The sequence below is a fragment of the Natator depressus genome, chromosome 24 (genome assembly GCF_965152275.1).
Source record: "Natator depressus isolate rNatDep1 chromosome 24, rNatDep2.hap1, whole genome shotgun sequence".
Classification (NCBI taxonomy): domain Eukaryota; kingdom Metazoa; phylum Chordata; order Testudines; family Cheloniidae; genus Natator; species Natator depressus.
Window position 1 is genome coordinate 4,136,468 of NC_134257.1, and position 262,432 is coordinate 4,398,899.

Below are 262,432 nucleotides of genomic sequence, written 5' to 3' on the forward strand. Positions count from 1 at the left end.
TCCAGCTCACCAAGGCAGGAGACCTAGCTTATGACTGCTCCCTGCATAAGGGGGGAAAAAAATCCCAACAGCCTGAGATTTTTCCATTGCCCTCCTGCGCTGGGAGACACAGTCATTAGCATTGCATCGCTGCTGTGCCAATCAGCTGGGTTGCATTTAGTCCTGCAATGGCTTGTGACCTCTGGTAGGAAATTGCTGGCATGGGGGATTAAAAAAAAAAAAATTTCCACTGATCTCAGCTCAGGCTTAATGCGTCGCGCCAGGTTTGTTATCTGAGTGGAACGTGTTTTGGTTTTGATGGAATAATGGAAGTTGTCAGACTTCGGACTGCCCAGCTGCACTGTGTTGGAACAAGCTGGCTACATGCAGCGTTGCCCTCGGATAGATGGAATAAGAGCTGCTCAATGGCATGTGTCATAGGCCCTGTACTGCTAACAGTGAGTGAGGAGTCTCCTCTAGCTCAGGGGCATGGCAGGAGGCTTTGAGTTCTATCGCCACTCCTGTCATGAAGTCTCAAGGGGCCACAGATTTGACAGAGTATTTTTTGGTTTTGCAAGACCACTTTTTGTTCCCGATTAAATCTCATTTGCACGAGTGCAAAATGGGTGTGAAGTGCAGTGCTGCCATTCTGATCAGGCAGCATCACACACTTGCCTGGAACAACTGTATGAGGGGCAGAGAGGCCGGCCCAGAGAATTGGGGGGCAGGGGGAGGGTCATTAGAGGCTCATAACCCCACTGTGCTAAAACTTCATCTCCCTCTGACTCCAGACACCTCCCTTGTCCCTTCTCCTCTTCCCAGCTCCGCTCTCCTCACCCCGCTCTTCCCGCACAGGGACACTGAGCCCAGGGTTTCGGCTGAGCCCAGGCCTTTGGCTGGCAGCAGCGAGTTTTCCAGGGAGCAGAGCCGTTAATTACCTCATTGTCAGAGTCCATTACTGCTCCCCCCGGAGCCCCTTGCTCTGTGGCGGGGGCGGGGAATAAATCAATCTGTTCTAAACACTTCAGGGAACAGGGCACTCCTGCGCTCTTAACCCTTCGGGGGGCAGCCTGCATCACAGCTTGGGAAGCCGGGGTCCAGGCACGAGGAGCTGGGAATCTGCAGCCCGTTTTTAGAGCCAGGTGGAAAATTCTGTCTCTAGCCCAGTAGCCCGGCTCCAGCAGTGGCCAGCACCAGAGGAAGGTGCAAGAAACTCCCCAGAAGGCAGCTCTGGGGTCACCCGCGCTCAAAGGTTGTGTCTCAAGGTCACCCCCGTGGGGGTGCAGGCAGACACCTCACTTACCTCATGTATCGTTCCCTGGCTGACAGCAGTCCCAGGGTCCAGTCCTGGGGTGTAGCCCTCCAGCCACACCTCTTAGCAAGTCCACCCCCTTCCAGGGGTACAACCTAGTCCAGTGGTTCCAGGACCTCAAGGAGAAGCAGGGTTCAGAGCTCACTGGAAGTCTCAGTTCCTGCCATCCTTCATGGCCAGGAGCGAGCGAGCGAGCGAGCGAGCTAGTGTGTGTGTGTGTGTGTGAACAAAAGAAACACACCAGCCCATCACCTGCCCTCAGAGGGCTAAGCCCGGCAGGCCTCTCACCCTGCTCTCCAGCACAGATTCCCCAGTTCTAGCTCCGCATTTTTCTGAGCGTCCCCTCAGCTGGGCTGGGCCCTTATCACCCCCAGTTCTGATAAGCCTCACAGGTGTGGACGGTGTGGGGCTGATTGGGGCCACGGGGAGTTCTTTAACCCTTTCTGACTGGTGGTGGGTGGTGGGGTCATCTGCCTCACCACAGCACCCACAGGGGAGGTTTCTTCCTGACCCCTGTAATTAGAGCTAGGCTGATGCCCTGAAGCCTGAGAGTTTCTATCCCTTTCAAGACTCTTGGCTAGTCTTTAAATCTTCCCTGTCACAGATCTGGTTATTCTCATTATCCAGCTCAATGCCCAGGCCTGCGTTTAAAGCCCACTATGTTCTCAGCCCCAGTGGCACATAGTGGCAAGGAGTTCCACAGGCAAAACAAAAAAAATGGCATTTCCTTTTACCTATTATAATGTTGCTGTTTCTGCTTGGTGTCTGAAGGTGAGGAAATCAGGAGAGAATACCCATGGGGTGCCCCCGTTACCCAGAATCCCCAGCACCCTAGACACATGTTCCCCAAAGCAATAGCTCACTTAGGCAAGAGACTTCCCCTAATTAAAAATTACGCAACCAGTTTTATCCTAGAAACATTTCTCCTGTGAGCTCTGGGGGAACCAAACTGCTGGCGTGGCGTTAATATGTGCTGTTCAACAGGCTGCCGTGGCCCACCCCAGAGGTAGCCGCACCAATGGGGGAGCGTTTGCTCTCCTGCATTCCATAAAACCCGAAGTGCTGCAGACTCAGCAGGGCTGATTCTTCCCTTCACTGGAGAGGCCGCGCTTCTGCATTCAGCCCTCCGCACTGCCCCCAGCATGGATCAAACCCCCGGCTGCCATCACATGATGGTGTGTGGCGGGGGGAGGCCGATGGGGGTCCTGTGAAGCCAGGCAGTGATTATGGCACCTCTGCTTCCAGAGCTTGCGGCTCCTGGCCCGGCCGCGCATTAGCAGGAGAAAGTGTTATTTAAGCAATAAACCACAAGCAGCATATGGATCCCAGGGCAGGCGCGGTGAGGATGCAAAGCCTTGCACTTCACACCGTGGAAGGAAGCACACAGCCCGCACGGTGGCGGGGTCATTCCTGCTGGAGTGAGAGAAGATCCAGCAAACAGCTTGGAATACGCTTTATGGGGCCTGCTTCTCAGTGCACCGGGCAAAATAGTCCTCTGTACCCACCTGCCTGCCCTTCCCCTGTATGCCCGGGGTTGGGGGGAGCGCGCCAGGGCAAAAGGGCCGGTGTGTGGCACACAGAGGGGCTTCTGCAGTCACTGGCATGGCTGCAAATCAGCAATGTCCTTTTCAGGGCAGACAAGGGCGCAAAGGCAGGATAGAGGCTCGGACGGCTCTGATCCCGTCTGGCAGTTCTGGTCCAGCACTGATGTCGGCGGGGCGGTGGGTCGGGATGGAGGGCTATCGGCAGAGCTGCCCGGGAATGGAGTAGCCAGGGAGGGGCAGCAGGGGCTGTGGTTTGGGATTGAGGGGGAATGACGCAGCCCGGGGGAAAGTTTGCAGCAAAATGACTAGCCAAGTGCTGCGGAAGGCCATGCCCTGTCCTCTCTCCCCTGCGCACAAAGGCCAGAATCAGCATGAACCCAGAAGCTCCTGTATTGGCCAAAGAGGCAATTTCCTGACAAACAGGATGGCGCAGGGCTGGGAAACCCAACATTTTAATCTCGTTCCAAACTCCAGTTAAATAAAGAGAGTCCCGTAAATTAGCAAAAGGACGATGAAAGCCAGTGGACAGAGCACAAGGAAACAAGGAGACAATCGTGGGCAGGCTGGTGCGCAGGGGGGCAAGTTTTTATCGGCGTCCTGGAAAAGGAGGGAGGGATCTGAAGGAGGCCGCTTTGTGGCTGGTTCTGGGGAGCCACGCAGGAGCAGCCAGGGAAAAAGCACCAAAGTTGTTTGAAAATGCTGGAGGGAGGCTGGGATCCTGGACTGACGGGAAGCAGGAGCCCACACCTCGGTAGTGTCCGCGAGATGCTAGGCCGGGTGGGGATAAACCCTGAAGGGCCTTGAGCGTGAAGACGTGTAGCTGGTGCTGGCTGCGCTGGAGAAGAGGCAGCCGGCGGAGGGCTGCAGAGAGAGGGGGTGGCGTGGGCAAAGCGCCGGGCTAGCAGCGTTCGGAACGGAGACCAGTCGGGCCAGATCACGTTTGCCGGGGCCAGAGAAGAGGCTGTTGCAGTCTCATTCGGATTCACTCCAGCAATGGGGCTCCCAATCCACCCCCGCCAGATACGTCCTGCCTCCTTTTCCTTTGGCTTATTCTCAGGGGTGGGGTGGGGGGGGAAGCAGCATGGGACAGATTGGCAGCTCTTTCGGGCAGGGCCCTGCTCTTCGGTCTGTGTCTGTACAGTGCCTAGCACCGGGGGGCCGGGACTGGGCCTCCTAGGACACGCCCATAACCCACCACCTGATTGATTAATAAATACCTAGCACGTGGCGCGCTGGGTCGAGACTCGGGAGACCTATCCCTAGCTCTGCCTTTGACCTGCTGGGTGACTTTGGGCAAGTCGCTGCCCCTCTCCGTGCCTCAGTTTCCCCTCCCAGGCTTTGTCAATTTGTATAGTAAGTGGCTCAAGGCAGGGGCTGCCCTTGCCCATGCAGCGCCCAGCACCACAGGGCCCCGAGCTCAGGTTTCCAGGCATCTCCAGAACAGAAACCACCGTCTCAGGCTATGTAGCCATGTTACTACCCCTTGTAGCACCGCCATGGGTCCGCCTCCCTCCTTAAAGTCTGTGATGCGTGTGGGCCCCCCCGCCCCACCAGCCAGCGCGTCATGGCATCGCCCAGCCGGGCAGACGTCGTCGCTCTTTCCCTTCTGTGCTCGCAAGGCAGCTCCTCCCACCTGGGCTCCCCCAGCCATTTCTGTCTCGCCTCTCTGCTTTCGCTCTGGGCCTGACTCTCAGCCCGCCGGGCCGCTGCCTTGGCACCCGTTTCATCTCCCAGCGCTCTGTCTCCCCGGCAGATCCCTGCGCTAGCTCGTCCCCCGCACCCGCCTCCCACGACGCCTCCGAGGGGGCTGCTCTGTTTTTTTATGTCCTACTTAACTCCTCTTCATTCCCCACCACCACCACCCCGGATCCTCTCTGTCTCCCCGCATTCCAGGTCAGCTGTCCTTCCACGGGCGCTCTGACTCCCAAGGGGGCCTGGCTGGGGCGTCTTTTCCACACGGCTTCCCGGTGCCTATTTGCCAAGCAGAGAGGGCGGTGGGGGCTAATGGATTAAAGATTGATTTCAGCGCCGCGAGCCTGGGGGAGACCAGCCGAGAGCAGCTGACGCGGCGAAGGGCACTGGGGACGGGGCTAGTTTCCGGGATGGTCTCTCCAGGCAGCAAACAGCCCCCGGCTGCGCTTCGTTTGTGCCGTAAACTGGGTACAGACGGCTGGGGCTAAGGGAGCGAACTGGATTCAGCACCACCCCCACGTGTGTGGACGCACAGAGCACAGGAGCACGAGGGGGCTGGCTGGTTCTGGGGTGTCCTGATTTTATAGGGACAGTCCCGATTTTTGAGTCTTTTTCTCACATAGCCACCTATTACCCCCCCCTCCAGTGTCAATTTTTGGCACTTGCTATCTGGTCAGCCCAGCTGGTTCAGACGGGCTGCAGAAGGCCCTTCCCCTCAACGGGGCGCTGGTTCCAATCCAACGCCCTTAAGCATCATCGGTCAGGTTACGCGGGGTCAGGTCGCCTGGATTTCAGGGTGTTACACCACGAATGACCCGTGAGACATCGGGCAGACCTGGCTCCTCCAGCAGAGCAGGGCACTGAGCAGCGATAAATCAAGACTGTTTCCAGCTCACTGGCTGGGGACATTTGTAGCTCTGGGAACTGGAACTGAAATGCTCCGGCTTGGAGCCCAGGCCTGCTGTAGACTGGCCCAGCTCACTTGGTGCCAGGGGAACGGAGCTGCCTGAAGATCTCAACCTGGCAGCTAAAATGCAGCTTCCCCAGAGGTGGAAGGTGGCTGCTGCTTGACAGCACCCAGCAACACTGCACAGGGAACAATTACCCAACACGGCAATGCGCCCGCTGCGGAGCAACGCCTGGCAGCTGGCGAATGGCACCCAGCACCCCTGCCCAGGGATCGCTCACCCGGCACTGAAATGCAGCCAGCCTACTTCACAGCCAGGCTGCAACGGTCCGGGTGGGACATGCAGCTGCGCCAGTCCAAACTGCAGAGGGGGGCATTTCTAAAGACAGGCAGAAGGGAATTACCCACCACTGGAATTTGGGCAGCCTGCTGGCTTTAAGCCCCCGCCCGCCCCCCTTTATTGACCAGAGGTGGCCAGGCCTGAGCTGAGTTTTATGGGAGTCGAGAGGGAGTAATTAAACGCAGCATTCCTCTGGTGAGACAGTTCAGCACAAACAGATTAACTCTTTCCTTACTGTGCAGCGCACGCTAAGCGCCCCAGCGAGCCGACACGCCCTGCTCCCACCCTGGGCGGGGCGGTGTCAGATACGTGGTGCCCTGTTTGCATGCCAAAGGGGCTCATAGGGCTTGCCAGAGTGGCCCAGGCCCCAGCCCCAGCTAGCCAAAGATCCCAGCTTTGACAGTGGCCAGCACCAGCTGCTCCTGTGATGGCATAAGCACCCTGCATAGCAGCTGTGGGGTAATCCACCCACACCACGATGTGCCATTCTGGTTTCTAATAGTCAGGGGGCAGGTAAACCCTGAAGTAGGAGGTTTAAAAGCGCTGCTGATTTTTTTTGTTAGCACCCACTGTATCAGCACTGGCTATGCTTTTGATCCACAGAAATGGCCAAGCCACTCTTTGGGTCTTGCTAAGCTTCAACAACTTCCAGTGGCTGGTAGTTCCACAGGCTAAGCACGCTTTGCGTGAAAAAGGTATTTAGAATCATAGAATCATAGAATATCAGGGTTGGAAGGGACCCCAGAAGGTCATCTAGTCCAACCCCCTGCTCGAAGCAGGACCAATTCCCAGTTAAATCATCCCAGCCAGGGCTTTGTCAAGCCTGACCTTAAAAACCTCTAAGGAAGGAGATTCTACCACCTCCCTAGGTAACGCATTCCAGTGTTTCACCACCCTCTTAGTGAAAAAGTTTTTCCTAATATCCAATCTAAACCTCCCCCATTGCAACTTGAGACCATTACTCCTCGTTCTGTCATCTGCTACCATTGAGAACAGTCTAGAGCCATCCTCTTTGGAACCCCCTTTCAGGTAGTTGAAAGCAGCTATCAAATCCCCCCTCATTCTTCTCTTCTGCAGACTAAACAATCCCAGCTCCCTCAGCCTCTCTTCATAAGTCATGTGCTCTAGACCCCTAATCATTTTTGTTGCCCTTCGCTGGACTCTCTCCAATTTATCCACATCCTTCTTGTAGTGTGGGGCCCAAAACTGGACACAGTACTCCAGATGAGGCCTCACCAGTGTCGAATAGAGGGGAACGATCACATCCCTCGATCTGCTCGCTATGCCCCTACTTATACATCCCAAAATGCCATTGGCCTTCTTGGCAACAAGGGCACACTGTTGACTCATATCCAGCTTCTCGTCCACTGTCACCCCTAGGTCCTTTTCTGCAGAACTGCTGCCTAGCCATTCGGTCCCTAGTCTGTAGCGGTGCATTGGATTCTTCCATCCTAAGTGCAGGACCCTGCACTTATCCTTATTGAACCTCATCAGATTTCTTTTGGCCCAATCCTCCAATTTGTCTAGGTCCTTCTGTATTCTATCCCTCCCCTCCAACGTATCTACCACTCCTCCCAGTTTAGTATCATCTGCAAATTTGCTGAGAGTGCAATCCACACCATCCTCCAGATCATTTATGAAGATATTGAACAAAACCGGCCCCAGGACTGACCCCTGGGGCACTCCACTTGACACCGGCTGCCAACTAGACATGGAGCCATTGATCACTACCCGTTGAGCCCGACAATCTAGCCAGCTTTCTACCCACCTTATAGTGCATTCATCTAGCCCATACTTCCTTAACTTGCTGACAAGAATACTGTGGGAGACCGTGTCAAAAGCTATTTCCTTTTAGCAGCTTTGCATTGGCCACTTTTAATTGCATTGCAGGGCCCGTTGTTCTTGTGCCCCAGGACAAGGCTCGAACGGGGTGGCTGAGTGGGCCAGGCACTGGGTTTGGGGTCAGGAGACCAGGAGTTTAGTCCTGCCTCAGTGTAAGCTTTGCCCTGTTTACATTCACTGCTGGCTCATGGTAGCACCAAAAGGGGTGTGTACCACCAGCTCTGGGTCCAATTCTTGGCTTTGCCGCTCACTTTGCTGGGCGAGTGCGGCCAAACCCCTGCTCCTGGCTCTGTGCCTCAGTTTCCCCACCCGTAACCCCCCAGATCTGGAAAAGTTCAAGCCCTGGTTCAGTGCCTGAAGCCACTGTCCTGACCCTGCCAAGGCTGCAGTCCCCATTTCTTATCTTAGGTCGCAGTGGGTAACAAAGTACCTGCAGTGACCAAGGCTGCCGTCACTAATTGCCCAGATGAAATCAATTCACCTCCATTACAGTCAGATCCAGGGCCCGAACATTAGCAAGGCAGCAGGCTAGCGCCAGCATTACCCCGCAGATGTGATTATGGGGATGCTGCCGGGGATACGATAAGGCGTTTGATTCGATGAAGGTGCACATGTGTTCTTGCTGGCTGGGCCTCCTTTCAGGTTGCAGAGTAAAGTAAAAACGAATGCCGCTGACAGCTGGCCCCTGGCCGCCTGCCCCTCTGCAAGAGGGCTCTGCGAGGTGGTTGGGGCCGGCGCAACGAAGCAAGGCTGCAAACCAGCGTGACGCGCGTCAATTGCAAGTAACGACATTAGCGGCCTCGGGAAGCGAAGGCGTTTTTATTGGAAGCGAAGGGAGGGGAGCGGGGCTGGAAGCCAAGGGAACACGTCCCAAGCCTTTATGATCACACGCGCTGGAGGTGCTTCTGAGTCACCCCAGGGGAGTGGGGAGGGGACGGTTATTGGCCTTCGCCACACAGCTGCGATCTGGGGCCCATTGTGCCAGGCGCTGTATAAACACCTAGTGAAAGAGATTCCCTGGGCTGGAGAATTCAGTCTCAACAGACAAGACAGAGGAAATGGGGAACCAAGGCCCAGAGAAATAAATGACTTGCCCATGGTCATCCAAGAAGTCAGTGGCAGAGCTGCCTATTCGGCCTGTGAACTCTTCAGGGCAGGGACTGTCTCTTGCTTGCTGGGAGCACTAGGTGCTGTTACATCGCAAACACCCACTGCTAAGAGCCCTGCAGTTACATCCAATGGGCAGCTGTCAAAGGAGACACATTCATGGCACCGGTGGGCTGGTGCCTATGTGACGGCCACCCCCTTGGCCAACACACCAGGGCCCGCTGGAGCGAACAGCGTGCGCTGAACACCCAACCCGCTGGAGCTGTCCATCCTCCGCAGCTCGGGCTCACAATGGGGCCTGTCCCACACACACTCCCCAGGGGTTACCCCCGCCTGTCCCAGGGCCGAGCAGGCCATGGCTGATCAGCTTTTCTGCAGCCTCGGAGAACCAGCCCAGAGGGACGCTGGGGCAGCGACCCCGGTCACTGGAACCCTCTGGGGCTGGGCCCCCAAGGGGTAGAAGGAACCTCTGAGCCCAAGGGCTAGCTCAGCAGTTGTCTTGAGATTAATGTCTCAGACGGTTTCCCCCCAGCTCTCAACAGCTCTTGCTGCTCTGGTGGCACGGGGTGGCCCACGTACCAGATAATGCCAGCGCCATGGTAACACCCTGTTGTGGGGCGAAGGCCAGGCAGGAGGAGGGCTGGGGAGATCGTACATGCAGTTGGCAGCCTGTTCAAGGGGCAGATCCCTTCCTGACCCTTCTCCCCCTCCCCCATTATGCTCAGCACATTATAAAGGAATGTGTCATTATCCTGCTTTGCAGATGGGGAAACTGAGGCACAGAGCAGGGAAGTGACTTGCCCACGGTGAGTGGCAGGAGCTGGGAACCCGGGAGGCCCCATTCCTGCAGCTAGCACCCCACTGGAAGGAGCCCTTTCCCTTTATTTGGCTGTTGGCAGCCAGCAGCTGAGGTTCCTCCTTCCAAATGGCAACGTTTGAGCGACAGGAAAGCAGCCTGAGATCTCAGCTCTCTGGGGCAAGCCCAGCGTCTGTGCTTTCTGCGGCTGTGACGCTCAGCGGGCCGGTGCCCCAAGCCGTGAACAGAGCCTTCACGCCCTGCCGGAACAGCAATCACAGATCCAGAAGTGCTTAAATTCCCCTGCAAGAGAGCGAAGCTCCTGTCTATCTACCCCCCCACCCCACGCCTGGAGCAGCAGCGCACCTCACAATCTTGAATGCATCCGACGAAGTGAGCTGTAGCTCACAAAAGCTGATGCTCAGCTAAATTTGTTAGTCTCTAAGGTGCCACAAGTCCTCCTAATCTTGAGTGTAGTTTGTCTGCTCACCCCCCCCCCACGTGAAACTGATGCACAGAGAGACCGAGGCCGTGTTTTCTGAGGGCGTTCGCTCTCTCTCTGCAAACTCCTGGTGGTGACACAGCTCTGTGGCTTTTACGGTGTCGCGAGGCGAGGTCACAGCCGGGCCAAGGAGGTATCACATTGCTACGGCTGCAGTAGAAACTGCCTAGCCTTGTCTCCACTACAATTGTATAGCAAGATTAAAAAAAAGCCAACAACCCTGCTGTCGGCACAGGCACAGAGTTTGTCTATGCACTCTATGCGTGAATTTAAAACACATTAACTCTCCCTGGTTAACAGTGTGTGGATGCCCTTATTCTGAATGCTCTTAATTCACTTCCAAGAAGGATTAAACCTGTTCGGAACAAGGCACTCGCATTCTGGAATAAGAGCATGTCGTCGCCCACCCCACCCAGCCCCCACGGGGTTAATCAGGAGTAGCTACTCCAGAACAGCTCCCCATGTAGACAAGCCCACGGTCACACCAAGAGCCTGCGGCAGAGTCAGGAATTGAGCCGCACTCTACCCACTAGGCACTCCTTCCTCTCTTAGCACACAGGTGTTTTCCCTTCTTCCTGTGTCCCAAGATGCTCTGATTTCTCCTTAAACCCATCTCTCCTCCTGAAGGCACTGCATAGCAGACAGGGCCCGGCTGTGTGTGGCAACATGGCCCGACGTGACCCACCCCTGGCAGATCTGCACCGGGTGCTGGGGCAGGGTGTGCATCACTGTGCTGGCTGACTGGGAAGCCGTGGCTGAGGGTGAAGGAGAGAGCGGAGGAGGAGGGAGGCAGTGGGATAATCCTGTTAGGGAGGAAAGAGAATCATTTTCCAATGAAGCCCGGCGCTGGACTAGCCCCCGCGGTAAAGAAACAGCAGACGCAATAACTCCCACTCCATCCATCGCCTGGAGTTTGAGTGAAATGGACAGGAGATTTTATTCCTTATTATTTTCCTTCACAGAGTTGACTTAGTGCTCAGAAAGACATGTCTGCTACCCACAGCCCTACCAAGGGCAGAAACAGCGCTAAAGAGATAGGAACACTGAGAAAGCCAGAGATCCAGAAGGCAGCTTCTAGATTCATAGGATCCTGTTCTCGCTTACAGCAGCATAAGATTCCCTTGTGACAAAAGTTTTGGCTCCAGGGCAAAGTTTCACCTGTTTAACCTAAGGGTTTGCCTCTCTGGGGACACATGGGCAAGTTAATTGGAATTGACTACAGGTGTGAATTTGAAGTGGATTAGTTAAACTGCATTAAGCGCCTGTGTGGACATGCTCATTCAGAATGAAAGTGGCTTTAATTTGGTTTAATTTAATTCATTTCCAAACTGAATTAAGATAAACCATGAATTAAGGTGAAACTTTTATTCCGAATAAGAAATTGAATGTGGCTTAACTAACCCACGTTAAATGTTAATATGGATTAATTTTCCTGAGTATCCCAGGAAGATAAGCCCTTAAGGTGTGAATTTAAACTGATTTAGTTAACTGATGCAACACTCTTTCCCCCTCCCTCCATTTTGATATAAATCAGGTTTATTGCACTTTAGTTAGTCATTTGGCAACAGGCTTAAACTAAAGCGATACAAGGTGCCTTCACACCTGAATAAGCATCCACACAGCGGTTTGCACTACTTTTAACTAAACCAGTTTAATTAACCGGTGTCAGGAGGAGGAGGGAGGCAGGGGCAGACACTGCTCTGGCAATGTAAAGGGACCATAAAGCGGATGGAACTATGATGGGCTTGTCTACACCCAGAGTTATTCCGGAATTGCAACAGTGCTTTAAATTCACAGCCTGCTTTAATCTGAATTAACTTTCAAGTGTAGACAAGCCCTCACAGCAGCGGTCTAGCACAGTGGGGTCCTGGGTCCTAGGTATTATCACCATACAAATACAGAATAATAATTTATGCCAAATTTATGCCACAGCTAAAGCCCCTTTACACTGCCAGAGCAGCAAAAAGGGGCCTCAGTGTAAACAGAATCAGACCCAGCAACTGCAGTGGAATCACTCCAGACTCCATGGGGGTGAGGGAACATAATCAGACCCCATCAGTTTCAGAGAACCATGGTGACCCCCAGTCTGGGCTCAAGTGGGGGCGGACTGCCCAGCGGCTCCTGTGTGGAGCTAAGCTGCGGCTAAGCTGGAGCGTGACTTTAGAGACACGGCCCAGCTGATCACATCTGCACAGTGCATTGGTTGACATTAGTCCTCCGCTTGCTCTTGGAACCTGCCCCATCCTTCCCTCCCCCACAAATCCCCTTTGCCCTGGACTTTCCTTGCACTCCTGCCAGCAGAGCATTTAACTCGGAGCCTCTGCAGCTCGACCCTGCAGCGCCCTGGAGACCGGAGTCCTTAGTTACCACCCCTCGCACTAAAAGAACAGGAGGACTTGTGGCACCTTAGAGACTAACCAATTTATTTGAGCATAAGCTTTCGTGAGCTCACGAAAGCTTATGCTCAAATAAATTGGTTAGTCTCTAAGGTGCCACAAGTCCTCCTGTTCTTTTTGCGGATGCAGACTAACACGGCTGCTACTCTGACACCCCCGGCACTGCGTCTCTCCCCAGCCACACTGGGAGGAAGCAGCTCTGTCTCCAAGGCCCGTTCAGCCCTCAGGGGACAAAGAGCATGGGTCGGGAGGGGGTGACTGGCTGTCTGGACAGCCACATGCTAGCTCCCTGCCTCACCTTTCCGGCTCCCCCCCATTAGCAGCTGGCCAGATGGACTTCCTAGCCCCGGCCCACAATCGCTAAGCAGGGCCTGAGGCTCCGAGAGTCCTGGGGCCAGATCCTCAGCTCGTGCAAATCTGCATGGCCTGGAGCGATGCAGATTTACGCCAGGGGAGGATCTGCTCCCACGGGCCAGGCAACAGCAGGTCTGACACTCAGGGTGTGGCTACACACTGCAATCATGGGATGCAACTTAATCTATCTAGTGTGGGTACCAGAGCTGTGAAGTCAGGACAGCCCCAGTGTGGGCAAGGGCCTGCCCCACCCGAGTAATCCCCCAGGGTCCCGGGCAGGCCGGTACAGCTCACGCTCAAGCCGGTGCTGCTTGGGCTTCGCTGCTCTCTGTCCCAGAGCCGGCTAGATCATGGCGAGCTGCAATCACAGCCCAGGACTGCAGTGTGGACGTCTGGACGCTTAGAGGTGGGTGTTGTTAACGCAGCCTCAGCAAACGAGTTCCAGGCCCAAAAGCTGCGAAGGGATTTCACAGCCAGCCCTGTGGCGGACAAACGTCCCGTTACTTACAATCAATTAGCCCCAGGACTTGGCCCCACTCCCCCCACCCCACCCCACCCCAGATAAGCCAGTACAGTGAAGAGCTAGCGTGTATAGTGATAAATAGCGTTAAACACGTTCGTACCATTCAACAGCACTTCCCCACCCTTCCCGCTGGCCTTCCCCCAAACCTGGGGGGTCTGAGCCCATGAAGCGTCCTCCCCCTGAAATAGACACCGCTGGCATCAGTCCTTCGGCCAGCGGGTAACTAATAACTGATGCGTCCGCGTCACCTAGCAGGGGGCAGAAGGAGGGTCGCAGTGCCCGGGTGGAGTCTGCTGTAGGAAGAGAAACGGGGCAGGGGCCCCCCACCCGCTGAGGTGGAGGGTGTCCTCCATGAGGCCCTTTAGCGTCCGTCTGTCTTTGGCGGGTGAGGAGGCTTCTGGGGAGGCTGAGTCTGAATTGAGGGCCATGCGCGCCCTCCTGCCACTGCTCTCGGGGGGCAAAGGGCAGCGGCCCTGGCCGCCAGCCAGAGCTGAAGGGAGGCCGAAGGGAGCGACTTTCGTGTGACGTTGAGAGGGTTTTGGGGGAACCCGGTCCCATCCTGACGCCCTTGCCCGAGGGAACAGTACCGCCGAGGCCAGAGGCAGGGAACCTCTCTGTGGTCCCACCACCTCTGTCCCCAGGATGGGGGTGGGATCCTGGCCGTTGCGTCGATGGGGCGAGGGGCAGGCAAGGAGGTGGGAGGAGGATCCCGGTGGGGTTGTCCCGAAGGAAGAGCCGGTTTCCTTGCCCCTCTCCATCCCCGTCCTTAGCCCAGGACGTCCAGGTAGACTGGAGGGGCCTTGACCAGGGCCTGGAGCCGGCTGTGAATCTCCTTAATGTTCTGCCGTTGCTGGGGTTCCCGCTGCCAGCAGCCCTGCATTATGTCGTACACCTCCGAGGGGCAGGTTCGGGGCCGCTCCAGCTCCCGGCCCTGCGTGATGCACTCGATGGCCTGCGGAGAAGCGGAAGAGGAGATGAAGTGTCTGGGTTTCAACCCCGCAACGACTTGCCCTGAGCGGAGGACAGGGCCGACGCGCTCTCTCTGCCCAGTACTGAGCTTAGCTATACCATTTCCGCTGGGGGCACAGGACGGTGCTGGGGGTAAGGCACAGGAAGGGGAATCAGGACTCCCAGGTCCTTTCCCAGCTCTGCTGCGGAGTCCCTTGTCACTTCACCGCTCTGTGCTTCGGTTTCCCCGTCTATAAATTGGTGATGACCCACTCCCTGCCCAATTCCAACCAGCCCTTAGCTGTTCTGATCTGGGGGCCATGGGAGTCTGTCCTCTGAGGCCAGCAGACTGGGGTGCTTTGTCGTCCTGAGGTGAACAGTGTCATCAACACGAAACCAAGAGACACTGCGACAATCTCCCTTGCACACCGGGCTCCCGCCCCCAGAATCCTCCTGGGCTCAGCAGAAGGGAGAGAAAGAACCATCAGTCCGCTCCCAGGGACTCCCCATCTGCTATGGGGAACATTATACCAAGGGATGGGCAAGGAAGCTCTTAGGCCACGCAGTGAGTTCGTTAGGGGCAGGTCAGGTTTCACCCCGGGCCGGCAAATTGAATCAGATCTTTCACGCTTCAGAGAACTGAAATATTGCCCCCCTCGCACCCCCACTCCCATAAGCCCCAGAGCCAGGCTGGCCCCTCTCCGCTCAGTCCAAGCCATCCCGGAGAGCCGGACCGGCAGGGCCATGTTAGAGGCGGAGGGTGTTTTGCCCATATTCCCTGGCATCTTGTCGTGTGAGGATCCTGCAAACTGATCCCCACCCGGTGAGGGTTCTTAGCCCCGATGGACGCAGGGGACGGAAGCTGAGGACACACAAGCCAGTGGAAGAGCTGGGGATAGGACCCTGGAGTCCTGATCCCCAGTCCCTTGCTCAGGCCCCTAGACTGCACAATGGAACCCAGGCATCCTGACTCCCGTTCCGCCTCCTCCCAGAGCTGTCGACAGAACCCAGGAGTCACAACTCCCAGTTCCCGGCTGTAACCTCTAGACTGCACTGCCACACGAGAGACAGCATGCTATGGGCTTCCTGCTTTAAGCCATGGGGGGTGGGGTCCTCGATGGGGTCCCCCCTTATTTCTTAGCCCATCTCCTTTCCCCCTAGCTGACTTCTTGGCCATCAGAGAATCAGCAGCTCAAAGACCCTGCTCCCTGGAACTAACCCAGCCGTTCTCCCTGACCCCAGCCGCGGTACTGCCACCCACCCCACGCTTGCCGAGCCACCCTTCACCTCAGTGTTGGACAGCTGGTACCAGGGCTGCTTCCCATAGGTGAAGATCTCCCAGAGAACCACCCCAAAGCTCCAGATGTCACTTTCGGCGGTGAACTTCCTGTAGAGGATGCTCTCCGGGGGCATCCAGCGGATGGGCAGCATGGTGCGTCCGCCCACCTGCCAGAGAGACCAGGGGAGGATGGGTTAGCCAGAGGGGTGGGGAGGCGGGCAGAGCCAGGATATTGCAGCAGGCAGAAAAACAGAAAGAAAGAGAGAAAGAAAAAAGAGAGAGAAAAGAGAGATGGAAGGAAGTCGTTTGAAAAAGCCAAAGAAAGATGAGAGAGAACGAGATGAGAAAGAAAAAGGTTTGAGAGACTGAAAATTAAAGAGAAAAGTTGAGAGAAAGAATGAAAGAGGAAAGAAGGAGAAGGAAGAAAGTAAAAGAAGGAAAAAGTGGGAAAAGAAAGAAAAGAAAAAACCAAGCAGGAAGAATGACAGAGGGAAGGAGCAGGACAGAAAGAAAAAAGAGAGAGGAGAGAGATGAAAGGGGCGGGGCTGGATTCTCTATTTGCTCACACCAGCGTGAGACCAGAGTCACTCCTGATTTACACCAACAGAACAGAATCGGGCCCAGAAAGGGGCTCCTTTCATGCCATCTCTCTCTCTCTCCTTTTATTAATCCTTTCACAGCAGCCCATCGGGGGCCCCTCCCCCCCTCCTGGCAGCGCTGCCTTTCCACTCGCTAAGTGCTCTGCGCTCCCTTTTCCATCGCAGGCCCCATTAAATATGCATAGGGGGACTGAGGTGGGGCAGGAGCTAAAAGGGAAAATTGGAAGAGGCCCCTCGGAGCCCCCTGCCTGCCCCAGAGGCCGATCCCAGCAGAGCTCTCCAGGAGATGGAGATGGATGGGTCTCTCCTCCAGCCGGCCAGGCACATGGCTTGCGATGCGTTTGCTCCGAGAAGCCTCACTCTTCCCGTGCATTGGTTACGCCGGGGCAGCCAGCGACTGACACTGCACTTTCGAGCAACAGGGGAGAGTGGGCTGGGGTCTTCAAGGGAAGCGCTGTCTCTAGTTAACGAAGCACAGGAGGGGAAAGCCCTCCACTGGCACTGAACACAGCCTCACGGACCTGGGCAGAGGGGTGCTTGGGAGACGGGGAGCAAAGAATTGGCTGATGGGATCTCTAACGGGGTTCAAACACGGGACCTACAAAGCACAGACTTCTATCAGAGTAACTCTGATAGCTGGCAGCAGTAGTAGGCTGTTATCCTTTATATGGCCCAGCCACTGAATTCCATTAGCTGGCAGCATTAGGCTGTCTTCTATACAGACCAGCCACTGCACTCCATTAGCTGGCAGTAACTGTAGGCTGTTATCCTCTATATGGACCAGCCCCTGAGCTCCACTAGCTGGCAGCAGCAGCAGTAGGCTGTTATCCTCTAAGTGGCAGATGAGACACAGACATTGACAGTGAGTTACGAGGCAACTTGCGTTTTCTCCCAAGTGTTGAGGCCTGAGCCTTGACCCCAAACCTGATGGGGCCTAATCGGAAGGGAGACAGGCGCTGAGGAGGGGTGGGCAGAGGAGACACTGGGAGGCTGTGACAGCGGTAGGAGTTTGGAGACCAGGGACATGGCCACCCTAGTCAAGGGAGGGACAGAGACAGCATGAGCCGAGCTCTCTGAGAGCGCTGTGCCAGCCCAGGCCAGTAGCATCCACTCCTGCTGTGCCCACTGGCGCCGACGGAAAGGCCCTGATTGACTCTGCGAGGCTGGGGATTGGGCCCTGGGCAGGCGTGGCAGCAGAATCAGGCCCTTGCCCCGCCCCGGGAGCTCACCCGGTAGTAGTCCGTGCTGTAGATGTCCCGGGACATGCCGAAGTCCCCGATCTTCACCACCAGGCTGCGGCCCACCAGACAGTTGCGCGTGGCCAGGTCGCGGTGGACGAAGTGGAGCGAGGCCAGGTAGACCATGCCCGAGGCAATCTGGGTGGCGATCTGCAACATCTGGCTCAGGGTCAGCTGCCCGAAAGACTGGCCGTTCCCATTATCCAGGATCTTGGCATCTGGCCCGTGGGACCTGGGCAGGGCAAGGGCGGGCTGCGGTGAGGCCAGGCTCAAGCGGACCGGAACCGACCCGATTCTTCAGAGTCTGACTCTGGATCACTCTAGGCCACAGCGGAAGTGCAAGCGGGCCTGGGTGCGGCGAGACCGAGGTGCCACCAATGCCCGAGGCCCGGGCACCAGCAGGGAACTGACGAGGAGGGACGTGCCCAGGTGATCCCAGCAGGCGATCCACGCACTACACGGCAGAGAAAGGGGAACCCCCTCCAGCCCCCAAGAGTCCTGCCAATATGACCTGGGGGGTGGAATTCCTTCCCGAGGGCAGGTGTGAGCGTGTGTAAGCTTGAGGGCGTGTCTGTGTGTTGATGTGTGTATTGACATGTCTATGAATGTATCCATGTGAGGGTGTGTATGGGAGAGGGGGTTATGGGGTGTGTGTTTGGGCGAGGGGGGGGGTGTTTGGGTGTGTGAGGATGTGGGGCTAGCCCAGCTCCCTGCCCCCCCTCCCCCCGCAAGCCTGTGGGGCTGGGATTAGAGGTGCAGATCCAGCTGGCAGGGTGGGGGGGGGCGGGGCACGGGGGATACCTTCCCCCTCTCCCAGCCAGGTGCCCGCACTCACGGGGCTCGTTTGATGCCAAGTGCTGCTGACAGCCTGGGCAAGGAGGCCGGGGACAGGCCCGCACGGCTCCGGGGAAGCAGAACCATTAATGCCAAGTCCCATAACAATAATCATCAAAGGCAGGTCTCAGAGCTCATCCCGCGGACGCTAAGCGATGCCGCTGGCAGCGCCCCGTCTAGTGCCAATACCTCGGGGGCCAATCGAAAAGTCTCTGCTTATTCCAGCTGATGGCCAATCTCCCTCTATTTCAGCCTCTCAGACAGCTAATCTAATCAATATTGCAAGGAGGCCGCATTAGCAGGGCCCGCTGTCTGAGCTGCCGCGGTAATGGAGCAGGGGGGCGGGGGGAATCCAAGGCAGGGACCGCCATAACGGGGCGAATAATCCCGAGTCACGGGCCAGGCAGGGCTCGGTGGGAGCCTGGAGAAGTGTCGGTGTGTCGCTCGGCGTGTCTCCGAGTGTGGAGTGCGTGTGTGGTGCAGGCCGACTTGCGTGTGTTGTGATGCCGTACTTGGCACCCCGGCCCCTGGGGGTCACCAAACAGCCCCCTAACGCTTCAGGGGAAGGGGAGCTGGGCTTCGAGGGGAGACAACCAAGAGCCCTTGTGAGGATCAAGGTGTGTGTGTGGGGGGGGTGACAGTGTATTATTTAAAGGGCGATGGGGCATGTGTTCCCCACCCCATGGCGGACTGTCAGGGCTGTCCCCCCACTTTGGCCTCCCCGCCCCTCCCTGGCTTCTGCCTCCCATCACCTTGCCACTCCCATTCTCCACATCCTGGCTCCCCCCACAGCTTCATCCACCCTCCCGAACCTCCAGCCCCCCAGCTCATTTCAGGCTCCATATATCCCCCCATCTGCATCTCAGCTGACCCAATGGGCCACGTCTCTCCACGCTCTCGCCCCGGCTTCTCTCCCCACACTGGGCGCAAGATCCTTCCCCCTTGCAGCCTGGGTTGCCCCACCCCAGCAATTCCTGAATCCTGGGTGAAAACCACCTCTCACAACTGACCCTTCGCTCCTCGGCCTCCCTCTGGTGCTGGAGCGCGACGGGGCACCTTGTTCACCGCATATGGGGCTGGCACAACAGACTTTTGGGGCGCCACCCTGCATGCAGGGGCCGTGCCAGGGGGGGCCACGGATGGGGAAGGGTGTGCTGGGGGAGGATACTGTGCTCTGGCTATTCTGGGCTGCTGGATGGTACCTCAGACTGGAGGGAAGTTAGAGCAGCCCGACTGGCTGCTCTAATCTACGCCAGGGGCAGAAGCAGCCCAGAGCCACCCCATCCCCCGCCCCGTGCTGGCTGCCGGCCGGGCCCCACCTGAGGAAGCGGTTGAGGTCTCCGTGTTTCATGTATTCGAAGACCATGACGAGGGGTTCGCCGTCCGTGCACACCCCATAGAACCGGACAATGTGCTCATGCTGCAGCACCGTCAGCAGCTCCGCTTCCCGCTGGAAATCCAGCCGGGCGCTCTCCGTCGCCTCCTTCAGGGCCTGCAGGCGGGGAGACGGGCTCAGAGAGGGCAGGGTGAGCACCGGGGCTGGGGTCCCCGGGGGCATGGCGGTGGCCGGGCTTCCTGCTGCTGCTGCTGACCCTGGGCAAGTCGTTTCTTCTTTCTGGGCCCCAGTCCCCAGGTGTGACACGGGGAACAAACCTGCCTAGTTAGACTGTAAACGCTGCAGGGCAGGGACTTTCTCTCCCCTGGCGTCTGTGCAGCGCCTGGCACAATGGGCCCTGATTTCAGCCATGTGCTGCGGTACTGCAGCACTCAGAGCTGCCTCTGGCTCCATCCCCTCTAACTGCCAGGAGGACTGAGTGGGCCAGTCACCGTTCGTGTGGGACTGTCCCCATCACAGCTGGGAAAGAACCGGGGCCCATTGGGGTCTCACCTAGAGCTAGAACCACCGGGGCGAGTTTGGATCTGATCTCCGAAGGGGTCTGGACTGGGCCCCCATGCAATACATTGGCATGCGGCTATACACTCACCAGTGCCCCCTACTGGATGGAATCAGAACTCCTCAAAAGTGTGTCATATGGCCTATACTGCTGACAGCGAATGGTGATTCTCCCATAGCTCAGGAGGATCTGGGTTCTAGCCCCACCCTGCCTGTTGTGAGTGGCTGCCGCTTGCAGCATGTTGATAGCCATGAGGCCCCCAGGTGGATCCTGGGATCCCCCCTACCCCCATGGAGGTTTCCCTGGGAGGAGGGGATGGGGTTACCTTGACGGCCACAAGCATTTTCTCCTGCTCGGGGATGAGGTTGTAGCACTCAGCCAGGAAGACCTTCCCGAAGGCCCCTTCCCCCAGCTCCCACTTCAGCACGATGTCCCTGCGCTTGATGTGGTGGACGCCTGCAAGGAGTAAGGGCTGAGCTAAGCATCCCGTCCCCCCCGCACACACACACACACACCCCACGTAGGGGCGGTGCGGAGCTGGGCGGGGAACGGCTGTCTCTTGGGGCGGGGATCTGGAAGGGAAAGAGGGCCAGGGAGGCAGGGCAGGCTGGGGGAGGGTTGAATTTGGAAAAAGGGGGAGCTGGGGGCTCCAGTCAGGAGGAGGAGGAGAGAAGTCAGAGGGATCTGGCTGCATGAGAGGTGGGGTGGGGTCTGGGGCTCTTCCGGGGAGAGTAGTGAGGGATCTGGTCAGGAGAATTGGAGGGGCCAAGAAGAAGGTCCAGGTGGGAGGGGCCAAGGGATCCAGGTGGGAGGGAGCAGCTCTGAACCCCTAGATTCCCCTGCCCCTTCCTTTGCTTTTTCTCCATACAGCCAGTCCAGGACTCCCTGTCAACACCCCGACCCATGGCCAACCAGGGGCTGGACGTCCGTGCGTGGGCGTGTGTGCACCTTTCCCCTGTTAAGAACCCAGAGGGGCCCCACGCACGGGGCAGGGAGTGCCAGTGAGTCTCGCATCACTGCACCCATTTACACCCCTGGGTACCCACGTCCTTTCCAGCCCCTCCACCCCTGGGACCCGCCCTGCCCCTCCTTAACCTTCTGGGAGTCCCCCCAGTCCTCCCTTAATCCTCCCCGGAACCCACCCTGCCCCTCCGGACCCGCCCAACCCCCCCCCCCCGGCCCTTACACGTGTCGCAGAAGTACTGCGGGTTCTCAATGAAGTTGGTTTTCAGCCCCTCCAGCTTGCTCTCAGCTGAAGACTGGGGGCTGTTGCTCAAGTTCATGAAGTGCAAGGACATGGCCAGGTCGTCGTCCTGGGCCAGCACGGCCGCCCCTGTGTGGGACAGGGGAGAGATGTCAGGCTCCAGCAGCCCCCTGGTCTAGCTGCCCCCCCCACCCCCTGCCACCGCTGGGGGGTGGACAGCAGGGAGCAGTGAGCAGAGTGGGTAGCTTTGCAGTAATTACCAAGGGGGCTGTCCCTGCGCTCCCTACCCCAGCAGGCATCTTCATCAAAGATCCAGCAGCAGGGCCGAGAGATCTGATGGCTCCAAGCCCAACGGGGCACAGACAGGGGTGGGGAAGGCCGGGCACTGGGGTGCTAAGCCCGGATCCTGGATCCTCCTGGAGCTGCTGAAAGCAGTTGTCCATCAATTCCCGGGTGCCCTGGGGTCGCAGGTGGGGGTGCCCGCCTGGCTCCAGCCCAGGGGAGGGTGAAAACCCTCCCAGCCGGTGTCTCCTTGGGTCCCCCGAGCCTACCTTTGGGGAGCCCTCTGCAAAGTGAGTGAGGGTCACTCTGTGGCAGCCTCTGACCCCATTTTAGCCCCTGCAGGGGAATTAATCCTGGCCCCAGTGCAAGGAGCGACAGGGGAAGGCAATGCTCCCAGCACTGTTCCGGGCATGGGTTAAAGCAGCCTCGGCTGTTGCAACACCTAGTGTAGACGGGACTCCCCTGGGTTTGCTCTTGATTACCCTAGTTGAGGACCCGGCCCGACTCACACGACGACGAGCGGGACCAAATCTGTGCTGTGGGGCCAGAGCGGCAGAGAGGGGCCCGCGGGAAGGGATCTCGGCTCACCGAGCAGGAACCCAGATTTGGTCTGAGAATCCAGCACCCTCACTTACAGGGACATGGTACACGCACCACACAGCCCGGTGCCCGGTGTGGTAACAAGCTCAGTAAGGGCCCTGTGGCCGACCCACTTAGGGATAACAGCCTACTACTGCTACCACTCTGCGGAGTTACTCCTTCGGCTCAAGCGGCAGAGGCCTGTGCCGCCAGCCCTGACGTTCACCGCGTTGGTGGGCCAGGAGGAGGGGGTTGCAGCGGCCACGGGGACTTACGGTTCATGCCGAACTTGGAATGCCGCCCGCATTTGTTGAGCGCCATCAGCATGATGGAGAGGAAGAGGCAGGCGAAGACAGCCAGCGCCACCGCCACAGAGACCTGGAGAGAGGGAGGAGACACGGCTCAGTCCACAGGGCCGGAGGGCGATCCGGGCTTGGCTTCGGACCCAGACTCCTGGTGCCCGAGGGCTGGGATCCTGGGGCACGAACTGGCCCATCGCAGAGGTAAAGGCCCAGCTGCCATTTATGGGCCCCCCCATCCACCTCAGGGGAGGTTGGATCCAGGGCTTTGGTGATGCAAAATCATTATGGCCACCAGCAGGGTGGAGAACATGCCACGTGGCATAAGCCACTGAAGGCCTCTGCCCTGCCCCAGCAGCTGCCACCTGAGGGCCTCAGAACCCTTGATAGTTATTAACTAAGCCCCGCAAGCCACCTGGAAGGTGAGTCAATGTCACAACCCCCATTTCTCAGAGTGGGAAACTGAGGCACAGAGAGGGGAAGTGACTTGCCCAAGCTCATCCAGGGTATTGATAGCGGAGGTCAGAAGAGAACCCAGGAGTCCTGGGTCTTGTCTCTCTGTGCCTCAGTTTCCCCACCTGTGAAGTGGGGGTAATGATACTGACCCACCTCACAGGGGGCTTTATTGGTTCATGTTTGCCAAGGGCAGTGAGCTTCTTCCAGAAAGGTGAAATAGACCCTACGGTGATGTGTGCCCCGTCCTCATGCTGCAACAAAGGCAGGAATATTCTTGGTGACCCCTGTCCCTCCCCCGTCCCCCAAATCCGCTTTCCCAGAGCTCACCCCAAATATGTGCTCCTCTGATGTTTCCACCGGCCCGTCCAGCGTGCTGTTCCCCTTGCCTGCAGCAGGGAGAAAGGCAGCAGCGTTAGCTTAGTCTGAGAGACAGAAGCAAACTGCAAAATTCAGGGCTGGATCTCAAAGCTTCCAGGGTTTTATTTTGGGGTAGCAGTGATGAGTCTGGGGTTTGGAGTGGGGCTAGTTGCAAAATCTGGGGATTCAGATGTCAAGCACCCCTTTCAGGGGGCAGGGATACGGGGTATGGGCCCCACAGAACTTCCCCAAAGGCCCATCCTCTCTCCTGTGCAATGCTGGAGGATGATCTGCAAGATGCCTGCTTCCACTTGAACCACGGAGCCAGATCACAGGGCCAGCCAGTGCCAGGACGGGAGACGGCACTAGCCACACACCCCTCCGTGCACCTGGCTGCTGCAGAACCTCCCAGGTGCATCCAGGTAAGACCCCCCCAAGGTTATGCCCTAAAGATCCTGTCAGTTTCACCAGAAGGCAGCCCTGGCATGGAGGACAAGCTACCCAAGGCCCTGGTTGAATTAATTCAGCCTCTCACACCATAGATCCTCCGGCTTCTCCTACCAAAAGAGGGGTTGGTAATGGGGCAAAGGGAAGGGTCTAGAGCAGGCAGGCGCGATGCAGCCCTGCTGGGGTGTGTATGGTTCTGGGGCTCCCAACGCCCAGGGTGGACGGAGCCACTCAGGCACCTCGGACAAAGAGAAGCAGCTGCCCCCTAGGAAATACTCACCCACCGGAGGCAGGGACACTGCGGCAGTGGGGCAAACAGGGAGGAAAAGTATTGTTACTCTCTGTACAGCATCAGCACCAGTTCCCTGGACCCCTGCCCTGGCCACCCCACCCTCTGCCCTAAGCAGGCCAAACCCAGCGCCGGCAGCCCCTCAGCCTGGATCCAATCCGGATCAGAGTACCCCTCCGCTGGCTTTTTGTTCAGCCCAAACCCAGGGCCTGAATGTCCTTCCACTCCGGTGTAAATCTGGAGTGACACCCAATGGAGCGACTCTGGTGTAAAACCAGTGTGAGCAGGAGAAGACTCAGACACACCAAGACCCCAGCTGAATCGCGCCCCAGCCTGGAAGCAGAGTGGGGTGGGGGAGTCGGACAAGGCTGCCCTGCCCCTCATGGACTCGTTGGTGTGAATCGAGTGCCAGGGGGAGCGGTGGCATTTCACACCCACGTGGCCCCGGTGCTATTGGCTGCTCCAGGGAGGGACCAGATTTGGCCCCTCTAGCTTCAGTCTTGACCCATCTCGACGAATAACCTTCAAGATCTTTTATGGAGCCTTGTGGAGGGCAAGAGCAACCCCGTAATCGAGTATTATTATTAGGGGGCATTGCTAGAGCATGGAGGAGATCAGGGCCCCATCGTGCCGGGCACGGCACAGACACGGTCTGAAATGGGTGGGAGGGGAAACTGAGGCACAGAGCAGGGACTTGCCTGAGGTCACAGGGCAGGGCAGCGGCGGAGCCAGAAACCTGTTCCTGCTAGCTATCCGCCCTGAGCAATTCCTCCCCATCCTTAGTGCTCACCCTGGGGTGGGGGGAAGGCTCTGTTCCCAGCCCAGCAGGGTTATTAGGACCCGGGGTGGGGAAGGGGAGCTGTACCAACAATCGGCTCCTCGGGGTTGAAGCTGAAGGGGTTGTCCATGAAGCGTCCGGGGACGGTGCGGGCGTCGGCGCCCAGCGAGTTGCGGGCCAGCAGCGTGTAGTTCCCATTGTTGACGTGTGTGGGCCGGTTTAGCTGCAGGCAGCCATGTGCCACAGTGGAGTTGTGCTCGTACTCCACGATCTTGGTGTGGATGTACTGCCCTTCCACCAGGGCGGAGCCATTGAACAGCCACCGGAGGGCCGGGGTCGGGTTGCCATCCACCGAGAAGGGGATGCACCAGTAGTGCTGGGGAATGGCTTCCTGCAGGTCCAGGATCACGGCGGGGACTGCGAGCAGAGACGACAAACAGGGCCTCAGACCGGCACCTTGGCCCAGGGCCCAAAGGCAGGGGGCACAGTCACTAACCCAACCACACGCCCGCCGGGCAGCCGGGGTTACGGATTCCTAAAGGGGAGCTCCCCTTAGAGATCGTCTACGTTGCCGCTGGGAACGAGCCTCCCAGACTGGTGCTAGAGGGGCTCGAGCTCGCATGCTAAAAGTAGCAGCCTGGATATTCCAGCTTGGGTGCCCAAGCCCTCCTGAGCCGGGGCTAGAACATCCAGCCTGCTAATTTTAGTGCACTAGCCTCAGCCTTGCTAGCACAAGACCACCTGCCTAGGCTGTGAGGCTCGCTTGCAGCTGCAAAGTAGCCAGATGCAGAGTCTCTGCAGGAAGCAACCAGATGGCCCCCCTGCCACCCGGGATTAGAACCTGTGACCTGTAGCTCCAAAGCACAAACCACTAGCACTTAAGCTAAAGGAGCCCTCTCCTGCCCCCTGATCTCTTACATCCACTGTGGGTAGCCACAAAAGTGTGGCGCGTGTGTGTACACACACACACACACATTCTCTCTCGCTCTCGGAGATTTTGAAAGCCGCCTAAGGGATTTAGACACATCCCGATCCCGTAGGCAATGCTAAAAGCCTCAGCCGGAGTTTACAGCCTCTGCCTCGCAATCTACGTGCACCTCGTGCAGTGGTGTGGAGGCTTGGAAGGAAAGAGCTGCTGGGTCCGAGCCCCCTTGGCCCCGTTGCTCTCGGGACAGAGCCCCAGAAACTGACCTGGCTGCTGGGAAAACTGGCTTCTCAGCCGAGAACAGGGCAAACGTCTCGCTCTTAGGTTCAACCGCATCTGAGCCCCTCCCCGATCTGGGTCGTACTTATCCAGACAGCACCCCTGCGAGGCAGAGCTATCAGCTCCATGTCAAACATGGGAAACTGAGGCACAGAGCGACAAAGGGGTGATTGCAGCCCACGCAGACGAAGCTTTGATTTAGCCACATCGAACAACAATGGCTGAGAGGCCATGACAGCTTCATAGCCGATGTTCCTGGAGCTAGCTAGATCCAAACGACCTCAGGTACGTCTCCACAGGCTGCAGTGCTGACAGACCCTAAGTAACTCGCCCAAGGTCACTCCGGGAGTCTGTGGCAGAGCACAGACTTGAACCCAGGTCTCCCTAGCCACCGGGCCGTCCTCGCTCTCGTAAACCCTGCCTCCAGCTGCCCAGTCAGATCCGCGTGCTGCTTACAAGTGACATTCAGCTGCACAGCTTCCTCGCTGGGGCCTGCCTCGTTCTCAGCCCAGCAGGTGATGTCTTTTCGGTTAAAGCCGGAGGAGACGTTGAAGATCTGCAGGGTGATTTCCGAGTCCGACTTCTGCGGGGACAGAGAGAGCGAGAGAGAGCGCTCAGCCTGCTATGACACCAGAGCCGTGACGCACTCTGATCTGCAGCCCCCTGCATGGAAGGGCCATTCAAAAGCTCATGCCTGACAGGGAAAAGCCTGAACTATGGGAGAATCTCCACTTGCTGCCACCAGTGTAGGGACTTGGACATGCTGCCATGTTATTCTGACACCAGCCTGCAGAGGGCAAGGGCAGCACAAGTGAACTGGGTGCAACTATCCCTCTTTCTGCAGGATTTAGGCCAATCGCTTGTACTAAACACCCCATGGCCTGTCCTCGCTCATAAAAAGGACAAGGCAGCAGGGTCTAGTGGTTGGAGAATCGGCCTGGGGCTCAGGACACTTGGGTTCTGTTCACTGCCTGCTGCATGACCATGAGCAAATCACTCTCCCACCCCTGCCGCTGATTCGCCTCCTGCCCCTTGTCTAGCCTGCAACCTCTGCAGGTCTGGCACTCTCCTTCACAACATGTACGTACAGCACCTGGCGCAACCGGGCCCTGATCTGGGTCACTGTGTGCTACTGCTATACTGACCCTATAACTGTTATTTGTGGCGTGCTAGCTCCCAAAGGCACGGAGTCAGACCCCAGTGTCTTAAGTGCTTGGCACCCTTCTAAGTAGAAATGTACCATGGGAGCTCACCTCACAGGATCCCTGCTGTTCAGTATTTGCGGAGAGGCAGTTTGGGGGTGGGGGTGGCTGGCATTCAAAATACTGAGGCCCTACAGTACTTAGCAGGCACCACCCAGCTAAGGAATCCTGCATTAACAAAGGATAACGATCCCCCAGGGGGGAAACTGAGGCACAGAGCAATCCTACAGTCCATCACTGGCAGGGCCAAGATTAGAAGTCAGCCGGTGCAAGGCTCTGCACCACAGGCACCTGCCACTACACCGCACTGGTTTGCTGGGGACGTGGCTTCCAGCCGCTGGGCCGTGCTGCTGCGGCGAAGGGGCAGTTCTGTCCGGCAACACACAGAGAGCAGGCGAGCAGGGAGCTAAATTTAAATGGGGCTCAGCTTCAGGCCTCCCAAAGGGTCTCCGTGGGGCGCCCCCGGTCACTGGGGCCATGAGGGGTGGACATTTTTTCAGTGCAACTTTCTTCCTTGAAAAATGTGGCTTTTTCAAATTTTCTCCCTAAAATTGGAAATTTTAGATGGGGGGTGGGGAGGGAAATCACAATTTTCCCTGGGCCATGGACAGTTTCGACAGAAAGTTTTCAACCAGCCTCAGCAGGGACCACCCGGGGCCGGCCGTTGTCCCTCTGAGCCCCAAACCATAGCGACCGTATTGTCTTTGCCTTGGTGATGACGGGGGGCTCTGGTCCCACGTCGGGGACGATCCAGCGCCCGTGTGCCCGCGGCTCGCCCATGAAGTGGCATGTTAGGTTCACACTCTCGCCCTGCTGCACCGGCACACCCTGGTACTCAATCCAGATCTCTGGCGGGTCTGCCAAAGAGAGGGGAGGAGAACGAGACATTGGTTCTGCTCTGACCCCCAGGCGCTGCCTTTCGGGGGAGAGGGGCCAGGGAGAGCCAATGGCCAAAGACTGGAAGGACCCGGGAGCCGATCCCAGCCGGACCTCTGGAGAATCCAGCCCGGGTGTCACTGAGCCTGGTACCTGCTGGGACAGAACCCTGCGGGATTGGCCAACACCGTGGGGGTGCCCATGCGGTGCTCACATGGGCGCCGAAGCTCAGGGGCTTCAAGGGGTGCCTTGAATTAACAAACCCCAAAGCACCACAGTGGGCTCCAGAGGGAACCCCGGGGCCCGGCCCCTGTGGAAACTCAAATCACTCTCCGTGACCCCTGGGGGTCGTTTGATTTCCCCTCGCTTCTGGGACCCCTGATGAGATCAGGGCCCTGGGTGGGAAGCGGAAGCGCCATCAGCAGGCAGTTAGACAGGCAAGAAGGGAGAGCAGGTTGGGTCCTCGGCCGGAGTCAGCTGGCACCACACGGGCTGAGACACGTGCTGGCTGTGATGCCCGTGCCTCTGATCACTGGGCATCATGAGGAGACAGCGCCCACAGGCATCTCAGCCATGCCAGGAGCCTGGTGGGGGGGGATCCTAAGCCAGGCCCTCCCTCACTGTCCTTTGGCTTCCTTTTTCTCTGCTCTCCCTGTTCACCCATCCAAGCCAACGCTGAACCCACGTGGATTCTGCCTGCTGCCTCCCCCAGTACTGCCCCAGGGGAATGCCCTGCTGCCCCCCCCCAGTACTGCCCCATGGGAAGGTCCTGCTGCCCCCCCAGTACCGCCCCACCAAAACACCCTGCTGCCCCCCACACACACCTGTGCCCCAGTATCACCCCATTGTCTCCAGATTTACCCTGCTGCAAACATGACGCAGAATCGGCATGAGGCACAGCAGAGCCCCAGTCCCCGTGGGGCGCGCATGGGGCACAGCCAGTGCACGAGAGGCTGCGTGTTCCCCTGCACAGCAGCCTGCCCTGCTCACACGCCCAGCCCCACCCTGCTCCATTTCTCCCGGAGGAGACCTACCGCAGCCCTTGATGCGTAGGTCCTCCAGGGGGATTTCCTCTCTCTCCAGCCAGCAGCTCAGGGACTGGTTCCCCAAGTCGGCCCGGCCGCTCCCCTGCCATAGCTGCAGCCAGCGGATCCCACACGAGCACAGGAAGGGGTTCCCCACGAGGACCCTGGGCGGGGGAGAAGGACGGGAGTCTGGTCGGGTGGAACGAGGGTGGGGGTGCTAAGGGCTCTGGGTCAGAGCTGGGGGAAATTTGGGTCCCGCTGGAGTTTGGCGGGGTGACAAAGCTCTCACCCCTGAGCCGACCCCATCCCTGGACTACAGGTCCCAGGCGATCTGGGATCCAGAGGGTACAACAGGAACTGAGCTCATTCGGCTCCAGAACAGCAGAAGACAGGGACCCTCAAAACATTCAGCCAATGGGCCAACACAGGGCTGTCAAACCCAGGAAGAGAATCCCTGGTCTAGAACGAGTGGAACTGTTCAAGGGGCAAGAGCATTCCCTTCACCTAACATAGAACCCGCTCGGTCATGGCCTTCTAGAGCAGATCTAGAACCCGGCCCCTCGAACACGAGTCTAGAACTGAACTGGAAAGAGGTTCCTAGAAGAGGTCTAGAACCGATCTGGAAATGGGCTCCTGGAACAGCAGGCTAGGACTGAATTAGGAAAGGGTTTCTAGTCGAGCTCTTGACCAGACACGGAAACCTGCTCCTGGAACGCGAGTCTAGAACTGAACTGGAAAGAGGTTTCTATCCGAGTTCTGGAGCAGATTTAGAAGAGCGCAGCACCCCGGCATTTAAACAGAAACCGGTCTGTGGATTCAGAGGGTTGAATAGAGTCCCGGCGCATTCACTAACTCACCGACACCCCCAGATCCCCCTGTCCCTATGCTTGGGCAAGGAAGGACGGGTCCAGAGCAGTTGTTAGCAGGTGGCACCTGCATACACCAGTTCTGGGGTTGGCCCACCCACAACAATGGCCCCACCTTTGGGGAGGGGCTCGATCCTCCAGCTGGTGTCAATCCGGAGTGATTCCGGTGCAGCAACCCTGGGGCACCAGGCTCTGAGTGTTGCCCTGGCAGGCGACAGTTTGGGGAAAGGCCCCCGTCCGGGTTTACTTACAGTTCCTGCAGGGCCAGGGGGTGGAACGTCCGCCAGGAGAGCGACTGCAGGTAGTTGGAGGAGAGGTTCCTGCCGGCAGGAAGAGAGACCCCCGCTGAGCTGCGGTCCTGGGCCCCCCTCCCACTGTGACGCGGAGAAAGCCGCGCTCCTCCCCGGGCTGCAATGAACTGGCCCAAGCCTACCCGGTGGAAAGTGCCCTCCAGCTCCCACTGAGCACACGGCAGCTCATGGGAGGTTGGAAAGACCCCGTCCACCCTGACTGGGCCATTCCCTTCCCCCAGCCTGGTTAGAAATATCCCCCACCCTGCCCTTGGCGGAGACAATTCCACAACCTCCGGGCTCTCAGGCAGGGGCTCAGCCCTACCCATCTATCAGGCGCCGACAGGGCCCTATAACCACAGTGGCTGCGCTTTGCACAATTGCGGTGGTATTTATCCCCCACAAGGGCAGGAGGGAAATCGAGGCCCAGAGACACTAAGTCACTTTGGCCAAGGTCACCCGGGGAGTTAGAGGCTGAATGCAGGTCCCCACCCTTTCTCTCTGCCCTAATTTGCCTGGGTTGCCCTTGAGCCCAACTGCTCCAAACGATCATCCCTGGTGTCCCCCTGCCCAGATCGTCAGCTCCTCAGGGCAGGGCCTGTGGGAGTGCCGGAGAGCCCCAGTCATGGAGCAGGGCCCCATGGCGCAAGGCGCTGTACAGACACACAGTGAAGACAGGGTGCCTGATTCAAAGAGTTGATAAGAGACGAGAGAAGGTGGTGGGGGACAGACAGAGCACAAGGAAACCAGCAGACAAGGCAGGGCACCATGACGGGCCGTGAGCGGCCCCAGCTCATCAGCTGCCTACCCGTTGTGGTGCATTTTGTGGCTATCAGGCCAAAAAGACGTTTGAAGAAGGTACTCAGGTGTCTAACTCACTTAGGCATGTTTGTAAATCCCCCCAAGTTGCTCCTCTGCATTCCTAAGCGCCTAAATACCTTGGTCAACCCAGGCCCCTGTACTGGGCACAGTCACTTTCACTGGGGAGCGGAAAGCGCTGCCGTTCGGATCTGGGGGCACCTGAGAGGTGAGTTATAGGAGCAAAGCATTTGCTGTCCCCCAAAGCATGGCCTTGTGGGCAGAGAGGGGTGAATCAGGGCCTCTCCATCACGCGTTGGAGGAGAGAACCAAGCCGTCCTCCCCACCAAGTTAAAACCCCCTTGGGATCAGGGGGAGCCCCCCGCACTGCAGCCGAGACCCCCGTTCTGCCCCCGCCCTTCCTCAGCGTCCTGTTATTGATCTACTCCCTTCAATCCAAGGGCAGGATCAAAACAGCTGCAAACACCCGGAGGGAGGGGACGCCTTCCCGGGGGAGGTGGGAAGGGATGGAGGGGTTGAGGAGTGACGCCGATCCCTAGAGAGCAGGCGAGAGAGACACCTGTCCTGAGAATGGGGGCGGCCAGGGGGTTGCTGCATGCACGTGGGCGGGGGACAGGGACTCCCGCCCCAATGCAGTCGCCTGGGGGCAGCGCGGCTTCCCCACGGGGTGCACTGGGAATGGGCCTCCCTCCTGCTCAGATCGATGATTTCTCACTCAGCAGCAAGGCCCTGCGGCCCATGTCACCCCCCCTACCCCTCCACCAGGGCCCCGCTCCCCACAGCCCCGTGCCCCAGCGGCCGAGGGATCGAGTTCTGCTCCTCAGGTCGATTTCAGTCGGAGCGACAGCTGTGCCCAATCAATCCCCCTGGCCTCTAGGCAGCGGGAAACAAAGCCACCCAGCAGGGGCAGGAATTAGCCAGTGCCTGACACTGATGGACGGACGGATGGACAGATAGATGTGTATCAGCTGGTGAAGCCAGGGGCTGGCTAACATGGCAACCTGGCCCATTCGGAAGGGCACAATCCAAGATTTCGGAGACCTGGGTTCAGCTCTGCCACTAGCCTGCTGGGTGACCTTGGGCAAGTCACAGCCCCTCTTTGTGCCTCAGTTTCCCCTCCCACCTTTTGTCTCTTTCAACTGCAAGCACTTCAGTGTGAGGGCTGTCTCTCGGGACGCCTATGTACAGCGCCTGACGCAGCAGGGCCCCATCTCAATATGGCTACAGGTTGCCCATTGCACTGAAAAGACGAGGTCCCCCTTCATTGGGGAAAAGGCAGGCCCCATGGCACGGAGCGACGCAACAAGGGCCCTGCAGGGGGCGCTACTCACAAATGGGTCAGCTTGGGGTTGGCGCGGAAAGCGTCGGCGGCGATGTACCGCAGCCCGGAGGCGGCGATGGTGCTGGAAGGGAAGAGCAAAGAGATGCCGCGAATTTCCAGGTGCCGAGGGCCGACGCCACAGCAACCCTCGCGCCCGCATGGTTGTGCCAGGGCTGAACTTGGCCCAGCAGCAATGTTCCCTCTAATTTTTGACAGGTCGTGTGTGCAAAAAATTGCTTCTGTGCAAATTGTTGTGTGCACGGGGTTTCGGGTCCGTGCGCGCGGGGTTTCGGGTCCGTGCGCGCGGGGTTTCGGGTCCGTGCGCGCGCGCGGCCACGCACCCAGCTTCGAGGGAACAGGGCTCAGTCGCTTTTCTTCTGAGCCGCAGCCCAACTCCCACTCCCCACAATGCCTGGTCTGCACTGTCCCAGGGTGGGTGTGAACGCCCCCCCCCCCGCCTCCGCCGGGCATCCCCTGCCTGGTTCTCTGATTCCCCCAGGCAGCCCGGCACAGGTTAGAGCAACCTGAAGGCTGCTCTAAGTGACACCAAAGTCTGGGGAGTGCAAAGGGGAGAGTTAAAGCTACCTTAAGCCCCTATATCCCTGCCCCAAGCCCCATCCCAGGGGCACCCTCAGCTGAAGTGGGCTTTTGCCCCCTATTATACACCCCTTGCATGCCCCCCATCCACCCCCCCCACACCATGCATGTGCAAGGCTGGGGCTACTCACAGGTTCTTCAGCTCCCGCAGGGACTTGGTGTCGGCCTGAGTCAAGCTCGTCACGTCCTTCTGGTTCTCGATGACCCTGCAGGGGAGACACAGCCCGGCATGGGGCCCGTCAGTCCCCCAGGGCCTTCCCCCTACCCTGCAAAGCCAGGCTCTCTCCCCGCACCGGGTTGAGCGTCAGCCGGCTCCAATCCTGCCCTGTCCTGAGGGGGCGCCGGGGCTGAGAGAATGGAGAAGGGGGAGGTTTTAGTGCCTGGCCTAAGAGGCAAGGGGCTATGGGAAGGGAGACAGGGGGTTTGTGGGGTGCTCAGGCGGGGCAGGCTGTCAAATTCCGAGGGAAGCAAATGACTTTTTAAAGCAAGTTTCTGCTCAGAACAAGGGGGCTGTTCCGCCAGCTGGAGGGTCTCATCCCTCTTCCCCACCCCCTCACTCCAAAGCTCTGTCCCCCCTTTGCCATTATCCCCAGGGGCAATGAGGCTGTGGCTCACTGGGCTGCCCGTGCCAGGGCCGTGGGGTGGCATTGGCAGAGAGCCCAAGCGAGGGGGCCAGGAAGAGATGCTGTCAACGGAGCCGTGGGTGCATGGCGAAAGCCGACATCTCAGGGACTCCTGCGCCAGGCGGCCCCATCCGGAGTCGCCGCTGCAAAGAGCCGCCGAGCCCTCACTCTGGGGCGCACCCTGTCTAGCAGCCTACGCAGCCCCCCTGCTTTCACTGCAGCCCCCCAGGGCCTCGGGGCAGCGTGGCCTAGTGGATAGTGCACAGGACTGTGACTCGAGAGACTTCAGTTCTGTTCCCGGCTCTGCTCCCGGGTGACCTTGGGCAAGTCACTTCCCTCCTCTGTGCCTCAGTTTCCCCACCTGTACAGTGGTGATAATGACACTGACTTCCTTTGCAAAGAGCTAGGGATTGTTATTAAAAGGGGGAAATGAATGTATCTGCAGGCAGGGAAGGATCATTAGCCGCACTTTATAGATGGGGAAACTGAGGCACACCACGATTAAAGGCCAGATAGACAGGTGCTCTCAGCGCCCATGCTCAGGGCTTGATTTCCCGGGGCTCAGCTCCCCTTCAGGCCAGACTGTATGATAGGAGTCGAGATCAGGGCCCTTGCCCTGGTCGATGCTGCTCAGACACGGTGAAGTGCTTGGAGCCTGCCCCGCTGGGGTGTGTACAGCAGGATTTTCATGCTGCCCTCTGGGGACAGTCGGCCCCAGGTCACACAGGGAGCAGTGTCAGAGCCAGGCCCGGAGCCCCGGTCTCCTGAGTCCAACCCATGGCGGCTGGGCCGGAGCTGATTAACCCCAAAGTGGCTCCCGCGGGACAGCCAGGGATCGGACCCGGGCTGCTCACGCAAGCCAGAGCCGGAGGGCCCCGGCCGACGCCAGGCACTGCTCAGTTTAGCCAATGCTGCAGTCCTGGTCCATAGAACACCCTGCTAGCCCAGCCTGGGTCTCCCCCCCGCAGGGCTAACGACACCCCTCAACCCTGACAGCTCTGCCAAAGCCCCTCAACCCCGATCTGCAGCCCCCCGACCCCGCTGCTCCAGCCCTGGGCCCCTCCACGCAATCCCCTCACGCAAATTCCAGGAGCCCCCTGGAGGCTGCTTTTATTACTGCACCTCCTTGACCTCCCCCTCGCCCCTTCCCCACTTCCCACTCCTATTCAGGACCGAAGTGGCAGGGCTCAGCAGCCGTGACCCAGATGGGAGCTGCAGGGCCCGGCCCCCGTGGGAATCAGCTGGAGACAACTGAAGCAGGAGGCAAACTTAGAAGCCACTATTGACCTTAGTGACCCCGGGGGGGGGGGAGATAGCAATTTCTAGGGGTATCGGAGGGGTGGGAGGAAAAAGGGTTGATTCGGGGGGAGGGGGGAAGAGAGGAGTTTCCAATGCATCTTAAGGCCCCGATCCTGCCCCCGTTGAAATTAATGGCCAAATGTCCGATTGGGCTCAGGGCACAGACTGCCCCAATACAGAACCCCACCCCCCCGTAGAGTCCACAGGACATTTCACCGGCTCCAGCCCTGATCCCAGAAGCTGCACCTGCCTGCAGGTAGAGACCCCGGTACAAACCCCCAACAAAACCAGCCCCGTCCCCCTGGGCCAACCTGCCAGATCCCCCAGCACCTGGCCCTGCCCCACCCCTCAGGCGGTCACATCCCCCACTTGCAGTGACCCTGCTAGGCGATGGCGAATCAAACCCAGGAGCACCTGACAGGATCAGGGCCCCTTGCACCAGTGATGAAGGGGAAGGGGGGATGCCCAGAGAGTGACCAAGATGGGACAGTGCAATGGATCGCTAGGGGCAGGGTCCCTTTAAGCCCACTGGCCCCAGCCAGGACGGCGATGGATGGGCATAGGGGCAGGGGATGGATGGTGAGACATGTCTCGCCTGCCGTGCTTTATGATCTTGGGCTGATTCAGGGTCAAACCCAGCTCTTCCAGCCATTCCCCCCACCCCTGGGGTCCCCTAAACAACTCCCCCTTCAGCATGTCGAGGGGACGGAAAACAGTGCCACAGGCCTCGGGGTATCCACAAGCAGGGAGAGCTCTCCTCCCTCCTCCTCTGTCCATGGAGCTCGTCCCCTATGCTGGAGGGATCCCCCACTCCATGGTGTGTCATGTTCCCTGGTTTGGAGAATCTGATTGCCGCTGAGACCCCTCCACAAACTCATAGCACGTGTGCACTGGCAACAAGGTCAGGTTGGCTCAGGGCCCCCCACCATCCCCTGGGCCCATTGCCGTAGCTAGGTCCTGGATCAGGGTTCAGGGGCTCCATGGTACAAGAATGAAAAGAGGGGTTTGCTCTCCAGAGTGCCTATCGCTGGCACTGAACCCCCGTCGATCCCATCCCCCTCGATCAGTCAGCCCATGTTCCCGTAGTCTGCTTCCCTGCACCGTGCCCTGGGGCCTGGGAGCCCAGCAGCCAGCCAGCTGTGCAACACAGGAAAACAGTGGCCGGCACACTGCAGCAAATCCCAGCCAGCCAGCTGCACATCACGCCTGCAGCGTGGGCTGGGCTCCCATCCCCAGCTCCAAAAGTCCACGTCTGAGCAGAAGGAGAATCCCCATCAGCTTTTAGGATTACAGAGACAATGACACACAGGGGAGCAGTGCTGATTCTAGCCAGCAGGGGGGGCAGTGGCACATGCTCAGACAGACAGACCCCCAGCCAGCGCACCACCACATCAGCATGAGGGCTACAGAATATTCCTCCTGCCTGTCTGCGCCCCACACCAGCCCCCCGCAAATCGAAGGGGCACAGACCAGCAATCACCACTGCCCCCAGGGGGGTGACGTCAGTCCCCATCGCTCTGCTGGGACCCCTTCCCGATGGTACAGGGGAGAACCGACAGGTTCCCGCCGAGCGGGAGGGGGCTGAACACACGTGCCTGTTAAGAGGGGTGCCAGAGGAAGGGCAGTCCAGGGGATGGGCAGATTGGCCTAGGGGCCAGCGCTGTGTCCCCCTCGTGAACCCCACCCCAGGGCTCTGGGTCAGGCCCACAGGCTGACGCATGGTGTTACTTAACACACGCTACATCCGTGGAACACAGGGAGTGGCTGAGAGCACCGGCTAGAACCAGATGTAATGGGGCATGGGCCAAGCTCTGCCAGTGCCCCTCGATCCCGACCTGCAGTCCCCTGCTATCCCAGCCCTGGGCTCCTCCAACTCGCATTTACAAAGCTCAGGGAGCAGGTAGACCAGGACACTGGGGCTTGAGCCATTTTTGTGCACCACGTATTCTGGGCCCTGCCTGGCCCCTGGAGTCACTCAGAGCAGCCTCTAGGCTACTCTAATTCTCACTCTGCTCCTCATGGCCCCAGGGGGGCAGAGAATACCCACAGAGGGCAGTGCGCTGCAGCCATGGCCTCGATCCACCCCCTCTGCCAGGGCTGGGGGGTGTGCAGAGCCCTTGTGCCAGGTTCACCTTGGCCAGGAGGCCCCTTGTGCTGGGTGGGATTCCCAGGGGACTGTTTTCCCCTTCCTTTAAGGGCCCTTTATGCTGCCGGAGCAGCCTAGGGAGCCTGGGTGTCACTGAGAACTAAGCCCCCATCCTCAGCTCATCCCCCACCCAAGCCCCCAGCACCCAGCTGCTCCAGCCCTAAATTCAGCCTCCTACAGCACCCACAGTCCCTACAGCCAGGCTGCTGCAGGGTCATTAGCGTGGGACAATGGCCCTCCCCCCCGCCCCACACACACCTCCCCCACAGCAGCAGGAGCTGAGAGCTGCTGGGCCTGATTTACAGCCCCGGCTCCCTTTGGCCATCAAGGGGCCTTATTTCATCATTATCACCCGCTCTCCTGCTGCTTTATGTCATCGCCCTGCGGCACTGCCATCTCCACAGCGACCCGCGCGAAGCTCCCGGCATCTGTCCCCAGCCGCGGAGCTACCAGGCCTCGGCACTCAGCCATTTTCCCACCGGGGCGGGCCAGAGGGCGCTGGTGTGGGGCTCAGGATGCCTGGGTCCTATTCCTGAGTGTTCACCTCTCTGTGCCTCAGTTTCCCCAGCTGTAAAATAGGGGACCATGTCACAACCTTTCCTGTGCTTTGAGATTGAGAGGTGGAAGCCACTGGAGGCTGTTCCCGGGGCTGGATTCCACTCCCCGCCCCGGGGAGCTTTGCCTTCAAGAGCGACTCTAGTTACTGGCTCGTTATTTCCATTTCCCGACCGAAGTGTTTTCCCCGCACTCCGAGTCAGGTGACGTCGCGTGGTTACAAAAATCGCTCCCCGCCCCGCTCCCAGCACAGAGTCACTGAACGTCGGGCGAGCCCCACACACCGCCCTGCTGCAAACCCTGCCTGGAGCAGCGAAGGGGAAAGGAAGAGGAGACCCAGAGAACGGGAGACCTGTGGGTTTTTTGCCCTTTGGGCCTTGTTCTGATCTAAACAATCAGGGAGGCTGAGACCCGCCCTCCAGCAGGTGCAAAAGCCGCACTGAATCCTGCCATCGCTGCCCTCGCTATCTCACGGTCCTGCTGGCCCAGGAAGCAGTGTCGCTCCCTGCGGGCCACAGCTTCGCTCCTGGCTGTCTCACATGAGCCCTGAGACCCAGCTGCGGGTCACTGCCCTCAGAAAGGCCCCCTCTTGCCTCCGCTAACTCCAGCCCCTGAGATTGAATCAAGCCGCTGGGGCATGAACTAAAAGCATTGCCCCATGGGGAAGAGGTCTGGGCCGAGCTCCCATGCTGGGCCCATTCCGCTCTCCAGGGCCTGGTATAGCCGAAGGGGACGGAAAACTAATGACCCAGGGAGCCTGGCACAGGGATCCGGCGGAGGGGAGAATCTCTCGTGAAGAAGCAGAGAAACATTTTCAAAACCTCGGACGACTGTCCCCCTTTCAGGAGGCTGATTTGTCCTGCGTACCCCCAGGTCTCACCTCACATAAAAGCGACTTGCTTACAAAACCAGACATAAAAACACAACAGTGTCACAGCTCATTGGTACTGACAAATTGCTGACTTTCTCACGTTGACCATGTAATTGTAAGATAAATCAATCGGAATATAAAGCTTGTACTTACATTTCAGTGCATAGAGCGGTATAAACAAGTCACTGGCTGTATGAAATGTCCGTTGGTACTGACTTCGCCAGGGCTTTTTATGTAGCCCGTTGTAAAACTAGGCAAAGATCCAGAGGAGCTGATGTACCCCCTGGTAGACCTCTGTGTAGCCCCAGGGGTACGTGTACACCTGGGTGAGAACCACTGGTGTAGACATAGCTTTGACGAGCCAGGCCTTTTGAAAATGGGGTTTGAAAAGGGTTTAGGTTCCTAAGTCACTTACCTAAGGTACCCCTAGCATGGCCGTAATAATTAGCGTTTGTTATGATGGGAATTTGTTTCTGATCAATAAATGATCCATAAAAGGATCCAGGTCTATTCTGACCACGGCCCAATGGTCAGAATTTAAATGCCACTCCACGCCCTCACTCCTTTCTAGCCTCACTCCCATGCCACACACCACAGCGGATCGGCCCTTTCCTCTAAACCTTCACTGAGCTGGCATCCAAAGTGCCCCACCGCTGGCACTGCCAGGACCCACCGCCCACCCCAGCAGCAGGTAAATCTCTCCTCCGCGCAGTGCCCAGCGCTCTGGCTCGGCTCCAGCGCCACGCTTAGCTGTCAGCACGGGGAGAGGCCGCTTGATTTCCATGGGGCTTCTTCCCAAGAGCTTAAATTGAAGCAGGCGCTTAAGTGCTTTGCAGGATGGGGGCTGGGGCCCTCCGCCCCACACAGGAGCAGGGCTGGAGCACAGGCCAGGATCAGAGCCAGACGGGATCCTGGGAGCGCTGGGGGTGGGAGGGTCCACCACAAATGGGCTGGGAGCAGGAACGTCGGGGGGAGACCGGACGCTTCTAGGGTGGACCCTTCTAGGGCAAGCCAGAACTGGGGGGGATGTCGGGGTGTGGATTTGCAGGCAGGAGTCCCCCCTGAAACTGACCCCCCAGTGGCAAGACAGGGCCCCAGGAGCGCTGCATTGTGTGGCTCCCGCCAGGCTCTTTGTGAAGGGGAACACAAAGGAAATGAAACGAACTGAGCCCAGAGAGTCACCGGCTGCAAACTAGACGGTGCTCCACAAACCAGGTTTCTCAACCCCCCGCCACAGCCCCGGGAGCCATGCAGGCTCGCCCCGGCCACCCCCAGCCGTGCATGGGCAGATGGCATTGGCACTCGGAGCAGGCCGGCCCAACCCACCGCCCGTGGGTCTGCCCCAGAAGCTGTGCTGACTTACGCCCCCCTGTGGCAGGACTGGACAAGGCACAGATAAACGCAGGGTCCACGGCTCTCCTGGGGGCTGGAAAGGTCCAGCAGAGCACGGAGCTCAGCTGGGATGGGGAGGGATGCCAGAGCCACCCAGGGGGAAATGGATGCATTGGTCGAACGCCCATGGATGTGCACAAGCAGGGTGAATACCAGGGCCTGATTCCCAGCTGGGCCAGCGAACTGGAAATGAACCCGCATGTTCTCCATGCAGCACTGTGGGAAAAGCTTGTGTCCCAGCATCTCCGGGCCCCAGTGAGTTAGGCAGGTCCCCATCCAACTCCCCGCCACAAAGCTGCCCTCTGACCCCCACCCTTCAGCACCCAGTTAACCCATTCACGCCAGCAGCACCCGCCCCTCAAGCTAGGGTCAGCATCCTTCCCACTGTACAGACTGGGAAACTGAGGCAGGAGAAGGGCAGGACCTTCTGCAAGGCCCCACAGGGGCTGAACTGCCAGCACCACCCGGCTCTTTTGATGCCTAGTCATGGGCTTTAAGCACAAGGGATTCTGCCTCCCGCCTCATCCCATGCTGCTCACAACAAACTGGGAGCAGCCTCGGCAGAGCCACCGAAGCCTGCCAGAGCCCAGTGTAGACAGAGCCCCGGGGCAGCCTGCCGGGCCCTGCGGCAAACGCCCAGCATGGGAGGGTCTGACCGCCTGGCTCCTCAGTGCACCAGGGAGTTGGGGGCGAGTAACAGTTGGCCCCAAAGTCGGGAATCCTGCCCAGATACAGCAGCACGGGCCTAAAGCAAGAGCTGCCCTGATCCTCAGCAGGTCGCAGGGACTGACCGTGGCTGGGGCCCTGGCCCCGCTGACTCCCCTGGAGCGAGACCCATTTACACCAGATGGGGATCGAGCCTGGTGCCCCCTGTTCACGCAGGGCCGGGGGGCCCCTCCCAGGAGCACAGCCCCCACCCTGCCATGGGGGTGAGGGGAGCAGACACGGGGGAGGGAAGAGGATGACAGGCCGTGCATGCTACAGCATCAGCCAGGGGTGGCAGGGGCTTCTCACAGAGATAGTCAGTAGCTGGAGGCCACAGCAGCTACTCTCAGGAAGGATCGCCCCAGCAGGGCAGGGCCAGCCCCATTCACAGGCAGGGACCAGAGGGGCGGGGAGGGGAGCAGCTGGAGATGACACAGCAGGGGAGGGTCAGAGCCAGGAACTGAACCCAGGAGACCTGCTGCCCCGTGGTCTACACTAACCCCCAGCCCCCACTCCTTCCCCGCACCAGGAATGGAAGCCAGGCCTCCCAGCGCCCTGCCGTGACCAGACTCTGCTCCCCTCCCAGAGCCAGGGACAGGACCCAGGAGTCCTGGCTCCCAGCCCCCCCCCCACACACACACACACCCCCAACCCATTAGACCCTACCTAGTACAGCCAACACACTTCTCCCAGAGAGCAGCTTCTTCTCATGATCCACCCTGTAGGGAAATGGGGGTGGGGAGGGGTCTTGTGAGCCCCTAATGGGGGGGAAGTAGCTTGGGGGCAACCAATAAGGTCCAGGGGGTGTCATGGAGAAGGGGAACCTTGGGTATGGGATGATCCATATTGTAACAGCCGGACTAGCTGGGCATAAACCAGCCCCATCCCGCACTTCGGGGGTAGATCTAAAATCGAGAACATCCTGCTCCCACAGAAATACCAGCGTCCGGTGCTCACCCTGTCCCTACCCAGCCCTCCGCCCCACACTCTGTTTGCCAAGGGCCCCAGCTGTCATTGGGCACAAAGCACGGCCGGCCTGAGCTGGTGGCATCCTGCACCAGAGGGAGGATCAGGCTCCCCCTGCCCCCAACCCCCCCACGAGCTGGGAAGGGAGAGACCAATGCAAAGCCCACGCTGGGCTCCTGTCCCCCCATAACGCCCATACGCCCTGCAAAGAGCACCTGGGGCCGGGGCTGGACCCCTGTTCCCCAGCCCCTGCTTCTCCCTTCTGTGGGGCAGCCTGTGTAGGGGGCAGCATCACATCCCCATTGCCACACCCACAGAGCCAGCCAGGGCATTGTCCTACCCACCCAGAACACTGCTGGCTCTCCTCCCCCATCTGGGCTGTGCCAGGCTGTGGGGCTGGCTGCCCCATGCCCCAGCACAGGGGCTGCTCTAAATCCACCCCTGCATGGGGGGCCTGAGCCTGCATGGGATGGACTGGGGTGCAGCTAGGGGACCTGAGAAGGAGAGCGGTTCCCCGCCTGGTCCCAGGGGGTGGAGTCTCCCCAGTCTGCTCCGATCCTAACTGGGGCGGGCACAGGCTACACATGGGGTCTGTCGCCCATCCATCCCCCCAGCACCCAGCCTGGAGCAGGGGCATGGGACGGGTCAGTTCAGAGCCCTGGGCACCCACTTATGGCCAGCTTGGGGGAGCCCTGGGGGTTGGATTGGGGGGTCTCCACCCTTTACGTCTCTGAGCCTCCCCCACATAACACCCCCCTAATGTCCCCTCTCCAAAAACATCCCTGCTCCCCGATCTCCTGGGTCCTGACCCCGATACCACCTCCCCACCCCTCCACGACAGCCGCATGCCCCACGTCCACCTGCCAAGGTGCCCCCCTCGAGTTATGGCTCCCCCACACTGGCCCCACCCCGGTCACTGGGTGGGGGGGGTGTGTGCTGGCATCTTCCACCACCACCACCCCGCCCTGCCACTGAGGGGGGAAGGGGGCGCTGCCAGCTCCTGCTCCCACCCCACCGCGGTCACTGGGGGGGGCGCTGCCAGCTCCCGCCCCCGCCCCACTCACACTTCGGTGAAGTTCTCCGTCCCCACCAGCTCGCCCAGCCCGCGGACGCGGTTGGGCTCCAGGCACTGGAGCGAGGTGGCCCAGTAACACCTGCACGCCCCGGGGCAGGGGGCCGCCCAGCCCAGGGCCAGGAGCAGCCAGGCCAGCAGCAGCCAGGCGGGGCAGCCGCCCGGAGCCGGGGGCATCCTGCGGGGAACCGGCATCGCGCTGCCCGGCGCCTCTCGCTCCCCACCTCGCCCGGCACCGGCTGGGAGTGTGTGTGCGGGGGGGGGGGCGCCCGGCTTAAAGGCAGAGGCAGGACCGGGCTGGGCGGGGCGGAGCCTGCGTCTCCCCAACACGCCCCCCCGGGAGCCGCCGGGCGGTGGGAGGCTGAGGGCTGGGGCTGGCCAGGGAGCCCGGCGCTGGCTCTGCAAACCCCCCGGGGGGGCACCGCTCCGGGGAGAGCGGGGATGGGGATCCGCCAGCAGCCGGCGCCGAACAGCCCGATCTGCAACCCGGCCGGACAGCCAAGGGTGGGAGAGGAAGGGGGGCTGCGGGTCGGGAGTGAGGGGCACCGACAGAGCTGGGGGGCGGGGGGGCAGGGCTGGGATACCGTGGGGCTGCAGGTCGGGAGTGAGGGGCACTGGCAGAGGTGGGGGGGATCCCAGGGCTGGGCTAGGAGGGGGCTGCGGGTCGGGAGTGAGGGGCACCGGCAGAGCTGGGGCGGGGGCAGGGCTGCCATAGCCGGAGGTCTGGATTGAGGGGCACTGGCAGAGGTGGGGGGGGCAGGGCTGGGACAGCAGGGGGCTGCAGGTCAGGAGTGAGGGGCACCGGCAGAGCTGTGGAGATGGGGAGCCCGGGAGGGAATGGGGGGGGGCTGTGGGTCAGTATTGAGGGGTATCAGCTGAGCTAGGGGGGGATCCCAAGGCTGGGACAGCAGGGGGCTGCAGGTCAGGAGTGAGGGGCACCGGCAGAGCTGTGGAGATGGGGAGCCCGGGAGGGAATGGGGGGGTGGCTGTGGGTCAGTATTGAGGGGTATCAGCTGAGCTGGGGGGGATCCCAAGGCTGGGACAGCAGGGGGCTGCAGGTCGGGAGTGAGGGGCACTGGCAGAGCTGGGGGGAGCCCAGGGCTGGGCTAGCAGGGGCGGGGCAGCGGGGCAGGGCTGAGGGGTGATGGCAGAGTGGGGCTGGAATACCAGGGGGCACCGGTGGTGCCGTCAGCCGTGGGGCAGGCGGCTCCGGGGCTCGGGTTGGGTCCCCAGGATCCCCAGCTGCCTTGCAGCCGGGGTGGGGCGGGATTTCCAGGAGCCTGGCACACCGTGGGCGCGGGAGGCGGCCCGTGAGTCAGGTTCCGTGGAAGTCCTCAGCTAACACGCGTGGGGCGCCTGCCCCGACCCCGGAGACCCTCCTGCCCTCCTGGTGCGGGGTCGGGCTCAGCCCCAGGCCCTGGCCCTGCCCTAGAGCCAGGGGGTTCAGGGGGGTCACGCCCCCCCCCCGAGCCTTTCCTCAGCTGACAGACAAGCCCCAGCTGGCAGCGTCTCCGGCCTTAGAGATCAGTGACCCCGACACGGCCCATAACCCCCTGGCCCCCGTGGGGCGGGTGGGGCTCAGTAAGGGGCGCTGTCCCCTCGCCCCAACACACACCTGCACCCCCCCGCCCCACTCACAACACGAGCGCCCCACCCACAACTCGCGCAACACAGATGCAAGCCACGAGTCTCACATACCTGACACACACGCCCCTCCTGGAACACGCCCCCCCACACAGACACACGCTCCCTGCACACCCCCCATCACACACCCCCTCCCTACAGCTCCCCCCCATCACACCGCCACACAAAGGCTCTGGATTCCCCCCCCCTTCACTTCACACGGGCTTGGCCGAGCCTGGGGACCCCTGGATGGAAAAGGGGTTTCTGCAAATCCCGCCCCTTGATCCCCAGCCCCCCGGGGGCGCAGGCAGCGGGCGGCAAGGAATAGGGCTGAGGAGGGGCCTTGCAGCCCGAGCCCGCCCCGCCCCGCCCCGCCCCGCACACCCAGCGTCTTCCGGCTGCGCACCAGAGGTGGCTGCATTTTAGAGACGCGACTCCCGGGTCGGTGCGTCTCTTCTTCCCTCCCGTCCTTCGGGAGCCTGTCAGAGCCTCTCTCCGCCCTTCCCACCTTCTTGGAAGTGGGGGCGGGAGGGAGCGGGCAGGGCCCGCCTGCGTCTCAGATCGTGTTCTTGCCTGATACGAAGTGATGAATCCCTCGCTGAGGGAGAATTCCAGGAAAGCGCGGCCATTAATAACCGGCCCTGGCACGATTCATCGGTGGATCTCAACGTGCTCGACGGAGGGAGGCCGTTTTATGGGTGGGGAAACTGAGGCACGGAGGTCACCCAGCGGGCCAGAGCTGGGAATAGAACGCAGGTCTCCCCGTTGCCAGGCCACTGCTGTCGCCACTAGGCAGCACCGCCTCCCCTCGTACTGCCAGAGGCGTCATTCCCATGAGGCTTCATTCGTGGTATGCCAGTGAGGGATGGAGAGGGTCTGCCATGGGGCAGAGTTAAGGCCGTTAGGGCACCCAAACTGGGCGTTTCCTCCCTCAAAGCATCTCTGGATTTGAGGGTTCCCACCCTGCGGCCACCCCCAAGTGTTCAAAGATCATGAGCTGACCCCCCACACACACCCCGTCATGGAAATGCCCAGGATTCCCTGGTGGGGTAACCAGGCTCCCCGCCACCCCCTGGCAGGCCCACACCGAGCCCGAATGGGAAGCGAGGCACCACCTGCAGCAGAGGGGACGGTGCTTACAAAGAGCAAGCGGTGGGTGGCTAAAGAGAGGAAGGAGTCAGGACTCCTGGGTTCTGTGCCCAGCTTGGGGAAAGCAGGGTGGCCTAGTCTAGCGGGTAGGCCTACCTGTCCTTTCCCACAGGGCAATGAGATCCCAGCCCTCTGCTCCTGCAGGGCCATACGGGTTCATGGGTAATTTCTGGGTCACTGATCTCTAAGGGGATGAGATGCTGCCAGCTGGGACCTTCGCTGAGAGTCCCGGCCTCCCCAGCCCACACAGCAGGGGCCTTGAGCATGCTGAGAACACAGTTGCACCCCCACCCACCTCTGCAAATTATCGATCGGCTACTAAGCTTGGGAACCGGCTGCCTTTGCCCACCTGCGCTCGTATCATTTGGAATGTCAGATCACTGATAGGTAAGCTCAAGGCCCCCTGCGAGCCAGGTCCAGAGCCCAGCCCTGCACAGAAGTGGTTGCATATCACTGCCCTCATCGTACAGCTCGGGAAACTGAGGCAGGAGGGGGTCTCCTAACTGGCATTCCAGTACCCTGGCTACTGGCCCATGTTCTTTCCCCATGCTACATCATGGGAAGGGACAGGGACAGGCAGCTCGGTCCATCCGCGGACAGCAGTTCTGCTGCAGTTCTCCACTTGCTGAGCCGTGGTGCCCTGGGTACGCACCGCCAGGGACTGTGGTACCAGGGTCTGCTGGAGGCCCCGTGATGAGGCAGAGATTAGACGTCTTTGCAATGCACAGAGAAATCAGTCCATCCGCCACTGAGGGGCAGCCCCCTCTGGCATGGAAGGTGGCAGCTGATTACCATCTCCCAGCAATGCTGCCCAGGCATTTAGGGCAGCAGGTGGAGGAGGACCCTGCATCATGACAGTGCTGTAGAGGGGACTGAAGAGAATCAGTGTCAAATCCTCACATTGGCATTTACCCAGAACACCAGGCTCGCTGTGCCGCAGAGAGTGCTGGGATGCAATGCCCAGGGGGCCGGGGCGGGGTTTTACGTCTCTTCCAAGGCATGGCAGCTCCCATCCAGGGGGCAGTGCCAGGGCATCCGTTACACTGCATCCCAGGAGGGGGTCCTGCTGGGGAGATGCAGGCTCCTCCGTGCCTTTAAGCCAGGCAATCCCTGCACACATGCTCCCAGCCTGCCAGGCCAGCCAGTGCAGGGGGAGGTGGGAGGCTGGGCTGGGGCTGCCCTGTGCCAAAAGGATGCTCCCAGCTCCTTGCAGCTGCCCAGCCTGGCAGCTTCTGCCCCCACCCCGGGGCATGCAGGTGCAGAGCATCTCTGTGACCCTAAGGGCAGCAGGGTGAAGAGTGGAGCTGGCATCCAGCCCCAGCTCAGCCACTAACCCGGCCGGGGGCCTGCAGACGTGGCTGGTCCCTCTGGGACAGCTTGGCTCTCCTCGTGCCACCCTGGGCACTGCTATGGAGGAAGAGCACAGCCTTTTCAGACACTCATGGTGACCAGCTGGACTAGTCAGGACTCCTGGGTTCCACTCGCAGCGCGGAGAGGGGAAGGTGGCTTAGTGGCTGGAGAGAGGGACTGGGAGGCAGGACACCTGGGTTCCGTTCCAAGCCTGACTGTGTGACCTTGAGCCCTGGCTGGCTACTGGCATTGCACCCAGACCCTTGGATCCATCAGAGGGCTGAGTTCCGACCTTCAGTGAACAGTGTGTGTCCCGCTCCCCCCCTTCAACAGCCCCAGTAATTTTCTCTCTCTGTCAGATGCTCCGCCTACCCATTCCAGGCTCCTCCCACTGTCACCCTGTCCCCTCGTTTGCCAAACCCAGATCTGCCTCCTCGCCAGCTCAAAAAGCATCCCATTGCTCCCTTTTCAAACGGATACAGCATTCTTCACTTCCTCTCCTAAAGCGCCACTGCATGGCTGGTAAACAGCTGCCATGCCCCACCCCAGAGGCAGCTGCCTTTCTGTGCTGGGAGCTAAGTCAGGGCTGTGGCAATGGGGTACAGCAGCTGCAGGGAGTTGGGGAGCTAGGTCAGGGCTGCGGTGGGTCCACGGCTGTGCAGATCCACCAGCTTTTGGAGGCACTGGGGTTGCAGTGGACTGCGGGTGGGGATCAGAGTTTGCCCTGCAGAGCCTGGCAACTCCCAAGTGCCACCCAAACCTTAGCCCAGGAGTGGGGCAGAGAACATGGCTGGGGACCATGCTGCTGGGGGAGATGCTGATCACTGTTAACTGCTTGGCGGACAATCCCAGAGCAAACGCCGCGCTGCCCACGTCCTTTGCTCCCATCCTCGCTCTGCCTGGAGGTGGCCTGACCTTCTCCCAACGTTCAGTTTCAGGGCCAGACTAGCATCTGCAAAAACCTCACGCTCTGCTACCATAACCCATTCGCTGAGTGCATCATGGCCCCCGTTGCTGGCTGGCCTGCCGGCTAGGCGACAACAGCCTACTACTGCGGCTAGCTGCCGGAGCTGCTCCGCAATGGCCCAGAGGTCTGTGCTCTGGTGCTGAAGTTCCCCCGTTCAAGCCCTGCCAGAAGCTGGAGGCTTTTCATAGGCAGTGAGGGATATTTCCAGTAGAGTTGGTTCAATTGGTCTTTGTCCTTCATAGGATCATAGAATACCAGGGTGGGAAGGGACCTCAGGAGGTCATCTAGTCCAACCCCCTGCTCAAAGCAGGACCAACCCCCAATTTTTGCCCCAGATCCCAAATGGCCCCCTCAAGGATTGAACTCACAACCCTGGGTTTAGCAGGCCAATGCTCAAACCACTGAGCTATCCCCTCCCTCCTTCCCTCCCTGCAAAATGAAGCCTGATGCCAGGCTCAAGGCAGGGTCCATGGACAACACTGCAGCCTCTTGTGGCTCTGACTTTGCCATCTGGGGCTGCAGCCCCAAGAGGGAGCTGGTTGCCTCGTGTCCAGGAGCTGATCTCTGGAGCCAGCATGAAACCAATTTAGCCCCAGCTAAGCTGCTTCCCAGAGAGCTGATCAGAGGCCTGGGGACGCATCCGGTGCTGGTTCCCAGGCTGTGCTCGGTCACTGCGTGTCTGTGTCTCACGCACTCAGCTGCTTGCTGGCCATGGACTCCCATCTCTCTGCTCCGTGGCCCCGATCTCGGTTTCCATCACACGCCCCCCCATACAAGGAGGGACTCAGGCGAGGACTGGCAATGGGCTGAGAGTGGTGGACGAGGGCTGGAAGCTGGTGGGGGGGCAGGGAAGGAATCCAAGTGTTGCAGTCCCTGACTTGCCCAGCTCTGCAAACCCAACGCGCTGTCAGAGGCGCCGCTAGCCCACTGGGGGCCCTAAACAGGAATATTTCGCCCCCCCCCCATATTATGTCTCACTCATCCCCTAAAAATACGAATTGCACTATTTCCACAAACCAGAGCAACACAGCGCACGCTGCCCCACCTGTGAAAAAGGCAGTGTTAAATCAAATGAACAGTGTTTTGGGGGTAACACTAAATCGGCCCCCCCACCCCACCCCTGGAGCTGCTTGGGGCCCTAAGCAATTGCTTCGTCTGCTTCTGCCTAGCACCACCACAGCTCTCTGCCACAACCAGTAGTAGATCCCTTACCCTCCCTGTCCCTCTGGTGAACCGGGCTACACGGGCCCAAGGGATTAATGCTCAGGGACAGTGTTCGGCTCGGCTCACTCCCTCTCTCTCCTCTTCCAACAGCAGGGCTGGGTTGCCAGGCAACCTGTGGTACCCGCACACAGTTCTCTACCTCTTGAGCTAAAGGAACGATGCCCCTCGCTGGCAGCAGTAGTAGACTGTTCTCCTCGAGCAGGCCAGCGGGTAGAGCAGGGGCATGACACACACACTGTAGGTTACCCCAGTGAAGATTGTGGTGCTGATAACCCAGGCCTCAACGCCCCAGGCTTGTCACTTTGTGTCGCTCCCCAACCCGGTGTGTGTTTTGATTGTCACCCATCGGAGCCGGTCACGGCATCAGTCCAGTCAACAAACCAATCCGGCTTTGACCCCAGGCTCTGAAAATAAAACCCAAGGAACCTGCTTGCACGTTGACAGGTTTCAGAATGGTAGCCGTGTTAGTCTGTATCAGCAAAAACAACGGCGTATGTCACCTCAAGCTTCAGTGGCTAGTCCATACAGAGGATAACAGCCTACTACCGCCGCTTGTGTAACCCACTGGCCAGCATGTGTTACACACACCCCTGCCCCATCCACAGATATGGGACTGTCAGAGCCCCAGCTACAGAGCCAGTAGCTCAAGCTGGAGAGCTGGCTGCTTTTAATCCTGGAGCGTCCCTGGCTTTATGTCCTAGGCTGGCTAAGACAATGCCTGGCAAACGAGGTCTATGCATACTTTTGACAGAACATTGTCAACGGACCCTCGCACGAGCCCTGCTGGGGGCCAGCTACATGGCAGGAACCAAGTTGTCACCAATGGTGCCCAGATGCGCACGAGCAATGACGAAAAGAAACCACGGAGCTTTACGGTCTCCTTTATTTGGACTTCTCTGTGCAGCCGCTGCAGCCGGCTTCTCCGAAGTCCCTTGTAGAAGCCAGCTCCAACAAACAACACACCAAACGGGTTGTGGCCACGCCCACCGAAGTCACTGAGTTTGTAGGTGTGTCACTGAGAACATGGCTTGGTCCAGAGCTTGAAGGTTTTAAGCGGTGCAGCCGAGCGGATGGAGGGGGCAGGAGATCAGGGCTCAATTCCTGGCTCTGCTGGGTGACCTTTGGCCTCCCTGTGCCTCAGTTTCCCCATCTGTATAATGGGGCTAATGGGGCTGCCCCCTCCTTTGTAAAGAGCTTTGAGATCTACTGATGAAAAGGGCGAGGGAGATGTTCGGCGTTCCATAACCACTCGGCTTCAACTCTTCACCAGACCAATCCTGCTTTCATTCCCGCTTCGGCTGGGGCTTTTCCGCCCGCAGCCGCATTCCCCCAACACAGGTTTAAAGCCTTCCATTTTCTTCTTTTTCCTTTCCCTCCAGGAAACAAAAAGGGGGGGGGGGGGCGGGAAATCACCTTTGTATGTTTAAAAAAAAAAAAAAAGATCAGTAAGCCTCTGTCCTCGCAGATCTCCCGCCGGGGATCTGAAAGAGGGTGGTGGAACCACGATCGGGGGACCGGAGTTTATTCAGCAACCGGGGCCGCTGTGGAGGAAGGCTGTCAGTAACAGACACTTTCATGGCATGAAATACAACGGCTGGAGAAGCCTCAAGCCTCTCAGCAGTGAAGTTTTCATGGCAAAATGAGCGTCTGACTTCCCGGCCCTGTGGCACAACACCCCCACTTCAGGAGTTCAGACAGCATGAGGGAGGCCCCAAAAATTCCTGAGGCTGGCTTGGGAATCATGAGATTTTTTTAAAATAAATCTTGGGTTCTTTTCCTTTGCCGTCTGCTTTCTGAGCCTTTAGGGGTCAAGTTTCCAAGATTTTCTTCACAACCATGAGAGACAGAAACTTCTTTTTAAAAAAAAAAATTAAACCAGAGATTCTCACATCATCACATGACTCCAGCAGCTGGAGCTTTAGGAGAAACACCAAATCTCATGGGACTCATGCTAAAACCAGGAATGATACTGCCCATATCCCATGCAAAGCCCTCGCTGATGTCCCCAGGGGAACAAAGCCCCAATTACCTGGCACTGGTAGGTAGCCAGCTAGGACAAGGTGCTGAGTTTTCATCTCCTTGATACAAAAAAGATGTCAAGGCGCATGGAGGGAGGTTGGTGAAAAGCAACAGACACCTTAGGGCTGGTGAGACAGGTTATGGAGGGGGGAAGATTAGGGGAATGAAGGACTTGAACTTCTGAACCTCAGGGGCTAGTCCTCCCAGCCATCCCACAGGCAAGACTCCCGTGGAACTGGGTGGCGGTAGGGGTGACTTCCAGCAACCAAGCACAAGGATTGGACAAGGAGGGAGAGGAATTGCTTCACACTAGGGTGGTCCAAGGAGCCTTTCCCTTCCCATCCTTAAAGTCTCTGCACCACCGGCCTCCAAAGGGAATGGACTCAGTGGGACTGGGAAGATCTTACCCTTCATCAGCAGCCTGGAGAGGAAAAATTTTCTCTAGCCATCTAAATTTCCCACTTCGGAGGGCAGGGACCATCTTTTTGGTGTGTGTTTGTACAGCACCTAGCACCACGGGGTCCTGGGCTGCGACTGAGGCTCCCAGGCGCCACTCACAACAGATAATAAATAATAACAACAACATCTGGAGGCTTTCAGCCCATCTACCTGCCAACCCCCACTGGCCCAGAGAACACTGCTGCCCATGCAGATCTCTATCTGGGGGAGCCAGCAGCTACGGACCTTCGCTCAAGCTTGGCTGCAACATAGACCGTCCCGAGGTGGGTTTCAGAAAGACACCTCGGGATGAGACTGAGAGTGCCCCCAACCCTCATCTAGGACCAGCCCGGAGAATGAACGTGCATCCTTGGGAGCCAGGAGATGCAACTTCTCCTCCCCTGGCAAAGAGGGAGGAGGGATTAGACAGCAAACAGGACACCATTGGGAGCCCCCCCCAGCCGCGGCTGCCCCGAAGGCAACAGAGCTGTGTCCGGTTACGCCAGCTGAGGCCTGGCTCGGTGTGTACGCCCCGGGGGTTGGAAGCATCGTTAGTGTCTGAGCATGCCAGGCCACACAACCTCAGCCTTGCCCGAGTCTCAGGGATCCACCTCCAGCCCTTGCCGGCTCCAAGCCGGAGGCCATCGCTCCCAGCAGCCGGCAGCCATGGAGCTGGTAGAGACCTGGAGCGCCCAGCACCCCTCACCCCCCCAGCTGGAATTGTCGAGTGCAGCGGGGCACCGACGATTCCACCCAGCTAAGGATCTCTCTGTGCCTTGGCCGGAAGGGGAGAAAACATCCCAAAGTGCCTTCAACCCCCCACCCCCGAACAACTCGAACAAGAACCAAGAGAAAAAACAGAGGACAAGAGGTGAGGGTCCCCATGCCCCACACACCCCACAAGAGCAGTCGCTCGCCTGCATTTCCCACCGAAGGGGAAAAGACCCCTGTGTCCAGGGAACAGTCCAGCCCTCCGCTGTCCAGGCCCCAAGAAGTGGGACATTGTTTTCTAGCCAAGGAGCTGTCTCAGTACGTTGCTCGTCCCAATGGCTTTGCCCGTCAGCGACAGGAGTGTCCGTTTTAGGCATCTGTCACCCTGCACCGCACCTCGAAAGCGTCGCTGACGGAGCAGGCTCTGCGCTCGCGGAGCGCCCCGGGTTTCCCCTTTGCCCAGACACTCTCGGCTGCAATTCAAAGGCCCAGTCACCATCTCCCCCAAATCGTTAATCAGCTTCTCGCTCTGCCGTCCCTCTCAGTTGTCACGGAGTGTGGGGGAGTCCAGGCCCTGCACCCCTCTGCCTGGGATTCACTGAGACTCTCAGCCAGCCAGTAAAACAGAAGGTTTATTGGACAGCAGGAACACAGTCCAAAACAGAGCTTGTGGGTACACCCAGGACCCCTCAGTGAAGTCCTTCTGGGGGAGCAGGGAGCTTAGACCCCAGCCCTGGGGTTCCCTGTGTTCCTCCACCCAGCCCCAAACTGACACTAAACCCACCGAGCAGGTTCCCTGCTGCAGCCTCCGTCCACATTCCTGGGCAGAGGTGTCACCTCCCCCTCCCCCTCCTGGCTCAGGTGACAGGCTCTCAGGTCTCCCGTCCCCAGGGCACATTCCCAGGTCAACACTCCCCCCTCCCTGCTGCATCACATCGTCACATCTCTCCCCCCTTCGAGACTGAACTGAGCGGGGTCACTGTGACCAGTGACCTGGGGAAGTTCGGGGCCCCCTCTCCGGGACAGCGCATCCGCTATCAGGTTGGCACTTCCCTTCACATGGACCACGTCCATGTCGTAATCCTGCAGGAGCAGGCTCCACCTCAGGAGCTTGGCGTTGGCTCCTTTCATCTGGTGCAGCCAGGTCAGGGGAGAGTGGTCGGTGTAGACGGTGAAGTGTCGCCCGAAGAGATAGGGCTCTAGTTTCTTGAGGGCCCACACCATGGCCAGGCACTCCTTCTCGATGGCCGCGTAGTGTTGCTCCCGGGGTAGCAACTTCTTGCTCAGGTACACGATGGGGTGTCTCTCCCCCTTTTCATCCTCCTGCATTAACACCGCCCCCAGTCCCGTGTCGGAGGCGTCGGTGAACACCACAAAGGGCTTGTCAAAGTCTGGGTTTGCTAGAACTGGGCCACTGACCAGAGCCTCCTTCAGCGCCCGGAAAGCCTCCTGGCACTGCTCGGTCCAGACCACCTTGTCTGGCTTCCCCTTCTTGCATAGCTCAGTGATGGGGGTGGCTATGGCGCTAAAGTGGGGCACAAATCTTCGGTAGTATCCTGCCATCCCAATAAAGGCTTGGACCTGCTTTTTGGTGTGGGGAGCGGGCCAGTCTCTGATCACCTCCACCTTGGCCGGTTCCGGCTTTAGGCGGCCGCTCCCCACCCGATGGCCCAGGTAAGATACTTCAGCCATCCCCACCTTGCACTTCTCCGCTTTGACAGTCAGCCCAGCCCCCTGGAGTCGGTCCAGCACTTGTCTAACCTGGGACACGTGGTCCTCCCAGGTCTGGCTAAAGACACAGATGTCGTCAATATACGCCATGGCAAAACTCTCCATCCCCCTCAGGAGCTGGTCCACCAGGCGCTGGAAGGTGGCCGGCGCTCCCTTGAGGCCGAAAGGCAGGGTCAGAAACTCATAGAGCCCCAGAGGGGTGATAAAGGCCGATTTCAGCCGGGCATCTGCATCCAGCGGCACTTGCCAGTAGCCCTTTGTAAGGTCCATGGTGGTAAGGTACCGAGCTCCTCCCAGCTTGTCTAGGAGCTCGTCCGGCCTGGGCATGGGGTAGGCATCCGATACAGTGATGGCATTGAGCTTCCGATAGTCCACACAGAACCGGACTGACCCATCCTTTTTGGGGACCAGCACCACTGGCGAGGCCCAAGGGCTGGCCGATGGCTGGATCACCCCCAAAGCCAGCATGTCCCGGACCTCTCTTTCCAGGTCCTGAGCAGTTTTCCCTGTGACTCGGAAGGGGGAGCATCTTATCGGCGGGTGCGACCCTGTCTGCACCCGGTGGACAGTCAGATTAGTGCGTCCAGGCTGGTTGGAAAACAGCTGTCGGTACGGATGCAGCACCCCCCTGACCTCAGCTTGCTGGGCAGGGGTGAGCTGATCCGAGAGGGGGATTGTTTCCAGGGGGGAACCAGCTCTGGTCCCAGGGAATAGATCTACTAAAGGGTCATCTCCCTGCTCCTCCCACTGACCACACACAGCTAACACCACATTCCCCCTGGCATAATATGGCTTCATCATATTCACATGGTACACCCGGCGGTGGTGGGCCCGGTTCGACAGCTCCACCACATAGTTTACCTCATTATGCTGCTTGACGACCTTGAACGGGCCCTCCCAGGCGGCCTGTAGTTTGTTCTTTCTCACGGGGATGAGAACCATCACCTGATCCCCGGTGGCGTAGGCACGGGCCCGCGCCGTGCGGTCATACCAGACCTTCTGCTTCCTCTGGGCTCTGGCCAGATTCTCCCTGGCCAGGCCCATGAGTTCAGCCAGTCTCTCTCGGAAGGTCAGGACATACTCCACCACTGACTCTCCATCGGGAGTGGCCTTCCCCTCCCACTCGTCTCTCATCAGGTCCAGGGGGCCCCTCACCCTCCTTCCATATAACAGTTCGAAAGGCGAAAATCCGGTAGACTCCTGGGGCACCTCCCTGTACGCGAACAGCAGGTGAGGTAAGTACTTGTCCCAATCCTGCGGGTGCTGGTTCATAAAGGTTTTCAGCATCATCTTTAGCGTCCCGTTAAACCTCTCCACCAGCCCATTGGACTGGGGGTGATACGCTGAGGCCCAGTCATGCCGGACCCCACATTTCTCCCACAAGCACCGGAGCAGGGCCGACATGAAGTTGGAGCCTTGGTCTGTCAAGACTTCCCTGGGGAACCCCACTCGGCTGAAAATGGTCAGGAGCGCATCTGCCACGGTGTCTGCTTCAATGGAAGCTAAGAGCACTGCCTCGGGGTAGCGGGTGGCGAAATCTACCACCACCAGAATGTATTTCTTCCCCGACCGGGTCGTCTTGCTGAGAGGCCCCACGATGTCCATGGCCACCTTCTGGAAAGGCTCCTCTATGATGGGCAAAGGTCTCAACGCCGCTTTCCCCTTGTCCCGGGCCTTCCCCACCCTCTGACAGGGGTCACAGGATCGGCAATACTGCCGGACGGTGGTAAAGACCCCGGGCCAGTAAAAGTTCTGTAGCAACCTCTGCCGGGTGCGCCGGATTCCCTGGTGCCCTGCGAGGGGGATGTCATGGGCCAGGGACAGGAGCTTGCGGCGGTACTTCTGGGGGACCACCAGCTGCCTCCTGACCCCACAGGACTCCCCTTCCCCTGGGGGAGCCCATTCTCGGTACAGGAACCCCTTCTCCCACAGGAACCTCTCCTGGCAGCCTCTCCTCATGGTCCGTCCCTCACTGAGGTCGGCCAGGTCCCTGAGCTTCTGCAAGGAGGGATCTTTCCTCAACTCGGCCTGGAACTCAGCGGCTGGGGAAGGGATGGGGCCCGGTTCCCCCTCCGTGGCCAGGTCTGAGGCCGCAGCCTCTCTGAGCCGTGCCCCTCGGCGCTCCCTCCCCACCCGAGTAGGGTCTCGCGCCTCCAGTGTGGTACCCTCCCCAGGGTCAGGTCGCAGTGCCCCTCGCCGGCTCTGGCTACGGGTCACAACCAGGGCGGTCTGGGGGTCGCTTGGCCAGTCCTCTAGGTCTCCCCCCATCAAAACTTCAGTGGGCAAATGGTGGTGTACCCCCACATCCTTGGGGCCCTCCTTGGTCCCCCATTTCAGGTGTACCCTTGCCACGGGCACCTTAAATGGGGTCCCGCCCACCCCCGTCAGGGTCAGGTAGGTGTTGGGCACCACCCGATCTGGGGCCACCACCTCGGGCCGGGCCAGCGTCACCTCCGCGCCCGTATCCCAGTATCCATTGACCTTCCTCCCATCCACCTCCAGGGGAACAAGGCACTCTCTCCGGAGGGACAGCCCCGCACCCACCCTGTAAACCGAGCACCCTGAGTCCAGAGCCTCCAGCCCTCTGGCGGGGCTGGCTGGGGGTACTCTTCCCTCCTGAGCAGGTGGCAAACTGGTAGCCCCCCTTTCCTGGGTCGCCTGCCCCTCGTCCAGCTGAGTCCCTACCCAGTTAACCCTGGGTAGGTTGGGTCTGCTCAGTTTGTCCCGGAGCCCGGGGCACTGGGCCCGTACGTGGCCTCTCTGGCCACAGTGATAGCAGCTCAGGTCACGTTGGTCCCCTCGAACGGGTCGGAGGGGCCCGACACCAGGCGTTCCCCTTTGGAGGGGGTTCTCCCTATTTCCCCGCTGGGAGGCCCCATGGTGACTCTCTCTCTGCATCAGGGGGGGCCTGTTCTTTTGGGACTCCTCCCGGCTACCCCCTGACCGACTGTTCACAAACTCGTCGGCCAGCTGCCCTGCATGCTGGGGGTTCGCGAGCTTTTTGTCCACCAGCCACAGCCTCAGGTCGGAAGGGCACTGTTCATACAGGTGCTCCAGTACAAACAGGTCAAGCAGGTCCTCTTTAGTTTGGGCCCCCGCTGTCCACTTGCGGGCATATCCCTGCATCCTGTTGACCAGTTGTAGGTAGGTGACCTCAGGCGTTTTACGCTGACTCCGGAACCTTCTCCGGTACATCTCGGGGGTCAGCCCAAACTCACGGAGCAGGGCCTGTTTGAACAGTTCATAGTCCCCTGCCTCTGCCCCTGTCATCCGGCTGTAGACCTCCACGGCTTTGGGGTCCAGTAAGGGGGTGAGGAACTGGAGCCTGTCTGCAGGGTCAACCCTGTGCAGCTCGCAGGCATTCTCAAAGGCCGTCAGGAAGCTATCCATGTCCTCCCCCTCCTTCCGCTGGGCCAGGAAGCACTTATCAAAGCTCCTTGCAGTCTTGGGTCCCCCCTCACTCACCGCAGCCGGGGCCCCACTGCTCCTCAGCCTGGCCAGCTCCAGCTCATGCTGTCTTTGTTTCTCCTTCTCCTGCTGCTCATGTTGACGTTCCCTCTCCTTCTCCTGACGTTCCCTCTCCTTCTCCTGACGCTCCCTCTCCTTCTCCTCCTGCTCATGTTGACGTTGTTTCTCCTTCTCCTCCTGCTCATGTTGACATTGTTTCTCCTCATGTTGACGTTGTTTTTCATGATCCTCCAGCTCCCTCATTTTCCTCTCCCTCTCCCATTCCAGCCGCATCCGCTCCAGGGATGGGGAGCTCCGCTGGGAGGATCCCCTGCTGGCTGCTGGGGTCAGGGGGCCCTCGGTATTCGCTGGGCTTCCCGCAACCCCTCCCCCAGGCATAGGTAGGAAGGGTCTCGGGGTGTCCTGGGCAGCAGTCTGACCCCTCCCAGCCTGGTCAGGCCCCAGGGCCCACGCTGCGTCCGCCGGGCGGCTTCCCTCAGGGACAGGGATCGGGTCATCCAAGCGATCCCTCTCCTCCAGCTGGGCAATCAGCTGTTCCTTGGTGGACCTCCCGACGCGCAGCCCCCTCTGCCTGCACAGCTCCACCAGGTCGCTCTTAAGGCGTTTAGCGTACATCTCCCGGCTGGCCACTCGCAGGCCGGGCAGCTGTCCACGGTTTCCAGGAAAAGCCCCTAGTGTGCCAGTCCTTCTTGAGGTCACCACCTCTTTGCCAGGGTCGAGCTGCAGACTCCTCCGCCCCTGGGACCGCTCGCTGCAATCCCCCGGGGGACCCTGTTACTGCAAAAGTCCTTCTCTCTGGTCACACACTCCCAGGGGTTAACCGCCCCCTGAAACCGTCTCTCTCTGAATCTTCAGCACGCCTGGTCCCCGTCAATCCCCCTTCATTTTACTGTTCCCCAGTCACTTACTGCAGGAAGCGCCGTTCACGAGGTGCAGTAGATCCCACCGCTGCCACCAGTTGTCACGGAGTGTGGGGGAGTCCAGGCCCTGCACCCCTCTGCCTGGGATTCACTGAGACTCTCAGCCAGCCAGTAAAACAGAAGGTTTATTGGACAGCAGGAACACAGTCCAAAACAGAGCTTGTGGGTACACCCAGGACCCCTCAGTGAAGTCCTTCTGGGGGAGCAGGGAGCTTAGACCCCAGCCCTGGGGTTCCCTGTGTTCCTCCACCCAGCCCCAAACTGACACTAAACCCACCGAGCAGGTTCCCTGCTGCAGCCTCCGTCCACATTCCTGGGCAGAGGTGTCACCTCCCCCTCCCCCTCCTGGCTCAGGTGACAGGCTCTCAGGTCTCCCGTCCCCAGGGCACATTCCCAGGTCAACACTCCCCCCTCCCTGCTGCATCACATCGTCACACCATCTCCCCCAAATCGTTAATCAGCTTCTCGCTCTGCCGTCCCTCTCAAAGCCTGCAAGAAGCCCTGGCATCCAGGAGGCAGGGGACCCAAAGAGACTCCTAGGAGGCAGTCGGGGTCTTTCCCCCGCCAAGAGGGATGACAACCAGCTGCTCACGCGGATCAGATCCAATCCCATTGCTGCGATGAGTGGAAGGGGTATCAGTGCTGGGGATCCCTGGGAACCTGGACCTCCAGGGCGGTCAGTGGCGGAACCAGACGGTCCATTGCATGGTCCTTATGGAACGGATAATAGCTACGGGGTCTTCTTGGCTTTGGAAGCAGCTGCGGCCTGGCGCTCCCCGGCTCTCAGAGGCACGGCGCCCCATTCAAGTGACAGCAGTTCCTGGGATAGGCCTGGTCTTTCTGTGGGGCGAGGGCAGGCCCGGGGCAGTCATTGGTGGCAAGGGGGAGGTGCAGGGCAGCCAGGGTGGAGGGCGGCTCCTCCTCCAGCAGGTTGTCCATCTCCACATCTGAGGGCTGGCAGGAGCCCCGGCGCTTGTTCTCAGCGCTGTAGAAGAAGGAGAGGTTGCGGAAGCTGGGGGCCATGTCGTCCTTGACGCTCTCCAGGAGCTGGGTGAAGCGGGGGCGCTGGCGGGGGTTCTGCTGCCAGCACCAGCTCATCAGCTCGTGGCTGGGGGGAGGGAGAGAGGAGGCAGATGGGTTTCAGTCGGATCCGGCCAGCCGGAGGAGCAGCCCTTCCTCGCCCGGCATTCAAGCCGGGGACAGGAACCCGACTTAGTGCCCTAGGGGCTAAGGGCATCCACCCCCAGAATAGTCCCCACGCACTGCCCTGCCCGTGTCCCCTGTAGGAGTGCCCCAGGGGCGAGCTGGGTCTCCCATTCAGCCCTTGGCCTCTCTGCTGAGGCTGCTGGCTGGGATCAGCCCATGCTCGCGGCGTCCGCCCTGCTAGGAAGCAGGGCCAGGCCTGACTCACGTTCTCCACTGAGCAGGGTGAAGGCCAATTGAGGCCCACAGTACTGTGCTCTCCCCCGGCTTTGGGTCTTATCTAGAGACTCCTGGGAAGGTCACCATCTAGGCCAGTGGTGATGGGCACTATTCACGCGAGCTGGCCACCGGCGTTAGACCCAGACGGAGTGGAATGATGTCTGGACACGGTCCTTACACTTAAAGCCCAGGGTAGGACGGGCAGGGGAAACTGAGCCAAGGCCCCCCAGACGCAGACGCATCCATGGAGGGGGGCTCTTCCCTGGCCTCCTTCCCAGGCAGGGAGTTCAGGGGCATGGGAGTGACTTACAGTTTCTCTGGGCAGTTCTCAGGCCTCTCCAGGATGCCATTGTCCATCACAAAGCGCAGCACCTGCTCGTTGGACAAGCCCTGGTAGGGCTGCTCGGCCAGCGTGGCGATTTCCCAGAGCACCACCCCAAACGACCTGCCGGGACACAGGGACAGCTCGGATCAGCCTCCTGCCTCCCCCCGAGAGCCGCAGCAACAGCGTACCCATCGAGGTGGGGTTCCCCGCACCCTCACCAGAAATCACCAAACCAGAGCCCTCATATGCCGGTCACATCATTATTATGTCCCATCCAGCATTGCTCAGTCAGCCAGGTGCATTATGGGAGGATCTCATCTTCCTCCGATGCATCAGGTACTGTCTGCTTGTGACAAAGCGGGACTGTTCTTAATGTTTCCTCTGAATAGTGTGGGGGTGCCTCAGTTTCCCCTAGGCAGTTCTTAAGTATCTAGGTGGTGGGATAAGGGTGTATGATCATTGCAGAGCCCTAGAGGGCAGGTGTGTGCAGGGGTCTGGACACAGAGGATGGCCAACTCCCTGTTTCCTGGCAACTGATGGCCTGGGCCCTTCCCCCCTGCAAGGTGAGAGCTAAAGGGTTGGAGAACAAAGGAATCAGGTGACCTCCTGGTCCGGGAAAGGGACAAAGCCTAGAGGAGGAGGGGCTGGAGAGGGTTTCAGTTTGGGGCTGGCTGGGGACAAGGAATGAAGTGCAGACTGGGTTGTCTGGCTCACTGCCCCCCAAAATGGACCCAGCTGAGGGGTCCTGTTCTCTGTACCTACAAGCTCTGTGTTAGACCATGTTCCTGTCATCTAATAAACCTTCTGTTTTACTGGCTGGCTGAGAGTCACGTCTGACTGTGGAGTTGGGGGTCAGGACTCTCTGGCTTCCCCAGGACCCCGCCTGGGCGGACTCGCTGTGGGAAGCGCACAGAGGGGCAGAGGATGCCGAATGCTCCGAGGTCAGACCCAGGAAGGTGGAAGTTGTGTGAGCTGTGTGTCCTGAAGACAGTCTGCTCACAGAAAGGAGACTTCCCCAGAGTCCTGCCTGGCTTCATGGAGAACAGTCCCAGAGCATTGCCCGGGGACTCCGTGACACTGCTGTTGGGAGCAGGATACTGGACAGGCCAGATCGGTCCCGATGGTCCTCGAACACCTACCAGACATCAGAGTGGGTGTTGAAGATCCCGTCCTTCAGGGCTTCCGGGGACATCCAGCGGACAGGAAGCAGCCCCTTGCCTCCTTTCCGGTAATAATCCGTCTCATAGATGTCTCTGGTCATGCCGAAATCTTTCAAGGAAGGAGGAGCCAAGGAGAAAAGAGGTCACTCACCAGGACCATCCGTCCTGGCTAGCACTGAGCTCTCTGCTAGTAACACTGGCGTCTACATGGCGCCTTCCACCCCTGTGGCACGAGGAGGCAGGGGACTGACACCCCAACAGCCCGCTCCGTTTTGCAACTTGCCCAAGTCAGCAGTCACGCTAGGAAAAGAACCCAAGAGTCCGGGCCCCTTGTCCTGTGTGCTGAGCACCAGAAAAAGCTCTGTCTTCTATGCATGGAGGAGAAAACAACACAGGGGCTGATGCTCAGAAATGCTGAGTGTTCACCCACATCTCCAGTGGGACACAGCCCCTTTGCAAGCCAGGTGCCAAGTGTCCCGAAGCAGAGATGGACGCTGCTCAGTGATGGCCTGACTCCAAGCCTTTTGGGCCAGAAAAATTTACATGCAATGTCCACCTGCAGAGGAGTTTATAAAGTGAGGGGCTGACCCTGCAAGGTCAGCGGGGGCTGATAGAGTCCAGGCCAGCCCAGGACTGAGATGTCCATCACCCACCTCCAATCTTCACCGTGAAGTCCTCTGACACCATGCAGTTGCGGGCGGCGAGGTCCCGGTGCACAAATTTCTTGGCATTGAGGTAGGCCATGCCATCGGCAATCTCCCCTGCCATCTGGATCATGTCCTTGAGTGACGGGGGGGGCAGGCCAGGGTTGTTCTGAGTGACACATCAAAATGGAAGGGGATGAAGGGCATGTGGCTACTGAGGGGTGGGCCCAGGGGTAGGTACGCAAGTCCCTCCATCAACATCCGTGGACACTTTCTGTGGAAGGAACCACGGGACCAGAGTCCTGGCAGTTCCATGTCTGAATTTCATGGGCTCGGGAGACCCAACCTAGCTGGGACCTAAATTATTTTTGTATTATCTGTACTGTGGGAGTGGTGAGCAGCCAGCCATGGCGCAGGCCCCCGTGGTGCGAGATGCTGTACAAACACAGTGCAAAGAGATGTTCCCTGCCCCAGAAAGCTTCCAATCCCCTCTCCCAAATGTGGGGCGTATCTTCTTCCAAGCTAATTCTAAATCACCTACGGGATAGCTAAGGAGGTTGGCAGCAGGGCAGGTAGGGGCATAGATAGACATATAGAATGTGTAGGGGTGGATGGATGAATGGACAGTATGGGGATGGATGGAGGGATATAGATATAGAGTATATGGGGATGGATGGACAGATGGACAGACAGACAATATAGGGACGGATGATGACAGAGAATCAGTGGGCCATGGAGTCCGGACGTGGCCCCTCCATATGAGGCCTGGGGGGCTCTGAGCAGTGGTAAAGGGGGGAACCTTCCCCTGTGGCTGCCCAGGCAGTCCCCGCTCTGTGCATGGAGAACATCTGTATCCAGGGATGTCAGCTCCACCCAGCCAAACCCCCTGGGTTCCCGGAGAACAAGCACCTTCCTCCTGCCCTAACATTCCCTCCCCACCCACCCAATAAGCTGACTGGCCACTTCCCAGGAGAGACAGGGCATCAACCTGAGTTTGGGTCTCATCTCCTCCCACCCCGGCCAGCTCCTGCCTTTCAGGCCCCGGGCAGCAGAACAGCACAAGGCCCGGCCCCAGCGAGCCACCCACCTCTGCGTCCGGTCTGAGAGAACGGAGGTAACTCTTCAAGTCCCCTCGGGTCATCAGCTCCATAATGACCAGGGCTGGCTGGCCCTGGGACACCACACCGAGGAGACGGACCTACGGCCAAGGCCAGACAGGAGTTAGAAAAGCAGCTCCAAAGCCAGAAGGGCAACCAGACTAGAGGGGCCACTGGTCTGATCCTGTCTGGGCAGGAGGCAAGATCTGATGCTAGCCAGATCCCTGCCCTGGTCCCGTTCGGCAGCAGACCCGTTACCGAACTAGATGGGGAGTGGATCGATAGTGGAGCGATAGTGGAGCACATGGGCCCCTGGTTTGTCTTGTGGAGCAAGACCCCTGACTGGACAAACCATGGGGCTATTCTGTGGGGCTGGATACCTGATTGGATAGACGATTGGGCTGTCTTGTGGGGCAGGACCCCCATTGGATGGACGACTGCTTTGTTCCACAAGGACAAGGGTCAGGATATCAAGCTAAATGGTCTGGCCGGATATATCAGCAGATAAGGCAGCAGAAGAGATGGCCCAGTGATCTGGCCGGGCATGGCAAACAAACATTAGCTCCACCAAAGCTCCCGTAAGGGAAGTGATGGTGTCTGTCTGGGATGGGAGCTAAACGGGAGAGTGGAGTTGGTTGAAAATATTCCATAATCAAGAGAAAATGGCTTTTTTTTCTGTTTAAATAGAAATTTCTGCAGGAAAATGTCAATTGTCAACTAGATTTTTCAGGTTTTCATTAAAAAAAAAAAACCTTGAAAATCATAAATTTTCCTGTTTTCAGCTGAAACTTTTCAGTTTTGGGCTTTTTGATGAAAACCTAAAAGAAAGGGGGGGGGGAAATTCAAGAAAATCTTCAACCGAAACAGTTTCATTTGAGTTAACATTTTTCACGGTGGGAAAAGAATATTTCTCACCCAACTCTCATATTAAGTTAAAATGAGAGCTGGTCCAAATTTTTCAAATTTCATGTAAACGTTTTGCTTGAAAATCTGAATTTTGAGGGGGAAGATGTGAGACACCATTTCAGTGAATTCCCCTGTTTTTCAAGGAGCTGGTCAAATTCTTTCCAAGATTTCAAAATGTTAAATTTTGATGAAAGAAAAACAAAAACCAACAGGGAAAGGGTCCAAAAATGGCCACAATATTTTTAATTAATAGGTTGCATTCTGATCATCTGATCTCCTGCTTAGCACAGGCCAGAGACCCTCACCCAGTGATTCCTACACTAAGCCCATAGCTTGTGGCTGAGCTAGCGCATGTCCTGTAGAAAGACATCCAGTCTTGGTCTGAGATAGAGACTCTACCACGACCAGCCCTTGTTAGAATCCATCCCCCTGTCCCCTCCCCACCAGATCCACACATACCACGTGGTGACACTTAAACGCCTTCATGACCGAGGCCTCATTCAGGAATTCAATCCGCTCCCTCATGGTGGCCAGCTCGTTGACGGTCTTCAAGGCCACCTTCGTCTCCTCGTCCTCTTTCTCGATGCCCTGGGCAATCCCTTCATAGACCATCCCAAAGGATCCCTGCCCGAGCTCCCGGATCACCGTGATCTTATCCCGCGACACCTCCCACTCATCCGGGATGTACACTGACAAGGAAGACACAGGCCAGGATTATGCCAATGCTACCGCAGGGTGCTTCATGGCTCCCTCTAGTGGCTGAGCCACAGAAGAAAATCCAAGTCTACTACTGCTACAAGCTGAGGGAGCTGCTCCTTTAGCTCGATCTGTAAGTGCTGCAGGTTCCATCCTGGCTGGGACCCCCAGTGTGGGGTTTTGCTTCACGGGCCAAGCATATGTTTATGGGGATGGGATTAACCCTTTAGGTGACTCTGAGACAAGACAAATGGCTGGTGGTTTAAAAGGCTACATTCACATGCCCACGGGAACCCTATATGTACAACTACCCAGCCATGTGTCCCGCGGTGGGAGTGACTCACTGACAGCCTGATCCTGGCCACCCACAGCTGCCACCAAAATGGCTAGGAGCAGCAGGTGCTCAGCACCTCTGCGGAGCGGACTCGTTACAGCCTGGCTCTAGCTACTCCAAGAATGCATCCAAGTGCAGGATTGGGGCCAAAGAAGCAGCCCCAGAGGCCTTGACAATAAGACTCCTATCTTGTGCTGAGAGATTAAGCAAGGCCCCAGGGTCCAGTGGGTCAAACACTGACACAAACTGCCTGTGCGACCCTATTCCTTTCTGTGCCTCAATTTCCTCCATCCATAAAGTGGCTATATCATTTAGCGGCCCCTCGATGCTGGAACCAGCAATGGCTATTGCTTGGAAGCTGCCCACGTCCCAGCACCTCTCTGGAGAGCGCCGTACGTACTGTCCGAGGTGCTGAAGTATTCTGGATTGACCGAAGCATAGAGCGTGCCGCTGGGGTATCCATCATTGTTCCTACGAGGGGGGAAAAAGCAGGACAAAAATAAGTGCCACACTCCAACAGTGTCCAGCAAGGGCAGCAAGTCATTCCAAGCCAAGCAAGCTCCCGGAGAATTCCCCAGCACAACGGGGGCCTGCCATAACTCATCCACATCCCAAGCCCCGGCAGCTCTGCTCCTCTTAAGATATGGCCTAGGGCTGGCAATTCTGGAGCTACTGTTCTCAGCGGATGTGCACGAGGGGCCGATTCTCCATTGCTTTGTGCCTGGCATGGTCGTTTACTCCAGGACAGCGACGGTATACAGAGCTACAACATCCAGAAGGTGATGCACTGGTGCAAGTGACTGCACAAGGGGGATCTGGTCCTTCCAGGCACCAGAAGGCCTTGTTCAGGATGCAAGGAACCCCAGCAGGGGCCGGGCCTGTGTTCCAACAGGACTGAATTTCGGAGCAGTTTGTAAAACGCTCCTGCAAGTTCAGAAGGGGAAGTTGCAGCTACCAGGGAAAATGCAAACACTGAAAATTCAAATCCAGTCAAAATGCAGCCGGAAGATCCCAATTCTCATTGACACCAAGGCCCCTGCATGCCCCATTTTGGTAGCACACAGGGCTCTGGAAGCAGGAGTCAGTGACACTTGACACCCCTTTTACACTGCAGGGGCCTTTGTGTAGATAAGAATCAGGACCAAAGACAGGAAGGGATCTGGCCCCTTTGGGCTACATAGAGACCCAGGGCCATCAAAATACACACCCAGATCTCAGCTCTCCCATTCATAGACAGAGATGCCTCTGGTTTGCAGCACAAACATGGAGCAGCCTGGTATATTCAAGCCAGGCTGCTGTCCACTCCCACCAGCCATGGCAGGGGCCATGCCAGCCGTGTCTGGATGGCTGAGGGTTCCTCTGAATCTGCGGGGTGGTTATTTTCTGAAACCTGATGCAATCTAGGGCTCAGCAGCTGGTGTTTTCCTGTTCTGACTCGGGCAAGCAAATAAACTCGAGGGAGACGGCGCCCTATCTGGACTGGGATCTGAAAGTTGCTGTCACGTACTCCCGGGTCCTGGGTGCAGGAAAGATTTGGAGGGGGAGAATCAGTGCTGGTCACCTCTGCAGAGGGCAGGTGGGGAAAGGAGGGGAAATGAAAGCCCAAGATTGCAAACGGGGTCCTCTAATTCTGGTTCCTCTGTCTGCTGCCATCCCCCCCAATTCCCGTCACCCCCCACCAAAAAACCCCATGTCTTTCATGCAAATCTGACCCCATCCGTAAAGAGCCATTGTTATTTAGTGAATATACACAACACACACGCCAGGCTGAGTTACTAGATACACGGCTGGTCTGGTTGGGTTCTGGCAGCTTTTGAAGCACAGAACAAAGCCTGTTTCCAGGCACATTACCCTAGTCCTAGATACGACCGTAAGGTTTTCAAACACTGGGGCCCTGGAATCTCTGTGCCTCCAGTCCTGCACTTGGGCAGGGGGATGAAGGTGTGTGTCTGTGGGGGGGTCCCGTTTGCTCTCCCCGTATTCCAGGGAACGGAACCTCTCGCCCTGGACAGCTCAAGAAACCTCACTGCAGGCCGCTGCGCAAAATGCCGGCAAGTATTCGCCACACGCTGGAAACAGAGGCTCAGGTCTTGCCGGGCGTCCCCTGTCTGGAGGCCCAGCCTGGCAGGAGATGGGAATAGAGGTGGCTTTGTGCCCCCTGAATCCTGAGCTGGCCCAAGGGACTCAGGGTCTGCCCTAAATACAAAGGAGCATCCCACAGCTGGGGCGCAGCCCCTTCCAGCCATGTCCTCCCCTGCTCCCGGGGGGTGGGATGACACTGGGTGGGGGAATCTCTCCCGGCTGGGTCCCGGCTCCTTTGCGCTGCTCCTCCCTGGGACTTAGAACTGGGGAAGTGGCAACAGCCAATGGGATTCCATAGCCAGGTCCCGGAGATGACTGGCTCCAAGCCCAGAGCCAGTGGGTCCCACACTCCCAGCCTTCCCCCGCACCAAGCAGCTTTACCTACCTCCTCTTATAGTAGAAGAAGACTAAGACAACCAGGCAGCTGATCACCACCATGAGGACGATGGGCATGACGGTCAGCAGCACGTAGAAGCCACCGGACTCCTCCTCGGCTGCATGGGGGAGAAGGGGAGGAATAAACAGGCCCGTCACTGAGACTCTAGCAACAGAGCTACCCCTCTCCTGCTGGGACGTGGGCACAGAGAGCATGGCCCAGTGGGCCCTCTCCTACGCCAGTGGCCATGACTGGTGTGGCGAAAGTAAATCAGGAAGTGTTATTTACTCCTTCTCCTCACACAAGAACTAGGGGTCACCCAATGAAATGAATAGGCAGCAGGTTTAAAAACAAACAAAAGGAAGTATTTCTTCACCCAACGCACAGTCAACCTGTGGAACTCCTTGCCAGAGGACGTTGTGAAGGACAAGACTAGAACAGGGTTCAAAAAAGAACTAGGTAAGTTCATGGAGGATAGGTCCATCAGTGGCTATTAGCCAGGATGGGCAGGGATAGTGTCCCTAGCCTCTGTTTGCCAGAAGCTGGGAATGGGCGACAGGGGATGGATCCCTTGAGGATTACTTGTTCTGTTCATGCCCTCTGGGGCACCTGGCACTGGCCGCTGTTGGAAGATGGACCTTTGGTCTGTCCCAGTCTGGCCGTTCTTACGTTCTTAATCCACCTCTGACGGGAAGGAACTGTGGTCTCCTGCACAGGCAGGGTTTCCGTACGGACTGTGGCTCTCCCAAGCCAGCAGACCTACCCCCTGCCCCTCGGGCAGCAGAGTCTAGGGAGAGGAGTAACCAGCAATCCCCCCCGCCCCACATCCCCAGCTCCGCACTGCACCGCTCCCCACTGGGCGCTCCCACCCCAGCCAGCCCCCTGCTGGGGAGAGCTGGAACTGCAACACCCCAGATACGTACCCGGGCCAAGGATGTAAAATTTGATGAGTCCAGTCCACGACCCATTCCCGGCCAGCGAGGTGGCCCGGACCTTGGCAGAGTAATTCCCCGGCTGCAGGAGGGCGAGGTGGACACCCCCATATTTGGCATAGCGGTGGCGAGAGACACACACCACGGTGGGGACCTCCTGGGACGGGGAGAGAGAGAGACACGGATGTTCCTGCGGACTCGGGGCCAGTTGCCAGGACATCTGTGCTGAATAGCCCTGGGTTTATATTTAGGTATATTACAGTAGCACCTAGAGCAGGGCCCAGACGTGCAGCTCAGACACACCGCGCAAGCCAGGGCCTGCCTCTGAGAGCTCACAGGCTGAAAAGAAACCGTTGGGAGGAGAGGGAGAAAGTTCAGGGAGGGCGAGGGACTTGCACAAGGGTAGAAAGGAAAGAACCCAGGTGTCCTGAGCCCCATGCAGAGTTTAAGTGTTTGATGAGTGCCTTGTATTAAAAAGGCAAATGTTTCTGTATTCCTGTGAGTCTGTCTGTAACTCCACCGGAAGGGAGAGGCGTGGAGGTGAGCTGGTTAGCATGCGCCTAGGATCTTTAATGTTTGCTTTGTAACGCTTTCCCCCTTACAGGTAAACGTGCTTGCTCAGAAAGGGCCGGGTGGCAGCCGAAGGGCAGCGAGGACGCCGGGCACCGTGTATGAGGAGAGACATGGAGCTGGCTGTCTCCGGCCGTCTGTCTCTTGCAGGGAATATCGCAGGATAGACAGGGAACTCCACAGCCCGGAAATGCCCCGCTCAGGAGGGAAAGAGACATGGGTCTCCAGCCAACAGAGGCCACAGCTGGGAGCCTGAAGTGGATGCCCTTGCTGGAGCACCAAGGGGGCATGCAAGTGCAGTTGCCCTGAATGGAACCCAGGTGTCCTGAGCCCCCACTGAGGGCCTAGTCCGCTACCCCACACTGCCCGTCTCTGCTCAGCTCTGGAGACACCCAGCACACTCCAGCGACAGAGCCGCTAGCCAGAGGATGGGCTGGAACCGAGCCGTGGCTGGGCTGTGCCCAGGCACCGGCTGCCAGCTTAGCCAGCCCCAGGGCTCAAACCGGGCACCCCCAGAGCTGCCTGCACACGTCGCTGTGGCTGGGGCTACAGCAGGCTGTGGCTGGGACAGGAACATGCATGAATGCTGGTGTAGGCGGGGGCTCCTATCCCAGGGCAGGGCAGGGCAGGCAGGTGCCGTGGGCCAAGTGGGCTCGGGGGACAGGGGGGACTGGTCTCGTCACCTCGTTTTCCCGGCTGTACTTGATCTCGTATTTGAGGATGAGCCCGTTGGGGTTCTTGGGTTCCTGCCAGCGCAGCAAGACGCTGTTCTTGCTGGCCGGCTCCCAGGTGATGTTGCCGGGGATGTTATCCGCTTCCGCTAGAGGGGCAAAGAAGGAGAGGCCGAGAGGTTCGCTCAGTGCAGGGAGCAGTGTGGGGTGGGGGGGATCTGAGCGCTGCAGTGTGTGCGGGTCCCCAGTGCAGCTCAGCCCTGGCCCCCCGCCTCGCCACCAAACCCACCAGAACGAGGAAGAGAAAAGCAGAGACCTCCCAGTTCACCCCGGCAGGGGCCCACAGCAGGTGGGGAGCAGAGGGGCTGGGCCAGGCTGAAATGCACTAACCCAGCAAACACACGGCTCCGCGCCTTGCCCTCTGACCCACAGCTCCCCCTGCTACCCCAGCTCTGGGGCCCCCATAGAATCACAGAAATCCTGGGCTGGAAGGGGCCTTGAGAAGGGCACCAGATCCTGTGGCAGAACCAAGTAAACCTAGACCCACAACTCTGTCAGTGCCCCTCAATCCCGACCCGCAGCCCCCCAGCCACCCCAGCCCTGGGCCACACTTGAGATCAGACTGGTGGATCCGAACTGCGATCCCCAGGGGTTCTGGGTTGAGACCAGGAAACTCATTGAACTTGTGGTATCCTGGAAGCCTGGATCTCAACCAAGTGTCCAAAGAGGGGAGTGGGCCGTGCCTTGCTCTGCCTCAGCCCCCGCTAGCACAAGATGGAGGGTTCCTGTGTCCACCCCCTTCCTCGGGGCCAGTACGTACTCTCAGGCATAGTCCGGGCAAAGACAAAGGTGGCCGCGCTGCAGCCCACGGTGTGGGCGGCGTGGTTGCAGGCGTGGATGTCGATGCGGTACTCGGTGAAGTGGCGCAGCTGGGAGATGACCGTCCGGTCCCGCACCACTTTGTCCTCAAAGATCCGGAAATCCGTTTGGGCTTTGGGGACGGCGCCTGTGCGGTTCAGCAGGGGCGGGTTCCCTGGGGGCTGCAGAGAGAAGGCGTTGGAGAGGGGGTGGCCAGAGCTGGTCAGGGCCAAGATGCCTCTGCGCCTCTTCCGAGTCCTGCGGGAGAGAAGTGGGGAGTGAGGTCTAGTGGTTAGAGCGGGGAGGCAGGACTATCCATGGCTCTGGGGTAGAGTGGGGACCAGTGAGTTAGAGCAGAGGGGTCTGGGAATCAGGACTCCTGGGCTCCATTCCCTGCTCTAGAAGGGGAGAGGGGTCTAGTGGTTAAAGTAGGGGGCTCGGAGTCAGGACTCCTGGGTTCTCTTCACAGCTATTCTTAACCCTATCCTGTGTGTGTCAATGATGTATTGAGCCTCACTTACCTCTGAGGGGTTTTTTTGACAGATGTCACCTTCCAAGGGGGTCTGCAAAGACACAAATGAAAGGGGACTAGTTAGTGGACAGTGCCGAACCCGAGTCAGAGAGGGAAGGACCCCAGAGGCAAAGGAGTGACTCTCTCTGGCTGGCCAAAACCCTAGACCTAAAAATCAGAGTGGAGGAAAATTACTCTTAACAAACAGGTCAAATTTATCTGGTGTGGAATTTCGCTGCAAACCCCACCCTGGGGCCAGGGTCAGCACAGAGATCAGCAAAGCCCTTTGCAAACATCAGCTAAGCAAACTTCATCCCCAGGAGCCCCTGTCCTGTCCATCATCATCCACATTTTACACATGGGAAACTGAGGCACAGAGAGGCAAAAAAGACTGGCCCCAGGTCACAATGCAAGTTTGTACCAGGGCTACAGCAAGGATAGAACCTAGGAGTCCTGGCTCCCAGCACCTCTGCTCCAGCCGCTGGATGGCACTCCCTCCCAGAGCTCGGGAGAGAACCCAGGAGTCCTGAATGCTGGAACCACCAGACACCACTCCTCCCACAGAGACAGGAGTAGATCCCAGAAGTCCCCTGCTCTAATCACCAGCCCACACTTCCCTTCCCGTCCCTGTCTTTCCTGGCAAGATTGGGAAGGGATCCCCCATGCCCTAACTAAGCCACCGGCCCCCAGGCCACATGGATGATGATGGAGCTGCTGCTGTGGGTCAGCAGTCCCCCTTGTTCCTGAAACCTGGCTAAGCCTTACCCTGCAGCATGTGGAGACGAGATGGAGTGGAGAGGCTGGGCAGGAAATCCCCCACCTCTGGCTGAGTCATCCCCCTGGCAGGTGGCTATGAATATGGCACTGCAGGGATGGAGCGTGAATCCCTTCTCCTCCCGGCTAGGCCCTGCCCTCTGGAATCCCCTCCTGCAAATAAGCCCCGCCCCTGGAACCTCACCCCCGCCACTAAGCCCCGCCCCTGGAACCTCCTCCCCCACTAAGCCCCGCCCCTGGCACCTCCCCCCCCCAACTAAGCCCCGCCCAAGTACCTGGGGATGATGATGGAATTGTGTAGGAAGTTCTCAAACTTCTTCTGGAAGGAGACAGCCTCCCCCTCCATCGGCAGCTGCCCGCCGTCCCGGTGGCAGGGGCAGCACCGCTCCTCCGTGTCCTGCTCCAGCTCGGGGCCCTCGCTGTCGTCCACGTTGAAGCGGGTGTCCGCACTGCTGGTGGGCAGTTTGAGGCCTGGGGGGCAGAGAGAGAGAGAGAGTGGGGCCAGGAGCAAGGGGTGAGACACAGCCCCTCCTGCATCGCCCCTGACGCCCTCCCAGCGGGGCCATGGGGTGTCGGCTCCAGCCCAGGGAGCCCGAAGGGAAACAGCAGCCGAGGCCCCAGGAGGCGCGTCCGTTCCACCCGGCCCGGCCCACATCCCAGCCGTTCAGCCCCCTCGCCACGGGGCGCTAACCGAGGCTCCAGCTCCCCGAGACGGAGCTCCCCGTCCCCGATCTACCTCCAGGGCACCTCCCGCCGCTGCTCTCGCCTGTGGCTCGGCCGTAGCCCCTCTCCCCGGCCTCAGGCCTTACCTTTGTGGCAATAGTCATTGACGTAGAGCTCCAGATCCTCGGCCAGCTGCTGCCACAGCACCAGGTAGTAGGTGATGTTCCCATTGCGTTGGCTGGGCGGCTTCCAGCGCACAATGAGGTGGGAGGAGGAGTTAGACATGGAGAGGACGTCCCGGGGCACTGTGGGGGCTGGACACCGGCATTGCAGAGACAGCTACGTTAAGCCCCAGAGGTCCAGGACTGGGTCCACACACACCCCCTGGATCCAGGGTGTGTGTGGCAGGGGAGGGATGTGGAGCCCCCCTGCTCCCTCTCCCGGCTCCACCCACCCACCCCCACACACCCCCACTTTGCACCCTTGTCTGTTATGGAGCCGCCTGCACTGACCTCCCCGCAACCACCGTGGCACCCCAGGGGCTGGATCCTGCTGGACAGGGTCCATCTCAGCACCCCCACTCCTGGCAGAGGAGCCTGCTCAGGCCCTGGCGGGGAAATAAGCCCCCTTTAAGGTGGGGGAGGCCCACGTTTGTAAAGTGCTCTAGTAGCTATTCAGGCTATGGGGCTATTTACGGGGGATTCAAATCCAGGATCATCAGCACCAAAGCACAGATCTCTCCCAGTTAAGCGAAAGGAGCAGCTCTGTGAGCTGGTAGCAGTATTAGGCTGTTACCCTCACTATGCACCAGCCCATAGAAGGGCTGTGCATGTTTTCTAAGCAGCAGCCCACTCCAATGCCCCCCCGTGGCCACCCTCCTACCTGCTGGCATGGTGCGGACGTACACCACCTCGCTCTGCGCCCCATAGTTGCGCACCTCCTCGGCCGTGGTCAGGGTGATGGCGCGGACAAAGATGGCATACTGTGTCCAGGGCTTGAGGTTCAGGAGGGCCACCCCCGGATCCTGGTCGTTGTTCAGCGGCAGCTCCACGTCGACCACGTTCCAGCTGTTGGCCCCGCAGGCATCCTGCCCCACGTACTCGGTCACGTTCTGAAAGGGCCTGGCCCGGAAGATACGCCGCCCCCAGGGGTCAGTGCACAGGCCACCTCAGTGAACCCAGCCCCTCTCCCCTCCCACACGCCCACTGAGTTTCCCAATTATTAGGGACATTCCTGAAGCACCAAGGAGCTCAGGGTGTGGTTACACACCAGATGGGTGGAGTGGAGCCCTGCCTCCTTATGCGACTGGCTATTGTGGCCCCTTGCAGGAATTACTTCCCCTGCCTCTGAAATGCATGCAGCCACTTCTGGGGTGGAGCACGGCAGCTGTTCACAGCCTCACAGCAATGCTACACAGCAGTCTGGAACCACACACAAAGAAGCAGGGCGGGAGATGGACTGGATTGACCCAAACTGGAACTCTGTCCCCCTGTCAGCTGAGCTAGCCCAAAGCAGAGCCATGTTTCCCAGCCCCAAACATGCAAAGCAAGGCTCCGATTTGTGCAGCCAGAAGGTCAGCAGCATAGCCCTAAGTGAGCTGCCCCTGACCCTGTCCACCCCCTCCCAACCTCCCCGAAATCCCAAGGGATATCACGGAAGAGCCAAGTCTGCCAATGCATCAGCCGCTGGCCCGGGTCCTTGGCAGGACCAGAACCATCAGCGCTGCAGCACTTGAGCTAAAGGAGTCACATCACTCACCAGCGGCAGTAGTAGGTTGTTACCCGCTTGGCTTCCAGCCACATGAGGGGGCGGTGTGGCACATGCTAAGGGGGCGCAGCATGGCCAGGAGCTGGGCAGCTGGGGGAAGGGGGGACACTTACGATTCCCTGTAGTAGACAATGAAGCTGAGCAGATCGCGGTACTCGGGGGGCCGGTAGCGCTCCCACTTCAGGAAGATGCGGTCGGACTCGGTGATGTTGGAAACGAAGCGCAGAGTCTGGGTCTTGCCTGCGATGGAAGCAGAGAGCATGGCGGGGGGGGCGCTGCATGGAATAGGGCCTCAGAAAAGCTTGCGGGGGCTGCGGGTCGCTCGGGGGGACTGCAGGGAACAGGGCCTGAGGGGAGCTGTGGGGAACGGGGCCTGAGGGAAGCTCACGGTGGGGGGTGGGTTGGGGAACAGGCCTGAGGGGAACTGGTGGGGGGGGGCTGCAGGGAATGGGGCCTGAGGGGAGAGCTCTGGAAGGGGGGCTATGCTGCGTGGAGTCTGGGGAGAGGCTATGGGGTGTGAGGCCCAGGTCCCAACAGTTCTGTGCTGCCCGCTTACAGGGGTGATTGCAGCCCCCGCTAGGGTCTACCCGAAAGCCCAGAGCAGCAGCGGGAAAGGCTCCCACTGACTGCGGCGGCCCTGGCTGGGAGACGCTGGAAAGGCTTTGGGGCGAGCTACCCTTTGGGGGGCCAGGCAGTGTCTTGTAAATGAAGACGGGGCTCGAGGACACAGGTTATGATTTTGTTTGCCATGTAACCCTTTGTTCCCAGCAGTGCAACTTGCTACCCCTTGACGCACAGTCCTTTGTTAAATCAACTTCTTCTTGTTTGTGCTCGAAACACAGCGTAGCGCTGGACGTTAAGCGGGGCTGTGGTCTGAGGCGTAACGGGGAAGTTGGTGTGTACGGTGCCTTGGAAGCAGAGGGTCTGGGAGTGTCCAGTGGATCAGGGGCCGGGCTGGGCACTTCTGGGGAATGCTCGGGGGACTCAGGGGTGGGGGTGCCCAGAGGGGTGGGGGCCTGCAGAGGCCTCTCTGCTGAGACTGCCAAGGAGAGAGGGGCTGGGGGGACACTGAGAACCACCCAACTCGTGTCACCCATGGGTGTGCTGGTCTGGTTCTAAGACAGGCATCCACCCAATCGCCCCCCGAAGCCCGCGATTAGGGTTTACTGAAGGGGAGGGGGTGGCTCTTCTCTGAGCCCGTCCCTTAATGTCTCTCTGCAACAGCCAGGGGCTGGAGGTACCTTGCTGCCCAGTGGCTCCAGGCCCCCGAGATGGCAGCACGGGGCTCTCAGCAGCAACCCCAGCAGACGCTGTTGGACTTCCCCGCTCCCTCCCTGCTCCCAGGGCTGCAGGGGTGTTACGAGCCCCAGCCGGGCCCCCGTGACTCACAGGAGGCTCTGTCCCCGTTGGTGCGGGGATTGATCTCGGCCTTGTTCTGCCGGCCCTTGGTGCCCGTCACCTCCTCCATGCGGTAGATCTCGGACAGGCACAGCTTGGGGTTGAACGCGAAGTACACCCTCCCTACGGGGATGGAGAGCATGTGGTGGCTCCAGTCCCAGAGCTGCTGCAGGTTCTGGTTGTCCAGGACGTAGAGGGTGTAATTCCTGAGGGCGAAGGGAGAGGGGGCTGGAACCATGGGGCTGGGATTGACTCCTCAAACAAAGGGGTTCAAACACACACCCACAAGCGTGCACACATGCCCAGACGCACACACAGCTCTCTATCACACCCATGAGACAGACACACACACACACACACAAGTGTGCGCACACACACAAACACACACACAGCTCTCTCACACCCACACAAGACAGATTCACACAGGCACACACACACCCAGAGGTGCACTCACAGCGCACAGAATTGAACGGACATACAGACAGACGACGCACACTCCCACCCACACGTACACACACAGAGCTCTCTGACAAGCTTCAGCACCCGCACTCACAGCACCCCTAAACCAGACACACACGCTCACACAAACGTGCGTCCGCGCACACACACATGTAGAGGTCTCCTAGCACAGAAGCACGTGAACACATGACACAAAGCCACACACACACGCATCTGCCAAGGTCTCTCACACATACACGGGTGCACGCACCCAGACAGGTCTCTCTCTTTCTCACCCCTCCATGCTAGACCTGAATGCAAGCCACATTTTCCAAGCAAGGGATCTCCTAGTGCCCTGGGCAAGGCTCTGTAGCTGCTTCCCTGACACTACATGTCCTGCCCTCTGCTATGCAAGAGGAAGGGGCCTCTACCCCATAGCTGGAGATGCAGTGGGACTGGCACCAGTGGTGGGATGGAGGCCACCAGACGTGGGAGGCATTGGAAGCCCAGCTGGACCGGGAATCCACCATGCACGTTGAGCCCGATGGATGAAAAGCTCTGTAGAAGTGCTAAGGGTTATTTATTAGTAGCCAAACAGGTCAAAGCAAAGTGGAGAAACCGATTGCAAGGAACATATTGTTGAAATGAAGTCACTCTCGGGGGGAGCAGAGCAGCTGATGCCGTGCACTGCGACACTGCACAGCAATCGCTCACCCAGCATGGAAATGCGGCCACCTCTGGGGCGGAATGCAGGCAGCTTTCCCCTCTGTCCCCGTGGCAACAGCAGCCCATGGCTGGAAGGGCAGCTGCAAGGGAGGTATCCAAAGAGCCAGGCGGTATGACATGAAGGCAGCCTCTGGGGGATCTGCAGCCCGGGATGCCTGCAGATCTATTTCCCCAGTACCTTTTGCTTCGCCGAGGTTGCTCTACAGGGGCCTGTCCCAGTAGCCACAAGCAAAGTTACGTTGAGCATCTGGTAAAAGCTTGATGTCTGGCTGGGCTTTGCAAGCGAGAACATCTCGGCATCCTTAACTATTGATTATTTCTTTCCATGAGGCAATGTGATAGGACAAAGGCTGGGTGTCAGAACTGCTGGGTCTTTTCCTAGCTCTGCCACTGACTTGCTGTACAACCCTAGGCAAGTCACCTCTACCCTCTTTGTGCCTCAGTTTCTCCTGTCTGCAAAATGAGGGGCATGATCCTGACCCTGACCATGTGAGTGGCTGAAGGGGTTGAGATAGGACCAGTGGCTACACCCTGGCTGGAGGCATCATCATCCAGGCCTCTCACCCGTCCACCATGGAGTCCCCCCGGATGAGCTTGAGGTTCTTGAAGAAGGACAAGGAGACGAGGGCAAAGGAGTGCTTGATCTTCAGGAAGCCTGTGATGGTCTCAATGAGGCCCAGACTGCTCTGCAGCTCGGAGGCCAGGTTATCTGGAAGGGGACAGGGAGAAAGAGCCCCTAAGGCATGGGCGGCGGCCAATGGAGATTCCCCACCTCAAAGGCCAGATGGAGAGGCTGGAGGGAGAGGGCTGAATGGGACACACACACAAATCTGGGTGTCTATCACAGACATCTATGCCCCCCCGGCATGCATCAGCCACCCCGATACCAGCCCTGCACTTGGGCCGTGGCGAGCAATTCACAAACGAGCCCCATTACCAGGTCTGGTCCGTTTGTAGGACTGCAAAGGAGGGAGCACGGGCCGGTGCGCCGAGCATCCTGAGTTCTGTTCCCAGTTCCACCACCTGCCCCTTGGCCCCCCTGCGGAGGCTGCCAGCTAGTGGTCAGAGGGGCATTTCCTGGTGGGATGGGTGTGCTGGGAAGTGGGGTGGGACCCGGGCATCAGCTGGTGGTCGAAGTCTGGATCTAAAGGGGACCTGTAGGGGACGGGTCCCCCAGAGCCTGCCCAGTCACCCCCGAGCCACCCAGCTACCCCACAACTGGAGATGCGGTGGGTCGGATACTGAAAGGCAGGATCGATTTGGAAACCCGGCTGGTGCTTCTCACGGCCGTGCGCTAACACGTGGGGGAGGGGAAGGAGGTTCGAGGCGGGTGGGGGTGTTTGCGTGGGGGCTGGGGGGGCAAACACATCTGGCGTGGGGGGATGGGGGGGCAAACACTCACAGCCCCTGCGGATGTTAACGATCAGGTTGCCCTCGACGTAGGTGCAGCCGGCCAGCTCCTGTGCCGCGCGGGTCGAGTCGATGGTCTTGGTGCCCACCTTGCACTCCTTGGGGCACAGCCCCTCGCACTTGTGGCAGAAGATGCTGGGGAGGAAAGGAAGGAGCAGGAGGGGGAAAGAGGCAGGGGCAGATTTGTTAGTGCCCCATTGCCCTGAGAACCCCCCCCCATGCAACTCCATGTGGGGAGGGCCACTGCGGGGACAGGTGGGATGCAGGGGGGGTCACTGCAGGGCATATGGGATCACTGCGGGGGCAGGCAGGATGTGGGGGGGATCACTGCAGGGCATGGGGGTCACTGTGGGTGCGGGGGCAGGCAGGATGCAAGGGGATCACTGCGTGGGCACGCAGGATGCGGGGGGGTCACCGGCGAGGATGGGGGGTCACTGCGGGGACAGGTGGGATGTGGGGGATCACTGCGGGGGTAGGGGAAAGCTGCAGGGGCAGGTGGGATGCGGGGGGTCACAACCGGAGCAGGCGGGAGGGTCACTGCGGGGGCAAGCAGGATGCAGGAGGGGTCACTGCAGGGTATGGGGGGTCACTGTGGAGCCAAGTAGGATGCAGGGGGGTCACTATGGGCGATGGGGGGTCACTGTGGAGCCAGGTGGGATGCAGGGGGATCACAGCGGAGGCAGGTGGGATGTAGGGGGTTCACTGTGGGTGATGGGGGATCACTGCGGAGGCAGGCGGGATGCAGGGGGGTCACTGTGGGCGATGGGGGGTCACTGTGGAGCCAGGTGGGATGCAGGGGGATCACTGCGGAGGCAGATGGGATGCAGGGGGGTCACTGTGGGCGATGGGGGGGGGTCACTGCAGGGTATGGGGGGTCACTGTGGAGCCAGGTAGGATGTAGGGGGGTCACTGTGGGTGATGGGGGGTCACTGTGGAGCCAGGTGGGATGCAGGGGCGTCACTGTGAGCGATGGGGGGGTCACTGTGGAGCCAGGTGGGATGCAGGGGGATCACTGCGGAGGCAGGCGGGATGCAGGGGGGTCACTGTGGGCGATGGGGGGGTCACTGCAGGGGATGGGGGGTCACTGTGGAGCCAAGTGGGATGCAGGGGGATCACTGCGGGGGCAGGCGGGATGCAGGGGGGTCACTGTGGGCGATGGGGGGTCACTGTGGAGCCAGGTGGGATGCAGGGGGGTCACTGCGGAGGCAGGCGGGATGCAGGGGGGTCACTGTGGGTGATGGGGGGGTCACTGCAGAGGATGGGGGGTCACTGTGGAGCTAGGTGGGATGCAGGGGGGATCACTGCGGGGACAGGCAGGATGCAGGGCTGCGGGGGGGGGGCGGGCACAGCTCGGCCTCAGCCCCCAGGGAGAGCCGCTCACCTGCTGTCATTGCGTGTGTACCCCGAGGGGCACGCGGACAGGCACCCCTCGTGGTGGATGACGAACTCAGAGGCCTCGCGGGGGTTCTCGGACACCTTGCGCAGGCTGGCGCAGTACTCGGCCGTCACGCAGCGCCAGCCCTCGTACCGGTAGGTGCGGGCCGGGCAGGAGGCCAGGCAGTGCCCGTTGAAGTGGAAGTGGCGGCAGGCCACGCAGGCCCTGCTGTCCCACGGCCGGCTGCAGCCTCCCAAGCACTCCGGGTGGCAGCATTCCCCGGCGGCGGTGCACGCGATTCTGCCTCCACAGGGACACACTGGGGTCATGAGACAGAGAGCGACGCGAGGCTAGTCCATTTCTCCCCCGCCCCCACGGGCCTCCCCGCCTCACGAGAGCCGGACCAAGGTCTCAGCGCTCTGGGTCTGTGCCCAGCCCCGGGAGCTGTGAGATCACATCACCACCTCAGCCTTCACGGACAACAAATTTGTCGCCGTCGTCCTTTCGAGGGCAGCTCAAAAATGGGACCGGAGTGCAGGTTGTGTAACCAGTGTGAGGATGCTGCCCTGACTATGCTGAGAGCCTGAGACCCTTGCTCGAGTGAAACTGACACTGAGACGCTTGCCTGAGTCTGCAGAGAGCCTGAGCCAGTAACTGTGAGAGGGGTGGAGCTGCCCCTTTCCTTTCAATAGAGCACTAGCTCCAAGCCCCTCTGCTCTGACGGGCCCTGCCAAACCCACCGCAGCAAGGGGGTCTGTGTGGGACAGGAGAGGAGGAGTGCAGCAGGCCTGCCCCCGCCCCCGCACATTCTCACTTAGTTGCTTGGGTCAGTAGCGCGGGGCCCTGCTGCAGAAGACAGGAGATTCCCCTGCCACTCCAAAGGGGGCAGAACCACAGCACAGGGTGGGGCCATGACATGTCTGAATCCAGTCCTCACCCCAACCCCGGTTTCCTTCCACTGGGTGCCTCACAGCATCCATTCCATGGGGACGAATTCCTCTCGCTACATGGCTGCCCCCTAAGGATGGCTGGCAGCAGTTCCCATTTCCCTCCCTAGGCCAGTCTTCCTGGGCAGACTACATCTCCCATGATGCTCCCCTTTAATGATGCAAGGCAGTGCATCATGGTAGCAGCATGACTGCAGTGCATCATGGCAGATGAAGTCCACCTGGGGTGCCCAGCCCATAGAGGAGATTGGGGGCACAAGGCACCCAAACTACAACTCCCATGAGGTGCCACTGCAGCAAAATATTTAGATTTTCAGCCAAAATATTTAATTCTTGGCCAAAATATTTCAATTTCCCACTGAAATGTCTGGTTTTGTGTGTTCAGTTTGTCAATTAAAAATTTTCACCAGAAGCAGACAACAACAAAAAACTGTAGTTGAAAGCCCAATTTTTCACTGAAAAAGTTTTGATGCAAAATTTTCAACCTGCCCTAGCCACCAACTTCACAAGCAAATCACAAAGGGAAACTGAGGCAAAGAGCCTATCGGCCGAGGGCCTTTGCCTTTCATGAAAGGCGCCGTGTATGCTCTAAAGTTCCGTTTCCAAGGGAACAACTTCCTCCAGTGGCCAACTTTTCCGTCGTCTCATTTGCGTGATTACTCAGTGTCTCGGAAGGGCCAGCGAGTTGGCTGCAATCCAGAGTGGAAAAGCACCAGTGGGGTCAAACTGGGACAAAGGGGAAATTTGGATCTAAAAGGAAAAGGGACGTTCGCCTCTCGGAAAAGCCACAGCTGGGCGGTTACGCAAATCGGCTGGTGCTGGATATGGCGGGGGTGGGAAGGCCAGGAAAAGAGAATGAGACAGACGGAGGGAGACCTTGCTGCTATGGACAGGTAGTGGGTAGGTCGCCATTGGAACGCTGCATACCCTTAGGGGGGTCAAGTGCTGGAGTTGCTGGATGCATGTGGGTTCAAACCCCTCAGGGGCGCAGCGCTCTCATACCGCTGCCAGGTGGGGCCTGGGTTCTAGTCTCTGCTCTCCCACTAAGTGGGTCCTGGGCAAGTCATTTTGCCCTCTCCCTGCCTCAGTCTCCCCCATCTGGAAAACAGGGCTGGTCATGCTTGGCTCAAGCCATTACCCTTGTGCCGCTAAAACAAGGCGTCCCTGGGTTTGGATGAAACGCCCAAGCTTCCCGGCCTGGGCACAAGGAGGGATGGCTACAGGGTGTGGTTGGCCAAAGGTACCACAGGGGACTCAATTTTTAAAGAGCAGATATTTGAGTGATGGGATTGCGGGGTGGGGGTGTTCATGGGGACAGATGGATAAAGAGGTGTCTCTGGGGATGGATGAATGGAGAGGTGTGGGGGGGGGTGGAGGGATGGATGGAGGGATGCATATGAGAAGGAAGGAAAGGTTTGCATGGGGATGGACAGATGGAGGGGTTCGTATGAGGACGGATGGAGGGATGCGTATGGGAGTGAAGGAAGGAAGGGATGGATGGATGGGTTTGTGGGGGGGTGGATAGAGGGGTGCATATAGGAAGGACAGAAGGAAGAGAGAGGGGGATGGATGGATGGAGGGGTTCATATGAGGATGGATGGATGGATGAATGGAGGAGTGTAAGGGGGAATGGATGAATGGAGGGGTGGTGTATGGGGATGGATGGAGGGGTGCATATAGGAAGGACAGAAGGAAGACAAAGGGGGATGGACGGCTGGATGGGGCATGTGGGGATGGAGGGAGGGAGGGAGGGGTGGGGGAATGGATGAATGGAGGGGTGTGTATGGGGATGGATGGAGGGGTGCACAGGGAAAGGAAGGAAGGGAGAGAGAGGAAATGATGGCTGGGTATGCGGGGGGATGGACGGATGGACGGACGGATAAACTGATCACTCCAAGCCGGTACGGCAATCCCTACACCGAGCTGAGCCCAGCAGTTCCCTGGTGAGGCTTGCGGTGGGAACGGGGCAGCTGGAGATGCAGCCCTGTCCCCGGGATGCAACAGCCGCAGGAGGTTACAGGGCTGATAAGGATCGGATCTGTGTTTACAGTGTATATTTCATTACCAGGCCTCCTGTTTACAGCAAACGAGCCCGGGTGGGTCCCGTATTTACCCCACGGCTGGGGAAACACGGCAGCTGGGAGCTGGCCTCTTCTCAACAGGATGATACAAAGCAGATCCGATTACTCCCCATTGTGCGCCCGTCGAGAAGCGCCCCAGCTGCGTGGAGACGCGGCGCTCTGCCTGCCAGCGCACAGCAGCCATCCGACGGCCCCTCGCCACAGGGATTTCACGGGAAGTCTCGGGGTCTGTCTACCAGGTTTCAAAGAGGGACACGCTGCAGCAGCAACACCAGGGCAGGGGGTCTCAAGTGGGGTTTGGACCAGTGCCGCTATATACACCAGGAGAGCTGCCCTGGTACAGAGACCTCCAGTGTAGGCAGCCCCCAAGAAAAGGATCAGAGCAGACAGCGTCCCTGCTCTGTCTGACTCAAGCCAGCTGGTTAAACCGGACCTGCTAGGTCATTACAGGTTGGGATGTTTTTCATAGGCACCTAACTCCCTTAGGTTTCTAATGCCCATTGACTTTCAGCTCCCTTAGGCTCCATGGAAAAACTGAATCCTCGTGAACCTCAAACCCCAATCAGAACTTTGACGGGTATTCAACCTCAGAACCTGGATCCGGAATTGAATCTGGATCCACATTTTGCCAGTGATTCACCACCACCCCCCGCCCCCACCACACACACACACACACACACACTTATAATGTGCCAAAACCCAAATCCTGGATTCCAATTTTGGATTGTTCAAAATCCAGGCCCAAATTCTGTGACATGAGTCCCTGTCTAGTTTAACACTTCAATGGGGGAGAGGGGGCAGCTTAACTATGAGAAAGGGAAAAATCTCACCTCTGGGCCCAGCCCAGGTCATTAGATGCTGATGGTTCATTCAAATGGAAGGGGCCAGAGAGGGGAGAGGTGGGTCAGGAGCAAGGTAGATCGTGGAGTGATTATGGGCAGTTTAGACCACCTGGAAATAGGTGTTTGCGATATACAGTGCAGCTACGAAATTGCGATGCTTTTTGTTTTCTGTATATTGCCCCTTTAAAATGTCTAAGCAGCAGCTATTCTGTTCTGGAAGTGGCTGCAGCTTGTTACCCGATGAGACACACACACACTGTGCTCTCCCCAGAGAGACTTTACTTTTGTTCTTTCTTGCCATTGTTTTTGCCCCTTGATCTAAAAACAGTCATTTGAAGCTAAAAGTTAATACTTTTCCCTCTCTGTTTCTGCAAACTGTGTCAGAGCAGGGCACTTCTGTGAGCTGCTCCCCAAAGCTAGTCCACTAAATGCTGGCATGCCATCTTCCCTACTTATCTCAGTGACTCTGATTTATTTGTTCCCCCGATCCTGCCACCTGTCAACTCAGGTGGTCAGCAGACGACACATGCTGAAAGGATTATCAATAATAGTGCCAGTGAAATTTAAATAAACAAACTAACCATTTTCTAAAAATAGATGTCCTCTAAAAGGTGTCACACCAACAGAATGCATGAAGGTGTGGTCGGTGCAGGATGTGTAAAGAGGCTCATTCATGTAGGAATCATTGGGTGAAGGTCTCTGGCCTATGTTATGCAGAAGTCAAACTAGATGCTCATAGTGGTCTAGCAAGTCCTAGATATTAAGACTAGGGTCCACCTAACCCAGTGTCCTGTCTTTCCCAGTGGCCAGCACCAGATGCTTGAAGGTCCAAGAAACCCCCTAATGGACAACAGAGGGAGAACCCGTTCAAATGGGAATTTTCCTTCTTACCCTCTCAACTAGCATTTGGCTAACATGATGGTTTACATCCCTCGTGCATTTTTATCCTCTCTCGCATAACCATGAAAACATCCATTAACCATGTGCAAATGTCCAGTCCCTATTCTGAATCCTGCTAAGCTCTCAGCCTTGATGACATCTAGTAGCAGGGAGTTCCATAGGCTAATTACACTTTGTGCAGCATTTCCTGGGATCAGTTTTATAGCGGTTGCCTTTTAATTTCATTGAGCGCCCCTGGGATGACAGGCACAACCTACGTCTGACTTTGGCACTCAATGGCTATACCGAATTCTTGCAAATAAAATCTTGAGGCTGCACCACACCTTCACCCTCTACATGCAGATTTTGTCCTGGTATCGCTGTGTGAGTTAGAGGTGTGATTTTTTTACTGATCAAGTTATACCAGCACATCCCTTAGAATGAACACAGTTATACCAGGATAAAGGTGGCTAGGGTAGTTTATTTCCCTTCCTCAACAGGAATAGCTATAAGCTGCATGCAAGCACCTTCACACCTGGATAATCCACACGACAGCCAGGTCTACACTTACAATTTACACCGGTCAGGGGTGTGAAAAAACATGCCCACCCCAGTGATGTAGCTCTGTCGAAAAACCCCCTAAATGCAGCTTTGCAGACAAGCGAGCCTTTTGGTCGGCGTAGCTAACACTGTCTGGGGAGGTGACATTCCTACACCAGCAGAAAAACCCATTCTGTTAGCTAACGCTGAATCTACCCTGGGGCATAGGCTCTGTAGTGCGGACATGGCCCAAGGGGTGTTTGTACCATTTTAACTACACCAGTGTAGTTAAAACAGCACAACTGCTGTGTGTAGACAAGCTCAGTTTCTCTCCTATACTATGAATGAAAGCCTGACAAGCACCTCAGAGCTAGAGCAGGGGGGCCACCTACCTTTCTGGCAGTAGCTGGATGTCCAGCAGCGGTACTCCAGCTGCCCACTGACGCTGGTCTGGACACAGGGCTTCTCCACGTCCAGGATGCCTGGGCACACGTCGGCACACTCCTCCACCTGCTTGTTGCCCACAATGTAATTGTTCTCCACCGAGTCGAGCAGGAGCAGCCCCCAGTCGATGGTGGAGATGTGGCAGAGCTCCTGGTTGCGCTCAATGCGCACCAAGCCCCGCAGGATATCAGTCAGGCTGTGCAGGCCGATGTCCCTAAGGTGAGGCATCTCGAAGATGACCAGGGCATAGTTGAAGAAGAGGCTGGTGCCCCGGATCACGGACAGGTTGGGGAAGAGGTCACGCAGGCTCTCCAGCCCGTAGACCCGGAAGAGGAGCAGGTACTCGGTGATCATGATGAGGCGGGGGAAACTGAGGCCGCGGAAGTCCTCGGCGGCGGTGGTGAACATGAGGAGGATCTGCAGGTTGCCCTCTATGATGGTGCAGTTCTCCAGCTTCTGCAGCTGGGAGACATCATTGCGGATGTCCATGCTGCCGCAGACTGGAAGAGAGTAACACAAGGCATGAGCCCTCCTAGCCAGCCCAGTGGTTAGGGCCTTGGCCTAGATTTTGGGGAACCTGCCTTCAATTCCCTGCTCACTTACACCCAGCTTCTCACCCTTTCATTTCAGGTTGGGTCAACGATAGTTACTACGTCCATCTGAGCCACTGCGGTGCCACATGGGAGATGTAGTTCTGGGTCTCTCATGCTTCCATTCTCCCCAAGGGACACTGCTCCCTGATAGGACTGCATCTCCCATGATGCACCACAGTTTCCAGCTGTGGCTGAATTGCCACAGTGTGTCATGGGAGATGCAGTACGGTTAGGGAGCAGGACCCATAAAGGAACATAAGGGCATGAAGGGCGCAGAGCTACAGCACCCATGAAGCACTGCAGTGGCTCTGGTGGCCGTAGCAATTAATGTTGACCCAAAAGAAAACATTTAGACATTTCCAAATGAACAGAACTCTCTTTTCTACAAAGTTTTGATATTTTCACTTTTTGTCCTGATTCAGCATGAAAAGAAACCAGTCAAAATCCCAGAATTTCTAACAGGATGGAAATTCTGTTTTACTCTCCGATGCAGCACTCCGATGTGTGCTAGGAAAGCAAAACAGGGACCGTTTTAAAATCGATTTAGTCCAACCCAGCAAATAACTGAATGTAGTCGCAATGAGAATGATGGATAGATAGATGTGTAGATAGATACATACATACAGATGGAGACAGATAAAGTGAGATAGATAGATAGGCATGGTGACGGAAAAGTAGACAGATAGATACACATGGTGGCAGAGGGTATGTCTACACTGCAATGTAAGCCCAGGGTTAGGGGGACTCAAGGCAGCTGGCCCGTATTAGAGAACCCAGGGCTTGAACATCTACATTGATTCTTAATGGGTTGCTAGATTAGATGGGTTGCCTGTTAGTTACTTCCCTATAGTCTCTCAATGGAAGTTTCCAGCTTCTGCTGGGCTTCCACTGATTGCCTCACCTAGCACTCCACACAGTGGGGAAGGGCTGGTACCTCTGGGAGGGAGGGATGGAAAATCACAGCGACCAAAGGCAGGTGCCCTCTGTAACTTTCCTTCAGGCAGACAAGCCTGAAGGGAGAGAGGGACTGGGCCACCCTAGCACACACTGGGACACTCCTGCCCAGGGGAACCATGTCCACATGTGATGGCAGCTGGATCAGCCAGAAGGACAGACTCCCGGGGAGAGAGATGACCCCTATGCGTTCCCTCTGCAGGCCGAGGTGCATTGGGAGCTCCAGCCAGGTCAAGATGAGCCCAAACCCCCTGGACAGTGGGAGATTTGTGCACCAGCTCCCTCCTCTTTGTATCGCGGTAGCATGTAGATGATCCAGCCCCATAGGGCTCTGATCCACCAAGATCAGAGCCCCATTGTGCAAGGTGCTGTGCATATGTGTCATACGGGACATTCCTGTCCTCGGAGAGCTTACAATCTAAAGATACAAGACAGGCAAAGGAAGGGTGATTATCTCTGGGTTACAAATGGGGGAACACCCATTTAAGCGATTTGACCAAGATCAGCCAAGCAGCCGGTGGCAGAAGGAGCGGAACTCAGCTCTCCGGGGCCTTAGGCCAGTGCTCTAACCAAAGACCAACCTTCTTCCCTAGAGTCTGCTGTTGGCACACCTCTATAATCCAGCCCCACATTTCCCGCTACCCAAACCTTGATGGGTGCAGATGGTCGTAAAATATGGCTGCACAGCATGGTGGTAACATATAAGACAGTGTGGATCGGTGGTTAGAGCACCAAGCTAGGACACTGGAGACCTGGATTCTATTCCCAACTCTAATGCTGGGTGATTTTAGACAAGTCATCCTCTCTGCCTCAGTTTCCCCACCTGTCAAATGGGGATAATGATACTGACCTCCACTGTAAAACACTTTGCGATCTACTGATAAAGAGCAATATGGCCATATTATCATTATATGCTGAACCAAAGGCCCAGGTCCAAAGCCACCTGAATTTTGGAGATAGGTGGGAGTGGTTTGAAATAAAGGTCTGAATTTTGTGGTGGTGGCCTATATCTGTACAATGGGCAGAACCAAAGCTCCATGTTGGATCCGAGTGAAAAAGTGCTTTGGTTTATTTCCCCCACCCTGTCCCTGCCCCCAGGGAAATGTTTGGAATGAAAATGAAATTTTTCCCCTGGAAATTTTGAAACAAAACTTTTTCTTTTCAGTTTGATTCCAATTAAAATTTTAGTCATATTTGTTTTTAAAATGGTCCTTTCATTCCAGCGTTGGCAAAAAACAAGTCATCTTGAATGTAAACCAAATGAGCATTTTCCTTTTGTATCGTTTCAAAATCTCCCCATGGGAATAATCAAAACTTCCATGGTGGGGGGAGAGACGTTTCCCAGTGGGAAAACATCAGTTTTGACACCACCCACCGAAGAGATTTTTCCATCAGGAGAAAAATGTAGTGGAAACATTTCAGTGGGTTCTACTCCCCTACAAACCACCCTCTCTGCTGGGGCTGCTGTGTACAGTGGGGGTGCTGAGAGCCACTGAACCAAACTGTAAACCCTGCATAGGATGGAAACCACTTCCAGCCAGGGGGTGCGGCAGCCCCCCTAGTTCCAGCACCCCCGATGACCTGCCTTTCACAGCGCAGCTCCATCTTTAGTTAGCACACTGCTCCAATCGCACAGGCTGGAAACTGCCTCATCTGGCTGGTAGCAACCATCCTAGCTCCCTGGCATCTGACTGTCTCATCCCCAAGCACTTCTAATCTCTCTCCCGTGGCTGATATTTACCGAGGGGGTTAGGTAACCTCCTGAGAGGTTATTCTCATTAACCCTCCTCTTCCAAGCCAGCATTGCTAAATAGGTGTGTGTGACACCAGGACACACACAAACACAGCATGTTCTCAACACCCCATGCCCAGAGAACATGCACTTTCTGTCCCACATAGGTATTTCTGATTTGTTGCCCGATGGTTTTATATACACATTTCCCAAGCAATTAGAGGAAGGATGGTCTTAGGGATAAAGCCTCGAGCAGGACATCACGCAATCCTCAATCTGAGGATTTCAGTTCAGTCAACTCCCAGCTCTACCTCAACTCCCCCTGCACGAACCTGGGCTAGGTTCTTGGTGCCTCAGTTCCCTGTTAGGACAATACTTCTGTTTTGTCTTGCTATGTACAGCCCCTAGCGCTATAGGACTCTGGTCTCGGCTGAAGCCTCAGTGGCCTCTCGTAGTGCTCTGATTTTGGAGCCTGCTCTGTGCTTATGACTTTAAAAAAAAACACATCTATTAAAATCACAAGTTGGGATTAACTTTAAGCGCTGGCCTCCAGCACCACGGATAAACCAGCAGGGCCCTTTTACATAAAACAAGGGTAAAACAGAATTCGATTTTTAGGAACAGGTTTTGCTGGTCTGCAAACTGTTCAATGCAAATGATTTATTTAGAGTCTAAACATTCACCTTATAGAGAGTCAGATGTCTGAAGTATGTTAAGGTCAGGTTAGCACATTATGACACAGTTATGGATTATGAGAATTATGTACATTAAAAAGATTGAAGAGCAACAAACCCAAACAAACCAGAAGTACATTTATTCCCGACTAGCGTCCACCAGGGAGCTAGCCCGCCACAGTTATTCCAGACAACTTCCCCTGTCCTTTACCCTTCTGAGACCTGTCATGGAGGCCCACTCAGTTTACTGTATCTTTCGACAGAGCCTTCAGCACCGACGCCCTGTCTGCTCAGAGGGGACAATAGATGACCGAGGGCACTAGGTGCCAATAGCAGAGGCCATCAGTTCTTGTGCAGTAGCCTGCCCTCCTCCCCCGGCTGAGATGCCTTTAGACACCAGCCTGGCAGTTGCCCATGGACATCAAGGACTGAGCCCAGTTGCTCGTGAGGACTGGCCCCGGGACCGGAGCTGGGGGTCCCCTAAGCCCTACCCGACTGTAATACTGGCATCTCCCGTAAATATTCCTTTGCTGAAAGAAACTGCCTGAAGCCTCTCCTGCTCAGAACAGGCCAACGTCCAACTCTGCAGGCCCCTAAGCGTGTCCGGCTGCTGGCCAGGAAATTCGCCGAGGGTCTGATATTAGAGGCCAGCGGGCAGGGAGCTGCATGCCACCCACCCCATGTCTTCCCACCCTGCAGCTTGGCATAGAGCTGCCCAGCGCTGGGTCGCCAGCTTGACAGAGCCGCGGGGGCATATGGAGACCACACCTCCCAACATGCAATGCTCCATCAAGAACCAAGCGGCAGGGCAGTAGCAATGGCTGGGGGGCTGTCAGGAGACAGCACTGCACGATGGGCTGCGTCGTCCCCATGGCCAACCGGTCCCTCCTGAGTTACTCAGGAGGTCAAACTCCTCGAGCACCCTTCTGGCCGCAGAAACCTAAGCCGCTCCCCGTTCACACCACAAGTGACACCTGAGGCCGAGTTATGATCAAGAGAACAGTTTGTAGGGCAGCCTGCTTTCCAGCACAAAATTTACTGTCAACACCAAAAATCAAACACAGTGAACTTGGCTTCAACCCTAAACAGGAAAACTCTTCCAGGGGGAAGTAGCAGCAGCCGAAGCTTCGCCAGGGAGCCGTTTGGGGGAGAGGATGGCTCAGGGAGTTGGGAACTTTGCAACAACTTAAGAAGGGCTTTATTTCCCGTGCATGCCCCGAATCCCATGCTCTGTCAGCTCCCGGAAGGGAGCCGCCTCCTGGCTGATGGTTCTTTGTTTCTCCCCTGCCTTGCTTATCGGGATGTCATTTGCACCTGTGCAAAAACCTTCCAGGCCTGCTCCTCCGCCGGTGGCAACCAGCAGCGCCGCAATGGAGCCTTGGCCGTTCACGCCAGCGGAGGCGCTGAGCCCGTGCGCCGGGCGGGTGGCATGGCTGGGCCCAGTTTGCACAGATGGAGGCGCCAACCCGAGGTGCGGAGCAATGGCGCAAAGCTGCCGGAGCTCACGTTGCTTTTCACCTTTGCCCCAGTTTGCAGCGCCGGGCTATTTCTGCCTTGCACTTCGGGCGCTCCGCCAGCCGACTTCAGCGGGCATCGCCGGGGGCGCATGTCACGGCCAGTAGTTTTCCCACCTCCCAGCTCTGTTTAGAGCAAACACGCTTTTCAATGGCAGCTCTGTTATTACTGTGGTCATTCATTAACCCCCTTGCCCTCTGCCAGGGCCGGAGAGACGCTCGAGTTCTCACCCCCGCTTGCCAGCCAGCGTGCCGTGTTTTGACTAAATTTCCTTTATTCTTTTAATTGACACTTTGCTTTTCATCCCGCCAACACCGGTTGTGCCCTGTGCAGCTTTGAAAGGAGATGCCAGGTGCTTCTATCTGATTCCTCTCTGATTGTAAATACAAAGGGGTTTCAGGTCCTTTTATTCCCGGACTATAAATCCAGACAACACATGCCAGGCAGCAGGCGAGTTGTCCCCGAAGGTTGTGAGCACCAGATATTTTTATATACTGTAAATTAGGGCCAGGTGACTGCAACACTGCCACTGATTGCATCTCCGTTCCAGGAACTCCCACCCAACACCGTCCCCCAGGGAATCGCATTAGTAGAATGACATCTAAATGTTCCAGCGTCACCGAGCTAACTCCCAGAGTAACCCACGTCTCTATCATATCGCTGTGAAACTCGCCAAGGACATTAGAGACGGAGCCTGAATCGAAACTCCAGAGGGAAGATTACAGCTTGACACTAAAGAGGGGCCAGGGCGATCTAGCGGTTAAAATGCTGGCTGACGCGTCAAGAGATCTAGATTCAATTCCTTATTCTGCTCCTAACTCCCTGTATGCCTAGTCTCTAAAATTGCCCTTTATCCTACAGCTGTGTACAGAGTTAGCAAAGCAAGCTCCACAAAATGCAGAGTGATAGAGAATCAGACCTTTAGTTTCCCCATACGTAACTCCAGAGGACAATCATTCCCTTGTCTGTCTGGGCTTTTAGACTATACTCTCTTCAGGGCAGGGACTATCTCTTACAGTGGAAACGTACAGCCCCGAGCGCAATGGGCAGTGATCTCAGCTAGGGCTGTCAGGATATCAATTATAATAATCTTTATTATATATGAGCAAAAGGGGATGGCTCACTTAATGTTTACCTGTTCTGTTCATCCTCTCTGAAGCACCTGACATTGGCCGCTGTCAGAAGGCAGGACACTGGGCTTGATGGACCTTTAGGCCATTCTTATAGTGGCCTAGACACTGTGGGAAAGATGGGGTTTCAAACCCCCAAACTGGGGCTACTTCCCATCCAGGGTTTGTATCAGGCCTTTTACAGTGGTCCGTCTCAGGGTAATGAACGCAGGGCACGGGCTAAGAGAAGTTTGGATCTGGAGCCAGCACGGAGATGCAGGATTTTGGTCCATCTTTTTTTCCCCTAGGGGTCACCCAGATCACACAGTGCTTTATCAAGCCACAAAATCAAATGGCCAGATCCCCAGCTGGAGTCAATGGGTCAGATCCCCAGCTCCACTGACTAATCCATTCGGCCCAACAGGGTCCAATTCTCCTCCTATTTACACTGACATAAACCAGGAGCAATTCCATCAGACGCTCTCCCTGTTTATGGTGCCGCAGCAGGTCTGTTCACACCAGCACCAGCCAGCTGCTCAGAGCGGGTCGAGCCCCAGAGGTGAGATCCTGGGCGTCTTGACATGAATGGCCAAAATTCCCACACCCCTCTGCACTGGTGAGGCCAGATGCCCCCCTGCCGAGTCTGGGCAGCCGTCCCCGCCTTGCTCCCCCCTGCCACAAACCACAGCCAGCTGGAAAGGCAGCACATGCAGCCACGCCTGATTCACTCCTCTAAGGCCCCGATCCTGCCTCCTCACCTCCCACCAAGGGGGCAGAGGACCTGGGGAGAGATGCTTAGAACCCAGCAGCCTTCCCGTGGGGCTGGAGTTGGGAAAAAACACAGCTCCCATGCAGGGTCACAAGAGAAGTGGCGTTCCCCCTAGCAGGGCACCGGCATCTTCCCAATAGTCACACCAGCCGTGCTCTCGACTCAGGTGCTGGCCTTTTAGGCAGACGGGCTCCCAGTAAATATGTAGGTTATAAAAAGCCCCAGCCCCAAAATGTTCTCTATTACCCAGCAGCCCCCAGGCCCCAGCACTGCATTCCGTGTTCCTAGGCCACTGCTCCGACACAGCATCCTTTCTGGGCTGGTGACACACACACACATCCTTTACAATAACACTGCTTATTCCTGCTCCACACCCATCCCCCTGAGGCTCTCAAAGGGCTTCCCACCCACTCATTATTAGTTCAACCTCCCCCCGCTGCAAGGTGGGTCAGTATCATTCCCCGTTATCATCGTTATTCCCGTTACACAGATGGGGAAACTGAGGCACTGGGAGGGGACAGGACTTGCCAGAGAGGGCACAGAAAAGCTGGACCTAGAAGCCAGGTGTCTAGATTCCCACTGCCCTGATCTCAGCCCGCAGGCCACACTCTAGCAGAGCTCAAGGGTCTTTCCCGGATTGCATTGGCTTCTCTTTCCAGTCCCTATGCCCAGAAATAGCCATTCTCATACCCGCTTGCTCCCCACATTTCCATGGGACATTTTTGGATTTTCTCTGAGCAGCCTCACTTCACGAGCCATTTCATTGCATCGGACTTAGCGTGAAGAGCAGGGGTTAAACGATTGCCTTTGATCACAGCCCCGCTGATGTATTTGTTTTAATTCCTCCAGCCCCCTTAGCTACAATTTTCCACTTTCACGTCTCTTTCCATGACTCTCTGCAAATCTGAATTATTTATTGCCTGAACTCCTGTTTTCCCCACCCCTCAGGATCAACTTCTCATCACCAGTCAAAAGCCCATTTAGAAACCAAATAAGCAGCTACCCGCCCCCAACCCTGCCCAAAAAGCTACTGCTTGTTCCTTTTTTGCTCCAGAGCCTGGAGGTCTCTGTGTTTTGAAGTCAAATGGCCAGTTTCTCAGGGACACTTTGTTCCATTACCCTCTCCAGCCTTACCCTGAAAAATGAGGGAATCAGCATTTATTGATGGGGAAAGTCTAGTGTGTTTAGCAACAAAGGACCCTGGAAATTACTAAGCTGTTTCAGAGCAGGGGGCCCATCTACCCCGGTATCCCGTCTCCTCCTGTGCCCAGCACAAGCTCCTTCAAAGGAAGGTGCAGAAAGCCCTGTGGTTTTGGGATAATGTAGCTTACAACCAGTCAATGGGCCACTTTGTTCCCTCCTAGTGGTGGCTGGACCACAGAGGGAGCGTGATGAGCCTGCTGCAGCAGGGATTCTTTTAGCTCAGGCTGTAGCAGGTCACACATCTTTCGATCCTGAGGTCCCAGATCCAACTCACTGTGCTGACCTGGAGGCCCCATTTTATTAGAGGCTGCACAGACACAATTGTTAGAGATGGTCCCTGCCCCTGAGAGTTCACAATCCAAGTAGAGACCAGCAAATGGACAATGGTTGTCCCCACTTTACAGATGGGGAAACTGAGGCACGGAGCAACACAGTGACTTAACCAAGGTCACACAGAGTAAGTGGCAGAGCTGGGAACTGGCCCCCACTCTCCTGAGTCCCATTATTATTTTGCTATTTGTATTACAGTCACACCTAGAATTAGAGCCCCGTTGTGCTGGGTCCGGCCCGTACACATAGCAAGAGGCCATCCCTCCTCCAGGAAAGCTTACAGCCTCAAAAGACACATGTGAGATGGGAAACAGGCACAGAGAACACAAGAACTCGGGGTCACCCAATGAAATTACTAGGCAGCAGGTTTAAAAACAATCAGAAGGAAGTACTTCACCCACCACATACAACCTGCGGAACTCATCGTCGGGGGATGTTGTGAAAGCCCGGAGCACAACTGGGTTCAAAAAAGAATTAGATAAGTACCTGGAGGATAGGTCCATCAATGGCTATTAGCCAAGATGGTCAGGGGCGCAGCCCCACGCTCTGGGTGTCCCTAAACCTCAGACTGCCAGAAGCTGGGACCAGACAACAGGGGATGGATCACTTGCTAATTGCCCTGTTCTGTTCATTCTCTCTGAAGCACCGAAGACAGGCTAGTGGCTAGATGGACCATTGGGTTGACCCAGCACGGCTGCTCTTATGTGACTTGCCCAAGGTCATGGAGCAGGCTAGGTACAGATCGGAGAACAGGAGCCAGAATCTCTTGGCCACTAGCCTCGTGCTCCATCCACTAGCCCCTCACTGCGTCTGCAGTCCCAGCCTGCTGCCTTAAGCCTCGCCTCTGGGTCACCCACCCGTCCCATCCCGCACAGCCTCCACCGGGAGAGACTCTGCTGAGGCTGCGCACCCCCCGCCAGCCAGTCTCGCCTCTCTCGGCAACCCAGGCGCGGACTTTCGAGGCCTGCTAGCCAGGCTGGGGAAACTTACTGCCGGTGGTGGCCAGCGCAGGCACAAGGGGGACGAGGCTGAGCACCAGCAAAGCTATCCCGAGTGGCAGGTGGCAGAGGGACGACGATGCCGCTGTCTCCTTCTTCGCCCCCATGGTCCATAAACAGAAAATCCCCCGGCCGTTCTCCAAAGCAAGGCAGAATGCACCCCCCCCCCTTCGCCCCCGGCAGCTCCTCTTATGAGGCGGGAAGCAGGCGCCACGCAGACCGCAGAGCTTGGGAACAGAGGGACCCCAGCGCCTCCCACTTCATTCCCAGGGGACCGGCAGGGACAGCGTCACTCCTTGGCCTCCACCGCAACTCGCCTCGATCCACCCCACTCCAGGCTTCAAGGAGAAAGCCCCTGGCTTCCGGGCTCCCCGATTTCCATGCTGTGTGCATAGGACTGGGCGAGGAGCCAGGCCCTGAGCGTGGACCAGGCAGCACACCTGGGCGCAGACAGCTGGGTGAAGCTGCCTCCTGCCCTCCCCAAGTGCAGCCAGGTGAAACTCCAGCCAAGGGGCAGGGCCAAAGCAGTCCCACCTTCGCCTAGGGGCCCTGCCTCCTTTCACTGCTGCCCTGGCTGGGTTGCAGGCAGGGTGATGGCATGAGGGAGCTGCCAGGCTCCGAGCAGGCGCGAGGGGCCTTGGGCCAGGTTCACTTTTGTTTTCGATTGCTACATTCAAAATATTTAGCCTGAAAACTGAACCGAGATGGGGTTGGGCGAGGGGCCGGGAGGGGGGAGCTTGTTTGGGAAATAAGGAGCCAGAGATTGACCAGGCAAGAGAGATTCCCCCAAACGCTCCAGCTAACTGCGAGGCGGGGGTTGCAGCCTGGGAGTCACCACCCATCAACTGCACGACCCCTCAGCAAGTCCCTGGGCCTCAGTTTCCCCAGCTGTAACATGAGCTTCATGATAGCAGGTGGAGGATTGGGGTGCTGTTGCTGGGGGGAACGTGGTGTGACCTTTCATTATGGATCAGCGCCCAGATGCCACAGGGGTGGGCACAATTGCAGAGAGGCCACTGGATGTTTTTTCAAAAATCACAAAATTTCGGGGGGAAATTTCAAGCCAAATGGGATTTTTTTTTCTGCCTCTCATTTCAAACTTCTTGCAGAGAATCCCCCTCTCCTAGGTGAAAGTACCTGCAGAGAGTCTTAGCCAAATAGCCCACACAACCAGCAAACAGCTTGGTACAACTGGACCAGGGGTCCTTTGAACCACTCCTGTTGTATTGGACCCTAGCAGGGCCTCCAATGGCCAGATCTTCTCCTGCCCCAGCCAGCTAGACTGGCCCCTCTCCCCTCACCTCTGGGAAGAGCAGCCGCCTGATCAGGAGCAATGGCTCCTTCCTGCCTCCTTGTCCCCTTCCTAAGCAGCGGAGGTGACAGGCCCTTTGCAATGCAGCACTTACCCCCATCCCCTTCTTTCTGGGATGCAGGGTGGGGGTACAGTGAGCTCTCAGGCTGGGGCAGGGGTTCTGGAAGGGCAGTGGAGTGGTAGAAAAGCTGGCCTGGTGGGTGGCTGCTGTAATTTGGGGTGATCTCTTTGCACCCGGTCAGTCACCCCACGCTGTGGGATTTAGCCACAGTGGAGTAACATATTCCTGCAGCCTCACCATGGATCAGGGCGGGGGTGGAGAATCCCTCCAGCATGGATCAAGCAGGGGAACTGTTTACCATAGACCCAGCTTCGACCTCTCTTTTGTTAAAGGCACTTTTAATGGCATGGGCAGTAAATACCTGGCCGCAAATTTTCGTGGCGGGGGGCACATTTGATCTGCACAAATAGGGATTCTGGCTTTCAGCTTAACGAAACAAACCCCCACTGCTCCGATCAGCTGCTTTGCAAGGAGAAAGAGCCCCAGCTCCCAGGCCTGTCTTTCTCCTGGAGCGTAGCAACCTGGGGTTTTTGGCAAACTCAACTGCTTTTCTGAGTCAGTGGTTTCACGGAATGGGCTTTTCCACCGGTCACCTTTCTCCCAGGCGAGAGCAGGCAGATCCACACCCCTGTGCGCTCCGGTCCTGCAGGCTGCGGATTTGCCACATGTGATGAGGGGGGGGGGGGGTTAAAACCCCCCTGCATGAGCAGAGTGCTGCACTGACATGCTCTAAATTCCCAAGGCCCCCCTGAGATTATTTTGCACTATAGGAGCAGTGCCCATTGCGCTGGGCGCTGCGCAATCAGAAACCTGAGCGGCCGGCTTGGCAGGGGTGGCTGCTACCTTCGCCAGCAGCTGCATCCCCGTCCCCCTTCTAGTTCTGCACCCGTTCCCGTGTGGGCAGCCACAGAGGGCGTTGCGCTCACCCGCACCAGTTCGCTGCTCCCCAGCCAACGGCTCGGTTTCATCTCCCCAACTGTCCCTGTAAGGCAGGGGGAGGCCATAGGCGCCAAAGCCGGCCTGCCTCTTATCCTCCCTATTGTTCCCGCGGTCTCAGGAGTCTGGACCTTGACCAAAAAGCATTGACTGCCCCTGCCTTCAGGGTGCTTAGGCAGCACCTGTTACGTCCCTTTAAGGGACACGCCCTGGCCAGGTGTTGTCTGACCGCTACTCCTTCCTACCCTGGCAGGCCATTAGCCTGCCAGTGCCCTAGGGCAGGGAGAGCCGTGGGGCTCGGTCCTCAACAGCACCAAGCCCAGAGCCAGCACCCTAGAGGGCCCAGGTACCGACCTGCCTGAGAGATCCAGTTGCGGAGATGCCCAGCGCCATGAGCTGAGCTTTAGCGCCACCCAGGGGCTGGAGCCGGCTCTGCTTGGATGATTCGAGCCAAGGCTGTGGAGCGTGGGTAGGCCAGGCTGGTTCCTGAGCCGGCTTCCCCTTGGGGGTCAGACCCGCATTGCAAAGGCACCCGGAGCAGGCAGGAGCCAGGGGGAGACGCTTGGCACGTTTATTTCTTTAACAATAACCAGACAGAGGGGGAATGACCTGGGCAGATCTTCCCCGGACAGCCAGCAGGGAGGGAGGGGTCTGACCTGCCATGCGCCTTAGGCCAGCATGCAAGTGTTTGTGGGGTGCTGGGGAAGGGGCACCCAGCTGGCTCCCTGGTGCCCCCCCCAACAGCTGGGTAAAGGCACCTGGCACCGCGTGGCAGCTGTTCGCATAGGGAGCCGCCGTCCATCCCCACCCAGGGTACTGCTGGGGGTCAGCAGGCGGAGCGGAGTGGGGAGGGGAAACGAGGTGCGGGGGATGGAAAGAGACTCATATTAACCCCATGAGGGCTGGAATGAACAGAGGCCCTAGTGCTTTGGGGCAAGTACGGGGCGGGGGGGGGTACAGTTGGATTAACCCCATGAGTTCCAGAACACACTGTCTGAAAGTGAATGGGATGGGGGGGGGGGGAAAGGTTCCAATTAACCCCACGAGTGCCAGACAGAACAGCCACACCAGGGGGGGTCCTATTGGAAAGCATAAGAGGGGTGCAGAAAATGCACCCCGAAAGGCCCTAATGGTGGGGGTGGGGAGGCTCTGTTTGAATAAGGATGGTAATGAAAGGGTTAATAGCAGGGCTCTCTTCTCCCACCCCCCAATACCTCACCCCACAGGCACGATGACCGGGTGCCAAGATGCTGCGGGCATCGCCCGAGCTTCACCCGCTGACACGTGTTCCCCTTTCACCAGCTCCATCTGCAGCCCACTCCCCATCCTCGGGCGTCCGGCTAGAGAGGGACATGGGGCGGGGGGGGGGGGCGGGTGTGAAGAGGCAGGATCCCATTTCCAGCCCCCTCCCATTCCCCTCCAACCAAAGTCAATGCCCCTTCCCACTGTTCGGGTCTTGGCGGATGGAGCCCAGCTGCCAGGGTGTCCGATCTCACAGGGCCGTGAGCACAGATCCCACCTCTGGGGGCTGCAGCTGCCCCTCCCCAGTTGATGCAGAGGGTGGGGAGGGGGTGGTGGGAGCATGCTGGAGTCTGTGGTTGGGGGGCCAGGTCTCAAGAGCAGCTGCTTCTCTGCCGGCGCAGCAGTGTCACCGGGCGGGTGATCTCATCCTCCTGGTCGCTCTCGCAGCCGCGCTGGAAAAAGGGGGGGGGCACCAGAGAAGGTCAGGGAGGGGGATAGGATGGAGGGCACATGATATAAGTGTACACACCTGCATACAGGTGCACACCCAGGCTCCCATGCACACAGACCCCCCCCCCCCCCCGTGCACACCCAGGTCCCCCATGCACACGCACACACACGGGCCCCCTGGTGCGCTCTCACACACACACCCCAGCCCTGCCCTGGCTGCCCCCAGGCAGATCCTGCGCATGGCAGGCAAGGTCTATGCCAGCCCTGGGCACCCAGAAGCAGCAGAAAGGCCGGCACGAAGTGTTTCATTAACTAGTCAGCTGGCCGGCCAGCATCAGCCCTGACTCTAAACCCCCAGGGGTGTCGAGAGCTCCAGGAAGGTGGGGTTGGTTTGGTACCCAGATAATTAATGCTACCCAGGCCCCTCACCCCACCCCAACACTCACCCCAGCATCTAACCCCACGCCAAACCCTTCAACATGTGACCCCTGATGCTAACCCCAACTTGTAACCCATCCCACCAATCCCAGCCCAGAGCCCACCCCTGCCCATTCATCCATCACTCCCCCAACCCCTAAGCAGTGAGTCCGGAGCAAAAGGTCCCCAGCACTCTCCCCCAAGAGCCGCCTGCCCAGGGAGCGAGTGCTCAAGCTAATCAACAAGGCCTCACCAGAGTCTCATCCTCCTTCCTCTGGCCACACAAGAGCTTCAGGTGACCAAGCCGGTTGCAGGCAGACACCATGTTGTAGGAGAGCTGCGGGAGGGAAAAAACACATGCAATGGGGCAGCTTAAGGCTAAGGACCTTTTGAGCCCCCACACCCACATATTGAGGGGGGGGGGAGGGTCTCACACACACACACACACACACACACACACACACACACACACAGAGGAGCGATGGTCCCTATTAACGAGCCTGCTGTTATGCAGCCTCTTTCACATTGAAGGATTTCTTCCCGGCCGCTAAAATGCAGCCACCTCTGGGGTGGAACGGAGCAGCCATTCAAAAGTTTAGGACAGGAAGCAAAGAGGGATCCTGCATGCAGCTGAAGTGAACCAGGGGATTTTAGGTCGGGGAGATGTAGCCAGAGCTTGGGGCTTGATGCCTCTGTTGTTTCAAAGAGGGCCATGGAACAACAAATGGTCTTCCCCCAGTGTCGCACCTGCAAGAGGCAAGTGCCCCCAAGGGCTCCCTGGGGCATTGGGGTCAGCACTGACTGCAAGGGGAGAGCACCCCCCCATGAGGCACCCGCCCCGCTCCCTGCAGCACAGCGCCCCCTATAGCCGCACTGGGGCCAGCCCTGCCTGGGAAGGGAGAGCGCCCCCTGCTGCCCCCGTGGATGTGCCCCAGAGGAGCCGTGGCAAATTTACCTTCCATTTCCTGCGGGCATTGAACTTGCGGAAGTTCTTTATGTTGATGGAGGAGCGGCTGCGGTTGGTGGCCTGCTTCCGGCTCAGGGGCTGCCAGGGGGCAAAAACGTGAGCCGTCACCCCCAGCATGCCACCCCAAGCCCCAGCTCGTGCCCACAGGCAGACCACAGTACCCTTAGAGGGAGAATCCCCTGCACCCACAAACACCCAGCGGAGTTGAGAACCGGCCCTGGGCTCCACCGCTCAGCTCAGTCGCCACCTCCTGCTCCTCTAGGGAACTGAGCCCAGGGTTCCCCATACCCCTGGGGTCTCCTGGCAGCTGCAGGGGCCTGGGAGGAAAGAGGGAGCTTCTCTCTTCACCAGCTGCCCTGGAAGGTTGTTATTCGTCTATAGGAGCCCGTTTCCCACAGGGATCTGACTCCTGATGGTGCAGAAAACAGCCCTGTCCGAAGGCTTCCCTGCCACTAAGGGCTCATCCCGTATTTGATGGCCCGGGGGCAATTCTCCACCTGCCAGGCACCTGCCTGTTGCCCCTGCAGCCTGCCCCCGGTCTTTGGCTTCACACCAGGCTCCATGCCGTCCCCCCAGCCTGGGCCCTCAGGGAAGAACGAAGCTACCAGGAGTGGCTGCCCTGACCCCCAGGGCTGCAGCAGGACCCACTGGACGCCGCCGTGGGCATCCCCCTGCTTGCTAGCCTGGCGGTCCCCGCCTCCCCACACACCCCTGGGTCCATCTGGAAACGCAAGCAGCCCCCTCACCTTGATCCACGGGTGGACGAGGCTCTCGGCCGCGCTCATGCGACTCCTGCAGCGGGGAGAACGGGACCCGTTTGCTGCTTTCCCACCAGAAAAGAAAAACCTTTCCCCACTCCTTCTCTCCGGGAAACCCGGGCCCTTTCCCCTCCTGGTGCTTACCCGCCAAGTGCTCCCTGCCCTGCTGAGAACCTCCTATGTCAGGAATCTGCTCCCCGCCCCCCAGAGCCATCTCCCCAGCCCACCCATGTCCCATGCAGTGCAAAGGATTCAATCGTCCCCCCTCAATATGCCCTCATGTCCCCTCTTTGCATGCCAGCCCCTCTCTGGTGCCACCAGGGCACCCAGATTATCAGACCGGCCCCCAGTGGCTTACAGGTTGTGGTCCTGCCGCGGTCCGGCTGGCCTGTGCCATGCAGGACGGACCCAATCACAGGCCAGCCTGCACCCTCTGTGCCAGCCTTTCCAGCTGGGGTTATGGGGGTACGTTGGCTTGAACAAACCTCCCCCCGCAGCTGGGATCACACCTTGCCTAGATCCTTAGGGGTGGAAATCACCCAGTGCCATGTGACAGAATGAGGCCCCCACCTGAGCCCTCTGCCAGGTGCTTTATGCTGGCTGTACCCAGAGGTTAATGTCACCCGCACGTGGCCTGCTCCAGCAGAGGGATTAAGGGGCTCCTGCTTTCTGAGCTGCTCTGCCAGGGTAACCCCCTGCCCGCGGTTGGCAGGTGCCAGCCTCAGGGTCTTGCTGCCCAGTGGGCTGCGGCAGGTGCCAGGCATTACCCGGGCTCCTTCACCAGCAGCTGCTGGATGAAGTCCTTGGCCATATCGGTGGTCTCGCTGAAGTATTTTTCCTCAAACTCGTAGTTGCCAGCAATGACGTTGGAGAGGGTCTCGGCATCCGTCTCGCCCTGGAACGGGGACATCCCGCTCAGCCTGCATGAGACAAGGATCCATTGAGAGCTCACTGAGTCCAATGGGCCCCTGACCCCCACGAGGAGCCGCCAGGGACAGCTCCAGGCTCCCAATGTGACCTTTCTGATGCACGGAGGCATGCCAGAGAAGGGTGAGAGACCCACCCATCCTACAAAGGCCGTGACGTCCACCCATCTGCCTGGAGTCCGGCCTCTTTGTCCAGAGAACATGGACTACCGCAGCCAGAGGACATTGAGAGCCAGGCAACAGGGACCATACAGCCGGCCCGCTCCTCAGCTGGTATGAAACCCTCCCCACCCCTCCAATCCACTCCTCACTGCTGAGTTCTTGCCCAAACGGTTGGCTTAGGGCCCCTTCTACCTGTCCTCTGACCCAGACTGATACCAGCCAAGGACCGGAGCCAGCCCTGGCCAGGATCAGGGCCCCTGCGTGCAAGGTGCTGCACAAACAGAGGCAGACATGCTCCATATCCCAAAGGTGTTTGTAATCCAAGGGCCTGATTTTCCTATGCACCACGCCAGCAGTGTAAAGTAGTTTGAAAGCGGGGGGGAGGTAGTTACTGTCACTTCCAGGCCAGCGCGGTGTAAATGGGCCGTAATGTCAACAAGAGTCAGGCCCAATTAACCTAAGTACACGTCCCAGGCAGAGGTATCCAAGTGCTGAGCAGCTGAGCATCCCAATCCCATCACTCAGAGAAGGGGTGCGCTCCCACGATTGGAGCTCAGCTTGCTCTGCTGTGAGCAATTGTGGGGCAGCCAGTAGGGTCCAGTGGTTAGGGTGCACGCCTGGCTCTCCGGAAACCTGGGTTTTCTTCCTGGCCCTGCTGCAGAGCCCCTGGGGAAGCTGTGACCCTGCTCTGTGCCTCAGTTTCCCCACTCTGTACAATGATATTGACCTCCAGTGATGCACTTGGGGGTGGTCTCTGGATTAAAAACCCAAAGCAAGGGCTAAAGACAGGAGGGTCAGACAAGAAGAGACACCCAAGACGTCGGGTACTTACAAGATATAGGTAATAACACCGATGCTCCTGAAATAAACAAAGACACGTTCTAGGTTAGCTGGCCTGAGGCCTGCGACAATTAGTATGCACAGGTTACATTTGTAGAAATCAAGGAGGGGATCCTGGTAAATAAATAGCAGAGTGGGGTAAATTTCACCCTTTTTTGCTCCCGACCCTTATCCCAAATCCTGCTGATCCAGCGTCATTCCCTCCCTTTCACTGAGCAGTTTTCCACTCTATGACGTGTTAGCCCATTGCTCGCTTCCACTATTCCTGGCCCCCCCGATTGCACGGCCCACGTGCTCCTTGACAGGACAACAGAAACTCTTTCTTAAGCAGGACGACAAATGGGAGGAAAGTCAGAAAGCAAAGAGGTGCTGGTGTTTTCTCCCCCTGACAGTACTTCAAACAGTAGTCACCTCGCAATCATCGCTCTGAAGAGCTGAGCGGACTGAGCTCCTTAAGACGCTCACGGTCAGATCATTTTTGTGGCTCTTCAGTCGGATGCAAGAGGCCGGGGAATCGTCCCCCAGCGGCACGCGGCGTGTTCAAAACAAAGCCAACGGACCCTGGAATACTGCCTGGGTGAGGCTGAGAACGTGGCCGAGCCGACCACAGCTCACGTTATACCCAGAGCCCGAGCCACACAGGCTCCCCGTCCTTACCACATGTCTGTCGCCGAGCTCAGGGGCTCATAGTTAATCACTTCGGGAGCTTGGAGGAGGAAAAAAAAAAAAAATAGAAATACAGAATGGTCACTTTGCATCCACTGCTCGACTCCTTTCGCCCCCATGGGACACGAGATGTACAGCAAGTCAAAGCAGAAATGACCTCTCTATATACAACCGCAGGGTCAGCCTGGACGCCCCTCACCCCGCTGGGTTTCCATCTCTAAAATCCAGCCATTCCCACTGCTTCTGAGTGGTGCTACGGGATGCTGGGCTGCTCTTTCAGACAGGCCAGGAACCCAGAGTCCAAGCCATGGGTGGTCATTAAGATCCCCTCGTTCTTTGGGGAGGGAAGGGCCGTTCAGAGCCACATCTCCCCTGCCCCCAAAACTCTGGTTACTGCCTTCTGCCTCCTTACAGTCCACCCCCACCGCAGGTTGGCAGGAAACAAGAATCTCCTTCACTTCCCGTCCTAAAGTGTCTGTACATTCCTCGAAGTAGCTACTGTGTTCTGCCCCAGAGGTGGCTCCATTTTAGATGCGGGGGCAATTCCTTGCTATTGAGTATTCCCAAGTGCTTGGGGATGAAAGGCGCTGCACAAACACACGAGATTATTCTTCAGGTCCCCACCTCAGGCTTTCAGGAATCTTGCTACAGAATGCGTAGGGCCCTACCAAATTCACAGCCATGAAAAACGCGTCACGCACAGTGAAATCTGGTCTTTTGTGTGCTTTTACCCTAGACTATACAGATTTCACGGGGGGAGACCAGCGTTTCTCAAACTGGGGGTCCTGACCCAAAAGGGAGTTGCAAGAGGGTCGCAAGGTTATTTTAGGGGGGTCGTGGTATTGCCAGGTTTACTTCTGCGCTGCCTTCAGAGCTGGGTAGCCGAAGAGCAGCGACCGTTGCCCAGGCACCCAGCTCTGAAGGCAGCACCCCGCCAGCAGCAGCACTGAAGGAAGGAGGGCAATGCCCTACCAGGCCATCCTTACTTCTGCGCTGCGACTGGCGATGGCGCTGCCTTCAGAGCTGGGCTCCCGGCCTGCAGCCGCCGCTCTTCAGCTGCCCCGCTCTGAAGACAGCTGCCACCAGCAGCCACGCAGAAGTAAGGGTAGCAGTAACACAACCTCCCCCCCACCTACAATAAGCTTGTGACCCCGCCGCCCCCAACTCCTTTTTGGATCAGAACCCCTACAATTACAACACCATGAAATTTCAGATTTAAATAGCTGAAATCATGAAATTTCGGACTTTTTAAAAATCCTATAACCATGAAATTGACCATAATGAACTGTGAATTTGGTAGGGCCCTCACGATGTGACTCAACAATATCCTGTGGCAGAGAGTTCCACAGGTTAACCCCAATAGACTACTATGCCAAGGAGTCCCACAGGCTCCTGGCAACTGTCCCAGCAGATCATTCATGTTCAGCTGTTTACCTACGTACTGCGGAGTCCCACAAAGGCTTTTGAAGGTTACTCCGTCTTCCAGCTTTTGGGCCAGACCAAAATCGATTATCTTGATTTTCGGGTGGGGAACATCTTTCTCCAGAAGCATGATATTCTCCGGCTGTGGGGGAGGGGTGGGAGACACCATGAGCCCAGTTCTCCCTAACCCCACGTGGTCATTGACACCAGTGCAAAGCAAGCGCGGGAACATGATCAGATCGGGATGGGCAGCATCTCACACCCACTTTGCACTGGTGCAGACAGACATAAGGGGCATCGGGGCTTACAGGGTCGACTTGCCCAGCAGGCCTCGTGCCCCACGGCCTCCCCCGTGCCCACTGCTGGGTTGCGGCGGTAGGGGAGGTTGGAATAGTTGTGTGGTGATTGGAGGCTTGTGATTGGAGGGGGAGCCCGCAGGGATCAAGGTGGGAACGCAGAAGGCCGCAAGGTTTCCCAGGTGAGTTCTTTCTGAGACTCCCGCCAGGCAAGGCTGAGATCCGAGCGTGTAAGTGGGAGATCCATGCAGCCAGGGAGAACAGCCCCACTGTCTGGGCTGCATTTTAGCCCACAGCCCTGGCCCCATCTCCCTGCCCCGGAGCATAGGGGTTATCTAATTTCTACAGCTGCTTTCCAGCTGGAGGGAGGGACTGCAGGTGTAAGAAACTGTGCTGAGCCCGCAGAGTTACTGCTGGCCAGCAGGTGTCAGTGTAACCTCAGTGGCCATGCTAGGAGTTCGATGAGAAGAGAGCAGAGGGAGGGGAGAGGAGAGAGGAGATGGGACGGGCAGGAGGCAGCCTGAGAGGAGAGCGGGCTCTGCAATGGGTCCAACCCACATGTGTGGGTCCATCCCGGACCCCCTTGGAAATGGAAAAGCCACAGGCTGTGCACCATGGGCCTGGGTCTCTGAGACTGCTCTGGCAGTGTAAAGGGGCCTTGAAGTGGGTGGAAGTAGCCCCCTGACAACCCCTCCCCGCCCCCATGAACGGGGCTTCCCTGGCTGGGGTGGAGCTGGTGTAACGGGCCCTGCACTGGCCCAGTCCCCAGAATGGGGTTGGATTGGAGGCATGGCTGGAGCAAGCTGCATTATGGGAATTTGCTGCTCTGTAGGGAGGAGAGTGTGAGTTAGAGCAGCCCTGAGGCTGCTCTGATTTACATTGAGAACCAGGCAAGGCCTTGCAAAGCTACAAAGGGCGTTTGGCCCCCTCCTGCCCGTCTCCAACCCGCTCCCACATGCAGGGCAGGAGCCGGGAGGGACTGAGAATCAACAGCTAAGGGGCCAGAGGCAGTTCCTGTGCTGGGAAGGGAGGGGGCTGGGCACCTTGAGGTCGAAGTGGGCAATGTGCCGCCCATGCATGTAGGCAACGGCCTCCAGGATCTGCTGCAGGAACTCGATGGCCTCCGCCTCCATCAGCATCTCCTTCTCGGCAATGAAGTCAAAGAGCTCCCCACCGCGGATCCTGAGAGCAGAGAGGGAGAGCGGGTGAGGCCGAGAGACATCAGAGAGCCCAATCCTGCTCCCACTTTTGGCAGGCCCGGGGAGTGGCCGGAGCCACGCTGTCCTGAGGGGCAGGGACAGCAGCAAGCTCATACTAGAACAGGTGTGGTGTAAACACCTGGCACTCCATTGGACCTGGCATCACAGGATCTTAAAGCCCTGGCATCGGTGGGGTCAGTACCACATCCCCCCTTGGGAAACCGAGGCACAAAGGGGGGAGTGATTTGTCCTGGAGTCACAGAGCAGGATAGGGCAGTGTGGGGACTAGAACCCAGGAGTTCTGACTTACAGACCTGTGCGCGACCCACTTGACCACTCCGCCCCAGTTCCATTCTGCAGTTCCTGTCCGTTACAGCCGCCACATTCCTCCTCAGAGGTGGCTGCGTTTCAGAGCGGGACGTGTGCTCCCTGCTCAATGCTGCTGTTAGGTGGAACACTGCAGCTGATTAAGAAGTGGCTGCATTTCAGTGAGGGCAGGAAAGCGACCCCCTGTACCGCCATCGTGTAGAAGCCTATAGACAGGAGGCACTATCCAGACAGATCAGCATCTCATACGCACGAGGCAGACAGAGGTGGGCGTACAGACCCACATACAAGCATAGATCACATAGGGTCCTGGTTGCCTTGTGCAGTTACAAGGGGTGGGGGGGGGGGGGAGATGGTGAAACGTTACCGTGGCACCCACTTTGCCAGCACAAGGTGCAGGCCAATGGAGAATCAGGCCCATTAACTGCAGGATCTAAACGAGATTTGCCTGGATGAAAAAAATATATATTTCATCCACCCAAGCTCAAAGAGCTAAGCAGACCCGAAGTCAAATCCATGGCCCTCACACCAGAGAGGCGCCATCCACAGGGGAGAACTCAGGATTTCAAACCCTCAGCTGCCCATCCCAGAGCACTCACGGCCAGGAACCCATGGCTCCACCGTGCCAGGGGACTGTAGCTTCTGCGTGCGGGGCGGATCGAAGCAATCTCGTGCCATCTGGGGCTTCGAAACTCATCACAGACACCTCGACTCACCCACGGGAAGCTGGCACAGAGCTCAGAGCCCAGGTACGACACGCCTGGGGACTGGAGCAGCTGTTTCCAGTCAGGCAAAGAGTGAGAGCTGGTGGTTAGAGCAGTGGGGACTGGCAGCCAGGACTCCTGGGTTCTTTCCCAGTTGTGCCACTGAATGACCTCGGTGAAAGTCTTGTCAGTGTCTCTGTGCCTCAGTTTCCCCATGGGTGCAATGGGGACGATCCCCCAGCAGGGAGGGGGCGAGGCACGCTATAAACACTGAGCGTTATTACAGTAGGGTGAGAGGGAGCCCACGTGCCCTGTCCCCCACCCCACCCACTCACAGCTCCAGGATCAGCACCATCTCGGCCTTGCTGGCGAAGAGGTCGTACAAACGCAGGATGTTGGGGTGCTCCAGCTGCTGCAGGATGCTGACCTCCCGCTCCACCTGCTCGCGGTCCAGCCCCAGCCGGCTGCCCTTGCACTTGCGCATCTTCACAAACTTGGCGGCGTATAAAGCCCCCGAGCTCCGCTTCCGGCAGCGCTTCACCACCCCGAAGTGCCCGCTGCGGGGACAAGGTGAAGAGACACCCTGGTGGGGGGGCTGGAGCAGTCAGAGCAGGGTGTGGGGGGCAGGAGTTGGGCAGTGGACATCAGAATGGGTAAGCAGTGCCCCCTCCCCCTACTCCCCTCCCAGAGCTGGGAACAGAACCCAGGAGTCCTGACTCCTAGCCCCCTCCCCGCAGCCACCAGACCCCACTCCCCTCCTCAGAGCTGGGAGCAGAACCCAGGCGTCCTGATCCCCAGTCCCCTGTTCTAACCCCTAGACCCCACTCTCTCAGAAGCAGCAGCCAATGAACTATTGAGACGTCAGCGATCGTGTTTTCACGAAAGTGTCCTTAGTAATGGAAAAACATCGCAAGGGGGAAGAAGCCAAATCAGAGTGTGTGATGGGAACAGCCTGACCTGACAGAGCAGGGGCCAGTCCGGACACTGGCTGACGCCCTGCACAGCCATGCCGGGGGCGAGATCTGGCTCCGGCTCCGTGGCATGGGACCTCTGCAAGGCGTGAGCCATAAAACTCCCTCCTGAGTGGAATGTACGTTCAGCATCCGGAGAGCACTGGCCTTCCCCGAGCGCGGCCGCGGACACAGCCCACCGGGAAATATGCAGCTCCATAAGCCCCCGGCCTTCCTGGTGTATCACCTCGCTACATTTCCCCTCGCTGTGCCAGCCACGCTAACAATTCCTCCGGGGCTTGGCCAACGACACGCGCTCCCTGACGCACGCTGATGCCACCCAGATGTCGGGGGGAGCCCCGTGCAAGCTCTGACATGGTCTATCGGAGGTAGCGTGATCCACGCACAGGAATGGGTGGCAGAACTCCTGGGTTCTAGTCCCAGCTAGGGAAAGGAGTGGTGCGGGGAAGTCAGACCTCCTGGGATTCCCTCCCCCTCCCCCCCAGCTTTAGGCGGGAGTGCAGTGGGTCTAGCACAGAAGTGGGAGCCAGGTCTCCTGGGTTCTATCCCCAGTGAGGGGAGGGAAGGGGAGGAGCCAGGACTCTTGCCCACATGCTCAGGGTTTAGCTGATCGCCATATTTGGGGTCGGGAAGGAATTTTCCTCCAGGGCAGATTGGAAGAGGCCCTGGGGGGGTTTTCGCCTTCCTCTGTAGCATGGGTCACTTGCTGGAGGATTCTCTGCACCTCGAAGTCTTTAAACCACGATTTGAGGACTTCAATTGATCAGACATAGGTCAGGGGTTTGTTACAGGAGTGGGTGGGTGAGATTCTGTGGCCTGCGTTGTGCAGGAGGTCAGACTAGATGATCATAATGGTCCCTTCTGACCTTAAAGTCTATGAGACTCCTGGGATCTATCCCCAGTGAGGGAAGGGAAGGGGCCAGGACTCCTGGGTTCTATTTGCAGCTGTGGGACGGAAGGAGAGCCTAGTGGCTAGAGAAGGTGCTTTAGGCAATCGCTGATGTTGGCTCAACTCGAGCAAACCCTTGCGAGGCCATTTGACCCTTTTAGCTGCTTGGGTCGCAGAGGAACCTGTCTGGAGAAGGTCCGAAGGGAAAGTCTGAGCCTGGGAGCCAACAGGCCCTGAGCTGGTGGGGGAGAGGAGGGAGAAAAAGCTGGGGGGAGGGGCTTTCCTGTGGGGGCGGATCTGACAAGGGCGGGAGGGGAGTTTCCTGCTGTGGTGGTTCGGCTCCAAGCTGGGGGGAAGAGACCCCGTCCTTCACACCCTCAGTCTGCGTGCGCGCGAGACACACGTCCGCAGGAAGGAAGACAGAGCGACCCGAGCTCTCCCCCCTCTCCCACAGAGCCCCGTCCAGGTGCCCAGCGGCACCTCCCACCACCCCCGCAACAGGGCACGTGTGCAAAGGGCACCGGACCAGGAACCGGCACGGATGCAGCACAGCCACCCCGGTGACGTCCTCCCCCGGGACGGCTTGGCCTGCGGTGCCTCACCTGCCCAGCTTCTCCAGCAGCTCGTACAGCTCCTCCACGCTGCCGGGCCTGAACGTGGCCATGACGGTGGGGCTCAGCAGCTCCGGCACAAAGACCTCATCGTCCTCTGGCCAGCTGGTCTCCTGCAGAAGGCAGCAGAGAAGAGGCTGAATGCAACCCCCCCAGCACCCCGGCTTAGCCAGCAGGACCATGGCTCCCCTGGGGGTGGCTGAGACAGCTGCTCACTGCAGGAGGAGCCCTTCCTTTAGCTCAGAGAGCCCTGTCCTTGCTGCAGAAGGTCACCGGTTCAATCCACACTGAGCCAGCCACGAGTGGGTACAGAAATGCAGCAGGAGACCCCAGGGGCAGCTCTCTTACCCTGGCTGTGTGTTTAAGGCCGAGCAGGCTGAGAACCAGGAGCCAGGACTCCTGGGTTCTTTCCTGGCTCTGCTACTGACTCCCTGCATGCCACTGGGCAAATCACTTCCCTACCCCACTTCCCCATGGGGAGGGGGATACTGGCAGCGGGGGGCAGGGGGTCTCCTGGCTGAAACTGAGTGAAGGTTTGTAGAGCTCTTTGGGACCCTTGGATGAGAGAGGGCAAAGCCCCCATTACCGAGATTAACATCAGCCCTGCCACAGTCACCCTGGGGGTGCCGCACCTTTAAGGTACACTGAGGAACAAAAGGGGTTTCCCGCCCTGGATTGCTACAGTAACACAACAGGTTCACAGGAGGGGTCACTTCATCACATGGGTCACTCCTGGGGAATAACAGAGCTGGGGAGAGGGGCCCAGCTGGGATCCCCGAGGGGAGACTCCTCTGGCAGGCCCATGTTCCCACACGCCATCCTCGGCCGGCAGGCCTCTGTCCACACCAGCAGGCTGCCGCTACGCAGTGTCTTCCATCCAAACGGGGCCTCAAAGACCGAGAGCTCTGAGGAGCTGGAAGAATTCCTCAGACAGTGACTAACGTTGGAGAGCGCTGACAGTTAGCCCACACAGGTACCTCCATGCTACGCTCCCCCCAGGACTTAGGATAGGGCAGCACTGTGGTCTCTACTGGCAAATATCGACTCTTCAGCGGTAACCAGTATATGGGATGATTGCAGTGCAGCTACTTCTGGGGTGGGGCAGGACAGTTGTTGACCAGCACGTCACACTGCTGCACAGGGATCGTTCACCAAGCATTGAAATGCAGCCAGTTCTGGGGTGGGGCACGGCAGGCGAATAGTGCACCACAACACTGCGCAGGGATCATTCACCTGCCACTGAAAAGCAACCAGCTCTGGGGTGAGTTGTGGCAAAACAGCACTCTGCACCACCACCCTGGGATCGTTCCCTTAGCACCAAAACACAGCCAGCTCTGGGGTGAGGCACAACGGCACGGGAAGAACTGTGTCCCCACCTCACTCTCTCGGCGAGTTCAGGCTCTGCAGCTCATTCAACTCCTGGCCTCTCTGTCGAGGCTGCCAGCCAGGAGCCAGTGAGCTCCTGCCCATTGCATGGGGCGCCACGGAGCAGAGAAGAGCAGCCCAGGCCACCCTGCTGCCCTCAGATGGGCAAGGCTTGGAAGCCACCGACTCCTCATGACGGAGAACCCGCCACGTCTGGGAGGAGCCTGAACCAGCATTAAAAACTTGCCCCTTACTTCCACTTTGGGTCAATTTCCAGCCACTTGTTCTGCCGCCACCTGGCAGATAAGAGAACCTTCTGCTACCAGCTGCCTTCTCCCCTGCCTGGGTTCAAGGCTCTGGACCACCCAGCTCTCACCTGTATACAAAGCCATTCACCGTTAATCCCTGTTTATAGAACAGCACAGCACTATTCACCAGACCCTGCCCCTTAGCAGCCTCCCTGGTGAGCCTCATTAGAGCCAACGAGCTGGTCCACAGAGGGGTGAGCCGGGAGCTGGGCTGCAGGGACTGAAGGAAAGTTGATAGAGGCGAAAGGCAGCCAAGAGAGGTTAGTCCAGCGGCTAGGCAACTAAGCAGGGGCTTGGGAGACCTGGGTTCAACTCCTTACTCTGCCACAGACTCTGTGTGTGACCTTGGCTGAGTCACTTAGCTGCTGTGCCTCAGTTTCCCCACCTATACACTGGGTATAGTTGCCCTGCCTCAAGACTATATACATTAATGATTGGGAGCTGCTCAGATGCTGCAGTAATAGGGCCCAGATAAGCACGTCAGAGACATTTAAAAGCAAACTTTTTAAAAAATGCAAAATTAACTGGTGGAACTTGCTGCCACAGGAGATTACTGGGTCCCAGAGCTCTGCAGGACTGAATGGTTTCTGGCAGGGGGCTGTTCCCAGGAGGTGAGAACAAAAGAGACCCCACCACTACCCTGCCATCCCCAGATGGGAAAACGGGGGGGAGAAAGCTCAGCTGGAACAGCCAGAACAGGTTTGCGGAGCATCATGCACCCAAGCCAGGACCCCCGGCCCCTCAATGACCCAAGGAGAGAGCAGATCCCAGCCACCAATCACCAGGGTCAACTCTCACCTTGACGGTGTCGGAGGGGCTCCCGGCCCCCCCATTGGCAAGGCCCACGACCCCGCCATCCTCAGCCATCAGCTGCAAAGGCAAACGAAGGGCACGGCTTAGCTGGGAAGAGACGTGGTGCTGAGGGCGGGGCCCAGCCCTGCCGGCATGGACTGAGCCTGGCTGTGAGCAGTGGCGCTTAGGGTCACCTGCCAGAGAAAAGCAGAACGTGGGGATGCGAATACTCCTCAAGCCTGACCCACAGTCCCCCCACCCCACCCCATCCAACCCTGAGGTCCCCCCAGCTTTTCTAATGCCCCTTAATCCCAACCTGCAGCCCCCTCTTCTATCCAAACTCTGAACACACACACACACACCCCTCTGCTGATGCCCCTCAGTCCCAACCCTGCGATCCCAGCCCTGAACACACACCACCAAATAACCTGCCGCCTGCATCCACATCTCCAGCCGAGGCCACGGAAACTCATTTCGCCTGTGACCTTCACTCCCACTCTGGAGGGCTGGGTGCCCTTTAACCCTTCGCTCCCCCTGCTCCTCTCCAGCCCCCCAGGCTATGGAGGGGGCCCGCGTGAAACGAAATCAGAAGTGGAGATGAGACAGAGACTCGATGCGCAACAAGATGGCCGGAAAGCAAAGCCCGGGAGACTCTGGAGAGCGATTACAAGGGAGATTACTCTGCCGGGTCAGAGCTGAGCTGCTGAGGAATTTAGTCAGTGGGGAAGAAGGAATTAAAATCCCTGGGGAGGGGGGGGCAGCTCCATTTCTCCACCCTCGGATCTTCCAATGGGACCACTTCTCCTCTGACTGATCGCTGCTCTGAGCTCAGTGGGGCCGGAGTCTCAGTTGCATTAAAACCCCTTTTACAACTTCCTGGAGGTGAAGTCACCAGCTTTAAGGCCCAGTGAAGCTGCTGGAGGGGCCTGACTGAATGGGGGCACTGACGTAGGGGAAGGAATCAACCCGAGGTGTGTTGGAGCTACTAAGGTTCATCGGGCGAGGCGGGGGGGGGGGGGGAAGCACACAGCGACTTTTTGGCCCTTAGCTGGTCCATGCAGCCTGGACAAAGGCCCAAACGACATCAATGGGGCTTTGCGGATCAGCTTGCAGGATCGGAGCCTTCATTGCTACACCCCTAGGGCCTGAGCCTCAGTTTCACCAAGGCTCCCCCCAGGCCACTCTGGCAGCAGAAGTGGGGCTGAGAATCCTCCTGTGCAGGGGCTCCCCAGGCAGCATGGAGCTGGCTGAAGGATCCTGCTCCCAGCCCCACTGCACTGCCCTATGGGTATCCTCTGCTTCCCAGGACCCATACGGAACAGGGCATAAGCTAGAGCAGCCCTGAGGCTGCGCTAAATGGCCCCAGGAACTGGGAAGGGCCCACATAGTCTGAGACTACAGAGAGCACAAAGTCCTTAATCCCCACCCCCTGCCCAGGGTGCCTGCAGCACCGACCCCAGAGAAGTCACCCCCTGTGCAGTTTTTGCGACAGCAATTACACTCTTGTTTTGAATCCCTCTGGCGAAGGGCCCCGGGTGAGGTGAATCACGGCTCCTGCTGGGGGAGGGCCTGGGGGGAAAGGTTTGGAAATGGGACGAGCCATTGGCTCTGGATTGATTTTTAAATAGATTTCTTCCCCTGAAATTACAAGCCAGCAGGCTTCAAAGATCTTCCAGATCAGCTGGACAAACGGCCTGTCAAGTATCCAAGCTCCACTCCTCAGCGGGGCCTGCCAGAGGATCCCGTCCCTAATGCATCCTGAATCCCAGAACCGGGGAGATAGGACAGAGACACAGGGAACCAGGGATGTTTGGGAGGAAACAGACAACGGCCTGCTTGCCCATGCCCCAGAGATCACAATGCTACAATGTCCTGCCACCCCTCCACATGCCCCTCATGCTAATTACAGCCCCCACATCCAGGCCACTCAGGCACCTTTCCCATGTGACCTGCTACCGCCTGGTATTGCAACCTCTAACCAGCTGATGGCCAACCTTTCTCTCGGAATGGCAAAGTGCCTAAGGCAACAGATAGGACTCCTGGATTCCATTCCCAGCTCTGGAAGGGGAGTGAGGTCTAGCGGTTAGAGATGGGCGGGGGCTGGGAGTCAGGACCAGGAGTCAGAGTTGGGTTTTATTCCCAACTCTACTGGTGACAATTTCAGGGGAGTCCCTTTCCCTCCTTGCTCAGTTTCCCCATCTCTATAAGGGGTTGTGAAGCTAAACTCACTGATGTTAACAGGGCTTGGGCGCTCTGGTGACAGGCCCATAAATCTGGTGTGTCAACAACACAGTCAGGCAGCTGAGCCCTGTGGCCCCACACCCAGCCCTCACTCCATTGACACTGGTGACACAACCCTCCCAGTGACCCATCAAACCACCTGAAAGTTTCATTTACTTCTGCTTCTCTAAACACGTCATCAGTGTCTGTGTTTCCCAGGCCCCGATCAGGAACCACAGACAACAGACAGTCTCACAGCCAAGTCTGGCAGCTATGGACTCTTTCCAACCCCCCCGCCCCCCACCCCTGGAGGACGGGAACAATGAAATACCGCTGAGCAAACCCAAGGGTGCCCGCCCCTTCATCCAGTGGAGTGGACAATGGGCTGGGACTCATCTCCGACACGGACCTCCTGGGTGACCTCAGGCAAGTCACTTGCCATCTCTGTGCCTTGTTTCCCCCCGATCTGGAGAACAGGGTGACGAGACCAGCTTGGTGCTTTGGAGATCTGTGCAAACAAAGCTGCTATACAGAGCCAAACGTTCTCTACCCGCTGCAGCAGTTCAGCTGCTTGTTCAGCAACCCCAGGCACTTGGATTGGAGCATCCCTTTTCTTATACGGGGATTAGCTCCCCTGAAATTAACTGGGGTTAAGACAGCGTAAGGAAGGGCAGGTTCTAGCCAAGCCTCAGCCTAGCTGCAAAAGCTTTTAGGCACCAGATGCCGATCGTCCGCCGGGTCTCCTATCCAAACCTGGGCCCAATTACTCAAAAGTGTTCGGACCCAAGCAGCGAGAACCCTCCGGACAATAGCGGAGGAGCGGCTCTGCTGTAGGTAAGGCTGAGAATCACTTACCAGTCAACAGCCGGTTTTTCTAAGAGCTCTTAAATTCACACACTGACTTGAATGGTCTTCAACATCACTGTACCTCATAGGGGTCTGGGGAAGGATCAGTGGCCCAAACGTGGTGTCGTTTGAGCAAGGGGTTCCCGACAGAGAGCCCACCCCCGCACCACCAAAAAAAGCACGTGATATTAAAAGGTTATGATTCTCATAACCCTGGAACACAAGTGCTTTGTGGCTAGCATTGGCCAATCCAGAAAGTGAAAATGACTAGAGAGGAAGTGAAACTGACCGGTGCTGCCTAGGCAGAGTGAAATGAAAACGTTAGATTCTCATTGTTCTTCTGGGTCTGATAGGTTCAGGCCTTATCGGAATCACCAACAGCAGCATCTGCCTCCTAAATCTACTTCAGCAGATGGATAGGCACCTATAACGTCATGGAAAGAATAATGGACAAAAGACCCCAATGATTTATGGAGAAAATAATCCCTGCATCTGTCATATATGTGATTCCATCCACTGTTGTCCACCAGAGCTTCCTGGTAATGCTGCGGACAGAACTTGGATCCTCCTGATCCAAAAGCATGGGACACTGCATTAAAGGAGGATCCCTGCTAGCTGTATAGTGCTTATGACACTCCGCTGAGCAGTTCAGATGCCATCCAGTAGAGGGCAGAAAGCTCAATAGTAGCTCAGAGGGGGTCACCCACCCCACTCCACGGCACCCTCTAGCACTGATTCAGAGGGGAGAATGCACATATACCACATGGTGATATTCACAGCAGTCTCCATCCAAGACCTCGCCAGCCAGCACCTGCTTAGCTTGATAGTCCTGAGATGACCACATCCAGAGACAGGACAGATGCAAGAACAAAAGGTGCTACCCTGTGCTGGTCGATCAGCATCTCCATTGTGTAGTGCCAGTCCCTTCGGCTCTCACGCACAGCTGCACACTGCGCGAATGCTCTGAGAGGATGACACATTTGTCTGTTCTGCAGCCCCTGCTTAATTGGCATCTGCCTGCTTCCTCTCTGGGGACAGGCGGAGTCAGGTTTCTCCTACGGAGGATTGCCCAAATGCTTTCTAGGAGCCTAGTCAAAGAACAATCATCATAATATCCAGCTCTTACGCCAGCATTCCTCATCAGCCGATTTCACGGCGCTTTACAAAGGATGGCAGCATCCACTATCCCCAGTTTATAGATGGGGAAACTGAGGCACAGAGCAGGCAAGCGACTGGTCACCCAGCAGACCAGTGGCAGAGCTGGGATAAAGCTCAAGCCTCCCGAGTCCAGCCCAGTGTGTGACCCAGGGGAAGCCAGTTTCCGTTCTTTGTCCTTGTCTCCACCTTCTAAGCAACATTCAAAAGTGCCCAAGTTATTTTATGTTCAGTACTTAGGCCGGCAATTGCTCTAGGGGCTGCAGAAAAGTTCTATGATCACCACTGGGACGGGGTGACCACGCAGTTATGGATGGCTCCAGGCAGCGAGTGGCTGGGTAACTATGCCAACATCTCACTGCTGCCCTGTGTACATTACAAACCCAGAGGGCTTGGAACAAAGACTGACCTTGCAGCATAAAACAGAGGTCTCCGCCTGGCACGGGAGGGGAGGAGTCCAAGGTCTTAATGCAATTTATACGACACGGCAAGAGCCAATCTACACTGCAAAACAAAATTAGTTCTCCTGGCACTGTTGCACCTGGGGTATAGATGGACCCTCTCTGAGGTCATGGTGAAAAGTGACAGAAGCCAAGAGGCCAGCACTCTGGATCACTGCTAGCAGCATTATAAAGGGACAACCCAGCAGAGTTTTGTTTCATATTAAAAAGAACCACCAGATCTCAACAATACAGATGCTTCGGGGCATGAGCCACCAGGTGAGGTCAGGAAGAAATCTCTATTTTTACAACACAGCACTGCACAATCTCGCACCATCTGCGGAGAGTTACACCTGCCCCTGAGGCACCCACTCACTTCTAGAGAGGAGATACAAGGCTAGGCAGAACATCCGAGCGTCCCGAGTGCACAGGTTAGTTGAAAAACCAATATAATTTCCAGCCAAACCCACAAAAATGTTGGATTATGGGCTGAAATTTTACAATTGTTGAAAAAACAAACATTTGCTCAGTTTTTTGACAAAAAAAAAAAAAAACAATCATTAGCATATCTATCCCCCCAGCACTGCTGCAAGGCAGGGCCATGCCCCAGACGGGGAAACCAAGGCACTGAGAAGCTAAGTGACATGTCCCAGGTCGCACACAGAGTCTGTGGCAGAGGTGGGAATTGACCCTCTAATGCCAAAGCCCCAGCCCCCCCCCCCCCCCACACACACACACACTAACCGCTAGGCCATAATTCCTCTGCTTTGCTCTGCCTCTCAGCCCCGCTCTGTCCTTGCACTGGGGAGGTGCCTCGACCAAAAACGGATGCCCTGGGATCAATTATGTCACAGCTCCAAGGGGTGGGAGATTCCCCATCTCGCGTGGCTTTAGACCCTGCTCCCTGGAGCCCCCCCTTCTGCTGCCCCACTCAGAGCTGCTCTTCCTACCCAATGGGACCATGTGCAACTGCCCTGTACCCAAGCGCTGCGGGGTGGGAACAGCACAGGGTGGTGCTTCAGCGGGAAGATGCCAAGCAGGGATACTTCTGCATGGGGAATCTGTCGGACAGCGGAGCTGTGGCTAAAGGGGGCACGGAGTGGCAGGGTCTTAGATCAATGGACTTGAACTAATTGGGGAATCCTCTGACATCCCCATCCCCCCCCCACCTCCGTAACACACACACACCCAGTATCACTGGATCATACACAACCCAGCGCTGATCTATACACACACTTTCCCCAAGCCACCCCCCCGCCTCTGTGTGTGCCCCTGTGCAACACACACTCCTCCTTCCCCTGCACCTCCAGGCCGCTGCAAAGATTGGAGACAACTTTCCCAGGCAACACACAACGCTCCCTGCGCACAACAGCACAAAGGGTTACAGACACCCACCCTTTCCGAGCACACACACACACACACACTGTGAGCTCTACATACACACAACACACATCCCCTTCCCCAGCATACACACAATGCTTCCAGTACACACCACACATCCCTCCCTACGATACGCCCACCATTGCAAGTTCTATACACACACACACACACAAACACACCCCTTTCCCAGCAAACACACAACACCATAGATTATATACAACCCGCTTCCCAGCATGCACCCACCCCGGCCAATTCTGTAGACACAACACCACCCTCCCCCCCCCTTCCGCATCATACACACAACGCTGCGAAGATCTCACACACACCCCTTCCGCATCATGCACACCACCCTCCAACACACAACACTACAAACCCTTCTATCTACACACCCCTTCCTAGCACACACACCCCTGCCACTGTGCCCCCGCACGCCCCACGGCGAATCGCAGCACACACCACTGCAGCGCTGCACACCACACACACCACACACACGTACACAGCTGCTAGAAGTAGGGGGGCAGGGGGGAGCTGCCACCCCCTGGCTAGAGGCGGTTTCCATCCTAGGCAGGATTTGCAGTTTGGGTCCATGGCTCTCAGCACCCCGCGCTACACACATTGTGCAGGGCGCGGGGACACACACACACATTTATGCAACACGGGCTACGCTGCAACCGACCCACACACACACACACTCCGCCCCTTTGCGCGCCTGCGGCTGGATCGGACGGACGGACAGACCGACAGACAGACAGACATTTGCAGGACCCATTGAGCCGCCCCGCCTGGCTGCTCCAGAGCTAGGACCCTCCCTGTCCCAGCCAGGCACTGGGGCCCCCCACCCACCTGTCCGGGGCAGGACCCCGGTGGGGCCCCCTTAAAGCCATGCCATGGCCGGGCAGGGAGCCTGGAGAAAGTGCTCCCCGCGCAACTAGGCGTAAAACTCCCCGGGGGGGGGGGTTGGTTGGTTGGCTGCCCCCTCCCGCCCCGGGTCCCAACGCACCTGCAGCCCCAGGCTGCCGCTCACCTGCCGCCTTGCGGGGGGGTAAAGTCCCAAAGAGGGAGGTGGGGCCGCAGCGAGGGATCCTCTGAAAATTTTAACTCCCAGCCTGGAGCGTGAAAATCCTGCCCCGGAGGGTGGTGGGGCTCTGGCTGGCCTGCCCCCGCTGCACAAGGGCAGCCCCCCCCCCGGCCTGCCCCCGGGGGACACCCCCACACCCACACTTCTAGGGGAGCTCACACCCCCTAGCCCTGCTGCCAGGGCCTCAGCCAGTGCCCATTGGCCCCGGGGGAAAGGAGGCCGGCTGGCCACTGGGAGCGTAAATTGTGCCCCTGGTTTTTAATACAGGATTTTTAAAAAATGATCAGTGAGGCAGCTGATCTGCCCAGGACTGGCTGCGGCTGGAGGGAAGGGCTGATGCTGGGTAGGTTCCAGTCCTAGTACAATAGCAACCAGACACACACACACACACACACACACCCGCCATGGCGGCCCTGCTGTGCTTGGGGCTGTACGGACAGTTGGGGTGACACACTCCTGGCCCCAAGAGCTTCCAGGCGAGACTGACAGAGAACACGTGGGAGGGGTGAACTCAGGGGAAGGTACAGCCCCAAGGTCAGGTCACTCCAGCTCTCCTGAGGGTCATGGGGGAAGGGGGACCCTAGCCACTAGTCCCCACTACCTCTCCCTTACTGTGACCTAGGGCCAGAAATGGGAATGACTCTCGGATCCTCCCCAACCCCAGTTCCAAGCACAGCATGCCCAAGGAGGGCTCAGCCTGGAAGCTGCTTGTCTGTTCTGTGTTTGTACAGCACCTAGCGCCCGTTGGGGGGGAGGGGAGAGTGAAGTTAGGGTTAAATTTGGGTGGGGGCTGGACTGGGGCAGGAAGAGCCCTTAAGATTCTTTCCCCCCACTCCCAAAGCTACAAAGCAGACCCCTCTCCTAGGACCACTGCAGAGCCGGTGACAGCTGACTGCTTGCACCATGGGGCAGCCCCACTGCCTCACTCTGGGGTGGGGGGTGGGGAACAGCTCCTGCTTGTGGGAAAAGGAAGAGAGGATTTCAACTGGAGGCTTAAAGCAGGAAATGACCAGCGTGGGGAAGATGTGGGGGGGGGGGGGGGGAATAATTTAACCGCAACCAGGAGATTCCCCCCAACCCCACCCCACTCCTGAAACCCACTGGGCCTTGGGGGCTGGTTGGAGAGAAGCCTCGAGGCCCAGCTCTAAGAGCTTGGGGAGGGGGCTGGTGGGAGTGGAGAGTTATTTAAAGCCAGGGATTGTGGGCAGCTTGGGGTTGCTCTGATCCTCTGCCCTCTCCAGGAACTGGTCCCAGCAGGGCAGGGAGCCCCGATGCTGGATCATGGCCCAGCTGTTCATCCATGGCGGGGGGGAGATGGGAAGAGCAGGAGACCCCCAAAAACCTCCCTGGATCCCCACCTGCTCTCCCTTACACAACACAACCCCACCACCCCCAACTCCCCTCCTCAACAACGTCCCTCACCGCGCCTGGGGTCAGCCCTCCACAAGACAAACACAGACGCTTTGGGATCCATGGGGCAGCTGTCTGGCCTGCTGGCTGCCGCCCCCTATGGAGAGAGGCACCCACCTTGCAGGGGGGGTGGACAAGAGGCAGGGCCCTTGCATTGATCAGGATCCTGTCCAAAGCTTCTGGGGAGCAGGGAGCCCCCCACGACTGGAGAAAGGCCGGGGCTGATGAAGGGAGAGGGAACTCAGGCCAGGATCAGAGGAGGTCCCGCAGGGAGAGCTGAGTTCGAGGGGTGAGGTGCTTAGGCCGAGGTCCATGTTACGCTTGGAGGGTCTGGACGCCGATTTAGGGCCCTCTCTCAGAGGCAGGGGCGAGACGCAGGCAGGGGCCCCGGGAGCCTGAGCCTTCTCTGCACACCGTAGCCTGACGAACGTCCCAGCACAGCTCCCCCACCCGGGCCACTCCCCCACCCGGGCCACCGCGCTCACTTCCCCTTCCGAGGGCTGGAGGTGACCGGCAGGACTTCTGTATTCTCGAGTAATCGGTTCCTGCTCGCCCTTCCCTTGTCTGGCTCCCGTGGCCGGGGGGAGGCTGCAAAACCAGTTTGAGATTAGATTAGGGCAATTTGGAGTAACCCTAATGCAGCCAGCTGCCTGTAATACCCCCTCCGGCATACACACCCCCTACTGACCCAGCCAGGGATTGCAGCAGGTTATTAGTTTGGACTGCCCTGTTCTGCAACGAGCAACACACGTGCAGTCTAGGGGACGTATCTGAGGCTCAGGGAAACAGCAAGGCAAGAAAGAACGAATAGCAAGTTACTACGAGAGACCCCGAGATAACAGAGCATCAGGCCCCATCTCACCACTCCCCACCATTTCTGATGCTTGGCTGGGGCCAGGTGATCATCAAGTCTTCAGTTCAGTGGCCAATTCGGAAAAGCCTGATTTTGAACCACCCACACAGAATAATTTTTGTTTACTTTAGGGGAGGGGTTGTTGTTTTTTTTAATAGGTTTAATGGTTTTTAAAATCAAAGCGAAGGTAAATTCCTAACTGTCTTTCTGACACAAAGTGAACCCATGTCGACCTTGCTCATTTCCCACCCCATCCCCCAGCCGAAACTATTTACCACATTTGATGCAACTTTCCCCCGCCTCCATTCTTGGTTCCTCCCGAGCGCCGAAAGAAAAGAGGAAAGATTTCACACACAAAAGGAAAAATCGAGAATGATCTTTGTTAAAGTGTCTCCTTCCCCCGCCATTCTGCCGGGTCTGGCTCTTGTCTATGTGAGACAGCATGGGCTAGTGGGTAGAGCAGACGATTCCTGGGGTCTGTTCCCGGCCCTACCCCTGCATGCTGCATGCCCCATGTTGCTGCATGCCCCTGGGCCAAAACGATTGTTTCTGTCCCAGAAGCACCTAGAGAGCTCACCCAGGGCTCTGTCCCCTAGGCCACGCTGCTAAAAACCACTGCCCTGCTGAGCACACACAAGGCCCTGGGTAAACAGCAAGTTCAAGGTTGTTCAGCTGGCCGTTCAAGGGCAGGGTCTTCCCCCAACAGGAAAAAAAAACACCTGGCTGATTGCCCGCAGAATTCCCAGTGCATGGAGCTCAGCAAAAGCCCCGAGATCCTGGGTAGCACGCGGCCCTTGTTGGGAGGCGCTGAGCTGCTAAATGCTAAGAACGCAGCCCTGGCCTTTCCTCCAGGCAGGGCTTGTGGTGCAGGCAGGACTGATGGCTAGTTTTATCTCAAGAGAAAAGGACACGGTGGCCCGAATCCACAAGTGGCGCAAATCAGCATCGCTCTATTGACGTCAAAGGGCCCGATTCTCATCCGTACGTTCATTTGTCAGCTGGCGGCATGAATTCCAGGGACACTCACTTCAAGACCACCTTGCTCTGCCAGGGAGGGGCAAAGGGGCCCCAGTGCAAACCAGAATCAGGGCTTGAGGAGCTGCGTTATTTGCACTATCTGGGGATCCAGCCCCATGACTCAAGTGGCTGGAGGAAGAAGAGATGAAAAGGGGAATCTTTGGGTGCAGGGAGGAGGAAACATGCCAGAAACTCAACGGGGAGGGAAAACAGGTCTCTGACAAAGGACTAGGTGCTAGAGGCAGCCAAAATCCCAGGGCTTCAGCAGCAGGAGCTGCTGGTTGCTATCGCAAATGCTGCTTTGCCCTGTTACTCTCGCAGGGCTTCCCAAACACTAACCAAGTCCTTTTGGGGTCCAGCCTATTTTTCCAGAAGGGAGAAACCGAGGCACAGAGCAGGGAAGGGACTTGCCCAAGGTTGCAAAGCGGGCCAGTGGGCCATGTTTCCTCCATTCTCTGATCAGCTGCATCCCCCAGCCCAGGCTCCCATCCCCTGCCCAGAGCGGAACGAAAGACTAAAGAGAAGATGCTCATTCTGCGGCAGGGGACTTAGCAGAAGCATCCAGATATGACAGAATGAGGAGAGCTTTGATCCTGGGACCTGATTCTCCCAAAGCAGGGGGTGCAGGAATGAGGGGGCGCAGGCTGGCCAGGAGAAGCCTGGAATAGCAGCTGGGAGTCAGGACTGAGGGGCATGGGCAGAGCGGTGGAGGGGAGCCCAGGGTGGGCTAGCAGGGGGCTGCGGATCAGCATTGAGGAGCATTAGCAGAGCTGCTGAGAGCATCCAGATTTTTCAGAACTGTCCCTTTAAATCTGAACACAATGGACAGTCCCTTGATTAAGGGAGTGGGGAGGTGGCCCTAGGCTATATTTACGGACATGAACATATGTTGCAGTTGCTAAATTCCAGACATTGTTTGTGTTCTAAGTGGGATGAAACTTTGATGGGAAGATCTTGGCAACAGTGGGCCAGGCTGCTGCTCCCTCTGCCAGGGGCCAAATGGAAACAGATAATATACTCCAGTTATCTGACATCAGGCTAGGAGCTGTTATCCCGACTGGTTGGCATAGGACATCCGGCACTGTCCAGTTCCCTGACTGGCCCCAGACTGGTGTTGGTGTCCTGCCCAGAAGGGAGACAATATGGTTAGGGCAACAGATCAGAACCCAGGCATCCTGATTCCTAAACTCGACTGTGGGAGGAGGGGCATGTCGTCCAGTGGTTAGAGCAGGGGACTGGCAGACTTCTGGGTTATAGTCTCAGCTCAGGGTCGGAGCAGAGCTGGACTGGGAGTCAAGACATCTGGGTTCTATTCCTGGCTCCGTTTGACCCTGACCAAGTCACTTGCTCTCTCTGGGCTCAGTTTCCCCATATATAAAAGGGGGTTAATAACACTCCTGGGGGGTTCAGGGCATGAATGGGGGCTCAGAGACCACAGCCATAGGGGCTGGCAAGGTATCGAGGCACAAAGGAAACATGCGTCACTTGAACGTGAACTTTTAGCAGGCTTGTTTCTGAGGCACGAGTGGGAGCTTTGAACCTAAAACCAAAGGGGTTCTGCTCTCTTCTCCCCTCTGAAACCAGATCACCAAATCTGGCACAGCCCTGCTGCCTTTAATCATAAATATCTACCCACATTCATCCCAGCCTCCATTCTGTCCCTGCACCTTCAACCTGCTCTAGAATGGAGCATGAATTAAATGACAGAGCTAGGGGAGTGTTACTGTCCCCATGCTAACGTTAGGGAAACTGAGGAACAAGACAGTCATGCCCTAAGCCTCTGACTGTCAGAAGGTGGGACTGGACGACAGGGGATGGATCACTCGCTAATTGCCCTGTTCCGTTCATTCCCTTGGAAGCATCTGCACTGTCAGAAGACAGGACACTGGGCTAGATGGACCTTTGGTCTGACCAAGCATGGCCATTCTTATGATCCAGGGGCAAGCTCCAGATAACTGCCGTGGGTTCATGATGCTTGCAGAAGGAGGAGGGGAGGGAGCTGGCAGTTTTTTCACTGCCTGGGCTGACAGTGTTTTGCGGATGGCGTGCGGTGTTGCTGTTACAATCCACAGGAATTCCATTCGGGAACCAGTCAGAAGGGAGGGGAGGCATGCTAAGTGGCTAAGAGCCTGAGCCATACCCACCATTAAGCTTGAGATAGTGCAGCTGTTCCCCAGGACCAAAAAATACAAACAGACCTTCCAACCCGTCCAGAGCCAAGTACATTTAACAGCATCATCATCCTGACCACCTACTCCTCATCGGGCAGGGTTTGTCAGCAGATCTCAAAGTGCTTTACAAGGAAGTCACAATCTTTATCCCCATTTTCCAGATGGGGAAACTGAAGCACTGAGAGGAGATGTGACTTGCCCACAGTTATCCAGCAGGCCAGCAGCAGGGCCAAGAACAGAATCCCAGACCAGTGCACTGTCCACCAAATAGGAAGCGCCCAGATCTGATGCAATTTCAGAGCCAGGTCAGCTACCCGGAAGCCCACTACACCACTTCTTAGCTATCACTGGAGCAGCAGGAGACTTTGAAAACCTGCAGGGCCAGGTCTTCAGCTGTGCAGCCAATGTTCCTCACCTCTGTCCTTGTTGGGATCCCCTCGAAGGGCTAACGGGGAGTTTGGTCTCCGTGACCCAAGAAGATCACCAGCCAGAGCTAGTCAGTTACGTGCCACGTTGACACCTGGCCTGCTGGAACGCAGTCTGAGACTGACCCGTTTCAGAGAAGGCACTGGACATATGTTAGGTGGTTCTGTTGCTCTTTCAGCCCGAGCATTTAGCCAATATTCAGGGCCTTGCTGGGTCATTCAGAAACCGATGATACAAGGCAATCCTGTTTATTTACAAAGAATGAGCACAAAGTCTCGTGCCCCTGAACACAGTAGGAACAAACAACAGCCGTCAATTTCCTTGTTCAGTAATCCCCATGCCTGACCCTCCAGTGCGTTCTGTGCCCAAGAAGCTCTGTCTCTGCTCTCTCTCAGTGCCATTCGCGATACTGCTTCTCTTGCTATCTGTTGTTCACACACCCAGCTTGCCTAACACTCACCTTGCCCCAGCCTTTGCAGTCAGGGAACCCTTCAGCCCACACAACTTAGACCTCGATCAGACCTCGCCGCTCGTTGCCTTGGGCGGTGGCTTCTATTGTTTCCAGCTCTCACTGTGTAAAAGGGGCTTAGTTACTCCTTCCCTTTAGCCTGGAAGAAGGCTGCTTAGCTTTAACCAGGTCTGTGATTGTCTTAGATTAAAGGCCTGCTTGGTAGCCATTAACATATCCTGGCATAACAGTAACAGCAACCTACAAGAGAAAAGGCTCCATAACCTACACAGACATTGATTTCCAGAAGGCTTCAAACGGGATTTAAAACCAGTCACCACCCGGGGCTGCGTTGTTTTCAGCTGGGTAAAACCCACATCATTGTCAAGCCAGGGAATTGTGAATTTAACTCAACAGCGCTAGCAATCAAAGCGGTCTGCTCCAGACAGACCCCACCAGCAAAGCTCAGGAGGTTTCTGCAGCATCTGCCACTGTTCCCAGTGACAGCTACCTATCTGCTCCCATTGATAAGAATCCCCTCCTGGTACCTGATCTAAAAATAAATCAGCACGCCCTGCTGTTGCCCACAGGAGCTGTTTACTGAAATCAGCCTCATCTCCACTAAGCAGCTGCACAATATTATTTGCATCATTCAATAAAGAGGAAAATAAGCCGGCCAGATTTGCCATGTAAATTTCCAAATATGGAATCTCACTTTCAAAATACCTCGGTATCCAAATGGGGGGGAATGAGGGGGACTGACAAAACTGATAAGAGCCATGGAGAAAGAGATGACTCAACCATTTGATACAGACATGCCTCTCTCCCCCGTCCCACTAGCAAACAGCAGGGAAAGCAGCCCATGAGTGAGAACAAACAACAGCTTTGCAAAATTCTGCTCCATTCAGGCAAGTAAAAACATCCTTTGCTTTTTCTCTGGAATGGGCAAATAGTTTCGGTGCATGGAATGGTAAATGCTCGTGCCTCAGCCGGGGAAGATATGGACCTCTTGGGGTCCGTCCAGCCCTGTATTTCCCTGACTCGATTTCTATGACTATTTTGCAGACCCTGTTCTGAAACTTGCCAGATTAAAAGGATCACAACAAGATGGTAGGTCACCTCCCACACCTTATCACTGACCAGAACATCCCCTGAGATCTTCCCCACTGCAGCAAAACCGTGCAAAGCCAGATCCCCTGCTCCTGTAAGTTAGCATCACTCCACTGACTTGGCTGCAGCCCCGCTGAATTACACCGGCTGGGGATCTGCTGATTACAAAGACAACCACCTGTTTGCTTTGGGTGGATGAGAACAAACTCTGTGTTGCATCCATCCTTACTCACCAAGTTCTCGGCTCACAGTAATTGTGCTCCTCTTGTGTTTCTTTGGAACCAGCCTCCTGGTGGCTTGTGACTGCTTCCTTTCCAGAAATCCCACCACACACAGAACCAGTACAGGAGAGTCACTCCAGAATTTTCCTGGACAGCAAGACGTCTGGTCTCCCCAGCGTGTAGGCAGCTCAGATGAACCAGCTCCAGTTAGTTTTCTGTTGAGAGGCGATATATGAAAGACCTCGGATCATCTATGACACCTCTCCTGGTGGGGAATTCTGGCCAGTTTCCTCTGATATTGACCAATCCCAGCTGTTTCGTTCCTCCTCCTCTTTATTTAACTACCACCCCCAGACTCAGCAAAGCAGGCTCCAAATAAAGTGACTCAGAGTCCCTAGATTTTTATGGGATTTAAAAAAAAACAAAAAAAAGGCAGCAAACTCTGAAATGAGCAAGACCCTGAGAAAACCTGTTAAAAAAATATGATCCTTCCATCAAGTTCTCTTGAGAAAGCCCTGAGATAGGCCTTCCCAAAAATCATGGCCAACAGCAAGCAGAAGCTAGGACAGGTTTCTTAAGGTCACTCGAAGCAGCATTGCCCGGTGCCTTGATTTCTCCCGGAGCTGGAACAGCAAATCCAAGGGTATTTGAGTCCAGCTGTTCCCAGAACCACAGGATCTCCTGCCTTCTGCTTAGCCCTCGCTGAACTCAGAGAGCAGGGCGAATCAGCTGTAAAAAAGACTTCTCTTCCCCTTTCTCTGCTTTGCTCTGTGGCTCAGAAGCTGGGGGATTGCAAACAGGAAACCTGTTTGACAGATAAAAATATTCTAACCAAAATGCCCAGAGGGGAACCAGGGTAAGGCTGGGAGGCTGCTGAGGTGTGAAAAGAAAGAGGAGGGACAGATCTCTTAAGGTAGAATAAAACTGCATGTCACATGTGGGGGGACTTTAACCCCAGCCGGCTAAAGGACATTGGAACTGCAGGGATTCCACCAACACAGACATGCCACAACAGCGTGATTGTGCATTTGAAGCCCCATCCATGAAGTGCTAGGTGCTGTCCAGGCATTGATGAGGGACAGAGCTTGCAGTCTTGTCCACCTGCGATCATTGCACCCAGTTAACCAACATGGAGAATTTAAACTGAAATTGTAACACTGGTATAAGCCACCCTGATTCTGGGATAAGGGTATCTGGCAGAGGGAGGTAGTGTGGCCTAGTGGGTAGCACACTGGACCGGGACTCAGGTGAACAGCATTCTATTCCTGGCTCTGCTGCTGGATGGCCTTGAGCAAGTCACTTTGCCTCTCGGTGCCTCAGTTTCCCCACCTGTACAATGGCAATACCGACACGGAGATCCTTTGTAAAGCATGCTGAGAGCGATGGGTTATAAGAGCCAGGGGCTATTATTATTTTTTCCCCAGATTAATTTATGTTGCTTAAGAAGAGGTTTAAACTAAACAAACACAAATACTTTGGTAGTGAAACAGTGTGTGCACATGAGGGGTTACGCTGGGGTAACTGGTCAAATTTTCTCATGTAGACAAGGTGTTATACCAAAGTAATCAACACAGCGCTTCCACCGATTTCACTGGACAGATTTAATGAAGCATTTCTGTGCAGAGGGGCCCTGAAATGCCCAGCTGGGTAACTGCAGCAAGTCAGGGAAAGGGGAAAAAACAAAAAAGAAATTAAGCTTGTGTTACCCCAGGTACCCAGCCTGGCTGTCCAGATTCATAGAACTTGTAGGGCTTCACAAAGGAAGGTCAGTAGCATTACCCCCATTTCACAGAGGGGAAACTAAGAGCGAAGCAAAGTGCCTGGGATTAGAACCCAGATCTCGGGGAACAATTGCCCTATAGACAGTAATGCATCCGCGGAAGCACCTGGAATCACCCCCAGCCAGTTGATGCCTGAAGCCAATGGGCGGGTGTTCTATCTCAGCTGCCATGGCCGATCTGTTTAAACAGCTATACTTGATGTGCCCTTCGTTACCACAGGCCCGAGAGATGCAATTAAGAGCTCTTTCTCTTCGCATTATAGCCAGCCAGGGAGCACGAATCCTGGCAGTCCCAAACACTCGATCTGCGACTGCTTTCCCTTCGGCTGGCGGGCCCAGCCACCCGTGAATCTCACTGCAGATTCACACAGAGCGGAACTCTTCCCTGATCTTCCTGGGGTTACAAAAGTACCTTTGTCTCTTGTATACTGAGACCGACAAGCTCTCTGCAGGGACTGTCTCTTACTCTGTGCAGCGCCCACCACAGCGGGACCCTGATCTCAGCTGGAGCCTTTAGTAGCTGCTGTAATCATCATCATCATCATTATCATCCTCCCATGGCTCTAATGTTAAATTTGCAACACACAGGGACTAACGAGGCTGCAGGGAGACTTTGGCCCACTAGAGGGAGCCAGTGCAGTTGCCTGCAGTGAGTTGGCTATATTTTTCCTTATAAGTAAATTACAGGATTTTGCCCTTTTTCTGCTTCCCGGTGGCTCACGACTCAACCCCCTTTTCCTGCCAAGTATGAGCTGTTTAGACAAAGTTTCCAGCTTATGGGAGCCACTGGCGAAGTGTGATTGGCGGCCTCCCCCATCGCAGGGGACTGTTCCTCCCTCCTGGCTGGACTGATTGAAGAAGACTTTTCACAGACAGGATCATAGTAAAACACCCGGTTGGATTGGCCTGGATTTGGGGGAGGGAGAATATTTGTATGAAGATCAGCTGGTGGGTGGGGCCATAACCTTTGACCAACCCCCCACCGGCTTTAGGTGCTCTTCTAAATTTAGCTTCCCCCCAACTCCACTGAGAGAGGGAGTTTCTACTCACAGCCTAGGGGGACAAATATTTTACCCCATTTTGCTGGGGGGAATCAGGCACAGAGAAAGGAAGACACTCACCCAGGATCACTGGCAGAGGGGTTTAAACCCAGGAATCCTGCCTGCCAGCCTTCTGCTCTAACCACTAAGGTCTCCCCTGTCAGAGCATGGAAAGGAACCCAGGAGTCCTGGCTCCCAAGTCGCTTCCTTAACCCATCTCTGATCATTTTAAAATCAAGATGAGATGTTTTGCTAGAAGCTCTGCTCTAGGGATTGTTCTGGGGCCGTTCTCTGGCCTGGAGGTCAGACTAGGTGATCACAGTGGTCCTGCTAGTCTTGGGATCTAGGAATCCCTTGCCTATCTGTTGGCTGGGTCCGATAAACAAGACCCGGCTCTTTTAGAGCTCTTTAAGTTTTCAAAACCCTGTTCAAACATTAATTGTTTAATTGACAAGCGTTCCGCTGGGATTACAAAATACCCCGTCCCTTGGGAAATCTGGGACAGACTCTGGGCACACAGAACGGTGGCGGAAGCTCGAAGCCTCGAACCCATGGCCCTGCCTCAGCACTGCCTCCTCCTTACTCGGGAAGAGAATTAGGTCACCCGCTCAGCGCTCAGTGGCACAGCCCTGCCACCCTGGGGCAGCCCCGCCTGGTAGGAGAGCGCCCCTGCTGGTCACCCACCCCACACCCCTGCAGCAGAGGGTACGCTGCTCTCCCCGCTGCGCCCTGGAACGCTTTCGAGGTCCCCTGTCCAAGGACTAGCCTGGCCCCAGACAGCTTCCCCGGTGATCTCGCCCATGTCAGGCCTCCAAATAGCAAAAGCACCTTATTTCAAACCCCCTGGCAGGATAATACCGAGGGGGTCTCATGTTTAACGGTACTTTTTTGTCTAGCATTAGCACCCAGACACCCCAACTGAGATCAGGGCCCCCTTGCACCAGGCCCTTCACAGACCCAGAGCCACGGACAGTTCCCCTGGGGAGCCCAGTTATAGTCTAACAAGAAGAAGGAAAGATGATTCTCCGTTATACAAGGGGGAAATTGAGTTCAAGTGATTTGTCTAAGGTCACTCAGGGAGGCTAGGGCAGCGTCTGGACTCGAACCCAGGTCTCATGGGCTAGTACTCAGCAGGCTCCTCTGACCAGCTCCAGCTGCCGCTAGCTGGCTGGCTTTTCAGCCCCCCAGACTGGCACAGAGGGGCTTTAGCCTAGACACAGGCCCTGTCCTGCCCAGCGCTGCGGTGACCCCACCCCCTCATCTCCAGCCCCAGCACCTAGCCCCAGAACTCTGCCACGGCACTTTCCTTTTCCATGACGTCGCCGGCAGCGCTCCTTTGCTCGCCCGTGAACGAGCAGCATCTTGTGGCTTCGGTAGCTGCTTCCTGCCCTTTGCATGCAGAGAACACGCGAGGAGGACTTGCAAGTTCCCCTGCCTCCCGCAGACATCGCTGCCAGGGCCTCGGAGCACAGCTCCCCGCAGGGGCTGCTGCAGGGCATGGACTCCCAGGTCAAGGAGGGCCTTAGGACAGGTAGGAGCCGCTGGGGCACGGGGGGAGACGGGAGCAACCTCGACCGCTCTTCACAGGATCAGATCTGTTCCCTTAAGGGGAGTCCAGTGAAGAGGGACGTGGGCGAGAGCCAGGGAGACCGGAGTCCTGCAGGCAGGAGTGGGGAATCTACGCCCCATGCCACAGAGGGGCAACTGCCCGCCAAGCATTGGGCTGATCCAGTGCATGAGTCCTGCAGCTGTTCAGACCCGGGTGTGACCCGGAGGGCATGTCCCCTCGGGCAATGGAGCCCCGGGTCCCCTCCCACGAGCCAAGCTTGGAGCGGAGCTCATTACGGAGGTTGCCCAGCTGTGGGGGCTGGGTTGGGGGAATGCAGACCCGTTCCTGGCAGAGGTTGTACCGAGACCCACATAGCTCGTTCCATGCCAGCCTCCAGACGACATCCATGCCCTAAGCTGCTGACCTGGGCCAGACGGTTTGATGGGCCAGTTATGCCCTGCTCCAGAGTCACCCCTGCAATGCATTCTCCGAGGGGAGGGGTGAGCGCATGGCATCTCTCCTAGCCTAAAGGCTTTCGAAGGCGGAGGCCCAATACTCCCGCACCCTGCGCCTCGGGCTGGCTGTTTGCCCCAGTGCAAAGCAGATGTCAAACGCTGCCCGAGCGGAATGGGCAGCAGCCCGCACTCCCACGGTGCTCATGCTGACTGGGGAGGCTGGGGACGTGACTTGGTGCCTTTTCTTTCTTAAAGGAACAAAAGGGAGGGGAAATGAGAGACAAGAGCAGGAGGGGATCTCTTTTATGGGAACCAATACGGCTGGTAAAAGAGAGACATTTTCTGGGCCCCGAAGAAGAGCTCTGTGTAGCTCGAAAGCTTGTCTCTTTCGCCAACAGAAGTCAAAAGTCCAAGAGGAGATATTGCCTCCCCCACCTCATCTCTCTGATATCCTGGGACAAACTCGGCTGCAGCAACAGGAAAAGACAGTTAGGTCACTTTCGAGAGAGGTGTCTTTCCTTTGCACAAGGGTAGGCCCTGATCCCAGAGTCAGATCCCTGAGCATGCAACCCTGTCCCTGGGCAGAGCTCCAAGGGGATCAGCTGATGTCCCTGTGGGCACAAACAAATATTGATCACATTGCAGGATTGGGGCCTTGAAACCCTGCTCTCCATTTGAGTGGCAGGAGATGGGCTATTATTAATAGGACTCCGAAACGTGCCATGGCAATCGCTGGCAGACATCTCCGGGTTGCTAAGAAGGTGGGATGGATCAACCGATTTAAATAATTACTTCCTGTTTTAATTAACCCTTATGAAATACTATTGAGAGGTCCCCTGTAATTAGATCAGGATTAGAACACAACAGAACAATTGTATTTCCTGGGATTATTACAGTAGCCTTCAAGGTCTCAATCGAAGATTAGGGCCACAAGGTGCTAGATATACACACTGGGAGAGAGTCCCTGCCCCCGAAGAGGTTGCGATTACGTTAAACCCATTAAAAGAACATGAAGCTAGCAAAAAATCAAACCCTCCAAAGGTAAGAAGTGCCCAGTTAAGGCTTCCTGTGAATCTTGCTGCAAGGGGGCTGAATTCTGGGGCAGTCTTTGATTGCACAGTCCCATACAGGATAGGAAGCATTTTTTTTGCATGGGCAGAAAGACGGATTTTTCCCTACCCTCTTTCTCCGAAACAGCGGAAAGTTTTTAGCGGAAACTTTCCCCCAAAATTCAGATACCCAGCATGGGAAACATCAGCCGAACGGTGGAAGTTGGGCAAAGTTTAAAAGCAACCCCAACCAGCATGTTAGAAGGGAAAGCGCGCCCCGTGCAGCTCTAGGCTTTGCTCCCGGTGCCGTCCAGAGCAAGGACACAGAGGAGAGGGTGGCTGAGCTGACCTAGCTGCAGTCCCGGGATAGCAGCTGTCTTATTGCTTCCTCAGCGAAGATTCAGCAAAGCAGGGGCATTTATTTTGCATCTTTTTGCTAGGGCGAGGAAGATGCTCAATGTTCTTTCCACCCTTCCTCACACCCCTGGAGCAAGGTGGCTGCGTTTGGAAACTGCACCCTGGGGGATTAATTCTCTCCCCCTCAACCCCCACGGCATCATGGGCACCTGGGGAAAGCAGGCACCAAGGGCTACCTGCAGGGTGCACTTCTGTCTACTCCAAGAATTCAAAAGCCGTGATTCAGAGCCCAGAAAATCATGAGATTTTGTTTAAAACAATAAGACATTTGGGGAGCTTTTTATTTGCCTTCTAGTTTTCTGGGCCTTTAGGATTAAACCAGGGCTCATATTTTGAAAAAAAATATACACACATCCCAAGCTAGAAATGTATTTTAACAAAGAGAGAGGGAGCTGGGAGTCTCACCTCATCACAGGACTCCAGGAGCTGGGGCTTGGTGAAAAACACCCCGTATCATGAGAATAGTGATAAAGGCCCAAGCATTGGCGGGTGCGTGGAGAATCCAGCACCGCAAGGCTTTACGGAAGGGTGCAAGACATCAGAGCGCCCCCTCGCAGCAGAGCACAGCATTGCAGCCACCCTGCCTCAGTTTCCCCAGCCTGCTCCAGCTGCAGATTGGACTCTGCAGGTAATGAGTTCAACCTCTTCTGGAGTAACAGCATCCTTTAGACTTAGGCTGACCAGAGCCCAAAACAAACTTCTTTCCTGCCAGGCTGTTCCCATCTGCAAGGGCTCAGGCTAGCCCCACCCCACCTCCATAGGAACAGAACAAAGCAGCCCCAATCAGCACCAGCTGCTGGGCTCTCCACCTCTAGGGTCAGGTGTAACAAGGCCGGGCTAATGGAACAGGGCTGGCTGGAGACCTTGGTTCTAATCCTAGCTCTGGCTTGCTAGGTGTGGCAAGGTACATCCCTGCTCTGTGCCTCAGTTTCACCATCAACAGATATTCTTATGGCTCGAAAGGTCCATGGGAAGCAGGGCAGTGGATGCCGACCTACATTGCAGGCCAGCTCCACCTCCTTTTCCCCGCCCAGTGCAGTCCCTGAGGGGGCTTGCATAATGGGGCCAAAGGCCAGGCAGGAAAGAGACCCGGGATGGGGACGAGAGCTGCAGAGAAGACTCTTGCATCCGCAGGAGTGCAGGGGGATGGGAAGGCTTCTGAGCCTACAGGGGGGCCTTGCTGGAGGATCGAGCCCTGTTTGTTTCCATCCCCAGGGGCTGACGTCTGGGATAATCAGGGACCCTTCCTCTTCAGCACATTTAAACCCAACGGTCTCAGCAAAGACAACAACGCGGACGAGCTTGCCCAGCTGGATGGTGCCAGTGCTGGGCTCAGCATGGCGCCAGCCGGGGCCCAGAAAGAGAAGCAGCCTCCTGGCTCTCAGAGGGACCAGGGCACCTATACCAGGGTAGGAATCAGCAGCTCTTGATCCAGCCCCTTGTGGCTTCGGGTCACGGCACCACAGTCCCGAGAGGTGTCGGACTGGCCATTCTCCAGTTGCTCGGGACTGTGCAGGGCTCTTCAGTGTGGGGGGAGCGTCTGGCAGGTGCAGAATGAGGGGAGCTGGGGGAGGGTGCCCTGGGTGTCTGTCTGCTAGAGCGGGTTAAATAATGGAACAAATGTGTGTGCTGGGGGGGAAATGCATTGGGTACTGTATTCAGCCCACTCTTCTGTCCAGCCACCCATCTGTAACGAGGCATTCACCCTACAGCATCCATCCACTCACCCACCCACTCCACAATATCCATCCATCTGTCCACTCCGTACTGCCCGTCTACCCGACAGTACAGCATCCGTCCATTCATTCATCTGTCTGTCTGCTCTACAGTATCTGTCCAACCATCCATCTTCTGTCCACCAGTCCATATGTCTATTCACTGTACAGAATCTATCCGTCAATCCATCCATCCATCCTTCACTAGCTGTCCATCCATCCACCCTTACAGTATCTGTCCATCAGTCTATCCATCCATCCAGCCTACCCTGTCTATCCATCCAACAACCCTACAGTATCTGTCCATCATCAATCCACTCTAGAGTATCCATTCATCCATCTGTCCACTCTATAGTACTCATCCATCTGTCCATCCTTCTGTCTGCCCCCTCCTGTATCTATCCATCCATCCATTAGTCTATTCACCCGAGAACCCTACAGTATCTTTCCATCCGTCCGTCTGTCCTGGCTCCTGGAGGGGGAGTATTTTTAATTGGCCTGGGACGCCTGCCTGGCCCAGTGGCCCGCTCATGGCATCTCGCCCAGGTCCTTATCAGAGAGGCCGGGGCCTTTGGTCCTAGAAGGACAGAAACCCCCGGAGGATCCTCTCCAGGTCTCTGGAAGCAGAAGCCTCTACTTGATAAGCCAGAGATTAGCTCCCCAGCAGCGTCAGCACAAAGGGAACCCCAAGGGACTGCCGGAAAGAAGGGCCTTGGCAAAGGGTGCGAGGCCCCTCCTGCCCTCGCTCGGCCCAGGCTTGGGGCTCGGTGCTCCGCCTGCCACATCCACCGTACGGCAGGGTTGGGGGCGGGGGGGGGGCTCCCCTCAGTCACTGCTTGCCCCAGCTTGGCACTAAGGGGGGTGTGTGGAAGGACATGGCCCCCATCTCCACCACCACCCCCCATCTAGGCCTCTGTTGCTCTCACTCCCTTAGGACCCTCTCAGCTCGTGGCCGGCGGCCAGTGCCAAGCTGAGCTGGTCTCTGCTCAGGGACCCCATGCAGGGAGCAGAGACGCAGGCGAGGCTGGGGCCCAGGCTGGACCCTCCCGAGGCCCCGTCGGCGCTGCAGGCCCGGACCCGGGCATGGTTCGAGCGCACACAGGCGAGCCGGATCTGCCAGCGGGGGGAGCTGCCGCCCTGGTTTCACGGCTTCATCAGCAGGAGGTGAGGGGCTGGGGGCGCCTGGCAGGTACCCCGGCGCTGGTGGTGGGAGGTACGTGGCTCGGCCCCACAGCAGCATCCCCTGGACCCTGGGGCTGTTCCCACAGGCAGCGCCATGCCCTGCTGCCACAAATAGGGCTAAGGAAGGAGTTTCACCCTCCTACCTAAATGAAGGGAGTGGCAGTGGGGAAGGCCAGGGAGCCAGGACTCCTGGGTTCTTTCCCCAGCTCCTCTCCTAACAAGCTGGATTTGCCCCCACTCGCTGCATGCCAGGACACAGGAGGCTGCGAGCCTGCAGGAGTCCCCATGCCTAGACTGCCCCTTTCCAAGCCTGGCGGGGGGCTGGGGGGGCTGAGATATTGTTCCCGAACTACCAGCAGCTCCTACCCCAGCCCTACCAAGCCACATCTCTTACCCAGGAGCTGCTGCCCCCTCGCTTGGCTTCCCACCTGGACTATTTCTGACCTCATTTGTCCTTCCCACACAGGGACACAGAGCAGCTGCTGCAGGAGAAGCCGCTGGGCTCTTTCCTGATTCGCTTCAGTGAAAGCACTGTGGGATTTGTCTTGTCGTACAGGTGAGGTCACCTGGCTGCCCCTTGCTCCTAAGCCAGCCCCGCAGGTGAGATCTCTAAGCTGCCCCAGCCCCACTCGCTGCTCTCTGTGCTTCGCCAGGCCCCCATCGATGCTGGTTGCTGAGCGCTGCACTGTGTAGGGTCAGTCGGTCTCTCAGAGCTGGGGATCGTTGTTATTACATGGCCCAGCTGCCTGGGGGGCGGTGGGGGACAAGGAGCCACACAACGGTGGTGCTGTGGGTAACGTGAACGTGGGAGCGCCTCTTCCAACCCCACTGGCCTCCCCGGTTCCTTGAAGACCTGGACGCCACTGAGCCAGAGCCACTGGGTGGAAGTAGCGCAATTCCCAGTCACTCCGGTGTGGATGGAATTTCACCCCCTGTGTTGATTTCTCTCCGGGCTCCAGGGGCAGAGATCGCTGCCGGCACTTCATCCTAGATCAGCTGGAAGATGAGTGCTATGTGATCCTAGGAGAGAACAGCGCCCACATCGAGCTTCAGGGTCTGCTTCTGCACTACACCACCGCCCCCGTCACCCCCTACGATGAGTTCCTGACAGCACCATGCCCCAGGGTAAGAGAGCGACTTGCCCAGAGCGCCTGGCATCCCACTGCGCGCCCAGGGATCGCTGGAATGCCGCAACTGCCGTCATAAGAAAGGCATGGGGATGTACTGGCTGGCTGGTGTCACCACTGCCCTCTGCTGGAGGAGATCAGAATTGTTCCACTGTGTGTCATAGGCCCTGTACTGCTGATGGGGATTCCCCAGGCCAAGCAGCATGGGTCTGGGCTTGTGCAACAGGAGGGGCTGAGGTCAGCACCATGACAGCCGTGGAATGTGAGGCAGTCACAGATGTTACAGTAATTAGCACTTGAATGAATTGTCCCCCCCTCGCCCCAGACATGCAGCAGTGCAGAACTATCCCCGGTGCACTGGGAGTATTTCCCCACCATGAGGCAATTGAAAGGCAAGTTGGTCCAGGTGGCACAGTGAATCAGTGGCATGGAAGCTGGGAGTCCAGCTACCCTGTGCTCTGTTCTCCCCACTACGCCCTGCACCCTAGGAAGAGAACCCAGGTGTCCTGACACCCAGCCCTGTGCTCTGTTGCAGTTTGTAATTTTTATTGCCGTAGCACCTAGGAGTCCCAGTCATGGAACCCCAGACCTAATGCCACATCTATCGCTCAGGAGCTTTTCCCTTTGCCACAGGGCGACAAAAGCCGAGAGAGTGGTGGGATCTCGGCTGGAGCTGAAGCAGGGTCTGGTGCCCCACTCGAGCCAGCAAATGTCCCCCCAGCAGCAGGCGGCCAAGCATACAGCCTGGTTCTCAGACAGCCCCAGGCCCCTGGCCAACAGAGCCATCCCTGCCCGCTGGCTGCAGAGCAAAGGAACGAGGGAAGCCCTTCCAAGGAGGTAAACGTGGACATGGACAAAGAGGGGAGGAGCAGGGCTGCTTAGACGGAAGCTGACTTCATTTCATTCCTCCCTTAGGCTCCCTATGCCATTCCCCTGCTCCCCGCCAAGGCTGGCCCCACTCCGAGGCCGAGCAGCCCTGTGCAAGAGGCAGGGGCCTCTGCGGAGCCCTACGCCCACGTCAGCAAAGCACCCGTCCCCGCAGAGCAGCCCACGCCGGCCCAGCCTGCAGAGGCCAAGTACCAGCAGCTGATGCGCTTCCACACCTACGCCGAGCCCTGCGAGGGCTTCCCGCCCCCTGAACGCCGCATCTACTATGAACCCGACGAGCCCATCCCCTTCTACGCCATGGGACGAGGCTCGCTGCCCAGCCCTGACCCTGAGAACATCTACGCGGAGGTAGAGCTGGCGTGCCGGTCCCGGCCCCAGGCTCTACCCAGAGTGCTGCAGGACACGGCGTCCACCTTGCCTCGGGGCTCATCCAGACCTCCCGCCGAGCCGTCCCCAGGACACCGCAGGCTCCTCCGGAGCACGTCAGGACAGGGGTCCCGGAGGAGGCGGTTGCCTGCAGCTCTCGCCGTCGAGGGGGCCCAGGGGAGGCCATCTGGGCCATCCTCGGAGGTGGGTGCCACGTGGAAGGACAAGTGGGGAGCGGCACTTTAAATGGCCACAAGGGGGCAGGATAAGTTGAGTCTGATGGGCCCTGAAACATACTCGGGGTGCTGGTTCACATCCCACTGGTTATTCACACTTGCTGGCTGTTTGGGGGCCTGTGTGCAATGAGTTTGGTGGGGCTCAGTCCCAATCTTAGTGGGTGGAGGTCTCTCCCACAGAACCCACCAATGCTATTTCCCGCCTCTGCTGGTAAAGAGACCGCGGACTTAATGGGCCAAGGAGACTGATTTCCCCTAAACCTTCCACTATTCTGGAGTATTATGGTAATGCCTAGAGGCTGCACCTGAGCTCAGAGCCCCATTGTGCTGGGTGATGCAGATACATAGCAAAAGCCTGTCTCTGTCTTACAATCTATGCAGCGAAGACAGAGGGTGGGAGGGGGAACTGAGGCACAGAGCAGGGACATGACCAAGCTCACCCAGCGGAGCAGTGGCAGAGCTAGGAACAGAACACAGCTTCCCTGAGTCACATGTCAGTGCCCTACCCACAGACCCACGCTGCTGCTGAAGTTAGGGCTGAGGCATATCGGTGGGGGATGATGCATGGAGTGGGGGGCCGTGATTTATGTTGTTCCTGCTCTGTGGGTGCACCAGGAATCCCTGTCCCCCGTACTGCCCATCCCACGCCTCTCCCCAGCACCACACGGCATGAATAGGAATGGCGCAGAGCAATTCTGCGTTCCTTTCACTTTCCCCCTCTCTCCTCCTTCCTCTCAGAACCCGCTGGAGTTTGACGACCCGGTTTACGGCAGGAAGGCAGCCACCCTGACCAGACCGGCGGCCACCAGGGGACAGGAAGGTCTAGAAAACATTTACGAGCTGATTTCTGGAGACCATCCTAGCCCGCACGCATCGGGGAGCAGTAACTCCTAGGTAGGTATTAGGGAAAATCCAGAAGAAATTAGGTAGGCAGAAGGGGAAAGTCAGCCCTTATGCATCATGTCAGCCCACAGCTAGTGTTCACACCCACTGGGACAAATGACACCGCAAGGCGCAGGGGGACTCGGGCCCATGGATCAGATCCAGTCTCCATTGCAATGAGCCTGGATTTCATCAGGGTAGGATCAGGCTGTCAGTGTCTGAAATTTCCCACTGTGCAGAGAGAGACAGAGCACGAGGCCCATGCACCACTGCAGTGCGGAACCTACCCCTGGGCGAGTGAGTGTCACTTTCGGGTTCTCACGCTCCAGCCTGCAGCCCTGCTCCGGCTCACAAACCCTCAAGGGATTGAAGTGGGGGAGGACAGGACAGGATTTAATTAATCTCGAAGAAGGGGGAAAGGCATTTCTTGTAGTAGCCTTTTGAGGGGATAATTTGCTTTTTAATTAAAAAACAAACAAACCCCATTTGTAGGCTAAACTGACAGGAGCCTCCCTTCAAAAGCGGGTTAAAATTTTAACACCGACTTGAACACAAAAGGGAGGCAGTTTGGTCTAGGGGCTAGTGCATAGGACAGAGTCAAGGAACATCAGCTCTATGCGCAACTCTACCACTAGCCTGCTGTTGTACAAGTCACTTTGCCACTCTGTGCCTCAGTTTCCCCATCAGTCAAATGGAGATACTGATATTGACCCTCGTTGAGATGGACGGCGGATAAGAGCTGGAGGATGATATATTACCAGTTGCCCCGTTACTAGGTTTGGGGCTGGGATGGATTTTCACCCATCTTTGCACTCCCCATAAGCAGGTGCTGGGCCCTCTATGGTTCTCTGGCCATGCCCTCAATTCACCTCCTACACCAACAGATGGGAGCAGGTTCCTTTCACCAGCTCCACACTACCCAGAGAGCTAGGGGATCTTCAGCCAGCCATTTCCATCCGCTCTGCGGCCCCTTTGCACTCCAGGCCAGCATCTGTAGGTCAGAGTTACTGAGAACCAGGCCCATAGAGCTGCATCTTTATAGTCATCGCAGTATCTAAATTCTATAATTCTTAAAAGACACTGGCCCGGCCTGTTTGCTAGTTAGTTTATCTGTAAGCCAGTAGTACAAAATTAACACTGGTGCAGTGAAAATAGCCAGCCACAGCCACCCTCGACAGAGTGAAGAAAGAGAAAAGACAGAGAACTATGAGATGGAGGGGACACTTGGGGGGGTCTTAACCTCTTAGGAAGTTGCTAGATTTTCTCAAAGGGATTTAAGTTTTCTGCCACCTAAATAGCAAGAAGTCATACGCTCCATAACTTGTGTCATTACACCCGTCAACAAAAGCTGCCTGCAGTCCCTCATATCCCCCAAGCGAGCCCTGACGCCCAGCCCCTGCAGTGCCTACCCTCCCCACCCTTCCCTGAGCTGGGAAGAGGAAAATGGCAAACACCCGACCCTTTGGGAGGCTTGACACAAGCATTTTCACTCTTTTCAGAGCCCTGTTTTATTAACGATTCCGTTAATACAATACCGCATTCAAGGCAAGCCGGCAGGACACCCCCTGCCAAGGGTTCCTGGGCTTGAGAGCCGCCGGAGAAGACTTTTTCCCCATCAGCTGCTCTCTAAGGATATGTCTACACTAGTGTAGACCAGGGCTAGGACACAGAGTTGCTGCAGACATAAGCCCTCAAGACACTGTTGCTCTGACTGCCTCTCTCACGTTTGTGCATGGAGCAGCCTCCTCCGTGAATTCAAGGATCACATGCTCTCCCCCCCCTTCCAAGGGCGGGAGTTTCAGGAAGCAGGGAAGATCTTTCCATGGAAAGGACAATAAGATCCAATGCCAATAAAAAACCCAGCGAGGTCTTTGGCTCACAAAATCTCTTCCTCACAGCTACGACACCAGCTTTGTCGGTTTTCCCATCCCTCCTGCTCTCAGTTGCTTGGTACTCAAGACTCACAGCTTTTTTGGACCCTTGCTGTTATCTCCTTCCCCCTTCCCCCCACCCGGAGGGGGTCTTTGCTTCTTGGTGTCACTGGGCAGTCATAGAAGCTGCTTCATGGGGTGGAACTACCAAGCCCAAATGGGGTGACGAACACCCTCTGGCGTTGACGGAGATGCCTGCTGACTTGACGCCGCAGAGCTGTTCAGATAAGAAGGATTCTTATTTTTAAATCAGGGGAATAAACAGAAGCAAATGGGATGAAATCGACTTGCATGCAGGGCGGGCGGCATTTAAATCCTGCTTAAATGAGGGGCAGCTTCAGGGTTTAAGTTCCATGTTAAGTCCTATGGACCCTCTGCTGCTTGATCTGTAACCACGATGGGCTGTTTTTCGTTCCCACTTCTCAGGGCAAGAATTTATCACTGCCATGTGCTGTCTGTAAATAAAAGCGATGGGCCTTCAGTGAGCCGTGAACTGCCCTTATGGTGTCTTAGCATCCTCAGAGAAAACAAATAGAAGGAGAAGTATTTGATCCGGATGCTGCTCAGCCCAAGCACAGCGATAATTCCTCCCCCCCCACCCCCCCAGATGGGTCGCCAGGCAGGTTCAAAGGCAGCGTGTTCAGAGAGGAAGGATGGTCTTTAGGCTCAGGCCCAGTAGCAGAGACAGGATTCCCCGCCCCCTCGTGTCATCGCTGCTGCAAGGAACAGCTGCCAGTTAGGAGCAGCACGTGGCAGCGGGAAGGGGCACAGAGGGTGGAGGTACTGGGGGATGTGGGAAGAGAGTGGCAGGGCTACAAAACGGATGGATTGTGGAAGGTGGTAGGCTGGAAATGCTGCATGCTACAAGGATGGTTTGCAAGAGGTCTCATCGCCTGGGGAGAGCGACTGAGGGTTCCACTAGGTAACATACGGAGGAAAGGCCTAGGGAACGCTGCAGTTAGGAACAAAAAAAATAAATTCAGAGTGAAGGTGAAACTTACCAGAAATCCTAAACATGTGAAAGGTCCCTAAGACCCCCAACGCCTCTTCCCCAACGCAGCCCCCTCTCCTGGGGGTAACCTGACTCAAAAGTGTGCACATGGCAACATGGCTACTAAGCAGCAGGCAGCCAGAGAGCTTCTGGTGTCTGCCTAATTCTTCCCCCTTCTCCACCCCAAGACCTACCACTTCTTTGTGGGGAGGGCAGCCACAAACCCCACCACCAAACAGACCAGCGTAAAAGCAACTGCCAGGCTCATATGAGCCAGCATCTGGGCCAATAGGCCCCTGCATGATTCAGCTCCACCGGAAGAAGCCATTTGAATGTTCCCTAGCCCTGAAGTCTCCCTTTAAACTCTGGCTGTCCCTTCACACATCACCTGCAGGAGAAAGGCCTGAGCAACTGGCACTTTGAGAGGCAGTCACCTCTTCAGCCCCTCACTGACCTGTGACTGCCCCAGCTGTTCAATTCCAGGGGAGGGGGGAACAGTTTTGGTTTCCACCTTTTGCCCAGCAAGGTCACCTCCTAGTCTCCGATGTAGAAAGACTGCCAAGACTCAGGCACAAAGTCGCCTGTGTATATGTTTAGAGTAGTCTCAGCTGTTCAGGGTCCTGGCCTTGATTCCCATTAAGACTAAGGCTGGGTCTACACTATAGACTTACGTCAGTACAACTGCATCATTCAGGCATGTAGGAAATCTACACCCCAGTGCCGCAGGTGTAAGTTACAGCGGTATCCATTGTAAAGCTCCATGCCAGTAGGGTGCAACCGGGCCTTGGTGCACAGGAGTCAGGCCCTGTGGGTTCAGTATTAAAACTGGTAAGATCTAATCACTCCTGTGCCAGTCCAGTTCCTGAGAATGACAAGAGGGTGTGAACAATCCCATCCCCTGGAGAGGCAACCAGAGGGGTGGTTTGGTTCGTTTAAAAGTTTTATTCCTTTATCAAATCTCTTTTCAGAGGATTTCACTGTACAGATAAGATAGGAATAAATTACTCAACAGTAACTTTATTCTGGTCATTGGAACACTCAAAACGGGCTTTGCAAAGTACTAAAACATCCAGGGAACTAACCTATAAATCTGATTTTAAAATACTGTCAGACTTCATTTACCATGTCCTTTTCTTTGGAGGGGGGGGGACAGGGTAGATGGGAGCAAGTTGCCCTTTGGCGTTTTCCTCAATGGAATTGCCGCAATTAACTGCTTTAGTTGTGGTACAACAAATAAAACCTTTGATGTTGGGAATGTAACTTAAAGAACTGGACCGACTCGCTCCTTGCTTCAGCATCATAAGAGTTCAGCAGCAAACAATGAACTAGGAAGTGAGGCCAGCAAGAATGAACAGATACACACATATCTGAATAGCTGGCCTGTGTACTATTTGCAGACATGCCCGTCTCTGCCTCTGGGAAGTCCACCATCTTAAGTGAAATGAAGAAACTCATTTTTCAAGTGTTCTGTGAAACAAGTTTAAGTCAAGACATTGCCTCCCTTTTCCAGCCAGGTGGGTGGAGTTAACATTTAAACCAGAGTTGGTGCCTCAGCAGGAACTAGGCGTTATAGAGATAGGCGGATAGGTTAAAAACTTGTGCTGTAGGCAGCTTTTGCCTAGGTTTGGATTATTACAGGAAATACTGCGGTGACTTCAGTTCGCTGCGAGCTGCAGGGCACCATCTCACCCCAGAAATACTTGGATTCAACTAGCATTTGCATCAGATTTTTACAGCGCTCTGGGCCTTGGGTTGGGGACACACACCCACACCTACCCCATTCTTATATGTCCCAGAGCTTACAATAGCTTCTTGTGCTGGCAGAGGAAACCAGAATATCTTCCGCGGAGTCCAGAGATTGGGGGTATCTGTGCGCTGTTTTCAAACTGAAACAAGCACCGTCTTGTTAGCCAACATCGACCTTGAAAATAAAAATGTCCCCTCAAAAGTGACTCAATTTACAGGAGGGCATGGCAAGGAAAACAAAAGAACCAGACACACTTCAAACCTGCTGAGATTGCTTGTAAGAAGAGAAATGTGTCTACACAAGTACAAACTGAACTGTCCCAAAGGGTTTTTCAAATAATAGTCATAATAATAATACAAAAAGTTTGCCCTTGAAACTGCCTTTCAGAAAGGAAATTACACTCTTGACACACGGTAGGTCCAAAGAAAGGAGCAGTGTTGGACTTGGAAATTTATTGAGACTCTACCTAAGGTTCTGGTGACTAAAGAAAAAAATTGGTAGTCTGTACACCTACAGGACGAGAGCTCAAAACTTTGCGCCAGTCATGTCCTCTTTGGACAAGCCTGTGGCTGTCCGGTGCTAGAGTCCCCAGCTGCACGAACCAGACTTGATTTGAGCCTTCTACATTATCATTAAAAAAATTACAGCGTGGGTTTCAGAAATGGTTAGTATTAAACCCTTCTCTTCACAGACAGGGGAGTGCTGTATCCTCCCACCCACACAGTTAGATCCAGGGGCCTCCTCAATTCCTGGTAGGCCAGGAGGAGTCTGACATGGTAGGTCATCTGGGCTAATGCCCACAGAATAGGAGAGGTGCTAAAATCCATATTTGGCTTGGGTCTGACGCCGGCTGAGTTTGTTTTCGGACCATGTGTTTTTCAGTTCCAACTCTCGCTCCTTCGCCTGCAGAAAAGGGGGTGGAGAATAGATCAAAATCAGAACAGTTGTTCATAGTTTTAATAGTCCTTTGCCCTTCTCTGCCACTTCACAATGAGAAGCTCAGAGCACTTTAGTTAGTTCTCTGGTACCACGGTTATGGGATTTCAATTGTTTTTCATTTGTGGACCCCTAAAAAATGTCAAAGGGCGATGCAGCCCACTTTGGAAATCTTAGACGTAGTCTTCAGACCCCCAGGGGTATGCGGACCACAGGTTGAAAACCACTGGTGTAATATAAATATCCTGATAGAGATCTTGATGTAGACAAGCCAAGCTGGAACAATGCTCGGAGTCCCTAGTCATATGAAAAGTGCCATGGGGTCCTTAAGTGGCCCCAAGTGGCCAGGCCCTGTGGTTTAAGTCCCATCCACAGCAGCACAGCACCCTTCAACTTGTGCTGGGACACTGGCTCAGTGCTGATTCTACAGAACCATTTCCTGCAGCAGCTAGTTTTTTTAGAGGTCTCACCTCGGAGACTCCCCAAAAGGTTCAATCACAGACACACATCAAGTCTCAAAAGCCCAGTGGCGCAGGCATTCCACCACTCCGCACACTGAGAGGACGGGGGCCACAGTAGGTTAATGTGCCACAGAGCCAGGAAAGACCCCAGGAGTCCAGACTCTCAGGCCCCCGTTCTAACCACTAGTCAACACTCCCTTCAGCCAACTCTAACAGTGGGTGGCTAACCCAGTGGCCTCACGCCACTGACCTCCAAACACAAACCTATGACAAACCATCTCTCTAAAGCTCCACATCAGGGTGCTGGGTCTCAGGTGGGAGGAGAAAATATTCTCCTGAGGAATGCAACTGCACTGACACCCTCACCCTCCAGCCAGGAAGCCAGAAGTGATGGCGATGACATCCCAGCAACAGGAGACCCTCTGCCATCTAGTGGCAAGACACGACTGGCTTCTGCATTTGGTCCCATTACATACAGCCCCAGATGAGGCGGGAGGATTGCCGGTGGGGTGGGGGTGGCAGGGGGGGAGGTCAGGGGAGTTATCTGGGATCTACCAGAAATGCCTTTAGGAGGTACTGTCTGTCAGGATCCTCACCTTTCCCTCTGGCCTGGGCATGGCTTTTCCTAGTGTTACAGCTGTGCTGCCCACTGAGAGGCTGGCACACCTAATCAAGCATCTGGGGAATCCAGAGAAGTTGCACAGGAACCAGCCTTGATGCACTTACTGCCAAGCTTGCCAAAGGGAGGTCCAGGCTGTAGACTGTTTGCATGAACCCTCTCGACCAACCTCTGTTGTTCGGTTTCCCTATGTCATAGGCATAACCCCATTAGCCTGGTGCCAAAGCTCCATGGCTGAGCTTTCGCTCATGGAGCAACAAAATCGTGACTTCAGACAAGCATCAAGACTGTCTGCTATTCCAGACACACATGGTGTCACTGCACTCTCCTCTACCACGTGGCTTTGTCGTCATCTCCTAGGGCTTTTATCTTCTGCAGATCAGCCATACATATACCAGCCAGCACAGCACAACAGAGGCAGCACGTTCACCCCAGCTGGGGAGGACGGAAACAGGCAGAACGGAAGTGACTTGCATTACCCTCTAATGACCCTTTCTGGCAGATGCATGGCACACAGGAGTCGAGAGAGAGATGAGGAATGTTCGGGGCTCGGATGGGATCTCAGAAGACACCACAAATGTATTCAACCCAAGGGCAGAAATTATTGATGCACTTAACAGTGGTCTCAGTTCTGTGCAAGGAGCAAAGGAAGCCCTGGCCTCTGCCCCATACAGCTTGCTGCAGCCCTCAATTCCCCCCAAAAAACCACTGCAGGTTTCAATGGGAATTCTTCGTGCATAGATTGAGGTCTGCCTGGTGTAGGACACACTGGGGGGCCTCTCTCTTGTAACTGCAGAAGTTATTGACTCCATCAGCTCATTTCCACTGATACTCTCTGCTCTTAAGTGATACCACATTTGTAACATTGTCAAGGGCTGTTTTCACACCCACGGTAGGCAGCTGACCTGGTGGATCAGGTACGTGATCTGGTGTTTTCTTCTCTGCTGTCCTGTGGGCTGCTCTCCTTTTTTCTAAAGAAAAAACAAATTCAAAATGACTATCAGTGCTGGAAGGATACTGCCCCGGCTAGTGAAATCAGCAAGGGATGGTGTCACATGGACAGAAACCAATGCTGCAGAAACCAGAAGTGTCTGGTTTGCTTTAAAGCCCTTGATAAGGGTTGTGGTAGATTCTCCATCACTGGTGATTTTTTTTTCTTTTAAAAGATAAGCCCTAGTTTAAAAGGAATGACTGTGGGGCAGGTCTCTGGCCTGTGCTATACAGGAGGTCAGACTAGATGGTCATGATGATCCCCTCTGGCCTTGGAATGTATGAAACAACAGATCCCATGTTGAGGCAGCTTCTAGTCAGTCTTCACTGCTCACACACTGGGGCTAAGCACCTGTTTCAAGATGCTCTGCAGCCATGCTGTGCCTAATTACTTTGTACTTAAACAGCACCTTCCTCCATGAGCTCTGAATTTCATGAAAACCGATTAAGCCTCACAACATATACAGAAGCTAGGCGTTATACCCATTTTACAGAGAGGGGAATGGAAGCAGAGACAAGTGAAATCGGTTACAAGATCACGAAGAGTCAAAGCCAAGCTGGGAATAGAACCCAGATCTCCCATTCTATTCTATACAGGGTTGCATACTCCCTACATAACTGTAGATCCAAGTGCCTTACAAATCAAGGCATGGTCCCTACCCCGAGCAGTGAGCTAGCTATGGGTTAAGTTCTCAAGGTGCTCCATTACAGGAGCAAACAGCCCTACCTCTCCTCCCTTTGACAGGGTTTGAACTCAGAGCACTGAGGTTGGGGAAGGCAGACGCAAACTGCCTCTCTAGTATCTTTATCCCAAAGTCTAGTAGCACTTTGGGGCCATCTCCAGAGCTTTCCTGCTTCAATTGTTCATTCCCAACAACCTCCCTGCAAACTTCATTGCTGTCCCATGACCACTGGTTTCCAGTGATCAGCTAGGGAACGGAACCACCATACCGGCTGCACTGCGTGCCTGATTGCTTCCCAGATGCCCTTCCCTTTGCAGCTGGATAACTGGAAAGGCGTATCCTTTAATTTCTAGTCCCCTCTACATTAGATTCACAGATTGTAAGGCCACAAGGACCGCACTACATCACCTAGTCTGATCTCATGTATTTCGAAGGCCAGAGACGCTCACCCAGCTACCCCTGTGTTGAACCCAATAACTTGTGTTTGGCTAAAGCATCTTCCAGAAAAGTATTCAGTCTGGATGTGACAAGTTCAAGAAATGGAGAATCCACCACTCCTCTTGGCCATTTGCTCCTGATGGTGCATGTTATGTCTAATTTGTATCGGTCTGGCTTTAACTTCCAGCCATTGGTTCTTGTTCTGTCTCTTTCTGCTTGACTGAAGAGCCCTTGAGTACGCAGTGTTTTCTCCCCATCTAAGTGCTCTACACCATAATCAAGTCATCTTTTGATCTTTTTGATCAACTAAAGTCTCTCACTTGTAAGAGATTTTCTCCAGGCCTCAAATCATTTTTGTAGATCTTCTCTGCACCCTCTCCAATTTTTCAACATTCCTTTCAAAACGCGAGCACAAGAAATGAATGCAGTATTGGTCTCACCAATGCAATTCAGAGAGGTGAAAACAAGTTCCCTAAGGCTCTGAAGGGACAGCCGAACAGCAGCCCTGTGGCTTGCCATCCCTCTGCTACCCATCTATTTATCTGACCCGCACCTGAGCGGCTCACAATCATTAATGGATTTTATCCTCAACATCCCCGTTTTACAGATGGGGAACTGGGACACAAAGTCGATGAAATGACTTGCCCCTGGTCTGGGGCTGAGTTGGGACCTGAAGGCAGACCCTTTGCATCCTGGTCCAGTGCTCTACCCACTAGGCAATACATCCTATTCATACCTTGCTGAAAGATTTCATGGTCTTCTCCTCTGTTAAGGATTTGGTCATCCATTGCTGGGCTCCACTCAGCTGATCATCCCCTTTGATCTCCACAAAGTTGATCTCTTCCCTCCCACGGTTCCGTTTACCTTGGAGACGCTTGAACTGAGAGAGGAATTAAAACAAAGGTCAGAAAAGAATTACGCTCATATTAGATGGCTCTGATACACCGTACCAAACAAAGGTGACTGGGGCTTGGAATGATCCAGCTTATCATCTGAGGTGCTGGGCCACGACCATGCTCATCTTCCCAGTCAGAGAGTTCTTTGTTTATAGTATAACTCTGCTCTTCTACAGATCAACAGACCTCAAAGCTCTTTACAGAGAGCCCACAAACTCTCTCCCCCACACCTAACCCATGAGGTAGGGAAATATATTTTAAATATGGAGAGACAGCAGCAAGTGAAGACATTTGCCCGTAGACACTGGCAAAGCCAGGAACAGAACTGAGCAGTCCTGGCTTTCACACCCTCCACTCTAAGAGTCAAGGAAGCACTGAAAATGTTGCCACTGGCAAGTGCATCTTACACAACTGAACAGATCTCCAAAACAACACAGCAGGGTGGTGGCATATGGAATGAGCTGAGGTTGCTGGAAGGGAATTGCACACAACACCCAGTGCTTTCTGCAGCATCATTCGATTCCAGATGCCAGCTTTGCTGGCAGTTTCTGGAGAGTGGCAGCAATCTGTGGTACATTTCAAATGGATTTTGAGCTGAAGCTGCTGAGCCCTGGGACATGAATGACGCACATTGCTGCATTAAGTAAGGTAGATCCAAGGTCTTTTAGCTGCAGTTTTTGTATTGCTTTGCAGTTGTAAGCCAGCTAGCACCTGTGCACACCACACCGTGTTGTGTGTGACATCCACTCCTTGCTACATCCTGAGTGAAGATTACGCTGGACTTGCTGGATTGTCTCCTGCTGGAAATATCTGATATCAGCTTATAAAGCAAACCAGATCACCTAGAGCAGAAGATCTAAAGATCACTGGAAGGGGCTGGGGTGTGAGAAAAAGTGCTTCTGAGCTGCCCATCTTGCAATCAGTGATCTCATAACGAGGACTAGTATAAGAGGAAAAAGGCAGGAAAGCCTAATACCATACCTAGTGGTCAGGGCCACAGGCTTTGGCAAACATTCTTCCAAGAACATAAACACAAGAATTAGATCAGTTCATGGAGGATAGGCTCATCAATGGCTATTAGCCAAGATGATTGGGGATGCAACCCCATGCTCTGGGTGTCCCTAAGCCTCTGAATGCCAGATCCTAGGACTGAAGGACAGAGGATGCATCACTTGATGATTGCCCTGTGCTGTTAATTCCCTTTGAAGCACCTGGCATTGGCCACTGCCGGGGGGCAGGATACTGGGCTAGATAGACGACTGGTCTGACTCAGTATGATCATTCTTACGTACAGGCAACAAGGCCAGATTCTCAGCTGATGTAGCTCCACTGACTTCACCATAAACCACTGTAGCTCCACCAAAGTCAGCAGAGCTCCCCTGACTTACAACCCAGAGTTAGTTTCCTTAGCAGGGGAAATTTATTTATTTCTGGGGACTGGTGTGAGATCAGTCAATGTTAATACTGCTTCTGATCGTTTCTTGTTTGGCTATGTTGCTTATCCAGATTGGGGGATGGGGGTGGGTAATGTCTTTGTAAGGCACTCAACACCATTTAAAGCAAATGTATTATTATTACATTAAGGAATTCTTCCTTTTCCCCATGACATATGGTATTACCAGACTGACTGTGTGTACTTTAAGGGAGCGGAAGTGGGCAGCAGCAGGTATCGACCACTGCCCATAACAGGACGCTAGACCTGAAAGAACAACAGCCAGATCTGGCATGGCAAGTAGCGAGGCACCAGGCTTGAGAGGTCAGTGTTTTGAGCTGCCAAGCAGATCCCATGTTCCTATAACCCCATAGCATCTAAATGTGAACTCTGTGGTAGGATATATAATAAATGCCAACCGCTTCATCATCCATGAAGGACGAATCGGTGCTCATCTCCTGTGCTGGTCCTAGGGCTGGATCCATCTCTGGGTAATAGCCACTGGGGTAGTAATCCTGTAATCGAGAGGAGAATAGGTTTGTCATCAAGGTGTGATCAGACAGCTACTGGAACAAAACTGGACACAGATGCCAAGATGCAGCATTGGATCTGGAACCAGATGCCCTCAGGATGAGGTACCTTTAAAAGGCCGCCTTCAGAGATATCACCTGACCTTAAAGATGTGTTAGCCTGTTGATGCCCATGAGGAGGCATGCACGTGCCTTGCCCTGAGCCCAACAAGAGAATTTATTTCCCCACTCAGGGGGACTGCATCCTGCTGTAAGCACTTGTCCCCAGTTCATCACTACTTTGGCAGCGCCATTGGACTGAGTGGCACTTTACACATGTGTACGTAGCGACTAGTACCTTAGACTGCAATCAGTTCCCCTCTGGCTAGAGCCATAGCTTTGTGTTTTCACAACCCCACCTCAAGTGTTCCCATCCCAACACTCTGATGTACTGTTCCACTGCACCTTTCCATACTTTCAGTATAAACTGACGTGTGGATTTCCTCCTGCACTCAAAAGGACTCCGTAAATATTTGGGGAGCTCCTGAACTCCACTACGCAGACAATCTGTTAATGTTTTCTCCCTGCCCTTGGGCTTCATGTGGAAAGTAGATTAATGGGGGGTTAATGCTGGCAGGTGAGACCACAAAAGCAGACTCCGAAGGCTCTAGAAGAAGGGTTGGCATTTCAGTACATGACAACTCAGTAGGAAGAGCCAATCAAACCAATACCCCAGTACAGTGTGAGGAGGTGCTGTGCTAATGACAGTCATTTGGAGATGTAGTAAAACCAAGTCCAAGAACCCAGGGGACCTTCTGCAAGAGCAGAGATGGTAACTCCTAGGATCCCATTCTGGGAACTACATTCAACCTGCATAACTACCCTTGCAGTGTGAGCTGGGTGTGGTGTATGCTTCCTCATTTCCTTAACCTAACAGTTAAAAAAACCACCCTAAAGACCTTAAAGAACTTTCTAGCCCACCTTCAGACATTATGAAGCAGCAAATAGGACACACACACCATTTCCCCCCCTTTAAGATCTATTATTGGCTACATGTACTCAACTGCTACCTCCCCAGCATAACCCTCCTGCTGGATCAGTAAGAACCACTCCTGTCTCAGACACTGCCCCCAGGTTTTGAAATGGCCTTGAACAGGCCCCAGATTTTGCACCCAGACAATGGCAGGTGCAATTCTGTGGATGCATTTCAAAAGTTAGGTAAACATTTATACTGCAGTCACGCCTTGAGAACTCCTCACAGCAGGGGCCTCAGTGTGCTGGGGGTGTTTAGCCTGAAAGAGTTCGCACAGGCTCAATCTCCAAGGCTATAACCTGCTCTGGTAGGTAATTCAAAGCACCAATTCAAAGGCTACTTTTGAAACCAAGCCCATTGTGTTTTCCCCATTGGTAATCCTGGTTCTTACCTGATAGTATGCCCCCGGGGCACTGGCATCGCTGTAGCCAGGGAACTGGTTAAAAGGCTGGTTGCCATAGTCTTCTCCGGGTTTGGGGGCCCAGCTGTGCTGAGTGGTGCTTGAACCCGCAGCCGTCTTGAACTCCAGAGGGGCATTAGCGGCAGCATCCTGGAATTCAGGCTCTGGCTCCGTCCCAGGGGGCAGATCCTCTGTCACCACGGTGCCGGAATACACGTACGTCTCCGCGCTGACCACGCTGGGCTCACTTTTGTCAGACAAAGAAAAGAAGTTCTCTGGCTCTAGCTCTTCGTCACTGTCATCCTCCTCCTGGGTGATCTGCTTGGTCACCTGTAGGGCAGCACTCTTGGCAGCTGCCTTGATGGCAGATGGCGAAGGAGTCGTGGCCACTGCTGGCTTGGACAGAGGTTTTGGCTTGGAGGAGGACATTGGAGCCTTAGCTGGTTTCGACTCAGAGGCATTTTCTGCTGCTTTCCTCGAGAAAGCATAGGGCAAAAGCAACCGGTTTGTCTCTTTCACCGTCAAGTTTTTGGGTTGAGGAAGCAAAGCAGACAAGCCAGAGCCCTCGCTGAGTCCCTGATGGTTTCATTCAGAAAATATGGTTCATAAAAACAGGAGACAAGAAAATAGATGAGCGAGTTTATATTTTCTTAACCCAGTGCCCTATATCTACCCCCATTTCACTTTATCTAATCTTGCCAATGGGCACCCCCACTACTCAGCGTGCACTGCAGGGACTGAAAATTACATTGGCCTGAGATACAAAGGAGGCTATATTCTGCTTTGAAGCAGTGACAGAAAAATCTGACAGACCAGAGCAACAGGAACGGTCGTAAGGGGTTTTTGCTGAATGCTAGCGCAGTGAACTGAAGCTTTATTTCACTTCTACAATGGAGAGGGGAAAAATGCCAGAGGCTTCCTTATCCAAAAATAAGAGGGCTTTTCAGGGAATGTATAGCTCTCAAAGGCATCAGTCTACGTTCTCCAAATTAAAGCACTGTTCAGAGCATTATCCTAAAGAAACCTTTTAAGAAAGGTATTTGATCACTTACACCTTAGACCAGTGGTGGGCAACCTGTAGCCTGCCCACCACTGCCTTAGACCCTCCAGTTTGGGGTTTAATCCAACTTTCATATATACAGGCTGATTGCAAGTAAGGGAAAGATTGAAGAATTGTGCATTTGTGCCAGCTTTTCACACCACACAGCTTAGTCTTCACCCTGCAGGCCTGCAATCTAAGCATGAATAGTGTGTAAGTGGTCAGGGTTGGGAGAATCTCTGCTGTGTTTGTCATCCTAGCACAATGAGGCCCTGAGCCATGACTGGGGCCCTTCAGAGCTATCGTCATATAAGTCATAATAAATTCCATCATCAAGTTCACACCTGAAAGCAATGGGAGGCAGAATACTGGGGGGAGCAAGACACTAAAGATTGTCCCGACAGCACCATGCTTTTGAGCATGCAGTGATTAGATCTCAAAGTACTTTACAAAGGAGGTCACTATCATTATCCCCATTCTACAGAAGGGAAACTGAGGCACAGAGCGGTGAAACCACTTGACCAAGGTCACCCACCAGGCCAGTAGCAGAGCCAGAAAAAGAACCCAGGTCTCCTGAGTCCCAGTCCCAGATTCTATGCACTAGGCCACACTGCCTCTCATGACCGGTGTTTTTAAATAGATCAGCCACTCCTGAACAATGTTAAGACCCATATAGGACAGGAAGCAATAAACTTGTTACCTTCAGTTCTCCTGTTTATCCAAGCTACTTGCAGATGCAAGTACACGACTCTTTTCTAAATGTTGCTTCTATTAGGAACTACCACCAATCTCTGGAAATAGGGTTTTCTTGGCTGGTAGTTTGAAAACACTGAAGTATCCAGCTTGTCAGTGGAGGTCTAAGTAATTTGGCTAAGTAATAAAGAAATGGACCCTTAGGGGTCTTGCTGCCAAAGTGCAAGAAGTTGCAGGATCAGGAACTAAGTCCCTAAGGTGTCACAGAGAGTCTACGACAGAGCCAGGAACTGAACCTACAATTCCCAAGTCCCATTCCGGTGCCTTGACCAAAAGGCCATCCATTTTGAAGTCAATGAAATGCCTCGATCTCAAAAGCAGCAGGGTTGGGTTTATAATCATTTTTCTGAAGTACAGTACTTTGAAGTCTGCTGCATTTTGATAATCAAGTGTCTGATTACTTTCCCTCATTTTTATGGGCTTGGCAGCAGGTTCAGAGTTCCAAGTGACTTGACTGTCAGCCAATGATTCTGTTTGCTACTATAGATTAAGTTTCATATGTCATCTAACCTGTGGCAACTTGATTCAACTGCCTGATTAAGTTTTAGTAGCAGCCTAACCAGTTGTTGTAGAACCTGAATATACCATACTTGTATGCCACAAAAATAGTCTCCTTTAGCAACTCTGGCAGTTTGCTACTGTACACTAGTGCCCCCTTAGTCCTGATAGGGGGCTGCCTGAGGGCCCCAGCTGTAAGCCCAAGATTGTGACAATCAAGTTGCTTCCACAGGAAGTATAAGTTTGAGAATTACATTTTAAGTCATTACCTGAAGAGAGTTTTTCTTCTTTGCTGGTTCATCTTCCTCTGAATCTGACTGAGAAAGAAAAAAAAAAAAAAAACCAATTTAAGTAGCACTTGTGACAGTAAAAAAAAAAAAAAAAAAAAAAAAAAAAAATAGAATAAATGTACTCATTATCAAAGAGATCATGTTAGCAGTAGGGCCTGCTGAACAAGCGGTAGGAGATCGAAGTTCTTTCACCTCCAGTCCAGTTGATATGAGGAGATCAGGTCAAGAAGTGCTGTCTCATTGAAAGCCAGCCCTGGTTACTACATGAGAGATAAGCAAACTGTCCACAATGGAAGTAAGACTGTGCTACTTGCGGCTACGTTTAGCAACAGTTGTAACTAATGCAGTTTGGACATGGCCATGTATAAAGCACTACGCTACTGTAAAAACTATAGCTATATAAACTGGTACACTGGCGTTAGTTCTTTAAATCTCATAAGAGCAATTTCAACACAACTGAACAATGTTTTGTCCAACTTAAGATCAATTTCATCTGTATGGTATGTGGACCAAAAAAACCCATTTACTTAAAATTAAGTCAGGATTTAAAATTTTAAGACTGTCATTTTAATACATTTACAATGCAGGAGTGAGTGGGAGAAAATGAGAGGCTTACACATATTTAGCTGCTCACCAGTGATTAGTACACCGAGTACCAACAGCTCTGGCATTTTAAAGTTTTTTGCTGTTGTTTTTTTAATATAAGAAACAAAACATTGAGGCAAAACTCAGTTTGAGTCTTTTATAAGTCAGGCTCTGTTTTGAAATCACAAAATGCCAACCCCAAAACTGACAGCCCTCTGCTTTTGTGTTTAGACAATGTAAACCGAAATGGAAACACAAACTCATAACATTGTGGATCTGGTAATTTAGGATGGAGATTTTTCAAAGGTGCTTAGACGTTTTGGACACCCAAGTCCCATTAGAAATTAGTGTCTGGAGACTGATTCTCTTACGCTCTAGGCCCCTTTCCACGCTCTGCCATCATAAAGGGGGCTTACTGTACAAGAGAATCCAGCCCTAAAGAGGTATACAGTCCTATAGCTTTCCATGGCAATTTACAGAGATTAAGGGAGACATAGCCCAGTTTACTACCTAAATTATACAAATGTAGAACATGAAGCTAGATAAAGTAAACAGACAAGGAGAGTTAAAACAGAACTCATCATGTAAATTCTGATATGCTGAAGCAGAAACTGAGGTAGAATTCCCTGGTTGGGACGCAAGGTGAAAGAAGGGAATTTTGAGGGGGGGTTTGAAGGATTAGGGCGACTGTCACAATGGAAAAGAGGTACGGAGTAGTGAAAAATTAAGAATGGCCCCATTTTTATGCATTTCTTTTTATTGAGCCTTACTCATCAACATAACAACCAGTGATAATCTGTGCCACATAACTGTTCAAAGTTAATATGTTGCTACATGGGGGTGGGTGGGATGGATCAAAACATGAAAAGAAACAGGTCCCTTTCATGTAAGGCTATCCCACAAGAGTTGTCAATAAGCCTCCTCGTTAACATTACGGCAATAGGTTGGCATCTGTTTTATTATGAAATGTCTGTTTCTCAGCCAGATGCTGTGAAGAAGGGAATGAGCAAACAGGGGATGTGAGAGAGGAGAACACTTCTAATTAGTTTGCTAACAAGACTGATCAATACATTGCATTGCCCAACAGATGTACATCGTCATTGGAGCCAGCAGAAGGGATAGAAATAAGAGGATTATGACACAGGGATATTAGAGATGGACAGAGTGGAGCACACCTAAAGCGAAGCCATTTCCTCCCCCTATCATCCTAACTGGGATGGAGACATGCACATTGCAAAGCAGTGGGAAATGGAATGAATCTGAATTGTCCTGTTGTCTACCAATGCTTTGACTAAATTCAAGTTCACTATAAACAGTCCCAAGGTATAGCAACAAGATATTCTCTGTCACATATCTTATATTTTGGTCATCTTGGCATAGGGATCTATGGCTCTGGAATTTGTTAGGCTAGGTCACTTAACAGCCAAACCAGCGCCCTGAGTTGTTGGGACTATGGAGAGCAGCATACACTCTGGAGTGTCCCCTATGCCATTCCTGCAGACTCCTAGCAAGGTGAGAGGGGAATTGACATTGACACAGTTCCAGTTCTCCCAAGGCTAAGATGCTGGCTGACCAACTATATCCCTGCAACTATTTATAAGTTCATAGTCAGAATCCACCTCCTGCAGCTGCCTGTCTCAAAATAGACAGGCAGCTCTCTGTGGTCTCTCCAGGACTTTGCTGATTATTCTTTGCATCCTACAAGAGGCAATATAAAATAGGTAACACCTTGACAGGGAACAGGGAGACAATGTGCCAGTGAAAATGCCATCTTTCAGTAGAGACTAAAACAAAGTCCTGACCCTTTGTGGGGTTTAACTACAATCTGCCTCCCTAAGCTTTTGCCACAACTGCACTTGGATTAGGATATTCTTCCACTTCCTTTCCTAGTCTTATTAAATAGGATTGCTGGACACTGTTAAAAAGCTGTCACTTTCCACTCAGGAGGAGGTTGCATTTTACTGGTATACACATCAATCACATTCCCACACATGGTTTATAATTAAGTCCTTATGCTAAAATATTACAGATTCTTTCAGAATAGAAGGCATTGCTGAACCAATGTATCTCCTGATGGGAGTAGTCCAAACCCAACTAGTTTCACTATTAGGTTTGATAAATGTATGTCCTAGAATCAAAGGTTCGAATCCCAGCAACACTATCTCCCTAATCCTTTATGGTAAAAGAAATGAGTTTTGGGGAGGCTCTTTCAAAAGAGAAACTGAGGTCCCATTAGTTCTGCATACTCTGAGAATGACACTTTCTGCGGGAGTGGTTACCCTCTGTTCTTGACCAAGAATATTCCCCTCCCCTCCCTATTGTACAGCACGTAACCAGTTGCAATTTCATGGTGCTTAAGGACCCAATGGGATCAGAGACACTATGAAAACACAAAGGCAAGTTACAGATAACCTATTACCTAAGTGTCCCGTGGGAACCTAAAACCTTCAGATAATTAGTTTTAAATAAACAAATTTTAGTTTTGATGTGAAATTTGGGCTAGCAAAATACAAATTATTTTGGATGTTCCAAAACTGGTAGATTCAGGCTTCGACTCATTAACTAGTTAACTTTTCTAACGAACAAGCTTACGGATAATCTAGTTTTGCTGTATTGTGATTGTAAATAAGCTTTCTATGCCAGCTTAATTCTGCAAAGCACTTTAGGATTAGAGTTGCCAGCTAGGACAGGTCTCCCCTGAGACGCTGCAATGTCATTGTCAACTTTTTTTCCCACACCTTCTTGTGCTAGGATGCTTGGGGTCAGGACAACATTTCACGGTCGCCTGAAACCGCCATAGGATCACCCCAATAAGAGAGGGAGAGTTGCAGGAACACTCCCCCAGGGGGTACTTCCCTACCAGGGGCGCCCCCCATTCCCTTACGGGAGATGCCTCTTTATGGGGGCGCCCCCCCGCTCGGGGTGGAGGCGTCACTGGATCCCCAGAATACAAGACTTTATTTCATACTCACATCCCCCTTGTGCAGCTCGGGCGCCACAATCCTCTTCTTCGGCTTAGGGAGGCCGGAGCCGGCCCCGGGGGGAGCAGCGCAGGCCATGGCAGGAGGGGGGAGATTCAGTCCAGTGGGGTCCCTGGGCGGGGGCAGGGGGAGCCCCCCAAGCCTGGGCTGCTCCCCCGCCAGGCTCCCCAAGGCTGCTGGCTCAGGCAGGCCCAGCCCCAGAGCAGAGGCCTGGGCCGGGCTCATCCCTGGAGGGGGGGTGCTGAAGCCCCGGACTGAGGGAGGGGGCCCCAGCATGAAGGGAGGGGGCGGCCCCCCGTGGGGCGGGGGCAGCAGGGGGAAGCCGGAGCCCAGAAGCTGGTGGGGGGGCAGCAGGGGGAGCTTGGGAGGGGGCAGGGCAGAGAAGAGCCCCCTGCCCGGGGGGGGCTGGACGGGGAGGGCCTCCTCTTCCTCGCCGGAGGCCTCCTCCGCATCGCTCTCCTCTTCACTGCTGCCATAGGCCACTAGGGACATGGCCCCCGCCCCGCGGCCGGCCGAGGGGAAGCCCTGGGCGGCAGCGGCCGCTACGCGAGCCCGGGGATCCGCCCGCGCGACTAGGCCGCGCCCGCTTCCGCCGTTCCCGGAGCTGGGGGGTGGAGGGGAGCGGGGCTAAGCCGCGCAGGCCGCCATGGCAGCTCCACCCCCGGGTGGAAAGGGGAGGCGAAGGCTCCGACCCAGCCGCTCTCAGCCAGCCCAGCGCGCGCACACAGCTAATGGCTGCCGAGAGCCCCCCTCAGCACAACAAAACTACAACTCCCAGAGGGCACCGCGGCCGAGCCCCATTGGCTCTCCGCAGTGGGGTCGCCGCGCTGCACCTCGGGACGTGGAGTCCATACTCACCCAAAGGTGGGACGACCACTCCCAGCCTGCACCGCGGCTACCGGTAGTGACGACATTACCGTCGCCTCTCTCGAAGACTGAAACTCCCAGAATGCACCGCGGCAGACGGGCGGTTAACGGACCCATTCAGTCGGGGAAGACTACCAATCCCAGAGTGCACCGCGGCAAAACGCCCTTGCTGTCCACAGAGCCAGGAAGCTGGGCACCCTGGGATTTGCAGTCATTTCGTCACTCTCCCCGCTGTCTCATACGGCCACTCCCAGAGTGCACTGGGCCCGTAGGGATTTAGTAGCTTTCCCAGACTCAAATAACGGTAATTCCCATAATGCATTGCAATTAATGCCGCCTCCAACCCCACCATTCATTATCTGCAAAAACAGGTCGGCTACAGATTTGCAATCATACAGAAGGACTACAACTCCCATGGTGCACTGCCTGGGTGGACTGCAACGCCCACAATGCACCACGGCGAACTCTTCATTGGCTGAGAGAGGGACCTGACGCAATACGTGCCAGGACTGTTAGTTAATCGCCAAATCAGGACCCAGAGCGCCCTATGGCAGATGGACTACAACTCCCACAATGCCAAGGGAGACGCTTCTCAGTCCCTACCAGCAGGGGGCGCTGCCGTGCATGCTGGGACTCGTAGTTCATTGCCCCATGGCCAGCAAATGGTGATCTCCCCTTGGAGTCGGTGCTAACTCCAGTGCCGTGATAGATTACTCACTGTCCTGAATTTTCACACTTGCTGTCTGGTCACCCTAGAGTCACTGCTAACCCCAAAGCCGAGCGTGGTGTCAGGGATTCAGTTAGGGGCTCGAAGCTGCAGGGACCGTTGGTAGGAGCCCTGCCTCCCCGTGTCACGCTCTTAATCACAGCCGCATTGCTCCCCTCAGCTGTTCCCTTGTTCCCTCCGTGTAAAAGCCACCGATTTTCACCTTCTGCACCGCGATACAGCTGGGGGCATTAGCACTTAGCCGTTTTACTATGTAGGTTACACGTGTCAAACGGGGTGCAGCAGCAGGCTCCGGGGCAGCACATAAAATAGTTACTCTGTAATTGGGCCCATCTTTGCACAGGCCTCCCAGTCAAAATACCTACTTCCCCTATGCACCACGTGCTGCCTTCAACGCTCCCAGCTTTTCCGGGTCACTGCACATGCTGCTTTGCCATATCATTGCACCGTGTCTACAGGAACACTACCTAGTGCAAAACACCCAGCCAAATCCCTCCGTGCCTAGAATTTGGACCCGCAAGGGTTGAATCTGGGTTAGCTACAAACTGAATAACCATCACCAAAAGTCCCACTTCTCATCATGCTTAACGAAGGGCTGTGTGGCCCAGGGATGAGTTCTGACGGAAAAGACCGTGGTTCTATTTCCATTTCTTCCACTGATTTGCTGCTTAGGCAAGTTCCTTCTTGCACTATGTGATACAAACCAGTAATCATAATAATCTCATGCATGCTGCTTTTACACTGGTAGCACTCCAGTGACTTCAGTGGAGGTCCCCCAGACATACAAGAGCAGTATGAAGACTTGAGATCTTCTTCCTCTTCGCAAATGTGGAGCCTGATCCAAAGCCCACTGAAGCCCATTTGCTAGTATGCTGTGAACCGTTAACATATATAATTAAAGTGAAATCAAGAGAAATTAGCAAAATACATTTTGTGATGCCGGTGCCTTAATTCTACCACTTTCGAAGGGTTGGGTATTTGGCTAATCTGCAGTTGGCCACCAGCCCCTAGACATTAGCTTGAAGAACTGGCAAGTCCCTGCTGTGTTAAAAATGGATGTTCTCCCCTGGGTTATGAAGATCTCAGGTTTCAGAAGCTGAAAGAAGGTTAACCTCCAAATTTACTTCTTACTGATTATGATCTTTATTGTGAATTCCTCTCCATTTCTTCTAAACTGGCACAGCGAAATGAAACTGGTTGGTTTCACTCTTGTTTTTAGTCAGTTTTACTCTCTTGGCCATGTTAGAGCATGCTAGAGGAAGACTGGTCTAGCAGTTAAGGTAGTGGTTTGGTACTTAGGAGAGCAGGATTCAATTCTTGCCACTGTTGCAGACTCATGGTGTGACCTCACAGAGTTGTTTCCCCTGTGAGTGCCTCAGTTCCCAGTTTGTGACACAGAAATATTAACCCATCCTCTGCCTAGTCTATTTCAATTGTAAAGTCTTCAGAGCAGGGCTGTCTCTCTCTCTCACTACATGGATGCACTGTGCCTGGCACAATGGGGCCCTGATCTTGGGGCCTTTATATGCTACTGAGAGAGAGACTGGGTTTCCATCACAGCTGGAAAATGTTTAAATCTTCTTCCTGCTCTCTCTCTTTTCACAAGCTAATGAAAACCATTTCCACTGAAACTTACAACAACCAAAAAATTATAGAAGCTCATATTAGGTCCACTTCTGCAGTCACTTCTCAGGCAAAACTCCCACTGAAGTCAATGGAAGTTTAGTGTCATGAGTGAAGTTAGAGTCAGGACTTCACTCCCACCCCCTTTGACACCCATCTCAAAAATCTATCCTGAGCTTCCAAAGACTGGTTAGTCTCTAAGGTGCCACAAGCACTCCTTTTCTTAAAACAAAAGAGGAGAGAGGTTGTCCTGAGAGTTACTGTGGGAGCTTTTTTGGGATGTTCACAAGTCCACATCACTAGGTGGCAACACGGAGCAGCTATGCCTCAGATTTATTGAGCTGTAATCAAGCGGAAGGGGCTTTGGTTACTATGTTTGTGATGTGGCTAGTTTTATACGGTTGTGTTAACTTTGAATAATGGGGAGGAGTGATTTCTCCTTCTATACATTTGCTTGATTTACTTAGATAACTATAATTATATTATGTTAGCATCGGCAGCAACCTGGTCGAGTGGTTAGGCTCTTGAGACGAAGTCAGAGACCTGGGTTGTATTCCCAGCTCCGCTACAAATCTGCTGTTTGACCTCAGACAAAGCTGTTCCCCACTCTGGGTCTGTTTTCCCTCTCCCCCTTTGTCTGTCTTGACTATTTAGACTGCAAAGATCTCCAGAGCAAGGGCTGTCTCTCTCTATGTGCACACACAGTGCCTAGCATGATGGGACCCTGATCTCAGTTGGGACTTCTAAGGGTTGACCTCAGCCAGGATCAGGGCCCTGTTGTTTTAGATGCTGTCCATAGACAGAGGGTTAATTATCACACCCTTACTCACACTGAGTAGTACACTGTTCCTCAAGTAGCCCCCTTGACTTCAGTGAGATTATGCCAAGCATAAGGCACAATCTAGTGAGAGTCATAGTGGCATGATCTGGCCCACGGTAGGGGACAGTCCCTTCTGTCTTCTGTCACATCGGGAGGTGAAAGAAATGCTACTGGGGAGCCAACCACAATCACCAGATGGGATGAAGCATCCAGACTTTGGGGCTGAAGCAGATGGTTCTAGACACGGATGATAAAGGAAACTCTTAAGAAGCTGGGAATGGTTCTTCTCCAGTGAGATAAAACGGTTCCCTTCCTCCCTCTCTTCCAGCAGTGAGATACTGTAGTTTGCAGCATTAGCATTACAATTGTCATCATGAGGCTTCAGAATGATCAACCCATTGAGAGGAATAGGAACGTTCAGACCTCTTGGAGTTATTGTTTCAGGCGGGTGGCAAACGCAGGTAGACCTCACTGATTCGGTTTACAGCTGGTTCCTGCATCAGAAGTTATCTTTGTGACCACAAGGGCTAGGACTAATGGTAATACACATACAAGAATAATGATAATAATTAATAATAATAGAGACCTAATTTTTTAATTAAATCTGGATTTTCCACCTGCAAATGGGGATAATAGAATTTCGTTCTCCTCACCCTTTGTCTGTCTTGTCTATTGAGACTGGAAGCTTCCTGGAGAACAATTGTCTCTTGCTGTGAATACTCCCTAGCACAATGGGGACCTGCTCTCAGCTGGAGCCTTTAGCCACTACTTTAATACTAATTATTAATTATTAATTAATTTTTATTATTATTATTAAAGCCATTGGGGGGAAATTACCAGCTGACTAAGACCCTGATCCAGCAAGGTACCCAGCACTCTGATTCTGACCCAGCAAAGCACTTACTTACAGCTAAGCACCTGGGTAGTCTTATTGAACTCCATGGGACTGCTCATGTACTTAAATGCTTTGCTGGGTCAGGGCCAAAGCAGTCAGGCTGAGATCCTCAAAGGTAGTTAGATGCCCGTCTCCTGTTGAAATGAATGGGAGTTTTAGGTGTGTAATTATCTTTGAGGATCTGGACCTCAGCCCCTTGCAAGATCAAGCCCTCAGCTGCTAGGAGCTCTCCCCATTCAACCCCTAGCCCTGCTCTTTCGACTGTCTGTTGATGAAATGGAACGGGGAGTACAGAAGTGGAAATCCCCAATATGCATCAGTTTCAGTCCTGATTTAAGCTGGCTACTTTTAATTTTAGTGTTGGGGAAATGTGTGGTAGAGAGAGCTTATGAATCAGACATTAACAACTCAATAACCTCCCACCCCGATGGACTCTAACTTAAAACTCTCTGGTCTGTTCACAACTTTGGCTGCCATCCTGCAAAGACTTACGCACAGGCTTGACTTCACACACTGTGAGTAGTCCCTTTATTCAAGGCCCTGACCCTGGAATTGGAACCACACAAGCAGGCCATTGGCTTAAAAATCACGAGATTGTAAACAACAACACATTTTGGGTTCTTTTTATTCCCCTTTTCATTTTGGAGCCTTGGGGGGGGAGGGTCGGGTCACATTTCCAAGCTTTTATTTGCAACCAAAAGGGCTAGAAACATCTCTTCTTTAAATGAAAGCCAAGATTCTTACCTAATCCTATGACTCCAGCTTTAAGGAACACAGTAAATATAGCCAGAGTTGGCCAAATTGACACATACACATAAGTAGCTTCATTGTTGGGGCTTTAAGTATTTGTGCCATTGTTCATAACTGTAGCTGGAAAGTTTATTTACTTATTTGTTTGTACAGGACCAATAGAAGCTCTGAACCAGAACGTTCTGTCCATATAAAGTATCTTTAGTTGGCTTATCTTGTATTTTCTTCTTTTCCAATATTTTTTCCTACCTTGTTTGCAACAAGACACATTTAGGCCCAGCTCCTGCAATCACTGACATGAGTGAGTAACTTAAATACACTTTGTAAGCCTCAGTTAACTCAGTGGAGCTACTCACAAATGGAAAGTTATCTGGGTGCTTAAGTGGTTGGGGAAATGGGGATCTTAACTACATTAATTTTTTCTGGATTTAAAGCAAAAGCCTGACCCTGCAAATTGTCCCAGAGCTCTTTGCAAGACCAGGGCAGCAGACAAGTTGAAATCAGCTCAGGCCCTGATGATGGCCACATGCTGAGCTTTATGCCTGGGCATAAATTCAGTTGATGACAGTAGGGTTGGTACATATGTGAAGTTAAGCAGGTGTATACATTTTTGCAAGACTGGGGGGCCAGCTTTTGAGTTAATTCCAAGGCAAGGAGAGAGGAAACTGTTGCTGAATATTTGTGGCTTTACCTTGAAAACCGTGGACCAAAATCCTGTATAATCATTTGCCAGATTGTTCGTAATTCATTAGAAGCCAGATATTTTGTCATTAGCTAATTATTATGGTACAACCCCGCCCACTCTAGCTAGAGGCTCCCCCCCCCCCCGGCTAAATACTTTAATAACTATTGTCATTAGTTTGCGACAAGACAAATCTAGCCAAATATCCCCCCCCCCCCCGAACCTCCAAAGAAGTCACCTGGATGCTGTATTTGTAGGACTAATAATTGTCTGACAACGTGACAAAGGGTCGCTGGATTCCACCTCCCCAACCTGGGAGCTGGACACTTCATTGATTGTTGTTGGTTTTTTTTTTTAAACTATCAATTATTGATTTGCAACAACTGTAGCCAGATCCCTCCCCGGAAGCCACCCCTGCCTGGATACTTGATGATTCGGAATATTTGCTTTTGCTACAAGACAAATGTAGCAACGACGGACTCGCTCTTTGCAACTTGTGTTTGCTCGCACCTGACCGTCTGCAGGCCGGAGTCTCTCTCTCTCGAGTCCCCCCCCCCCCGCTTTGTATCTGTTTGCTCTGAGTTCTGCGCCTTCAGCCTGCTGACTGTAGCCCCCCCCCCGGCTTTTTGCTCCGCCTTAGGGGGGGAGCTTCACACCAAGCGGTGTGCCTGGGACGAGGCATCAGCAAACGAGCCTCCGATCGCATCCACCGGGAGGGGGGTGGGGAAGGGAGGGAGCAATTGAATTTCAAACACAAACAACTGCATGGGGTACCGACCCGTCTCCCGGGAGCCAACCTGCTTCTAGCACCACCGGCTCCCGTGTCCCCCCCCCACCCCAGCCCCCCCAGGCCGCTTGCTCTCCGGAGGGGTGGGGGAGAGCCGCTCGCCGGATCGCTGGGGTTTGCCTCCAAACTTCACCCTCCTCCCCCACTACCTAAGCCCGCACCCCCCCCCCCCCCACTTTCCAGCAGCCTGGCGCTCAAGGCGAAGATGTCCCGGTCCAACAGGCAGAAGGAGTACAAATGCGGGGACCTGGTGTTTGCCAAGATGAAGGGCTACCCCCACTGGCCTGCTAGGGTAAGGAGCCTGCAAGGGGGATCGGGGCTGGGGGGGGGCGGCTGTGTGCAAAGGGAGGGGGGTCGACACTGCCCCCCTTCAGTGGGATTCTCCGTTGCATAACGCGGGCTTTTGCACGTTGCACGGGGGGTGCAAGGCCGACCAGGCTCAGCGCCCACGGCTGGCCCAGGCTGGCTCCCACCCACCCCCCGCCGGGCAGAGCGCACGTTGAGCCGGGCAGGGGAGCTCGTAGTTTTAGATTATTGGGAGCCTGGGGATCTGGGAGGGAGCCTGGGGATCTGGAGTGGGACGCAGCCCGTGCATGGGATTATAAACCTAGCCTGGGAGTTCATAGGTATGGGGGCCAGGAGACCTGGAAGTGGGGCACCACCTGGGGAGGGAGATTTAGATTATAAACCTCTGTGGATCTGAAATTTAAACGTAGCCAGGGAACCTATATAGACCAGCCCTGGAAAACAGAGATTAGATGATAACACTATAAAAACTGGGATAGAACAGGGCCCTGGAGCCTACAGATTACAAGTGGAGCACTGCCCTGCTTTCCAAGGATTATAACCCCTAAGATTATCTGTATAACTCTCAATTTTACCTATGCCCAAGAGAGTGTAATATCGGCTTTCAGGTTTTGTAGTTTCTTCATCTCTCTTTTCAGCCATTTTTCATAGGATCAAATTTCAGCTTCCACGTGAGAGGTGTATTTCATATAGTTTGTGTGAAATCAGGTCAGATAAATTATACAGAAAAAAGAAATTCAGTGTATATGCTGCTCTCTGTGTGAGCGCAAAACCTGGAATTAGACCATATAATAAATAGGTAGGAAACGACGTAGATTTATAACTAAGTTAATCTATTACTTTGTTTTAATGTGTGTTTATATATGCTGCCCTGTGCGTTTTCATGCTGGACAATACATATATTGCTCTGAAACAAAAGCTCATAAATATATGGAAGCCAGATGGATATTTTTAGTGCTCCATGAGTGTTTACATGGTCCTGTCTGTTTTCATGCTGTGCAGTACACATCTCTGGGAACAGAAATTAGTTCATACACATGTGGCTGGGAGTCAAAGTAGACTATAATAAATATATACCTTGTGGTTTTGTGGCTGCTTTATATGACTGCACCTTTCTCCATATTTTCTATGATTGTGCATTATTATTCCATCAGCGCTAAAAGCGGCTGCAACTTAAAAATAAATATCACTTGGTCTGTTGCCTGCTAATGATGCAGTTTGTTTAAAAAGTGAACCCGGTTGTATTCAGAGTTTCCTGCTAGGAGGGTCTCCTGCATTTTTTTGCTAATCTCCTTGGAGACAGTAAGTGAAACTAGACTTTCCCTGTTGTGTTTTAGTGGGAGGAGGGGAACTGGAGGGGGTACCAATGGGGATTGTCATATTTCATCTTCAGTGCAACAAACAGAGCTCTTCTTTATTTTTGTAATATTAGACTCCAAATAGAATTAAGGCTATAATCAGGGGGTCACTGGTAACTGCTTTTGCAGTCTTTGTCAGAGCTTTAAGGGTTCTTGTTTATTTATCTTGTAAATTTCATTTAAAGGCACAGTAGTTCCATTTAGGTGCCCTGGGCCCTATGGGCCAAATCCCCAGATCGTGTAAAGTAGTGCCCATGTGTTACACCAGCTCAGGATCTGGCCCTTTTGGGGGTTCCTTTGTCGTGTGATTGGTTGGAATTTTAATTTTGCACGGTACTAAAAAGCAAATGCCCAGCTAGCGCTAAGAAACTTTCTCTACGAAGCTGTGTTGGCTCAGCCTAGGAAATGCAGGGGTAATTCTGGAAGCACGTGTGCTGGTCTGTTGCCTGCTTTGTGGGGGGCGGGGGGGGGGAGGAGGTTTGTCAGACCAGGCCTGCAGACGACATATCTTATAAGCTGGTAACACAAATGTGGACGTGTGTTTTCTTCATTAGTTCAAACTAACGGCAGAAAAAAACAAACCAGTACTTCAGATCAGATGTTTCCTCCTTATTTTGACCTAGTTTAGTTTTTGTGCCTCTGTTAGAGTGAAACTCTATTAATAGACCTGGGTCCTAGGCCCACAAGCTCAGACTTCTGACCATTTGATTCCCTTACTGGCATCGGGGCCCTGTTTTGTGTGTGTGGCTTGATTGTAACGTAAGTCCCACGTGGTATTTCCGAGCACATGTGGGGTCCTTGGAGTCATGTGGTGTGCCAGATACCGTGAGGCTGGGCTAGGGAATTGTACCCCAGTGGAACTACATGGGTGATGATACACCAGTGCAAAACCCTATAGTGCAGTCGCGCTGCCCTGGTACAGAATGGGGTTACACAGCCATAGGGTTAAGGTGCCGAAGAAGTCGTGCATTGGTTATAATTTAATTTCACTCCCAAGTGGTGCTGCTCAGGTTAAAAGTACTTTTGTTATTTCATAACGAGCCTGATTTGATGTTATTGGCTGTGTCCGAACAGCTGGATATTGTAAAGTGGGATTCCTACATGATTGCCCCGATTCTGCAATCCGATCAGCGCCTCTGGACCCCTGGCGTAGCTCCCATCTCAGGATCGGGGCCTCTCCAGGCTGTGCAGCGAGCCTGATTCTGTTGCAGCTGGCAGGAATTCTGCCCTTGTTTGAACTGGAACCAGGGTGGGGCTGGTTGGAGCATGTGTGAACAGCAACGTTTTAAAAATCAATATAAATATTTGGAGCGTTTTGGGGGAGTGTTCTGCTGCTCCCCGGGCTAGGCCCATCCAAGCCAATGGCAAAGTCCCGATCCAGGCTTTTGGGCTCTGCCATACTGTCGTCGTTTAATAATAATAAACAGGAGTAAGATCGGGCTGGTGTGCAGGCCTAAGTCCAGATCCAGCAAAGCACTTGGCGCGCGTACATAACTGAGAGCCGGGGATTTAAGCATGTGCCAACGCTTTGCAGAATTGGGGCCTCCACCCTTGCTCTCCTGAGCCCTGCTGATGTCCCCAGACATAGGTGTGAGCAGGGGCTGCAGCAGGAGCTGCCCGGGGAGGGGGTGGTTTTCCTAGCTGCTTTATCTGGGCTCCTTGGGGCCTGATCCTGGGCTCTTACAGAAAGACAGCAAGAGCCTTCACCATGCACTTCAACGGCAGCCAGCTCCAGGTCTTTAAGAGACAGACTTCGCCAGGAATCCAGTTGCTCCGGAGTGAGAGGGTGGGGAAGACAGACTCTTGCTTCAGAATACGTTGCTGGTTATTTTTAAGCGGTTGATGATGCAGTTTAAAATTTCCTTGGAGGATTTGCCCCCGCCCTCTTCCTCCTCGGTGTAGACAGGACAGGCTGAAAACGAAAGCGATTTCAAATGGAAAAATCGACCCAAAGAGCAGCTTGTTTGAAAGCCTGAGTTTTGCGCAGCCCCCCACCCCCACCCCCTCCTGGCTTTTGTGGAATTACTTCTGTTTGGTTTCATACCGTGGGGGGAGGGGCAGGGGGATTATAACTTGGCTCTGGCCTGGAAATGTGTTTGAAAGCAGCTTTTCGAGGAGGAGCCAACAAGTGATCCTCAGAATCAGAATGTTTTCCGTGTGTGGGGGGGTGTTGTTTGGGGGGACGGGAAGGGGGCAGCATGGGCCGAGTTCTTGTTCGGGAGCTTTTGATCTCTGGCTTGAGGGGAGCATGGATGTTGCTCTTCGAATCTGTTACGTTTCTCCCAGCCTGATTAAGGGGGTTGCCAAAAAGGAGTGTGAGAGGCTTGCTGCGTTTCTCTGGGACCTCCCAAAGGGATGTGTCTTTTCATTCCCGGCTGGAGTTTTGCTTCAGGAGAGGAAAATCTCTTCCTTTGGCTGCGTGTGGCCTTGGGGGCTTGATTCTCCTCTTCAGAGGGGCCTAGGAGTGTGTGGAAGGGGTGAATTACAGGAGCACGCACTTTAAGGCCCCTTGACGCGCCTCAGGGCGGGGCGAAGCGGGCCTCTCCGCGGTGTCACTGGGAATCGGGCGCTGAGATTTCCACTGGGAATTCTGCGGGGGGAGCCAGCTTGTCTGAGCTCCCTGCAGATCAAATTATAAAACGAGTGCGTGGGGGAGGAGGGGAACACAGGCAGGTTTCATACTGGGCATGTGATCCGCGCAGTGCACACAAAGAACCGCTCTATTATTATTATTGTTTGTAGGCCAGTAAGAGCTCGAGGCCCCGGTCAGGGCCCCATTGTGCCGGGTGCTGCACAGACCCACAGCGAGAGACATGCCCTGCCCCGAAGAGCTCACGGGCGATTATTTCTCTGATGGCAGGATCAAGCTTGTCCCTTCACAGCCATGTGAAGATGGGGGGCCGGATCCTCTGTTCCCTGTGCCTTGTGTAGCCGTTCACACCAGTGCAAAGTGATGTAAAACGCTCCCACATCACAGCCGTAGTGTTTTGCTCTCTGTTTGCCTTGGTGTAAACAACCCGACAAGCTTCAGGGCAGTGGGGAATAGGACCCAGTAGATTTGCTCCTGGTAGTAAGCACTGGGAATATCCTGCACCTCCTTTGCCAGTGAGCAATCCTTAGTCAGGGCAGGAAATCTCTGCAGGATGCAGCCTTGGAAGGGCAGATACTCCTGGCCTTACTCCCGCAGATAGGGTGACAGATGTCCCGATTTTATAGGGACAGTCCCAATTCTGGGGGCTTTTTCTTATATAGGTACCTATTATCCCCCATCCCCATCCCGATTTTTTAACACTTGCTATCTGGTCACCCTACCCACAGATAATCCCATTACTTGTGTGAGTAAACCGAGCAGGGTTGCTCACACAAAAAATGGGCCAATTTCTTTAAACCTTTAAGATTTTTTTTTAATGTGTTTTGGTCTGGTGCATTTGTGCAAAAAACCCAGGGTCTAAATCAGGTGAGAGCGGAATCTAAAGAGACAATCAATAAATTAAAAATAGAGAGGCATAAACAGGAGGGAGGTGTGACCAGGGGGGACTGCTTGAAAGCCATTTTATTTAGATCATAGCTCAGTTAGGTCATCGGCTCTTTCAGGACAGGAGCTCTCTGGGAGCCTGTACAGGGCCTAGCACAATGGAGTTCTTGGCTGGTCCCTAGGCTGTACTGTAATTAATATGACTGCCCAGCTTTCATTGTTAACATGTCTTGTTAGTTTTAGGTTGAGATTTATCGGGATCCCCAGTGGGTTTAAACTCCCAGTTGCCATTATGGGACTTGGGCAGCTTTGAAAGGCCCACCAAACGGCCGTCGTCACCCCAACCGCCTAAAAGAAAAAAAAATCCAAACAAACCTAACCCATGAAATAATATTTGTAACCTAAGGGATGGAGGGGAAGGTTGGCTTTGGGGTTGAGGTGCTAGCCTGGGACTCAGGAGATCAAAGTTCAGTTTCCAGGCTCAGCTGGGTCCAGTCGCTCCATCTCTCTATGCCTTTGGTCTCCATACTAATCATTACACCTATTATGGTAGCACTTAGGGGCCCCGACCAAGACAGATGGTGCCAGGCACTGTATGTACGTGTGATAAGAGACCGTCCCTGCCCTAAAGAGTTCACAATCTAAATATAGACAAGAAGTTGGAGGGGAAACTGAGGCACCAAGAGGGACAGTGACCCAGAAGGCCAGTGGTAAGGATGGGCATAGAAGCCAGATCTTCGTAGCCCAGCTCTTTAAGCACAGAGCCGCTCTTCCTCTTGATTTTAAGACCTTGGTTGTGTCGATTCAGAATTCCAGCTCTGCGGAGCGGGGATTGCATCTCCCTCTGTCTGTGCAGCCCCTGGCACGATGGAGCCCTGGTCTCCGTGGGGGCCTATCCGTGCAGGTAGCAATACAAGGATACACACAGCTGCTGCAGTCGCTCTGCGTTCCCGACCTTAGGGACATCCCCTCTGCAGCTATGGGATCCAAGTCCCTTCTTAATTACAGCCACATTATTTACAGACAATTCAGAGGAGGTGTTGCAGGTTTGCTCCTGATCCTTCTGGGGGAGAAGTGGAGGGGGGGGGGGAGGTGCTCAGCACCTTTCAGAATCGTGGCCCCAAGAGGCTTAAGTAGAAGGCTCATGCTGCTGGCTGCACACAGGGCTCCTCGGTGCTGAGGTTGTGCGGGGAGGAGGTGGATCTTTGGCACCCTGCAGGAGCGGGCCCTTCAACTGTTCTTGGCGCTTCCTTGCTTGTGCGCCCTGCCTCTTTAAACGAGAAACCGGATCCTGGTGGCCTTGTTGCTGCAGGCCCCAGGCTCCGCTGCCGCTTTAAGGAGCTGGTCTCTGCAGGCCGCGCCATTTGTTCTGAAAGGCAAGAAACTAGTCGGGAGCCTCTTAAAGGGAAACACCATCTAAATCGGCACCCAGGCCGCTGCTGTCTCCTTGCAGCGAAGCCACCGGGGCTCTCTTCTCTCTCGATCCTTCGAGAGCGAGGCAGAACCCGGCCTGCCAAATTCTGACCGGGATCCCGGGTTTGGTCTCGGCCCCGCCATCAGAGCAAGGGGGCGGCTGCATCCCCAGAAGCAGCAAAAGGACAGGGCTTGGCTGAATATAAAGAGGCTTTTTTATTGTGGCTGCTGGACTCAGACAGACCCCTTGGTCCTCTCTGGCTTCCAGTCTCGCCCCGCGTCGCTGTACGCTCGGGCTACCTGTGCACTGCCCGCAGTCACCTGAATTTCCTCCTCTTGCCTCCCCTCGGTTAACCTCAGTTTCCCCATCTGTTAACGACAGGGGACTTGCCCAAGGGCATGTGGCGTCTGGCAGAGCGGGGAATTGAACCTGGCTCTCCCAGGCAAGTGCCTCGAGTGCAGAACCAGCCTCGCCCCGTCTGTCCTGGCCTGCAGGGCGAGTCCTGACGTTTCGCTCCAGATACAAGCACAGAGGCTGGGTGCGGTGCTGGAGTGGGAGCGGCTCCAGGGTGGGCCCCTGGGTCGCTGCGTTCTGCCCTCTGCAGCAGCCAGGCCCTCCTGGATAACGCTGTCTGAGCCACGCCCTTCTCGGTGGTGGGCAGGGCAGCTTTCTAACCAGGCTGGTGCGCAGAGGTGGCCCCGCCTGGACAAAGTCGAGGCACTGCTTTAGCCAGGGGCCACTGATTGCCGCAAAGGTCTGGTTGAGCAGCCTATGGGCCCGATTCTGCAGGGTACAGCGTGCCCCGGCGTAGTGCCGAGCGCTCTTGGCTCCCAGCGGCTTCCCTGGGAGACCCTGCCGGGGTCTGAACTCCCAGATTCCAGCCGTGTTAGCTTTGGATCCACCTGGGATAGGTCTGTTACCTTGTGCCTCTGGGGGGCCCCTGATCCTCAGTGGTGCTGAGGCCACTCTGGCAGCTGAAGGGGTTGAAATGGCCCCTTGAGAATTGCCCCTTGAGTAGGGGAACCCCCTGGCTGGTATGGGACTGTCGTAACCCTGCACCCACCCTGCACTGTGGCTATTCCCTGCTTCCCGGGGGGCACAGAAACAGAGCGTTAAATAAGAGCAGCCTTGAGGCTGCTGCGATTGGCAGTGGGGCCCTGGAATCTGGGGAGCACAAAGGTGACCTTGGGCAAATTGCTTAGCCCTTGTCTACGCAAAACAGCAGAACCTTTGTAATGACTCTGGTCTAGTTAAAGCGATACAGCGAGGGTGCAGGTATACTGGTATAAAGGTGCTTAAACTGGGGGAGTTAGTCCCGTACAGGAAGGGGAATAAATTAAACTGGGCTAAGGTACCTTTGTACTGGTATAGCTGCGTCTATGCTAGGAGTTGCACTGGTATAACTAGATGGGTGAGAAAATCATGCCCCTAGCTGATGCACTGATGCTGGTATAAGGATTGTGGGTGGATCTGGCCACGTTGCCTTGCTATTGGAAATTCCCCCCGTAATAAAGTCTTGTTGGGCTTTGCCAGTGTGATACGTTCCCAAGCGTTTTCCTCTCTCTGACTGATGAGAGGAAGGGTCTTATCAGCCCAGAATGAGGGGGGTAAGTTAAGGAGATGGGATCTGAACGTGCCTGGGATTCCCACGTTAAGGTCCCGGCCTAACAGATCAGCTGTGATCAAGAGCTGCTGCGTTTAACCGGGCACCCAACCCACCCCTAGCACTGACGATGAAGGGAGAGCGCCCCCTACTGAGTCACACGCACTGCTTCCTCCAGCGCTGTGGCTGAGGGGGAGGTTCGTACAGACTCCAGGGGACGCGTGGATCCTATCGAATCACCAGTACCACTTCCAGCAGGACGGTGGGTTTCCCATCCAGTCGCAGAGCGAGGCGGACCTTGCTTAGCTTGCACTGGCCCACCTCCTTCCCAAACTAAACCAGCAAACACCCCAAGGAAGCCAATTGGGTCGGCCACACCAGTGACACCACCCCAGACCCCGGGGGAACGGGCAGCATGGGCAGCTTCTCCTCAATGCACACCCAGCACTTCAAATGCATCACCCTGAAGGCCTCACTCAGCCTCTGTTCCCCCACAGCACGGTGCCCAATCTCAGGGCCTTCTTCAGGCCCGGGCTGGCTCTTCCTCTTATTGTCTCTTCCGTGACTTCCAAGATGGCTTTCGTTCGGCATCGGAGTTTCCGAATTTCCCGCAAAAAGGAATTTTCACGGGTTGTTTTTTTTTTTTTTTTTTTTTTGGAAATGTTCATTGTATTATCGCTTATAACGTCAACTGTAATTTAGGCTGTCCAATTTCAAAATGGAAAGTCAACATGCTCTCTTCTGCAGATGGCAAAAATTGAGCATTACGATCTTATCGAAATGCTTCGTTTTGATTTCCCCACCCCACCCCCCAAAAAACCCTGACATTTTGTCAAAGTCACCGTGTTCCCGCGGGAAGTTTCCATTTCAATGCGACAGTGTTTTCCAGTGGGAAAAAGCCCGGCTGGGAAATTCTCACTCGACGCTAGTTCTGGGGTGAAGTTCTCTTCAATAAATGAGACTGCAACAGATTTTCCATCTGGATCTCGATCTCGGAGATGCTGATTTAATTCCAGAGTTTTTCTGGCTTGACACTGAGTTTAGAACCTGGCTGGTTTTCTGTGCATACGCAGGGAGCTCCATGACTCTCCAAGTAGCCTTTTGCCACCCACCCGAGAGAGCTGGTTTGGAGTCCTGCTTGGGAAGGCAGATGACATGAGTGTGTTTGCCCCCAGCCCAGCCTCTGCCTGTCCTGGTGGACGTCTGTTCACCTCGCATGGCGTGATCCTGGAAAGGTGCCTCAACCGGTGCGTCCACACGGAGCAGATACTGCCCCAGAGCCCATGGGAGTTAATCTGGTCTCGCCTTGCCCATCTCCTCTCCGCACTGCTGGGAGCCTCCAAACTGCTCACTGCTCCAATCCACCAGGTGCCCCTCTGCAGAGCCAGCCCAGCCCCCCTCCCCCTCCCCAGTGTGTGGGACGTGCAGTAATGCGGATGCGTCGCATGCCAGGCTGGCTGAGGGGATGTCTGGGGCTCTCGGGCGGCAGAGGGGGAGTGCAGCCTTATTTTCTTTTCTCTGTCCTGTTCTTCAGGCCTGTCACATTCCCTCCCGCACAGCCCTGTTTCTCTGGGCAGGGCCCGGGGCTGTTGTCAGAGCAGCATCCCTTGCTGGGGGAGCCGGCCTCTCTCTAAAGCGGGGACTCTGGCATTCAAGGATTCGGCATATGCTAAAAATGCTACGGTACCAAGCCCGGGATCGCATTCCCTGCCATGGCCTCTTGGCATGGCTTGGAAGCCGCGGAGACAGAACTCTCGGCCTCCTGTTCTGAGCTATGGGAGAATCACCCGCTTGCGGAGTGCAGTCTAGGGCCTCTGATACGCCACTGAACTGCTCAGATTCCATCCGGCAGAGGGCAGCGGGGCATGTCTTTGCCATTCGCATGGCGGTAGTGGCTGGGAGCCCCACTCGTGGGCCAAGACCCCATTGTGCGCGGTGCTGTACGGACATATAATAAGAGGCCCTAACCAGCTTACAATCTAAATAGCCAAGAGAGACAAAGAAGGGGAAGGGAAACTGAGGGACAGGAGGGGAAGCAACTTGCCCAAGGTCGCCCAGCAGGGAGGCCAGGTTTCCTGAGTCCCACTCCAGCGCTTTAGCCATTAGGCCGCACGCCCTGCCCCCGACACTCTAGGTAACAAACATTGTCCGCCTGTCGCACTGCTCTGAATTTTCACCGTGTGCCCCGTGAGGGTCATGATCCCCCATTTTACAAGTGGGGAAACTGAGGCATGGGCCTGGGGTGGGAAGAGCTATGCCCGAGTTCCCATAAGAAGCAGTGGAAGAGAGACCCCCAGTGCGCTGATGGCTCGACTCCCGTCCCCTACGAAGAGCCGCAACTGGGAGCTGAAAGTGAAAGTGGGAGCTGGAGAAAGTCGGCCCAGGGAAAGCCACTGAGCACAAGCAGGCTGAGCAATCCTCTGGAAAAGATAAAGGAGCCCCAGGTTATTGCGACCTCTCCCTGCACAGAGCCTGTGCGCGGCAGCTGGGTTGCTGCCTGACCTTCCTGCTGATTAAATGTAAACATGAAACCCCAGGGGCCTGATTCTCCTTTGCACCCAGGCTCCTTTACGCTGCTCTAGGGCCTTGCGGTGGGTGTTGGTGATATTCCCTCTCGCCCAGAGCGCGCTGTCAGCGACAGCCAGGCCGGGTGCATCTCCTGCTGTTCCCCGACGGGCCTGATCCTGCAGGGAGACAAGGGCACTGGGCAATTCCCCGGCTTGGATCCCAGGGCCCGGAGTCATTTAGACTCTCTTGAAAATGTCACCCGTCGTCTCTCAGCCCCTGGTGCCCCCCGGGGTTCGTGCCTCGTGCACACAGCGACTCCCGGGTCGGGGTGCCACTGCCTCTCACTCGCGTGGTGCTGGAGTAAATGGCTGCGCAAGGAGGCAGGGCCCTGGAGGATTGGGAGAAAAGAGGATAACAACACTCGCCGGGGGGGGGCGGGGAGAGGAGGAGTTGGAGCACATGGCCACTGATGCTTCTGGGGAGGGGGGGAACACCTTGTTACGGCTGCAACACCAGCTGAAGGCAGTGGGGTCTGCGAAGGCCCTGATCCTAAGCCCAGTGGAGTCAGATTCCTCTTGAATCATGCGCTGGGAGAGTGGGATTAAAGGTGAACAAGGATGCTGTGCTGACCAGTGGTCGGACCTGGGGGAGGCAGGGAGAGGGAATCCCAAGAATCAGCGTTATCTCTGCTATCGACTCTTATTTTGGGAGAGGCTGGGTGGGCTAGTGTTTAGGGTCCTGCACCAGGAGCCCTGGGTTCTGCTCCTGGCTCTGCCACTGCCCTGATCTCACATGGCGCCTCGAGGTGCCGCTGCAATACACAGAATAAGTGACTGAGGGTGAGTAGCTCGGCCCCTCGCTGCCTCAGTTTACCCACTTGTAAAAGTGGGTGTAATCCCTATCTCCCAAGGGTACCGTGTGGTTTGAATTAGGTCAGTCAGACCCTGGGGTAGGGGTGGTCAGACTCTTGGCCCATCACGTGTTTACACCAAGGCTCCTTTACGCTGCCGGGATGGTGCAAACACTAGAATAGGGCCTGGGGTCTCAATCTCCCCAGGAGAGCTGTGGGCCAGCATTGTCCTTGTTGGGTCGGGGTGTATGGCATCAGGAGCTAGCCTGCTGTGACTCTGACTCATTGTTCCTTTCTCATCGCTGCTCAAGATTAGTCACAGCCGCTCCGAAGCGGGTCTGAGACCTGGGAACACCTTTGCCAAGCTCCCACTCCCCCATTTGGTTTTCATATCGGAGGTGGAGGGTTGGGGCGGGGAGAGGCAGGCAGGCGGTCCACACAACACAAATTCTTAAAGATTAAACCCTGTGATCTTGTAGTTCGCTAGCACAGCCTAGGGCGTGACAGCTGCGTGGAAGGGCGGGCCTGACCTTTGTCCTATCGAATCAGGCTAGGGAACCAATTCCAACCCGCATCAGCCGTGCTGGGGCTGCTGGTTGGCTGGGGCCGGCCCATCGCCAGCTGCTGCCTGGCACGTTCCTGCCTGGGCAGCAGAAGCAATGGGGCCTTTTCATATTGCAAAACAGAGACTAGCTGATCATCTGAGGATCCCGAAGCACTTTGCAGACACTCAGCCTCCTAGCACAGCTTGTGAATCAGGGGAGGCCCAGGGGAGTGTGGGCACAGTTGCAGGGGTGGGAAACCCAGGACTTGGAATAGCAGGGGGGCTGCAAATCAGGATCTGAGAGGGCACTGACAGAGGTGGGCAGGGCAGAGGCTGGGGAGCAGGGGCACTGCAAGTTGAGAGAGCCCCACTCACGCAGGGAAAGGGCTGGGGTGGCAGGGGGCTGGGGGCGGGATTGGAGGGCACGTGCAGAGCGGTGACAGGGAAGCTTGCCTATTGTCTGCCATCTCATTGAACAGAGGCAAGTTCGATTAGTCACCAGCCTTGAGTCACTTCTCCCCGGTCCGTACGTGACCGTATGACCGAGCTTTCTGGGTTCAGCCTGTCTGGTGTGGGTGAGCAGCGGCGGCTGGTGCAGTAGCTTAGGACTTGCCCCCTGCATCGCCAGGCAGCTGAGCTGGGTTCGATCCCCGCTCCCGCAGCCCAGGCCTCTTACTCTGAGTGGGTGGGACTCCCCAGTGCCGCGGAGGAGAACGGTGGGGGAAAGCAACAAGAAGCGTCGCTCAGCGTCGCCTCACTGAGCTTCTGTCCAGTGCCCCCCTGCCAGACATTTTTTCACGTGGTTCGCACAAGTGAAGCACACTCGCCTCGCAGGATTGGCTCTTATCCCGCAGGGCTGGGCCTGGCTCCCCACCCTGGACATCGCGACTTGGCATGTGGGGTCACAGCTCGGCCCTGGTTTGGCCCAACCGTCTCTCCCTTTGATGGTTTGGGGGGGGGCTTTCAAATGGGGGGCCTGAGGCAGATTGGCACCCCTGCACGTGTGCACGACTGCGGGCACCACTGGTTGTTAAGGACAAAGGCGGGTGGCAGAGATGCAGAGCTCTGGGTGCTGTGATATCAGGAGTCACAGACACGCCCCCGCAAGGTAGGAAGGAGGGTAGCGGGTAGGGCACTAGAGTGGGAAGTAGGATATCTTGGGTTCAGATCCTGGTATTGCTATGGACTCCCTGTTGGACCTTGGGCCAATCATTTCAGCTCTGGTTTAAAAGGCACTGAGGCATTGCTGTGCTCAGTGTTGCAAATGTAACAGGTTTAGGAGCCTAAAGCCTCATTTTCAAAATGGATTTAGGCACTTGAGACTTAGGCTCTTCAATGCGTTAAGTTTGCCATGCTGAGCCCTGTAAGGCCTTAAAAATCTGGGCCTTGGTCGCTGTGTGCTTCAGTTTCCCCATCTGTAAATTGGGGATAATGCTTCCCGGCCTCCCGGGGAGGATGGGAGGAATGAAATCCATTAATATGAGGGGTGGAGGGCGGTGAGGGAGTGTGAAGATACTTTAATACAGTAGCACTTAGCTCTTATGCTGGACTTGTCATCCGTGGATATCAAAGGACTTTACAAAGGGGGTCACTGTCGTTTAGTCTCATTTTCCAGCTGGGGAAACTGAGTCACCAGGCGGGTTGACTTGGAGCATGTCAGTGCTGGAGCTGGGAATAGAATCCAGGTCTCCTGATCCAGTACTCTATCCACTAGGCCACGCTGTACCCCCTGCAGCTACTGTAATAGCGTAGCTGGGGCCTCACTTCCAGACAGTAGCCAGTGCGTCCCCATCATGTGACTCCTTATTTGCATCTGGCCTCCTTCTGGCCCTGGTTATCTGGTACCCGCAGACACGGCAAGGCGCTAAGACTCTTGGGCTGGGTCGCTGCAGGCTCAAGGGATCAGTGGGATTTTTGCACCCGTGTCGTTACATCTGGGTAAATTCCTTGCAGTGGTGCAAGTCTCACAGGGGGCCAGTCACTTTTTTACATCAGTGCATGAGTGCAACGACACCACTGGAATCCACCCCATTCCCACCGGTGCAGGCTGGCATTAAACAGAGTCTCATGCAATTAAACTGATGTGGGGTCAGGAAGTTTTCCTCCACCCGGCCCCAGCCTGTGTGTTGTGCTCCTGGCTCCCAGCCCTCCGTGCGGGCCACCCTGCTCTGCCCCGGTGTGACTGGAGTGTTGTAGGTTGGTGCTGCCCTGGGGGGGTGAGATCTCAATGCAGAGCCAGGCACAGATCCACCTGGGGAACAGATCAAAACAAGAAGGCCCAGTCCAGGGTGTCACTGGAGCCAACCTCCCCACCCCACACCCAGGTGCACAAAATCCATGTGAAATGACTTGGGTTTCCATGATTTTCTAGGTGGCTGGGAGGCAGGGGGGTCAGGGAGGCAGCAAACAGCCTGAAATCGAAAACCCTGTTGCTTCCTGTCTGTTGCGGGCTAACAGCTTCCCCGGCTGCGGTTACAGTCACCGGGCAGGTATATTTCGTGATCCTGCAGCTTTGGCGCGTCCTCTCCCAGCAACGGGAGCAAGGAGTAGATGAGAGGCGACCTGACCATCCTTTCCCAGAACAAGAGCCAGGTAGCCGAGGTCCCACAGCACGCCAGGGGGAGCTGAGCTCCAGCCCGCGCAGAAGGGCAGGGGGCCGTGTTGCAGCTGAGTTCCTGCCACACGGAGCGATGAGGCATACGGGTCGAGAGTGGCCCTGCACTGCTGGCACCGCTAGGCAGTGCTGTAATAATAAAAATGGCCAGAACAGAAGACTGGGAGCTGGAAATCAGTGAGTTCTTGTCTTGGCTCTTGCAAAGCTTGGTGGTCCTTCTCCTGTTCTGTGCCTCAGTTTCCCTATCTGTTAAACAAGGATGATGATACCGACCTCCCTGTTTCACCAGCCCAGGAGGGTAAAGTCAAGGTGCTGATATGTGCATGGAATTCAGGGCTGTAGAGCAGCCTGTGTGGTGAACGCAGCGCCTTCATGAGCCGACCCCCATCCTCTCTGTGGTTTGTATGTATTAAAGCAGCCACCACGAGGCACCAGCTGAGATCAGGACCCATTGTGCCGGATGCTTCCCATGCCCTGAAGAGCTCACAGCCTAAACAAAGGATGGGTGAAAGAAAGGATTATTATCCATTCATAGATGGGGAAACTGAGGCATGGAGCGATGTCATGGCCTGATTTCCAAGGAGCTCTGGAGAACAGGAGCCAAGCTCTTTTGAAAATTCACCCCTCCGTTTTGGGCACGGAGCATTTGAAAAGCCAGCCCCACGTTAGGCATAGAACCCCCGTGTCCCACTCCAGTGTGCTGCCCACTGGACCCCACTGCCCCTCTGCCTTGAGAGTGACCGGAGACTGCGCTGGGTAGACTCCCGATCCAATCCATCGTCATCTGGCCATTCCCACGCCGGGAATTGTTCAGATCTGGCCCTTAGGTTTTCCTAGACGTGAGCACTTTGCCCATTCAGAACACACTGTACTCTGGGTTCCCCCTGACTGAAGTCCCTATTGATTGATTTGTAACTCTTGTTAGCAAACAGCTGCCAAGAGTCTGGGTCTCCCCAATGCTCGTTGGCTTTGGAGGAGCTTTGGCTTTGGCATCAGGGGCTTTTTTTAAATACTGGGGTGGGAGCGGAGAGTTCTACCACCGGAGCGGAGCCAGGATCGCCTCCCCAGGTCACAAAATAGCAGCTCTGCTTCACCCTGCAAAGCACCTTGGCTAATCTTTAACGCGCTCTCTAGCACTGTTGTTCGCTCTGCGCTTGTCCAATAAAGAATCCGTTACCTTAGACATAATCTACTGTGTATATGATATTAAAATGTGCCCGAATATTGTGATGTGCCTTTGCAGCCTTCCTACCAAGGATTACTGAACCCCCTTTTCAAACCTTAACTAACTTCCCCCCCAGCAGCTCTGTGATTTAGGTAGGTCTGATGCCCACTTTACAGATGGGGAAACTGAGGCACGGGGAGGCATGTGACTTGCCCAAGATCATGTTGTGAGTCAGCGGCAGGGCCCAGGAGTCTGGCTCCCAGGGGTAGGTGTTTTTGATTCCAGCACCTTTCTACCCAAGAACAAGCTCTGGTTCCTCTGAGGTCCCACCAGAGTCGTAGGAAACTGACCCCTCTCACAGACTTTCTTGCGGCCCTCCTTGGTGGCTTTCTCTGGACATTTTGTCTGAATTAGTTCTGGCTGAAACTTGGAGCTATTTCTAGAAACTATAAAAAGCTTCCAGAGAGTGACTTTTTGCTTTTATTCACACATGGGTGGCGTGTGTGTATGATTTTTATTTGCTGAAACAACAGCATCTGCTGTAAGCTTTAACTGGCTGTCTTTGGGAGGAGGATGAGGGAGAAGGGGACGACTAGAGAGGAAAGATGGTCCAGTGCTTGGGGCACTGGCCTAAGGCGTGGGAAGATCCAGGTTCAATTCCCTGCAGTGCCATGGACTTATGTGACCTTGGGCAAGTCATTTAGATTATCTGTGCCTCAGTTTCCCCTGTGCACAGGGCGGGGTTTCCCCTATCTCACAGGGTTGTTAGGAGGACAAACCACACTAAAGACCGTTGAGTGCTTTGAGATCTACCGATGAAATGGCTATGCAAGAAACAGGCTTTGTTAATGAGACCTGAACTAGGTATAAACATCCTCCAGGGAATGATGGATCCAGACTTGGAGCCGTAACCTGAGCTGGTGTGAACTGGCGCAGCCTCACTCCCCTCTGCTGATTCATACCATTGGAAGATCTGGGCCTTTACCTGTAGCTGAGCCCCAAGCAAGAACAGCCATTCTGTAATTTAAGTCCCAAGGCCTCATGGGAGGTGTAGTCTGGCTAGTTTCAGAGTAACAGCCGTGTTAGTCTGTGTTCGCAAAAAGAAAAGGAGGACTTGTGGCACCTTAGAGACTAACCAATTTATCTGAGCACGAGCTTTCGTGAGCTACAGCTCACTTCATCGGATGCAACTGGCTAGAGAGCCAGGCCCATCTTGGAAAATTGGGACAGGAACCAACCGAACTACAACTCCCAGAAGGCACTGCGGCAGTTTACCAAATGGAACTATTTCGCTGTTTGGGGTTTTTCAGCCAGAAATGGAAGCGTCCTGCCAAAAAAAAAAAAAAAAAAAAAATCCTTTGGTCAAACCCTGAATTTCCTTTGCCCCCAGCCGGAGTTAGGAACCCTCCTAGCCAGTCGCTGGCTGCCTGGTGTTAGGACAGATCTCCCAGGGACGGACAGGCTGGACCATCACTGCCCGTTCCTGCGGTTAGATGCCTTCGGCTGCGCAGCCGGTGGGGCAGGAGGCTGGGCGGGCCAACAGGCTGGAAAAGATCACGGAAAACCTCCACCCCAGTTGGCTGTAGTCCTTTAGCAAAGAGGCCAAAGCTCTGAAGGCCCATTTTGCCCACTGGATTCGGGCTGAGGCATGCGCTGGCAGAGAGTTGGGCGCATGGGAAACTGACCTTGCCGGGGCGTGCCTGCTTTGGGCACAGACGGAGGTCTCTGTTCTCCATCCTAGCCCACTTGCTAGCTTCTGCATAGGGGGAGGGGCGATTCAGGGTTTTTTTCCCCCCCTCCTCCTTGCCTGTGGTATTGTGTGGCCAGGCGTCTTTATCCGCAAAGGCAGGTGCAGCTTGTGTTCCTGGCTCCCCAGGGAGAGCCCCTCACACCTGGCCCGGCTCTGGTGCGGTGGGAGGGTCCAAAGCCAGCCCTGACATTGTGAAGATGAAAGCCAGGGAGCTTGCGATTTTCTTTTCCTTTTTAAACAAAGAGATTCAAAAGAGAAGGGGTGAATAGGCGGGAGATTCTGGCCTGGCCTTGATCCTTCCAGCCAGAGCCATCAGCAATGGCCCCTGAATATTCCTGATTAACTCCCAGTGCAGATGCTCCGATTCCAGAATCAAAGCACCTGATTCCGAATTCCACTTGGTGTGCTGCCCATGCACGCAGTAATTGGGAGTAGTTAATCTCCTCTGCATTCACACCCTGCTTTATTGCGGATTAACTCTCACGTGTAGCCAAGTCCTTGGGCGGGGGAAGGGAGCGGCAGATCTGCGCCTAGAGCAAGGGACTGGGAAGAAGGCATCCTGGGTTCTAGGCCCAGCTCCAGGAAGGGAGTGAGGGGTGTCTAGTTCTTAGCGTGGGGGGAGGTTGGGAGCGAGGACTCCTGGGTTCAGTTCGCAGCACTAGCTGGGGATGGGGACTAGAGATTAGGGCAGGTTGGCTGAGAGGCAGGACGCCTGGCTTCTATTGCTGTCTCTTCCATCAAGCTGGGCGAAGCCTCGTGGACTCACCACGGGTGCTGCCCTGACAGCATGGCCCTTAGGGTGGGGTTCAGGGCTAACAGCTTAGTTTCGGCCGAGGGCTGACCCAGCCTGGCCCTCCAGCCCTGTTACCTGCTTGCCAAGAGGCTGGAGGTGCCCTCTGTGTGGGTGGGCAAGGGAGGGGCACAGAGCTGATTTGCTCCGCAAAGGGGACGTTATCGTGACCCCTGCCTGCAGAATAACACGCCCTGGGAAAGGGAGGAGGGCATGGGGTGCAGAAGGGCTGGAGCTTTGCTGGTTTGCAATGAGATCGTAAGCCACAGCTGTAGCAGCCGAATGTTTAGCCCTGGGAAAAGCAGGGGAAGGAGGGGACTGGGACAGGGGTCCGTTGTTCCCCCTGGCCACTGGAGGCAGGACCAGGCATAACAGGGTGAATCTGCAGCAAGGGAGACTCGGGTTTGATATTGGGAAAAACTTTCCCGTTATGGGGGGTTGAGCTCTGGAGCAGGCGTCCAGGGGAGGTCGTGGAATCCCCATCGCTGGAGGTTTTTCAGAACAGGCTGGACAACGCCCTGTCAGGGATGGTCTAGATTTACTTGGCCCTGCCTCAGCGCAGGGGGCTGGCCCTGATGCTGTCTTGTGGCCCTTCCAGCCCCACGTTGCTCTGATTCTAGAATAAAACCCAAGGCAGGTGTAGGGAGCAGCTCCCCATCCAGGGGAAGGATGTGGGGGCCTGCGTTGCACCGTCCATGCTCTCCCCCCCCCCATCCCGTTTGTCTTTTTTCCTGAGAGCTGCTTTGTTTTTTAGCTTTGATCTGTGTAATGTTGCTTCTGTTTGGTTTCCACCTGGATGCCTGACTTCACTTCCCAGCACTCTGTCAGGAATGTGGTCTAGAAATCAGAGCATGGGGAAGAGAAGCCAGGACTCCTGGGTTCTATTCCCAGATTCGGGAGGGGAGTGTCATCTATTGATCAGAGCAGGGTGCTGGGGGAGCAGGACTCCTCGGTTCTCTTCCTATATCTGGGAGGCCTGTGAGCTGCTCTGTAATAATAGAGATGGGTCCATCCTGAAACCTCCATATCCAAACTTCCCTCGGTGGGCATGGAGAACACCAACACCTGAATTCTGCAGCTGGGGTCTGTGCCTCCGTTCTGGCAGACACCCTCCCCCTGTTCCTTCAGTTCTCCCAGCGCTCTCCACCCAAGTTGCATGGGGCCACATGTCGGTGACTGGCCCGTTGCACTGTTGATTTGGGCACGTGCGGGTTTCCCTGTTGGTGAAACTTTCTTTTCCTGTCTGTCCCTGGCCTGCGGTGATTCCCAGGAGCAGGGTGTGTGTGTGTGAGGTGGAGGGAGGACAGAGAGCGTGGCTGGGGGCAGGGGATCGGGTCTGGCCGGGAGGTTGTGGTTTCCTTTGTGTCGTCTCTATCAGGCCTGGCAGTGGGTGGCGGGGCATTGCAGGGAGCCAGTTATCGCACAGGCCAGAGAGCCAGGGGGAGGAGCACAGGGTGGCATACAATGGTCTGTGTGTGTGTGTGTGCGCGCGTGCATGCAGGTTCTGGTGTGATAGTGGGGGCAATGGAGGGATGCATTGTGAGAGTGGTGGGGGGCGTGTGTGTGTACAACAGGAGGGGATCTGCTCACAGAGGGGGAGGGGAACGGTGTGTGTAAGGGGGAGGGGCTGCTGCGAGCATGCATGGGGGAGGGGTAGTGTGAGACGTTGTGAGCGTCTGTGGGGGAGGGGATAGAGCTGGTGTGACAGTGCGGGGAGCTGGTGTGTGGTCACCTGGTGGGACTGGGGGCTGGGTTATGTGGGAGGGGGATGGAGTTGGGGGGGTGTGTGTGTGTGTGTGTGTGTAAGGGTTGTGGGGGGGGGGAGTTGGGGGTGTGTGTGTGGAGGGGGCTGGGGGAGAATGTAAATTGAGGGGGGTGCAGGCCCAAGACCAGGGGATGTTTGGGGTGTTTGCACTTACACAGATCTCAGCGCTCTTTATAAAAAGCCCATCCCCCATGTCGTAGATGGGGAAACTGAGGCACAGAGAATGGCGCGAGTGACTCGATGAAAGCCACACTGCAAGTCAGCAGCAGAGCTTCCGGGAGGTCTGACGCCCAGGGCCTTTTGCTCTAACTCCCTGGACCCCACTTCCCTCCCAGGACTGGGATTAGAACCCAGGAGTCCTGATTCCTAGCCCCCCCCCCCTTCTCCAACCACAGCCCAAGCCCCTCGCCTTTGTAGTTGGTTTTTAGCCGATCCAATTACAGCTGACCCCCTTCCCCCACTCCTGCCTACTTTCTAAACCAAGGGAGTGGAGGAGGACAGAAATTGGAGGTGATTATTGCTTTTTAGGCAAGGGGCTTTCTATTCCCTGCATGCACGGGGCCCCGGGATATGACCTCCCACCCTCTAGCTCCCCCCACCCCACCCCAGACATCCCGCAGGCAGCCTTTGATCACCAGCCAAGTGGAAAAGCTGCATTGTTATCCAAGCCAGCTATGGAGAATTTTAATGCTGTGGTTGAAGTCAGACACCCCATGCAGGGAAGGTGTGTGGCGGCTGAGGAATTTCTCTGTGTCACGGTGTCGTGTTCCCTAGACCAGCTGCTGCTGGGAAGGGCAATTTATGAAACAAGGGGGATGGGGGGGATGCTTTGGGTCTTGCATGTTGTATTCTGCCCAGCCTGGTTTTCCCTGGGTGCCAGCACTGCTTCTAGAAACATTTTGAATGTCTCGAGGCCTCCGAAATGCTCGGATCTGGTGCTGCCATGAGACAGTGATTTGGAAAAGGGGCCTTGACTCCTAGCTTGAGCCTTGGTGTAAAGAAGATAACTGCGATGTTTTCTTGGAATCAAAACTATTCAGTCTGTTCCCTCCCCTTGCTTATTTTCCTACCCACCCGCCAAGCCCCCTATGTCAGTGCAAACCCCGTTGGGCAGGATTTTTGCAAAGATCTAAAATGTCACATGAGGGAATAGTTTTAAAACGGTTTGACCCTGTCACCGCCTGGGGACCAGTTCTGAAGAATCATGGAAAATGGAATAACCGGGTGTATTGCAGAACCAGCTAGGGCCATGGTCAGGGCTCCCTGGTACCACGCACTGTGCAAACACAGACCCAAAAGATGCTCCCTGCCTACAGCAGCTGGACCTGGGTAGGGGTCTGGGTGAGGAATTCCAAAGCTTGTTGCGAGGTGTAGATTGCTGCAGACCCCATGCTCTCTCTGGCTCCTCCATGCTAATGGACTCCACCCCAGCGAGCCAACTCCACTGTTTTTAGTTACACCAGGTCCGTGGGCCCTCTGCCACTCTAGGTCCATGGATCCTTGGTCTACCTCCACCCCCCAGCCTCCCAACCCACAGATCTATGTATGGTTTCAGAGTAGCAGCCGTGTTAGTCTGTATCCGCAAAAAGAACAGGAGGACTTGTGGCACCTTAGAGACTAACCAATTTATTTGAGCATAAGCTTTCGTGGGCTACAGCCCACTTCATCGGATGCATGCAGTGGAAAATACAGTAGGACGATTTTATATACACATGTTCTCTAAGGTGCCACAAGTACTCCTGTTCTTGTTTTGGAGATCTATGTATGTTTCACAGCAGTGGCTCTCAACCTTTCCAGACGACTGTCCCCCTTTCAGGAGTCTGATTTGTCTTACGTACCCCAGGTTTCACCTCACTTAAAAACAACTTGCTTACAAAATCAGACCTAAAAATACAGCAGGGTCACAGCTCATTGTTACTGAGAAGTAGCTGATTTCCTTATTTTTACCATGTAATTATAAAATAAATCAACTGGAATATAAATATTGCGCTTACATTTCAGTGCATTGCACACAGAGCAGTCTAAATAAGTCATTGTCTGTATGAAATTTTAGTTGGTACTGACTTCGCTAGGACTTTTCATGTAGCCCCTTGTAAAACTAGGCAAAGATCTAGAGGAGTTGATGTACCTCCTGGAAGACCTCTGCGTATGCCCAGGGGTGCGCGTACCCGTGGTTGAGAACCACGGTTTCAGATCATGCCCCCCCATGAGAATAAAAAGACGGAAAATACGAGCAGGCCCAACTCAATTGTACGGAAGGAAAAAGCAACTCTGATTGTTGGAAATTTCCCCTTCCCCGTCCCAGCCCTGCCCTGATTGGATCTGATCTGTGGGTGGGTGGTTTTTTTTTTCTGCTTTGTTACAACCGTCCCCAGATTCTCTGAAACCGACATTCCTTTTAGCACACGGCCCTAGCGCGGGCCCGCGAATTTGCTGAGCTAAATATGTCTGAGCCAGTCTAGACAAGAGCTTACGGTTGGTTAGGAAAACAGCCAATCCTAAATCATCTCTCGGTCTTCGGGGCCGTGCCCTGTGGTGTCACCAGTTGCAAAGGCTGGGTTTGGAGCAGGGTGGGGGAGAGCAGGAAGAGGAAGGTTTTAGCAAGAGGGAGGCTATTTCTGTGGCGGGAATAATTTAGTAGCAAGGAGTTAACTGGCTGCCTGAGAGCTTGTGATGTCCAGCAGAAGTTGGAGTAAAATATTCATGACCGCTAGGGAGGTTATTTGCACACCCGGCCTATGCCTGCTGGGTTCTCTGCCTGTATTTCATTGCTACTCCCTGCCTGCTGGAGACGTTCACGCCAGGCCAGATCCTTGGGGGTTTGGTTGCGTTTCGGCCCCCAGCTTTGCACTTGAATGGCCGTGCGAGGGTGGTAGAGGATCATGCCCCTATTTGCAAGGTTCAATATATTAATATCTGCAGGGTGAATGTTCTGTGAAGCTGGGGGCCACTGCCCGCCCAGGGATCAGAGCTATGCTTCAAAGTTATAGCTGCTGGCCAGATTTACCCCATCCACTGTGCCCAGGGACATAGAATGGTTGGAAATGCTGTGGGGCAGGGACTGCCCTTTTATTGTGTGTTTGTACAGTGCCTGGTGCCATGGGCCACAGAGCAAGTTAATAAATAATGTTGGTATAAAACCAGCATGCAGGTCCCGTCCACGCAACAATGTACCCTCGCACTGCTCTGGCTGAGGACGACTCGCGTGGGGAAGCTGTGCTGACGGGGCAGCTTTGGGGATCGGTGCATGCACAAAACAAGAGCCAGTCCCTGCCGTGTGTGTGTGTGTGGGCAGGGGGAGCCCTGGGTAGCTATCCCATAATGCCACAGCAAGGACCACAGACCACCTGAGCAACACGCCTGCAAAGAAGCACCAGCAGCGGGTGGGGCAATGTGTTCTGGGATGGCTAGTGTATATAGCCCAGGCCTCAGGATGTAAAATCCCCCTTCACGCTGGGCAGAGGAAGCCTGGTTAAGAGCCCCCTGGGAGAAAGGGTGGGTGTGTGGGGAAGGCACTGGGCTGGAGAGCTGGCTTTAATCCCTGGTTCTACCCTGTGCCTCAGTTTCCATTCTGTAAAGTGGAGGTAATAAATCCTTCCTTTATCTAGGCTGGAGCTCTGTGCCGCATGAACCATGTCTGGCCCTGATCTCCGCCTATGCCCGGATCCGTGCGCGACCCGAGACCAGACTGGTGCGGCTAGCTCCTTTCTGCTAACCTGGCCCTCGGCTCAGGGCACGCAAAATAATATTCCCTGCCAGTATTACGTTAAGATTCTCATCCCCTCCAGCACCTCCCCTGCCAATCGGTCAATAAGTTAATTTGCAAATAAATGTTTTCATTCCTCATCTAGCCCTGCAGCTAGTTGGATACTATGTCTTAAACACCTTATTTGCTTTTTCCCTGTGTGTGTGTTTGTGTGTGTGTGTCTGTCAGTAAATGATTCATTTCCGAGTAACATTTCCAAGCCCACGCCATGAGACGTCGCTTAGCGCATCCACGAGGCTGCACATGCCTGTCTGTCCTGGGCCACTCTTTGCACAATCTCTATATCCCGGCTCTGCCTGTTGGGTGACCTTGGGCAAGTCACTTCCCCGCTCTGAGCCTCGGTTTCCCCATCTGTAAAATGGGGTTAACGACACTGACCTTCCTTTGTGAAGCACTTTGAGATCTGCCAATGAAAGGTGCTCTGGAAGAGCAAGGCGCTGTACAAACATGGGAGATTTGGCTTGTTAAAGCTCATACATTGACCTTTGCTGAAGGATGGAGGGATGCTTTCGATTGGCCTCTAACACATGTCCCAAATATTTCCATCTTCTTTCCTGGAGAACTTTGGAGATCAGGGGTTGCTGAGCTCCCTGGCCTTTGTTCTCAATTCATCTCTGAGCATTGTTGTGCCCGGCTGAGGCTTGAATGTGCCATGTAAAGATTGGGGTGCGCTGGCACCTAAACAAACCAGGCTTGAGTTTTGTGTGTAACTCTTGGGTGAGAATAGTTGCGGGGGGCGAGCTGGGTCTGTTTAGCATGGCTTTGGGTTGCGGCATAGGGGCTGTTTGTTCTCACCCCACGATTTGTGTCCCCTGAACAGATCGACGAGATGCCAGAATCCGCCGTCAAATCCTCCTCCAATAAATACCAAGTCTTCTTCTTCGGGACCCATGAAACGTGAGTGAGATTTTAAAATGGGGGCGGGTGGGGGAACACACGTGCGTGTAAGGGCAAGGGAATGTGTGCATGTTGGGGGAGCAAGATGTGAGTGTCTGTCAGAATCACGTGAGCAGTGTTCAGGCAAATGCATGAGTTGGCCAAGGGTAGGGTCTTGGGTTCAAATCTCAGCAGAGCTATCAAAGGGCACCCGGTCTCTTTCCAGCAAGACCCCGCCGTGCGCTTGTGACATGAGGTGTGTCCGTCGCCGGGACAGCCTTCCTCCTGGTTAGTCCCCCTCGGGGCAGAGGGGAGATAGTGATGAGGAAGGGGCATGGGAGCAAGACAAGAGGGGAGGCCTAGCGTGAAACGACAGCAGAGAGAAAATGGTTTCTGTTGGCGCCTTCCCCCTTACCTGTGGTGTAACCAAAGCTGTCCCTTGTGGGGGGGAGCTTCCCTCCTCCGACAGACTGGCACTAAAAATAAGATGAACGAAATAGATCAAGATATTCTCATTGTAAGCTCCTCGGGACAAGGACCATGTGTTCGTACAGCACCTAGCACCATGGGCTCTTGGTCTGTGGCTAGGGCTCCTAGGAGCTACTGCAATGCAAATAATAATAATAATAATAGAAATATTAATATCCCCCTGACCAGCGTTTGCCAGTCTGCCTCCAGTCAAGGAGCAGCCTTTCCCAGCTCCGTCCCTGGGTGGGGTCACATCAAGGTATTTAATGCCACTGGGGGGGACGGTTTGATCATTGTGGTGCTAGGAATTTATCCAGATTTGCTGTATTTGGGCGGGTGGGGGCAGGGGAAGCTGTAGAAACATCCACGATCTGGATCATGGAGACGTTTCAAGAGACACCCCACTCCCCCTATGAAGAGTTCTGTTGAAACCACGGAGGGTTGCTGTTTTTTCTAAGCCCCAATATTGAATTCACCGACAAAAAACTTCGATAAGGCAGGTCCAAGAAATCAGAGCTGGGTTTTACGAAGGTCCTAAAGGACCAGCTGGCTTTCTGTAGGAGTTGGGTGTTTCTCTCCCTCAGATGCCTTTGAAATCCCCAAGTTACTTCCATGCCTCGCGCCTCAGTTTCACCATCGGACCCTGCCTCCCAGACAGGTCGCGGCTGGCATGCTTGCTTAGCGATCCTCAGCTAGGGGGTGCGGTGGATGCGTATTGCTCATGGTCTGTTATTACTGCTTCTTCCCTTTTCCACCATGCAGGGCGTTCCTGGGTCCCAAAGACCTCTTCCCCTACGAAGAGTGCAAGGAGAAGTTCGGGAAGCCCAACAAACGGAAAGGGTTCAGTGAAGGCTTGTGGGAGATCGAGAACAACCCGACCGTCAAAGCCTCTGGGTATCAGGTGTGTCTACCGATTAAGCCTCTCTGCTGGCCCCCGGCTGATTCACGTAGGGCAGAGCTCGTCCTCGGGCAGAGGCCTGCGCATCCCTTGCCCAGAGGGGAATTCCACCCGTAGCGACTCCACTCTGGGCTCCTTTGTTATACACGAAAGCCGTGGCCAAATCCGAACCGGCATTGTGGCCTTCGGCAGGGATCGAACCCAGGACCTTTGCCAGCAAAACCCCAAGCATCTTCCACTGGAGCGAAGTAGTGATTTGTCCCCGTGTGCGCCAGTCGCAGGTTGTTGTAGTTGCTGGGGCCAGGCACTGGAGGGACAGGTCCGTCCTACACGCTAAGTCGGGGTTTTGGGGAAGGTGAGCAGGGGCAGTATGAAGGGGGTAAGAGACGCCAACCCAGTGATCTTTTCAGGCATGAGCTCAAGATACCACTCTCCTGAAGAAGGTAATCGTCAAGGGAGAGAGGGAATTTAGTCATGTGGGTAAGTATGGGGCTGGAAGTCAGGACTCCTGGATTCTGTCCCTGGCTCTGGGAGGAGAGTGGGGTTGAAAGGTTAGAGCAGGAGGTGCTGGGAATCAGGACTCCTGGAATCTATTCCCAGCTGTGCCCCAGTTTGCTGGGTGATCTTAATGAGTTACTGCCCCTCTTTGTGCCTCAGTTTCTCTGACTGTAAAATGGGGATAGGACAGGAAAGCTAATCTCAATCCCTCCTGCCCTGATCCAAAGTTGGTTGAAGTTAACGAGAGCCTTATTCCTTCAGCCCCTTATAGATGGGGTAGGGGGGCGGGGTGGGGGTAAATGAAGATAGCAGGGAAATTATTTCTCTCCCCTCCCCTGCCCCCGGTGAAAAATTTTAGACTAAAACTGTTGAAAAGCCAAAATCCCCCAAACTGAAAATGTTCTGGTTTAAAATCGAAAAATGTTGGCTTTCCGTTTTTCAGTGACAAGCCATATGATGATGATTATTGTGTTGACAAAAGTGGAAGTTTTTCACAAGATTTTTGGTTTTGTCGAAAAGCCACTTTGGAGTGGGGGGTGGAATCTCTGTAGGAAAACTTTGATCTGCTCCAAGTTCCAGGACTGATCTGTTTTAATTGTCCGTTAATGATGATCATTATGACAGTACTGGAGACCCCAACCCCAGAAGCTGGGAATGGACGACAGGGGATGGATCACATGATGAATCCCTGTTCTGTTCATTCCCTCTGGGGCACCTGGCACGGGCCACTGTCAGAAGACAGGACACTGGGCTAGATGGACCCTTGGTCTGACCCAGTAGTGCTGTTCTTATGTTCTTAACCGATATCAGGTGGGAGGAGCAGTATGTCCAACACAGTCTGAATACGCCACACGAGCAAAGTGTGGGAGAGGAAACTGAGGCCAGGGGGGATTTGCTTGAGGTCCCCCAGTGGTAGATCTGGGAATATAAACAAGATCCCTTGAGCCCTAGTCCACTGCTTGAGCCATGGGTTCATGCTGCCTGCCCTCTTTACCCTGCCAAGAGTAAAAGCTTCTTAAGGTGCAAAGGGGGGAGGTGCAGGTCTCAAGCCGGGTGTGTCTTTCATAACTTGAATCAGTGAGTGAACCCGCTGCACTGACGTTTCGGGGGTGGGTTTTCTCCGCAGGCTGCAGAACATGCTGGGATCAAAGCAGCTCTGCTTTGCAATCTCATCTAAAATATTTCTCTGGGTAGCCTGCAGCAGCCCTGCTGCGATGCTCTCGGGTCTTATTAGCTAAGCGAGGGCGGGGCTGGGGATCGGAGACCTCCAAGAAATGTCTAGGTACTCGGCAAGTGGGGTTGGGGCATTGAGAGGGGAGCACTTCTCTGGGAGGCAGTAACCCAGAGGGTGCTTTGCTTTGCTTCTGGGAGGTGCCATATTCTGGAAGATGGCTAAAAGCAAGGACTTATGGTCATTCAAGACCCATCTTTTCATAGGCGTTGGAGGTGTTTGCCCGAGACCTGGTCAAAAATCTGCAAACTCAGTCCTGCCTCCCTAAATGCCCCCTGCCATTTAAACTTTTCTGCTTCCTCTCCCACGAGCCGTTGTCACGCTCCAGCCCAGAAGTGGCTTCAGCTCTCTGTGTCCCCTTTGGCCACGGCTGCACAGTGCTTTGAGTCCACCTGCTGCAAGGTGCTATAGAAACATAGTTGTGGAGAGGAGGTGGTCACTGGGTAGGAGACCCCCTCCTATTCCTATTTCCCTGCAAGGGGGAAACTGAGGCACAGAGAGGGGGACGCTGGGCCACGACTGGTGGCTGACCGGTCTGTGCATCTCCAAGGGTACGTGTTAAGATGCTTGCCAGGAACAGAAATAGTTAATTTTTGAGTCGTGGGGGAAGAAATAGGCTGTGTAGAACCATCCCTGACCTTGAATAGCAGCTGGCACTGGGGAGCAGCTGTCAGGGGTGAGGGGCAGAGACAGGGCACCAGTCTTCCTACCACCTTGCAATAACTGTGTCCCCCCTTCCACCTTCCTCCGTCGGTCGGTTTATCCTCCCTCCCTTCCCCTGCCACCCCTGTGTCCTCCTGCAGCCGACCCAGAAGAAGAGCTGCCCAGAGGGCGCTGAGCCCGAGCAGGAGCTGGAGGGCGACGGTGAGAAGAAAGGCAACGCAGAGGGCAGCAGTGACGAAGAGGGCAAGCTGGTGATCGACGAGCAAACCAAGGAGAAGAACGAGAAGGCTGGGATCAAGAGGAAAGCGGAAGATGCCTTGGAGGTAGTGGGGAGGGGAGGCCCTCAGTGCGGTGCCCAGGGACGGAGTGGGCTGTAGATCGGAGACAGACCAGGGCATGGTGACAGTGCTGCCTGGAACTCAGAGCCCAGGGATAAAGATCGGGGCCCGTCCCTGAGACTGGGGAACAGGGTTGGTCCCTAAGATGGGGGTTGGAGGATTGGGGCTGGGCTCTGAGAAAAGATCAGAGGACCCCCCCCACACACACACCACCACCACCACCACTGTGTGGGGGTATCTGTGCCTGCAGGCAAGGGCCTAGCCCAGAGGAGCATTAGCCAGCTCCGGACCTCTCTCAACACCCGGGCAGGGACGGGGTGGCCCCGTCATCGGTCCCAGTTGACCCCTTCCCATTGGCAGGACTCCCCTAAACGCGCCAAAGAGGCGGAGGGCCAGGAAGGGGAGAAGAAAGTAGAGAACGAAGACGCCCCCAAGGAGGGAGAGAAACAGAAGCCCAGCCCCCCCGAAGGGGAGAAGGAGAAGAACAGCGACCCCGCTGGAGTCCCGGACTCGAGAGAGGCCAAGCCAGAGGGGAAGGAGAAAGCTGCCATGGAGGAAATCAGAGATCACAAGGAGAGGTAGGGACTGGAGGAGGGTGGGGTCTGGCACGTCACCCCTACAGAAGAGGGAGGCTAGGGACCTGGTTCCCATCACAGCATCAGGCCCTAAGGGTCTAGTGCAGGTCACATGGAAATTAGCAGGACTTTGCCTGTCCGTTTCAGGGGGAAGGGGACGTAAGAAACGGGGGAGGATGGGAAGCGTCACAAGGCTTCAGCCCTTCTGCTGAGGTTAAACGGGCCAGGCTTGGTTAATCCTTGGATGGGAGAGCTCCAGGCGGGATCTGATTGCAGGTGCACAGCCCTCCCCGCCCCATTATCCTCCGCCACGTGGCCCTGATCCTGATTGCTGCCACCGTAACGTTCATCGCCCCTAATGTTCTTCCCTGTTCCTTCTCCACTCCCGCAGTCTGTAGCTGGCCGGCCTTCCCAAGCTGAGCTGATCGTCTGGGCTGTTCCTTTCCCGCTGGGTTCCCTGGGTTCTAAACAGTTTCGTTCCTCATCGGCTCATCGTGTCTGCAATTCGGGAAAAAAAGAAATAAAAAGAAACCAGTAACACGAACCATCCCGTCTCTCCCCCCTCCCTCCCTCCCCTCCGCCCACCCGTAGCAGGGCGCATGCTTGTAATAGTGATTTCTAGGGGGCGCTGATCAGTTGATTTGAAATAAAAGCGATTCATGCCTTTTTAAAATGTTTCCTATCACTTCCTAGAACTTGCTTTCTCTTCAGTGGTGCTTGCGCGAGGGTTTAAAGTCAGGTGGTCTCCAGGGAGGAGGGGCAGAGTTGGAGTCTGTCTCTTTCAAGAATTGCTGGATAGTTCCGTTTTGTTTTTGAGGGGTTTCCTTGATGAAATTTAGATGAACCGGGCCTTATTCTCATTTACACGAAGGCCCCTAGATGCTGCATGTGCCACGTTAAAAGGGCCTTAAAGTGCGCACAAAGGACCTTTTGCGTGGCCAGAGCAATGTCAGAGGGCCTTCGTGTAAATGTGAATCATGGCCCATTGGTCTGTTTCCAGTTCTGAGTCCCAGAAGAGCAATAGCAGAGGGAGATGCACCAATCAGATTTGGGAATCTTGCTCTTGTGAGGATGCACCACAGAGATCCCTGACCTAACTGTGCATTCCCTGCTCCATAAATGGGATTCACCATTGGCTTATGCTTCCTGCGTTGTTAATGGGCACGAGTCCCTTTAAACAGGACTAGGGGCGTGATGTCCCGCTTTGCCCCAGCTGCTGTTTTCCATAGCTGCTGTCCATCAGACAGGCTTAGATAGGTCGCGTTCCTTGCAAGGTCTCCCCCCAAACTCGGTGGCAAGCGATGCTCAAGGCATCATAAGACGCCAGCCTTGCTGCCGTCCTAGGCTGACTACAGGAAGTGCACCTCCGTCTTACCAGGTCATCTTTCAGCGGGTCGATTGGCTGAGCTGGTGCAGGATGGGATTGGATGGCTCGGAGATAGAGTTGGCTGAATTTTAATTTTTTTTTTTTTTTAACCTCCGTGGAAAATGTAGATTTTTTTTTTTTTTTTTTGGCAGGAATTTCAATACCAAAAAACATTTGGCCAAAAACTAAAAAAAAAGTCAACTGGGAAATGCTGTTGCAGTGGCTCATGAGAGTTGTAGTTCAGGTCAGACTCCCTGGACAGAGTACATCTCCCATGATGCACCAGAATTTCCCTTCTTGGGGAGAAGAACCAGTTCATCCTGGGAGCCCCTGGCCATGGTGCATCTTGGGAGATTCCCATGATGCACTGTGGCAGCATTTCCAAATCAACATATACCGGTTTTTGCGCATTTGGTTTTTCAGCCAAAAAAACCCAAACATTCAAAATTTCTGCGGCAAAACAAATTTTTTTCAAAATATTTCATTTAGTCGCAAACCCAATTTTCCGACAAAACCCAGTTTTGATGGAAAAAACTTTCAGCCAAACTCAGACAGGAGATTAGTGGTAGGCTGTGAAGTTCTTTGTCTCTGGGGCCCCATTTTGGATGCAGTGCAATGGAGGACGGTTGCGCTGTTTTGTGGCCTTCATGTGATGATTGACTGCTCTTGGACCAGTGGGCAGATGTGTCTGAAAACCGTCACCATTTGCCCCTAAATTGCTGAGACTGCCAGAGAAGCCAATGCCCGAGTGAGCCACTCTTCCCTCTGGGGAAGCGTTGTGGAGTGATGTGTGCGGCCCAAGCTTATGAATCAAGAGGCCAAGGGCTGTCCCTCCGGTCACAAGGCTGTCCCTTTCACCCAGCACTAAATTCATTTTCAAAATTTCAAAGGCAGTGGTGAGGATTGCCCTATAACGCCTATAAGGAGAGGGACAAGTTTTATCCGCCGTTTCCATCCTGTCTGTGATCCCAAGAATCCGGACAGTCTGTGTCCCTGGTGCCATTCTGTAGATTTCAGCGGAAGCTACAAACAGATCTGAACTCTTCTGACAACAGCTCACAAACTCTTGCCCCCAAATTGTTCAGCTGATCAGAAATCCCTTGATTTGCTGCACACTCTGCCCCCTCTTCCTATTGGGGGAGGTAATGAGTGAACCCACGGAAATCCATGAAGTGTGCACTCTGCTATAGGAACATCTTACTTTATTTCAGTAGGCTTTTTTTTAATTATTGTTTTTAACTGAATCGCTAAAGTGTTTTAACTCCTCTAGCCTCCACGTGGTGATCTGGAATTAGCGGAGATCTGTGATCGCTGCTAGTCCTGGTTTGGTCTGATCGGTGATATTGTGGCCAGTTGGGCTAGACAGATTTCTGCATGTTGCTGTGTTTTATCTGGAAAAAGAAAAGGAGGACTTGTGGCACCTTAGAGACTAACCAATTTATTTGAGCATTAGTTAGTCTCTAAGGTGCCACAAGTCCTCCTTTTCTTTTTGCGGATACAGACTAACACGGCTGTTACTCTGAAACCTGTTTTATCTGGGTGTTTTCTTACACTGCTGACGGGCACAAGATTGCCAGAATTTATCGGCCAGGAGGGGAAAAAAATTAAGAAAATGCTGACTAATTGCATGCAATTTTACCTGTATTTCAAGCAGCTATTTAGAGCTGATCAAAAATTTCAGTGGAGGAAAAAAATTGAAGATTTTTACCAACCCCCTCCCCCCCCAAACCCACCCAATGGACATCAGGGTGCAGTTAGCGACCTTCCTAGAACTCGGACGCCTGGGTTTGCAAGTCTGGTTCAATCTTTTAAGGGAAGCAAAGGATACACCCAAAGAGTTGCTCAACGAGATGAGGGCTTTGATACAGCTGGCTGCCACCCACGTGATGTTTCTGAAACTTTCGTGACCAGAGCTGGTCAGAATTCCTGCAGGAGTTTAAAATTGTGACACAATTCTTGTTGGAATGATGAAATTTTGACACAATTCTTGCCTGACTTGTGAAACTTTTGCTGCCATTTTGACAAAGATTTAAATGTTGACCAAATTTATTTTAAAAAACGGGGAAAATTTCTATAGTTGAAAAAATTCAAAAACATTACTTTTTTTTGAGGCAATAGGGGGGAAAATGTCCCCTCCTTACTGGCCCTCCCACCCGTAACCAGCTGTATTCTTGACCGTCACGTGGAAGGACAAAGTAGCAAAACCTTGGAGGATATAAAGCGCTGATTTGCTGGCACGTTGCTGCTGACTGTTGCCCAGAGGCGGAACAAAGCTCTGGGTTGAAAGTAGTTTTCATTCCGAATCTAGTGGCTTGGCGTGGCTATGCAGCCACAGGGCCTGGGGTTCCGTGTAGATCCTGTGTGGTCACAGATCAGGAGGTCTCCCAGCAAGGTGGTTTTGGGTTATTTGAGCTCTGGATTTCGGCCTTGATCCTGCTGCAGGTTTTTCCGTTTGACATGAATGGCAACGGGGCGGACTGTGCATTGCCTCTAGCCCAGTTTTTTGCCTGTCTAATGAGCCTGGTTCTCCAGCGCCCTGTGCAGTCCTTTACACGGGTGCAAAATTATACCGATGCCACCCACTTGTTTTGCTCTGGTATCAAGGATTGTCCGGCGGGCAGGCCAGTGGAGAGCTGAGTACCAGGCGTTTGCAGATCTCAGTGCCAGGAACTAGCAGGGCAGCTGCTGTTCCACAGAGACAGCTGGAAGATTGTCCCTCTGATTTTGCAGGACTTTTTTGGGAGGTGCATTTGAGCATTCTGCTGGGCAACGGCAGGAGGTGGGCTATTGTTGGGCAGAGCCTTTCTAGGAGACATCTGTGTGAGGAGGAGTCTCCCTTAAAGGAGACCCCCTTTCTCCAAAAGCCCCACATTCCAGCAGCTCCTGTTGGCCAAGGGGAACCCATCAATGTTGCCATTTTGGGGGTGCTCCCTTTGCTAGAAGCTGTGTGTGCTGCTCCTCCAGGGCTCCCAGACCCACCATCCCAGGAAGCGAGGACAGGAATGGGGGTGTCCACCCACAAGGAACTGGGGGTGTGCTGCCTCTGTGGCACTTCCAGCCCTCACCAGACAGGGAGCGCACCTCAAAGCATGACAGTCTTAGTGCCCTCGGGGCCTCTGCCGGACTCCTAAATGGGGTAGCCAGAGACCAAGTCTAGGGCTGAAATCTCAGAGGAAGACACTGGCTTGATTCTTGGTTGCTCTGTTCCTGTGTTCGGAGCAGGGGTTGTATTTGGGATGGTGGGGGAGAGTTGCTTTAGAGCTCCTTTATGGTCTCTAGGCCCAATTACCCTTCACCCAGCACCTTGTGTGCTTACATACACCAGTGGCTGTGAATCAATACCAAAGCATACCGCAGAAGGCACAGGGCAATGGCAAATCAGGCATCCTGTGATCCATGGGCGTGCAGAAACCCTGCCCAGCCTGTAGTTTAAATTAGAGCAGCCTTGGGGGTGCTCTAACTTATGCTCTGCTCCCCATGTCCCTTAAAGGGCCCTGGGAAGCAGAGACTAGCCAGTGCACGGTATGCTTTGGTCACATCCCTGATCTGCCGCCTTACACCAACTCCCCTCCCTGGTGTGGGATTCTCAGAGAGCCAGTTCCACCTATATTAAGGCTCCAAACGGCCAACCTGAGCGTGACTGAGAATCAGAGCGCTAACCTCAGGGGCCGCCAGTTTGAGCCCAGGGAACGTGCCTATAAAATAACGGGAACTAGACCTCACTTGTGGTCCAAGTGGTGACCTGAGTCCAGGTCTCCAGGGGGATGTAAGACACATTCATTCAGCACCCATTGTGGATATACGCACGGAAGGTTTGTTCTTTTTTTTTTTTTTTTTTTTTTTTTCCCAGCGTGGCTTGTGGTCACGGATCTGAAAGGAAATTCAAAAAGGATTCTGGGGAATATTTATCAAAATATTTTTTAAAAAGGAAAAAATAAAATAGGATGGCATTTTTACCAAAAAAAAAAATATATATATATATATTAAAAAAAAGTTCTTAAAACGAAACCATGATGAATAGCTGGAAAAGTAATTGGTTTAGCGAATGATTTTTTTTTTTTGTAGTCTGGCTTATTTTTAAACTCGTGTTTCTACCTGTCCCTGAGCCCAGGTGTCTCCTCTTTTTCTCTGTCTCGCTCTCCCGTCTTTCTCTCTATGTGCTGTAATCGTATTCCGATTTGTAACATACGGAGGAAAATAAAAGACAAACAACCCTGCCTTGGTTCTTTCTGAGGCTGTGATGAACACTATTGTTGAATTTAGCTTTGGAATAGTACAGAGAATAAAAAAACCACAGAAAAATGTAGACGATTTCAATTCTCTAGGACAATAAAAATGTTGATTATTATGAGAGTGGCTGTTTATTGTTGGTTGTTTTGAGGCTCCATGGCTTTGACTTTCAGTGGGCCATAGTACGTACTTCTCTGCCTACGGCTTCCCTATGGTGTCTACCTACTCTCTGATCCAAGTGATTTAGCTGGCTTCCATTAATTAGCACCTCGCAATCTTTAATGTATTGATCCTCACAACCCCCGGTGAAGCAGGGCAGTGCTAGTATTCCCCCTTGTGCAGATGGGGATCTGAAGGCCAAAGAGGCTCAGAACCAGATTTTTAAAGAAATGTAGGCAGCTACCTGAGAACAGACTTTTTGTCTTATTTTCTGTCCCTTTTCCCTAATCGTTCCTACCATTCTGTTGGCTATTTTGCTGGCCGCTGCGCCTTGAGTGGATGTTTTCAGAGAACTGTCCACGGTGACTCCAAGAGCTCTGTCTTGAGCAGTAACCGCTAATTTAGACCCCTTCATTTTGTGTGCACAGTTAGAAGGATACATTGCAATGTGCATTACTTGGCACTTAGCAGCCTAGAATTACATCTGCCAGTATGTCACCCGGTTTCGTGAGATCTCTTTGTAGCTCTTCGCAGTCTGCTTTGGACTTAACTATCCTGAGTCATTTGGTATAGTCTGCAAGCTTTGCCACCTCTCTGTTTACCCCCTTTTCAAGTTCATTTATGAATATGTTGAACAGCACTGGTCCCAGTACAGACCCCTGGGCGGGCCCCCCCTCTTTTTAACTCTCTCCATTGTGAAAACTGACCATTTATTCCTGCCCTTTGTTTCCTGTCTTTTAACCAGTCACGGAGCCAGGAGAGGACCTTCCCTCTTCTCCCATGACAGCTTCCTTTGCTGAAGAGCCTTTGGTGAGGGACCTTGTCAAAGGTTTTCTGAAAGTCCAAGTCCACTCTATCCACGGGATCCCCCTGGTCCACATGCTTATTAACACCCTCAAAGAATTCTAATAGGTTGGTGGGTCTTAGTTACCTTTTTAGCAAATCTGGGCTTAAGTAACTTCAAGGACACACATGGCGTGTGTGATTGATCTGAGTCTTCCAAATCCCAGATTAGCACCCTGCCGCATGGGCTATGCCTGCCTGTGACAGCGACCTACCTACTCCCCTCGATTCACTCTGTCCTCTTGGGCAAATTGCTTTCCCCACTCTGTGCCTTGGTTTCCCCATCTGTAAAGGGGGAGGGTGACTTTTAGCCCTCTTTTGTGAGCCACTTTGAGAGCGAGGTGAAAAGCCGGCTGCAGGGGGGGGCGTTACGGCTCAGGCACTTGCCTGGCACGCAGGAGAGCGGCTTTCAACGCCTGGCACCGCTGTGGGCAAGTCATTTAATCTCTCTCTAAACCTCGCTGCCCCTGCCGGTGGTGTCGGTGCAGCAGCCGGCACAATGGGGCCACCGTCTCAGTCAGGGCCTCTGGCTGCTACCGCAGTGCAAATCATACATCATAAGACCGGGACGATCACCCCCACTTTCCTGCCCCTGTTACCTGGGGCACGGTGCCTACAAACTGGATGGGCTTAGATTCTACGCTGCAGGGGGACGTGGGCCTGGGCCACCTTCTCTGTTTGTGAAAAGCCCCAAGCACAGCGATGCTGCTAAGAAATATCCAGGCTCGCGCCTGCAGGTCCCCCTCCCTGCCCCAGAGTTTGAGCTACAGCAGGCGAGGGGGAGCTGGAGGCCTTGGAAGTGCCACCTCTCTGCTTAAGAGAACGTGCCCTGAGCTACAAGCACATCCGTGTGCAGAGGAGAGGTCTCAGCCCGCGGGGCCGTGCAAAGCCCAGGGGCACCATAGAAAATGGAGACGAGCTGGAGCATTGCCAAGTGCTCCCAGCAAACTACACATCCCAGCATGCCCCTGGCGCCTCTTCTGAGCATGTGCAATCATCCCTGGTGCTTGCTTGCATCTGTTGTGGGTAGATGAGGTCAGAAAGCCTTTGGGAAGATTCCTCTGCAAAGGTTCTTCAGCAGAGGAAGCTGCCATGGGAGAAGAGGGAAGGTCCTTTCATGCATCAGTAACTGGTTAAAAGATAGGAAACAAAGGGCAGGACTAAATGGTCAGTTTTCAGAATGGAGAGAGGTAAATAGTGGTGTCCCCCAGGGGTCTGTACTGGGCCCAGTCCTGTTCCACATATTCATAAACGGTCTGGAAAAAGGGGTAAACGGTGAGGTGGCAAAATTTGCAGATGATACAAAACTGCCCAAGTTAAGACCCAGGCAGACTGCGAAGAGCTACAAAGGGATCTCTCAAAAGTGGGTGACTGGGCAACAAAATGGCAGATGAAATTCAGTGTTGATAAGTGCAAAGTAAGGCACATTGGAAAACATCATCCCAACTATACATACGAAATGATGGGGTCTAAATTAGCTGTTACCACTCAAGAAAGAGATCTTGGAGTCATTGCAGATACTTCTCTAAAAACATCCACTCAATGTGCAGCGGCAGTCAAAAAAGCGAACAGAACGTTGGGACTCATTAAGAAAGGGACAGAAAATATATTAATCCATGGTACGCCCACATCTTGAATACTGCGTGCAGATGTGGTGGCCGAATCTCAGAAAATTAAATTGGAATTGGAAAAGGTTCAGAAAAGGGCAACAAAAATTATTAGGGGTATGGAACAGAGTATGAGGAGAGAGAAATAAGACTGGGGCTTTTCACCTTGGAAAAGAGATGACTAAGAGGGGATATGATAGAGGTCTATAAACTCATAACTGGTGTGGAGAAAGTAAAGAAGGAAGTGTTGTTTATTCCTTCTAACACAAGAACTCGGGGTCACCCAATGAAATTAATAGGCAGCAGGTTTAAAACAAACAAAAGGAAGTATTTCTTCACCCAACGCACAGCCAACCTGTGGAACTCCTTGCCAGAGGATGTTGTGAAGGCCAAGACTATAACAGGGTTCAAAAGAGAACTAGATAAGTTCATGTAGGATCGGTCCATCAATGGCATTTGCCAGTAGCTGGGAATGGGCGACGGGATGGATCACTTGATGATTACCTGTTCTGTCCCTCTGGGGCACCTGGCATTGGCCACTGTCGGAAGACAGGACACTGGGCTAGATGGACCTTTGGGCTCGATTCCTAAGGCTCCCAGCATATGGCGCAGTCACATCTCCCGTAGCGATGTACGCTAATGACCAGAATGGAAAGTGGCCGGGCTGTGGCTACGACAGTGCCAGGCGACCCTGTGCTCCGGGGGGTGGCTGCAGAGCGCAGCAAGGTGGTCTGCATGGAACAAAAATCCATGTGAATGTCGTATGATTCGAGCACGCCCACCAGAGGCCCCAGGCAGAAAGCAGGGCCCAGTTGTGCAAGGTGCTGGACAGGCACATATGAAAAGACAGTCCCTGCTCTAGAGCGCTCGAGAGCTAGTGACATGGAATGGGTTTTATAGATTGGTCACGCGTGGCGTATATAGAAGCTATGTTCTGAAACTATGGCTCTGGCAAAAGCTGCTGATGTATAAAATGAACCAAACCCTGTCCAGCAAGGGAGATTTAGGTTTGATATTAGGAAGCACTTTCTATCTGTAAGGGTAGTTAAGCTCTGGAACAGACATCTAAGGAAGGTTGTGGGATCCCTTCACTGGAGATTTTTCAGAACAGGCTGCACAAACCCCTGTCAGGGCTGGGCTAGGTTTACTGGGCGCAGGGGATGGACTTGGTGACTTCTTGCGGTCCCTTCCAGCGTGACGTTTCCACGATGTGGTGATCTGTGCAAAGGGGACAAAATAGATCAGGGCTTTGTTGAGCGAAAGGTTTGCTGGTGGGGCTGGTCAACGAGTCTCCATCAAAAAACTAATGGAAAATTGTGGGGGGGGATTGGAAGGAGTTTACTGAGCCACTTTTTCTTTTGCAGAATGTGTCTAAAACTTTGATTTTATGTCGAAAAGAGGAACACCGGAAAACTTAAGTGTTCTGCTTCCCAGCCAAAAATTTTCAGTATTCCAAAAAAAAAAAAAAAAAAATTTTGCTGAAAAGTCAAAAATTCCGTTCGAAAATTGAGTTGTTTTCATAGCCCCATTTTTTTCACCTCTGCTCTGTGCTATGCATGTGTGGGCATCATGGAATCTCAGGGTTGGAAGGGACCTCAGGAGCTCGTCTAGTCCCACCCCCTACCAATCCCCAATATTTGCCCCAGATCCCTAAATGGCCCCCTCAAGGATTGAACTCACAACCCTGGGTTTAGCAGGGCAATGCTCAAACCACTGAGCTCTCCATTCCCTGAGGATATCTGTTGTTGCCCATTCCTTAGTGGGGTATGGGGTTGCTAGAGGTTGCTTGTCTGCCCCCCCCCCAGCTCTCTGTCTGTGTGTCTGTTTCCCTAGCTCCCTATCTAGGGACTGTCTGAGCCCCTATGGAAAGTGACCTCCCCTCCCCCCTTCCATCTACACCAGCGCACACATGTGTAACATGCTTCTGATATGCAACATGTCCTTTCTGCACCGGGTGAGCGAGCACAGCTCCAGCCCCCAGAGGGCCAGAAAGCAGGGCACCAAAATAGGACTCTACCAATCCCACACAACACTGCAATGCAGCTGAGTGGATGGTACTACCACACCCAGAATGCAAGGCACCAGGACAAAGACCGAGGGGCGCCGTTGCAATATCCAGAATCCCATGCAAAACGACAAGGGAGGAGGAGCTGTAACACCCAGAATGCAATACACCAGGACAGATGGGGAAGGAGGAGAGGCGGCTGCAATACCCAGAATGCCATGCAACAGGACGGGAGAGGGGCTGCAAAACCCAGAATGCAATGCAATGGGGGGGAAGGAAAGAGTTGCAAAACCCAGAATGCAATGCAATGGGGGGGAAGGAAGGACCTGCAAAACCCAGAATGCAATGCAACAAGATCGATGTTGGGAGGAGAAGGCGACCCGAAGCCCAGAATGCAACGCAAACGGGCAGAGGCCGGAGGGCGGGACTGCACACCCAGAAATGCTGCAAGACCCAGGGATAAGACTACAAGTCCCAGAGTGCAATGCTGCAGAGCAACTATGACAGCAAATCCCAGGATGCATTGCGATTGGGTGTCCCAGTCCCAGGGTGCAGTGCTCCTTCTCCTCTGAAGGCTCACGTGCATGGTGTGATGCAGCTGCAAACTGCTGCTGGAGGGGCCTGGCAGCAGCTGCAGAAGACCAAGGTGAGAAGGGGGGGCTGCCCCCTGGTCCCCCCAAGGGCTGGGTTGCTCGGCTTGCATGCAGGGGTCGTGGGGCAGTGTCTAGGGGAGTAGGGGGTGATGCCGTGGGATGCTGGGGGGGGGGTAGGTGCTGCACGAAGCAGGGCTACTGGGAATGGGGACCTGAGCAGCCTTGAAACCCCCTGGGTAAAGCTGGCTCCCTGCTGGTGCCCCCCTTAAAATCTTCCCCTTGTGCTTTGTTGCTGTGCATAGACCAGCCTGGACTCCTGGGTTCTTTCCCTGGCTCTGGGAGGGGACTGGGGCTTTGTGGGTTTGGGAATTGTGGGGAGGGGGACGAGACCGGGCGATAGGACACCTGGGTTCTGTTTCCTCGCTCGTCTGCTGATTTGCTTTGTGACCTTAGGCCTGCCCTCGGCTGGATCTGGTGACCCGTGACCGCCCTCGCCGAGCAGGACCATGCGTCTGACCGCCCTGCTGGCCATGGCGGCCAGGGTGAAGCTGCCTCCGGACTATCGCCACGGCGTCTACCGGCCCTGGACAGCCGCGGCCAAGGCCAACAATCCCCCTGGGCGGAGACGCAAGAAGGTGTTTGTGGAGCCCATCAGCAAGGAGGACTGGAAGGTGTTCCGTGGAGACACGGTGAGCCCCAGGCATAAGTAGTCCCCCTTTGGGATTGTCTAGCATCGGGCGTCTCTGAGTTTCTGTGCCCCGGGCCAGGGGCTCCCGGATGGAGTTCTAACGGGGACTTGTTGGGTTTCAGGTGGAGATATTAATTGGGAAGGATGCCGGGAAGCAAGGAATGGTGAACCAGGTCATCCGAGCTCGCAACTGGGTCTTTGTGGAAGGTTTGAATACGGTAAGGGAAGGACGGGGGGAAAGCCTCAATCTCCCATGTGTTGGCCAGCTGGAATCAGAACTGCTCTGCTGTGTGTCATATGTCCTATACTGCCAGTGGGGATTCTCCTTTGGCTCAGGCAGCTGGGATCTCAGTGCAGGAGGATCTGAGTTCATCCCCATTGCTGCTCAGGTAGTTCTGAGTCTCCGGTGTGTGGTGCCCAAGGAACCCCGAGAATGACTGTGCAGTGAGCCTGTTCCAAACCCTGGGGCAAGTCAGTCCCCTCTCTGTGCCTGTTTCCCCATCTGTAAGATAGGGATAACCTATACTACATGGGTGGGCTGTGAGGTTTAATCAGCTTGTAATGTGCTTCAGAATGGTGGTATTATTTCTCCCTCCACCTCCCCAAATAGTTACTGGTGCTAGTGATGTGAGAGTGTAAAAGTCCACAACCCAGCCAGGGCAGTGGCTGAACTGGGATGGTCTCCTTGCCCGAGGGCCCCCGGGGCGAGACCAGTGGGTGAGGAAGAGGCAGTGGTTTGAAACCCAGCTCTCCGTTTCCAGCATTACTGTTACATCGGGAAAACCGCCGATTACCCGGGGACGTACATCGCCAGCGAGGCACCCTTGCTGCTCCGACAGGTTGCCCTGGTCGACCCTACGGACAGGTAATCCTGCCCCAGGGCTCCAGGGGTCTGGCCCGGGGCTCGACTGGGCACACTGGCGTCCTTCCAGCTGCCCGAGGGAGGCTGGTGCTGTGTTAAACCCTCACCTAAGGCACTGCCCGCAGCCGTGAACCTACCAGATCTGTCTAGCTAAGCAGTGCTAGGCCTGACCAGTACTTGGATGGGCGACACTCAAGGTTAGAGTCCAAACTCTTTGGGCTAGGACTTGTCTTTGTTCTGTGTCTGTACAGCACCTGGCACTGGGGGGGTGCTGGTCAATGACTCGTGCTGCTAGGTGCTCCTGTGAGGCAAACGGTAATAAGGGAAACCAAGAGTCGGGCCAGAAGTGGCAAGTAATCAATAGGTAATGCAGAATTGACCCCAGTGTGGTGCGAGGGGGCGCTGTGCCCGAGGGAGTGGGGGGCTGGGGCTCAGTAGGGGGTGCTGTGCTCCAGGGAGTCCATGCTGAGCCCAATGCCCCAGCATGGTGGTAGGGGACACTGCGCTGGAGGGGTTGGGAGGGGATGCTCCTTCCGCTGGGTCAGCGCTAACTGCAATGGCCTTGCAAGGTGCTCGGGGGCCCTGTGCTGCAGCAAGAGAGAGACTTCCAAAGACACCAATTGAACCCCCCCCCCCCGGGGGGGGGTATCGTCTGATCCCACTGCCCCCTGCCCTTCCCCCCCAGGAAGCCCACCGAGGTGGAGTGGCGCTACACCGAAGAGGGTGAGCGAGTGAGGGTGTCTCTGCGAACCGGCAGGATCATCCCTGCACCTGTCCACCAGCGCCGGGACGGCATCATCCCAGAGCAGTGGAAAGGTGAGCAGGTTTGCCGGGGGCTTCTCCCGCCTGGCCCTGGGCGATCCGACGTTGCTTTCTGTTGGGAACTGCTGAAAGGTGCCCGATGGACAGGGCTGAAATGGGACAGTGTCTGTGGCATGTGGCACACTTGGGGCCTGACTCTCAGTCGCTCCAGCCCTGTGGATGGCTCTACGCCGCCTTCGTGCTCTGTGTTCTGGAGCCGCGCAGACCTCGGTGTAAGTGAGAGCAGCCACGGAGCTGCTCTAATTTGCAATCTGCTTCCCAGTGCCAAGGGGATTTTGAGTGGGTGCCGGTAAGGTTTTCCTGCGGGCACGGTGCAGAGAATCTGGCCCAGGGGTTTAGAGTGTTCTGTGGAGCCCGCTTTGCAGCTGGGCCAGGGAGGGGATAGTGTTTCCTGGAGTTATTTGTACTATCAGTCGCCCCACAGCCTGGAGCACTGACTGCATTTACAGCTGAGGGCTGGGGTGAGGAGCCCAGGTTGGGAGAGGCCAAGGCTCTTCCGGACACGGGGAAGCCAGGAGTGGGTTTTGTCACACTTGTCTCTTTAGCCCTGTTTCCACTGACGTTTGTTTCCCATCTGGAAAGCGACTGTATAAACCCACGTCACTTTTGAGCTTGTGCCATGGTGATCCCAGGTCCCAAGAGATGGGCCTGATTCTCCCCTGCCCAGCATGGACCCGCTCAGAATGGCAGCAAGCCCCCCCGGGATCTGCGCGTTGAGCCGGCCTCGTTCCTTCTTGCCCTGGGCATGACGTGGCCCGGTCCAATTCCCCTGAGACGTGAGCTGAACTAGAATTCGGCTCCTCCCAGAGCTGGCCCTTCAAGGCTAACGGGGCTACATTTGAGCTCCCTCCCTCATAGCTGGTCTGGCCGCGTGGGAGCGAACCCCCTTCTGCCCCACAGCTGCCTGTGCTGTGCAGATCTCAGGTGGAAGGGGGGAAGTTCTCCACAGCCTCCTGGAGACGGTGCTGAGAACGAGGTTGTAATGTACTCCCCTCTCCCCGGCAGATGGGCCAAAGGACACCTCGGTGGATGATGCGCTGGACAGGACCTATCAGCCGTCCCTGAAAATATTCGAAGAAGAAATCCTGGAGCTGCAGGGCATCGTGGAGACGCGCCGAGCCAAGAAATCCTATTGGTATTAGCACCTCTGCAGCGAGCGGCCTCTGCCTGCGACCCCAGCGCTAACGCCACGTGGCTGGTGGGCGGCCCGCTCTCCTGGAGTCCCCAATTGTCTTCGTACGTCTGGACAGCAAAGGCCTGGCTGCCCAGCCCAAGGCGATAGCTGTGGCTGCAGGCCTCTTGCAATCAGGGCCTGCCCCTCCCGCCGGCCAGCCGGCAATAAAGACGTCCTGACCCCTTTTGTATGCCAGCCAGGGCCATCTTTCTTTCTGAGCTGCAGGGCATGCATCCCTCCTGTGGCAGCGAACGCGGCCCCTCTCGCTGCCACTGCCTGGGTAGAGACCCGCGCGGAACCGGGTCGGGCTTATGAATCCTGTTGGTTACGGCAGAGCCCGAGTGGGGCCCCGCTGTCCTCGGTGCTGTCCAGACACAGTCAGAGCGGAGAGTCTGACCAGCCGCGGGCTCGGGGAAAGGCACCCCCGAGGAGCCAGCGCAGCGATGGCAGCCAGTGGCATGGGGTGTTTTTTTGGGGGGGGAGGGGGGGTGTTAGTCGGCAGGGAATGAATGGAAAGGGCTGGAGCAAACAGCCAAGTCGCACAGGCTGAGACAGCTGAATCAAAATAGCAGTAATTTCCCCCGTCCCGCCCACCCGGCTAAATAGGGGGGAGGGCTGGGTGGCCCCAGTTGTCCCCCACCTTAGGCTGTAACTCTGTTTGGTTCAGCCTCTGGGTGCAGAGGAAGGAGGCCTGGCGTCTGGGGTGCCAGTTTGGGATCAGATCCCAGCTCTGCTACAGGCTGCATGGGTGACCTTAGGACAGTTACTTAACCCCTGTTCCATTCTGTACAGGGGTGGGGTGGGGAATGATAATTCCTTCCATCGTGTGCGGGGGGTGGGGAGTGGGATAAGTACCAGAGGGGTGAGCACCTCGCAAGCTGGGACGTAAGGGGAGCCATGAACTACCCCCATTAGGATTAACTGCTTGTTACGGCCCCGCCCAGCCCCGCGCACGGCCCCCCACCCATCGTGTTCTGCACAGATCCGTGTGAGGGTCAGTGCCTGTCCCCTGCAGACGAGGCAGGGAGCAGTGACGGACAATGCAAACCACTGCTCTTTGGGGGCGGTGTTTATTTTGGGTGAGAGGGTCAGCTGAAGGGGGGGAGAGAAGGCCAGGAAGGTGGGGGGGGGGGCAGGTAAAGCAGGTGGAGTTGCAGAGACTGGGCAATCAGCCAGTCAGCACCTGGAGCAGCAGCTGCTGCCTGTTGTCCCTGACTCGCTGCTGCAACACGGCCCTGCTGGGCTTCCTCTGGTGCCCGGGGCTGGCTCCTCCTTGGACTCTTCCAGCCCAAGGAGACGGGGGGTTGGGGGAAAGAAACCTCCCTGCCCTTCAGTGGGGCTGAAGGGGGAAGGATTGGTCCTGGGTGGGCCACATCATCTCCCTCCCCATGTGCAACTGCCGCAGAACTTTCTGAGGCTGCTGTAGCCTGACTCCCCCAGTGCCCGCCTCTTCTCACAGTGTGCGCCGCCTCCGTTCCCGTACGCTGTTAAACAGCTGCCATGTTCCTCCCCAGAGGCTGCGGCAGGGCCGCAGCCGGCGATTCCTGTGCATCAATGGACGCTGGTGCGAGTCAGTCTTCCCCTGCCAGCGTGGATAACGCAGAGTCCAGCCCAGCCTTGGCCGCCACCAGCACTAGGTTCCGGGGCGAGAAGCTGGGGTTAAACAGGGGGATCAACTGGCACTGGAAGCCTGCAGGGGAAGAGGGGGAGGGACACAGAGTAGTTCACAGGTGGGCGGCCCCATGATTTGTAGTGAGTACTTACAGGTCTGGCGAGTGGGGGGCCGTACAGAGGGACACGTGCTTGCTCGCCCAGTGAGTAGGTGGTGGAAGAGACAGGAACATGCGTGCTCGCTCGCTGGGTGAACGGGAGACCATATGGCTGGATCCATGCGCTTGCTAGCCCAACAAATGGGGGGCTGCACGGAGGGGGACACGCGCTCGCTCGCCCAGCGAGGAGTTAGCCTGGGGAGTTACTGGTATTGAGGCCTGGGCTCTCTGTGGACTACAAAGGGCTGCTATTGGCGAGCGGCAGTGGAGGGGAAAACACAAGGGTGCTGCATCCAGCCCCCCAAGGATGAACGTGCTTGTCCATACCAGGCAGAGGAGGGTTTAAATCCCCCCGCGATGGAGAGAAATGGCTACAAGGAGCAGCTCAGGGTAAGTGCAAATGGCCGCAGCCCTCCCACACCCCCAAATGTAAAGGAGATGGCTGTCTCTGCCCTGGATCCCAGGCCTGGGAGGGGCGTGGGTCGGTCCGAGGCACTCACCTTGCTCCTGCAGGTAGATCATCCTATCCAGCAGGATGAGGGTCTCCACCAGCGGCGCCAAAAGCAGGGCCAGGCTGAAGAAGGCCACCACGTTCTGTTGCTGGGCCAGCATGGCGTCAACGCAGGCCCGATCCAGAGGGGCGGCCGGGTCCAGCCCCACACACTGCAAGCCCAGCCGGGCGTACCTGCCAAGGTGAAGCAGCGTGGCCCCGTCAGCTCTGCGCCCTGCCGCCCACCCCAGGGCAGCTCAGCCAGAGCTGACTGGATGCTGGCAGGGCCCCCAGCTCAACCCCAGCCACTTGCCACCCTGCCCCTAGCTCTAGCCACCAAATCCAAGCAGGGAAGGGAACCCGGGAGTTGTACACCACTCATGTCTATACATCTTTGGGCATCAGTTGTCAGAGGCAGTATGGGTAGCAGACTGGGCATTTGCCCAGAGCCCATTAACCCCTGAGTTACCCTCAGGTTAGCCAGTCAGATGGGGGGATCAGGGATGTCATGTCCCGGTGCCTCAGTTTCCCCATCTGTGAAAAGTGGAGAGTTGTGCCCCTAAGTTGTTTAAATAGCAATCAATAGGAGCTGAGAGCCGGGTGCTAGGACCCAGGGGGCAGTTGCCTCCATCACTTTCAATGAGGGTCTGTATCCAAACAGCCCCCGAGTTCTGGGGAATTTCTGAGCAGGATCAGCCCTCCCATCTCCAGTAAGGAGCCAGAACCGGAGCCCCGTCTCTCGTCTCCCCGGCGTCTAGGGCTGTCGAGATGGGATGAGGCCCGTCTCTGCTGCGTGGCCGGTGGCTGGTTAGCGAGGCCAGGCTTTGCTAAGACACACCACGCCGGCTGACTCACTCCTCGAAGGCTAGCTGGTGGGCCTTGTTGATGGTCTGCACCCCGAGGCGTCTCTTTGCTGGGTCAGCTGCCCGGATCAGCATCTCCAGCATGGCGCGGTAGCAGTGGGTCCGCAGGACGGGGCTCTTGCTCCTCAGCCGCAGTGCGTAGTCCTCTATGGCGTGGCAGGCCGCTTCCCGCGCCTTATAGGAGAGGGCGTGGCCCGGCAGGCCGGCCACCCAGGTGCTCAGGGGGTAGCCGTACTCAGGCTGGTCGGTGGAAGGAGGAGGCAGTGCTGCGAGGCCAGGGGGGGTCGGCTCCTCCTGGGTGGTGAGCTTCATGTAGCAGCAGGCCACCGAGGTCACGGCCACCACATGGGGGCAGCGGGTGAAGTGTCTGAGCAGGGCTACGCTGAGATCCCCGCATGCGTGCAGGCCGGTCAGGAGCAGCCTGCCCTCCGCCAGTGGCCCCAGGGGATTTACTGCCATTGGGCGGCTCGGTCGATACAGAGGGTGAGGCCCATTGGGAACGCAGCCACGGCCTCTGCTTCCGAAGGGATCTGGGGATCCCCTGTGCTCCTCTCTTGCAGCAGCCATGCAGCCCCATCCTCCTGGCCCCTTCTCTCCAGCCTTGCCCATCTCTACCATGTCTCTGCCACCCCCACAAGGGGCTGTGGGGGGAATGCTCTTCCATGGCTCTGGCAAATCGCAGGTGGCACCTGCCTCCAGGGACGGGCCGCTTTCTGCCATGGGAGATTGAGCTGTGTCTATCCCTCGCTGCGGCAGGAGGAGGAACTCCTGCCATGGTGCTTGGGGGTCGACCCACCCCACCACATGGCTTGGCCCACGGAGGGAGATCTCCCACGGATCCTGCAGGAAGGGAGAAACAAAGAATCACAGACAGCCACTCAGTGGTGGTTGTCTGAGCTCAACACTGCAGCAGATGATCAGACTATGGGTCCTGCTCCAAGAGAGGCCAATGCTGGCGGCCTGAGAGACAGGTGCAAACTGTGCCGTCACAGTGGGCCACCATGGAATAAAGGGAAGTTCCTTCGCCTCTGGCAGTAAAGGGTTAACTCCTTACAGACTGGTTACAGTCTGAGCTCTGGCCGCCCTGATCAAGGGGCAGCTCAAACCCAGTAAGCTGTTAACAAAAAGCCACCCAGCAGCGCCAGGATGAAAGCCCCCATCTCAGAAACACAGTTCCATGCCGTAGCTACTAGACTTTGCTCCTCAGCTGGAGCCTAGCTTCTTCCCTGGACAAGCTTCAGGTAAAAATATTAATAATCTCTCCTTAAATGGGCCACAGCCTGGATTTCCTCCAGGCGGGAAGCATCAGGAGGATATATCTCTCTAGCATTGGGTTATCTGAGCACCTCACCATGGGAGATGGACCCCTGGGAGGTAGGGGGCTCTGTCCCATTTCACAGATGGGGAACTGAGGCACAGGGTAGATTAAGTGTTGCTCAAAGAGCCAGAAACACAACCCAAGTCTCTTGAGTCCTAAGCCAGTGCCCTACCCTCTAGGCTGTCCTTCCGCCCCCACTGGAATTTAACCATTGCCTGGTGTGAAGAGCCCACTGATCTGCACCGGGCATTAGCCTTGGGGCCCTCCTCCGCCCCCCACTGCACCGTTTACCTTGGCTCGTCGCGCTTGCTCCTTCTCCAGCGCCCACACCAGTTCTCGGTCAAACTTAGTCGCCATGTCAACCAGGCGTCCGTCTCCCTCAATCGCCGTGACAGACAAACCCAGGCCAAAGGCCAGAAAGCGAGAGAGATGGCCCTTAAAGGGGAACACACACCGACTGTCAACACTGCTGCTCCTCTGGGAGTTTTTGAATCCTCCCTCCCCTCCCCCCTGCACTGGAAGATTCAAGGTTATTAGGGAGGGAAGGGGGACGTATTTCCCTGCACTGGGGCAAGTCATGATTTTTGAGTGCTTGGGTTGGGGGCCTGCGACAGAGTGCTGAGAACCGGCAGCTCAATCAGCACTCTGGTCACTGGAAATCCAATTTGTTCCCCTCCCGCCCTCCCAGAGGACCTGATTGAGGGAGGGAATGGCTAATGTCTAGATCAGCCTGAGCTGGGGACAGCTAAGGAGATCATTAGCAAGTTAACTGCAAGAGTGAAAAAGGAGCACAAGACGGACGTGCAAAGGAGAGAGAAAAAGAAAGGCAGGCCAGCAAGCCAGGGTAAAGGGAGATCTCTGGGTGGAGCCCGCTCTTCTCTCTGGCCCGGGGACGATGACTGTATGTTACTATAAACAGAATGGCTGCATGGGACTGTACGGGGTGGTGGCGGCTGAGATCATACAAATAAAAGACATAGTGGTGGTTACAAACCAGAGTTGCAGGGCCCTATCACAAAAGCACAGTGCGTGCGAAGCAGGACGTGCAACTGATTAGAAGCTGCACAGGGGACTGTAGAGAGACAGCTCCTAGGTGAGTTCGGTCTCCATAATCCATTCAGTTCTTGGCCTCTCCGATCATGCTGGTGAGTTTTGGGATACGGTCTCCTGGGAAGTGAGCTACTCCCCACTATGTCACAGGCGCCATCAGCTGGCAAGGTCTTAGGGTCACCCGCAGTCCAGGGCGGGACTCCAAATGGGGGACATAAAGGTGAAAGGAACCTCGTGAGCCAGCCCATCACCCAACCTATGCAACAGGAGACAATGCACCTCACCCCTCCAGGGAGGGATCTGGGACACAAAATATAATTCAAACCACGGAACTACAGGCTCCCAGCGACCTACCTGGCCAGAGCCAATATCTACCACCTGATCACACCTGGTGATCTCGCTCAGTTTCTTCACCACCTGAGGAAAAGATAAAGATGCAGACTCATCAAGGAACTTGTCAGCAGAAAGGCCCAGGCTGTCCAGCTTGGGTGCTGAGAGTTAGCCACCGAAATCCGTGTTGCAACACCTAGGAAGGTGGCCTGCTTCTCAACACAGCTTCCGCTCACCTCAGGGCACAACATCTTGACAAATCGGGCCCCTTTTATTGGGCTGCTCAGTCAAGGACGCAGCTGGGAGAACCCTCAGCTAGGAGAACGTTGGCCAATGGCCTTCGCACTTTTCCTTACCGTGACCCTATGTTGCAACCGAAAAGCCTGTGGGGACCCCCCGATAAAGGGAGGACAGCGGTGACCACTCTTGGACCCATGTGTGACCCCCTTTTCCTCTGGAACTGCAACTCCCCAGCTGGAAACCCATGATCTTGGCCTTTGCCAGAGGAAAGACTGGACTCAATTGCTGGTCTTCCTCCTCCTCCGCCAAGACATGCCATTCCTGAGAGCTGAGGAGAGTCACCTTCTAATGAATCTGATCGCTTCATCACCCTGACCCTGCTACTAGGAATTATACTATGGAGGCTGTTGCTTATTCTGCTTTGATGGCACTCTAGCCACATGGGCTGGAGACATAGTGGAGACATGGGGAAGGATACAGCCAGCCATAGTGGTGGATGGAAGGTGCATGATAATGGAGTGACTTGCTGGCAAGTTAGGCTGCCTTTGCCTACCATACAGTATTGCTCTTAATGACTTGTGTTATCATAGTGCTAGGAGCCTCAGTCATGGACCAAGACCAGGGTTCCAAGGACTCTTCTCTCTGTGGTTCTGTTCCTGAGCACACCGCGCCTGTTCCAATCAATAGGCATCTTTCCATCATCTTCAGAGGGCTTTGGATTAGGCTCCTAATGAATAGTATTTTCATGCAGGCTGTCTTCCAGCATGGTTCACGGGGCTTTAATAAGCGGCGACACCAGGTTTTGGCACTACCGAGACCCCAACATTCACCACACTGGCCACGGTACTATGCTGTCTTCTTTTCTGACTACAGGGAGATAGAGCCTGCTCCAAAGCCCTTTGGATTTGATGGAAAGACTCCCGTTGACTCCAGCGAATGCAGAGCGCCCATCGGCACATCTTGATGCTCCTGGGGATGTGAAGTGGGAAAGGAGGCTAGGATAGGAGAAAGTGAGACCCCAGAGATGAGGGTAGACCCAAGGTCTGCTGGATTCACTAGGAGGGTGGTGAAGCACTGGAATGGGTTCCCTAGGGAGGTGGTGGAATCTCCATCCTTAGAGGTTTTTAAGTCCCGGCTTGACAAAGCCCTGGCTGGGATGATTTAGTTGGGGTTGGTCCTGCTTTGAGCAGGGGGTTGGACTAGATGACCTCCTAAGGTCTCTTCCAACCCTAATCTTCTATGATTCTATTGGATTCACAGCTACAATGATGTCATCGTTCCTACTGGGGACAAGAAGTGCTAGCCACAAACCTTCCCAAGCTGCCGGATTTCATGCTGCTTTTTGGGCTTCACGTGCTTCCGGAAAAGGGGGTTAAGCTTAGCACTCTGGCACTGGTTCTCCCTGAACTCCTCTGGCCTCCCGGTCGCCAACGTGCCGCCTCTCCCACGAGGTGTTCTGGAGAAAGCCAATGTGTGCGCTGTAGCTTTAAAGGCCAGCAAGGAGAGCGGCCACACCACGCTGTAACTGACAGCACAAAGACAGCAGTTAGTGTATGGACAAGGAGTTCCCATTGCTCTCACACCAAAGGGACTGAACAGACTACAGCTGTACAAATCATTTCACCCACCGGGGAAATGCGACCACCTCTGGACTAGAATGTGGCAGCTGTTTAAAAGCACAGAGGAACAGTATGTGGCAGTTCAGGATGGGCGGTAATGAAGCAAATCATATCCAAGTTGAACTGCATGGGGAATTTAAGGAGGCAGAATGCTGGATTTAGGCCACTGGGAATACAACCCTGACTCTTTCGAATAAAAAAAGTGCAGTGGCATCTTTAAAGGCCACAAGTCTCTGCTTGTCTGTATCTCTAAGCCTTTCCAAAGCACCTGTCAACATATCTAGCCACTGAGCGGTTTTCATACCCTCTCTGACAGGCATTACCTCTATCACCACAGCACTCCCTAGCACCATGCGAGGGCTTTGGTCCAGAACTGACTCAGAAGGGAAACCATCCTCTGCTTTAATTGACAATGCAGCCTGCAGACACAAGCCCTGCCTGCGGTCAGATGCCCCTTGCCAACCCCTGCAGCGAAAAGAAGCCCACAGAGGACACTAGTAAAGCCCCTTTAACAGGAGCATGTTCTTACCAAACTTCCTCCGGTTTTCCGTTCTCCAGCAAGACGGCAGCGAGTTGTGGGGAGGGGAGATCGGTGAGCACTGCCTGCCAGGAATAAGGAAGCTTCCCCCAAAGATTATCAGTGAAAAACTCCTGCAGGGAAGAAAGGGTGATGGGGAAGGGGAAAGTTCAGGCAACAGCACTCATCATCCAAGCCCACCCCCAGCACTCAAACCCCAACCAAGATAATGACCCCATTTTGCTATGCGCTGTACCTATACATAGTGAGAGACAGTCCCTGCCTCAAATTGTTTACAATCTAAATAGACAAAACCAACAGAGTGGGAGGGGAAATTGAGGCACCGTGACTTGACCAAGGTCACACAGCAAGTCGATGGCAGAGGCAGGAATGAATCCCAGTCTCCTATGTCCCAGGTCAGTGCCCTACATGCCGGACCACGCTGCCTCTCAGCAAAGTCCAACCACGGTTTGAATAGGACTCACAATGATGTAGGAGTCCACAATGGAGCCATAGAGAGAGAGGACATGGGTGATGTTCACTGCTAACTGCTTCTGCTCCTCCAAAGAGAGGGGCTGGCCGGAGAGCACCGTCATCGCAGTGTGGGGTGAACCTGAGAGGTGGGAAATGGTGCACAAAGAAAGAGTTAAAACTAAAGGAAAAAGGGAGAGAATCACCGAGCAGGAAGGTCTGAATGAACGCGCTTGGCTCCTTTAATGACTCTTTGCAGCATGGGGTCCCTTATGTAAAGGAGGTGAGGGGCACTTCCTGGGGGAGAGGGAAGGCCAGTCCAAAGGGGCATTCGCCCCCTGGCATCTCTGCCCACTAGGATGCCAGGCTTGGGGGTGGGTTGGTGATGTGGGCTCCTTTACACTGGCAAACGGGCTGAGGTCCAGCAAACTCATTTCCCGTAGGATGCGGAACAGCCCTCCAGAGGTCTGGATCCAGGCTGGCGCCTGAGAGGGGAAGGCCCCACATCCCCTCAGGCCACTGCTGCGCTGTGCGCCGTGGCTCCGTGCTGGCCTGTGCCGCGCCACCCCGGCATCGGCTGGGCGGGGCGCTGGGGCTGCATTGTGCCGTGTGGCCGGGCGTCCCCGGGGCTGCCGTGACGCGACTCTCGCAAGGCACTGTTGTGATGGGGGGACACGGGGCTATTCGCGCGGGACACCCCCGCACTGTGACATCACCCTGAGGCGCTGCCAGGACGTCACATCGCCACAGCGCGGCGCTGCGTCACGCGGTGAGGCTGTGACATCACCAGAAGGCGTTGCCATGGCATTGCGCAGTATAACTGTGGTGGCGTGGCATGACGTCATAGCACTGTGACGTCATCGCGCGGCACGTCCCTATGACATCGCCCATGATGCAGTTCTGTCTGTGTCGCCAGCAGACGTCACCAGCCCCCTGTCCCCGCCCGAGGGGGGCGCAGCGCGAGTCTCCTGGCCCCCCAGCTCCTTCGGCCCCATAGAGCTCACCCTCCGCACGGCTAGAGTGCCCAACGGCACATCGCACCCACTCACCGCTCTCTATGGTCTCCCTCGCCGCAGAACTGCGCACGCGCAAGCGCCCTCCCAGCCCCGCGTGCCTCCAGAGGTGCACACGCATGCGTACAATCTCGCCTCTGTGCCTCAACAGCCTAGACGCATGCGTAAACTGTTTTACGGCTGGCCCCTCCCCCCACCTGCGCCGCGCTCACTCCTGACGCATGCGCGGGACTGTCCGCGGCCCATGCTCCTTCCTGGCTTTTGTTGTGCGTCCCTCCCTGTGTCCCCCAACGGCGGGGCGGTTTGCACTTCCGCTTCCGGTTGCTGCTGCCTGGCTTGGTCTGACTGGCCCAAGGAGAGAGGGTGAGGGGGGTTGGGGAGCAGTGGGGTAATGGGGGGGTCACTGAGGGGAGGGGGAGGGGGATCAGTGGGGTAATGGGGGGGTCACTGAGGGGAGGGGGGTTGGGGATCAGTGGGGTAATGGGGGGATCTGAGGGGGAGGGGGATGGGGATCAGTGGGGTAATGGGGGGTCACTGGGGGAGGGGTAGAGGTAGGGGGGATCAGTGGGGTAATGGGGGATCTGAGGGGGGGATCAGTGGGGTAATGGGGGGATCAGTGGGGTAATGGGGGATCTGAGGGGGAGGGGGAGCAGTGGGGTAATGGGGGGATCAGTGGGGTAATGGGGGATCTGAGGGGGATGGGGATCAGTGGGGTAATGGGGAGATCAGAGGGTGAGGGGGTTGGAGGATCAGTGGGGTAATGGGGGGATCAGTAGGGTAATGGAGGGCGGATCAGTGGGAGAGGGGGCTGGGAGATGGGATAGGAGATCAGTGCGGGAGGTAGTGTCAGGGTGATGGGTATCAGTGGGAGGGATGGAGGGGAGATCAGTGTGGGAGAGATGGGGGGATTAGTAGGGGGAATGGATGGGGATCAGAGGGGGAGGGAGATGTTGGGATGGGGATCAGTGGAGGAGGAAGCTTTGAGATAGAAGAGGGTCAGTGAGGGAAGAAGGCATTAGGAAGGGGATATTGCTGAAGTAGCTGGTGAAAAAGGAGGTCATTGGGTGAATGAGGGGGAGGGATGATCTCGAGGGGGAGAAGCATCACTGAAGAGGTTATGGGTTCATGGGGGAGGGGATGAGCAAGAGGAGGGGGTCAGCACAATATATCATTTCTAAAAAACCCACAAAGAACAAGACACTTCACTACACCTGCATCCCCCCCCGGGGAGAGGATGAGAGAACAAACATGGGGCAGATGTGGGTGCCGTTGCTTAATGCGTAACTGGAAGGCGCCCAGACATGGTGTTGAGGTTACGACCCGAACAGACACTAGACTAGGCAGTAGCAGGGAGTATGAGTGTAGCGGGACGCACAAATGAAGCACTTGGGGCTCAGTGGTTGGGAGGGGGGGAATCATGGAGTCAGAGTGGGCTGGGACTGGGGGAGTTTGTCAGTAAACTCCTCTCAGCTTCTGTGGAGATGGGGGCATTGGCAGTGCCCCAGACGCCCACCAGATACACACTTTTACCTTCAATGGGCTGCTGCCAGGATGAAAACGACCATTTCTAACACCTTTTGCTGCACTACGGCTGGGGCTGTGAATGCCGAACACATTTTTAAAATCCCAGTTACCTTTCACCATTTGGGCTCTTTCACTTTCTGTTTCTCGAGTACCAGCACAAAGCTTGTTTGATTGCGTCTCCAGCACTTCACTGGAAGGTTTCAATCCAAATTAAAATGGGTTATGTTGAAGGAGTGAAAGCAATGCCGTATGTACTTCTACACACGTTGGAGCTTTGGTCTTTTACACACCCCCTGTATGTTCCCTAAACCTACATTTTGTTTGGGTATTTTCCACACGCAGGGATTAGGAACCGAACCAAACCCCAAAGAGGAGTCTTTCGTTATTGGTTGGTTGATAAACCATCTAACGAACTGTCAGATGCCACTCATCCAAATTTCTCGTGGTTGTATCTGCAGCCACAGTGCCACAAACTTCAGATCACAGGCTGAGCAGGGTTGGGTCAGTTTCACACTGTAATGTAAAGCCTACAAGACAAACCCAGTGGGTTGGTTCCCTGTAATGTGTTTGGTCGGATTTTTACTAGGTGTTTTCCCCTCTGGGGAAAAGTCCCGGGGCCCATGTGCTTTTCTACTGCCAGTGTCGATTTTCAGATGAGACATAAAATGGAGACCTTGATCATTCCTATAAATGTAAGTGTGTTAGTCCTGATGGCCTGGCCAAAGCCCTGAATCTCAGTCCTCCCTGTACTTTCAGCTGGCTGCAGGATTTTTCTTTACTTCCTGGCCTAATCTGTGGTGTAGCATGGCCATGCCAATGGCTATCACCAAGTTGGGGGCATGGAGTGATTCTAATGCAGGGAGAGTTTCTCAAGGACTTTGAGATCCCTCTGTAAATTAGAATTCTTCTGATGAGGAGTGGAAATGTTCTTGATTTTCTGTTTCAGGTGAGGGCGTGAGCCTCTGTCGAGCAGTGTGTAAGGGGCTGGCTGCTTGAGGGGTGAAAGAGACCAGGGCCCCCCCCTTCCCTCCTCCTCATGTTTTCTGCCTTCCTCCAGACCCACCATGTCGGATTTGATCATAAACCTGGACTTGGGGCTCCAGCAGGTTCCCAAGAGGGGAACTGACAGCAACCAGAAACACCAGCGCTTTGTGAAACGGCGCCGTTTCCTGGAGAGCAGAGGTTTTCTGAAGCAGAAGCAGCTGCCACCGCCTTCCCAGCATCATCCTCCCAAAGGCCAGGTCTCCCATCAGAACTCCAGCTCCTGGGAGAGGACCAAGAAGAAGTGGCTCGCCGAGGATCAGAACTCTTTCCAGACAGATGGGCTTTCCCATCAGCCAAAAACCTTCCCCAAGGCAAATAACCATTGTCGCTTTTCCCAGCCTGGTGCCACCACGGACTCTGGCTCCCCTCTGCCTTGTTTTCCATCAGGAGCGAGGAAAGTGGCGTGTAGATCAGCTAAGGCCAGTGGGACCCCTGGGAACCACAGCACCCATGCCCTCGCTGGCATGCAGAAAGCCAGCCTGCTGAGCGAGTATGACAGCGGCCTGCCCCCAGTGCCCCAGCCGGGCAAGCCCAGCAAAGTGGTGGCCATCGACTGCGAGATGGTGGGCACGGGCCCCGGCGGCCGGATCAGCGACCTGGCCAGGTGCAGCATCGTGAGTTACCATGGCGACGTGGTGTATGACAAGTACATCCGGCCCGTCGACCCCATCACCGACTACCGGACCCGGTGGAGCGGCATCAAAAAACATCACATGAAGAATGCCACCCCGTTCAAAACGGCCCAGAAAGAGGTAAGTGCCCAGGGCATCGGCTGGGCTGGCAGGGATTCAGTAGGGGGCGCTCTCCTCTCTCAGCCAGTGCCCATCCCCGTGCCCTGGCCGGGAGCACCGCAATGAGCTTGACTCAGGAGGGGGCGCTTTCTCTTCGGAGTCAGGTTGGGGTAAAGGTTTCCGGTGCCTCTGGGAGCTGCCCTTCAGAGGCCTTAAGTCCCTGCCCTGCTGGTCCTCGGGGGCCCTTTGCTTCTCCATGGCTGGCATGAGGCCATCCTTTCCTCAGGTCTGTGAGCCCGGATCTCTGCTACGGCCTGTAGGCATTGCCATAATAAGAGAGCCAAAGGGCCGGGAGGTATGGGTGCTCAGCAGCTCTGAGGAACAGGCCCTTTGCGGCTACACTAGAGATTTGAACCCATGCTGAGCTCGCACTGGCTGTCCCCAGGCAGGCAGCACCTCCACACTAGCCGTGCCCAAGGGGGCCAGTGTCCCATGCTGAGCCCTCTGCTTAAACACCCTCCCTGCTCACTGAGCCGCACTGTCGCTGCCTATAACCTGTTTTGTCAAAAGCCCACTAGAGGGCGCTCCAACCCTCTCTGTAATCAAATGTGCTGATGCCTTTTATTTTTTTGGTCCCTCTGATACTTCTCCTCGTGTCTAATTTGGTGGTGGGTGCTGGGTCTTCCCAGCATCAGCTCTGTGCATCTGCGTCTCGGAGGCTTTTCGGCACCTTGTGGAACGGTCCAGGGAGCAGCCGCTTAGAACGCCGTTACTAGCAAAGCTCAAAGCAGTGCGACGCTCTAAAGCAAAGGCGAAAGGGTCTGGGCACACTGGTGTGAAATAAGCAGGCAGGCAGAGCTTGCAGACAAAGCTGGTTCACTGCTGGAACCAGAGACCAGAGGATCTTGGGGTGGTTCGGGAGCAGCGTGGGTGATCAGTAGGGGGCACTCTCCCCTCTGAGCCAGCGTTGACCCCGATCAGACGGCTGCGGCACGTGCCTTGTTGCCTGAGCACTGGTCCCCGGCGTTCCCAGCCCCTGAGCTGCCCTGGTTCTCTCTCAGATCCTGAAGCTCCTAGCGGGGAAGATCGTGGTCGGCCACGCCATCCACAACGACTTCAAGGCGCTGAAGTATTTCCACCCGAAATCAGTGACCAGGGACACGTCAAAAATCCCCCTGCTGAACCGCAAGGCCGGCTTCCCGGAGAACGAGTCGGCCTCGCTGAAACGCCTCACCAAGCAGCTCCTGCACAAAGACATCCAGGTACCCTCTGCCTCTGGGACAGGCCCCCAGGCACCAGCCACGCCCGTGTTTAGCCATGCCCTGGGCTGTGCAGGCAGTCCTAGAAATCTGGGCCCAGGCCCAGGCCCACGTCTTCTCTCTTCCCTGCTGCCTGTGGTTCCCCGTCCTGAAAGTCCCCCCTGGTTCTCAGCATCATCCACGGGGGGTAACTCTAGAGCACAGCTGCTCCTTCAAGGAGATGCGCCCTCCAGAAGCCAAGGGAGAACAAGGTCCCTGCATGGAAGAATAGTGTTGTCCCCTGGCTGGCCAGGGGGTGTCACCAGAGAGTGAGGTGAGGCATTTCCTCTCCCAGGAGTTGCTTTCTATGTGGCCTAGTGGATAGAGCACAGGACTGGGGCCCAGGAGTTCTAGTCCCAGCTAGGTGATCTTGGGCAAGTCATGTCCCCTGTTTCCCCATCTGTGCAATTGAGCTAATGAGGTCGGCATTAGTAATGCCCAGTGCCGCAAGCTGCCTGCTGTTCTGGGCGTGCTGATCACCTGGGGAAGCAGCCAGTGAGGATCAGAGCTCTCGGCCGGTCATACTGGCTAACGCCCCTGATTCTAACACCCCCCATGGATCGTCTCTCTTGTCCCTTGTTCTCTGCAGGTCGGCAAAAACGGCCACTCCTCGGTGGAAGATGCCAAAGCCACCATGGAGCTGTACCGGGTGATTGAAGCCGAGTGGGAGAGGCAGCTGGCGCTGAATCCCGAGCAGGAGTGAGTGGCCTTGGGGCCCTTCCCCGTGCTGCCGAGGAAGGAGCAGGCCCCGAACCCCAGAGCAAACGAAAAGGGGGGCTCAGCAAAACACAGGGCGGGAGGATCCTAGGCCAGGCCGGGGAGTAGGATACGGACCAGCTGCCTGGGGCCAGTGAAAGCAGGCGAGGGCAGGCACATGGAGGAGGAGGCACAGGAGGTGGGCAGGCACATGGAGCCTGGTGCAGCGTTTCTGACACAGGCGGGAGTCAGAGGCATGAGGAAGTAGCAGCCGTCACACGTCGCCTCCAGGTCTCTGCCAGCACATGGGCCTCACCAAGGGCTGTCCTGTCTTAGCCCTGGAGGGGAACTGTGCTACCTCCCAGCTGGGGCACCCACACTTTGCCCACTCCCCCAGGCGTTCCCTGCCCGGATCAAACCGTGGGCTCTGCTGGCTGCCCCTCGTGTCCTAGAACCCACTTGGTCCAGGCCTCCGGGTGGCATTCGTGCCCTCTTCCCAGGTGGACAGGCCCTGCGTCATGTTCTCATTCTGATCTGATTTCCGTAGGGGGCACGGGCCAGTCGGTGAGTTCGAATCAGACCTTTAGGGGAGAAGATCTCTGGGGCTGAAAGCGACGCTGGTAAATAAACATCTCTGAAGGTCCTTTCCCTGGGAAGGTTTCTGTGGCACCCCAGTGGTGTTTGGTGGCTTCCCCACCCCTTCAGCTTTATTTTGGAGCAGAAGTAAGGGACTCTCAGAGTTCCCCCACCCTGGGGTGCAGGGGAGATGGGTTGATGCAGCTGTTTGTGAGACTCAGAGCCTCTAAGGGGCCTGAGGAACGGCCCTGCAGAGCCCCAGCTGGTCGGTCAGCGACCCTCTGCTGGCACTGTGCGGATCTATCCCAGAGAATCGGGTCCCAAATTCCTAGATCCTGGGCATCAGGGCCCCGTGCCGCCTGCCATTGCCTGGGGATGAGATTGAATCCTCCCCGGCCCGTTCCCTCCTTGGCCTCTCTGCTGAGGCTGGCAGTTACTGCTGGAGACGGTGGTGGCTTGTTAATGTGGGCAGCAGGCCGAGACCCACCAAACTCATCTCACGCAGGGAGAAGGACTCTGCCGAGATGCCCAGCCTGGGCTAGACAGCATCCAGCAGTGAGGCTCTGTACCCCGTCTTCGGCCCCCTGAGCCAGCCGGCACTATCCCATGATGGTGGCCTCTCTAAGGCAGCATGGGGTCGCTTGGGCCACTGAAAATCTCCATTAGAGGCCACGGCCTCAGCTGACTCATCTCTGCCCCTCCCTTGCTTCTGCACAGGGCCGTGCCTCAGCCTGGGGGAATCCCTCTGAGGTGGCAGCCCGTAGCCGCTGCCCTCCCTGCCTTGAGTTCAGCGAAGGCCCTGATCTTCTGGCTTTAGCCAGGAGGCGCTCTACTACGATTCCCATCAGCCTCTGGAGCAGGGCTTGGCTGAGCGTGGAACATGGGGCAGGAATGTCACTGCGGTGCTGTGGTTTGGGGTGGCCCCGATTTCGAGACAGCAGTGGGTGGGATCTTTGATGTGGAGCAACGTCCGATCCGCAGTGCCCAGGGGTTGGGCACCAGACAGAGACAGACTTCTGGGTCTGTTCCAGTAGGCAGGACACAGGTAGCAGACGCACAGTCTGGATGAGCTTAAGGAAATCAACGGAGATATCCGCTCCCCCAAACAACCCCCCAGTCTCCAGACTGTGCCAAACAGGGAACTTTCACTATAAGGGATGAAGGGAGGAGCTTCTTCAGAGACAAGTCTGCAGGAGAGGAAGCATGGTCTAGCGGTTAAAGCAGCCGCCCAGGGGTTGGGAGAGTGGGGTTCTCATCGCTGGGGTCATTCTGGGACGGATTCGGCTCTCATTTACATGGGCATAAGTCCCTTTGACTTCAATGGAGCTACTCCTGATTTACATTGATGTATCTGAGAAGCTCGGGCCCAATGGATGGCCTCGTGCAAGTTGCGCTCCTGCTCTGTGCCTCAGTTTCCCCACCTGTAAAATGGGGAGGATGATCCTGACCACTTCGGGGTGCTGTGAGTAGAGCTGGCAAACGATTTCCAAACCCACCACTCTTCATGAATTGGACACCATTTTGGCCGGTCACAAAATGGCCCAAGGTGGGGGCGGTAGTGGTGTTGCCCTGTACTTAGGGCACTCATCTGAGAGGTGGGGGAGACAGGATCAGATTCCCGCTTCTGAAACAGACCTGAAACGGCCTTTTTGCCACTGAACCCCAAAAGTTAATTATTCGCCCTGCTGTTGTTGTGAAGTAAAGTCCTTTGAGATCCTTCACCGCGAAGGGCTATAAAAAGACGACTCTCATTTGGCAGCTTGCATTTCAATTTCAGATCTTGTTCAAATAGATTGGCACTGACTTCTTTAAAGGGCCAGATCCTCTGGCATGGTCATTTCCAGCAGTGCAAAGTGGGGGTGAAATGCTGTCTGTTCCGAGCCGGTTCTGTTTCCCCCCTGCTTTGTACTGGTGTCGGTGATGACAGGAGCAGCAGAGTGCTGGAGAACTGGATCCCAGCTCTAGCAGTGGGGCAGGGCTGGTGTCAGCTCTGGGGCTCCGTGGTTGAGCCGCTCGGTGAGAGGGCTTGCCCAGGTAATGGTTACTTGAATCCGTCTTTGCCGTTGTGCTCAGACCAAACCCTTTGTCCGGGGAGTGGAGCATGGTGCTTTTCACATACGCGTACAGCTCCGTGCGCGAACATCTTCCGAAATCGGAATGTTTCCGGGTCCTTTAATCACTGCTGCAATGAACCGCTTGGTCCTTTGCGGGAGAGCTGGGTTGTTTGAAAATAAAATGTGTCACTTTCGAAATCACTTGTAAAAAAATAAATCCTAAAAGATCAATCCATTTCTGCTTCTGCAATGGTGGGGTGCTCATGACGGGGTCAGAATATCTGCTGGGGAGCTGTAGGTTTGGTTCTCGCCAGGGGCACTCTACAGTTCCCATCAGACACCGGGGCTGGGCTTGGCAGTGCTGTGTTATCGGGGCAAGATCCGGGGATGGCGTGTAGGTAGCACCGATTTCTAGGCACCCAAAGACAGCCACGCTCTCTGCCTAGGTGGAGACTTGTAGGCGGCTCACTGGAGCTGTAGTGCAGGAGCGCTGGCTAGTGGCGTGTTCTCGCTGGCCTGAGATTTTCAAAAGCAGCCTGTGATTTTTAGGGTGCTGCTGTTTTGTGGGATGCAACTTGAGATACCTTAGAAAGGGGCTGGTTTTCGCGCAGGCCCCTTGCGGGGGTCTCCACTTGGGCCCCACAATTCACTGGTCAGTTTTAAAAACATCGTAGAATATCAGGGTTGGAAGGGACCTCAGGAGGTCATCTAGTCCAACCCCCTGCTCAAAGCAGGACCAATCCCCAACTAAATCATCCCCGCCAGGGCTTTGTCAAGCCTGACCTTAAAAACTTCTAAGGAAGGAGATTCCACCACCTCCCTAGGTAACGCATTCCAGTGTTTCACCACCGTCCTAGTAAAAAAGTTTTTCCTAATATCCAATGTAAACCTCCCCCACTGCAACTTGAGACCATTACTCCTCTTTCTGTCATCAGCTACCACTGAGAACAATCTAGCTCCATCCTCTTTGGAACCACCTCTCAGGTAGTTGAAAGCAGCTATCAAATCCCCCCTCATTCTTCTCTTCTGCAGACTAAACAATCCCAGTTCCCTCAGCCTCTCCTCATAAGTCATGCGTTCCAGTCTCCTAATCATTTTTGTTGCCCTCCACTGGACTCTTTCCAATTTTTCCACATCCTTCTTGTAGTGTGGGGCCCCAAACTGGACACAGTACTCCAGATGAGGCCTCACCAGTGTCGAATAGAGGGGAACGATCACGTCCCTCGATCTGCTGGCAATGCCCCTACTTCTACAGCCCCAAATGCCGTTAGCCTTCTTGGTAACAACTGCACGCTGTTGACTCATATCCAGCTTCTCGTCCACTGTAACCCCTAGGTCCTTTTCTGCAGAACTGCTGCCGAGCCATTCGGTCCCTAGTCATCTTCCCCTCCTCCCCAGCATCACCTGACTCGTCCAAACTAGCCAGACCAGGCCCGGCCTCCCTGCTCCCACCAAGGCCGTCCGAGCGCTGTTGTGGGCGGTAATTCTCCCCTGCCACCTGGGGTCACTGTAACCCAAGGAACTGGGAAGAGCTGTGCAGCAGTGGCAAACCCTGGATCCCAACGGATCCTTCGGGGGCACCATTCCCTGCTCTGGGGGTTCCCTGCGCCCCCAGCCATGCCTCGCTCCCGGTTTGTGGGGGGAGAAGCAGGGGACCGAGGCCCAGCGGTGAGCTCTGGAAGAGGCGCATATGAAGTAGCCTTCGTCCGAAGACAGAGGGACGCAGATTGCGTCTCAGCCCAGGATGCCCTGCTCGGGAGGGTGGAGGGAAGGATGCACCGACTGAGTTCAGAGGGTCCCCGGAAGAGAACCATCAACCACCAGTGATTGTAGTCCGCTCCCTGAACAGAACCTGCCCCAGGGGGTCAGTGAAACCCACGGCGCAGCAGGGGCAGAGGATGCATAGCCTTGTGGTTAGAGCATCAGTATGGGACTCCAGAGAGCTGGGTTCAGTTGACCTGGAGTCGAGTCACATGCTCAGGTTCCTGATGCCCAGCTACCGTGGTGATGGGCACCCTTACGAAACTCTTCCTTTTACGGCGTTGCCTGTTCTCCGGTCTGTGAAGTTTTAGAAGTTTTTAAGGTCAGGCTTGACAAAGCCCTGGCTGGGATGATTTGATTGGGGATTGGTCCTGCTTTGAGCAGGGGGTTGGACTAGATGACCTCCTGAGGTCCCTTCCAACACTGATATTCTATGATTCTATGATTCTGTGCAGTGCCTGGCACAACAGGGCCCTGATCTCGGTTGGGGTCTATGCAGTGCCTGGCACAACAGGGCCCTGATCTCAGTCGAGGTCTGTGCAGCGCCTGGCACAATGGGGGGCCCTGATCTCAGTCGGGATCTGTGTAGTGCCTGGCACAATGGGGCCCTGATCTTGGTTGGGGTCTGTACAGCGCCTGGCACAATGGGGGGCCCTGATCTCACTCAGGATCTGTGTAGTGCCTGGCACAATGGGGCCCTGATCTTGGTTGGGGTCTGTACAGCGCCTGGCACAATGGGGGGCCCTGATCTCGGTCGGGGTCTGTGCAGCGCCTGGCACAGTGGGGCCCTGTCTTTGGTTGGGATCTGTACAGCCCCCAGGGGTGGGATCTTAATCAGGACTTGAGGTGCTACTGTCACTCTCCCCAGTGCCTGTGAACTGTGTGGCGGCCTCCCCTTGTACCAGCTCCCCCGGCTCCCCAGTCAAACCTGGGGGAACAAGGAGGAAATCCCTGCCTGCACCACTTCCCCCCAAGGTGCGCAGAGAGGAAATGATACGTGGGATTCTTTAAAAATCTGGAGCTCTTGTTCAGACCCCCAGCGAATTAGGGGCTCTGATCAGGTCCAGGTGGGGCCAGGTTAATGCAGCTGCAACCTAGGGCAGGGTTTTGATTCCAATCAGGCCCAGGGCTGCCTGGATTTTGGCTGAATTCCTTCTTGCATGTGTGTGTGTGTGTGGCGGGGGGGATGATGGGGAAAGGGGAGGAAGTTGGGGTCTGTAGGAGAAAGGGGGTGGAGGGTGCGTGATGCAGGGGGAGTGTGTGTATTGGGGAGGGGGTATATGGGCATGGATGGAAGGGGGATGCGGGTGGGGAGGGGAATGCATGGGGGGAAGGGGGCGGGATAGAGGGGTGTAGGGCAGGGTGTAGAAAGATGGTGGGTGTATAATGGGGGGATATTCACACTAGTAGGGCCAGATGATGAAACCCAAGGGCCTGCCCTTCCCCAACCCCCCCCCAATCTGTCCCATCTCTGCCCCCCCTGGAGCTGGGCTGTGCTCTGACCTCCCCTTGACAGCTGAGGCTGAGCAGACCCTGGAGTTGCTGGGGGTGGGGGGAGCATTTCCCACATCTTTGTTGCACTGGGGCTCAGTGCCTGGATCCCCTTGATGTTGCTTTTCCAAATCTAAACCAGTCCAGGAGGGGAGTCAGCGAAGGGACAGCGGGGGATGAGGGGGGGCATGGTTGCAACAGCAGCTTTGCACGCCGGGGCAGGGCTGCTGAAACAAAGCAACACAATCCCACCCCCCCATGCACAGTGCCAGAGTTACGGGGTGGTTTGGCGGGGCTGGGGGGTCAGGACTGTGGGGCATCGGCCAAACTGGGGAGGAGGTGGGGGTCCCAGAACTGGAGCAGCAGGGCCAGGGCCAGCACTATGGCCAGGGGCCGAATAGACCAGAGGGACTGAACTCCCCCCTGGCCCTGCAGAAGCTGCCCTTCCAGCGAGGGCCCCTTGGCAGGCTGATGTCTTTTCGGGGAGGGGGTATGCCCTGTGCTGCCCACCCTCTGTGGGCTCAGCCCAGGGGCCTTCGCCCCTGCTCTGAACTCCTTGAGCAGGAGAAAAAACCTCCACGGAACAGCCCTGTTCCCGGGCTCCCTGTGAGAGCGGCCATGGGGCATCTGCGGCCTCTGAGATGTCCTGCAGGGATTCTGTGGCCCCTGGGTGCAGCACTGGGGAGCGTAGGGGCCACTAGCCCCCTGGCCAGAGCCCTCTCTCGAAGCTGCCGCCGTAGGTGCTCGTTAGCGGAGACGGGAACGATTATAACATCTTAGTGTGGTCACAGCAGGGGGGGTTTGGGGAGCTGTTCCCAGCCCTGGGAGTTTGAGCGAGTGGTTAGAGCAGGGAGCTGGGAGCCAGGATTCCTGGGTTCGATGCCCAGCTCTGGGAGTGGATGTGATTAAGCAGTTAGAGCATGTGGCCGCAGGAGATCCTACTCCTTCCCGACGTTGGATATAGACCCCAGGCATCCTGACTCCCAGCCCCCTTGTCTTCACCCGCACGCGGCGCCGACAGCCCCCAGGATGCTGCAGGCTGAGGTGGCCGGGCGAGCCAGGGGCTGATGGCGATTCCAGGTGGCTGGCCCCGCTCCAGCCCTTGCAGAATGGGCTGTGGGACTCCGAGCCACCCGGGAAATAGCAAGATGAGGAGCTTTTCCATGGGAAGCATTTTTGCATCCTCCCTCTCAACCTCCCTGCCTTGCTGGCTGCAGAGCCGAGGGGAAGGGCAAGCTGGCTTTTAGGGGGATGGGGGTGGCTGCAGCTCCTGGACTGAGCTGTCGTGGGGCAACACTAGCGACAAGAGCAACGGGAGATGGGAGTTGAAGGCACCGGTCTCCACGCAGCCCCTAGTGCCGTGTGGGCGGCGAATGCCCCCCAGGGCTCCTGTCAGTGGTGGGGGCTGATTCTCAGGGATGCCATCGGCCTGCTGGGGACAGTGGGTGGAAACAGCCCCCTAAAAATCCCCACTCCACCCTATGCAGGTGTGGAACTGGGGGAAGGCCCCTGCACCCACTCTGCTCCAGCACCCTGTAGAAGGGGCATGGCCAGAGCCCTTGCTGCTGTGGCTACTCCCTGCCTACTCCTTTACACAGGGAGCCAAGTGTAAATTAGAGCAGCCCAGAGGCTGCTCTGACTGACACCAGGGCTGGGCTGTACAGCCCCATACAGGCAATGCAGAGGGGGCTTAAAGCTACCTTAACCTGCACCCCCAAAAGCACAGGGATGGGGCAACATGGAACAGAGGCCTGCGTTTTTTCCTTTGGGCCTGATCCTGATGTAAATCAGGAGCAACTCCATTCCCTTTAACCCCTTCTCTCCTGCAGTTCCCTCAAACCCTCCCCCTGAAATCACGCTCCCTCCACCTGCCTGCAGGGCCCCCTCGTCCCTTTGCCTTTGCAATTCCTCCGCTGTCCAGACGCCCCTCCGCCTGCCCCACAGCAATGACGGCCTTTCCCCAGAGACGCGGCCCCGACAAGTTAGAACAGGGGGATTTCTCTTGTCTGCACAATGGGACAAGCCAACCCCCTTTCTGGGGGGCCCATGTTCTAACCCTGGGGGAGACTCAGGCTAGGGGGCTCCAGATGGCTCCCTTGGCCACGAAAGGACTGTTTGCACATCAGTCAACCCCCAGCCGGTACCCAGCCTCAGCACCCGGGGGCAGCTGACATAGGCTCAGGTCACAGGGCTAAACTTTGCAGTGTGGATATGCGGGCTCTGATTGCAGGGCAGATGTACCCACAGGCGAGCTGAACATGGGTTATCCTGACTGGGGTTACACAGGGAGATGCTGACGAGGGAGGGGGGGAGGTGTCTTGAGCCTTTCCCCTCTCCTGGTGTTTGGCGCCTAGCTCTGCTTCTCCATTAACCGGGGAAGTCAGTCATTGGGGTACCTACGGATGAGTCCCGATCCAGTAGATGTGCTCGGAGGGGGCCTGCCGGATTAGGCCCCACGGATGATGTCACACACACCCGCTGGTGGGGGGAGCGGGGACGGGACCTCCCTTTAGCCTGGTGGGTAGGGTGCTCAGCTGGCATGGGGGAGACCCCAGTACAAATCCCTCACTCTGCCTGATGAGACAGGATTCAGGGTGCGAGCCCTAACCCCTGGGCAAGGGGCTATCTGCCCTCAGTCTCTCCCAATCAAACGGTCCCACTGTAATTAAATAGTTGAATAATTAACTAGGAAGAAGAGCTAGGGTGTCCCCCTAGTCAGTGGTGAGGGCACGCACTGGAGAGGGGGAAGGTCCTCACCAGGCATAGGGGGGACTGGGCCCAGGGGTGTCCCAGGTGAATACCCGCACAGCTGGGCTATAAGGGAGGTGGGCGTTTCCCTCCTCCCCTTCCCCCGAGCTGTGTGCTTGGGGTGTCTGCTCTGAGGGCCCCGAGCCGGTAGGTGGCTGCTGAGACACCGACTAGATCAGGCTTCACGGGTAAGGTGGGTGGCCGAATGCCCGGCCTGGTGCCTGGATCGCTCAGGTGGGAGCTGAGGGTCTGGGCGCCCAGACCCGGAGACTCCTGGGGTCCTTCGGCTGCAAAGTCGTAGGCGCTGAGCGAATTTAGGAGCCGGCAGGTTCGGCAGGACCGTGGATCGCAGCGGGATCTCAGAACGGGACGTAGCCGCCTGAGTGAAGCCCATCCCGAGTCTCTCTGGCTCTCAGGTCCCCTCTGGAAAAGGGGGCCGGTTCTCCTTTGTCTGCTTTGATTGCGAGCTCTGCTGGGCAGGAACTGTCTGTACAGCACCCAGAACAGTGGGACCCTGATCTTGATGATCAGGTGCCCTTCGCATGGGGACAGGGCTGTGGGGATAAATACAGAAAAGGTTCGGAGGAGCCCAGATGCTACAGTGATGGTCACTCTGGGTAGATAGGTAGCCCTGGGGAAGGTGTGAGGCTAGGACTCAGAGCCAGCTCCTCAAAGGGATTTGGGTTCCTAGGAGTTAGTAGCCTAGATACTTTCCCGGATCGGGGCCTATGTCCCCAGCAGGGGTGGAACTGAACCCAGATTTTCAGAGTCCCGGCCCTGAACCCTAGGAAACGGGCCAGTTCCCCTAGGCGGAAGAGCTGAACTAATACCCTCCCCTGGATAAATCAGCTGCAAGCCCTGGCCTGTCTGAAGTGCTCGGAGGGGGAAGCTGTGTTCAGGCAGCAAGGGGATGCAGGCGTGCAAGTAAGAGTGGTGGTGTGATTAATTAGGGAGGCGCTCCCTCCCCGCAGAGAGAGATGGCTCCTGCTGATAGCACCTAACCCCCTCTGACTTGGCTTTTGATCTCCCTGTTGCCTGTCACATCCGGGAGCCAACTTCACCCTGGAACTTCTTAAAGTTTTGCTGTGAATCAGGACGGTTTTCGAGATTAGTGTGTTTTGCCTCAAGCAGTGGTTTGTGGGGGTGGGCTGGGAGCCAGGACCACTGGCTTCTATTCCCAGCTCTGCAGTTGTGAGTGTGATCTAGTGGTTAGAGTATAAGACTGAGAGTCAAGACTCCCGGGTGTGTCTGCAGCTCTGGGAGGGAAGTGGGGTCTAGTGGTTAGAGCAGGGGACTAGGCTCCTGGGTTCCACTCCCTGGTTTCCTACTGACTTTCTGTGGCAGCTGCTCAAGTTGCCGCTCCGTGCCTCAGTTTCCCTATTATAAATTAGAGATCATATTTCCCTACCTTGCTGGGGTAAGTTCAGACTAGTTAGGAAGGGGAGCGTTGGCTGTTAAGGCCGTGTACAGTCGTGGAATACTGTGCCAGGCATGGGATCGGTCATTCCTTTCACTACAGCTCTGTCCTCCTGTGGTGAGGTGTGACAGCTGTTTATCAACCCTGCTCCGCAGGGTTCAGTCACCCAGCACTAAAATGCAGCCACCTCTTGGGTGGGACACAGTACTGGCTTAACAGCCCTCAGCAACGCTGCACAGGGTTCACCCATCCAACACTGAAATGCAGCTGCCTCTGAGGTTTTACAGTATTTCGCAATGCTACACAACAAAGGGAAATCTGGGGCATGGAATTAATCTCATTAGAATTTGGCCAGGAAATCGGTGTGCTGAAGGGAACGGCCCGGTGACCCCTCTTTAAAAATGTCTCCCATAAAATACAGCTGTCTAATGTTTGAGTCCAACTTTTTCTTAGCCGATTTGCTGAGGATTTCCAGGGCCTAGTATGCACCAAGTGGGGGGCAGGATGGATTCTGTCAGGCAGCTCTTCAGGCATCACCAGTCACCCGCCAGCATCTGCTTCCCCAGGACCTCTTTCCTCTTGTGCCTCCCGCCTGTTTCAAATGAGCTTCCCCCGCCCGACCCGCAAACCCTGACACAGGTTGTGCTAGAGGGGCTGACAGCCTGGCTAAGTGTTGATGAAAGATGGCTTGGCGGGGCACTGCGGGGAAAGGGGAACCCACCGTGCAGCTACGATAACCTTCCCTGCTGTCAGGCCAGGCAGGCCATGTGTGAAAATCTATGGAAACTCCAGCTGATGGAGAGGTGGCGCTGTGCTGCAGTGAACTCAGTCGGGGGGTGCTCTCCTCTGGGTCAGTTCTGACCCCCGGGTCCCGCAAGGTGCCCTGTCGCAGGGAGCAATATCTTCCCTTTCAGAGGAGATGAGAGACCGGCTCTGATCCCTTTTGCTCTGGAAAGACCAACACCCGCCGGAGGTCTTCGGAGCCGACACCGCCGGGGTACCTGAATTTCCAGGGGGTTATTTTTATTTATATTTAGGCTCAGCCGAATTTCATTGCTCGAATCCCAGTGTTTATTTTTAAGCACGTTTTCAGATTTTTATTCCATTTACGTTTTCACTATGCTGCAAAATGGTGGGCTGTGTGGGGCCTGATGCCATCATTATGTATTGACCAGAGATGTTGAGACTGAAAAAGTTAAAGCGACCTAACCGGCGCCGCTACTCCAGCCCCTTTGAGGCCAGCCTGATGACACATTTTGCACACGTGAAGGCGGGACTCTAAGAAGTTTTCAGGTGGCATTTTTCTTACCTTGCCAGACTGTCAATTTCAATGATCATGTGGGCTTGGGTGTGTCGGGTGAAACTGGCGTTTGTCAATAACAATCAAAGGCTTCCAAGCCTATTTATGTTTCAGTAGCACAAAGAAATCAGCTCCCCGTTGTGCCAGGCTCTGCGCAGACACTCTGAGACAGCCCCTGCCCCAACCCGCTTGCAGTCTAAACGGACAAAGGGAGGCTTACGATCTCTATTCAGCAGAGGAAAAGTGGAGGGCCAGAGGGATGAGGGGAAGCTGGGGCAGAGCTGGGGTTTAAAGCCAGTGCCCATCTGCTGCCTAAAACACAAAGCTATTCTTTTGTCCTCAGAGTGTCTCCAGTCTGTCTTTACCTTTGCACAGCACTGGATGAAACCCAGCAAGTGCTTTACAAACAGCACCAGTTCCCCCCACCCCTTTGCCTGCTCATCTTGCATGCCCTGACCCCAGGAATAAATGAAACAAGCCATAAGGCAAATAACTTGGGGTCAGGTCCCTGCTGCCCCTTACTCCGAACTCAAGCGGACCACCTCTGTGCCGACCCGCCTTCTCCTGGAGCCTTTGATCTGTATAGGTTTGTGGGTGTCCTCCATCCCTCCAGAGTCATAACAAAGAATCCTATCTGAGAGCTGCTCAGGACGCTGCGAGGAAAGACCCCGGGCTCAGCTTTTGTTTGCTTAAGTGTTTTCAATCTCCCCTGTGCGGTGGGAATGGCTGGGCTGGCGTGAAGGTTAGAAACAGGCCCTGTTTACCCTCTGTCCTCAACCTCGGGGCCCCGCGAACAATGAAAAGTGAAAACACCCGCCCAGCGTTATGATTGTAAAACCTTGGGACATGCCAAACTAATTAGGGCCTCTGGCTAGCTCCTTTCACATCTGCAGGGTTTCTCACGCCACTTGGGGAGCTGCGTTCGGGGGTGGGGGCTGCGTGGCTAGGGGTGGTGGGGGGCATTGGAAACAGGATACAGAGTCTGTCACCTTAAGGTCACCGGTTTGAATCTGAGCCGGGCTGGGTATGAGCAAAAACTGTCGCAGATTTGTTCGGAGACTTGTGTGAAATGAGTTGGGGGGCAGGAGGGGTTGTCTCAGATGGCCCCTTCACTGAACAGGGGACCCCAGGGCACCCCCATGATGCTTGTGGGTCCAGATGTCAGGGGGGTGGGAGGAAGGCTGGTCCAGTGGTTAGGATGCTAGCCTGCAAAGCAGGTGACAAAGGTTCCAGTCCCTGCTCTGCCACAGACTTTAGACCTGCTCTGTGCCTCAGTTTCCCCATCTGCACAATGAGGATAATAACACTGCCCTGCCCCACAGGGTGCTGTGAGGATAAATACATCAAAGAAGGTGAGGTTCTCGGATACTTGTACAGCCCCTAGCACCGTAATAGTGGAAGCCTTAGATAGAAGCAATTGGCTCCCCAGCCTGTTGCACCCGCTCTGGCTGTGATAGAGGGACCCCCTGTGTAGTGGCTGGGCACGGGAGCGTCATGGGGAGAGAATGAGCTGCATAGAAAAACAGGGCTGCTGTCTGCGAGGCTGGGCTTCTGTGGAGCAGATGCAGACGGCCCCAGGAGAACAGAGATCTTGCAGTGCCCACGTCCAGTCCCCGCATCTAGTGCCCCTGCCTGGCTGGAAATAGATTCCAAGGCCAGAAGGGACCAACATGATCCTCTGGTCTGACCCTCCTGTGAAGCACAAGCCAGAGAACGTCCCCACACTAATGCCCAGGGCAGATCTTTAAGAGTGGAGCCGCCCCTTGGTCAATTGTTCCAATGGTTAAGAATTCCCACTGTTAAACATGTACAGTCTGGATCTATCTAGCTGCAGCTGCTGGCTCATGGGAGCCCTTTCTCTGCTAGATTGAAGAGGCCGTTAATTCCCTGTTTAGGGACCTTAATCAAGTCACCCCTTCACCTTCTCGTCATTAACCTAAATAGATGGAGCTCCTTGAGTCTATCACTGGAAGGCAGGTTTTCGAATTTCCCCTGGAGCTTTTCTCCGAACCCGCCGTGATTTATCCCTCTTGAATTGTGGGCACCAGGACTGGACATGGGATCCTAGCAGCGGTCGCACCAGTGCCAAGTACAGAGGCAAAATAACCTTCTGCTCCTACTCAAGATTCCCCTGTTTCTGCATCCCAGGGTCACATTAGCCCGCTTGGCCCAGCAGCTCGCTGAGAGCTCCTGCTCAGCTGCTGATCCCCTGCAACCCCCAGATCTTTTCCAGGGTCCCTTTTCCATAAAGGACTTTCCAGGCTGTTCTTCAGCTGTGGCGAGCGAACAGCAGCACGGCCCAATGGGTAAGTCTAGCCTGCAAGTGAGGAGTCCTAGTCCCAGCTCCACCCCTCCCCTGCTGTATGACCTTTGTCACGGCCCTGCTCTGTGCCTCAGTTTCCCCTCTCCCTTTTTGGGCTGTTCAGGCGGTGAGCTCACTGGGGCAGGAACTGTCTCGCTCCATGTCTGTGCAGCGCCTGGTGCGAAGGGGCTCTGAGCTCAGCTATGACTTCTCTGGACAAGACTGTACCACAAACAATAACACAGTCATTGACCCAGAGCCTCTTGCAATTGCTGGATGCTGCCTGGGTGGGGCTTACCCCCCTGCTCCTATGGGGCAGTCCCTGCTCCATGTCCCAAAGGAAGGAGATGCCGTCCTTTATCCAAGGTCTCTGCTAACATGGTCTCAGATTTTGAGCATCAGGATAAATCGCTGACTCTAAACAAGTCACCCCTGGCTTACCGGCTAGGCATGGAATCCCAGATCACCCCGAGACTGCCTGCTCCTGCTGCCTCTAGGTGTGTCTGCATTGTGTGCTTCCAATCAATCAGTCAATGAATCAGGTGTGGCCCAGGGGCCTTTACAAACACAGTTCTTTCCCCTTCCCTCTGGCCAAGTTTTTTCCTTGGTAACAGCTGGAGCAGTAAAGCTAGAGAGGAGGAAATCTGTCAGCAATTGCACTCTGCCGTGGTGCCAAAAACAACACCCCCTGCCTGGACTTATGGTAACAATGCAAAGGTAAGGGGGGGGCGTGGAGGGGCTGGTGGGATGTGTTACAGTCTGGGGTTATCGTGGCTTAGCCAGCGAACGCATCCAACTTAATGGAGGGTGCTGGCCAGAGGCCCTGGTGATGGGAGCAGAACTCCAGAGCCCGCATGTGATCCTTCCGTCGGCGAGTCTTTGGGGAAGCCCCGTCTGGTGACCTATATAGCCCAGCCTAGAAGCCAGAGAGAGCGGCAAGGTCTGTCTGTCCCTAGCAGCCCCCTTCTTATTCATCACAGCCCAGCCCTTCTTCTTTCCTATCACTAGGGGTGCTACAGACAGCTGTAGGCTTTGGTAATGTTTAATGTGGTGGCTGCATTTAGCTCAGGGGGTTTTCTAGCCCTGGAACTGAAGCTCTGGAAAAGCAAAAAGAAAAGGAGGACTTGTGGCACCTTAGAGACTAACCAATTTATTTGAGCATGAGCTTTCGTGAGCTACAGCTCACTTCATCGGATGCATCGAAAGCTCATGCTCAAATAAATTGATTAGTCTCTAGGGTGCCACAAGTCCTCCTTTTCTTTTTGCGAATACAGACTAACACGGCTGTTACTCTGAAACCTGGAAAAGCAGGGAGCCTGCCAGGGGATGTTCTTGTACAGCTTGCTGTATTCTCTGGCCAGCAAGGGTATCTGGGAGTCTCCCTCCCTCCTTGCCAGCACAGAGAGCTTGCTCAGTATCGGCAGCCCCAAGTGTTTAGAATTCATGAGTTGGGCCCCTAATGTTGAGATCGGCTTAACAAACGTTGGGTTCTTTTTATTTGCCGTTTGGTGTCCGAGCCTTGAGGGGGCCCACGCTTTCCAGCTTGGCTCTTCTTTTCTTTAAATGGAAGCTAAGACTCTGCCCTAACCACGTGACTCCAGGAGCTGGGGACTAAAGGGCATCGCCGAATATGGTGGAAGCTGGCAAGCGATGGGTGGAGGAAAAAAATGCAAACCGACAGGAGCTGCTGTCCAAAGCTCCTCCTCCATCCGCTCACCCCTCCTTCTGGGGTGAACAGTTGGGCTTTGCAGGGGGACCTGAAGGTTCCCAGGTGTTGGCTGTGGTGGAGCAGCAGGGGATGTGAGCTGTAGAAAGTGCTGTAATGTTAGAAGTACCCTCAGTGCTGGTAAGACGCGCAAAATGGTTCTCCCGGCCATTGAAGATCCTTGGTGCCTTCTTGTGTGTGCAAGAGTTGGGGGCTTTAACGCCAGAGAGCTGGCCTAATTCCAAAATGTGTCATTACGTTTCACCTCCATAACTCCTCTCTGCTTTCAGTTGTCTCCAAACACGCCCAGCTTCCTGGCCTGAGCTGTTGCTGGGCACTGTTAAACAGCTGTTGTCCCCCACCCCAGAGATTGCTGCATTTCAGTGATGAGTGAATGATCCCTGTGCCATGTTCTGTGTGGCTGTTGTATGGTTACCATGCCCCACCCCAGAGGTGGCTGCATTTCAGGGACAGGTTTGTAAAATCTTTGCCTCTAGATAAATTCAGGACCCATTAGCTGTACCACCCAGGAGGAATTTAAAACATTCCCCTTCAGAGTCATACTCCTGCATATCAGGTCCTGGGAGATTTTTACTTTGATTGTTAGCTGCTGCAAACATATCACACCCACAAAGGAAACATGGCTTTTGCATTTATATTCAATTTCTGTGGCATTTCATGGTCTGGGATGTTTGTAGCATAGATTTTTTCCTGTTACCATGGTGCGATAGTTAAACTGAACTAAGCAGTGGTACTTAAAGCATCCAACCTTCCAGATGTTCGACCTTATTAGAGGAATAATGGAGAAGTGAAATAGATGTTAAAACAATTGATGCCCAGAAATATTTCAGCCGTTGGAAAGGACCCACTAGCCACAACATAGTTGGAATAGTTAGTGCATATATCCAGGGGTCAGAGGAAGTGTATGGGAGACCAGATGTGGAGAAGGAAATGTTCTGGTGATGGATGGAGGTACTTCATGTGGGGACATGTAACAGAGGAATGGGTTAGCTAGCTCAGGTGTTCCAGCGTCTTTCCCAGCCTGTTCAGGGGTTCAAAGCTTGCCCCAGGGCAGTGGTGATTAAAAGTTGTTTGAGAACAACTGTTCAGCTGCCAAGTTCCACCTCAAAGGTGGCTGCATTGCACTGATGGAAGGGCTATCCCTCTGGAGGAAAGCTGTGGCATTTGCTTAAGCACAGGGATGAAAGGTGGTGTTTGACTCAAGAGCCCTGGGCTTGGTTGCTGGCTCTGCCTCAGGCTCCCTGCCTGGGTAAATTACTTCATCTCGCCCTGTGCCTCAGTTTCCCCTCCCAATAATGAAACTTCCTGTCTTCACCGTGAGAGAAATGGCAGCCTGACAGAGAAAGGTGCTGTGGGGGGTGGGGGGGAGCCCTCTCAATGCTGCAAACACCTCCCTCAATGTTGTCCCGGACAAGGTGGCAAACTTGGCCACTGGCAGAGGTGACCCATGGCCGGCTGCCACAGTTACCAGATGACCATTCCGCAGGCGCTGGGTGGGCATTGGTTTGGCTGGGATGCTGGGGACCGGTGTTGATCTAAAGAGCCAGGACTGCTGACCTGTACAGCATGTCCAACGCAGCGTCTCGGCCCCGAAACAGATGGGGACCTGTGACACACACGTTCACCAGTGCATGGCAGCTGTATGGGACACCTTCTCCTCTAAAGCCATGGGGTCTGGTGTGTCCTCTTTGACCCTCTGAGCTTGGAGTGCTGCTTGAGGCATGACAAATAACCCATCTTGGCAGCATCCAATTGGGCAGCTGAGCTAGCACTGCAGGGAGTTTCTTAGGTGTGACGAAGTGGGGATCGTTTGTAATATTTTTAGGGTGCCTGTGTGTGCCTCAGTTTCCCCTATATGTGCATGGTTACTGAGTGGGTGGACAAGGACTGTCTGCTCTCGGGGCAGGCTAGGACACCAGTGAGAATGGAGCTTAGCTGACCGGCGTTTATGCGCACATCAGTGGAGCAGCTGAGAAGACCATGGCAAATCCAGTCGCCCAGATGCCTCGCAATCCACAACCCAGAGGGATCTGGACGTTCCCGCCTCAGGGTGGCCGAGCAGAATTTCCCCAGCTGGAGGGCAAAGGACCGGGAGGTGAGGTGGGGGATCCGAGCTTGCTGCTGGAAGGAGTCAGGACTCTCAGCTGGAGTCAGAGGAAGGAGGCCAAGCGGAGGGTCAGACAGCGCTCGAACCAAGGGCTAACCACATTGGATCACACTTTAACCTTCTCTGTGCTACTCTCAGGACTTCCCAGGCTGTGTTCCAGATGACGAATAAACCCTAAAGTTCTGACAGCAGCTGTGCGCGCATCTCCGCAGATGCTGGGCGAGGGGCGTGAATCCCCGAAGAGCGTACGAGTCTCCTTCAGTGGCCCTCGCTGACTGGAGTTCGCGGTGTGAAGCAGGGGTGATGCTGGCCCAGAGGGTCAGTTTTAAGGAGGCGGTGAAGCCACCTGGCCCTACCCTGGAGGGAGTGTGGGACTTGCAGGCGGGGGTCTGGCACTGGCGGGCCCCTCCCAGACACTGTTCCAAAGCTGGGGCCATGTGCTGGATCTGTGCTAAAAGCCTAGCAAAATCGGACCCAGGGGCCTTCTATCGTGCTGCCTCTGGCTGTCACCTAGAAAGATAATGACTGCGCTAATTAGCATCCAGAGGTTCCCACAGCACGCTGCGTGTTAGATTATACCCAGCCCTGGGTATGTAGAAATCACTATCAGGGCCAGGAAACAAAGTTGATTCTCTTCCTAACCCTCCAGTGTGTTATGCCTTCGTTACAAGCTACTGCCGCCCCGGCAGTGCAGCCGTCCCTGCGTGGAGCGCGCTGGCTTGCCTGGGGGTTACTAGGCGCTTTGGAACACGCAGTGCAGGAGAGAGTAAGCGAGGAAGCCCATGAAGGTCGGAGGAGCCTAGGGTCAGATCGTGGCTTTAAATCTTGCGGAGAAAGTACCACTAGCTCTATTTGTAGCTCCAGCGTTGCAGAGAGCCTCACAGCCACGAATGGATTTGACCCTCCCAGCACCCCTGGGGGGGCAGGGTATGCTCTCATCCCCGTTTTACAGATGGGGGACTGAGGACTAAAGAGATTCGGTGACTTGCCCAGGGACTGTGGCTAAGCTGAGAATTCAACCCAGTTCTCCTGAGACCTACTGGATATCCAACGCCTGCTGCCTTCGTGACCTCCCAACGAGTCTCTGATCCAGTCGAGCTCAGCAGGGGTGGTGATAGGGCGATAGCAGAGGAGGTTACTTGCCCCGCTGCTCCAGGGAATGTGTAACTTGGGTGGCGTTATGTCTGGGTAACAACCCCTCCCTGGGTAAGCAGCAGGGAGCGGGACCTTCTGCCACTTCCTGAGTGAAGTGACGTGCACAGCAAGTTGGAGCAGAGCCAGGAACAGATCCCACGTCTCCCAAACCCCAGTCCAGAGACTTAACCGCGGGGATATCCTTCCCCTTTCTCTGGTCACGCTCTCCTGATCAGCTCTGAGCTGGATCCCGCACAGCGGCCCGTTGTGGTGCAAAGAAGAGGGCTGAGCAGCGCTCGTGCCGGAGCGACCCAGAAGTGAAATGGACGAGCACCACGACCTGTTTTGCATAATACCCGTTCTCAAAGGTGCACCGCGTTACATGGTTCCTCTTTGCGCCAGGCCCTGCTTCTTCAGCCCAGCTGCCTTCAAGGCTTGGGCGGTTCCTCGGGCACGCCCATGGTCTCTCTAAGGCCTGGTCTATGTTAGGAAATTAAGTCAGTATAACTACATCGCTATGGGGTGAAAAAAATCCACACCCCTGAAAGACGCCGTTAACTCGACCTAACCAGCAGTGTAGACAGTACTAGGCTGATGGGAGAAGTCTCCTGTTGACGTAGCTGTCACCCCTCAGGGAGGCAGAAGGGTAGCATCTTCACTGAAGCCGCACCCCTGCGGTGTTTTACGTGTAGACAAGACCTACGAAGCTGGACTGGGATGGTCTTAATACAGAATTGTGCGCAGAAGGGCTCGGCAGGCCTTCAGAAAGTGCTCAGCTCCTGGTTAGCCACCAAAATAAGTGGCCCGATCTTTCAAAGAGCTCAGGGCCTCGGGCTCTGAGCCCCTCTTGCAATCTGGCCCTCGTGGTGGGTCCTGAGGCCGAGAATATCTGGCCACTGGTGTCTTGTTCTATAGCGATCGCGACTGGTCCTGCTACAGCATCTCCCGTCTGAGGAGCTGTAGGGATGCCAGGACTGTCCTGGAGTCTCCAGGAATTAGAGTCCTCTTTAATTGAAGATTATGTCATGTGATGAAACCTCCAGGAATACGTCCAACCCAAACGGGCAACCCTAGATCTCCCTGGGCTTTCCAAAAGGATGGGTGGGGCTGGTTTTCCTGAGGCCCTGCCAGGAATTGGCTGGAGGTGACAACCTCTAATGGAAGGTTTAATAGCCATGCCCTGGAGTGGAATGTAGGAATTAACAGACCCATGTGCCATTCAGCCCAGTTTCTGGTCTCTAAGGCCTTGTCTAAACGGCTGGGGGAGGAGAGGGCCAAGGTATCTAGCACTGAGGTTTTTGCACACTAACTGTTGCAGCTGAGAGAACCTGCAATACTTGCGTCCGCATGGCCAGCTGTTTCCTACTTCCTTACGTCTACACAGCGGGGACTTAGTCTGGAGTAAAGCGTTCTGGAGGGTACCTCATGGTGCTTTGCCTTGCTGCTGAGCTCTATGCATTCTGGGATGTTTCTTGCTGAGGGGGTACATAGTGGAAGCAACTGGAATTCTGGGACATAGGAGGATCAAACTCAAAAATTCCCAGATTCAGAGGGAGGCACAAGAAACTTCTTCGCGAGCAACTATGGAATAATCTTGCCCATGGAAGAAATTTCTTCCGAAGCCCCGGCGGTTGGAGCTCCGACCCAAAGAATCGAGGGTGACAAGTGCTTTCACAGACATCTAGGGCTGGATTCTCACCTGGGATAAATCCACCTCTGAAGTCAATGGCGCTCCAGCAGTTCACTCTGGCTGAGGATCCGGCCCCAAAGGCAGCTGCGTGCCCATACAGGACACATGTCCACCAGACCCTAATCTGCTGGGTTACAACTTTACGATCAAATGTTCCTCGAACATGAACTAACCAAACATATTAATTCAACTGTTAAAACCACATTCGCTCTTGCAGCCTTTGAGCATAAGCTTTATTTTTGTTATTTAAGCTGCTGAAAGCCGTTTGATAAAGACACACACGTGATGGTTCAAGGTTTATGGTCTCATCTGGAAGGATTTATGGCTGCCTGTAACAGAGATCCATCTTAGTGGCTCCAGAAATGTAGCAACTTGGGGATTCATTCTGTAGCCATCTGCAGCAGCCTGGGACTCGGGGACTGACTCCTGGGTTCTTTCCTGGCTCTGCTAGGTCAAGCCACTTACCCTCTGTGCCTCAGTCCCCCCCTGCCTTTTGTTTGTAAGCTCTTTGGGGCAGGGGTCTGGAGGAGGTGTGGCCTCTGCAGCTACAAGTTGCAGGGGGAGGGTCCACGATAGGCCACACCCCTATTCCTAACGTCGGGCTGCCCAAGCTTATAACATGGCCTCCCCAGCAGCAATCTAGGGGACGTGCAAGCGTAGCCCACTGGTGAGTGTGTAACAGGCCTCCCTTGGTGCCGGTCCACATGAGGAGATGAGTCTGTTGCTGCCCCAACCAGCCGGCTGGTTCTGGAGGTCCCTGGTTCAATCCCTGATACATCTACCACGGTCTGGCAGTCACACAAGCAGCTGTCTCTCGTGCTGCTGCAGGGACCAGTCTGGCCCTGTGGCTGTCGGGGATGATCGAGGTAAGAGCTCGCTCAGGCTAAAGGAACAAAGCCATGACATCGCCCCATGTCTCTGCCTCATAAGTAAGTTAAATCACTTGGGTTTTTTGTGACCCTGGCAAGGTGAAGGGGAAAACTCCTGTCGCTGCCTGCACACTGTCCATGTGCTTCTGGCATCCAACCCTCTTCTGGCCTCTTCTCTCTCTGTCTGCATAATTCCTAGGAAAGTTTCATCCAGCTCCTCCCCTGCACCAATTGCCAGCCTGTGGTGAACTGGATGTGGCCCAGGGACCAGATGCAGACTCAAAGCCCCCCCACAAGAGGAACATCTGAATCCAGACAGAAGAAAAGGAACCATGGAACATAGGGATCGCCCGACTGGATCAGACCACAAGGTCCATCTGTTCAGATGTCTTTATTCTGATACTCGCCAGTACCAGCTGCTTTAGAGAACCCAGCAAACAGCAGAGATGAAATTCCCCCCCCGCCCAAGAAATGTTCCTTCCTGGCCCCTAGTAATTAGTTGTTGGCTCATGCCCTGAAGCATGAAGGTTGAACTTGATATCCCTTCCTAAAGCTGTTTTTGGGAGAGCCAAGTTCCTAAACTCCATGGTCGCGAATGGCTTAATATGATCACCAAGCTGTTTGCTCCCATGGCTGTGCCCTGCTGGGTCAGATATCACCCTGTGCTAGGGGGCTGGGTTTTTATTTCCTTAGACTAGATGGAGGGAAGGGCTGGAGGGTGGCAGTGGAGTAGGCTGAAACAGCTGACCCTGATGCTAGGGATGGACAAAGGGGTTTGGGTGGAATAATCCATCCTGATGGATTGTATTGCAGCAGTGCCTAGAAACTCCTACCCAGATTAGGGCCTCATTGGGCTAGGGGCTGTACATGTACCTAGTGAGAAACATTTCCTGCCCCCAAGAGCTTATCTAAATAGAGAAAGGGTGAGTAGGGAAGCTGAGTCACAGAGCGGGGAACTTGCCCAAGGTCACCCAGCAGGACTGTGGCCGAACCAGGAATGGGACCAAAGTGTCCTAGTCCAGGGCTCTGTGAAATCTGCACAGAAGCCCAGCCTCTCCTCTGGAGGGACCCGCTCAGACTATCCCCTGAGGACAGCTCCCCATCCACTTTACAAGAAGGACAGCGCCTTCCCCCACACACTGTGCCCTGGTGGTTGCTACCGGCAGGTTTTACCAGGCTGATAGGACTACTAGTTCCCAGTCTGGCCTTTCTGTTTGTGAGGGTACCCCTTAAAACAACCCAGAATTAGGTTCCTTCCTTTTCTCTCCCTACGAGGTTCTGCCCACTACTCTCATGCTGAGATGTTCCTGGGTCACTTTGCAGGTACCTGATCCTCGAGGCCCGGGCCCCACTTCCCCAAGCTCAATCCCAGGAGCCCCAAGGTTCAGGCAGATGAACAGCGCAAGGAAGCTTTCAGAGGAACTTTCGTTAGAACAGGGGCAATGACTTCCTTCCTTGTCAGTAAAACGGGAAGTCATAGAAACGTCTGAGCGCTCCAGGGCATAGAAATGATAGATGGCCATAGAACGGCAGGAAGGTCATTTACATGCTCCGAAAGCAACCCCGTCCTGCAATCCCCAAGCCTGCTGCAGCATCTGCCAACACACTCAGGGGGCTGGATGGCGCCGAGTAATTGTGGGGATCGCCCTGTGCTGAGGAGAGCTCCCCCGCCGCTTGTTGTCAGGGCTGGATTCTGCTCCCAGTTCCACCTGGAGTAACACAAATCCTAGCAAGGGGGGCTGCAGGGTCTGGGTTTATTGAGACCAGGCTGGCCCTTCATTTTTTATTTATTTATTTCTTTTTTTTTAAAGAACCACCAAGGCTGGTTCTTCATGAGGCCCTTGATCTCCCCCGGACCCCAGTTTGAGAACCCCTGGCTCAAAGGGTTGCAGATGGCGCACCAGGATCAGCCCAAGCCAAGTTGGCAAAACTGTTGCCAGCTGATGGATGTTCGGTGGCTCTGTGTGAAAGGAAAGCAGGGGTTTCTAAGAGGTAAACCTCTTCAAGGCAAAGCAAAAGGGTCTATTCGGTGCAGTTCCTGGCCTGCTGGGTGAGCTGGGTGCAAGTCGCTTCCCCGCTCCTTGCCTCAGTTTCCCCATCTGTAAAATGGGGGTAGTAATCTGGCCTCCTCGGTAAAGTGCTTTGTGGTCTGTGGATGGAAAGTGCTAGGTATTATTGTTGCTTATGAAAGTCACGGGCACTAGCCAGCCGCATGGTTGCCATCTGGGCACAGTCGCCAAGCGTGGAATGAGTCACGGAGAGCGACTCCTCTGGGTCGGGGACAGAGATGCTGTGTTGGACACGCTGCAGAGGGCGGCACTGCCGTGGCTTTTCCCAGCCCTGCATCTGCGACCTGCTCCTCAACGGAGGCCATCCGCCTCTGGTCATGTCGACCTTTCCAGGGATGGGCCTTTCCTCGCCCTGGGGCTGGGGAGTGCTGTAAATAAGCCGGTGACGTGGTCTTTCCCAAGTCACAGAAATCATGAGGACCCATTGACCCTGGCTCTTTCCTCTACGTCCCAGCACAATGCTGGATTTTACCCCCACTTGGTGCCGCTGGAAAGGGCTGCAACGAGGCATGGGGCCATGGGGAGTCAGTCTGCCTAGGGGTGAGAAGTCAGTGGTGTTGGTAGCCCCAGCTTTCAGACAGCAGGGCCAGGCTGGGTCATGTGCCCTGTTCCCACTGAGGCTCCTTTCTGTCCAGTGGAGGGCGCCCCTGCTTCTTGGGGTGGGGGGCAATCCCCTTAGCTCACCAGCAGAGATCCGGGGGTGGTAGCTGGACCCTGTCCAAGGCAAAATTGCTTTAATAGTAGTGCTGACTCAGAGGCCTGGTTCTCCGGCTCGCAAAGGCCGGAGAGACGAGATCATCCCGTAACGGCCAATGCTTACGGCTAAAGGGGCTGGTGGCATCTCCCAGGCTGCCCGGGAACCAAAGTGGGGTCTCTGCATAGGTGCTGGAACGAGGGGTGCTGCAGCACCCCCTGGCTTGAAGTGGTTTCCGTTCTATACAGGATTTGCAATTTGGTTCAAGGGCTCACCGCACCCCCACTATACAAATTGTTCCAGCCCTCCTGGGTCTCTGTTGGCTGGCATGAGCTAATTCTTCCCCCCAGCCCACCCCCCAGCAGAGCCGGCCTGAGGTGCTGACAGTTCTTCAAGAAAGACGGGGTGAACGTGGGAGGGGAAAAGCAGGAGAGGGAAGCAGGGAGCTTTTGTTCTGGCCCGTGTTGCTTTCCCAGCCGAGGTCAGCCAGGGTTCAGAGCCGGCTGCTTATCACCCAGACGGGCGTCCCTGGGGAGCTGGTCACCTCGGGTTCCCCCCTTGTGCCTCGCTAGCACTCAGACTCCTGGCCGCCGGTGGCATTATCGGGCAGGAAACGTGGAGGGGGGCCAGTGGGGCGCGGCCGGGGGCGGTGGGTTCTGAATCTCGCCCTCCAGCTTCGGCTGAGCCGCGGTTACGTGCTGGAACCCAGTCGCCGAGTGGGGGAAGGAGAGGGACCAGATCACCCCCTTTGGAGGAGCAACCATCTTCCCTTCCCCCACCCCCTGTGGCCGTGGGGCTGGGGACCTGCTCTGCTTTCATTCAACTGGAGAGGAAGGGGCCTTCCGTGCCCAGCCACGGCGTGGGGCGGGAGGACTGGGCCCCTGCCTCCCCATGCATGCTCACCCCCGGCCCCTCAAGCTAGCGGTGCATGAGAAACCTAGCACCCCTGGCAAGATACGGGCCTGCAGGGGGTGCTGCAGAGGGGCTCACGGGAGCTGAGCCTCCAACTTGGGCCCTTGGGAGCTAAAGGACCAGGCCTGTTAACACCGAGGCAGGTGCAGCCTTATAAGCCTGTCGGTGTATTAGGTGTGAATTACGCCAACCCCCAGCCTGCCCCTGAATCACACAGAATCGGGGTTCAGAGTGACAGCCGTGTTAGTCTGTATTCGCAAAAAGAAAAGGAGTACTTGTGGCACCTTAGAGACTAACCAATTTATTTGAGCATAAGCTTTCGTGAGCTACAGCTCACTTCATCGGATGCATCGAAAGCTTATGCTCAAATAAATTGGTTAGTCTCTAAGGTGCCACAAGTACTCCTTTTCTTTTTACAGAATCGGGGGTCGCTTTATCCAGCTTCCTGGCCCGCCCTGTGAGCTGCATTTCCACTGGGAGTCTTGAGGCCTGGTTTCTGCTCCTAGCTCTGCCGGGTGCCTTTGACCAAGTCACTGTGCTGCCCTGTGCCTCAGTTTCCCAACCTGTACAGGAGTGATACTGACCTCCTTTGTTAATGTGCTTTAAGATCCACCTCTGACAAGTACTAGATAGCAGCTGGGCCTTTATTTCCTAAAGGGACTATAGTGGCAAATGCTCATTGTCGCTGCCCAAGAGCTGGGAGTACAGCCAGTGGACTGGCAGTGGCCAGCAAAGCACCCATTCCCCCCCACCCCGTGCTTCACTCTTGGCCTGGAGGAGGCCTGGAAGGGGTAAGACAGCAGAAGGGAGGAGGGCAGGCCTGGTGATTCAGGCACAAGGCTAGGCCTCCAGAGATCAATTCCCAGCTCTGCCGCAGTCTCCCTGTGTGCCCTTGGGTGAGTCGCTTTGTCCCTGCGCCTCAGTTTCCCCATGTGTGAAATGGGGTTGCTAACTTGTCCCCAGTTGAGTCTGTAAAATTGTCGGGCAGAGCACAGCCCCTTGTATGTGGAGTCGGAGCCTCCAGCGGACCCTGCCCCAGGAATAGGCCCAAGGCCAGGGGCGCAGATCTGAGCGGAAGGATTGGAGCTTTGCGTGCACCCATGTGAAGGACTCTGTGCGTGTGTGTATGTGCGTGCGTGTGAAGTTCACGGTGTTAAACGCTCCTGAACGGACACGCAGCCGGGGGGGTTCACCCGCCCCACTGCTGCTGGCCTCAGGAGCTCTGACCCATGGTTGGATGAATTCCAGCCTCTGGGAAAGCTCTTGAAACTGGCCCCAGCCCTATAGCCTGGTCTCCCTGTCGCCCCCCCCCCCCCCGCCCCACAATCCCATGCATCTCCTGCCAGCTGATGGGCCACAAAGAGAGATAAAGCTGGTGCCACCTGGCTGGCCGCAGCACCGGCCCCCAGGCACGGCACCCCCACAGAGCGAGAGCCCGGCCCAGCTCCAAAGCTCTCGTGGGCTGAATAGACCAAGGAGGGACGATGCTGTTCGTGGCGGAGGCAGGGATAGAACCCAGATCTCTGGTGCCCCATGGCCACCCTTCCTCTCGTCCAGCTGCGCCATCTCATTGCCCCCGTAGCTGGCAGTACGCGGTAACCCCACCACTGGGCACAGCCCACCGCTCTCCCTGAGCCCGCGAGAGATGAAAGTCCCAGCCGCTAATCTGGGCTGGGGGAGAAGGAAGTGCCTGTCAGGCCAGCTGGCTTTCTTCATTCCTTCCCATCAATTACCCCTCCCCCCCAGGGGCAAAAGGCCCTCTGCCGCTGCGGAGGGCTAGCCAGCCAGGGGTAGGGGAGCAGGAGGCGGGGGGGGGGCGCTTGGTGAGCAGGGGAGATCTGATTTTTCCAGGCCTAAGCGAGTGTTGAAAAAGGGGGCAGAGTGGTGGGCTTGGATCCACCACATCGCGCCCCCGCAACTCGTGGCAGGTTCACCTTTCCCGCTGCAGGCCCTGCTCTTCCGGCCATTTAGTCCCCAACTAGCTGCTGTACTGGGGTCACCTCCTGCTACGGCAGCCTAAATTCTCCCACCCCCAACACCCCTTCCCTCGCTGCTCCCCCAATTCCCCAGCGCTACCTCAGCCAGAGTTAAATGGAAAAGGCTGCTGAGGCCAGCCCGGGGAGGAATTCCCTCTACCCCTTCCAGAATCCATCCCCTGTTAGCTGTGGTTTTTTGAGGGGGCCCTTTATGAAACAAACTTCTTCCCCCCCTTACAAATATACCTTCATTAAACTACAAAGGAAGCATGTCCTGGCAGAGCAAACCCCAGGGGAGAGCGGGTGTGCAGTGGAAGGGGCGGGGGAGTGAACCGGTTATTTATTTGCCAAGAAGGAGAGGAAAAGAAAAGCCGTTAAAGTTGAAGGCACAAAGGAAGGTGAGAGTCAAGAGAGGAGCGAGCTCGGGAGCCTTTGTGTCTGGGCTAGATCGGGAGGCAATTAAAGCAGAGGGATTACGATCTGGGTTATAAATGGCTGGGTCGTTAAAATTTTTTAAGTCTTTTGGAAATTAGAACCATGCGTGCCCGGCCCCATCTTGTCGGCAGATGTTGGACGAGCCCCTTTGAATGAGGGGAACGCTCCCTGGGTTGGGTTGTTGGCACGAAACGTAGACAGTGGGGTCAGAGAGTGGCTGGCACGTGGGAGGGGGGCGCGGCGAAGGGAACCTGCAGCTGGGCGAGGTTCAGCCTGGAGAGGTCTTGCTGGCATGGAAACTAAGCAGCGTATGGACCTTGGGATCAGGAGACTGGCAGCCCAGGACAGGTCAGGGAGGTGAACTTGAGCTAATGTGGCTCTGAATCTGGAAGGTTTTATGTATCTCCGTTGGAGACAGAGCCCTTGCAAAAAGGTACCCCCGGGACCTGTGAGATCACGCACTTTAAAGGGCCTCAGTCTCTATTCTATGCGAGTTCTTCTTCTGCATGCCTCACCATGGCATGTGGGCACCTTTAAGCGACGTGACTAACGCTTGCCATGTGTCTTGTTCTCTCAGCCTCTCGCCCAAGGGAAACACACGTACAGTGGAGTGTCTTGTTTTGGTAGGGTCTTTTGTGGTGGGGGTGAGTTTTTTGTGTATTTAATATGCATGTTGCTCTGTGTTAGTGGCAGAGAGGCCAGGCCAAAGAGATGGATCGGAAGGTGGCGTAAGTTTGTGATGGGGCCCTAGTTCCTGGAGTTCATTCCCCTGGCGTGGACTGGTCCCAGAGACACGCCTGTCTCCTGCCCTGATGGGACAGGTTCCATTTGGCCAGACAAGCAGCCTTGTGGATCGAGGTCTTTTAGATTTGTGGGGCCCAGACCACGGAGTTTGTCTTGAAGCAAAAACCAAGTCCTTGGAATTTTTACTGTCCTGTGTGTTGGGTTGTCAGGTACGCCAGGGCAAAGCGGGCATAAAATTCTTGTGTATCAGAATGGGAGTGGTTTGCACTCCCTGTGTGTCGGGTGCTGGGCAATGAGGAGTTGGGCCCTTTATCCTGACTGTAAAAGGTGCCTTCTTGCAGGACAGCAATTACGGCAGCAGCCAGCAAAGCACAACTGGGCTGGGCCCAGACGCCCCTATCCAACCGCCCCTGAACATGGGGGCTTTGGAGCTCACAACCTTGCCTGGCAGGGGAGCGATGCATCGGCATCCTGCTGATTGAATCTGACAACCTTCAGCCTGGCATGGAAGCTCTGCTTTCTCCCCACCCCACCCAAAGGGGATGCGAGTAGGTGTCTCGAACCCTGTCCCTACACTTGTGCAGGAACAGGCCGGCTCTGCCACTCTCTGGATGCTCTGAACCATTACACTGATTCCTCGGGGGGGGAGCAAGGGATTTTGGGGGAAGGGCCAGTTGTTAGTGGAGGAGTCAGGGAATGAAACAACCCACTGAATCCTTTGTCTAGCCACAGCAGGCCTGATTCTCAGTTGTTCCGTTCCGGCACTTGGGCAGGGAATGGGGAGTTAAAGTGGCTTTAAGCTACTAGTGTGCATCTCAAATTCTGGGACTGCGCAGGGCCCTGCCCAGTGTCACTTAGAGCAGCCTCAGGGCTGCTCTAATTGACTCTGCCTTTCATGGCCCCTGGGAAGCACAGAATACCCATAATGCACTGTGCTCTGGCCATGCCCCCATGCTGGAGTCTGGAAGCAGGGCTGGGGCAGGTCACTTACATCCGTTCCACAGTGGCTGGGTAAGCCCCCTGCATAGGGTGGGCTACTTGGGGGGCCATTTCCATCCCTTTAAGGCTCCATTTGGCTGCCAGAGCTGCACATAGGGGCTTGACTGTAACAGGTCCTCTGTGTTAGTTAAGAGGGAAATTTCTCCACTCACTGTAATGGGAGCTGGGTCAGGCCACGAAAGGTGGTGAGATGTGCTCACTTTTCAAGCAGCTACGTGGCACCTGGGGCTGTACCACCAGCCCAGGCTGGCAGGGTCCCAACTCCACCCTCCTTCCTGTCTTTGTGGGATGGGTCATGGCAAGTGTGTCCAGCTGCATTTCATTTCCCCCTGCAGAGCAGGGAGTGTGGAGTGGAATCAATCTTGCTTGGTGGTTGTCCAAACCCAGGAGCTGGCTGGGTTCTTCTGTGGCACATGGGACCTCGGCTCGGGGCCAGTAGGAAGGGATGAGAGGCTGGGACTTGGAAGCCACTGGCTGGGCCGGGGCATTGAGTCGAGCTGGGATAAGTTTTCACTGGGATACAGGGAGAGGGGATAACGTTCCATGTCTAGCAAGGGAATCAGTCTCAGGTGTGGCTAGTCGTGGTGATCACAGGGGATGGGAAGGGTGTGGAACCTGGGAAAGAGAAATTAACCAGCTCCACCCAAATCTCAGTGGAAAAGACTGGCTGGATCAGGTTTTCACGAACCTCCAGGTGGTTTTCGAGGATTTCAGGATTGCTGGCCCCAAACCTCCAAATATCATGAGCTTTTCTTAAAAAACCCCCCACCATTAGATATGAATAAATCACTGTTGGGTTCTTCTTCTTTGCCTTCCACTTTTTTGAGCCTTTAGGGGTTGGGTTTTCAAGCTTTGACGATTATTAGGTACATTACTGTAGTGCCATAAACTCCTTCGTGCCAGGGGCTGTACAGACAGAACAAAACCCCAGCCCCCAGCCGTGAGTAAGTGACTGCACAAGATGCCAGGTAAATGTGAAACGTGCCTGAAGTGCAGTGCAGTGGAGAATCAGGTAAATATATTTTTTTCTTCCCCTTGAATACCTCCTCTTTTGCAAAGTTGAGTTGCGCTAATTGAAATAATCTGATGCAGCTTCCTCAGTTTTTGGGACTCACCGCGCTCTGAATCATCAGGTTGCCTCCCCCAAGGAAGATCTTTACACCAATAATCACATTAAGATGTGAAGGGCTGAAGGTCCCAGGGCTTGGTCATTATAAAAATACACTCCTCCCTTCTCTCGCCAGACCTCCGATCTGATGAAGAGGAGATTAGCGGGAAGTCAGAACTGGGGTATTTGTAGCCAGGTTGGGCAGGTGTCAGATCCAGCCTGTTACAGAGGTCGAGGGTCAGACTCTCTGCAAGTGTAAATCCACAGTTGCGCGGACTTATTAAATTCCAGTAGCACCGAGAGGGGTCCAGCCAGGATCTGGGCCCCTTTGCTCTAGGAGCTTAATATACACATAGTGAGAGACAGTCCCTGCCCCCAAAGAGTTTATTACCTAAATAGACAAGGCAAACAAAGGAGGGGAGGGGAAACTGAGGCACAGGGAGGGGAAGTAACTTGCCCAAGGTCACACATCAGGTCAGTGGCAGGGCTGGGAATAGAACCCAGGTTTCCCATTTCTGCTGCCTTATCCACTGAACAACACTACTTCCTTATACATTAATGTCCATCCCCCAAGCCAAAGTGAATTGTATAATATCTCAGGGTGCCATCCTGCCATGGGTTCCTTGAGTGTCAACTCCTGAGCCGCTCTGAAGTCAGCAGGGCTCTGCCTATCCAGGGCTTTTTGCAGAGATGGGATCCAAGGGCTTGGTGTATCCTGGACCATAGGCACTGCCAGGCTGTGTGAGGCCTCAGGTCTGTCTCATCCCGTCTCTGATGGTGGCCAGCAGAAGCTGCTACAGTAGCAGATGTGAGATAATCTGCACCCGGAACATTAGGGCTTATTCTGATCTCTAAAAACTACAGCTGTGTTTATACCCTGAAGCATGAGGTTTAATTTTCCCCTCCCATAATTATCATTAATTATGATACTTCTGGATAGTCTTGTTATGGGGTTCAACAAAGTGCAGTCTAGTGGATAGAACACTGAAGTAGGAGTCACGAGACTGGCCTCTGTTCCCAGTTCTGCCACTGGCTTGCTGGGTGACCTGGCGCAAGTCACTTTCCTGCTCTGTGCCTCGGTTTCCCCATCTGTAAAATGAAGGTAATGATCCTGACCTCCCTTGGAAAGTGCTTGGAGACTGATTGCTGAAAAGCTCTGTGGAAGAGATTGTATTATTAATATTGAATAAGTATGAAATAGTTTATTAATATTTTATATTAATATATATATATTTGATAATTTATTGTCTAATCATCCAATCCTTTCTTTTCCATTCGAAATGACATTTTGTATAGAAATGTTTGTTAATTAATTTATAGTTTAACCCTTATTTAAAAAATAAAGAAGGTCGACATTGAACAGAAATGTTTTGAAATGATCAAAATGAAACATGGACCCAAACTGATTGGTTTTTTTTTTCCCTTTTGATTTTTTGGGGGTGAACATTTTCAAGATTTTGAATTTTTTGTTCCAATTCAGCGTCAGACTTTTTGAAACCTTGAAAATGTTCCTGTGACAGGAAACCCATTTCCTACCTATCAGTGTTTATTTTACTCAGGGAACGAGTATAAATTATGCTGGTAAAAGCACTTAAGCAGTATCCGCTGTGTCTATGTTAGAAAGACTTGCCGATATAACTAGCCTCGTGTAGCTCTGGCTTTGATGTGCAGATTCTGAGTCATGGAGGGAATCTCTTCCAGTGGTTAATTACCCAGTATGGCCAACCTCCGGGGCTCAAAGATCATGAGTCAGATCTGGCTCCTAAAATTATGACATTTAAAAAAAATAATTATAAATGTGGGGTTCTTCTGCTTTGCCTGCTGGATCACATTCGGGTCAAATTTTCAGTCTTGTCTGCAGTCACATGGGCTAGAAACTTCCTGTGTATATGTAAGATTTATTTAATGCAAGCTGAGATTCTCCCATGACTCCAGGACCTGGGGCTTTAAGAAACACACCAATTTATTGTGGGATATGTGATAAAATTGCAAGCGCTGACAACACTGGTTATCCTCCTTGTGAAAGAAATGGGCCTTTTTTTTTCTTTGTCCCCAATCTGAATTTTTCCAGCTTCTCTGCTACTTTATGCCCTAATATATAGCACGTGTGTCTAAACCTCCAGCTCAGATTAAGGCCAGAGGCTGGAGTCACTTGCTCCTTATTCCCACATTGACACTGGTTCCTTATTTCCAGATTCCAGTGGTGCATTTGAAAGCATCGCTGCTGTAGGCTCCAATGGCCTGGGTCATTCTTACAATGTGCATCTATTTGTGGCAGCCCCATCCCATCCCTGGAGAGGACTGGGAAAGCTGGGAGAAGGAGTGGGGCTTGGGGTTGGCGACGGGTGCATGGTGGGGTGGGATTTGCTGCTGGGAGAAGAGTTGGGTTCCTGGGGTTGGCTCAGAGGGCCCCAAATTAGGGACCTGGAACAGGGTGGTGGAGGCATACAGGGGGTGGGCAGCACATTAGGGCCCCTAGCACATACCAGAGCTGTGCCTGCCTGTGGGGGGGTGGGAGGATAGAGCCCTCCAAATGCCAGCAGCCGGGAGACGAGACCGCGCTCTCCAGGGCAGATCCAGCTGTTGGCCTCGGCCACCCGCCAACTCATGCCAGGCGGTGGGAGGGAGCAGGGCTGCTTGGGAGACAGCGGTGCTCCTTGCTTGTAGCGTGTCTAGTGTCTCCTGACTGCTCCCAGCCCCAGTCCCCGGCCTTCCCGGCTATTTACTGTGCGATTTTGTTTTATGCGAAGATCAGAGTCTGGAATGTTTGTCTCTGAAAATCCTGCCTACCCCGGGGGCTCCCAGTGGGGAGAGAGAAAGGAAGAGAAGGGAGGTGGGGGAAAGAATAGAAAAAAGGGTTGATCTGACCTTAAAAGCAGAATTCTTTCCAGATGCGCGAGTCTGCCAGCTTGTGCTTTCTCTTTGTTCTGGCCTTGCTGAATAACCTCAGAGGGTTTCCAGCTCCAGTGCCAGGTGGCTTTCCCTTCCCTGTCGCATTTGCTGAGCAGAGGCTAAAGTTAGATCAGATGGGAACAGGCCGCGGATCTAATCAGCGTGTTGCCTGTTACAGGAAAAAGGGCAGAACGCAGACTGCTGGTTAGAGCCGGGGGCTTGGCGCTTGGGGTGCCAGTTCTGGCAGGGAGTTGGGAGGTCTAGTGGTTAGAGCGGGGGGGGACTGAGTCACGATGCTGGCTTCTGTTCCTGGCTCTGGGTGGGAGCGGGATCTAGTGTTTAGAGATGGGAGGCTGGGAATCAGGGCTCTGTGTTCTGTTCAGCGCTCTGGGAGGGGAGGGCTGTCTAGTGCTTAGAGCAGGGTGGGCTGGGGCTCAGGACTCCTGGGTTCCGTTTCTGACTCTATGGGTGCAAAGGACTGGTGGTGTTACTCTGTGGGAAAACGGCCTTTCAGTTTGCATCCTCTTTGGAGCCTGCGCCGGGTCCACCTGCTTTACATTTATCTCGCGGCTGGAGGGAGGGGTGCAGAGTTGCTTGGGAATGAGAGAGAGATTTTTTTCCATTCTCCAGAAACACTAGGGTTAGCATTTCAGCATGTGACTCAGGTCCTGGCCGCTTGTGGGCAGCCCAGATGTCACAGCATGGCTCATAACAGCAGAGGCGTCATCCATGCGGTCCTGAGCAAATTCCGACTGCGTTCACTAGATTCGGGTGCCCCACACTTCCTCCTGGAGTTTCAGCCGCATGCAGGATTCTTTTCTCTTCATTCCCTGACCTGCAGGAGCCTTTCCCCACATGAGAGACGCTCATAAACTTTAAGGCCAGAAGGGACCATGGTGATCATCTAGTCTGACCTCCTGCACAGCGCAGGCCACAGACCCTCGCCCACCCACGCCGCTATGAACCTCTACCTCTGTCTGCAGGGAGCCTGGGACAATAGCTCCAAGGGGTGAGCTTCCCCATTAACTTCAACGGGGGCTGACTCAGGGATGATACTTGACATGCTAAAGTTGCTATTTCACGGCTTGGCTTTCAAAAATCTGGGAAACACTGGGCTACAGAGTCCTTCACTTTTTGTTCAAACCTGTATTTCCACTGGAGCTAGGATTCTGCTTCACTTCCTGTCCTAAACGTCTTTTTTTCAGCTGGTGGCTTCCGGTCCTAAACTGAATGCATCTGGGATCTTTGTTTGCTCCCTGACTGAATCTGTAGAGTTGCTGGGAAGCTTTTAAACAGCTGCCGTGCCCCACCCCAGAGGTGGCTGCATTTCGGTGCTCGGGGGGGTGACCCCCTGCAGCGTTGCGGTGTGCTGTTTAACAGCTGCCACATTCCACCCCAGAAGTGGCCACGTATAATGGTTTGTGGGATGAGAGGCGCTATATAGACGTATGCTATTGTTAGAGGGTCTGTGTATGTGTCAGTTTGGTTTCATGTATTTTGCTGCGAGCTAGGAGCATATGTCTGACCACCCACCCAAACTCTGCTTGCACCAGCTCCTCCTGTAACCTCAGTGTCCTCTTCACACCATAGCTCGCTGGTAACCTCATCCTTTTCCTCCATTCATTTATTATGGTTTTGCGTTTGCGATGCTGTAGGTAAGGTAATGTCAGCCCTTTCTGTTATAAATCCCTTTCTTTGGGGGATTAGAGCTTGACAGTTTAAAAAAAAAAAAAAAAAGCACTCCAGGCCAAAACTTGGCTCACAAAAATTCCCAGCCTAGAAACTTGGGGTGGGGGGATGTAGGCAGGAGGAGAATGTAAATCGGGGTCGGGGGGGACACAATCAATCCAGCTGTTTCGCTGAGACAGAAATTGTACAAAGAGCTTTCAAAGGGGCCAGGGAGAATTTGGAATATCTAAGCTGCCTTGAAAGCAGCAAATACTTTCCTATTTTATTACTTTTTCAACCCAGTTGTGCAGCCGCTGGGTCTCCAGGGCTGAGATGTCGTCTGGTTTGGCTTAGTTAATATTTTTTAAAATTTAAAACCGTAATAATTAATAAGCTACAAACGTTGCATGGCAAGAGGTCTGTGATCATTCGTGGAAGAGGAAGGAAACCACCACAAAAAAGACCTCCCGTTGGTTTTGGGCCATGCAGCCTGTGCCCACCTGGATGCACAGATTGGGATTGGGATTGGGGTCCCGTCATGTAAACACACGGTCTGTCTTCACTGTACAGTTAACCTTGGAATTTAACTCAACCTCCTGTACCATCCACAAGCACAAACCCTAACTCCAGTTTGGAGGTGCTTTAAACCCAGCTCAGCTGACCAGGCTGGGGCTGTGGGTTAGAATCTGGCTCTGGTTTCACTTGGGCAGGAATGCACTCAGTTCGCAGTAAGGATGCCGGCTAAATCACTCGAGTGCAGATAGACCTCTGGTGCTCTCCCACAGTTCCCCCAAGGGATGGACAAGTTCCCCCATGATTGACTGGGAAAGGATCCCAGAGCATCTCAGCATAAAGACTCATGGGGTCTGCTCCCAGACGCACACGGAGGGGTACAGAAACAAGGAGGACACTGTGGGCCAGGCAGGCCTTTGCAGTGAGGATGCTTGCACCTAGGCCGGGCTAATTCAGGTGCTCAGACCCAGGTGTGAGTCATCCAGGTTAATGCTAATGAACCCCACAGTGAGAGCCAGTCCTTGCCCCGAAGAGCTTACAACCGAAACAGACAAGACGGACAGAGGGAGGGCGAAAGGATGGATTCTTATCCCCATTTTGCAGCTGGGGGAAACTGAGGCCCAGAGAGCAATTCTTAGACGACCTCAGGGCCAGATTTATAGCAGCTCTGCGCTCCCAATGGAAGCAGGTTTTCCAAAGACTGCAGCTCCTGCGCCCGGTGCAGTCATTTACCCCAGGGCAGCATGGCTGTAAAAAGCAGCTGTTCTGAGCTGGCCGTGTTTCACCCTCCCTTTGTACTGGCGGAAATGGCTTCACGACATGCAGGGCGATGGCGAATCGAGCCCTTAGTATGGAAAAGGCCCAACCCCCTGGACTATAAGTTTTGCAAAATCTGAAGTTTAATGGTGGGGCCTGATACAAAGCCTGTTCTCATTGGCTTCAAGGGCCTCTGGGAGAGACCCTTAAAGTAGCCACAGACTAAATTATTTTAATGTTAGCGAGTGCAAAGCCAGCCAGCCAACCCACGAATAGATCAAAGAACCTTCTCCATGGGGGAGAGAACATTGTGCGTGTGTCTCCTCTAACATGCTGCGTTGGCTCTGCTACACAAAATGGCCAACGTTGCGGCCAGTAGACTCCCGTAAAGGAAAGGTGCATTGCACAATGAAGATTAGCTAGATGGGTGTACTCTGAGCGGAGAGAGAATCTGATTAGATAGATAGTTAGTTAACCTACTGGGATTAGACAGCTAATCTGATTTGATAGATGGTAATCTAATTGATAGACAAACAATGATCTCATTCATTTTAATTAGTGCAGCTAATCTCACTAGATAATCTGATACAATTGCATAGATTATCTAGCTATTGGCCTCTTAATTCAGTCATCCATTGTGAATGCACCTTCTACCCTGGCATCAAGATATGTAACGAGATGTAAAACCAGCAACAAAATCCGTAAACATCCGACACTGTGTTGACAACATCGCGTTCCAGATGATGCACGGAAGTTGGGATACATGCTCCGGTCGGGACATAACGCCCGTTTCACTAGGAGATCTCCTGGGAACATGTTAGCTGTCGTGGTCGGCGTGTGTGCGGCATTTGGTCAGCAAACAAGCCGGTGGGTTGGTTTGTTAAAGGGAGTGCAGTCGTTGCGTTTATACAGGGCAAGGATGGGCTCGGGGCTGGGATTTGGGGGGGCCTGGGATCAGCTTTTGGCTCTGACATGGACACTCTGGGGACATGTCTCTTCATGTCTCTGGGTTTCCTTGGCTAGCAAGCCCCCCTTTGTCTGCCTTGTCTCTGTAGACAGGAAACTCTTTGGGGTAGGGACGGTTTCTTATGCTCGGGGCTGCCCCTGGCACAATGGCGCAATGAGGCAATACTGTGGTACAAATAAAAGCCAATGGCATTCCCGCTGCAGGGTGGCTCCATGGTCTTATGGTTAAGGCTGTTAGGCCCAGACCCTCAAAATTATTTAGGACCCTAACTCACCTGGGAAGTTAGTGCCTAAATGCCTTTGGAGCGCTCAGTGTTAAGACTCAAAAGTCCTGGGTTAAATATCTTGCTC

The 262,432-nt window shown here is 55.3% G+C and overlaps 8 protein-coding genes across 21 annotated transcripts; 3 read left to right on the top strand and 5 right to left on the bottom strand.

The window, feature by feature from the left end:
* Nucleotides 1–13,960: 13,960 nt before the first annotated feature.
* Nucleotides 13,961–42,802, bottom strand: NTRK1 (neurotrophic receptor tyrosine kinase 1). The gene is made up of 17 exons (XM_074938217.1): nucleotides 42,600–42,802; nucleotides 33,110–33,184; nucleotides 32,392–32,463; nucleotides 30,203–30,271; nucleotides 29,095–29,249; nucleotides 27,893–28,041; nucleotides 26,439–26,565; nucleotides 24,866–25,195; nucleotides 23,992–24,009; nucleotides 23,235–23,293; nucleotides 22,428–22,530; nucleotides 21,274–21,420; nucleotides 20,413–20,543; nucleotides 19,512–19,684; nucleotides 17,350–17,590; nucleotides 15,530–15,688; nucleotides 13,961–14,246 (listed from the first exon to the last, which is right to left on the bottom strand). Exons 1-17 carry the CDS (start codon nucleotides 42,800–42,802, stop codon nucleotides 14,061–14,063), a joined length of 2,397 nt encoding a protein of 798 aa, XP_074794318.1. The 3' UTR covers nucleotides 13,961–14,060.
* A 15,824-nt stretch (nucleotides 42,803–58,626) lies between these two features.
* On the bottom strand, nucleotides 58,627–95,059 carry INSRR (insulin receptor related receptor). The gene is made up of 22 exons (XM_074938122.1): nucleotides 94,945–95,059; nucleotides 85,024–85,575; nucleotides 79,349–79,661; nucleotides 77,960–78,102; nucleotides 77,122–77,266; nucleotides 75,385–75,599; nucleotides 74,109–74,235; nucleotides 73,111–73,349; nucleotides 72,375–72,542; nucleotides 71,841–72,036; nucleotides 70,802–70,843; nucleotides 70,243–70,538; nucleotides 69,435–69,571; nucleotides 68,173–68,338; nucleotides 67,259–67,367; nucleotides 65,192–65,262; nucleotides 64,221–64,450; nucleotides 62,846–62,956; nucleotides 61,768–61,927; nucleotides 61,094–61,223; nucleotides 59,940–60,074; nucleotides 58,627–59,315 (listed from the first exon to the last, which is right to left on the bottom strand). Exons 1-22 carry the CDS (start codon nucleotides 95,057–95,059, stop codon nucleotides 58,991–58,993), a joined length of 4,125 nt encoding a protein of 1,374 aa, XP_074794223.1. The 3' UTR covers nucleotides 58,627–58,990.
* A 3,577-nt stretch (nucleotides 95,060–98,636) lies between these two features.
* Nucleotides 98,637–128,034, bottom strand: LOC141977300 (death-associated protein kinase 2-like). 10 transcript variants are annotated; one of them, XM_074938703.1, is made up of 13 exons: nucleotides 117,204–117,222; nucleotides 112,580–112,767; nucleotides 110,100–110,221; nucleotides 107,973–108,194; nucleotides 106,451–106,589; nucleotides 105,124–105,253; nucleotides 103,681–103,729; nucleotides 103,016–103,042; nucleotides 101,863–102,015; nucleotides 101,084–101,129; nucleotides 100,326–100,415; nucleotides 99,624–99,707; nucleotides 98,638–98,955 (listed from the first exon to the last, which is right to left on the bottom strand). In XM_074938703.1, the coding sequence occupies exons 1-13, from the start codon at nucleotides 117,211–117,213 to the stop codon at nucleotides 98,875–98,877; spliced, it is 1,341 nt and encodes a 446-aa protein (XP_074794804.1). In that variant the 5' UTR covers nucleotides 117,214–117,222; the 3' UTR covers nucleotides 98,638–98,874. The 10 variants fall into 10 exon arrangements, with proteins under 10 accessions (XP_074794810.1, XP_074794804.1, XP_074794803.1 ...); XM_074938702.1 differs by lacking the exon at nucleotides 117,204–117,222 and adding an exon at nucleotides 113,002–113,219; XM_074938705.1 differs by lacking the exon at nucleotides 117,204–117,222 and adding an exon at nucleotides 127,361–128,034 and having other exon boundaries at nucleotides 98,640–98,955.
* Nucleotides 128,035–143,955: 15,921 nt separating this feature from the next.
* PRCC (proline rich mitotic checkpoint control factor) lies at nucleotides 143,956–160,002 on the bottom strand. Its single transcript, XM_074938489.1, has 7 exons — nucleotides 159,238–160,002; nucleotides 155,660–155,707; nucleotides 153,092–153,676; nucleotides 151,578–151,673; nucleotides 149,567–149,710; nucleotides 147,625–147,690; nucleotides 143,956–145,606 (listed from the first exon to the last, which is right to left on the bottom strand). The coding sequence occupies exons 1-7, from the start codon at nucleotides 159,736–159,738 to the stop codon at nucleotides 145,520–145,522; spliced, it is 1,527 nt and encodes a 508-aa protein (XP_074794590.1). The 5' UTR covers nucleotides 159,739–160,002; the 3' UTR covers nucleotides 143,956–145,519.
* Nucleotides 160,003–166,570: 6,568 nt separating this feature from the next.
* On the top strand, nucleotides 166,571–196,396 carry HDGF (heparin binding growth factor). Its single transcript, XM_074938145.1, has 6 exons — nucleotides 166,571–166,689; nucleotides 191,126–191,202; nucleotides 192,412–192,550; nucleotides 195,080–195,262; nucleotides 195,638–195,855; nucleotides 196,244–196,396. Exons 1-6 carry the CDS (start codon nucleotides 166,603–166,605, stop codon nucleotides 196,248–196,250), a joined length of 711 nt encoding a protein of 236 aa, XP_074794246.1. The 5' UTR covers nucleotides 166,571–166,602; the 3' UTR covers nucleotides 196,251–196,396.
* Nucleotides 196,397–206,555: 10,159 nt separating this feature from the next.
* Nucleotides 206,556–210,391, top strand: MRPL24 (mitochondrial ribosomal protein L24). The gene is made up of 6 exons (XM_074938900.1): nucleotides 206,556–206,708; nucleotides 207,109–207,344; nucleotides 207,466–207,561; nucleotides 208,105–208,208; nucleotides 208,891–209,021; nucleotides 210,033–210,391. The coding sequence occupies exons 2-6, from the start codon at nucleotides 207,162–207,164 to the stop codon at nucleotides 210,167–210,169; spliced, it is 651 nt and encodes a 216-aa protein (XP_074795001.1). The 5' UTR covers nucleotides 206,556–206,708; nucleotides 207,109–207,161; the 3' UTR covers nucleotides 210,170–210,391.
* A 915-nt stretch (nucleotides 210,392–211,306) lies between these two features.
* METTL25B (methyltransferase like 25B) lies at nucleotides 211,307–220,016 on the bottom strand. The gene is made up of 9 exons (XM_074938894.1): nucleotides 219,918–220,016; nucleotides 218,883–219,010; nucleotides 218,410–218,531; nucleotides 217,573–217,786; nucleotides 216,046–216,108; nucleotides 214,933–215,076; nucleotides 213,316–214,163; nucleotides 212,471–212,655; nucleotides 211,307–211,891 (listed from the first exon to the last, which is right to left on the bottom strand). The coding sequence occupies exons 1-9, from the start codon at nucleotides 220,000–220,002 to the stop codon at nucleotides 211,773–211,775; spliced, it is 1,908 nt and encodes a 635-aa protein (XP_074794995.1). The 5' UTR covers nucleotides 220,003–220,016; the 3' UTR covers nucleotides 211,307–211,772.
* Nucleotides 220,017–220,103: 87 nt separating this feature from the next.
* On the top strand, nucleotides 220,104–228,023 carry ISG20L2 (interferon stimulated exonuclease gene 20 like 2). Of its 5 annotated transcripts, none has more exons than XM_074938895.1 (4): nucleotides 220,104–220,244; nucleotides 222,463–223,201; nucleotides 224,242–224,442; nucleotides 225,068–228,023. In XM_074938895.1, the coding sequence occupies exons 1-4, from the start codon at nucleotides 220,126–220,128 to the stop codon at nucleotides 225,179–225,181; spliced, it is 1,173 nt and encodes a 390-aa protein (XP_074794996.1). In that variant the 5' UTR covers nucleotides 220,104–220,125; the 3' UTR covers nucleotides 225,182–228,023. The 5 variants fall into 5 exon arrangements, with proteins under 5 accessions (XP_074794996.1, XP_074794999.1, XP_074794997.1 ...); XM_074938898.1 differs by having other exon boundaries at nucleotides 220,111–220,244; nucleotides 222,352–223,201; XM_074938896.1 differs by lacking the exon at nucleotides 220,104–220,244 and adding an exon at nucleotides 221,475–221,700.
* Nucleotides 228,024–262,432: the final 34,409 nt, after the last annotated feature.

Bases quoted from the DNA above. Each gene is read 5' to 3' on its own strand.
- LOC141977300 (XM_074938702.1), bottom strand. The intron at 108,195-110,099 runs GTGAGGCACCGC...TTGTCCCCGCAG, and splicing joins CTGCTGGAGAAGCTGGGCAG to CGGGCACTTCGGGGTGGTGA. The intron at 101,130-101,862 runs GTAATGCCTGGC...TCCCCGCTGCAG, and splicing joins CTGCTGGTGAAGGAGCCCGG to GAGTCGCATGAGCGCGGCCG.
- HDGF (XM_074938145.1), top strand. From the start codon at position 166,603: ATGTCCCGGTCCAACAGGCAGAAGGAGTACAAATGCGGGGACCTGGTG. The intron at 192,551-195,079 runs GTGTGTCTACCG...GTCCTCCTGCAG, and splicing joins TCAAAGCCTCTGGGTATCAG to CCGACCCAGAAGAAGAGCTG. The intron at 195,263-195,637 runs GTAGTGGGGAGG...TCCCATTGGCAG, and splicing joins AAGCGGAAGATGCCTTGGAG to GACTCCCCTAAACGCGCCAA.
- METTL25B (XM_074938894.1), bottom strand. From the start codon at position 220,002: ATGCGTGTGCACCTCTGGAGGCACGCGGGGCTGGGAGGGCGCTTGCGC. The intron at 218,532-218,882 runs GTGAGTCCTATT...TCTTCCCTGCAG, and splicing joins TTGTGGACTCCTACATCATT to GAGTTTTTCACTGATAATCT. The intron at 211,892-212,470 runs GTGAGTGCCTCG...CTTCCCCTGCAG, and splicing joins GATCTACCTGCAGGAGCAAG to GCTTCCAGTGCCAGTTGATC.
- INSRR (XM_074938122.1), bottom strand. From the start codon at position 95,059: ATGGGGGCGAAGAAGGAGACAGCGGCATCGTCGTCCCTCTGCCACCTG. The intron at 70,539-70,801 runs GTAAGTGAGGCT...TCTCTCCCGCAG, and splicing joins GTCAAAAAAACCCCTCAGAG to GACTCGGAAGAGGCGCAGAG. The intron at 65,263-67,258 runs GTAGGTAAAGCT...CCCCCCTCGTAG, and splicing joins TTCTTCTACTATAAGAGGAG to GAACAATGATGGATACCCCA.
- NTRK1 (XM_074938217.1), bottom strand. From the start codon at position 42,802: ATGCCGGTTCCCCGCAGGATGCCCCCGGCTCCGGGCGGCTGCCCCGCC. The intron at 29,250-30,202 runs GTAAGTAAACCC...TCCCCCGCCCAG, and splicing joins CCCCTGGCCCTGCAGGAACT to GGTCCTCGTGGGGAACCCCT. The intron at 20,544-21,273 runs GTAAGGGCCGGG...TACTCCTTGCAG, and splicing joins GCAGTACTTCTGCGACACGT to GCGTCCACCACATCAAGCGC.
- ISG20L2 (XM_074938895.1), top strand. From the start codon at position 220,126: ATGCTCCTTCCTGGCTTTTGTTGTGCGTCCCTCCCTGTGTCCCCCAAC. The intron at 220,245-222,462 runs GTGAGGGGGGTT...GCCTTCCTCCAG, and splicing joins GACTGGCCCAAGGAGAGAGG to ACCCACCATGTCGGATTTGA. The intron at 224,443-225,067 runs GTACCCTCTGCC...TGTTCTCTGCAG, and splicing joins TCCTGCACAAAGACATCCAG to GTCGGCAAAAACGGCCACTC.
- MRPL24 (XM_074938900.1), top strand. From the start codon at position 207,162: ATGCGTCTGACCGCCCTGCTGGCCATGGCGGCCAGGGTGAAGCTGCCT. The intron at 207,345-207,465 runs GTGAGCCCCAGG...GTTGGGTTTCAG, and splicing joins AGGTGTTCCGTGGAGACACG to GTGGAGATATTAATTGGGAA. The intron at 208,209-208,890 runs GTAATCCTGCCC...CTTCCCCCCCAG, and splicing joins CTGGTCGACCCTACGGACAG to GAAGCCCACCGAGGTGGAGT.
- PRCC (XM_074938489.1), bottom strand. From the start codon at position 159,738: ATGTCCCTAGTGGCCTATGGCAGCAGTGAAGAGGAGAGCGATGCGGAG. The intron at 153,677-155,659 runs GTAATGACTTAA...TGAAACCATCAG, and splicing joins AGAAGAAAAACTCTCTTCAG to GGACTCAGCGAGGGCTCTGG. The intron at 149,711-151,577 runs GTTGGCATTTAT...TTCCTCTCTCAG, and splicing joins CCTTCATGGATGATGAAGCG to TTCAAGCGTCTCCAAGGTAA.